Below are 229834 nucleotides of genomic sequence, written 5' to 3'. Positions count from 1 at the left end.
TTAATGATCTAGCAGCCCACTCAGCAAGCAGAGCGCTTCTAAACACCAGGGTCTGATTTCATCACAACACTAGTGCAACTCAACAGTGCGTGACCACCCACACAAACAAATCTGCGCACACACACGCCTCCACTTTTCTCGGCAAGTCGGGTCAGGAATATCAGATAAGCAATTGTATGGTAGACTTTACAACAAGACCTGGATGCCGAAGCAACTTTCACATGGATAGATCTGCGCGCGCGCGCACACACACACACACACACACACACACACACACACACACACACACACACACACACACACACACACACACACACACACACAATTTGTTTTTCCCACGAGGCACTGACACCAACAGTCAGTTATTTATAGCAGTTCCTGTTCTACCTCTTTCGAGACTGTGTTATGAGGATTTGGTCCTGCTGGGTATAAACCTATATATATATTTTGCACCAGAAAGGTGATTCTGTAAGAGCTATTAGCTATTATATTTTAGGATAGTGTGCAGTGTGTCCTTAAAAACTTTGAGGAAACTGGGCAAATGGAGGATAGCAGAAGATATGACAGACCTAAAAAGAAAACTGCAGCAGATCAACAGCATCTAAAAATCATGTCCACAAGAAATCGGGAGCAAAAATCCAGCAAAGATGAGACACAGAACATGAAAGATGCTGGGCCTGGTCTTGGCCTTCAGGTGATCCATCTACTTTTCGCTGAAACATGATCATAAATGGAGTCAGTGGAAGGGCAGCTGTCAAGAGGCTGTAAAGGGAAACGTGGAAAAAACATTGAGGTCTGCCAAATACACAGAAATTGGACTAGAATTCAGTAGCAACGGGTCTTATGGGGTGATGATTTTGGTTGAAATGATCGTCAGTATATACAGAGGACGTCAGGAGAGAGGGTCAAGATTAAGCAAAACACTATGAGTAGATAGAACTGTAAATGCAGAAAAGTACAGTTAGATTTTTCTTCTTGAAAGCATCTGATTAGCAATGAAAGTGATTCCAAACACATGCCAGTACAGTCAAAGCATACCTGGAAAGAAAAACACACATAGGAACACCATCAGTCATGGACTGGTCTCCCAACTCAACATTAATGAAGCAGTGTGGGATGATCTTGACAGAAAGCAGAACAAAAGGTTGGCAATATCAAAAGAAGAGATTTGAAACTCCTTCAAGGAGACCGGAGAAGTATTCCCAAAGACTATTCAAAAAAATTACGATTTGTTTAGGAGAGTTCAGACTGTGTTGAAGAATAAAGTTGGCCATGCAAAATATTATTTTTTAAGCTCTGTTTTTGCCTTATTTACTGTTAGTTTGTGTTTGTACCTATTTCCCAGTTTCCTAGAAAAATATAAAGAAGAGAGAGTGGCTCAATGCTTTTGCACAGTAGTGTAAGTTCAAACAGAATCCTCCACAGACTCTTAACAATCTAGAGAAAGTGTGTAATGAGTAAAAATTAAATTGTTACAAAGGCAAAAAAAGAGAGAAAAAATCTGTTTTGATTTAAACAACTGGCCATACATATATATTTGAATAAAACATACATGATATAACGTATTTAATTTGTTGTGCAGAATAAAAGTGTTCCTTTGTTGAACTTTTGTGACTGAACTCTAGCTAAACCTTTTCTGGTCACGTTGTGGAAAATGAGCATGCCCTAAAAGACCAGTTAATGACTCATATTTTAACAAATGTATACATTCAACATGTAAGTGAGGGGAACAGCCCAGTCAGTGCTGTAGTTTATGAGGAATGCTTGTCTGTGGGATGAATTACAGCTACTGGTCAGCAGCTGCTTTTTAAAACCCACCTTCATCACCCACACACCACACACAAACACACAATAACAAGACCTACTAACAAGCAGACCATAGTGGTACACTGAGTGAGTTCTTGTTTAGATGAGCCGCCTGGCTTCCCAAAAACATCCAGGCAAAAACACGCTAAAACAAAAAGAAAGGATCTGTGTGGTCTATGATTAAAACCCTGGAAACTAAATTGTTGATATAAATGTGACTGCATAAACAATGTACCTCCTGCCTTCCTACTATATGTGTTCTTCCCTTTTTTTGACTACTTTAGCCTAACTCTTTGCAGGAATGCCAAATAGCGGTAGTGAGAAAGAAACATGAAAGAGATGACCAAACAGTGCACAGACATCTAAAGCCATATACCCACAAACTCTCAGGAAATTAACCAGTCTTGCTTTTGTTTCAGTTTATGTCCTAAAAGCTTCTTTATCTGCATTCATCTCTTTGCACTTAATCCATTACCTGTGCTGAACCAGGCTGTAGAATGGAAAGGGAGCTCTTCCAATATATTTACAAGGTACCATAGCAAATGTTTCATTCACTATGCAGGTAAAAGTGTATGTTTAAAGCTTCCGCACATGTTTGCGGGATGTGTGAATTGTTTAGATGAGGGGGGAGCTGAACAGACATCCCTGAAGAATGCTCTTAGAACCTGTTTATAGTCTTCTGGGGGCTTCAGGGACTTTGGTGGCTTTAGGAAGACTGAAAGAGGGAGAGTTAAACTCCTTTGCATAATGACTTCCAGACTATCGCGTGTTGCTTCTCTTTTATGCTGCATACCCCTGTCAGGGTCCATCAACAAGTTTATCCCTCTGTGAGACAAACGTTTTATGGCACAGATTTGGGGTTTGACTGATTTATGTCTCAGACAAAACTGCTTGGCTTACTAGAAAAGAAAGAGCAAGACCGTACAGATACATCGGATACATTCAGAAAATGTTATTGTTAAAGCTTTTCATGGTGGATCAAGAAAACAGAGAATTCATGTATGTATTTTAATTTCTTCATGCTTGAAGATCATGCACAGCTAACTTTATTTTTCCAGGAGATGGGAACAAACCACGCTTTTTGCCCTGTGGCAGCTGGGATAGGCTCCAGCCAGCCTGCAACGCTGAATCAGATAAAACCTCAAGAAAATGGATAGATAAATGAGATAAGATGAGGTTGTGCTATTACAAAAATTGTTATTTTGTGAACATTACCCCATCTTCCTCCCGTAGTTCAAAAAACTTATTGTGTAGAGTAAAACACTCTCCAGTGCTCACATTTTCCAAATACATATTCGTTTTTTTCCTATAATCTGATAATAATGATGTTTCTCCGGCTTACACGCAGAGTGTACAGAACCTGCTTCCTTTCTGATGAGTAAGTCAGCATTTTGTCAGTCAAAGTCAGCACTTACGAGTAAAAAGGGCCAGCTGAGTTTTGGGTATTGTGGCGGATCAGCCCCTGCCAAGAGTAACAACCCATCCTTTTTGCACCATTCCCCGGGAGGGATAAAACTTTAAAATGTAAGTAAGTTCCAGTAAAGTCAAATATATTTCCCAAACGACCCCTCACCCCCACCCCCCCCCCCCCCCCCCCCCCCAAAAAAGGGCTTCATACATAAATGCAAAAATGGAAAATGCTCACACTGACTGAAAATTTTTGGAAATCACTCAATAGCTAGATCCCAACACTCGGGCCACTTTAGGTCCATTGCAGGCTTCTAGTGAGATGTAATGATATAACTGAATCTCCACTCTCTCTATGTTGAAAAGCTAACTCATTTACAGGTGTGCTGTTTGCCCTCTGGGTTGTTAGCTCTTTCAGATGGTTCTGCTGATTTTGGTGACATCATGTCTGCCCTGGTTTAAAACTCTGAAAGAAAGAAAAAATCAGGACTGCAGACAGACACAATAATTTCAGTTCTGCTTCTAAGGGTTTATTCATAGAGAAACACTAGAAAGTACCTAAATATAACTGGCTGAATGAGATATCTGATTGGGACAATTCAAACATTTTTCTTTCTCTTTCACTTCTGCCTAACTCTATCGCTGTCATTCTCCCAGAAATCTGCCGTACTTTCTTCAACTGGCTGTAGTTTTAGGCACACGCAGTTTTTTGGACTCAAGTGAGCAGTTTGGTTTTGCATGAAATCTGAAGAACACCTAGGGGCCTGCTGTCTTACTCTCTGCGCAAGCTACTCTTTGAAAGGTTGCCATCCTCCCTCTGCTCCTTGATTACTTGAGCACATGTTTGAGGGAGTGTATTTTTCTATGATTCTCTGTGCTGTTACCAGTCAAGCACCCTTTTCTAAATGAGAACAAAGTGCTCTGGATGTCAGTATAACCTGACAGCCAGCAGCAGTGCTACAAATCCAGGGTCATGCAAAACTATGCTTTTGTGGATTTAGTGGTCTCATAATTTACACATTGGAGATGATCTGACCACCTTGTTCACTCGGAACATTTTAAATGCCAAGCTGTGAGTCAAGTTTAATTGTGTAGTCTTGAGCCACAAAGATGATCTCGTAAGACTGTATATTACTCACGTTCTGAGTGTAATGTATCCTTTTTTTAAATTAATGGAACTTGAAAAATGAGATAAAGACAATAAACATGTTAATAACAAATGAAACAAATACTCAAACACAGGAGAGGCAACACAGCCAACTGGGTCATGGAACACCAGTCACCTACCAGTACAAGAAGGAAAGTTAAAAAAAAAAAAAAAGAAGAGCCAGCCAGCGTCTGTTAATCTGCCTTTCTCATTTGTGTCTTTTATTGCTGTGGGAACTTATGAAACAGCAGACAGAAGTGAGGTTTCCAATCCTTGTGCGGTATTAAGTGTGCAACCAACGGCCCTCTGTGGACTAAGAGTTGTTCTCTCTGGAGAAACAACCTCTTGGGTCATGTTTGTAAAGGTTTACTTGGTCTTCCCCCAGACGATGACTGCTTTGTTTATGTAATAAAGTAACTTACACAGTAAAAAGAATTTAAATATTAAAAATAAAATAACAGAACAGTGCATCATTTTAAAATGGAAGAATTTACCATGTAATGTTTTGTGGATATAAGCTTTTTAACCACAAATTCACTTTTATAATTTTTTTTCATTAACAGAAACTTTATTTTAATGAAAAAAGGAGCAGATTATTTACTGGCAGAAACATGATCTGTTTTGTTTGACTTTTTTCTTGCTTATTTCTTTTTTTTTTTTTTCATGTTTTCTTTACAGTGTGGGTCCAGACCATGATCCTAGGCACACAAAAAATACAGTTTACATGAAAGATTTATACTAAAAATAGATGCAGCCGAGCGTTAAAGACTTTTTATGTTATTTTAATGTTGATCATTCTTCTTACTTTTGAGTATAAATGATTAGCTAAATAGCCTAAAATACTTCTAAAAAGTAGTTGCCTTGCTCTGCAAATATCCTCTGGCCTTTGGAAAAGTTTGCTCTTCATTTGGCCAACTGGTAAAATTTGAAATTGTTTAATTTTTTTAAATATTAAAATTATAGCCATATTTTCTTTATGGTTTCTAAAGCCATAAAAAGATCAATTAAAATAAGAGCTAATGTGTTTTATTGCACATCCATGCCATTAAAAAGGTCTCTTTTTATTTTTCCCAACAAAATATAAGTTTGAGTCAAATTTCCCATTAATGTCAGTGCAATATATATTGAGTCATATAACATGCATCTTGAAGGGTACACACCGGCTCACTCCTTGGCGGCCGCTTGTCGGGGCCTGGGGCCTGGGGCTCGCTCGGGCCCCTTTGGAGGTGGGGTGCCCCCGGCCTCTCGGCCTGGGGCTCGGTCACTCAGGCGCAGCTGGGGGCCGGCGGAGCTCACGGGCGCGTCACTGCAACTCCCCCTGACTTCTGCTCCGCAGCTGCTGGGCGAGCCCTCATCTGGGACTCTCCTCAGCTCTTACTGGAACAGTGGCGCGGCTGCCCCTCTGTTGGTCTTCCATGGTCTCTTGTGTTCTGGGGGCCTCTGGATGTCTGGAGTTTTGATCTCCTCCATACCCGCTTCACACCCTGGAGGACGGGGCTGTGGCCCCCCCACACTCCCTAGCAGATCATTACATGGAGAAACCTTTGGAATGCAAGCATGCTGATCCACACAGGTATGCACACATGGGTATTCACAGACGCGGACTAAAGCTTTCTTGGCTGCTACCTCAAAGCACACTGTGCGCTGTCTATCTTGCGTGCTGCACAATATCGTTTATTATTTAGTAAATATTGATATCTATGGCTAGCTAGTTTATTGTGATGGTGCTTTGTTTTCTCTATTATTATGTTGCTCTTTGTTGTTTGCTGTCTCCTCTGTTTGTTTTTTTTGTTTGTTTTTTTTTTTTCTCCATACAGGTGACCCAGGAGTTCTTTTTTTTTTTTTTTCTCTCTCTCTTCCCCCCCCTTCTCACCGTCTCTTCTCCCCTTTGGTTTTCTTTCTTTCTCTCCCCCTCTTTCTCTCATTCATTCCCCCTGTCCTATTTATTAAAAAAAAAAAAAAAAAAATGACAAAGGATGAACTGAAGCTCTGCCATCACGTAATGTCGCATACTGCTGTTTCTGATGTCATTTAAAAAAAAAAAAACAAAAAAAAAACATGCATCTTGAAGGAAGTCTCTTTAAAATAAATTATCCACTAGAGCCTGGTAGGTCAAGGAAGGCCTAACCCACGTGCCCTTCCTCTTGTATTTCACAATAAGTTACAACCTGTTGGTGCATCTGCCTAAGCTGCCTGTTCTTTCATTAGAAAGAGCTGTGTCAATATCAGTGAAGTTGTAATTCACTGTTATGCTGAATGGTTAGATAATGCTTCCATAACAGGAGGATTTGAGGAGTCAAATGAGGTGTGTGCTGACGCATATGCTTCAGTGCACTCACTGGCAAACCACTTACGTGCTTGTACAGTACCCACAATAAAGGAGGGGGAAGGACAGAGAAAGACAGAAACACAAATGTACAGAAAGTTATACAGGAACGAAACACTATGTGTGTTTAACGTGTGACCTCTGTGGTTTCTCGGGATTATTCCTAAATTTGTATTATTGAAAGATAGATAGATAGATAATCAGCAATTAAAACATCATTGTTAAAAGTAAAAGTACCACAGGTTTGCAGGACCCACTGCACCAGCATAAGGTCAGACAGTGGGTTCAAGGATGTCATCCCGATAGTCAATGACAGTCAGGGTGCTGCTGCCTAGCCTGTAAAGGTCCATCCGTTTCTGATTATTTGATAGAGAAGTTTACACCAGTGCCCTGCAGGATATCATTTTGTTATGCTTTGACGGTGCTCATCCTGTTCCTCCTTGCACAAAGGAGCAGATATCCGTCCTGCTGATGCGTTAAGGACCTTCTACAGCCCCTTCCAGCTCTCCTAGAGTAACTGCCTGTCTCCTGTAATCTCCTCCACACTCTTGAGACTGTGCTGGGAGACACACCAAACTTTCTGGGGTTGATTTCATTAACACAAAAGCAGCTAATTGACAACTGATTAACAACCTCCTCTGCTACTTAACTGACCTTATAAAAAAACCCCAGAAATTTAACTGACTTCATGCTATACAATGAATAAAAAGTGTTCCTTTATTTCATTTTATTTGTATGATTTACCAGAATGCTGCCCATTCCCAAATTTCTAGGGTTATTTCCAGTTTTTCCTGTTATCCTCAAGTGTATTGGTTAATTTAGGGTTGTCTGAATTAATATGAGTTCTTCTAACTGCTTCTTCTGATGTATTTTATTGACTAATCACTGATTCTCATGCTGAACAGTATTTAGTCTGGCACTCCCTTTAACCTTTATTGATTTATTGCTGTTCTTTTCAGTAAAACACCTTGAGGCCACTTTTTGTTTTGATTGGTATTATTTGCAGACTTGGACAGAATGGTCTTCACAGTTAAAAGACACCCACCCCTAATGGGTCTGACTTCAAATTCAAATTTTATTTGTCACGTACACTTGTTTTTGACCTTAAATGACCCATAGTTGTAAAAATTATGTTTGTCTGCCAGATAGCCAGGCCTGTCCAGGGTGTAACTCTCATGTGACCTTTGCTGACCTGGACAAGATAAGTGGGTATCAAAGAGGAAAAAGGTCCACATTGTGTCAGAGAAGCTGTCAATAACACACCAGTCAAGCCAACTTTGCAATGGATTCCTGTGATTTTTTTTTAAGGGTATCTGGTATCAAACACCACCCATTTGGGAATCCTAGCTCCTAAAAACAAATGTTAGGGATTACTTCCAAATACTATTTGACATTTACGCATTACCCCTCATGTCCTGAGGGGGCTCATTTAGTTTGTGTTGATAGACAGCTTGTGTAATCCAATCCTCAGGTACTGCAACCTGTCCAGAGTCATTACTTTGTGCTGAAGTACACACAATGCTGCTTTTTAATGTAAATTGGTAGTGATTTGCCAGACATCATTGGTTGTAAAAAAAAAAATTAAAAAATCTCATTACCAGATAGAGGAAAAAAATACAAGGAAGACACTTTTTTTTCTGTTTCTTACAGGATTGTTCACTGTTGAGCTCTTGAACTCTGCTGATGATGAGTGATTGCAGCTGCTGAAACCCAAAACTTACTCTCTGTGTGTTCGCTTTCAAACACTCTGCCACACACGTACGTACCAGAGAAAAGGCGTACAGCACATACAAAGAGCTCACACACACTCAAGTGCTATGCTTTCTTTCAATGTGTTTCCTTTCTAAATCACCCATACACAATAAGGGAGCTTCTTGTGGCCTTTCTGATGCACAACTTACCAGCTTGAGCCTAGTAGAGGATGAACTTTGATGTTAAGAAACATGTGGAAAACCTTGATCTCAAATAAATGAATAGATCAGAGTAGATGATTGGCTTGTTGTGGTTATTTTGTCATCAGGTGACATATTGGCATTGGCATTGATCTAGAAAACATATTTTGAGGAAATGTTTCCACATAGTGTCTTCAAGAACGTAAATCAAAAAGGAATGACATAATCTTCATACTCTCAGATGGGTTTCTGTTGGACAATATGACATGCCAAGCATTCACTTCCTCTCGTGTAATTGCTGAATCAGTTTCACAGTCTGTTTTTTTCAGGAACAAACTGTATGTTGAGGTATGAAAATGACTGGTTTGTTTGTCATTGCTGAAGCATGACAGCATGGGGAAATTGCTGTCATTATTTCCTAGCAATAAAAGAGTCCTGTTATGTCATCGGCAAGTTTCAATCTGTATTATTATCCTGTAAACAGTCAGATAAGCTGTTTCATGTGTATTTTAATTGGAAATGTAATAGAGAGCATCTTCTGTGTGCTAAAACCAGCACAATGCGAAGCAGGTGAAGACCAACACCTGTTGACCAAACAAGAAAACAGTTTTATTGGTTGCACAAATCTTGTTTAACCTGTGCCCAGGACACAGGTTAGATATTTCTACTAGCTGTGACTGGCTCAACTAATTAACCATTACTCCTTCAAAGAATTCAAAATATGTTGCAACGGATAAGGCTGTATTAGCATGAAAACATAAACAGTCAAACTCATGTGTCATTTAATGACAATGATAGTCTAATATATTTTATATTTCTTATTCATTACTTTTTACTTTAATACTAACACTTTTTTTTTTCAAAATGTGCCACTGTTTGTTGTTCAATGTTAGCACAGCATGTGAGGCTGGCATGACTGCAATATTATTACGCTTGCACAAGAAAACAAAATAACAATTAAAGTTTTGACTCTTGAATCTTGCATAAAGGGTTTCTGGGAGACAGTCTGCACTAATTCCTGCTATGCAGGCAGAAAATAACTTGGTGAAGGGGCCTGAGGCTGTGAAAGCAGGTTTGTTTATCCATCCACTGAACACTGCTGACACCAAGTGGATCTTAGTGAACAGTGCATCAATGTTGTTAAAAAGCTGAGGTTGAAAGTTTACACACACTCATTTTCCTTCCCAGGGAGTGATTTACAGCATACACCTTTAATGACTTAAAAAAAAAAAATCCAACTTGTGAAGCAAGTGGTACCTCACCCAGATGATTTTGGTAGCTATTAAGAAGCCAGGATTGGGTATTTGACTAACTTTTTTGGCAGAATTGGCAAAGTTCTTTAAATTAGTTGGTGTCAGACCTGGGTTGAGGCTGGTGCTGGGGATCATTGTCCTGTTTGAACTGTGTCCAAGTTTCAACCATCTAGCTCTTCAATTTGGATGTAGTTCTACTTCTTCTCATTTTGCAATATACCAGGACCACTGGCAGCCCAAGATCATGAAGCTACTATCACCATCCTTAAAAGCTGCTAAAGTATTCTTAGATTTAAAAGCCTCACCTTTACGCCTCCAAACTCTTGTCACTGTGGCCCGATAGTTTAATCTTTGTCTCATTTGACTCTAAAACTTTTGTCCAAAAGTTGGTCTGCACAGCCATGAAGGCAGCTGCAAATTTCAGTCATGCTTGAATGTGCTGATTTTGGAGCAGAGGCTTTATTGGTCATCCCATTTCAGTTTGTGGTGATTCCCCAGCAACTCATTCACAAACTGGATCTGATGGGGATCAGCACCTCACTGTGTAACTGGCTGCTGGATTTCCTGACAGGAAGAAAGCAGACAGTACGGGTTGGCAGCAACACTTCCAGCACAAGAACACTGAATACAGCGGCTCCCCAAGGATGTGTGTTGAGCCCCCTTCTCTTCACTCTGCTGATGCACGACTGCACACCATCACACAGCTTCAGCCTTTTCATAAAGTTTGCAGACAACTGTGGGAGGTCACATCAGCAACAACGATGAGACCTACTACAGGAGTGAAGTTAAACATCTGGCCGAGTGATGCAGCAACAACACCTTGTACCTGAATGTGGAGAAGACTAAGAAGATCATCATAGACTTTAGGAGACCCTGCACGCCCCACTAACCATCAATGGTGCTGCTGTGGAGAGGGTAAGCAGCACCAAGTTCCTGGGTGTGCACATCTCAGAAGATCTCTCCTGGTCAAAACAAAAAAACCAAAACACTGCATCACTGGTCAGCAAAGCCCAACAGTGACTCTACTTTCCCTGCAAACTGAGGAGATCAAGAGCCTCAACCCCCATTATGAGCACCTTTTACAGAGGCACCATTGAAAGTATCCTCACCAGCTGCATCACTGTGTGGTATGGCTCCTGCACTGGGTCCTGCCGAAAAAAGTTACAACAGTAGTGAGAGCAACGGAGAGGATCGTGGGTACTTCTCTTCCCTCCCTCCAGGACATCTACTGCACCCGCCTCTGCATTACAGGGGACTCCACTCATCCGTCCAACAGCTTCTTCAGTTTGCTGCCATCAGGAAGGAGACTGAAGAGCCTCCAGGCTAGAACCACCTAGCAGACTGAGAGACAGCTTCGTCCATCAGGCTGTCAGGATGCTGAATTCACTCCATGCTCTCACACACACGAATTTCAGACCTGCATTCATCTCTTCCCTCTGAACCCTCGACCCCCCCAAAAATACAAATTCCGACCCACCACCATTCAACTGGACTTTCCCATTGTTCTGAGTATTGGTCAATCCAATGAGTGCTGTCAAACAAATCCTTTTTATGCTGCCGATGAAAAATAACCAGATGTATGCAATCATGATCAACTAATCAACTAATGAGTAGTTAATCGGTTTTGGCCTTGTGAAGCTAAAAGACATCATAGAGTCTTCAGCATCATTATTAAAAGATTTTGGCGAGTTCAAACATGTGTATCCAATTCTTGCTTCTTAAAGTCATTAAACATGTAAGCTGTAAAATCATTAATTTAAGACCACATCTCTGTAATTCTTTCTTCACATTTAAATGTTAAAAAACACAACTTTAAAAAGTTAACTGTTAACAGTTTGGATTTTTTTCACTTCTTTGCAGTTTTTACCGTGGAAATTGTGTAGAAATTTAAAATAATCTCTGTTTGTTTGGGGGTTTTTTTTTACATAAAGTACAAAGAGACGGATGCGGAACACGTTAGTTTTGTCTTCCTTCGGTTAAAAGACCCTATTCGTATGAGTAATGATGAGTCATGATGTGTAGAAACAAGATTTGTTGAAGACCTGGAGAAAATAGGTCACATAGCAGAAAGAGGTAGCTTTGCTTTCTATCTACACATTGTAGTGTAGTATATTGTATTAAAAAAACACTACACTGATACAGTTGAGCTAAGCTATATTTTTCTCATACAAGCAGCCAAAGCACATTAAAGCATCTTATTCACTGCAGAAACAACACTAGTGCTAGTGCCTGCTGCAATTTCAGCAAGTCTTTCATCACATAGGTCTTCCACGTGTTACAGTATATTCCTCTGCAATCCCATTGCTTGCCTTGTAATTATACAAGTTTTTATTACAAGGTAGGCCTATTAAATGTTATTGAAGAGAATTTCTCTTGCACATAATACACAAACATAATGTTCGAGGGAAAATGAAAAATACAGGCAAAGACTTCAAGAATAGCAGGTAATTGAAAAGCAATGTGCTAAAATACTCCAGATGGTTTTTAGTCCACCCAGCGAACAAGCTGTGGAAACCCAGACCCAACTGTAAACGTGCAGAATTGCAGGGATCACATTACCGTAAATATTCTAAAAGAGTTGATTGTAATTGGATTCCTTGGGGAAGAAAATGTCTTCATTTCCTTTTCCTTCATATATATATATATATATAATATATATATATAGGAAACATTTTTCAATGCTATATATATATATATATATTATATATATATATAGCATTGAAAAATGTTTCCTTCATGGGGAGCTTCCAGTGAATTGTGAATGCAGGTGTTACTGTTGCTGTCCTTTGAACTGAAGTGCAAGTTGTCGATGACGTATCTTGGTGCTCTTATTTTGAGACAGTTGTATAACACAACTATTTAGTATGTTCAGTATGTGTGTTTAGTTCTTTAGTGTAACATTACCCTGTTACTTTGGATGAGGTGACCTTTGTATTTACAGCTAGTCAAACGTTCACATACTGTACACTTCCACAGTACGGGCATGAATGTCATGGCAATTTGGGGCTTTTAATGATTTCTCAGTTCTGTTGCTGGAACACCAGTGAAGGAACCTTTACATCAACCAAGAAAGAAACTCCTGTTCCAAGCTCGACTGACGTTTGCATCTACCCATGTGGACAAGCCAAATAAAGTTTTATTATAAGATGAGATAAAGATTGAGCACAGTTGGATGCTCCAACAAGATAATGATCCAAAACACACATCAAAGGTAGTTTTTGAATGGATAGAGCAGGCAAACATTAAGCTTCCAGAATAGCCTTCCCAATGTCTTGATGTCAACCCTATTGAAAACATATGGACCATACTTAACCCTTGTGTGGTGTTCGTATTTTTGTTACTCAGCCAGTGTTCATGGGTCTGGTGGACCCGCTAGAGTTTTGGCTTTCCAAATTAACACTATCAAACAATTTTATGTTAAATTACTCAACAGATGTTTACTTCATCCCAATTACAAGACATATGAACAGCAAACATGGTTAATTTTTTCCCTTTACCTTTGTTAGATCACATTTATGAATTAATGTGCTTCTCGTTTTTCTTTTATATAAAATGTTATAAATAAATCAGTTATAATCAAGTGGAGTGAGTGGAAAGACACAACACATTTACACGTGAAAAAATAATTAATTGTTTGATTTTTCTTTTGAAGAAAAATGAACACGGGTCTCACAGACCCGAACACCATACAAGGGTTAAAAGCTGGATCAGTGCCTGGAAACAAATTCAGATGAACTCTAGCAATTCTGCTAAGGTGAGCAGTCAAATATCCAGCCGGAATTATGCCAGAAGCTTGTTGATGGCTACCAAAAGCACTGAGGTGTAATTTACAAAAGGTCATTTTACCAAATATTAGTTGGCGTGTATGTATATATCTAAGCCAGTATGTATATTTTTAACCCTGAATTATTGTGACAAATGACCTGGATAATCTAGCCATAAAAATGCACTTTACTGCAGTAAAATAAAATTAACAAGACAATCTTACATCTTCCAGTTCATTAACAATAACCAGTCTAATTGTGCTTTTGTAGTTTCATCCACTAACAAACTACTTAACCCCTCCAAAACCATACCCTCTAAATTTCTCATCAATGTTATCAATAACCTAAAGATCAGTAGTGACGCACAAAGAATTTTAGCTTTTCTGGATCTCACTCCTGAATTCAACACTGTTTATCCTGACATTTTAATTCAAAGGCTGCATGGCACAGTTGGTTTAATAGAACAGGTTCTTGATTGGCTTTCATTTTATCTAAAGGGTGGAAATTTTTATGTTTCAAATGGCAATTTACAACTTGAACAACTCAAAATTTAACTAGGGGCTCAAGGGTCTGTCCTTATTCCATTGCTGTTTAACCTTTACATGCTCCTATTTAGTACTGCCATAAAGAATAACAATATGTCCTACCAATCTTATGCAGATGACACACAGTTGTACTTATTTTTTTCCTCTGATGAGCTATCCTCTGTTCACAAACTAATGATTTGCATTGATGACATTAACTACTGAATGCCATATTACTCGGTATCATTCTGCACAGTGATCACAGTTTTGATCATTTTTGATAATTACATCAATACGAGAATTACGAGAATTGCTTTCACTCACTTAAAAAGACATATCCATGGTTAGAAAATTTCTATCTCAAACTGACTCTGAGAAACTGGTCCATGCATTCACATCAAGAAGGTTAGATTATTTTAAGGCAAAATTATCCAAACCATCAACACTTTAGCTGATTCAAAATGCAGCAGCCAAAATCATTACATATATGTGGAAAGTTGAGCACAAACCAAGCATTGAAGGCACTTCATTGGCTCCAAGTGCAATACAGAACCTTTAAAATCATTTTAGTAGTTCATAAGCCCCCCAGGGAATCTCTGACTTGCTCACTGTTTACAGTCCAGTCAGCCCTCAAAGGTCACCAGGTGCAAATCCTTTAGCTGTTCCTAGAATTAGATCTCAGTGTACTGAGGGTGCTTTCACTTACTGGGGTCCTTTTCTTTGGAACAAGCTGCCTGCTGACCTGAGAACAATTGCATATGTGCATTTAAAAACAAACTAAAAAACTTTTTTTTTTTTTTTTTAAATTGAAACAGGCTCAATAAGAGTTTTTTGGTTTTATTGACTTTATTTTGCTCATATATATATATATATATATATATATATATATATATATATATATATATATATATATATATATATATATATATATATATATATATATATATATATATATATATCGTTGCCTTTAGCCTTTATTCTAAACCTACACAGGTTTTTATGTTCTTCTGTACTGAGCACACTGAGTTTGCAGGTAATTAAATGGACTACATAAATACAGTTGCCATTGCAAAATGTAAAATAAAACGGAGTTGTATATAATATGACATTGACCGCAGCAATTTCCTAATGTTGTAAACCCGCTCAACATTTGGCAATAAAACCCTTTCTGATTCTGATTCTGATTGAAATAAAACAAAAAATCGTAATCATGTAAAGTTAAAAATGCGCATATATGTATATACACGCTCACTATTTTTTTTTATTAAAAAATAAGACTGTGGTCTTACTTTCTAAATAAGAAGAGCCAATTCTCCACCCTACAGCTTAGAAGCCGCAGGAATGTCTCTGCGCATCTATTCAAAGGATTAGGGTGAGCCTTTCGGGAGGTTCTGTACGTGGCAGCGCTTTCCTCCCCTCTCCGTACTTTTCATAACCCCTGGGTGCCAAGTGGATTTGCGTCCACATTCTCAAACGTGACTATCCCGTTTGAAAGCCACGAGAATGAAGGTAAGCTGACATTAAATGCTGTCTCGGATTAGCTATCGCACAAAATGCTGTGTAGCATTACATCACGGCTGAGTCCTTGAGCTCGCATGCCTCCCGAACATGCTGGGATGGTTGTCAATCGTGGGTCCAACAGGCTTCTGTTGTTTTTTTAGTGCACCAGATTGTACAGACTATCAGGTTCCCAAGGTTAAAGAAAACACAACATGTTATTCAGTGAGGTTTGTGTTCATTCCCGGTTACATTATAATGCGAGACACAGCTGAGTAGCAAATGTTCCACAGCGGACAAGGAGAAAGTTTTGAAAGTTTGCGCGAAACTTCGTGACCGAGCATCTCACGCGTGGATGACATTCTGTGTTTTACACACACTCACACACATACTTTGAATCGGAAAGTGTAGCTTTTTTCGGCACAGTGAATTAAAATCTCTACACAGCACGGACTACAGGACATTTACGGGACCAAAAAAAGGGAAGTGTTGGGAATTTCTAGAAACAGCCGTCCCGGGCTGACGTCACTGGGACGGCTCCTCTACTCTGGAGATGGTCTGCACACTCGGTCGCGGGGGAAGAGTGAGTTTTGCTCATCTTTACCTAATTTCTGCTCTCACGCAGACACGTAAGCAGCGTAAGATTGGTCTGATGTTAGCAGTTATCGACACATATTCCAGCCTCGCGGTGACATTGTTTCTATTTCATGTACCGCAAACAAATCACCTCTAGCTCTGCACCTAACGATTATTTTGATCGCTATTGGCTTTTAATATGCCAAATAACCATGTAAAACGAATGGGATAGCAGTGGCAGTTAAAGTACTTATACAAAATCCAAAAATATTAGTTTCATCTAATGTTAGAGTAATAAAAAAGATCAATTTACGACACTAAGGAACGTGCAGCTATCAGATATTATGTGTCTTTGAAAATTACGAAAAATTGTTAGTTATCAAAACTTAAATAACTTTAGTTATCCGAATAAATCATGTAAAACCGCTGAATGCTTATTATACTCACATTAGATTCGTAGAAATAGGTCACACAGGGCTGTTATATGTAATTGCAATATAAATTAACTCCCTTTAAAGGGGGTGAATTCACTGTGGCTGCCTACTGTTCACTGGGTTCAAAAGATTAGGTCTTGCATAGCTCCAAAAAAGGGCTTTGTTCTCCCTTAACAAATGGCACAGCGTCACTAAATACACTGGCCTGGTAGCGTGATGCCCTGCAGTGATTTATGCATGGTAGAATGCAAATAATTGTCTCTGGCTGTTATGGGAGTGTGTAAAAATGGAAGGTAACAAATAAATACATCTGCCAGCTGCATAAACCCAGAAGACAGGTGACTCTTACTAAATAAGCTGCAGCCACTGTCCTGATCCAACTGTTTTCAACTAAACTGAATGCTACAACTGTCTTGCTGTCAAGTAGGTAAAATCCCCAAATAAATGCAAAGATAAAATATATTTTGTTTTATTTAATAACTTATTAAATTAGGGTGATTTGGGTTATTATTGAGCTCCAGCAAACTTGCCTTAATATAAACCACAGTAGAAGTCAGTAGTTTTCCATGCTTTTCCTCTGGATAATGTTTCCATGGTCAGCAGAACATGATTGGGATCTTGGATGAGGAATGCTCTCTTTCCATATCAAAGTAGGGGATGTGTCATAAGTAGTATTTCCATTGATTTGCTGACCACACAAAACCACAAAATTGCTCCACTTTGCTGACCTCATCCTGTGACGTTTAGTGGAAGTGAAAGTCAAAGTGCGAGTGGCTATAGATGAAAATGAATGAAGGGGTTGCCCGCTTATACTAAAAGCCCTGAAGAATTGAGCAAATTGTTAGTACTTTGTCAGTAAGGATCTTAAAAAACACAAACCGTAACCAACCTAAGCTGGGTGTTAAAGAGGGAAATCTCTTTTTTTTTTTTCCTGCCCACAGTGTAATTTGAACTGCACAGATTAGCAACGATCACCAGGTTGACTCTGGAATTTTTGTTCATTGCTGGAGGATAGTTCTGTGTCTTAAGACTGATGGCCATTGATTGCCTGGGCACGTTCACCTGTTCTGGGTATGGTACGTGCAGATGCTGTATGCGGTGCACCGTGTAACATGCATGTGACGTGGTTATGTGTCTATGTCTGCGTGTGGCCGTTGAGTTTGATCCTATTTACTGATTACATCAGTCGTTAAAATATCTGTTAAACATCAACTGCTTGCTTTTCTTCTTAGTGCACCAGAGTGGAAAAAATTGGCAAGTACCAGGCCTTTTTTTTCTTCTTCTCTCTTTTCAGATTTTAGTTTTCTGGCATGCAACTTCCATTTTTTTGCTTACATGCAAAGATAGCTGCATTTACTCCCATCTAGGTTTATCAAACACTGGAATTTGGTGTTTGGGGCCAAAAATCTACTCAGAAATGAATTTCTTTTGGGCTCTTCAACTTCTTTCTTCCTCATCCATAATTCTATTTAAACTATTCTGTTATGTTTGGGTGGGCGATGTCACTGTTTTCAACATTGTGGAATATAATTTTCCAGAGGAATTGTACAGATGTCATCATTAAATAAATAACAACACGTGATCTACCTTGCGTGACCCAATTAAATGTGTGACTGATTACAAAATGGTTGGGGTGCTCATTGGACACACTTTCCATCTTGGAGTTATAACAGATTTAGCGTACCAGACTTGAAGTAGCTGTGAGTGGACAAACATTCACAACATTCACACAACAGTCAGAGTGAAAAACAGGGTGCAGAGATTAATAAGTGGCACTTTTTGCCTTTAAAGTGATCCAAACATATGGGCTTTTGGCTAGAATGTCCACCCGTGCTGTCATGGAGCATATGTCCTGCAAACATGAGCCATTCAGATTCAAGGTTAGGCTTCAGGGGAAAAACTAAACAAAATTTGGTAGAAGTATTTTGCAGCAGTGTTGAAATATTGCATCATTCAGACTGCTCCGTCCTCTTTGCACAAGCCCGAGGTCATAAATGCTTAATTTTTTTCCCCCTTGTTTGTATTTCTTAGAAATGAAATGTTTATATAAACGTATATTAAATGAAAGATATTTTATCTTTGCACATTGATATGTTTAATCTTCTTCCTCTTAAAACTCAAATTTATTTTAGTGTTTTCACCAGTCGGACAGATGATGCATAGACCAGCCATGCTTGTTGTGTTTAGTTTTTCTCAAGTATGTAAAGTCCCATAGAAGAGTAGAACAAGATGACCACAGAAGTTGAACGTTTTACTCTAAGTGCAAACATTTGCTCCTAATAGGAACCCCTGCCCCACTGCAGACCTTGCATCCTGATGTCTTTGCCAGAGACTGTGTTGCTTTGGTTCCTTATCTCACTTACAGAGCCACTCCTCCATGTAAAGCAGGAAAGTCTGAACAAACTCAACCTCAGTATGAACTGGCAGAGATACTTTTAGGCTATTATCATTGAGTTCAGGCCAGTTTTGCAAATGCTCAACATTAAAACTGATGCTCCTTAATGCAATGGCAAAATGTTGAAGATCTGCCTGCTTTCTCCTACCTACCTCGGTCTGAGATGCATGCACACAACTTTGGCCTGTGTACAAAGTGCAGCTGTGCATACCTGCACTCTCGGGACCTCTCTGGACATCCTAGCCTGTCCTCTCCCCCTCATTTTACTTTCTAGAAAAACCCGACACCACTCGAGTAGTAAGTGTACCAGTCCTCTTTTTCAGGAATGTTGCCACCTGCAGAAACAGGCCAGACTCTGTTTGAGCTGAGCAATGATACTGGCTGTAAATTACAAGGCGAGAGAAGCAATCGTTTACTTTTTAGTTTGAGACTTTGGGGATGATTATCTAGCCAGTGTTTAAGCCAACTCAAAATGCTTAAACGTAACACACAAGAAGCTGAATTTATACTGCAAGGAATATATTTATTAATATATATAGTCTTAGTAATGCACACAAAGTTGCATTAAAGAATGTCTTAGCCTTCTTTCTGAGTTCAGCATAAAGGTTTTCAGCCAATATACATCTGTCAGCTCAGCATAAGGCTTGTGCTTTTTGTCAGTCGTGTCACTCAAATGCAAATATATTTATTCTGCATACAATGCAAATTTAGTCACATTCTTTGTGAACTGATTTAAAGCTCTCATACATTCAGGAAGAGACAGTGAAAGTTTTTTTTTTTTCTGTGTTTCAAAAACGTGTAACTTTTTCTTTTAATCCCAAAATGAACAGTGCGGCTAAATGTGTGCTGCTTCGTCTCTCCTGAATCTTGGTCCAGTCATATCATTTTTTTGATCATTTGGCTACAAAGTTACACCCTCTGTGGTACATTCCAGTGTAATAGCTGTAATTGTAAATGTTAAAAGAGAAGATGAGGAAAAATAGTTCTTTCCTATACACGTTAAGGAGATTTCACAGCCTTTCTTCAGTCGCGCCTGCTGTAGATTAGCATCGGCATGTCTGTGTCAGATGTTTACCCCATCAGAAGAATCAGGATGTCACATATGAGCCACATTCCACCTGTGTTTGCGTCACACCATCACTGGCAGACAGATATGGTGCTTACACACTGACATTTATTTCCTGTAAATTTGTTATACTTGTTCCTTTTGGACATCATGTTGCTTTCTTATTGTCACTGTAGAAAATCACTGAATTTGCCCAGAAGGTGTCAGTCAAATAGTTTCTCTTTCCAGGAGGTTATTAAGCTATTTCTTTACTCAAATTTATTCAAACATCAATGTGTCTGTGCTTGCAGTTAGAATTATAGATGTGTACGTTTTAAACATACTGTAGTAAACAGTCATCAGTGCCAAGTGATGTTTTAAAAACAGAAGGAAAGGAGAAAGTAGCACACAGTTGCTTTTTACAGTCTTGGACTGATGTTACTTCTACTTTTTCTGCTCAGCCCTGTAGCTGGCTCCGATACTTAATCCTCATAACACTACTAATGCATTGTGGCAAAGTCTGCCATTAATAAACACTGAGGTTTTGTGCCTTATTGTGTTTTATTTAGTGTGTCAAATGCATCTAATTGCATGGAAATGTAGGTTATATTTTTAAAAGCAAGGCACGTAAGTAAGTAAATAGGTACATAAGATTATCTTCAGTGCACGAGCTCATTTCCAAAATAAATTTTCTGGTTGTCATGTTGAATTGTAGAGCAGGAGACTGAAAATGAACTTATGCCGACCTGGCGCGACCCTGATGGAAAGAGAAATGAGAAAATTACACACATAAACATATTAAAAATATACTGTTCAGTTACAGCTGTGTCCCCTATTTTTCCCTTCTCAGTGAGAACTGGGAACAATAGACCATGACTCATTTGTAGGAAACGTGCTGGAAACTTTTGAGAATTGTTTGGCGATCTGCAAATTTAGTCTGGAAACACAGAGTCAGACTTGGTGTAACACAAACTGAAAGTTTGAAACTTTTTATATATGATACGCTTACAAATTGTGTTAAACGGCTTTAAGGAGGAATACTTCAAAAAAGACACTTTATTCATAGAGATTTATAGAAAACGGTGGATAAAAAAATCGTTTTATATGCTTTATAATGTTCAGCATAACTAGTTTATTTTGCGTGCCACTGTGACATGATGTGATTATGGTTTTTTTTTTTAATGTAATTGCAGGTTACTGAACAAGGCAGAATGAGCAAAGTCCTGCTTTTTGTCTCCTCGGTCCTGCTGTGTTGCTGCCGGACCACACAGGCAGAGATCTTTACATCCATTGGTAGGTTTACTGGTTGTCAGGGCAGCTAGTCCACTTATCACAGTGTCGCTGCCTCCTTCACATACTGAAGTGTCCTTGGGCCTGACTCTTAAAAATGAGTCAGGCCGATCGGTGTCCTGTGTGTGAGAGAGAGAGAGAGAGAGAGAGACTGGTAGAATTTGACAGACATTGCTGCTAACCTGTATTGCCTCCTTTTTGTCCTATTATAAGTCAATGGGTAATAAAATTGTGGGGAAAATCCCATCTTTTGGAAGGCATCAAAATAAAATGAATATGTTCTATAAAAGGTCAAGAGAACAAATAGAAAATAAAATATTAGTATCTGTTCCAACAATTATCCTCAAGCAGATTTGCAAACTTTGTCAGTTCTTTAAACATTTAGTGTTAGAATCCAGAAACTCTAGAAAGCATTGGTGAGTGAGCCTTTAATCTGTCATCAGGTGTTTGGAATTACTTGGGACTCATTTACAGGACTTGCATGAATAGTCAATCATTCATTCAATTGATTAATCAAACCAAGCCCACGGGTCAAGAGCTCAGTGCTACTCTGGATTTAAAAAAAAAAAAACAATCTTGATTGATGCCTTACTAATTACCTGTGTTGTTTTTAATCAAATCGGCCACGTTTGACCACAATAATAGGATGCTGAATTGCTCAAGAATGTACATCTGTGCTTTTCACTTTGTATTAAATGGAGGATGTGGCCAGAAGAGGACTAATAATAACTTTATAGAGAAATAGTTGTGGTACATAGATTCCTCTTTCTTTCTTTCAAATCAGTGCTCAGATATTCAACATGATTTCCGTGGAAATTAATCTCTTGAACCACTTTAAAAGGGAAAAAAAGCTTTTCTTACACAATGCCCTTGATTTGTGCAATCACAGAGACATTGCTGGCATACAGAAAATGCTTTTTGTATACAATATGTGTCACATCGCTCAACTGGTTAGTTCTTATTGCTTGGAAAGGTATACTGATGTGCTGTTCTGTTGATTTAATGCACTTAGGTGGTCAGATATGCTGTTTGCATGCAAAAACAATGCAGACTTGTCATCCTCTGTCTTTTAAAACTTCTGTTAAGCTAAGCAATCCAATGAGGATGTTTACTAAGCACACTACACCCCATCTATCTCTTCCAAGGCTCATGGGTGGGTGCTTAACTGTAATTTTGCTGAGTAATTCTATAGTATTAAAGCCCCGCAGTTTTTGGCTGAAGAGTTATTTTCAGCCTAAGTCTGAGGGGAGTGGTGGGGAGAAAGTGTTACCAGAAATAGACTCATTTTTTTCTTTGGCTTTTAAAGCAAAATACAACAGAAAAACATTTCTATAGCTTTTTGGGTTTTTTTTTTTTTTTACTGACTCCTCAAACCAAAGTACCTGACAACACGTATTCACATATTTCCACGCACACTAATACAGCTTTTTATAATACAGTCTAACCAATGTGCCTGTCTTACAGCTAATATTTATTTACCCATTAACCTAATATCCCTGTGTTCATTGTGGGAGCAAACAAGAGTGCCCAGAGGAAAATCCCACATGGAGAACATGCTGAACAAACAGAAAGGTCTCTCGACCGTCTGATCAGCAGGCTAAGCGCTGCACCGACATGTCATCAAGTATCGCTTGATGGAGTTTTAATGTGAAATGAGTCATTTTGTCTCAGAAACACTAAACCTGCAAATTGCTTGAAATTGTAATAATAAACAAGCTGATGTTGACTTTATCCTCAGTGAAACGTCTAATTTACCTTCATATCTGTGTGTGTGCCTACAGGCCAAATGACAGACCTGATCTACACAGAAAAGGAGCTGGTTCAGTCTCTGAGGGAGTACATCAAAGCAGAGGAGTCCAAGCTGGCCGCTGTAAAAAGGTATATTCTGAACTCTCAGATATCACCCCATATTAGTCTGTTTATGTGTGTTACTTTTCCTTTAATCCGTTCTCACATTTATAGGGTAAGTTGATATGAAGTGTATTGTCTCTCTATAAAATGTGTAGTAGAATCACCCTGTATCCGTTTCTTAGCTGGGCCAATAAACTTGATGCCCTGACCCGAGTGTCCACCGCTGACCCAGAAGGCTACCTGGCTCACCCAGTGAATGCCTATAAACTGATGAAGAGACTCAACACTGAGTGGTCTGAACTGGAGAGCCTGGTACTTCAGAATCCCGCTGATGGTAAGGATATATCTCCAAAGCAGTATTTTACTAAAGGAGCACTCGTGAAGTGCCCTGATTTGAACTCTGCTTGGAAAAATTAGGATGTTTTCTGTGTGGTCTGTGAGATCTTGCAGATCATCACGTGCATGCTACAATCAGACAAAGGGGAAATGTTTTTTAAATAGTGCCTACCTCTGTGTCTAGAGCAGTTCATTTGCCACTTTACTTATTGCATGTTGCAAAATATAGAGAAATACCTCAGTGTATGTTTTCTTGGCCAAATCTGTATGTTACCCTTTATTAATCCCAAATCAATAGCATTCTTTTAATGGCTTTTAAAGCAAAACCCAACAGGAAAAACTTTTCTAGTTTTTTGTAATTTTACTGACTAATCAAACCACTCTACCTGGCAACCCGTATTCACCTATTCTATGTATTGTCACCATGACACAATATATACAGTAATATATATCTCTCAGCATAACCAAAAGGCAAGCAGCACAGAGCAAATATAAGCTCCAGAATGGATGTGAGGAGAATGAATGCAGCTTTTGCTGGGGAGTGGAAATGTTTACTGTGCTGCTTTGTCCACATGCTGTGATCAAGAACAGAGCTTGTCATGTTTTAGCTGCAGCTGTTCTTCATATCTGCATATTTTGGCAATGAAGAGTGTGTGTGTCTTTGTCTCTGTGCACTTGGACCTGAAAGTGTGTACGTGTTTAGACACAGGACCATATCTGTGTAAGGCAGATAAACTTAGCATATGTGTACAGAATTCAGTAACTGTGTATTGGACGGTTGTGATGCTATTGTGTAGTACAGTCTGTGAAGAAACGCAAACACACAGAGACTGACTAAAAAGGCGAAGACACATTCCAGCTACACCTTTAGAGCTGGTACATCTAGATCAATATGATGTTGCTGTTCTGCATGTGTAAGTAAACGATTAAGTACCAACAAGTTAAAAATGACCCAAATTTGAATTATATGTGAGTGTTGTGAGTGTCATGTGATACATGCAAATGAGATGTACAGAAAGACATTCTCACTTTCTGTCCAGGGTTCGTCTCCAACATGTCCGTACACAGACAATATTTCCCAGACGAGGAAGATGAGACGGGTGCAGCCAAGGCGTTGATGCGCCTGCAGGACACGTACCAACTGGATTCTGAAGCCTTCTCCAAAGGAAAGCTGCCAGGTAAGCAAGAAGTGTGTGTGTTGAATATAAAAAAGCATGAAAATATCACAAAGGGCAGAGTAACTTAAGCATGTCATGGAAAAGTAATTAATATTAAGTTAATAAATAACTTAATAATTATTATGTTATTTATTAATAACTTAATAAATGGTGCACATTTAAAAAAAAGTGGTATGTCTTAAGTACATTTTGTTCAGTCATTTAGTCTTACTGAGTGGTTTCCATCAGGTGTGCACTCGAATGCTGTACTGACCGTGGATGACTGCTTCGACATGGGAAAGACGGCTTACAACGATGCAGACTATTACCATGCCGTGCTGTGGCTGCAGCAGGCCTTGAAACAGCTGGACGATGGCGAGGAAGCTGTGGTTTCCAAGGCAGACATTTTGGACTACCTCAGCTACTCTGTTTACCAAATGGGTGACCTCCCTCGAGCCATTGAACTGACGCGACGGCTTGTAGCTATTGGTAAGACACAACATAGGCAAATGAAGCGTTCTTCCTGCACACCAACGCTCATTACACACACACACACACACACACACACACACACACACACACACACTCTATTTCCAGCCTGAGTCGGACAGAGATGTAGTCTTCCTTGTAAATATAAAAACTGGATGAATGGAGTTCATGGGACACATGTTTAGATCAAATGTTTTATGTAAATATGTTTAAAGATTTAAGTCTTTTTCATTTGTTTCTAATTACACCTTCTTCTACAACTCAATTTCTCTACTGTGCTGTAATTAATAGTTTGCTTTCTTCTGGTTTCACTAGTTACTACAGTTCACTCTCCTCTCTGACTGTTGTGGTGCTCTGTGCTCACCACAGTAGCTGGGAGTTGTCCATTCGAGAAAAAAAAAGTGGCCTGTGGGTTTAAACTGTTATTTTAGCCTCTGTATCACAGGCTCTGACAGCTATAGGTCACAGGCTACAGCTGCATTTTTAAGTTGTGGTATACTTGTTTACTTGTCAAGTGAAATGAATCGAGCTGTTGTAGAGGTGAAACAGTATGCCATCAAGTGCGGCAAAAATATCCTGCAAATAGCACCTCATACAGAAATACTCCAGTATGTGACTCGCCCGTAAAAGTGGGACGCAAATGTACAGCATGAAAACACATTTCTCGGACATTTTCCAGCACATACCTGGCTATTTATATACAAGACAGCACATCTGAAATGGAGGAGAGAAACATGATATTCTCACTGTCTCATAACCTGCAGTAATATTAATTCTATCAGGAGATCCTGAGGTTGTAGTCATTCTGGAAATTTCCTAACTAAATGTGTAATGCTGTAAGCGCACATGCTTACAGTCCTGTGTAAAACTACACCCAGCAAACTGCAAACACATTAACACCCTAGAAGAACCACAACAAAATCAACATGTAGGATAAACAATAACTAAAATAAATGAGCTGACTTTGCTACTAAATTAATTAGGCTTCAATGAAGAGGCACTACCTGCAAATTCCACAAGAGGGTGCACTTTTTCCATTATTTAACTCAGTTACTTTAGTAACTCAACAACAAATAACAAGAAGAAGACACAAAGGAGAAGTTTTTTGATAATAGTAGGTTTTCTTAGTGTTGTATTCACTAAGAAAATCTTCAAGATTAAAAAAATTTGAAGTTAAAAATACTCATAATTGTTCTGTTGCTGGCAAATGAGTAAATGCAGTTATATCACAAAGTCTTAACAAAATAAAATAGAAAACAGCCAGATTTCAGGGTTATTTATTTGTTTGTTTGTTTGTTTTCAGTGTCTACCTACTATGACTACTGTTTGAAATGTGTTATTAGCACACACGGGATACGGCTCCAAAGTGTTTCATATCATCACGTTCTTCTACCTCTGCTAATCACTTTTGTTGTATTGACAGATCCCAGCCACCAGAGGGCAGGAGGAAACCTCCGTTATTTTGAGCAGCTACTGATGAAGCAGCTCCGTGAGATGAACCAAGACTACCAGCCTCCATCTGAGGAGCCCATTCAGCTGGGAACCTACAGTAGACCCAAAGACCATCTCCCTGAGAGAGAGTCCTATGAGGCTCTGTGCAGAGGAGAGGGGATCCAAATGGCGAGTCATCCTGCAGACTCTATTTTGAGTCGCTATTTTGTGAAACCAAATCCTAAATTGAATATTTATGTGTTTTCATTGATTTTTATGGACATTCATTGTTAGGCTGTTTTTCTGATGCTATGTAAAATCAGCACTAGCCAAGCCAAAAACGTCAGCCCTGATTTAAGATGTATTTAATCCTGAAAAGCAATACATAAGAAACTAATTTTGACTCTGTTGCAGATTTTTCTATGTGCAAACTATAACCAAACTATAAAGGAGGATTAAAGTATAATTGTCCAAACATGGTGATTATTTGTGCACAATAAGAGCACAGAAACTTTTATAGACAACAACTGGAAACCTATTGCATAATTAGATGTGTTTATTGTCAGCAGGCTGAATCAAAAGAAACTGGATTCCATTAGTGTTTTTACTAGTGTATGATTTAGTAACCCTTTTGGTACCTAAGCTACAACTCTTGTTTTAAACAACAAAATTAGGCCGCTCTCTGTATAAACAAACAGGAACACAGGAAAAACCACACGCACGGAGTACAGAGTCATTTACAACAGAGATAGTTCTGTAGTCTATTTAAGTTTAGACGCTTAAAATGATGAAGAGGTCAGTCAACCCTGCTACCAAGCTCAGATACCTGTGCTACTATGAGGCTGCATTATAAATGCATGGCACTGCACGTTGTTTCCATTAAAGTTAGTTATAAAATTGAAAAGAATGGCAAAATTAAAAATTTTCTTTGTTATTTTTACTAGACTGAAGCGAGGAGGAGCCGTTTGTTTTGTCGCTACCATGACGGGAAAAGAAACCCTCGTCTTCTGCTGAAGCCTGTTAAAGAAGAGGACGAGTGGGACAGCCCCCACATTGTGCGCTACCTGGATTCGTTGTCAGATGAGGAGGTTGAGAAGATCAAAGAACTGGCAAAACCCAGGGTAAGACAAGAAGCATTTAATAAAATGGAAACAGAATATTTTCTTGCTGACCACCATTAAAATATTTAATTACTTTAAAGGTTAATGAGACTAATGCACAGGAGGAAAGCTTTTGAACATTACCTTCTTACAGCTGCTGATCGAGTGCACGTTCTTTGTGTTTAAAAACTCATTCAGGCTAAGCTGTACAGAGCAGAACGTGGACTTTAAAAAAAACAACAACTTTTATTGCTCGGCATATATAAATAAGAAATAGTTGTAAAGTATTTAAGATTAACAGTTAAGAGGGGATGAGAAGAGTGGTACCACAACGTAGAACTGGAATGGTTGGATTAACTCTTCTGTTTAATGTTTGATTTCTTTCTGTTCTTATGTTTTATTTATTTTTTTCAAGCTTGCAAGAGCCACTGTCCGTGATCCCAAAACAGGTGTCCTGACCACAGCCAACTACAGAGTCTCGAAAAGGTAACGCATCCAGGAAAAAAGGATCCTTTGGTTTTGTTGTTTTTAGTTTCTTTAGTTATGACGGATTCCAGGAATACAGTAGCTTGTATCCTCCTGAGGCTGGATTTGGGTCTCTTGCTGGTCTTGAACCAGCGATACTGCATGTGTCAAGTGAATGATGCTGATGGTCCAAACATATTTTAATAGGACAAAATCTTAATAGCTTCACTAAATGGACTGGTTCTTATATAGTGCTTTTCTACTCTACTCGTGTACTCAGAGTACTTTATACAACAAGGTCAGAATAAAACTGTATCATCATTTGTTGTATATCCTGTCTTGTTTCTCTAAATTGCGAATTGTTTTTAAGTGTGTGTGTGTGGGCCACATTTAATACTTGTTTGTTTATTCAGTGCGTGGTTAGAAGGAGAGGAGGACCCCGTCATTGACAGAGTCAATCAGAGAATAGAAGACATCACCGGTCTCACAGTAGAAACTGCAGAGTTATTGCAGGTAATGGAGTTTATTTCACACATTTGATATTTAGCCTAACCTGTGTAACTAGTGAGTGTTGACTCAGTAAGTCAAAAATCCTACTCAGACACTTAAAAATACTGTTTTTACCCTTTAACTTCAATAGATGAATGATTGGTGCATTCACTTGACAGAATATGTTTTTGTTTTGTTTATTTATTTATTTTTTAAATTACAGCATTTCTCTTAACCAGATTTCAATAACCCAAAGTAGAGTTAATGATATATGAATAGCCTCTAAATAATTAAGTCTTCACTTCAGATGTGCCTGTGCACCATCACTTCTTTGGATCCATTTTTCCAGCTGAAACCGAGATTATCGAAACTACAAAGAAATAGTCCAACGGGAGACTTCGGTTATGTCTTTTATTTCTAACATCTCTGTCTCTTTGGGAGCTAGTTTTTACATTTACTCCAATTCTACACACACAGGAGCATTTAGTTTCTGCGAGCCTTAAAGTGACTGCATGTAATATGTGGATGGGCGCGATTAGTTGTCCCCATGTGCAGAAAATTAATCACAGATGAATAATATGAAGTAATTTTATAATGAAATGTCACTTTCTTTCAAGAGGAACAGGTAAGCATGCCTATCCAGTTCAGATGTTCTTATCTCATCATATAGTTTTTCATATCAGTGTGCAGTCCCATATGAAATCAGAGATAACTGTACTCCTAAAGGTTCCACTAAGACTGGTGACTTTGCCAAATCGAGGCATTAACCCCAGATAATCACTTACAGCTTTGACCATGTTTACATTGTACATCTGCTTTATCTCACAGCAGCCTGTGGGCTCACTCTATGGGGTTCCTTTTGAGTTGCTCATACATTTTACATATACTTACTGTACTTTATTTTAAACTTGTAAATTAAATACTAACTCTTAAATAATGGAAGAAAAAATAATGATGCTGTTACTTTTACGTGATTTGATCTGGTTTATTTAAGAGTGTCTTTAGACGATTAGACGAATCCAAACCATCGCTATTCCATAAGTTGGATATTTTCTGTTTTCATAGTTTCTAAGGGAGGTATAGCAATTCTGATTGAAGTGCCAAATTCACTAGAGGACAGTGGTCAGAGCTTACTCATGAAACCATCAAACCGATACTGAAAACATGCAACAGCTTCACACACAAGACGTGTACTTTTAAAAGTAAAATTCACATTTATACAAGCTATAAATATTATGAATTAATAATAACCTTTACATGGCTTTAAATACAAACAAACAATAATAAAAACCCCTCTGGCACATAATGTGAATATAACCAAACAAATGAATCAAGTAAAAAATAAAGACCTTTGACAAGGTTGCATGAATAAAAGTTTCTCACTCACTAAAAGTATTGTAAAGGAGTTTGCAATGTTAAAAGATGAGATATAAATAATTGATAAAAAAATTTTTTTTCAAAAGTCTGTTAGAAATAATGATGCAAAATTAGCTGGGAAGATTTCCCTTTATCAATTAATTATTTTTGCCATTACTGAGATTTGTGGCTTCTGGATTTGTAGTCTTATGTAGTGTAGCTTAGTTGTTTTGCACAAGTTCAATGATACACAGAGCAACAGCATGAGTTAATAATTCAGTTTTCAGTGGACAGGAGAGTTTATTTATCACCTCTATCTAAGGGTCATTTTTGTCATTGGCTGACCAGGTTGCAAACTATGGCGTGGGAGGACAGTATGAGCCACATTTTGACTTCTCCAGGGTAAGTTCACTTTTTAGGTGAAAGTTTGTGTGCACTGTGGATGTGAAAACTGCTGTGGTTTGTCTTGGCATGCTTCCCACATTCCAAAGCTTAACTTAAATATGTCTTACTTGTGAACAGAATTACTTGCGTTACAGAATGACTAATACATGAGTGTGTGTGTGTGTGTATATATATATATATATATATATATATATATATATATATATATATATATATATATATATATATATATATATATATATATATATATATATATATATATATATATATATATATATATATATATATATATATATCCATATATCCATATATATATATCCATATATATATATCCATATATATATATCCATATATATATATCCATATACTAGGGGTGCAACGATACACAAAATTCACGGTTCGGTTCGGTTTGATACTTTGGTGTCACGGTTCGATATTTTTTCGAAACAAAAAAATGTTCATGCTTTTTTAATTTGTCATTTATTTAAAATTATAAATATATATTTTAACTCAAACCTACAGTTTTTTTATTTTTTATTTAATGTTGCTGAAACAACAAAGGGATAAAATAATAAATCTATCTGATCGAGAAATCCCTCATCTTTGGAAAAGAGAGTTTATTACAGAGAAATGGCTCTTTCCAAAATAAAAGCTATACTATACGCTTCTTCTTCTAAATGACTCGGGTAAAGTTTGTAGCATGCGTGCTTGTTGTTTTTGTCTGTTTCCACTTGTCTTTGCACTAGGATGATGTCAGCATAAATGTGCAGTCATATTCATTGTGTTCCCACTAGTGCTGTCAGCGTTAATCTGAAATGATGTTAACGCCACAACACGGCAAATCTCCGTTAAAGAGCTACCGCGGATCGCCCCGTGCGTGGGGCTGGACAGCGTCAACACGTTAACGAGCAAACTGCTCTAACACAGTAGTTCCCACCCATGTAATTGAGCATTGCGTGGCACATCCGACATACTGTTTTACTTTAGTCCATGATGCGCTTACCTTCAGGGTCATACTTCACATGAAGACCAAAATAGTTCCAAAGGCCAGATCTGAATGAGGGTGGGGGGGGGAGGTTAAATTTGCCATGTTGCAACGAGCTTAGCTTCTGTCTTGCTAGCTTGCGCTGCGCTCAGTGGATCTGCGCTTGGCAGTGCAGCCTAGGCGGAGTAGTCGAACGTAGATCCACTAAGCGCTCAACACAGACAGCATCGTCAAAAGAAAAGTTGATAAAATAAATTCTGTATTGTTCAATACATATGCGTACCGAACCGAAAGCACTGTATCGAACGGTTCAATATCAATACGAGTATAGTTGCAACCCTACCATATGCATATATACCTTTTTATTTTTCCAATTATGTAGTTGAGGGTAATAATGCGCTAAATAATAAGAGTGATTCTCTTCTATTCACTTGAAGACATAATGCAATAAATATATAAAAAGTTGTCTTGAACTCAAATTAAAGCAAAAAACATAAACATCTGACAAATAACAGATAAATAATAAATTTTATTTGAATGTAGTTTGTGCCCTTAATGGCAGGCTCTAATTTTGAGTCTATTTGGTGATCGGTTAAATAAACATCTGTTGCAGCGTCCTTTTGACAGCAACCTCCACGTCGATGGAAATAGACTTGCTACCTTCCTAAACTACGTAAGTAATGTGTGTGCAGTTTGTTATTATGTATCTTCACTCTTAAATTTTATCTTTATAGAAAGATGAGCCAGATGCTTTCAAAAGATTAGGCACTGGAAATCGTTTGGCGACTTATTTAAACTACGTAAGTATACGTATCTGTTCACTGCTGATTGAAGGCAGTGGTGGCCGTCTCCTGGCATCCACTCTCCATCGTTTCATTCCGGCTTCATGGGCATAAGCAAAAGCTCTGGCTCAATGTTGGACTTGGATTGATTGACTTTCATACATTAATTCACCTGCAGTGTGTTGTCAGAATTTTTAAGTTCACAATCAAGAATTAGTGCAAAAGGTTGTAACATTTCTTTGGCAATAATACTGAATAATGTCAATACATAGCAAAATTATGTTTACCTGTCAATCAGTTCTGGTACATATTGTAGAGAGTTTTGTTATCCGTGCGCCATTAACAGGCCGACAAAGAACCTTGTTTTGTTTTTTTGTTTTTTCTTTTGCCTTTGCTAACACTGAGCTGTCTATGAGACAAGATTTGAATTTTGAATGATGTAGAGCATGTAGTGTATGGATTGCTGCACCCCACCTCCGTTCACGGTTTAAATTCATACATCATACATGTACATGGGGTGGGCGATATAAACGATATACGATAGAAACGATATAAATTTGGCCAATGGTAGAGATTTTGACTATACCGGTCTATCGCGATAGCGCACGTTGATGATGTCATCAAGCTGCGCCTGTTTTGGTCAAAAGCATCGCAGCGGCTACAACCATTATCATCTGCAAATTATGCCGACAATCATAGCAAAGAGATGAAGCACTTTTGAAATATGGGGAAAGCCAAAAACTGCGCTTCCTCCACTTCCGTAACATTGATTCATTAATGTTGAATTCTCTCGCAGCTGCTCTACTCCCATGTTGTAGCAGTATATTAATAACTAACCTTGTATTGTGGATGAATAATCTCAGTTGTTCTCCTGATTGAAGTTTGGCCCATGTATAGCATCCTGCTATGCGATTGCATTTGTCCCTAACCACCAGAATCCCTCACGTTAACTTTTATCGAGTGGAAAAAAAGTTGACGTTCATCCTCCAGCTTCACTGTGCTAATATTATGCTAACATAGCTGTGTCGCTAGCAATCACGTAGCACAACATTATATACCAGGTAGTCCAACTTCAGTAACCCTGCAAACGCCACTGCTGTTTAGTTTTCTGTCTTCATTTATGTTGGAAGTGGTAGCAGAGCTGTACGTTTTAATTAGTTTCAAAAATCTCTCAGCCAGAACATGGTGTCATGTTTAGGTGGAAACTAGCGAGCTAACTTCCTGTTAACTTCTAACTCCGTTAAATTTAATAACTTCTGTTTTCATGGATGCCTGGATGTTAAACTTACTTGTTACACCTGGTAAAGCAGCATCGTTGATGATTTTATTAAAGATTAAAGAATTTAGACCATTTTTAACTCTCAGTGTTCGTTTGACTTTGGGACCTGAAGCGGACGGAGTTTTGGACCCAGATTACTCTGAAGCTCCTCACTACAGCAGCCGTAATGCTCTGACAATCCATCAAGCAGTGCAGCTTACCAAAGTTGTACTAAAACATTTTTTTAACAGATTTCTCCTAGCCCAAATCGGTTCGAGGTCAGTAAGCACAACCAGAATTCATACATAAGGAACACTCTCAATTTTTGAGAAAATTAAAGGATTTTAAGTGTGCCTTATAGTGTGGAAAATACGTTATACAGAAGAAAAGAATATATCGCGATATATATCGTTACTGCACATGCTTCAAATTATATCGCGATATGAATTTTAGGCCATATCGCCCAGCCCTAATCTATACCGTAAATTGGTAACAATTGGTAAACAAGTTTAAGGATGAAAGAAAACAGCATTGAGGGAAGAACTTCACAACATGAACAATCACACTTTTTATTTTTTACGTAACTTATTGACAGAGGTGGGACCAAATCATTGTTTTGCAAGTCTCAAGTAAGTCTCAAGTCTTTATCCTCAAGTCACAAGTCAAGTCTCAAGTAATGTCAGGCAAGTCAGAGTCGAGTCTCAAGTCACTGGTGTAAAAGTCCGAGTAAAGTAACAAGTCTGAAACTTTGAATTTCAAGTCCTTTCGAGTCTTTAAAAAAAAAAAAAAAAAAAAAAAACGAAAAAGGAATGTTGCAGTTATATGCTAACTGTAAATATTAGACCATATAATTTTAAAATCTGTGTTTTTCTCAACACATGACGAAATAGTGAACTTAGAAAATATACACAAATTGTGAAATTGCACCTCTATAAAATGCAGCTCAATTAAACTTAGCTCCAAGAATAATTTTCACCGACAGTTCTGAGATAAGCTGCATGTTATTCTTGGATGCGCTTGTAGGGCCGGCTTTAAAATCGCATGACAAAAATATCATACACATTAAAAAAAACTGTATCACCAACATAGCCTGGACAAGATTTGCTTGTTAGATGAAGTCATGATCTCATCGTAGCAAGAGAGAAGCACCACCTACCGTTCTTTATGCAACTTCAACTGTCGGAGAAAGTTGGAAGTTGTTCCATCTCTGTCTGTGATTCTCTTCTTGCATGTTTTGCATATTGCAATTCGGTTTTTTGTTGACTACTTCATAGTTTATGTACCTGAAAAAAATAACTCCTTGCAGCATTTGTGAGCATTTTTTTAAATTTTTTTTTTTTATCTGTTTAATTTGATTGGCTGTGCTACAGCTCACGCACACATACATACAGAGTGTGGTTTGAATAAATGAATCAATGAATTGAATTAATGGTGCACACTTTCTATATAATATGCATGTTAAATTTTATATTTGGGGTGAAATATCAAGTCTTTTCAAGTAAACCGGTTCAAGTCCGATTCAAGTGCCAGGTCATTGGTGTAAAAGTCCAAGTCAAGTCACAAGTCTTAGAACATTTTTTCAAGTCAAGTCTAAAGTCATAAAATTAATGACTCAAGTCTGACTCGAGTCCAAGTCATGTGACTCGAGTCCGCACCTCTGCTTATTGAGACATGGCGTAATATGGAATAGCGTCTTACGAGAAGCCAGTGACCACTAGTGATTATAAATGATCTTGTCTTTTTTCAGATGAGTGATGTTGAGGCAGGAGGTGCCACAGTCTTCCCTGACTTTGGAGCAGTAATCTGGCCAAGAAAGGTGATGATATTTTTATGTTTCTTTGATTGTGAGCGAGCTTGTGTGAAGACCTGCATTATTATTCCCTTTGTATTGTCTTTTTATTTTATACTACTGCTATCCTCAGGCTATTAGCGTTTACTTTATAGTTAAACTGTTTTTTAACAAAATCAGAAATAGTCACGATCTCACAAAGACAGCTGAACAAACACAAAAAAGATTTTATATATATATTTTTTTTAAAGCTAATTCAAGTCCAGAATTATTTTGGTGCCCTTGACTTTTTACCCTACCATGAGCAGTAAGCCATTTTTACTCCAAGTACTTTTAAACCTCCTATTTACTGGACACTCAACTTTATCGTCATATTTGCCTTCTAATTATTTTTCCACAGGGAACATCAGTGTTCTGGTATAATTTGTTCAGGAGTGGCGAGGGAGACTATAGGACCAGACATGCAGCCTGTCCTGTCCTAGTAGGAAGCAAATGGGGTAAGCTGTAGTTCAGATTTATAAAGCCACATTTGTGATTCATCAAATAGGTTTGGAAACGGCCACGTTCTCATTAAACATAAAGACAAGAAAACAGAAAACAGGAGGTCAATGACAATTACAGCTGCACAATAAATAAAATATTTGATATCTAATATTTAATCCAGTTGGTCCTGGTGTGTTCTTTGGTTTGTACAGAATTTTTAAGTGCTCTACTCTGCAACCACTATCACTTCAAGTATGTGAATTAACAGGTTCACAATTCAAGATGTTATTGCAAAACATGAGGCAGCATTAGAGAGGAAATGAAACTAATAATGATAAAACAGCACTATAATAAGCAAAACTAATTCCCTAATACAATGTAAAAATAACATTTTATCATTTCTAGCTTTTCCATTTGTACAAGTATAAATATTGAATTAATTATAAATAAGAGAAGAATCCAGCAGGCTTAAATGTGGTTTACTTTAGGTACTTGAGATGTGCAAGCTTATTTACAAAAAAGTAAGTGTTCATATGATTTAAAATGTCAAAAGCTATTAGACAGCATGTTCAAGCTGCTTTACTTGGTTAATTTTATTTGTCTTGTCTTTTTATCAGTCTCAAATAAGTGGATTCATGAGCGAGGTCAAGAGTTCAGAAGACCCTGTGGCCTGACAGAAGTGGACTGAAACTGACTTTGTGGACTGAAACTACACAGCACCCATGCTATCTTGCATAGATGGAGCGCTTTAGGTTGAAGTTGTAAAATGTTGCTTTTTTTTGTTTCTTTCTTTGTTTTTTGTTTGTGTGTGCTTTGTGTGTTTGTTTGTTTGTTTGTTCTATACATGGATTGCATTTTCTGAACTGACTCACCCGCTCACTTGCTGGTCAGTCCAGTCTGTGTGTCCACTGCTCTGTTTATCATCCAGTCCCAGAAGATGATTTTTACAAGTCTGAGTGGGAAGTTTGAGATTTTTTGGTTTTGTTTGTTTGTATTTGGGTTTTTTTTTTTGTTTTGTTTTGTTTTTAAACTGAAAAATAACTCAGAACTTTGTTGTGCATGGTCATGCCACCCACACATCATTAAATGGGCAATTTAAATTAAGAATGAGAAACTGTGTCCTGAAATGGAATTAACAAATAAACACTGAAAAAACACAAAGCTGTATTTTATGTACGATTTTTTTGGGTGCTTTTTCCAGTATATGTACTTCACCTATATATTTTATAGTGTTTAAATTAAGAATTGCTTTAAAATCTGCATAGGTTGGCCGTGATTCTTGCCGGCCTCAGGACCGTGGCCACCTAGTGCACATGCTCCACCCAGGTGTCACAGTGGATGATCAGGTCATCCAAGAAGGCAGGATATGCAGCGTGTGGAGGCCATGATGCGTTTCAAAATAGTGATCTATAAGATTTGTACGTTGGGCACCTCTAGCCCCAGCCCATCTCTTTCATTCACCAGGCTCACCAGAGAAGTGGTTTCAGGGATAACTGGACCACTCGAGATCTCTGTCCAGAAGAGCGCAGTCCTACGAACAGCAAAGATACAGTGCAGGACCCTCAACTTCCCAGGCCTTGGGTAGAGAACCTGAGCTTAAAGGGTAATGACTGCCTACAGAGATGAGTCGGGAATTTATATATAGAAATAAAGTATTGAACACATCACCAGTTTTCTAAGTAAATGTATATTTCAAAAGGTGCTTTTGACATGGAATTCTCACTAGATTCTCACCAGATGTCAGTAATAATCCATCTAATCCATGCATTAGAAAGCAATCCTGCCACTCAGTGTAAATCATTATCAGCTGGTTCAGTCCAACTGATGGGCTATGAAAATTACCAATGTTTCACACACAAGAAGCATCTAATGATGGGTTAAACCAGTGAGTTCTCTCAAGACCTTGGCACCCTCATGGTAGCAAAACATACTGATGGTGTTGGTTATTGGTTAATTTCTCAGCTACTGAAGGTTCCAGTGAGCACTGTTGGGGCCATAATCCTGGAAGTGAAAAGAACATCAGTTCACCAAACACACCCAAGGAAACTCTCATTTGGTTTCAGAGAAGGAATTAAAGCTGGTGGAAGCTGGCCAGTCACCTGAATCCACAGAACAGTCAGGATTTAGAATAGAATAGAGTAGCCCTTTATTGTCATTTTATATGTACAACAAAATTATGGGTGGTCCACGCCCAGTGTGCAGGAGTGGAAAAAAGTATAAATAGTTTGTGTGGAAGAATGGACCAAAATCCATTTGGGGGAATGCATGAGACAAGTTTCTCAATACAGGATCTTGAAGACATCATCACCAACAAAGGCTTTTGAAAATACATTTCACGAAGTGAGTTCAGTACTTTTTTATTACACATAACTTAATTTATAGACCTCTATGTTTTTATTTCTTTGCATGTGTAGATTGGATGAGTTGTTACTGGCACCTAGTGATAATTTCGTGTCAATAGCACCTTTAGAAATATATTTACTTTGAAAACTGGTGACGTGTCCAACACTTATTTTACCAACAGACACACACTTTGTAATTATATATATATATAAAAATTATAGTTTGGTTCACTAAGTGGAAAATATTTATTTTCTCTTTCTCTTTAATAAAATAATTAAATAATCTGCTTTATTGCACAAAAAAATATTTAGGGTTAATTTTTTCATTCAAGAAATTGCGAAACAGAAATACTTACAGTACGTTGGAAGCCACTCCTCATTTCTTCATATTTTGCTTCCTATTCTTTATATTGCTGCGGTAACACAACAATTTCCATTGTCAGATCAATACAGTTACCTACCCTACAAGGAGCAAAATATTCTTGTAGAATTTTTAAGTGGTCTTCAGCCTTTCTGTAGATTTTGGCTGCTTTTTCCACTTTTCATATCGTATTGAATCTAAGCTAAAATAATAATATACAGAAAATTTCTTCAGCTTTAGTCTGTCCCTTTGGTCAAAATTATCAACACAACACCACAAGAAGAATGTGTTTTTTGAGACTGGGACGTCATTATTGCAAATCACATTCTGAATTTAATACAAAACCCTCCATGTTATGGAAAAAATGAAGAAGCAAACACTTTTAAATATTTGAAACTGAAATGAAATGAACAAAGTGACTAAGCAAAACAAACAATACCGATACAAAATAATAAAAAATAATAATTGAATTAATAGTAACAATTGTCTGGACAGATTTGGTAAACGGTCTAGATACAGTTACAAGAATTAACAGATGAGTTCAAAACTACGCCTGAGTTTACAGATGGGTACTACATGAGTACTTTAGTCATGGAATAATGTAGTACTGACTACAGAGTTGCCTTCTCATGGATCAGAATGCCAGCATTTTGATCCCATCACTACATGGGATTTATTTATTCATATGAAATGGTAACGCAGCTTAAAATTATATGAGTGAGTGTGTGTGTGTGTGTGTGTGTGTGTGTGTGTGTGTGTGTGTGTGTGTGTGTGTGTGTGTGTGTGTGTGTGTGCAGTTCTATTATTCAGCTCGCTTAAGACAAACTATATAAACAGTACATAAGCTTGTTCTAATATATTTTGATAATATATGTTTATTGCTATTGAAGATATTAAAGCTTAAAGATGAAATATAATTAGATAAAGGTAAACTAAGGTAAGGTACAAATGTGAAAGCTGTAGGTAAAAATTTCAGGGCATGTTTGTTCTTTTCAAAGCACTCTTTAAGTTTCATTAGATGGATAAAAGCTCAGAAGAGCAGAGAGTAATTTACAATGTCCGTTATGTTATTGTGTTCATTGAGTGTTTTCCCCATTGCATGATAAAGAAGCGAGGTCTGTGTGGTCTGCTGTACCATCTCGTCCCAAAGCAAGATGGAGGTTTTGATCAGGCTGGCAGAGCTCTAAGAAACGCTGAGGAAAGAAAGGATAAATTGTAGATTGTAATTGTTTTGAGGATTTAAAAAAAGCCATCTTTAAATAGATTTTTGATTAACATTTTTGGAAGATATGAGGCACAATTAAATACAATCTTGAAACTTTACAACCAATGAAAGAATTGCATTCAGTTTTCCTGTAAAAGAACAATTCAGTATTACAATATTATAATTTGACATTTCATGAAGATGTAATAAAAACACAAAAAAGGTGAAATACGTTTAGTGTGCTGATAAGTATTTGCAGCAGTAGAACAGAACTGACTTAACATGAAACTCAGAGGCCACGGTCACATTATGGTGGAGTAAGGCTCGCTAATTAAACAGAAAAAAAGAGTCTAGATACATTGTTTTCCATGTATTAATTCTAAAAGTGTTTTCCATAAACCCATTCTTATGTAAGATGATTTGAGATCTCCTGCTGATACTCCTGGTAAAAGGCAGGGATTCAGTGTATGCAGTCCAAGTTGTATTTAACAATTCTTGAACATACCCAGGTTAAGACCTCTGTTTCTATATAATTGCCCAGATTTAAACAAAAAAAAAGCACAACTACATTCAATTACGTCATTCATCCCCCAAAACTCTTTAAAAATGTTCAAACACTGAATTTAACAATGCGGGAAAATCCAAACACTTTTCTCAGACCCAGGGGCCAGAATCAGCCAACCAAAGTCTCCAACTCAGACTGGACTGCTTTGGAAAATGTGAACAGGGTCATAGGTTTTGGACTTTTAACTGCATTTTCATACATTTAACAGCTTTTCCCATTGATAAAAACTATTCTGTCTATTAATACACCAAAATAACTAAGCATAGATAAACAATAAAAACAGTGAATGCTCAATGTATGTCATAAGTTATTGTTTTTCTTTGTCAGTGATGGTTCTTAAAAGTGAATCCCTTCCCCATCAAATATAAGCCATCTCATACTGATTCCACAATTTTTGAGAGAAAAAAGGCTCACCTGTCGAAGAGTGCCCTTTCCCTGGATTATTTTATATAATAGAAACAGTGGAATGAGGGAGAGGGAGACTGTGGCAATGAACCAGCCCAAGATGTTGGCCCAGAGTGGATAAACATAAGTGCTACTGAACTTCAGCGGGGAATATCTGACAATGGAGAAGATAAAGGTGCCCTGTGATGAAATAAGACAAAGTGGATTATTCTTCAGTGTGAAACTGAAAAGTGTGAATACTCTGCAGTGCCAAAACTGTGGAAAGGGAAACACAAATTACACATTATTATATGACATGACTTACAAAACAGGTCAAAGGAGTGATGTAGCGCCAACAGTACTTCATGAATGGGTGTGGACGATAGCCAATCATGTCTGAGATGTTACCATAAAAACGATCAGCACCTTTAGGTAAAAGAGAGCTATTAGAAAGACCAACCATTTATTTCAAACTAATCTATACCAAACAAGCAGACGCTGGTCTTTGTCTCAATGAAAATTGTTCTGAATCTGAGCAGCGTCTTTTTTTTTTGTCACAACACAGTCTGTAATTGGTTGGCTATTTGTCTGACTTACCATACACCCAGCCAATGCTCACAGACTGGCAAAAAGAGAGAAGCAGCAGAGTGGTGCCACTACAGACATGATGATCTAACAGCTGGAGCAGATACATTCCTCCCTAAAAAAACAAAAAAGGACAGGGGGAATAATACACAGTCGTTCAAATCCAATGATAAAAAGAAAGTTAGGAAATAAAGCTAATCACAGACATACTCAGTCTCACTCACAACAGTTGACACAAGCATGCTTGGTCATGTCCCTTGGCATGACTTTATAATGCATTTTTTTTCCTTAGGGTTTACTGGAGCAATTTACATTTTAATAGAGTAATTAAAAATTTACTAAAGCAGTTTGATGGTTTTATACCAATTAGATGCAAACTTATAAAACTTATATAAAAATTCTGATGTTTATTCTAATTGTGGTTGCCATGGTAATACTGTAAAATTGTATATTACACCAGAAAACAGTAAGTTGTTGTAGCTCCCGTGTATGTTGCCTAATTATGTCTTTGCCATTTTGAGACTTAACCAGAGTGATCTCAGATCTGTTATCTAAAAACTTTTGCAGTGCAAAGTTTTTAAAATTAAAAGTGTTTTCCAAGAAAAGGGTAACTATTATAGGCCTTTTGCCAGAATCTTGAAATCCACCTTATCAAACGAAATCTCTTCTGATCAGTGTCTTTTTCTTTCTGTTAAAATTTAGGAAATCAGAGCGTCATTACAGTTATATATTAGGGGTGCAATGATACACAAAATTTACGGTTCGGTTCGATACTTTGGTGTCACAGTTCGATATTTTTTCGATACAAAAAAGTGTTCATGCTTTTTTAATTTGTCATTTATTAAAATTATAAATATATATTTTAACTCAAAAGTACAGTTTTTAAATTTAATGTTGCTGAAACAAAAAAGTAAGAAAAAAATAAATCTATCTGATCGAGAAATCACTCATCTTTGGAAAAGAGAGTTTATTACAGAGAAATGGCTCTTTCCAAAATAAAAGCTATACTATACGCTTCTTCTGGGCTATATTCTCAGCAGCATATTAAACATATCAGGTCCCCATAAGGAGAATCATGTGCTAACGGCTGTCTAAATGACTCGGGTAAAGTTTGTAGCATGCGTGCTTGTTGTTTTTGTCTGTTTCCACTTGTCTTTGCACTAGGATGATGTCGGAGTAAATGTGCAGTCATATTTGTTGTGTTCCCACTAGTGCTGTCAGCGTTAATCTGAAGTGATGTTTACGCCACAACACGGCAAATCTCCGTTAACGAGCTACCGCGGATCGCCCCATGTGTGGGGCTGGACGGCCAACACGTTAACGAGCTAACTGCGCTAACCACTAGTTCCCACCCATGTAATTGAGCATTGTGTGGCACATCCGACATACTGTTTTACTTTAGTCCATGACGCGCTTACCTTCAGGGTCATACTTCACATGAAAACCAAAATAGTTCCAAAGGCCAGGGGCCCGTTCTTCGTACCTCGCTAAGTAAGTTAGCTGGATTAGATTGTTGACGATTTCGCGTGATCTTGGATCGTTCGGTTCCCCGAAGCTCATCCGGGACTTGCTGCCATAGCAACAGAGCCGTAAGCGTAAACCTGCTCGGGAGCAGGTTTACTTTATGCAAACAGGATTAGATCGCGGCCACGCAGGTATGTCCGCTTCATTTATACGAAAGCAACAGCGATATTCCACCACTGTTTCACCATAAATAAATAACATCAATGTAACTAAAGATAATGCAGCACTTGATCCTTCTATTGATTTCACACAGATACATACAGGTCATTTCCTAAAAAAGGGAAATGTACTATTATTACAGATGTAAGTCATATTTCAGAGTAGTAATTGCAAATTACTTCGTGTAATCAAGATGAGAGACCACGGCTATAAAAGCGAAGGTGGATTTGGGAAGCCTGTCGCAGCCATGTCCTGTCCGTATACGCGAGCCACCCATTGCGGAAGGTGCAAGATTGATAAGGAGAGTCCTCAGAATTCAGCGTATATTGCGGGACAGACAGGATCCTTTAGCTCAGCGCGACAGTGTGCTCATTGAGAGATATCGATTTTCCCGTGAGGGTATTATTCACTTAACCAACTTGTTGACGAGGGGGTGCAGGACCACCACCTGTCTTTTTTTTTTGCTCTGCCCTTTTCTTGGTTGCTGTTATGAACAAACAAACAGATTATTTCAGGGTCTCTTTTCAAGAGACGAAAAGCAATATAAGTGATAAATATTACCATTCTGTAGAATATTCCTATATTTCACTTTTACTTGTTCCCATGTTCTAGTGGGTCCTGTTGTGGCTCTAATGTGTAAGGGGATATAATATAACATAATATAATATAATGTAATATAATATTGGATAATATAGCGTAATATAATAAATCTACCCTACCGCCTACTGGTGTTGGCCAGAGGGGCCGATGGCGCGATATGGCAGCCTCGCTTCTGTCAGTCTGCCCCAGGGCAGCTGTGGCTACAACCGTAGCTGCCTCCACCAGTGTGTGAATGTGAGAGTGACTGAATAGTGGCATTGTAAAGCGCTTTGGGTGCCTTGAAAAGCGCTATATAAATCCAATCCATTATTATTGTTATTATTAAATCACTTACGAGTTTAATTTGTCAGCAACTTTCTGCCAGCCCTCTCTCCTTGCTTTTGCAGCCTTTGCAGTGTTCCCTTGTGTTCTGATTAAACTCTGAAACTCCTGAAATCCCTCACTCAAGAGTTCTTGCTCTGCTGCCGAAAAATACCGAGCGCGCTCCTTCGACATTTTCGCCGACCAATCAGAGGGTTGCTGATCAATGTTTCTACTATCGATGCGTAGCCCCTTTTACGACACCCAGTGATCTCACATTACTTCATCCAGCTGTACTAATCGTCAACAGCAGGTGTGTTCGGAGAACCGGATTAGCGAGCTCACGGTTAGCGCGATGATTTGGTCTTGGATGTGTCATTTGATCTTGGATGTAGTAAACGACGTACGAAGAACGGGCCCCAGATCTGAATGAGGGTGGGGGAGGTTCAATTTTCCATGTTGCAACTTCTGTCTCGCTAGCTTGCGCTGCGCTCAGTGAATCTGTGTTCAACTACTTCGCCTAGGTTGCACTGTCGAGCACAGATCCACTGAGCGCTCAACACAGACAGCAGAAGGAAACTTGATAAAATAAATTAAAAATTTTGTATTGTTTGATACATATGCGTACCAAACCGAAAGCACTGTATCGAACGGTTCAATATCGATACGAGTATCGTTGCACCCTATTATATATATATATATATAAAATAAATAAATAAATAATACACCCAGCACGCCCCTGCGGGCGGTTTATCCTTCAAGCTCGGGTCCTCTACCAGAGGCCTGGGAGCTTGAGGGTCCTGCGCAGTATCTTAGCTGTTCCCAGGACTGCGCTCTTCTGGACAGAGATCTCCGAAGTTATTCCCGGGATCTGCTGGAGCCACTCGCCTAGCTTGGGAGTCACCGCACCTAGTGCTCCGATTACCACGGGGACCACCGTGGTAATATATATACATATATATGTATATATATATATATATATATATATATATATATATATATATATATATATATATATATATATATATATATACATATATATATATATATATATATATATATATGTATACATATATACATATATACATATATACATACATACAAACTAACTGTAATGACACTCTGATTTCCTAATATATATATATATATCTAGTAAAGCTGGTGGTTTTAACTACCAGATTTTGCATTGTGCTTCATCATAGAAACTTCTCTTCTGTGGTGTTTTTAAAGAGATTTTTGAGATAAAAGACATCTCTTTTAATGTTTTTCTACATTCATTCCAGGTATGGTACTCTAATTACATTATGCTTGTGTTGGAGCTCCGTTTGGCCAGTTTAGTTGCCCTACACTTATAAAGGTTCCTTTGTAAGTGCGGATCCGCCATTAGCATGCTGCCTGCTGTAACCCATAATTTCCTTCGGGATTAATAAAGTATTCTGATTCTGATTCTAAAAGACCGGATCCTCCAGCTAAAAAACATTTTCACTTCTCCAATATGCAGCGATTCAACAAGAAAATTTGGGACACAGGTGACTTCATCTTCACTTTTCCAACCGTTCCATCTCACAATTTCAAATTGTAAATTGTAAAATTGTGAAGACTGTAAACAACTTATCATCTATGTGTACATAACATGTTGTCTGTCAACAAGACTGAATATGGACAAGGCTGATTCTTAATATTAGATGCCTGAGATCCCTAAGCTCTCAAACAGCACTTCATTAAAAACAGGCATGATTCTGTCATGGAAATCACTGCACTACTAGTCTCAGGATCACTTCCAGAAATCATTGTCTGCCACGTCACCCACAAATGCAGATGAAGGCAAAGAAAAAGCCTTATGTGGACACAATCCAGAAACACTGCTCTTACAGTGGGGCAAAAAAGTATTTAGTCAGCCACCGATTGTGCAAGTTCCCCCACTTAAAATGATGACAGAGGTCAGTAATTTGCACCAGAGGTACACTTCAACTGTGAGAGACAGAATGTGAAAAAAAAATCCATGAATTCACATGGTAGGATTTGTAAAGAATTTATTCGTAAATCAAGGTGGAAAATAAGTATTTGGTCACCTCAAACATGGAAAATCTCTGGCTCTCACAGACCTGTAACGTCTTCTGTAAGACGCTTTTCTGTCCCCCACTCGTTACCTGTATGAATGGCACCTGTTTGAACTCATCATCTGTATAAAAGACACCTGTCCACAGCCTCAAACAGTCAGACTCCAAACTCCGCCATGGCCAAGACCAAAGAGCTTTCGAAGGACACCAGGAAAAGTATTGTAGACCTGCACCAGACTGGGAAGAGTGAATCTACAATAGGCAAGCAGCTTGGTGTGAAAAAATCAACTGTGGGAGCAATCATCAGAAAATGGAAGACATACAAGACCACTGATAATCTCCCACGATCTGGGGCTCCACGCAAGATCTCATCCCGTGGGGTCAAAATGATCATGAGAACGGTGAGCAAAGATCCCAGAACCACACGGGGGGACCTGGTGAATGACCTGCAGAGAGCTGGGACCAAAGTAACAAAGGTCACCATCAGTAACACACTACAACGGCAGGGAATCAAATCCCGCAGTGCCAGACGTGTTCCGCTGCTGAAGCCAGTGCATGTCCAGGCCCGTCTGAAGTTTGCCAGAGAGCACATGGATGATACAGCAGAGGATTGGGAGAATGTCATGTGGTCAGATGAAACCAAAGTAGAACTTTTTGGTATAAACTCAACTCGTCGTGTTTGGAGGAAGAAGAATACTGAGTTGCATCCCAAGAACACCATACCTACTGTGAAGCATGGGGGTGGAAACATCATGCTATGGGGCTGTTTTTCTGCCAAGGGGACAGGACGACTGATCCGTGTTAAGGACAGAATGAATGGGGCCATGTATCGTGAGATTTTGAGCCAAAACCTCCTTCCATCAGTGAGAACTTTGAAGATGAAACGAGGCTGGGTCTTCCAACGTGACAATGATCCAAAACACACCGCCCGGGCAACAAAGGAGTGGCTCCGTAAGAAGCATTTGAAAGTCCTGGAGTGGCCTAGCCAGTCTCCAGACCTCAACCCCATAGAAAATCTGTGGCGGGAGTTGAAAGTCCGTGTTGCTCGGCGACAGCCCCAAAACATCACTGCTCTCGAGAAGATCTGCATGGAGGAATGGGCCAAAATACCAGCTACTGTGTGTGCAAACCTGGTAAAGACCTATAGTAAACGTTTGACCTCTGTTATTGCCAACAAAGGTTATGTTACAAAGTATTGAGTTGTATTTTTGTTATTGACCAAATACTTATTTTCCACCCTGATTTATGAATAAATTCTTTACAAATCCTACCATGTGGATTCATGGATTTTTTTTTCACATTCTGTCTCTCACAGTTGAAGTGTACCTCTGGCGCAAATTACTGACCTCTGTCATCATTTTAGGTGGGGGAACTTGCACAATCGGTGGCTGACTAAATACTTTTTTGCCCCACTGTATCTCTGTGCCAGAGCTCATTCAACATGGACATGGAGTAAAAAACTGCTCTATGGTCATGAATTGACATTTTTGGAACACACAGACACCACATGCTCCAGGCTAAAGAAGAAATGAATCATCTGGCTTGTTATGAGTGCTCAATCCAAAAGCCTGCACATCCATGACATAACACCTTATAAAAACCCCTTTCGCAGCAATAACTTCTTTATTGGTTTCTAATGTCATTGTGGAAGAATTTTAGCCCAGTCTTCCCCAATGACTAATAAAATATTCTGATTCTGAGAAACTTTAGCCAAGTCTTCCCTACAACAATTTATTTATGCATAGCTCTATTAAGGCTCCACTGCAGCATTTCAGTCTGTTTGAGGTCTGGGCCATTGCAGCGTCTTGATTTTTATTTTTCTTTGTCAGCCATTCTGTTTTGGATTTGTTGTTGTGCTTGGAATCATTATCCTGTTGCACGGCCCAGTTTCAGCCAAGCTTTAGTTTCAAGTTGGTCTCACATTTGACTCTAAAATACTACGGCATGTTCTGCTCAATGACTGCAAGCTGCATAGCAAGCCTGATTCATCACCCCTCCTCCAGCAAGTAATGTAAACTTCATGAGTTGCTTGACATCTGTGACTCTGTGCATTATGGCTAATCATCTCCACGTTGATCTTGTCTGTCCAAAGGACATTGTTCCAGCATACTTGTGGTTTCTTCAGATGCTGCTTTGCAAAGCTAAACCGAATCTGTCATACTCTTTTTAGAGGAAAAAATGTTTTCTCTTAGTAAGCCTTCCAGGCAAGCCCTACTTATTCAGTTTTTTTTTTCTATTATAAACTTCAACATGCTAACTGAGGCTTAGAGTTTTTTTTCCCCGGGCATTGTATGGCCTAATCTTAAAAATGTCCACTCCCAGAATAGCATGGCATAGTGTTAACACTCACCTGAGTGCTCCAGACCAGCAAACTGCCAAAACATCCACTATTATAGACGTGGTCACACTTGCTGATAATTAGTTAATTAAGTGCACATGATTTTAACCTTAATAAAATAACCACATAGATATTTTGAAAGTGTTAAAACTTGAAAATTCAATCGAGGTGCATTATTGTGAATTTTATTTTACTTCAGGTGACTGATATGGGGTAAATAAACTTAAATTTGTCTTTTCTTATTAATAGTAATTTGGAATCAAATAAATTATTATATCTTGGTTGGAACTTCAATAATTAAATGGTATCCAATCACAAAATTTTGTGTATATTATTTTGCCAGTTAAAATAATTAAAAACCATATGTATGTCAGCCATATATATTTAACTGTCACCTTAAATTTAACTTTAGCTTGTGTTAAATAGGTTAAATATTACAGCAAAGCCATTAATTCATTTAAAGAACACAACAAAGCATTGATTAATGCACAAGCTTACACTGAAACATGAGCAAGAGAAATATTGCTGTAGCGTCAAACCACAATCTTTGCATTGAATGTCAGGCAAGCAGGACATGCTGATTAAAGTGCATTACTAGAACAAGACACATATGAGCAAGTACTGAGAAGCTACAGCAACATATTCAAAAACCTTAGATGAGCAGAAGACCCAAATACATAATTAAAATGCAGCTGTTTTCTAGAGCTGGAACGTCAAAAGAAGGAAGCGTCAGTCACAGCTGGAGCTATAGAGGCTCTAGTGCAGTGGGAACCCTGCTAAGATACTAAGTTGGAACCAGTATAAAAAGGCAGTGTTACAAAGGTAAGTGATACCCAACCACCAGTCATGACAGCTGCATCCGCTCTACTTAGCATGGAAACCGTGGCCAAATGCAACCCACGCAATCCCCAGATACAACTCCCCCAACTCAAAGGCATCATTCATAAAGTATACACCACAGTAGCAGTAATCCTGGAGATAAAAGAGCAAGAATGCAACATGCAATACTTGTTTTGCACAGTGACAAGAGTAAAGGATTTCAGTTGCGGGTTATAGTGTTACACCAAAACCAAAATTGATCAAACTCACATCTGGAGCACATACGTGTTCTTGCTATGTAAAAGAATTTTTCCATACTTGGAAATTGGATCCTTGGGGAAAAAACTCCTAAATATGAACTGTATTCTAGTTAGCACACCATAGCGGTCTCATTTTTAGGTAAAACTAAATGTTTAGATATAAGATTTATAGTATAAGTTTATTCTGTTCGTTTATTTTTCATTAGATCTGTCTTAGCCCCCCAGAATACATGGATTTAACCCCACTGTTTCATCCCTATTTTTTAAATGTGTTCCAGTAGAGGCCACTTCCCTTGATTCTACCTGTACACTAAAACATGTAGTGTCAATAACTAAGGTTTAGTTAGTAGTTGACTACATACCTTACATAGTTCTTTCAGTCTCACTACAAATCACATTAAGAGCTATATCGGTCAAACAGTATCAAAAACTTCCTTAATGTTTTCTTATCGTGTAGCTCCGTCTGTACTGAATACGTACCTCAGTGACCAAGGAGAGTCCCAGCAAACAGCAGGTACAGCATACAGCCAGCAGAAGCAGCTCACGTCTATAACCTTGATGCAGGCAAGGAAAAAGATCAACCAGTGATGTCATCACACACTCCAGACCAACAAACTGTAAGGAACCAATTGCAACACACGGTTTGTTCATTAGTCACATAGTATTCCATTTCTTCATTCATGCATACTCTAACGTGGATTAGTACCTGACTATCCAACCCAAGCAGAATGATCATGAGGAAGAAACACACCGACCACACTTGGGGCACTGGCATCATGGCTACAGCACGGGGGTAAACAATGAATGCCAACCCTGGACCTACAAACAAATAATGTAAAGACAGATCAAAGATGTAAATTATAGGACACAGACAGGAATCGTTATGTGTGGATACTTCAGTATACTGTCTTATTGCTTTTATCTCTATTATGGTGCTAAAGGAGAGGCCAAGGGATCCATCAATTTCTTTACAAAAACATCCTTTTTTGTTGTTATTGTTTTGTCAGCCACAGCAGTTTGCCTTGTGGTCTGCAGTACAATCCATTTAAAGTTCCTGTTTTTGCTTGTTATTTTAGTTCAGCTGCTCAACCATGTTTCTAGCGTCATAGACTTTTATTGCCTAGCCATACTGGTGTACTAGCTGTGGAAACTAATTTGGCATTATTGTCTTACTGATTCCCTCAAAAAGAAAAATTTTAAGGTTTGATGAGCCAGATTATTACTTTATATATATATATATATACCAAAAATGAATTAATACCAATTAATTGCCTATAATAAATATAGTTACATGCCTCAACTATTAGCCACCTTCCCAAAAGGCCTGAAAGTTGGCAACCCTGTATTATTATCTGCTGATAATAATACAGGGTTGCCAACTTTATCCTCTGCATTCCTAGTATCCACTGGTTAGCTTTAATCAGACTCACCTTAACTAAGATGATTCAAGTTTAAGCCAAAATATCAAAAGAGAAATAAAATGGCAGAGCAACATATGAGCTCTGCCAGAAAGCTTCTTATGATTGAAAGAAAGAAAAGAAGAATCACAAGATCTTCCCAAAGGGTGAAAAGTTTGCTGCCATGCAGGTTTCCTGAATATTTTTACAACACCAGAAAGCCTCAAAGAAAATGTATGAAACTGCCACTCTCATGTCCAGTATATAGTTGAACTGAAGCGAGACAGTACATGCCTGATTCTGCTACTTCAGAAATATCCACTCCTTGTTCATATGTCATGAAACCCAACACAGAGAAAATGGCAAAGCCTGCCACAATGCTCGTGGCACTGTTCAGCAGACAAAAGTAGAAACAGTCCCTGCAATAAAATGAATATGGTAAGTAGAAATACTTAGACACAGATGTTGTAGATGCTGATGCTCAACTTAAAAGATGATCATAATGATCTTTATGACAGTTAGTACTGGACTTACTTATAACAGTTGTTGTTGTAAGTGTTATAACTCCCAAGAGAAGTGAGGAAACCAAGGCCAATGGCATAAGAGAAGAAGATTTGAGTGCCAGCATCCATCCACACCTGGAAAGGTCAAACAAAATCATCGTGTGTGTGTCTGTAGTGCATGAATGTCACTGTAAAACATCTAGCTTTTTTGATCTCGGGTCTCTATGTGCTTTCTTTACCTGGGCATCTAACAGGCGAGAAATGTCAGGGTAGAGGTAATAAATGATCCCATCCTTTGCCCCTGGGAGGGTAACACCACGTATAAGCAAAACAAATAGCATGACATAGGGGAAGGTTGCTGTAAAGTAGGCTGCCTGAAAAAAAAAAAAAAAAAAACAGAGAAAAGAGATGGTAAAGAAAGTTATAGTTTGTTTTGACCTGTCATTTCATTATTTTATTCATATTTTTTTCTTTAGTTTTACTGTATTGCACGCTTGCTTTCCTAAATCCAGCTTTGGTGTGGCACATTAGTAGCATCTTGGGTGTATTACTCTTGAAATAAACAGTTCCCACAACGTTAATCAGATCACTATAACTTCCAGTGTAATGTTTAGCTTAAACGTGAATATTACTTACCTTTTGAAATGATAAAAATCACACCAACAGCTTTTCTTTATAGCTGCTCTTCTGATATTACTAATCAGTGCTTTAAAACATGGTGTAAAGCTTACTAAATACTTTGCCAAAACTGTTCTTTGGAAAGTTGAAAGAAACTTCAACTAATCCCAGCCAAGTTATGCTTTGTATCGATTTTGCACCATTTAGATCTTACAATAAGAAACCTGTCACACACTGCACACATACAGTGGGGCAAAAAAGTATTTAGTCAGCCACCAATTGTGCAAGTTCCCCCACCTAAAATGATGACAGAGGTCAGTAATTTGCACCAGAGGTACACTTCAACTGTGAGAGACAGAATGTGAAAAAAAAATCCATGAATCCACATGGTAGGATTTGTAAAGAATTTATTCGTAAATCAAGGTGGAAAATAAGTATTTGGTCACCTCAAACATGGAAAATCTCTGGCTCTCACAGACCTGTAACGTCTTCTGTAAGACGCTTTTCTGTCCCCCACTCGTTACCTGTATGAATGGCACCTGTTTGAACCCATCATCTGTATAAAAGACACCTGTCCACAGCCTCAAACAGTCAGACTCCAAACTCCGCCATGGCCAAGACCAAAGAGCTTTCGAAGGACACCAGGAAAAGTATTGTAGACCTGCACCAGACTGGGAAGAGTGAATCTACAATAGGCAAGCAGCTTGGTGTGAAAAAATCAACTGTGGGAGCAATCATCAGAAAATGGAAGACATACAAGACCACTGATAATCTCCCTCGATCTGGGGCTCCACGCAAGATCTCATCCCGTGGGGTCAAAATGATCATGAGAACGGTGAGCAAAGATCCCAGAACCACACGGGGGGACCTGGTGAATGACCTGCAGAGAGCTGGGACCAAAGTAACAAAGGTCACCATCAGTAACACACTACAACGGCAGGGAATCAAATCCCGCAGTGCCAGACGTGTTCCGCTGCTGAAGCCAGTGCATGTCCAGGCCCGTCTGAAGTTTGCCAGAGAGCACATGGATGATACAGCAGAGGATTGGGAGAATGTCATGTGGTCAGATGAAACCAAAGTAGAACTTTTTGGTATAAACTCAACTCGTCGTGTTTGGAGGACAAAGAATACTGAGTTGCATCCCAAGAACACCATACCTACTGTGAAGCATGGGGGTGGAAACATCATGCTATGGGGCTGTTTTTCTGCCAAGGGGACAGGACGACTGATCCGTGTTAAGGACAGAATGAATGGGGCCATGTATCGTGAGATTTTGAGCCAAAACCTCCTTCCATCAGTGAGAACTTTGAAGATGAAACGAGGCTGGGTCTTCCAACATGACAATGATCCAAAACACACCGCCCGGGCAACAAAGGAGTGGCTCCGTAAGAAGCATTTGAAAGTCCTGGAGTGGCCTAGCCAGTCTCCAGACCTCAACCCCATAGAAAATCTGTGGCGGGAGTTGAAAGTCCGTGTTGCTCGGCGACAGCCCCAAAACATCACTGCTCTCGAGAAGATCTGCATGGAGGAATGGGCCAAAATACCAGCTACTGTGTGTGCAAACCTGGTAAAGACCTATAGTAAACGTTTGACCTCTGTTATTGCCAACAAAGGTTATGTTACAAAGTATTGAGTTGTATTTTTGTTATTGACCAAATACTTATTTTCCACCCTGATTTACGAATAAATTCTTTACAAATCCTACCATGTGGATTCATGGATTTTTTTTTCACATTCTGTCTCTCACAGTTGAAGTGTACCTCTGGTGCAAATTACTGACCTCTGTCATCATTTTAGGTGGGGGAACTTGCACAATCGGTGGCTGACTAAATACTTTTTTGCCCCACTGTAACATTGAATCTTGTCCCCTTTACTCATAAATTTCATGAATGACAAGTTTGAAAACCATACACTTCAGTATCAGATTAATTCAAATGAGTTCATAGATGGTTTTCATGCAAGCATCTGAAATGTAAACTGAATAGAGGATGGAGACATAGCTGCTGCATGTTCAGCAGTGTCCTAAAAGAACATAGGAAGAGACTATTTCATTTGACTATTTGGAGACTGAGTATATTCATTTATGTAGCCAGAAAAAGACTTCCTTCATCTTCTTCATAAAAAAGGACAACAGCACATGTCACAACAAGCATTGCTAGCAACAAAATTCAAGATAAATGGCATGAGATGGGTAGCTATGACAGACAATTACATCAGGCAGTAATGACACTTATAATACAGGTATACAGGAAAACTGGGAGCAGGAGACGGACCAGTGCTTGGACATATAAGTGGGTTAGGAAACAGCTGCAGATGTCACATCTGTCACATTCAATTTTGGATGAATGTGCAAAGTGCTTTTCCCTGCTGTATCATGTATACTGAGCAACTCCTATTGAGCAACATTTATCAAATTGTACTGTACATTGAAAAAATGTGGATAACGGGGTAGCAGTATAGATCAAAATATGAAAACAAGTCCTGATCAAGCATGGGTATGTAAGACTGGGTAATGACACACTGACTTAATGTGCTGTGCCCTCCAGTAGCTACTGTGTTTGTGTGCCTTTATTCTAGTGTTTCTAATGCATGCATTAACATAGAGAATTGTAGGATGTGAGTTTGCAGACGTCAGTTTGTGTCATGGGGCAATACTCACCCCGTGCACCATGCAAGCTACAGCAGCCACTAGCCAAAAGTTTCAACAATCAGAAGAAAAAAAAAATTTTTTTTCAATGGTTGCTTGTACCTCCTGTGTTAGTGTCTTAACAGTGCAACAGTGCAGTTATTTGCTTTATAACTATGTGAAAATGTCTTCAAAAATACATGAATCAATGGTTCTAATTGCCAATTATACAGCTGATACTTACTGTGTAATTTGACCAGATGTTAAAGCATGAGTAAAACAGAGAATAAAACTATGCTTTTCTGATGTTGGAGTTTTACCCAAGCTAACACAATACCCATTTAGCAGAGTTATTATAGTTTTGCATTTTCTATTTTTTTTATATATATAGCATTTCAAGGATAAAAGATCTGATGTCTCAACAGGACCTGGAAAAACTAGTCCATGCATTCATCTTTAGTAGGCTTGATTACTGTAACAGCATCTTTACAGGTCTACCTAAAAAATCAGTCAGACAACTACAGCTCATTCAGAACTCTGCTGCTCGAGTCCTCACTAAGACCAAAAAAGTGGACCACATCAGTCCAGCTCTGAGGTCTTTACACTGGCTGCCTGTCCGTCAGAGGATAGACTTTAAAGTTCTGATGCTGGTCTATAAAGCTGTGAATGGTTTAGGACCAAAATACATCAATGACCTCCTGACCCAGTATGAACCTTCCAGATCCCTCAGGTCATCTGGATCCGGTCTTTTATCAGTTCCCAGAGTCAGAACCAGACACGGAGAAGCTGCATTCAGCTTTTATGCTCCTTATATCTGGAACAAACTCCCAGAAAGCCTCAGATCAGCTGAAACACTCAGTTTATTTAAATCCAGGTTGAAGACTCACCTGTTCTCAGCTGCATTTGAATAAAGCACCAAATCCACACTTTTAAGCTTAAATTTCAAAACTTACATTTAACTACTGATTTTATCTACTGTTCTGATTTTATCTGTTTTGATTTTATATACTGTTGTTTGTTTGTTTGTTAATTAGTTAGTTAGTTTATTTGCTTGTTTTAATCAATTTTAAATCATGCTTTTTATTTGTTTTTGTTTCTGATGTCTCTGTAAAGCACTTTGAATCACCTTGTTGTTGAATTGTGCTATACAAATAAACTTGCCTTGCCTTGCCTTTTATTTGGTTTTTAGAATGGGTTTGATGATTTCAGTTTAGTCTTTATTGTTTGAAAATGTTGAAAATGTTCTGTTTGTTTCAGTTTATTTGTATTTGTTTAGTGTTAGTTTTAGTCTTTTTAAGATTATATAGAAAGCATAGGTCACAAGCAAGATTTCAGAAAGTCAGTCTTAGACATCCAAAGTCTCAATAAAAACGCACATCAAATCCTTATTATGCTAGTTTGAAATTTTAAAATGAACAAATACTAAAAGTGAGTCCCTCAATATTTTATTATATTTTTATTTCCAATTTCACAAAACATTTTACTTTGTTTTCTTTCTTTTTTTTTCAAAAGCCTAGTATTTATTTTTATTTTAGTTAACTAAGCTGCCTCATGTTAGTTTTTAGTTTAGTTTGAGTTAGCTCTAATAACCTTGGTTTAGCCTTCAAATATAAAACAACCCAATGATGTATACATATTTTATGTGGAAATACATACATTCTGCAACCCTCTAATAAAAATTGATTAGATTTTTAATAAAGGCTCTTTTATTGCTAATTCAGACATCTTGGATTTTTGTACTGAGTCACTGTTTTTTGTTGTTTGTTTGCTGTCAACAAGCACGGTGTTCCACAAGGCTCTAGATTAAATCCTCTGTTATTTTTTTTAATGTACATTCTTTCACAAGGCCACATTATCAGGACTTTTAAAATCTTTTTAGAATGGTTTTATGATATACTATTACAACTTTTCTTCTTTGTTTTTTTAAAGGAAAAAAAAAAAAAAAGATGTTCAGTTTTTAAATTACTAACCTTTCCTGTCGACTTGATACCCTTCCAAACACAAAAGTAGCAGATAATCCAGCTGAGGATGAGACAAAGGACCAGTTCCCATCGCAAGCCCCCAACTTCCTCAATACCACCAGAGACCTTTAAAACCCGACGCCTGGTCAAATGAAGGGAGCAGTAATGTGGGTGAGAGGGAGACCAGGAGACCACAAATGAATGGCAGGTGAAAGGGAAGGACATGTGGAAATTGGGAGGGAGGAAAACTGAGTGCTAGATTGGATGACTGACGAATGAGGGAAAAAAAAAGTGTGGGAGGAAGTGGAGAGTTAAAAGAAAACATCTGAAAATGATCATAAAGAAAGGAGGAGAGAGGGAACGAGACAAGTGAGGGAGGGGAGTGAAAAAGGGGAGGAGGGGGGAGCATTCTGTTTAACTTGTGTGAGTTGACTATATGCTTACTGCCAGAACTCCACAGCAGGAAGAGTAGTGTTCAGTCTGGACGTCATACTCAGATTCAGATGGCTTAAGTCCAAGCATGAGTCTGGTATAGGGAAGGCAAGGCAAGGCAAGGCAAGTTTATTTGTATAGCACAATTCAACAACAAGGTGATTCAAAGTGCTTTACAGAGACATTAGAAACAAAAACAAATAAAAAAGCATGATTTAAAATTGATTAAAACAAGCAAACAAACTAACTAACTAAACACACACATTTCACACCTGTTCGCGCGATCTGAACCCTTATCGTAAGGGGAGCTACCAGTCCTTCTGTGGACGAGCTACTTTCTATTTTAAATTCCCTGAATTTAAAATACTCTCTAGACCCAGTCTAGACCCAGTTGGGGAGCTACCCAGAGCTCTAATCCCACACCTGTTCGCGCGATCTGAACCCTTATCGTAAGGGGAGCTACCAGTCCTTCTGTGGACGAGCTACTTTCTATTTTAAATTCCCTGAATTTAAAATACTCTCTAGACCCAGTCTAGACCCAGTTGGGGAGCTACCCAGAGCTCTAATCCCACACCTGTTCGCGCGATCTGAACCCTTATCGTAATGGGGAGCTACCAGTCCTTCTGTGGACGAGCTACTTTCTATTTTAAATTCCCTGAATTTAAAATACTCTCTAAACCCAGTCTAGACCCAGCTGGGGAGCTACCCAGAGCTCTAAACCCACTTAACAAACAAACAAACAAACAAACAAAACAGTATATAAAATCAAAACAGATAAAATCAGAACAGTAGATAAAATCAGTTTTGAAATTTAAGCTTAACAAACAAACAAAACAGTATATAAAATCAAAACAGATAAAATCAGAAATAGATAAGATCAGTAGTTAGTGTAAGTTTTGAAATTTAAGCTTAAAAGTGTGGATTTGGTGCTTTATTCAAATGCAGCTGAGAATAGGTAAGTCTTCAACCTGGATTTAAATAAACTGAGTGTTTCAGCTGATCTGAGGCTTTCTGGGAGTTTGTTCCAGATATAAGGAGCATAAAAGCTGAATGCAGCTTCTCCGTGTCTGGTTCTGACTCTGGGAACTGATAAAAGACCGGATCCAGATGACCTGAGGGATCTGGAAGGTTCATACTGGGTCAGGAGGTCATTGATGTATTTTGGTCCTAAACCATTCACAGCTTTATAGGCCAGCATCAGAACTTTAAAGTCTATCCTCTGACGGACAGGCAGCCAGTGTAAGGACCTCAGAGCTGGACTGATGTGGAAATAAAACATCAGCAAAGTAAAAATGCCCATTTACAGTGTCAAAGGTGTTGCCTTCAAATTATATTTCATATATTCTATATTCAAAACTATTACAGCACACAACAAGCAATGCATACAATAGTCACTGCTTTTTAGAATATACCAGTACTGTAGTACCTGTGTTCCAGTAGTGTCCACATGTGGCCCAAGGCAAATCCCCACTGAAAGACTGGAACAGGTAAAAGAACGCCCATGCCAAGATTATAATATAAGATGTTGCACTGAATGCGATGATTAAGTGACTGGCATAGCCCATGCCTAAAATGAACAAACAAATAAATAAAATTGGTAATGGCCAATTATTGAAACTGTTCTGTTCTTGCACAGCACCTAAAGTCTAAGAGCTAAGAGGTGCGCAAAGGAAACACCGCAGACGTAAGCTATATACAAGTGCAATGTCAGTCGAAACACTGTGTAAACACTTTCTCTTTGCAGAGGTCTAATTATATAAATAAGGTCGTTGTGCAATGAAGCAGGAATATAAATGGAACGTAACCAACATATTTATGAAATGCATTCATGTGGTTCTTACACTTAACAATCATGCGTGTAATAATCTTTTACATGAGCATAAATAATTTATCATTCTTCCTCTTCCAGTAGCAGTGATTACTTTCCTACTGGAAGTGTAAACAACTTCCCTCTGGCACCTTGCCTCAACACTGTTTGTTGTTGGACCGAGACCATTTTTGGACACGGAGGCGGTCTCAGCTCTGTTTCTAGGGGAATAATCGAGCACGCATAAAAAATAGACTAGGATACAAGCCCGTTGGTAAATATAAGGACTCACTGAATATATATAAAGTATGACTGACATTTCGGAGAAAAATTTGGGGGAGTTTATTTTAATTACCTTGAAAGAGCGGACAAATCCTTCTCCAGCAAGTAATTCCCCCCTGGCTAGTGTACTGTCCCAAGGCAGTCTCAAGGAAAAAGAGGGGGATCCCGCACGTGAATATGAACAAGATGTATGGGATGAAAAACACACCTGTAAGAAAGGCGGAATTTTTCGTTCTAACGCACGGAGGAAAAAAATACTGGTGGACAAAATGTGCTTGACGACTAAGAGCGTTTCTTTCACCCACCTCCTCCGTTTCTGTAGCACAGGTAGGGGAACCTCCACACATTCCCGGGTCCAATGATCGCACCCATCACAGTCAATATGAACTCGGCTTTGGTTCCCCAGTGCCCCCTTCCTTCCACCTCTTCAGCCTTCTCTGGGTGACTGTTTGGCACACAAGCTGTGGAGGTGCCATTCTTGCCGTTTGTGGTCATCTGTTCCCCCATTTAAATAGTTTACTTGGTGCCAGATTTCCTTTGTTTCTGTGTAAAGTTCCCCGCGCACTGGACTAAAACTCACACGGGGTTGATCACACGAATATGAAGCTAAAGATGCCACTGATGTGGCAACGGCACTGATACGCTGGCCCTGTTACTGTGACTTGTGTTGGCTGAGAGGGGTACTCGCCTACTTAAGCTGCAGAGAAATGTGTGTTTTCTGGGGTGCAGGGGGGAAAGAGTGATGAAAGAAGCTTGTGATGGGGTCTACTGCTCTGCCTTAATTCATCCGACACCGACAGCAAAACAAAGCCTGGGGTACTGAACATTTCAACACATTATTCATCCTTCTGAGAATAAAGGAAAAAAGAATCTTCTCAATTAAACCTTTTCTTTTGTTATTTCCTTCCTCTTTGGAGATAAAAGACACAAAATCAGATACCAATGGAAATCCCGGGATTTCCTCTATTTAGTATTTATGGACTTATAGGGTAGTTCAAATAAGTCGAAAGATAAAGACAAAAAACAAATGTCCATTACAGAGGATATAAATGAATAGACTGGTTCTCAGGAGGTTATTTATTTATTTATTTATTATTTTATATAGCCTCATATGTCTTAACTCATAGTACGGTAAACAAATAAATGCAGAAAAAACAACAGATTTTTACCTTTACTTGGATCTCGAACTCAGAGAAGACCTTTAAAACTGTTTTGACTCAAAAAAAATGTCAAAAATTGATTCAGACAGCTGAAGAGTCTAGCGACATTTATCATATTAATTTAGTTTAGCATTAAATGTCTTGTTTTTCTGTATAAGAAAATCGACGTCCAGCCAATAGTTCCTAACGGACCTAAGAATTGTGCATAACAACAGGCAATTACGCACAATTCTTAGATCGACCTTTAGGTGGCATTATTTATAACATTATTTTTCGTACCACACAGCTCTCTATAACACAAAAAAGTCCAAATGTCACACTGAGAATAATACGCATTTAATTTTCTGCTTATTTTATTGGTTTGACTAATAAATAAAGTAATGTAAAGATATAGACATGCCCTTGAACTTTAACAGGCATCTTCACATTATTTATTTATTGTAGAGAAAATAAGCAACTACTCCTGTTTACTCCTGCAAACAGAAGAAAAGCTCTAAATCAATAAGCCTCAGAACTTTGACTCCTTAAAATTAACTGTTTAAGGCAGGGCAGAATTATTTGTTATGCATTATAATTATTTATCATGAATTATCATGTGTTGGCAGTTTCTGATCGAGATAAGTTGTCTTACTCTTTAAACTGCGCTAATACTCAATACCAAGGATCTGAAAATGATACAAAGGCAGAAAGATGACACTGAAGCACCCCAACTGTGAACTTTTGCAAAATGTCAGTTCATTTAATTCAGTTTTATTTATATAGTGACAAGTAAAACCAGCTGTCACCTCAACTGTTACCTTTTTATATAATAGGTTAAAGATCCCAATATGTTAGAGAGAAACCCTAAATATCAGTCAATACAGATGTTGAAGCACTTGGTGACAGTGGGAAGGAAAAACTCCCTTTTAACAGGAAGAAATCAAGAAGTAGATTCAGGGAGGGGTAGCCATTTGGCATGCTGGGTTGGGGATGAGGGGGGAAAGAACAGAGCAGAGGGAGACTGGAGAAAGGACAAACTATAAAAAAAAAAGAGTTAAAAAATATTCACTAAGTGAAAAACAGATGAACGAAGAAGAAACTCTAAGCCCCCAGCAGTCTAAGTCTACGACAGCATAACTTAGGGACGATTCAGTGTCACTGGATCCAAACCCTAACTATAATCTTTATCAAAAAGGAAAGTTTTAAGCCTTATCTTAAAAGTAAAGGAGGTGTCTGTGTCCTGAATCCAAACTGCAAGCTGATTTCACCGAAGACGGGCCTGAAAGCTGAAGGCTCTGCTGCAAACTCAACACTGAGAAACTATAGGAACCACAAGTAAGTCAGCAGTCTGAGAGCAAAGAACTTAGAACAATAAGGTACTATGAGGTTTTTAAAATATAATGATGTGTGATTATTCAAGACCTGGTAACTGAAGAGAAGGATATTAAATTAAACTTTGGTTCTGCACATTTGTTTAATATGCAAACTGAACATCAAAAATGTCTCAAAGTTTAATTAGAGTGTTCCTGGAGGTCAAGGTAATGCCATCTAGACTGGTTAGACACCATGCTTCTAAGATTTTTAGGGCTGAGTGCAATAACCTCCGTTTTGACTGAGTTTAGAAGCAGAAAATTAGAAGTCATACAGATATTTGTGTGTTTAAGACGTGCATGTAATTTAACTAAGCGTTGTATGTCATCTGGCAAATACGGGAAAACAAACTACTGGGGGAAAAAATTAAAGGCAAAGAAAAGCTGCAGGTTTTGTACAGCAGTGCTGTTGCACTGGTGGACTGCAGCGGTACTGGAGCCGGCTGGGCTGAAAATCAGTGAGCTCATTCTGGCTACGCTGACAGGAGGGCGGGGCTCCCAGCATCATCACCACCGGCCATCACTTCATTGTACGGGGCTGCTGCTGATGCAGAGATCATAGCAGGCGATTGTGTTTCTCTTAGTTAGTAACGGAAGCATGCCATGGATGTGGTTTCTCACCCGTTACGTCTTCACATTGGATGGGAATCTGTTGTGAGGTAAGGCGATGAAATCTGTCGGCAGTGTGGCTGCTGTAGTTGAGGTTTATCACCGTCTGAACTGGGAGTTCCTGAGACTAGCGGGCCTGTTGGCTTGACTCACATTGATCAGCCCAGAAGCGAAGCGAGAGATATAAACTGGTTTTGTTTTTTTAATCTCACCTCTACTGGAGCGAGGAGAGGCCACCATCGCGTTCTGTGGCATAAAACCCTAAAGCGTGTCTTATTTAGCCGGCAGCAGAGATCTAGCCTGCCTGTCGGAAGTGGCAGAGCTCGGCCTACACCAGCAAACCCTTTAAAGATGACGAGGATGGAGCCTGAGTCCGGATTTTCCTCGCCATGCAGAGCCGGATGCTCACGCTACATCGAGCATATTTCGAGCTTTTCGTAGCCGTGATTGTTGTGCTGTGTGGATCCCAGGTGGTGTTGCTTGTGCCTCTTGGTAAAGACAGATAAGCATCCTTTTCTATAATTATTAGGCACGTGTGGTTTTTCTGGACGTGAGTTCTGTTTTTTCCCTTCTTCTTCTGCTTGACAGATCGTTACACATTGCTGGCCGCGTCGTAAAAGGAAAGGATGCTGCAGTGATGCTGCAAGAGGATGCTAGTCCACAGTGGGTTGGCAAGGCCTCCAGATTGAGGCTCAGAGTCTGTAGCCTACAACTGCCTCGGGGTGTTACACTGGCCTGATTTAACAGACATCACCCCAGCTGGGAAGGTGTTTGTCACAGTATTGTTTCATGGCCAGGGCAGATGCAGGCTAATAACTGACCACAAGCTAATTGTTTATAGATTGCTTTATAAATGCAAGAGTCATCCAATACAAAACACCAATAGCAAAATGTGGCAAAAGGAGATGGCAAAAACACGAAAAAAATGAGATAAGACCTTTTTTTCTTTGGTTGGGCCTGTGGGCTTATTACTAATAATAATGCTTTATAAATATGTTAAATATGTTGCTGTTGTCAGAACCAGCTGAGCAGAGGTGAGGAAGTTATATATATCCCTGTATCATTAAGTCTAGAATCCTATTTTCAGTTCTTATCCATGCATCATCAAGGATTACTTTGGGTATAAAGAGGAATTTCTCGTCCTGAACAACTACAAAAGCTTGCAGCTTTAACATAACAGTCAATGCTAATGCCATACTATAATTGCAAGCCATCACTACATATTACAGCCATATTGTAGATGTTATAATGTCTGTGGACATTTAGCCAGGTATACAGGAAAAATTACAAATTAAAATTTGCAATAACAACAATGCAAACCACCATCTCTGTTTTCTGTTTCAACAAATGTATTTTTCAATTTGTTAATCTTGCAAGATACACCTTATTTCCTACTCTTATTAATAAACTATTGTTTTAGAATTATATTTACTTTTTCAACTTTAATTTGTTTAAATATGAATTATTAAATAAAAAAATGAAAAGAAAACCAAGTATTTTAAACATGGAGCAGATGTACACCATAGTCATTTAGATCCATTTCCTGCACTATTTCCAGCATTAGCAGAGCTCTGCTTATACACAGGGTTGGTATTTTGACCTCAGGCAAATGGATTAGAAAGCATCTTTTGGTCAGGACTGAAATGTAATCCGAAAACAAGAAGAACAGTTCTTCTTCACTTCAGCCAAAGTGATGGCACGTTGAACCAGGTTATGTCACAGCTCTATACCAGACTGATTAAACTTAGTTTGCCCCTCGATGTTGGGGCAATACTGGCATTGGTCTGGCTAACTTTTACTGAGAGGGTTGCATAATGGGGATTAACTAAATCAAAAATAGTCCTGAAATGCAAGATTGTGTTTGCTGAAAAAAGAACATGACAGAAAGATAAAGCTGAAAGTGACAGTTGGTTGAGCAGTCACAAACACGTGGACATAACAGTGCTAAAGAGATCAGTCTGTGCGTCTAGGTCTGGTATTAGGGAGGAGGTTGGATTTCTGCTTCACATCTGGAACACGAGCTGCCAACAGTGTTCAGTCTGTGTTTACAAAATCATATTACACATATCATATCATATCTGTGAGCCTTAAGTGATAACTGTTAGGTGGATTGTGACATTTATGAATCATATTGAATGACTGAACATACAGTAGGGTATTTATCCCTGTGTGCTTTGAATTTGGCAGAGAATTATGTATACAAGAAACACATTGTACCTGCATGTCCAGACAGTTGAATTATCAGATTCACAGTTCTCTGAACCAGAAGTTAGAGAGGAGAATGGCCAGACAGAGCTAATAACAAAGGCAACTATAGCTCAAATAAACACTTGTTGCAGCCAAGGTATGCAGAAGAGCATTTCTGAACATGTAATACCTTGGACCTTGAAGCAGATGGGTTGTGGGTGCAGAAGACCACATCAGGTGCTGCTTCTGTCAGCTAAGAACAGCAAACTGAGGCTACAACCCATATGTGCTCATCAAAATTGGACCATAGAAGATTGGAAATAACGTTGCCTGGTCAGATCAGTCTCGATTCCTGCTGCAACTGTCGAATGTTTGAATTTGATGTAAACAAAATAAAAGCATGCATCCATTCATCCTCAACAGTTCAGGTTGCTGCTAGTGGTGTGACGCTAATGGGATATTTTCTGCATGAAACTGTGATCCAATCTGGTACTAGCAATGTGTACCTAAAAAGTGGCTGGCATGTAAGTTTTCAGTTTTGCACTACTAGTGTTCATAGTAAAGCAGTGTAAAAATCCACATCAATAGGTGGAAGGCTTGGTGGTGGCACATATTAAACAAAAGACTTCCAACCATGTGACTGTTTGGACAGGGTTAGGGAAAAAATGCTTGGCTAGAAAATCCCGATATGGGGAAAATGAACCTTTTCAGAATGTTATCCACAGAATTCTAGCATCTGTAAAAAGCTTAAAGCTTACTTAAAAAAAGCTTACTGTAAAAGGTATAGTCCTACAAGTAGTGCTGACGCCTGTTTTCTGAAAAAGATAAGGTGTTTTACATGCTCTTACCACAAGAGTAAGTTTACATATAAAGGGGTTATTTCAGTCATCTTCAAGCTTGACCACTGTTTACCACATACTGTATAAATAAATGTTTGCAGAAATCAGTAGGGTCCCGTTTTGGAGCAAAGATTGTATGTAATCTCTTTATGATACATAAAATCAATGGCAGTGAATTAGCTGCCATTGATTTAAATGCATTTGGCAAAACTGTAACACACACTGCTATATGCAGAATCAGCATGTAGTCCAGGTTAACATTAAATCACTAGCAATTGTTCAAACAATGCAAAAATGCGTCCTTGTGACCATCAATCATTTCTGTGTTTTAACTCTATTTTCAGTCACACTGAAGCTGCGGCTCGTATTTCTAATGCTCCCTCTGATAGTCTGCTGGAAAATCCAGCGCTAACAACCAAATTTAATGTCTGAGGAGTCAAAAGTGGGTCATGGTGCCAGTGTGCTTCGTGTCGTAGTATTTAATGCACACAAGCTCACATTGATACACCAACACCATGATACATGCACATACACTCATTCAGAGTGCAAAGAGAAAATCAGTTCTTTTTCATTCTTAGCTATTTTCTTCATATTAAAAAAATCAGTTACTGTGAGCATGGATGGTTTTAGTTAAGACTTACCAATCATATCTCCCAGTCATCACAGTACTATTACTACAAAACGTGTTCCACTTACATGGTTTTGTTTTTAGTGTGTTTGACCAGTGGTTGTTGAAGCCTAACTTAGGGACATTTTATAATGTGAATGATGCCATCACACTTTAAAACTCCTAGGTCATTGTCCAGCTGTGCAGTTCCTTAGAGCTTTTTCACATTTTAGCTCTCTGTTCTGTGTATTCTAATGTATTTTGTAGTGTATTGACTTCATGGCTTAGTCGTGACACTCTAATGAACTCTGTTTGAAGCTTCTGACCCCTACTATCATTGAAAAGCTCAGATAAGGTTGTTGTTCTGCTTGCTCAGCAACAAATTGCATTAACATTTAGATCAACACATTGTTTCTCAGTATTGGATTAGAAATTGGACAGTTACAATATTATTATTTTAGGTGATCTAAAATCTGCCTCGAAATGAATACCAGAAGTCTTTAAGATGTCACATTTACCATACAGCTTCAAAAGGCAGTAGCAGTCACTCAGTACAGCTGTGACTTTTTCCTGTTTTACATGCATTTCTTAGTGAAGCTTCAAGCTCACCTGGAACTTTTTTAGGACTGAATAGCCGACAAAAATATCAACTAACTCGAAACCATAGTTAAGCACTTAGACACTAGAGATGTAGATTTTTTTTCTCTCTCAGGAATTGATGAAAATTATACCAAAAGGAAAGTGGATTTTGGGCTAATAGTTATTAATGGCATTCTGGCACCTTCAGTTAAAGAGCAACTAAACCTGATAGGGGGATTTATGCATAATACAGTAAAAGGAGTTTTTCTTCAGTGAGGTAATAAAAAAATAAAAAATAAAAAAGCAAATATCACCAAACACAAAAACATGTTTTAATGTAGCTTGCCACAGCGTGTCTGCTAGGTAGACGTACAGTCGGTTTATTTTTCAGGGAGTGGAAAAAGAAATCCATTACATTACAACATCTGTGACATTTTCAGGGATGGAGAAAGATGTAAGAAAGTGAGGAAAGGCGAGAAAGATAAGAGATTTTTCAAAGGTAGAAACTGCAAGGACATTTGAAAAACTGGAATTTTAAAGCTTCTTGTAATGTCCTAATTGATTCTGTAGTGTTTGGATCGAAACATAATGTTGCAAATTTCTTTTTTTTATACTGTGAAAGTCATTCCAAACAAAGTGAAGTATAAGAACTTTGTGTTTTTCAGAGGGTGTCGTTTAGAGCAGGCTGAAGTCACTAGCTTGAAAGACTACGGTGAAGTTTCCAGTAATGCACCACTATATGCTGGATGCAGAGTGGCTGTGGTGTTCATGTTCAGTGTTAGGTTACATCTAGGATTGCAGACATCACTTTAAATTTAAGGTGATGACACTGATTAGATTCACTTGCCAAATCCTTCCTTTTGCACTAGCTTTATGCTGTCTAGGTATTGGAAAGCAGCCACGGTAGCTCGTGTAACCTTGCTTATTTGTTTGAATTCAGTTGACTAAATCCACAAAGAGCAGAGAATCTGGTCAGCCGATGACAGCCTGTACATAACAAATCTCACAAGGAAAATTACTGTGACTTATTTCTAGGTGGTTCTTTTCCCCATACACTGCTACACACAATCTTTTCACGCCTGCCAAATCTCACTTTACCCTCTGCTTGTCAGGTGTACAGTAGTACCATGACACAAAATAATTGCTTTTGCTATCTGTCTGTGAGACAAAATATTTTGGTAAGTTGGATTTCTAATTGATATTATGCATTTATGTTTATTACCGGTATATCAACAATATTTAAGACCCTGTTAAAAACTTCAAAATAATCAACTGACAATAAATAAATAAATGTCCATCTTTGTTCAAGTGCAATTAAACAATTGTTGAATTAGAATTATGGACCATTTAATTGTTGGAGAAATTGCTGTTGAGTTTTTTTTTTTTAATTTTTATACTTGGTTGGCATCTCTTTGCCTGTCATCTCCACATAACTCAAGTCGATTGCTTACCATGCAGTACTGACCTATAAAGATATCCTTGTATACGGTATAAACACTGGGAACATAGACAGCAGTCCAAGAAACATGTTTTAAATATCAGCACTGAATTGAAGGTGAACGTGATTGGTCACAAATGCATAAAATAGTGGTCTTTGTGGATTAAAGAGGTATGGTCACCACATATATTTGATCTCATAGCATTAGCATCCTGGTTTGCTCACATGAGCTATACATTTTAGAGATAATGGTTAAATCTCTATAGTTAAAAATGTATTATTCAAGTGATGCTGCTGTGATGGATGCTTGATCTTCTTGATCTGCTGAGTGCTCACTAGTTCTTAGAGGAATACTGTCAACAGAGTTTGAAAGATTTGGTTCCCTAAACCCTTCTTGGCATGAAAGATGCATTTTCATTAACTTGTCTTAGTCTGTGAGTCCATAAAGTGTTACCCAGTTATGTCATTTCTTATCCAAGAGGCTGCTGTAGCTGTCGGGTTTCTTACAGTTAGTTTCGACGGCTACCAGGAAGCTTGTATAAGGTACTGATACTCTAAGATTTTCTTTTATATAGTTTCTTAGTCTTGTGTGATGTTGATTGCTAATATTGTTGTAAAGATTTTGAGTGATTGTGTTGTGTGAAGTATGTTGAGTGTATATTGCACTTTTTAAAAATATAGCAAGTTGTCATTTTTTGCAGTATTAGGGTTGAAATTTGTCTCTTTACAAAAGAGTCTTGTGTTGTCTTAGCATCCTTTATTGTTTTATTTATTTCCTCATTTGAATCTATTTAAACTTTTTATGCAAATGAAACATGAATAATTTGCTAAATGGCTTGTAACCAGTCAGCTTTGTCCAAATATAAGATATAGGTTTAGAGTTTAGTGTTCTAGTGAGCTACAGTTTTTATGATGATGATCCCCAATCACAGCATTATAATTTTATCATAATATAATACTAAAATATATCTGAGAGATGCCTCTCAGACTAGCTTAAATTGTCCATTACCTGCCATTTAGCAGCTTCCAAAAAATTCCTTACTTTATATGCAAGGCTTCCCGCTATAAAACCCCATGTTTAAATATTAAACTGGCTCTCATTGGAAAAGAGGACAGTGCTGAGTAAGAATATTACTTGGCTGTTCCTGAGGGAAATATAGATCACAAATGACAGCTCTGAAGGATTTTTTTGCTATTTGTTAACAAGCAAGGAAATATGAATCACAATCCTTCCCTAAAAATCTTGTTGAGAGTCACCAAAGATGCCTGATACTGAAAGTGAAAACTAGAATTAGAAGCCTGTAAGGCTAAAAAGTGGTTACTTGTGTTGCACTGAGCAGTGGGACCTATAATGCCTCTGTGTGGGTGAATAATGTTAATTTGGCTAGCCAACAGATCATTTCCCTGCTGGGGAACGTAACTGCAATCAAATTGACTTAGGCTTATCGCAAATACATATCTAGCCTACTCCTCCAGAACAGTATCTGGCTTCTGTGGATGGTTTGTAGGTTAATACAGTATTAGTAGTCATGGTGAGGCGGTTGGCTTTGCATGATGATGGTCTAGTCAGTTTAACCAAAATGAAATAAGATGACTTGTCAATGAATTATCAGCATTACTATTATTAGAGTTTTCATATATGGGTATTGCACTCATGCCACAAAGGAGAGTGTTGTACATTGTATAACAACATTATGAATATCAAAGAAACAGGAAGTGTTCCTGTAAATGTAGAGTACCTCAACTGCCTTAGTATTTTCCATATTATAAAAACTTGTGTACAATACACCAATGTAAACTTATATCAAATGTATATTTTCCAGTCAACATTTGCTTTTTCTGTGTTCAAAAACACACGCGATGGGTGAAGAAACAACCCGGTTTGCCTTCAAAACAACATGAAAACTACATAAATCCTCCAAAAAGTGTTTTTCACATCACTTGTGGCTCTGGAAAAATTGTTATAGGGACTTGTTAATATGGCCAAATATTTAATTATTTCATAATAGTCGATCTAATTAATTAAATATTAAGAAAACAAATATATATATATACAATTGAATTGGCAGGAAAAATATCTGTTGAAATATTTCATGTTTAAGGGTGCAAATCTGGCTATACTTTCACATCATACTTAGAAATCTACTGAAGATGCAAACTCGAGTAAGCTCAAGTTTCCTCTGCAAACATTTTCAAATTCGTTCATAGATTACAGACAGTGGTGTTAAAATGGTAATGTACATGACATAACTGTCCTGCACTCTTATTGCAAATCATTTTTGAAGTTGCTACTTGTTGCTACTTCATTAGTGTTACTTTGGACAGCCTCCTGAAGTGATGCTTAATAACGTCAGCAGTACTTCTGAAAAGCCGCACTGTAAACTAACTGCAAAATAAGGAGCCCGTGTGGACTAAACGTGATGATTACTTCATCTCTAATCTGCATCGTCAAATCTGTTAAGCAATGTTATGTCATTCCACTTCAGATTATGAGGGACGTAGTCCAGTTCCTTGTGAGTCATTGTGACAATGCACAGTCTTTTTCACTTTCATATGAACATTTTGTGGGTAGTGTATTAGAGGAAAACAGTCTGCACGTCTCTACAAATGTGTTAAAACAGTGACCTTGTAACAATGTTTCCAAAGAGTTTAGAAACAGTTTAATCTATAAACCTTTGGTTGAATCTGCATAGAACAGGCAAAGTCACGAATAGCTGATAGTCATATTTATATGTATATATATGCCATTTAAGAAGAATTTTAGCAGCACAGCCATTACAAGAGCCTAGTAATGGCTAACCTTCATCATCCAAATCATCAAGGGACTATCTATTTCTGTGTTCTTCATAAGGTATTAAAAGTAAAGTTAAAAATTTCAGCAGAATACATTTTTATGACTAATATTAAATACAACATGTGTGTTGTACACACAGTCACACGCAATACATCATACTCTGTTTTTCATAATTAACATATTTCATGTTAGCATATGCATAATACATTAAAAAAGGCACCAAACCTGTAATCTTTAGACTGCAACTCCAGATGGTAATTTGAGTATTTATTATTTATCTATTATTTTTTTTAGACAGATTGGTCAAGGTAAAGCCTATATTTACCTTCTTGTGTAATTAATTTGATTGCCATAAGAACAATGTCTGTTTTAATCAGTAAAGCAACATATATATGAGCTAAAAGCTGTCCTTTTGGCTCATGAGTTTGCCATTTATTTTTCTCTACCACTGAGCAAGACATTGAAGCCTTACTGTACATCTTACACGCAGATGCAGTAAGTGCAGTAGGCCTGCATTACCATCTTTAGGTGACCTTAGCTTCTTGAGGTGACTGTTGTTGTGATTTGGTCCTATATAAATAATATTGAAATGAACTGAGCATTATTTTACCCCGGACTAGTGTGTGAATGTGTGAAAATAGACTGGGTTCAGTAAACTGATAGGACAAGTCTCTCATAGTCTTATTTTAGCCCAAATGTCCTATATTTGCTGCACAAGTCTATCTGTGGCTTTTAGCAGGTCGTTGGCTTTCAGATGACCTCAGGCTGTGCACAAACAGAAGTCAGATTGTGGGGCAGGAAGGATTACCACTGACTCGGCATATCCAGACAACCATCTGTTCCAAAACCACTTTGGTTTGATAATAAGCCAATATGATCAGGACAATTTCACTTCCTACTTGCTTGTTCAGGTTTTATTTACACCGCAAAATTTCTCAAATGAAAATCTCTTGCCACAGAAATTGTCATTATTGGCTTCTTTCTGTCTAGGCAAAGCTTCTTGTGACACACTGGATCTGTATGACCTTAGGGATTTACCATAACATCATGCATGTGTAGGTCATCATACTGATAGTAAAAAATTATGAGGATGTTTCTATTGTGTGCATTGTGTTTACTGCTTTTTTGTTATGTTAATGAGTGACTATAATTTCTTGCGTGACTATAATTAGGCATGTAACAGTTGTGGTCAAACAAGAAATCGAATGCACATGAAAGAAGCTGACCGAGCAACAGTCACAAAGAACTACAGTTCTAAAAGGTTTTATGTAACTTTTTTATGGACATGCGGAATTTACAGGCATAAAAAAATATTGAATATAACAGATTCTATAAGGCTGAGAACAAAATACTTTTAGGAAGTGGCATCAAACTGCTTTATGCCACAAAGTGAGGAAAAAAAACAGGGACCAACTCTGGCTTTCCTTTCACAGGTCCCAGTTAATGGACGGGACAAGGTGTCTCACATGGTTTTGAAAGCAAAAAGGCAGGGGCTCCTGAGATAAATCTGTATAAGTGCAGAGGAAACTGCTCACAGGAGGTTTCAAACAAATAAATCAGAAAGTAACCGATGTTGCCGTTCAAGTTAATATTGTCATAATTATGAGCTTTTCCATTTAGGTAAGCCAAGTGCAAAATTCCATAAACATGAGGCTAATATTAGCCTAATCCCTAACCTTAAATGGGTTGCTGGGAGATCTGAATATTAACAAATTAGAACTAAATTCTTCAAAAAACCCTTATCTCCATTTTTTATGCCATGCTAGCAGTGTGGCTTTGAAGGATTACCATTTTAATTCCACAACTTCTCAACTGCATGTGGCCAAACTGCAAGAAAGCTGGTCTCCCCAAGGGGAGTCCTAATGAATTTAGTAGGTCCATGACTTTTTGGGTAACTGTTACTCAGAAAGTAGAGGTTGACCACTAATTACTACGCTGGTAGTTTTAAAACTGTATCAGTGGTGTCTGCATGTTGAACAGATAACATATATATACAGATAGATAGATACGGTAAAAAGTCCCAAGTGGTCAATCATACTTGAAAAGCCCAACAAAACTGTAGTGTATTTATATTTTTTACCATTTATACTGACGTTTAATAATTGGAGCATGTTGTCTTTTCTACCAAACTAAGGTAGTGCATGTTTTCATTTTGAGCCTGTTAACTGGCATGAACATTTAGCCCAAATATGCACTATTCCCAAGTTTGTTACTGTATTTTTCAGTTACATATTTCAGATTACATTAGATAAGATTAGACTTCATTCATCATTTTTATATAATTACCTAAAAATGAAATAGCCTTCGTTAGCCAACAAGCTGGTGGTGGAAATTGGTTTGAGGAGCTTAGCGTTAGGGCTAGGTTTTAGCTAGGTTATAGCCTAGCATTAACACCTCCACCCTTGTCTCTCTTCCATGTGCTCTTGCGATGTTAACAATGCATGGTTGTCCTAATCCTGGGTGAGACCAGTGTTTTTTATCTGGGCTTATACAGTGTAGCAGGACAAGCTTGCTAAAACACTGTATTTCCCCTAATCGGTGATTCCTACAGTGGTTTCATACCTTTTGGTTTGCTTGTCTGAAGTCTGACGGGGCAAAACATCAGTTTTGTTGCTATGTTTCCAGGAATTTATTATTTCAAAGTACAAGAATCTTAATCATACTCTGTTTAAAGTAAATCTGGACTTGCTTTGTCTAACTCTGTCACTCTTTTGTCTCTCCTCCTACCCCAAGCCCTTGTGTCTAATAGGAGAATGAGGAAGAGGAGGAACTGGAAACCTTGGGAGCACCTCGGAACGCTTATATGAAGTCTCAATGAAAGCATTAGAACAGCCTCTCTAGTTCTTGAATCAATGGCTAAGAAAGGGCGTACGAAGGGCGAGAAGCCCGAAGCCCTTATTTCTGCCTTACAGGCAGCTAATGAAGATCTCAGGTCCAAGTTGACTGACATTCAGATAGAGCTGCACCAAGAAAAATGCAAGGTACTGTACTACATCTCATATACATATATATATATCTGGACTATTATCTCTTGGACCACTTTCTGTGTAAATACAGTATTTTTAAAACCTTAATAAAGTTTAAATGTTAAAATGTTCAGAACCATCACTGACAGCTTGAGAAATTTTTATAGTATGTACACTGAACAAAAATATAAACGCAACACTTTTGTTTTTGCTCCCATTCCCCATGGGATGGACGTAGAGACCTAAAATTCATTCCAGATACACAATATAACCATCCCTCCCAAACAGTGGTCACAAATCAGTCCAAATGTGTGGTAGTGGGCACATCTGCCATATTGAGATAATCCATCCCACCTCACAGGTGTGCCACATCAGGATGCTGATCTGACATCATGAGTAGTGCACAGGTGTACCTCAGACTGCCCACAACAAAAGGCCACCCTGGAATGTGCAGTTTTTTGCGCTATTGGGGGTCTGGGGACCCAGAACCGGTCAGTATCTGGTGTGACCACCATTTGCCTCATGCAGTGCAACACATCGTCGCATGGAGTCTATCAGATTGTCAATTGTGGCCTGTGGAATGTTGGTCCACTCCACTTCAATGGCTGTGCGAGGTTGTTGGATATTCGTGGGAACTGGTACACGCTGTCGTATACGCCGGTCAAGCACATCCCGAACATGCTCAATGGGTGACATGTCCGGTGAGTATGCTGGCCATGCAAGAACTGGGACATTCTCAGCTGCCGTCTGCCCTGAACAATGTGAACCATGATTCATCCGTGAAGCGCACACCTCTCCAACGTGCCAGACGCCATCGAATGTGAGCATTTGCCCACACAAGTCTGTTACGGCGACGAGCTGGAGTCAGGTCAAGACCCCGATGAGGACGACGGGCATGCAGTTGAGCGTCCCTGAGACGGTTTCTGACAGTTTGTGCAGAAATTGTTTGGTTGTGCAAACCAATTGTTCCAGCAGCTGTCTGGGTGGCTGGTCTCAGACGATCTTGGAGGTGAACCTGCTGGATGTGGAGGTCCTGGGCTGGTGTGGTTACACGAGGTCTGCGGTTGTGAGGCCGGTTGGATGTGCTGCCATATTCTCTGAAACGCCTGTGGAGATGGCTTATGGTTGAGAAATGAACATTCAATGCACGGGCGACAGATCTGGTTGACATTCCTGCTGTCAGCATGCCAATTGCACGCTCCCTCATTGCTTGTGGCATCTGTGGCATTTTGCTGTGAGACAAAACTGCACATTCCAGGGTGGCCTTTTGTTGTGGGCAGTCTGAGGTACACCTGTGCACTACTCATGATGTCAGATCAGCATCCTGATGTGGCACACCTGTGAGGTGGGATGGATTATCTCAATATAGCAGATGTGCCCACTACCACACATTTGGACTGATTTGTGACCACTGTTTGGGAGGGATGGTTATATTGTGTATCTGGAATGAATTTTAGGTCTCTACGTCCATCCCATGGGGAATGGGAGCAGTAACAAAGGTGTTGCATTTATATTTTTGTTGAGTGTATATATATATCTGGACTATTATCTCTTGGACCACTTTCTGTGTAAATACAGTATTTTTAAAACCTTAATAAAGTTTAAATGTTAAAATGTTCAGAACCATCACTGACAGCTTGAGAAATTTTTATAGTATGTATTTATGAAAAATAACCAAACCCTTCCTTCCGTGTTCCTCTAAAGGTGAGCAAACTGGAGCGAGACAAGGTGCAAGAAGTGAAGCGGGTGCGAGAGCAGGAGCAGCACCGTCATACTGCCATGCTAACAGAGCAGCGGGCAAAGTGGCATGAGGAAAAGCAAAAGGAGCTCCAGGCTCTCAGGGAAAACCTGACACGGCAGCACGAGCAAGAACTGGCCCGCCATGCTAAAATCAAAGACCAGGAAAACCAGAGGCTGAAAGCAGCACTGAATGCCATGCGTGATGGCAGTGGAGAGAAGGTGAGTTTAAAGATGTCCGTTAAACGGATTTTAAGATTTTCATTCCACCCTACACTTACTTGTGTTTCAGAAAAATGTAAAAAGAATAAATAAATAAAACTCTTATCAACCTAGTCAACCTTTTTCTTTCTGCCTTCACTTTTTCAGGTACGCACAGCACTGACTCTTGAAGCCAAGGAGGACGCACGTCGTTTCTTTGACCAGGAGAGAGTTAAACTCCTGCAAGAGATAGCAGAGCTGAAGTCTACTAAAAAGCAGACTGACGAGGCTCTCAGCAACATGATCCAGGCTGACAAGATGAAGGCTGGGGACCTGCGGGTGGAGCACCAGCAGCACCAGGAGCAGATCTCTAAGATCAAATGGGACTGTGAGAAAGACATCCGCAGACTGGTATGAACAGTCACTGCAAATAAACACCATAAAACTAGAAACAGGTTTCACATGTATCTTCAACATATGAATAATGAGCATGTCAAAATTTCTGCGTCCATGAATCTGTGACCTTAGGACTCATAAATAACTACACATAAAAAATGTTAGGGAAATCTATTTATGTTTTATGTGTTTGAAAGAAAAAAAAACAGATTTTTAAATCACCAAAAATAAGTGTTGGTATACTCTTTAAAATCTTTTATTGTTTGAGCTTTAGTAGACACAACTCTATAATGGATTCACTCTCTCACGAGACTTCGAGAAGTATTCAAAGAATTTTAACAGGAATCATTACTTGAATAGTTTCTCTAGCTAGCCTGTGTCTACAACAGAGTATACAGTAGTCCGCACTTTAGTGCGAGTTGCATAGAGAAGAATGGGGTAGATTTCTATCTAATTAAATGAGCTACATTTGTGTTTAATGCAACCTATGTAAGAACAAAAGAGCAGCAGGGAAAACATTTTCATTTGTAACCTGCATAACGTAGAAACCTGGTGCTGAGAGAGTTTAATTATGGACACATCTAATGCTGCAAATTTCCTTCCAAATTGCTATCAAGGCAGTCTTTGTAATTTATCGGTCAGTCGAAATGCCTAAAATTAGCTTTTATTTAGCCAATAAAAAAAACAACAACAACATGATATTAAAATATCTGCATAAAATCTTTTCACACCTTTAAAACAAGCTTTAAAAATACTGATCAAGCCCTGAAAATAACAAAATAATTGCAAAATAATTTGTGGAATACATCCTTTAAGTGATAGGTTGCACGACAATGCCAGATGTAGCAAACATAATACAAATTAAACGTCATATATTCAATTTTATATTACATTTATGTCATTTTAAAATTTAATCAGAAGGCTCAATAAACACTGCACTTTCAAAAAAATTTCTCATAATTGCTTCATGGTTCAAGCATAACATGGTTAGGGTCAACTATTTATGGGTCTGTTGTTCCTCTCTACTTGTGTAAGTCGGTCTGGTTTCTTTACAGTTGTTTGTTAGTTTTTTAGAAATACATTAAAAGAAAATACAAACAAAAATCATATTAAACTTTCTGTTCTAACATTTAAAACCCTAATTCTGATCATAATGTCATAAAGAGTGATGGGAACAATTCGGATAGCATCGGAAATAAAACGCCTTCCTTTCAGCCATTACTTAATGATTTTTCCATTTCCTTCTCCCACACCATAGGTGGACGAAATCAAAGGTAAGGACCGCACCATTTTCGCTCTGGAAAAAGAACTGGAATCGACATCGGGTTACTTACAGAAGCTGCAGCTTCAGAAGGATGCCCTGGATGAACAGTTATTCCTTGTTAAGGAGGCTGAGTGTGGCCTGGGAAGCCCGAAAAGAGAAATCCCAGGCAGAGCTGGAGATGGTGCGGAGCACTGTGGCAGCCCAGTAAGTAGAGAAACCATCGAGAAGCAGCTCAGGGAATTAAAACAAATAATATTAAACTGCTAATTTAAAAGAAACTGTCTTACTTCTTGAATTCACTTCAATACTTTTGCTGAAGCACTTGAGTGCACTTGGTTTAGATTGTTTTAAAAGTCTAATAGTCAAAATGGAAACCATGTCATGTACACACTCAGGCATTTCTGTAAGTGCCAAACTATAAAAGACTATAAGAGAGGGGCGGTCCGCACATGAATCAGCTCCAAGCTATAATTTAATTTTAATCAGTGCAAAACAAAACCACTACAAGACAGGATGGACTGTTCTGTTTTGCAGTCCATTACATCACGTATTCTTCACACTTCCCTTGTGACTTGATTGGTCAAATGATAAAGGATTGCATTTTGTTTGTTTCAGGACATGAGGAGAAACCAGAGGCGTATGGCTGAACTCAATGCGACTATACGCAAGCTGGAGGACCGCAACTCGCTGCTGGGGGATGAGAGGAATGAACTGGTACGATGAAATTCAAGAAACTTAATTCATTTTTAATGTTTCTGCTTTTCCTTGAAAGTTCCCAGCTGCTGTTTCGTTGTCATCTCTTTTCTTACGGGTCTTCCTTAATCACCATTTAAATTAAATTTATGATTTTTTTCCCCTCACTAGCTGAAACGTGTTCGAGAGTCAGAGAAGCAGTGTAAGCCCCTGCTGGACAAGAACAAGCTGCTGAGTAAGAGGAATGACGATTTGACCCAGACGATCCAGAAGCTGGAGGAGAAGCTGAAGAGCCTGATGAAAGAAAACCTTGAGATGGTCTGCACAAAGTATCAGTAGCCTCATTCTGTATATACGCACGCTGACTTACACTTGAATAGTGTGATCTCAGTGGACACTTCTCTGTGTTTTTTGTGGATCTGCAGAAGGAGAGGATAAACTCTCATCCTCCACTGAAGAAGCTAAAGTCTCTCAATGACCTGGACCAAGCCCATGATGACCAGGAAATAGCCTTTCTCAAGCTTCAAGTCTTGGAGCAGCAAAGCATGATTGATGAACTGACAAGAGTATGTTTCTTATAGTGTTTCAGTAATTTATCAAGTAAGCCATGTTGTTGCCGTGATGCTCTGACATTTTGACACAGTCCTGATACAACACTGAATCTTTCTGCTTAGGTCAGATAGATTCAGATGAAAAGGAAGTAATTTCAGAGGATAATGAGCTATTATGACATCATGGTCAAGATGACCCACAGTAGGGACCTGCTCCAAACAGGACATAGTTTGCTGAAAATTGGTGTAATGCTTGTTAATCTTGTGAAAATGTATTGCCATGACTATCCTTACTAGAAAACTAGAAAATCAAGCACAGTATAGAGCATATCCCAGTTTATATGTTTGGGTTTGATAAATATGACCCATAGCAGGAATTTCAGATGAGTTTTTTGTCTACAATCATCCATTTTGATGGTATTTCAATCACACATATTCTAAAACCACATATGTGTTGTTTACATCTGTAGTACACTACTTTGCAAAAGTCTCGAGCCACCCATCATTTTGTCTTCAGGAATAGTTCTCCAGGCTTTTTGAAGGACACCCCAAATCTCTTATGGATTTGGCTGCCTTTTGTTGCTTCACCTGTTAAAATGATGCCACACTGCTGGAGTAATGTTGAGGTCCGGACTCTGGGGAAGCCAACATTTCTATCTAAATGTGCTTTTACTGCACTGGTAGTGTGTTTGGGATCGTCATCATGCTGAAAATAAAATGAAGCTCTTGCCAGTCTGAGCCTTTCCAGGTGGTATTGTGTGGTAAATAAAAATATGGATGATACTTTTCAAGTTATATAATTCCACCAATTTTTAATCAAAATTGATGGAATTTCTCTTTCCCTTCCTTAAGAAGGAAACAGCTGCTACTCCACTGAGACCGTCTCTGATGAGGCTTGATGGATCAACTGAAGGACTAGCTGGATCTCAGATCCGGTGTCAGGTCTTTGATGGATCTGTTTCTCAAAGGTCATGACTTTCACATATTGTTGCAGGAACCTTTTTAGCCCTGCCACTTCTTCTTTTGTCCTTCACTTGTTCAGCTGCCTAATTTCTTTCAAGGATACACGGTCAGTACACCATGCGAGATATGTTAGGTTTTTTGCTAATAGCTCTTTGAGAATCACCTTGAAACATATCAAACTGTGTTATCGTCATCATTTTTTATTATATCCAACTAAAGAAATGCACCACTGGTTTGTCTATTGAGTTAGGTGCCTTTTTTATGCTTGGATGATTCTTAGGTCAGTGTTACATGTTTAAACAAACAAACAAAATGTTTCTCTGAAAATAATTAGTACTGGACTGAAATTAAGTTAAAAACCAGTGTGTAAACATTCACAGATATTCAGAAAGCCTGGAGAACTATTGCTCTAGACCACTTTTTGTTTCCTTGGAAACAAATATAAAGAATTGAGGGGTGGCTCATGACTTTTGCACACCTATAGCATTTTTGCTATGGGGTAGCTCTTGTAATTTTGCTGCTTCTATAAATTTGATCATGTAACCTAAAGAAAGAAAATCAAAGAAAGTAACTGTGTCTTTAGTCGTATTGTTAAAGTGTGTTGTTCATCTGTCTGATTTTCCAGGACCGAGAAAAACTCCTAAGAAAGAAACGGCATAAAAGAAGTTCAAGGCCAATAAAGGTAGGATAAATTCAATTTGTTAATGGCTGCTTAATTTAAAGTGTGTGTAGAAAGTGTGCATTAAAAAACAGTATGGAAGTCAGTCCTGTTTGAGCGGATTGTTTCAATAAGAGTGTAAACTGTAGTTAAACAAATGAGTGCAAGGAGAAACTCGACCTGTTAATAATGCAAGAAACAAAACTAAAAATTGACAGTATTTAACACAAAACATGGCTTTTTGTTAAATGTGAAGCACCAAAAGGAAAAAAAAGTGTATTGATTGCTCTATCGTGAAAGATTTTGGTATTTATTTTCTGCAGAGGCATATCGTGGTTGATACTTTCTTTGGGTATGATGAAGAGTCTATGGACTCAGAGACATCCTCAGTGGCTTCATTTCGAATGGACAGAACTCCTGCTACTCCTGAGGAAGACCTGGATGATGTATGAGCTTATATTTATCATATCCAAAAGATAGTCTAGCATTAATCTCAGTAATCTCATTTATATTCACATCAGGGCCTTCAATTGTGTTTTTACTTTTTAAACTTCTGCTATCAACATCAAATTTGTTCAGTCATACCAGCTGGGTAATGTTAGCTCATCAGATGTATCAGTATAATGATGCTGTCTCCTAGAATCATAACCTTTGATCTTTATCAATCAAGAGTCTAGCCAACGAGGAGTCAGAGCTACGTTTCCGTCAGCTCACCAGGGAATACCAGGCCTTACAGCGAGCTTACGCCCTGCTGCAGGAACAGAAAGGAGGCCTACTGGATGCTGAAATCGAAGCTAAGGTACATGTATAAAGATTAATTAACTAGTTACTGCTCAGTCTGGAAACCTCTGATCTGGTCTGAAACTGTAAAGTTACAATCCCCCAAAAATTCTAATGTCCCCCCGAGGATTATTTAAGTTGGAGGTACAACACGGTTCATTCAAGGTTACGTCTGTCTGCCTTAGCAGTGAGAAATTCAGTTATTGAGAATTTTATTACCACTAGTCTGAAGTATTCATCTAAACACACGATTTATAAAATCATTTTTTGACATTTATTCTATCGTATGAGGCTGTAAAAGAGTCGTTTTGAGCGTGGCCACATCATGTGGATGTCAGACGTACTTTTTAATTAGTTCAGCTGCCGTCATTGATTGGGTAATGTCCCATGCTTGACCAGGACACAAAACATTCTTTTAGACTTTTCAGTCGTTCTCTTTTAATGTCTGCATATAGCGACATTATGTACGTCGTATGTTGGGTTGAAATGCTGCAAAAAACCCTCAAAAAACCAAAACAACATTTGTGAGAGTTTTAGGTGTGGCTTAAACAGATCCCATTATAGAGCCTGAGTGCAGTCAGAAGTGAATGTCAGACAAAAATTAAAATCTTGCAAGATTTGTAAAAAATTCTAATGAATATCTGTTTTGCTCCTGGTTCAGGCTCACGAACAGCTCCAAGCAGAGGTTCTCAGGTATAAAGCCAAGATAGAGGACTTGGAGAAGGAACTAACCCTGAAGGGACAGGTAGGATGCGTAAACACATGTATGAATGAAGGTGTTTGCATGTGTGCATGAAGGGATTGGAAAAAATAACCATATTTGTTTAATAAATATATGAAATGATGTGTACCTTTCCACTAATCAGGACTCCAAATGGGTTGAAGAGAAGCAGCTGTTCCTAAGAAGGAATCAGGAGTTGTTAGAAAAGGTTGGACTCACATTTTTTTCGATAATCAGTGAACAATGAAATAGTGGAAATGAAAACAGACACATTCATTCTGATCCTTTGTGGCACCCAGGTGGAAAAGTTGGAGTCAGACTGTAATCGGCTGCAGCAGGAGCTTCAAGACTCCAAAGATCAAAATGAACTGTTAGAGTTTAGGATACTGGAGCTAGAGGTACGTCACAAAGGGTTTTCTACCAAGTAAGATAAGGGTTGTCTGTGCGCCTAATAATCAGGTGAGCCTAAATAACTTGTGTGTTTTTTACTGAGTTAAAAACGTTTTGCTTTCCCAAGAGCTGAGAAAAAGTGATTTTAGTGTAATTATTACACAAACAACACTCTGGTGATTAAAGCAGCCACATTGGTTTTACATTTCATAGATTTTATTAAAGTGAATTAAACCACAGTGAAATATTTCATGGCAAATCAGGAGAGACTGTAGCCACTTTACAGGGGAAAAGAAGTGGTGTCCGAAATTATCGAATTTTTTCTGAAGGCTGGGGATTATATCGTTTCGTAAAAGTACAAGGTAAACTTTGAGTTGAACACAGTGAGGTTTTAAAAGAACAACACAACACAATCCCTGCTTTAACTCGAGGACTGTGGAGAAGAGCAGAATCGTTGTTTAACAGGGTGCATGCCTCGTGTCTTGGAATGGCTCCAAGAGTCTCTGATTTCCAAGCTCGATAACCAGCTGACAGCAGTTTCTGTGTTCTGGCTTTGCTCTGGTGCAGTGACTGACAGCACCTTACCAAGGCTTTAACTGCCACCTAGTGAACACAGAGGAAAGGTTCTTGCTCGGACGTGCCGTGCACATTCACCTGATTTCACCTCTGGCAACATCAAAGTGATTCAGCCTCGGTTTAAACTAAAAACCTCCAGCGCTGCTGTCAGGTTTGGCATGTCACTAGTCAGATGACAGCGTTTGCAATGAACTTGTGAACCAAGTTAGAAACTTTGTAGCTGAACAAAGACAGTGCTGCGTACTTAAACTCAAGCATGCAAAGAGAAACTGATAGGGACTGATATAATCCATCATTAGAACTCCGGGTAAGACTGTCACTCGTCCTGTTTTTTTCTCTCCTGATTTAAATATTAATTTTAGGCTCCTATGATAGAGATTATGTTATAATGCTGTTATAATTCATAGGAGGCTTGCAGAAGACTTTTTGCATAATAAAAAGTGGGTTTCTTTTTGCTGTTTTAGGAGCGCGAGAGGAGGTCTCCTCCATTCAACCATTTGAGAATGCATCCTTTCTCTGAGGGAGTCAGTGCACTGCAGATCTACTGTATGAAGGAAGGAGTTAAGGTGCGCAGTGAGACGGGCTGATGCTTTATCATAGTTTATCGTTAAGTAGCTAAAAACAGCAAAGATTAAATATTAAAGGAATTTATATGTATTTACACCCTAATCAGTTTTATTGTCTTCTTTCCACAGGATGTATGCATACCAGATCTCATCAAACTGCTGGATATCCTCGGAGACAACGGGGTAAATTCATACGGAACTTAACATTTCATTTTCCGTCGCTAAAACATTTACATTATTAAGGTTTAAATGTCTTTTTTGTGCAGAACTTAAGGAATGAGGAGCAAGTGGCTATTATTCAGGCTAGCACTGTTTTGTCACTTGCGGAAAAGGTAAGGCTGGAAGCTACATTGTGTTTAAATTAACATCAGATTGTTCTGTTGTTTAATAAATCATATTTTGTTGCTTGTTATTTTCCAGTGGATTCAACAGATTGAGGGGACAGAGGCAGCACTGCACCAGAAGATGATGGACCTGGAAATAGAGATGGTGGGACACAACAAGGGGCAGACTTTGTTTCATGATTATCATTTGTGATATGACTGATTCTTCTGCTTAACCTTCTGCCTTTAAGACATTTAATTAACATTCCTTGGATAAAGTCACATCATACCCAAAGAGTCTCCATAACCAGTATTTGAAGCACCATGTGCCTGCTGCACATTAAGTTCTAGACTTGCACCGTGACACTTTAACAGGGAGGCGTTAAATGTTACTTAGTGGCACTGGGCTCAGTTAAAAAAAAAAAAAAAAAGAATAGATAGGAAAGGAAAAAAGAGAAATAATGACGATGGTTTATTGAATATTCCACGTTGTACCCAGATCCTTCCTGTAAGTTATGACTAGTAAACCGAACAAACAAAAAATCTGTCATTGATGTTGGGTTTTCTTCACAGATCCATATCCTATAGTTTCAAACAGTTAAACCACATGTTAGGAAGTGGTTTAACTTTATGTTATCACTTCTTTCTCTGCTAAACACTGGTCCTAATATGCTCCATGTGTACAGGAGATGTTTTGCAAACAGAAAGGATATCTGGAAGAGGAGCTGGACTACAGAAAACAGGCCCTGGATCAGGCATACATGGTGGGTGTGTTTTTTGTCTCTTGTACATCTGGGGCTGAGAAAACAGTGCCTCGTTTTATTTGGGGTCTAAATTTCAGTTCCCAAGGTGACACATAATCTTATGATTAGAATCATGACAGTATTGTTAGGCGTGTAGCCGTTTGAAGAAAAGTGAATAAGTTCTTACAAACTTAACTAACAACACTTTTCTACATTGCTTCTCTTCACAGCAAATCCAGGAGTTGGAAGCAACCTTATACAACGCCCTGCAGCAAGACAAGGTCTTTGATTTGCCATCATGCATTTATGCATTGCCGTACAGCCATACATTTTTACCAAAAAAAGGCTAAAGAAAACAAAAACAGTTGTAGCTTTGTTGAGTCTCACCCATCTTTTGAAATGTCACCACAGTCATCTGATACAGTGGGTGAGGTTTATCTAATTAAGATAAGAAATGCCAAATTCCTCCCAAATAATTTGGATCATCGAAGCTGTTGGCACAGCTAGTTCTTGGTAAACGAATGACTGGTGTGAGATTATTAACAGAGATAAAGAAACAGAAAAGGCTTCTACAAGCCCTCAAGGATTCTTATGATTTGATAAAGCCTCAGCTGATAAAGAGCAGTAACACTGGAGGTGTAAGGAGTCTTTCAGATCAATCACAATCCAGTATTTGTGCTTCACGCCTGTCTTCTTTTCACCAGGTGATAAAGTACGGCGAGCCTCTGGATGAGCTTCAGAGGGACGAGCTGCGGACGGCGGTGGAGAAGCTGAGGAGGCAGATGCTGAGGAAGAGTCGAGAGTACGACTGCCAGATCCTCCAGGAGAGGATGGAACTTCTGCACCAGGCCCATCAGGTCTGTTGCTGTCTGTAAATGTGGCTGCTGATGATACAGTAGAGCTTTGCGTGGAAGTAGGTTTGTAGGTCACATGCTTTATACTGGTATTGTTATTATTTTTTTCCCCTCTCTAAATAATTGCAGAGAATTCGTGATCTTGAAGATAAGACAGAAATCCAGAGGAGGCAGATTAAAGACCTGGAGGAAAAGGTAGGATGTGTTTGATGGCCTAATGTGAAAACAATTGGATGCAGAAATATCTCATTTCTCATGATCAGCAGCTTGGCTTTACACTCATAAAGGAACGCTAATTGAATTTTGATAGTTTAGAAGAAAAGATAAAAAGGGAATCAGTCTCAAATCATGTGATAGTCATAAATATGATTTCATAATTCACAATGAGCTACGCCCGCTGCACAGTGAACCTCTGTTCCTGTCCCTTCTGTGACTAACATGTCTCAAGTGTTCCTCTAATTCTCTTCTTCTCTTCCTTTGTCCCTCCTTCATCTTTCTTTCTTCCTATAGTTTCTGTTTCTGTTCTTGTTCTTTTCTCTTGCCTTTATCCTTTGGCCTTGAAGTCTTTGGCGTGTCCTGTAGCAGAGGTGAGTCCTGTTGGGCTTTCGGTAGAAAATTCAAATCACTGCCATCCCTCTTTTTGACCTTGGTTAAATATTTTACTGAGGAAAGCCATAAACCTCAAACAGTTTTACAAATTGACCACTGGGTGGCTCTGTGTCTTTCAGAATCAAGAAAAGATTTGACCCTGGTCTGCACACTCTCCCACCTTCCTTCATCTGTCATTACTTTTTCTTTGTACTCTCATCATCTTTCCACCTATGCAGTTTTGTTACAGTTTCGTGATATTTTTTTCCATGTTTTCTGTGTTTCGCTCCATGTTTACATTCTATTTTTACCGTCTTGGTAGCAGATACCATGAGCACCTTTCTATCCATTATATATTTCTTCATTGTCAACTCTTTGGTTATTACCATTGTTTATACCTGCATTGCAGAAACCCTTTGAGGTTTGTGAAATTGTTCTAGATGATTGTTTTTCACCCAGCAATTTGTGTTTTTATAGACTAAAACTAAAGTTACCAAATAATTTATTATGGCTGATGTAAAAACAATATATGGAGAAAAAAATTCATGTTCCCATCTAGCTGAAGATAACAAGTCCAGTGTTCACTAACCTTTTTGCTCTGGTTTGTTCTCTGCTGCTCAGCTGTTTGTGCGTGGAAGGTTAGAAATTTTACAGGTGGTTTACAAGAGGTGTAAAAGCAAGCAAAAGCACTTTGACTGGAAAGAATACTGGGAAGAACACTCAATGGCCGCTTTATTAGGCACACCTCTTCAATCACTCATTAACACAAGTGACTTATCTTAAACCCGATTCTTTGATCCCCATGATAGAACAGAGAAAACCCGACTCAGGAGTGGTCAAAACATTTATAATTCTTTATTCAATCATCTTCTGGAAGAGAGAGCCCTGCACAGCCCAAAACCAGCTGCAGAATCTCTAACATTAGAAGCTAAAAATGTGTCTCATATAGGTGTTATTTTGGTACTTTACACGTCACACATAGTTTAGATACAAACAACTCCTTATATGTTACTAGTTCCAATCCCATGGCAGCAACTTATTGCATTTAGGTTTGTAGACATGTTCAAGACGGCACGCTGACGATCAAATCAAGCATCAGCATGCTGAAAAAAGGTGATTTAAGGGACTTCGAAGCAACAGAAGACCACACTAGATGCCACTATTGTCAGCTAAGAACAGGAAACTGAGGCTACATCTTGCACGTTCTCAGCAAACGTAGACAGTAGAAGATTGCCTGATCTGATGAGACTCGATTTCTGCTGCAACATTTGGATGTCCGGGTCAAAATTTGGCGTAAACAACTTGAAACCATACCATGCTGCGTTATATCAACAGTACAGGCTGCTGCTGTTTGATGTAATGATGAGGGGGATATTTTCTTGACACTCTTTCTGATTTGTAGTACGAACTGAGGATTGTTTCAACACAACAGTCTCCCTAAATATCGCTGCTTACCATATCCATCCTTTTATGACCACAGTGCAGCTCTAGAAACGCATACCTAATAAAGTGGCCAGTGAGTTTAGTCGTAGACTGTAAAGCAAAAACAAATAGTAGTAAAATTCTAATATTCTCATGAGTGACAGCTGAGTACAGAGATTATAATCTTTTGACATAGGGGCTACTCTACTGCTACTGACTGAGCATACCGATATCTAAAGATGATAAAAATGTGCCACATGCTGCACGTTTTGTGTGTTCTAATCTAATCTTTCATGACTTCTCTCTCTCTTTCTCTCAGGTGGTATGTCAGCTTGGGGATCTTGTTTGTGACTGCAGTGTTATTTATTTTCTGGACAAGTGTGAAACGGTGTGTGTAGCAGTGGCTGCTCGTGTCATAACATCAGTGACTGCTGTCGGTATAGCTGGATGTATTGTGTGCTGGTCGGATCACACTTCAGATTTATTATTATTATTATTATTATTATTAATATTGTTTTTTAACCGGGTGAGGTTGGTTCTCATCCTGCTGCCCAGGATGATATTTTTAGGACATTAAATATCTCTCCAAGCAGCTGAGAATACAGACTGCAAGGAATGGCAGGCAATTGGGAAAACAGATATAGTGCATTCAGACATGTACACACACACACACACACACACACACACACACACACACACACACACACACACACACACACACACACACACACACACACACACACATAAATAGTTTTCAGACACACATGCATTTACAGACATATGCAGTTGCAAACACATGCTTTGACAATTTAAAAACCAAAGCCTGGGATATGTTCTCTCTGCCATGCAGGGTAATAATATATCACTGACCAACATTTAGCCCCAGTGGGAATATAAACAGACAGAGAGCTCATAAACAACAAGGAAAACAAACCACAGGCCGCTCTTCTTTTCCCCCCTCTGTTTTTTTGGCGTTCAAACCTGAAAAGAAGTTCTTGAATGCAACCACCCGGTGAACTGAAGCGAGCCAACTCAGGGCCTTACGCACGCAGAGGCCATTTAAACAGTGCTGGTCTCAGGTTAGATTATAACAAGGAACTTTCGGGACCTGGTTTCTTCAACCAACTGCCCTGACATTGCTGTTCAGAGAATGGTGCTTACACACTGCTTGCACTCTCCAGAGGTCACGTCTGCAAAAGGACACAGCTACACTGCAGAAGCTGGTGTGTACAGACACTAATGGGAGATACGGGACACTCAGGTTGACATGTCTTCACTGGACACACATAACAGACTCGAGTGAAGGAAGGTGAAAATAGATTTTGGGAGAAATGCCACACTTGGATCCACTCAGCTCCACTCAGCCTGGATCTGTACAGGAGAACATACGGATTGTCAAACTGCATCTTCATTTTTTCTCAAAAGCCAGCAGACTGTAAAAGCTTTACCCCCTGGTTGTCTTTTTTTCCCCTCCTTTCTGTTTTTCTTTTACAGCTCCTACCACTGACAGCCCAAGAGAAAACATCCCCATTCTGTATTGTAATATATACATTGTTAATATGTACATGTGTCTGAATAATTTCATGTAGTCTCCCCTTTTTTCTGTGAATAGTGGAAACTTTTGTTTATTCTCTGATGCAGCTTGAACAGTTGATGTACTTGGCAGTTTAGAAATGACTTGACAAGGGTGTAAATTGCTCTGTTTTATTGTGGTGATGGCTGCAAAGATGAACATTGTTTCCTTGAAAATTATAAATGAAAAAAATAATTTTAATATGAATGTGGAATAATATAAATATTTGCCACCCCTTTCCTTCCCCCCCCCCCCCCCATCCTTTATCACATACCGTGTATTGGATTTGTTGTTCTACTGTCTATATCGTGTTGCTCCAGCTGGCCAGCAGGGGGTGCTGCTGTCGACCTGTGCAACTTTCCCAATTTGCCCTTTAAAGAAACATGACCTTTTACCAAACTTGTAAATATTTCAGACTGGTTTCCGATGAGCTCTGGTCACAAAACAACATGTAACAGTCATGTTGTCCGTATTTGTTGGGCAAAATTTCACTCCATACTCTGAATTTTGTAAGGATGAAAGGAAAAAATTATAAAACAACACTACAACATCAGACCTTCCTTTATCCCAAGAAAACTGCAGGTCTCTTCTTTTTCTACTAACCAAAACATCTTTGATACTAATGGCCCTGTTTTGCTAAACTCTGCTGGCCACTTAGGTGTCCACTTCCCCCAAAAGGAAACAGGAGAAAGTGGATGCAACACAACACCTGCTTCACTTCTCTCCCGCTAAGCTGACTCTGCCCAGTCCCTAAAATATTTACTACTAATACTCTGCCTGCTCCCCTTTTTACCCGAGCTACTGTATCTGCCACTGAATCACCTATTGTAAGGCCGAGGGTACCTTCTCATTGGATCTCATTACACATCGGACAGTAACTACAGCCCAGTACATTCACTTTAACTTATCGAGGGGGGCGACTGAAAATATTGTGCAAACTCAACAGCAGTTGCCTTAAATGCACTTTCCCCCCTTTTTCTGCCTGTATTTCCATGTTTAATCTATTTTTTCTTTTTCGGGTCATTTATGTATCTCACAAATATACATTACGAGAATGTAATGTGTGACATTACATGTAATGTGTATTCATTTTTATTTTTATTTTACAGAGATTTTCTTTTCTCCTTCTTCTGTCTGTCTTCCAAGGAGAATATATAATCCCTCCTAATTTCATTTAGATTATTTGATAAACAGAAAAACGTAATGCTGTAAAAAACAAAAAAAGATTAAATAAAAAAATATGGCCTATGACCTTGAAGACTAATTTGTCTTCTTTCTGCAAAACAGTTGCTTTTTTTTAAACTCCTTTTTTAATGACACGTAATCTGCTTTTGTCACGCTCAATTAGTTGTTGTTTTATTATGTATTTCAAATATTTAAGTGTTTAGCAAAAGATGTTTTTTTACATTCTATTTCCAAAGTCAGTAATTTCTATATCTCCCCGTATCATCGTGTCAAACATCTTTTTCTCACACTGGTTTTGTTTGTAACAAGATTTCCTTCCCCTTCATAAAAAGAGAGCATAGGCTTTGAGCTGTAGCTGGTGGGTGGCTTACTCACATCTTTGTTCTCCGAGCATGTACCGCTCAAAAACGGACAGAAATCCTTGACAGAAATATCGTGTTTACTGGCGCTTCTCTAAGTTGCTTAATATTAAAGGGTAAAAAGTCTGGTTGAGCATTGCTGAGTCATTTGCTTACTTTAAAGAAGATGACACTGAAGGCTTCAGCTTTCCAGTTTCCTCATTAGTTTACTAAATAGTAGGCTTTTCATACTCTAAGCTTATTCTAAGCTGTATGGTACAAAGAGAAGAGTCAGTCCAGGTTAGGAGTCTGCTTTAAAAAAGAAAAATTGGAGTCATGGCTGTTCTTGACAATCCTGATGAGAACAGAGGTTGAGCCAGGCTTTGTTCTGCCAAAGTACATCTGTCATGAAAGCACTTTTATCTGTCCTCCTTTCACCGCTTACACAGAGGTCACTTTTATATTTAGTGTATCGTCTGACTGAACAACTGTCTCCTATAACTGAATAAAAGAGGGGGAAAACACTACTAAATAAGTTAAATGAAACTCCCCTTTGTGCTTGTATGCCTCTGCTAATCACTCAAATTGCAGTTGAAATCAGATCTGTTCAGGTTCATGTGATTTATGTGGTAAATCATATGAACCTGTTATAGGTGTCCCCAGATGTTAGTGTTACTAACTATGAATCCTACCAACTGTATGGTCACAGTCTGTGGCTACTTTAAAAAAGCTATAAGATATCATAGTCAAATAGTGACATAGTATAACCTATCATCACTGCATCAGTTCATGTGACTAAACTTTTAAAAGTGAAATATTGCCATTAATAGTTATTGCCAAAAGTATGTTTTGTCACAATGTCACTTTTGCCATCAAAGAGATACTGTGTTGAGGAAGTTTGGATGGATGGACGGATAATTATCCTTCTAGCGTAATCCTTGATGACACGTTTGCTGGGTGCAGATGAAAACTGCTTCTTCTGCACAATAAATGCTTTACCAGCACAAACCTTTTTAGCACATTTGACACAAGTCGGAAGAGTGGGTTGTTTAAAAGTCAAACTACAGATAGCACGAACACTTCAGTGTTGTTCATGTGCTAAGAAGCCGGCCTGACTGTTAGGGATACAAGATTGAAAAGTCTGACACATCCATCCTGGGAGGCTCTTTAACCTCATTTCAGCCGCAGCTGGTCAGCAGCCAAACCATTCCAGGCGGATGCAGCTGCCTGGCCTGGTGTCCCCAGCTGCTTAGCAGTCCTGACTTCATAGTCAGGACTGCTAAGGGGCAATCGGGGCGATCGTGGCTCAAAGAGTTGGCAGTTCGTCTTGTAATCGGAAGGTTGCCGGTTCGAGCCCCGGCTCGGGCAGTCTCGGCCGTTGTGTCCTTGGGCAAGACACTTCACCTACCACCTACTGGTGTTGACCAGAGGGGCCGATGGCACAATATGGCAGCCTCGCCTCTGTCAGTTTGCCCCAGGGCAGCTGTGGCTACAACTGTAGCTTGCCATCACCAGTGTATGAATGTGAGAGTGAATGAATAGTGGTATTGTTAAGCACTTTGAGGGGTCAAGAAAAGCGCTATATAAAAATGCAATCTGTTATTATTATTATTATAGTTCATACTTCTGTGAGATTGCCACCTCAAGCTTTTGCTTTCACTTTTTGAAACTATAGATTTAGATTTGCACAATTCAGCAATTTTTGGGTAAATTCACAAGCAAAGTGAAAACAAGAAAAACAGCCGAGATGTGAGCTTCTGCAGTACCCTGGGCTGCCATTCCTTTTTATTTGGCTACATCAGGCCAGTAGGCATTTATATAAGTTGATGTATAATGCTGATGGTTTACTGCTGCTTCTGATTTTAGGCTGCTGTTCTAATAATGCCGTAGGAATGACATTTTGTGGCAGGAAAAAAAATCCCATGATTTAACAGACGTGCATGGCTGCTACATAACCAAGACAACTTGACAGTGAATATTTGATCTTTTTTAAATCAAACTCAAACCAGAAACCTACCTGTGGTGGAATGTGAGATTTTATGTGTTTTTGTGTACCATTTGAATTGAGCCCTGTCGACTTATCTGTGGAACTGTGGCCCACTTACCTACTTCTTCAAAGGTCTAAGTCGCCGTAAGGCCTCTTGTGCCAAATCCATGAAGACCACTGGGCGTGAATTTGCCAAACTCTGTCCTACCTGCCATGCTTCAATCATGCCCGAATGAGCATGCACTTAACCCACTAGCAGAATAAAGGCCATTGTTGTATGGTGCTGGCTTACCTTACATCCACGTTTACTATCATGACTGAGTGAGTCTCCTGCTCTGCTCCAGTGATGCAGTCATTACTTTAAAAGCCACATTAATTCAGAATGATGTTAGTTTGTGAACTTATTGACTTAGTGCCAAATATGGGTTTGTGCAGGAAATTCAGAATGTGTGGAAGTAACACAATGTCTTTCATTGGGATCGTGATCACGGGGAATTTTCTTTGACAGTGACAGTAAAGTAAACAACCGACTGAATGTTTTGTTTTTATGGTTTGCAGCTATGACAACATCAGTGACACACTGAAAGCCAGACACTGCGTGCTGACGGCTCTGTTGCCTCCCAGTCAGTCTGCTGATGCCCCACACCACAGGGAACACTTAAAGACAAACACACTCTGCGTTGGCCTCAGAGCGTTGTCCTTGTTCTCTCACATTATGTTTAATTCTCAAAGCGGTCGGTGTCAGCTTATGAATGTGTGGCCGGCCAAAACACAAATTTGTTACAAGGTTGAAACTCCAAGGAACGCTGTTAGTCATTTGTCTCTCTTCCATCAGCATTATTCACCGTCTAAACCGAGTAAGATACTGGAGGAAACACAAGACTTGGAACACACTGTCATAGAGTTACAGAGACAGGGAATTTTAGCAGGCTCTTGGCATCTCTGCAAACCTTGACGCTTTAATCACATTCATGTGAGGGGAAATTTCTTCTGCCTTGTCAAGTTACTGCATTAGATGCCAAAAGAGCCACGGAAACTGCCACAGTGGAACTCAGCAGAGAATAGTGCTACTTGTGTTTAATTTTGCTTCAGTACACTGAAAAAAAAAATACACTCTGCTATCTTTTAAAAGCATCGTGCTTGATCATTATTTTCCTCTTTCTCCTGTGCATTCTATGATCATGCAGTGTGTTAGATATGCTTTTGTATTTGTAGGATTGTGTTTCTTCATGTTTCCATGCAAAAAAAGAAAAGATGGTCATGTCTGCACATCCCTGCAGGCAGACTTTTCCCTGTTGTAAATTATCCAATGTGAAACCTTTTGACTAGTCTGTTATCTGTTTATACAGATAAAATCTTCTCCTGTGGTTTTAATCCACACACAAAAATAGAGGCTGCCTTGGTAACAACTCAAACAAATAAACACACAATTACATTTTCTCATTTTCATTTTTCAGGCTTGGTCACTTGAGTCATTTGAGTTTGATTTTGTCTGTTGTGCCCTTAGTCGGTTTCTTTATCAGGAGCTCCTGGAAATTTCAGATGCTGCCCCAGTGAAGTGGCCCTTTGGCTGAAAACAGCCACGGCTTTAATTCACTGATGACAACCTGTTAGATGAGACCTGAGGACGTGGCTTGTTGGACTTCACTGTAGCCCACAGTGTGACTGACCTTGAAAGTCTTTTTCAGATTTGTGGAGTCTAAGAGCTCTTTTCTTCACCTCTCTCTTTTACACACACACACACACACACACACACACACACACACACACACACACACACACACACACACACACACACACACACACACACACACACACACACACAGGTTAGGCAGGTCGGTGTTATTTCTAATCCACTTGATGAAAGTTTTCACCAGTCCTTTCACCTCTCTGTGAAGCCAAAGTCACCCCCATGCTGTACCAGGATAAAATAAAATACCAAACTGTCATTATTCTGTCCACTTTTTATTAGAAGGCTGTTTTACTCTGACATATGTTATTCATGAGACTTACACGAGGCACAGTTATCAATATACTACAAAGTCCTAACGGAACCAGTGTCCTAAATTTGACCCCATGGAGATTTGTGGAACATGTAGATATTTGGCCGTTACATAATTACGTTCCTGTTTACTGACTTCGTTGACTCCTGCTTCCCTCGTTCGCCCTCTCGACTCAGCAGACCTGCTGCCTGAAAGCTGCGCGTCTGCCGCGCTGCTGACACGATCTTGTCTCGTTTGTGCTGGCCTAAGTATTCTAAGCACCCTGAGGTGTCGCCGGTGAGGGGGCCAGACAAGCACTTGAAGAAACATCAGCATGATCTCGCTGGGAGTTGTTTAAGCGCGCAAGTGCTGAACGGACAGCGCCAAAGTGGACGTCTTTCAGGACACCTGTAATACCTGCTAGGCGCACACATGTGTCCGCTCAAGTTAATCTAAGTATCAGTGCATCAGCTAGAAGGAATTATATTTTGATTATTAGGTTAATTCTTACCTTTACAGACATAATACGTATGTGTGCATAAATATGGCGAGTGTTCTCTTTAACCAAATGTGTCCCGATCTCTTTCGTTCTCTTTTCAGTGTTATACTATAAACTCAGAGAAACAAAGCCTTCCATTAGTCTTAAGCCACAACCATGAGTGTGCTTGATTTCATTGTAAAATTTAAGATGAATCAAATACACATATATTACCTATGCATCAGGAGCCACTGCAGTACCACCTTTGGCTTTAATTCAACTCCTTCCTGCCTGACTGTCTGCTCAACACACACACACACACACACACACACACACACACACACACACACACACACACACACACACACACACACACACACACACACAAAGAGATACACAGCACTTCAGTACTAGTTTCCCCGTCTTTCTCGGCCACTTGTGCAGGGCTCCACTATGGCAGAGCGCAGGAGAAACTGGGAGAAATCAGGGGACGACCTGCCGGTTTATCTCGCCCGGCCCGGCACGGCCGACCAGGTGCCCAGGCAGAAACACGGAGGCTTGTTTTGCAGCATTGAGGACGCGTTCGAGAGTAAAACGATAGACTTTGATGCCCTTAGCGTCGGGCAAAGGGGATCCCGCACCCCGCGGAGCACCAAACGGCTAACCGGTCTGGAAGCGAAGAGCCCGGCGAGTGACAGTAAGAGCTCCCCTGCTGTGGAAAGTCCCACAGCAGACAAGCAAGAACGCAAAGGCTCCCCTCAGATGAAGATCGGAACCAGCGGCGGAAAAGAAATATTGCAGAACCTGGAAGATGAGAAGGTAAAGAGACTAACTTTTTTTTTTTTTTTTTTTTGCAACAAACTGTTTCAGCATAAATGACAGAGGTGGCTTCCACTGTGTGTCACTGTTTTTCCTACAAGTTCTCTGCAGCTACCCTGAATTTTTTTTTTTTTTAATTATGCTTAAATGAAAATGATAAAATTGTTTCCATTATAAGAGTCCATATTATAGAACTCGCTGTGTCCTTTAGTTGAGTTTTCAAGTTTGTCACTGAATAATCACAATGACATGCCATGAGAGCAAAAACTGAAATAGGAAGTCAAAAACTGTCCAGTCCTTACAATCTACAAAGAGTATAAGAAGCTGAGTTATCCATAATTCTGTTGACTGAATGTGCCATTATGGCACATCACTATGTAATTAAAGACACTATTTTGTTTGGAGAAATAACCTTGGTGTTGAAGTGCATAGAACAAGCCACAGAACGTAAAACAATCATGAAATAAATGGCATTAGGATTTTATGACTTAGCATTATTTCTTAGTAAAAAATATTCATTTGTAAGATTTTACCAAGAAACAATCAGCTGTGTCTGGGAAACAGCCCACTATCCATCCAACATTCATTAACTTTTGTTTTAACTGAGAAATTGTGCAATACAAACTACTTACCACTGTGTAGCATCCCCTCTACTTTTAACAAAAGTCCATAAATGTATGGGTACTGAGGAGACCAGCTGCTGGACTTTCATGAGAGGAGTGTTATCCCATTTTAGCTGCTCAACAGTCTTATCTCTGTCTTATATTTGCTCCAAATGTTTAAATTGGTCTGGACTGCATGCAGGCCAATTCATTACCTAGACTCCTCGAGTATTAAAGTTATGCCATTTCCATAGCTGTAGGATGCAGTTCAGCATTGTTTAGCTGTAATATACAGGACCTTCCCTGGAAAAGAAACCATCTGTATATACCTTTCAGCACTGATGGTGCCTTTTCAGATGTACCACCTACCAGTTCCACATGCACTGACACATCCATCATACCATCAGAACAGCAGGGTTTTTAATTCAGTGCTGATAACAAGCCTCTTCTGTAGTATGTAGCATCCATGTTTCACAAAAATAATATCCATTTGGCTGGCCACAGAACAGTTTTGCACTTTGCATCAGCCCATTGTATCATCATCCAGAGATGATGATGGTGTTTCTAGAGCATCTTCACATATGGCTTCTTCTTTGCATGACAGAGCTTTAACCTGCATTTGTGGATGGCACAGTGAACTTTTTTCACAGATAGGGATATTCCTCAGCCCGTGCAGTGATTTCCATGTCAGAATCACACCTGCCAAGGCCGAAGATCACAGTGATCCAATATAATTTTTTTTACCTTGTCTCTTGCATACAGAGATTTCTCTGGATCCTTTTACTGTGATTATGATATTAGATGATGTGAAAATCAAAGTCTGTTTGTGTGTTGAGGAGCATTATTCTGAAATCATTTCACAACTCGTAGAGGCAATATTTTTAGAAGATTTGTGAACCTCTGTGAACCTCCCCTGTTTACTTCTGCCCATGTTTACTTTGAAACCTAGTGGAAACCAACAAACAGTTGGTCTGTTCTCCTAATCAGCTTGGTACACCTAGCATACACCACCAAAGTACGGACAGGGCAAATTGAGCCTGGCACTGAGCCGTCAACTGCTCCAAGCCGTCACTGAGAGCTGTTCATAGCTCAACCGACTGTGATGGGTAGGATTGGGTCAATGCCTTTGGCAAGAATGCAGGGATGGGCAAGAGGACCACCCCTTTCCAGTCCAGCAACCACCCACAGCAATCCCTATGGCCCAACAGAGCATGGAGCTCACTGACCCTTCTAGACCTACATGGTGGTTCAAAATGAGGACGCTAAAAGGTGCCAAGGAACTGGGTGGAACTGGGTACCCAGGCCTGCAAACTGTAAGCCGCTGGGCTCCCCTCAAGAACTGGGAAACTAAAGAGGAGTCGGCATCGCTAAGTTCTGAGTGACCAACGCAAACGGGCCTGATCGCTGCCACCATGCCAGCAATCAGGGAGTCAGTGAGTGGGGTGAGCCTACCGCTATAGCCTGGTAGCTGCAGAGGATACCGTGATACCCAGTTGAGGCCGAAACTACTGTAATGCCAAGGACAACAACCTGCAACTCCAGTACATTTATGTGCTGGGACACCCAAAAGCCAGTCAAGTGGCTGTTGACCCCACAGTCCTCGTCGACTGCACAAGGCATCTGTGAAGACTAACTAGACTAACTGTGAAGTAGATCTACCGCTTGGCCCTACTCCATGTTGGACAAGTCTCTCCACAAACAGAGAGCTTGGTGGAGCCCTCAAGAGACTACCAGTGTTGTCTTGTGGGACTGCTGCGAGCAGACCCAGGCTCAGCAGGTGCCGTTGGAGAGGTCTCATGTTTAGGAGCACTAACAGAACCACCTACACCATGGGAGCCATGTGGCCCATCAGGTGGAGATAGCCCCCAGCTAACCTGTGAGTGTAACCTGAATTGGTTTAGGAACACCCTGAAGGCCTGCTCTCGCTCCACAGTGAGGGACATGGAGTCCCTGATGGAGTCCAGGGATATGCCCAGAAATGTTGTGACTATTAAAGGCTGCTGCCTGCTCCTTTTCAGATTCAGGCACAACCCCATAGCCAGAACATGCTACACAGAGCTACATGGCTGCGGTATTGTTCTACTGATGTGGCACAGACCAGCCAGTTGTCTGAATAGTTCAGGACCCTGCGGCCCCTGAGCCTAATAGGAGCCAGGACAGTGTCCATGCACTGCATGAAGGTTTGGGATGCAAGAGAGATGCTGAAGGGGAGGATTCAGAATTCGAACACCTTGTCCTCGAATCTGAACTTCAGGAACCGACCGTGCTTCTGCCAGATAGGAATCTGGAAGTAGGTGTCCTTCAGGTCAGTGGTTGCAAACCAGTCCCTGACATTGATGGCCTACCTCACCTTGGGGACCATCAGCATCTTGCACCACTTGCCTTGGCTGTACGTCCTTCAGCTTTCCCCTGCATGTGTGCGCTATGTCTGTGGCTTCAGCTGAGGCCTGAGGTCACCAGGACCCCATGCTGGAAGAGATAGTCTCTCACTCCACTCCACTCACCAAGGTTACAAAGTAACCGTAAGATATGTTTTTTGTCTACTATTCTGAATAAATCGTGAGTGTACGACATTAGCAGATCATTGCATTCTGTTTTTACTTACATTTTACGCATCATATTCAGAACTAGGTTTGTATGATAAAGTAGAAGACAGAGAGAAAAAAAAAGGAGAATGACTGGAAAGCCTCAAAGCTGGAGAAATTACAATTTTTATCATATCATATCACTACAGGCTTGTGCCACTAAAGACATAAGTCCTGTTTTTAAAAAAAAAACCCACAGAACTGCTTACTATGATGATGATGGGGCGATCATGGCTCAAGAGTTGGGAGTTCGCCTTGTAATCGGGAGGTTTCTGGTTCAAGCCCCGGCTTGGACAGTCTCGGTCGTTGTGTCCTTGGGCAAGACACTTCACCCGTTGCCTACTGGTGGTGGTCAGAGGGCCCGGTGGCGGCAGTGTCCGGCAGCCTCGCCTCTGTCAGTGCGCCCCAGGGTGGCTGTGGCTACAAAGTAGCTTGCCATCACCAGTGTGTGAATGGGTGGATGACTGGATGTGTAAAGCGCTTTGGGGTCCTTAGGGACTAGAAAAGCGCCATACAAATACAGGCCATTTATGATAGTGATGATGATATTGATATTTTACCAAATGTAGGAGTGTTACTGGGAACAACTGTATGGTTTACTAACAGGTGTAACTGCAGAGAAAGCAATTAAGAGCCTTGTTTAGATTAAATATGCTTTATATTCCCAAAATTATATATATATATATATATATATATATATATATATATATATATATATATATATATATATATATATATATATATATATATATATATATATATATAATAAAGGTAGTGTGTGCTAGCAATAAGCATCCATATTCTATTGGATCGCCACAAAAGAACCAGTATCTAAATGAATAATGTTTTCTGTGTCTTAGTCTGGTGAAATACTCCTTTAATACTTAACGCTTCTTATATTTATACTTAATAATACTTATACTTATGTTACACTTGAACATCTTTGATACCTTTTCCATTATGTTTAAAGTCCTTACAAATTATTTGGGAAACTCTATACCGTTTAAATATTTGCATTTTAATTTTTGATATTGAGAAAAGGTACGTTTGTGTCTGTTATGTGTGATTAAAAATGACACAAGTCTTTCAGCACCATGGAGAGAGAGACACAAACAAAAGCACCACGGAAAGAATCCAGTGCTAAGTAAAGGTAATAATTACTTTATATTAGTGGTTCACAACCCATTTATCTGAATCAACCCAGTAGACCAGACAACACAACAGCACAGATGGAATTTTCTAAACTCATTTTATATAGTTATACTTTACGCTTAACTACCCAAAAGTGGAAATAAATTTTTCAGCAATTAGTTTTTTTTTTTTTATTACTTAACCTCTTAACAAATTAATTCAAGTTATTTTACTAATTTCTGTACTACTTTCAGCTTACCATTGACTCTTAGCTATTACTTCCTACTTATTAGTTTTCTTCACGTAAGCTATTTATTGTCTATTTGAACTCTTTATCTGTGCTACTAAATAAAAAAAATCAGCTGTTGTAATTTAAGCTGGCTCTTTTATTGCTTTTTTTATATTTGTAATTATTCCTTTTTTGTTTAACATTTCTGCTTTGGTCGCACTCAATTAATAAATTTGAATTTTGTCTTTGGCAGATTACTTGAGATAAGCTTTTCACATACTTCATGAACTCCTTGTACCCCTAATTGGAATTTAATTAGAGTTACTCTCTAACTGTGCTATTAGAGAGTACAATTTATTTATTTTTTTTAAAAAGGTTGTTTCTGAAGTGTTTCCATATTCTACATTCAAGGAAAGAAAATGATACTTGTAATGCTACTTTTTTGTAAAAAAAATACATTGGATAAAGTCAATCCATCGGGGCTCTAAATGTATGAGTACTGCTTTTTGCCATAACATAAGTGTGGGACAAGAACTGATGATAATATTTGTATGTGTGACCTAGCAACTATTCTAAAAATTCACTTCATCCACTCTTAATTGACACTGGCTTAGAGCAGTACACTCTAGGCACCAAAAGATGATGATTCATGTCTCGCTCTCTGGCTCTTGTTCAATACACACACACACAATTTTGGCTGAGAGCAGTAGAATCACTGGACTAGACAAAGTGGTGTGATTACCATTTTGCCATTTCATCACCAGAATGTGGTCATTTATTGGCACACAAGAGTACTTCTTTGAAGCACGGACGGAGAAAACAGATTTTAAAAAGACCAGGAAAGAGTTAAGCAGATTACACAATAAGTTAATATAGAGCAAGATGTCATAGATTACAGACAAATGGAATCTAATAAAAGTCATTATGGTGATGTCAACTCTAGAATGAAATTAGTAGCACACCTTGGTAAACATTTTAAAATGATCCCCGCATAGTATGTTTGAGCTGAATTTCAGCTTTAAGGTTTGCTGTTATGTGCTACACAGCATTTAAGAGAATGTGGGGAAGTTCTGGCTGCTAATATTTCCTACAAAGATTGGAAAACAATGGGATTGTCAGTTTACACTTTAAAAACTTTAAAACTACAAAACTCTCTGACACAGATTGCCTTTCTTGATGATGCAAGTCCTTCATCTTCAGATTGGTCACTAATTAAAATATGACTGCCTGCTGTTGTTTCTGCTGCACAGGCAGATCTGCACTCTTATCCAACTTTCATTTAACAGAGACTCAGCAACAAAGCAGTAGACTGACAGACCTTTGTGTGAGTAATGCAAGTAAACTGACTGAAGCTGTGGAGCTGTATCTCTTTGAGTACAGGTTTTCTACATGCTTTTTCCCCCCACCGTTGCAGTTAAATGGTGTTCCCTTTTTTGTTTACACCTCTGTGGTTCTAGTGCTGTTATTCATTCAGTCTCAGACAGTTTGAGACTAAGCTGCTGCACTCTACATTTATCTGCATTTAAATCTTCACATTATCCTTATGATATATTTGATTCCCGCCTTCTGAATCATTCCCGCCTTTAATTGTCTTAAAATACTGTAAAAAAATAAACATAGATTTCTTCAGCGTGGCAGGTGGCCTTTTTCCCTCATGTGGCCTGATACTGAACTGCAATATTGCTGCTTTCAGGGGACCAGATGATTCAGCAGAAACCAGCAGACAATAGAGTAAGGTTGTGTTTTTGTTTCCCCCCCCCTGGTTTGGAAATTGTTAGAGGACACAGGGAAGGCAGGATGTGTTTATCCCTTTGTTATTAACTGGTACATTTAGCGTGCCAGTAAAACTTAACAGCATCTTTGTCTGGCAAACAAATGACGAGTGGAAAAGCTGCCCGTTTGTATTTTTATGACAAATGTAGTTACCCCTCCTTCCTATCTGATTACACCTGGTTCACTTTGATTTGAACTACAGTAAGTCATGATATTATTGACATTGTCATGCAAACTCTCAATATCATTCGTTGTTTTGTGGCTATGGTGAACTGAACTGCTCACTATGTGTTCCTGTGTTGTTCCCTGTTCGCTGTAGTAATACTGAACAATAACAATCATAATTATAGATTTTACTGGTTTTCCTCCTGTCTGGTGGGCTAATTAGTCCTGTGAGCTGCTGCAGTGGAGTGAATAATGGAGACTGGCTAACCAGATGTCCAGAGAGAGAGGAAATGGCCCCAACCCCATCTTCTTTTTTTTTTTTGTGATGTCCTGCAGGGTGGAAGTCACATTGACACATGTATTCAGAAAGCATAAAACTATACATATACACTGACATGTAGACTTGTCTAAATTAAAACATGCACACACATGCTTCTTTAAGCTGTCACAGAGATACTCTGGGAGCAAATGAAATAAGCACTCTACTAATGTTGCATATAACACTCAGTTTAGTCTTTATAATCAGCAGATAGAAACAGAGGATGTCTGTGCCTCCCTCTGGTTAAGTCTGAAAAATAACTCTAATTATATTGGGTGCAGTAAAGAGATGCTTTTGTATCATAAATATATTCAGTGTTTTGGGAGAATGAATCATAAAAGGGACCAAAAATAAACACTAAGAAGAATGCTGCTTCATATGTCTTCATATCGGTCAAGACTGAGCATTGATAGAGCCTTAAATGTTTAGAGTTAAGCAAAATTTTAGGAGGTTTAATTCTGCGTTCTGCGTAGCCTATTTGCTTTATCCTCCCCCCGCATTTTCAGAATTGTCCCACTACCACAAAACAACTCCAGATCATTTAGTCTTCTTCAATTCGCCAATGTCGTCTATATGAAGAGATCACATAGTGGCTGAGGTGGTCAGCATGATTGTGCTTGTGTGTAAACTGATAATATAATTTTATATGATTGTTGGGTAGTGAACTGGAAGCTTCTCACTCCATTCACTGTGGTGTGAAATGTGCTCCAACAGGCTTGATGACCTGACAGAGACTTTTCTGCATCCCTGATCTGTCTGCACCCTGTCTGTCTGTCAGTGTCAGCCGGTTAATGTGGTCTGCAGAGGTAGCAATCCTGCAAACTTGAGTGTGTAGCGCTGATGCATTCTCCAAGTCCTGGAAATGCTGAGGTAATGCCTTTCTGCCTCACTGCCATGAAAGGACATGCCAGGATGAAGGCCCTGTGTCTGCTTGTAGCAAAAAAAAAGAAGAAGAAAGATTTAAACCCTTATTTTTGTACAACAATTGGGTAGAACTGTGCTGTAAAACCTTCCTACATTACTCTGTAAAGCAATATTTAAAAAAAAAGACAAAATGAAGCAAATGAAAGTATGATATATATATATACATATTTTAAGTTGCTAGTGTAATATAGACACACAAATAGGCACACCCTTTGTCACGCACCTGCTTCTACATGCATGTCACTCTCAGGATCTCATTATGGCTGCATTAGAGCTGAGGAGGGGAGTGGCAGAGCGAAGAGGGACCCACTTTAGGTTCAAACAATGGAGACACATGGCTGGGTGGGAACATGCAGAGAGAGAGAGAAAGAGTGTGTGTGTGTGTGTGTGCAGTGTTACGGGCAAGCTCTGTGACAGCTGCCACACCATTTTGCTCTTCTGTGTCCCGCAAAACAAAACACACAACCTCCTGGTTATGACTGATATAAATCTACAATTTCAAAGGGAATATTTTTTTTTCTTGCCAATAAATCTATTTAGCAGACTGGCAAAATTTTAAACATCCAATATGTATGATTAACACACGGCAGTGAAGTCAGTGGACATGTTTAAAATGAGTAAATCTTTCCATTACATATTGTTTATAATAACGATGGTGATTTCTATCCCATGTTCCTTTGTTTCCTCTTAGTTCTGCCAATTTTCCCCTAATCAATCAGACCTCAGTGACTTCAGCCGTAAACACACAGGCGCAGACTACACCACAAACTAGTGCGCCTCAAAACCAGCTGCTTCAAGGACTTTGCTATTTCTCTCGGATAGGTCAGTGATGACAGATATTGGATACGCAGCACACTTTATGTAAAAAACAAAAAACAAAAACAAAAAAACAACGTGTGACAGCAGTGTAACGCAAAGAAGAGGATGCCTGCTGGAGGCTGTTCACCAGCTTCTCCACTGCGCCCTCCGGTGGAAAGATTGTGACATCACGCTTTCCAAACTGAACATACTGAGGGAGGGGCCGTGTGCCTGGACCACAGACGCTCCTATAGCACTCTGCGAGCCACTCCACATCGCACTGACAAGAGGGGCGACTATTCCTTGAAGCTCCCATCCAGGCGAGGGCCGCTGCAGCATCCATAAACGGAGGAATATCGCTTTTAAAAGCTCGGTATTTTTAAAAAAGAAAAGAAAAGGTGGAATCGAACAGAAGATGTCTTATCAAGGAAAAAAGAACATCCCAAAGATCACAGTGAGTAAAGAGTTATTTCTCCTTCACTGGCTGCAGGAACTTTGATGGCTGCTGCTTCAAATCACTGCAGAAGGTTTCAGCGTTTTTTTGCGCCGCTGCGATGGATCTTTGTCACATACACCGATGCAAGCTCAGAGCAACATGAAAATGCTCTTTCTATTGTCAGAGCCGACTGCAGGAAGCCGCTGGAACAATGCGCGCAATGATATGGCATGTCTGGCTACCATAGTGACAGTCAGGCAGGGAGATAAGGCGTTTTCTTAAAGGTGTCCTGCATCCTCTTTGTTGAAGCGATCCATGCCGTTGTGCAGAACGGATACCGGCTCGCCCATTAAAAAAAATCACCGTGCATAACGGAGACTTTATGGTGATTTAAAATATGTAACTCATTCTTATATATTTAGAATAATGCAGTTAATTAGATTTATTCCCCTACACTCCACCTAGATTTACAGCGTAAAGATATTAGAAGAACGTGTACAACCCTTGTGGGGCTTTTTAAGGCCCAGCCGGTCTTGTTCATGGGAGGATTTTGAACAGTAATGTTGATCTCATTTTTCGAATACCCTTCTTGCCATTTTGGTGCACAGTGATTTCATGACATACATAAAAGTATCAATGCACATTCTGGTCACAATGCCCTGGACGCTTGCAAATGACTGAAAAAGGAGGGGGGAGGGGGTCCTAAAAATAATGGTCACTTATTATACATGAACTCATTGTTTCGCCTGAAGCCCTTAATTGTTTTATTGCAGGAAAAAAAGCCCTCTCTGTGATTTCATAGGGGGGCCTCGGAAATCATAGACAGGGTTTGTCTTTCAGGCTGGTGCAGCAGCAGAGAGTGAGAGGGACAGGGGGAGAAGAGAGGTGGGGTAAATACACGCCCATCTGTGATAAGCTGGCCTTGTGAAGGGGTGCTTGTATTTCTGCATCACCACAAGGAGAAAGATTCAGGGTCGGCTCAGAGCATTCAGGGTGGAGCGGGGTGGGGGGTTGAATTCAGGGCAGACTGGTGTTACACAGCCAGCCAGCTGGGTGTTGGTGTGTGTTACAACTGCAGAGGAACCTCTCCCTCTCCTTTTTTTTCTTTCTGTGTGTGAGCATCTGAAACGCCTGTTTTCCAGCACTCATTGTTGAAGCTCAGGCTGCAGTTCGGGGTGTGTTGCTCAGATGTGGGAGACTTTGCTTTTTTCTTATCTCCTCAGCTAATTGTACACAATTACATTATTACTGTAAAATTAGGAGATGTCGATAATATATGAAAATCTATGAAAATAGTGAAGGCATGTTTAACAGTCACTAGAAGTGCTGCCAATTTGAATGACGATAACCGCTAAGGTAAAGGATGTTTTGTAGGTTTGGGGGTTTTAAAAATACAAAGGGAATGCTAATTGTGTCAAAAATACACACACATGCAGCAATAAAGTAACAGAAAGCATTTAGCAGATCACCAGCCAAAGTAACATGAGTAAGCTATGCTGGTTGATTGCCTCAAGATATATCATATTTGGTTACTGAGCTTGCTTTTTTGTGGATTTAGAAGAGCTCCAGCTGTAAGCGGCACATTAACACAGACTGACAGAAAGTACCACAATACAAGTTTTTCATGGACGTCCTAAAGCTGCTTCATGCAGTTTCAGTTGAAGGGGAGTAATTTATGATGTAAGCAACCACACTTTTCACTGTTTTATGAATTTAATTATAGTTTGATCTCAACATATGAGTGACTATTCCAACAATATTTAAGTGCTTTTGAAAAGTGATTTGAAACAATGTCTGGGTCAACCACTGAGTGGATTGCTCCCAAATCTGTTTGCGTCCAGTTGACAAGGTAGGGTGTACTACGTTCTTTCCTACATCCAAGTTATAACCATAGCCTCTAAGGATGTAGGGGAAAAACAGTTTGGCATATTGGAATATTTTGTGTGGCGATATTGTATAAAAATATTGATAATATTGATATTAATAAATGAATAAATAACAAATACTTGAAAATATATTAGACTAACAACAAGCGATGACCCTGGGCCAAGAGGGCTCGTCTTCTGCACCGTCATCCCGAGACAAGGTTAGTCGAGCAAACTTACCATAAATTGGCTGAAACGACCCTGGACACACTTAGCTTGACAGAGTATAAAATTTCCACTTGATCTTATTCAATTGCAGACTGATATCAGATTCATGGCAGACTGATTCCATCTTATGGCAACATTTATTGCAGGTTTTAGTGACAGTGTTGCTTGACAGTGTCATTTTGGAGCAAAAAAAACCCTCCCCCCAAAAACGACGTCGATAACTTTATGTTATTGGATAAAACCGATATTGACAAATTTTTATTTTGAGGACATCATTTGCAGTTGAAAAAAGGTGATAAATTGCAGTAGATGTTATTGCAATACTATTGCAATACTGAGCTTATCACCAAATGTCAAAAACTGCAATAATATTGTATCGTGAGTGAAATATTGTGATAGTATCATATCGTCGGGGGTCTGGTGAGTCCCACCTCCAATAACTTTATGAGAAATGTATTTTATGTTCAACAATGTATGGACTAACAACACATGTTGTTGTTTGATTTGGAGTTTATGGTAGTAGTAGTTCCCCTCCAACCATTTGATCAGCTTCTTAGAAATGCAAACACACAATACTTGCATTATTGGTTTATTCAAACGCAGACAAGCCAGGAGAATTGAAAGTGTCACGTTGTTTCAGTAAAGCAGACTAAAGCAAGAACCTCTTGTTACAAGTAATGGATGTTTTTCAAATAAATAACAGAAGCACTGTTGTCTTTGTCTTTTCTGTATCTAAACCATAAACATGTATATAAAAGATGGCCATAGCCTTCTTGTCTGAGAGCTAAAGCCAGTATAGAGGAACTTGAATTCTTTGTTATAGCCAGCAAGGGACGAACTCTTGAGTTACAAAATGAGGTCATACTGTATAGAAGTTTATGAGGAAATGAGCCCATTGCTCACATGAGCCACTGGCCTTTCCTAATGAGTTTATGTTCTTAAACTAGTTTCAAGTCTTATTAAAATCGCATCATGTTAATAGACATTAAGTGGCTCCGCAGTGTAGTGGTTTACATATTTCCCAACAAGTGAAAGAGTCCACTTCAAATCCTTTTGGGGTTGCATCTGGTTTAAAAATCTACCAAATCAACCATGCAGACCTATCTGCTTTGTGACTCCTTGTGAGTAAGAGAGCAGCTGAAACTAAATTTCTTTGATGATAAAGCAGGTTATGCATCAAGGCATGGCTACCTTGTAATTGACAAATTGCTACTGTATGACCAGTCAGTTTCCATCTGGTTTCAAAAAAACAAGATGGCCACAGCCGAAATGTTCAGGCTGCGGCTTCAACACAGAACTTCCCCAACAAAAGGAGCCATGACCGTGGAGTACATCCACGTTTTATACAGAGTGTACGGTCGAAATGCAGTTATGGCCCCAAACAACAGGAAACAACAGGCTTTGCTAATTACATGGAAGATCTACTATATACACAAGCAATAAAAAATGGAAATATAATGAATAGCAATTTATTATGCTTGGCGTAGTTAGCTTTTGGTTAGTTGGTTGGTTAATTAGTAATGGGGGCTACACAGACACCAGAGAACTACTTTTGTGCATATCATATCACTATGTTTAGATTTAAAAGGTGATTCTGCCCCATTGCTGCCCCAGAGGTTGGCATCTGTTGCATTAAAATAACCTTTTTTTTCACTGTAAGCCAGGAGTGTCCAACTCCAGGCCTCAAGGGCCGGTGTCCTGCAGGTTTTAGATATCACCCTGGGTCAACACACCTGAATCAGATGATTAGGTTGTTTGTCCAGTTACAGGCCTTTAACTCTGTAACTGGACAAACAACTCTTCATAGAGTTTTGATGCCATGGAATCATTGCGTTTGTAAGCTGTTTTCACATCTGTACTTCAACAGAGGTCCATTTGATGTTGTCGATGCTGGAGTATGCTGGTGTGTGAATATTGTATTGTCTGGTACATTCTTTAGTGGTGAGTGGATGTAGTGTGTGCTGCCTCTTAACCTGATTCCCTAGAAACTGTCTGAAGTTCGTGTGTGAAAGCCGCTATTAATTCTTACACAGGAGGACCTTAAACGCTCTACCTATTTCTAAGCCTCCTTCCTGACACCGACTCCTTATTTCCAAGCCTGTCCATTCTATTACAGCATTTTCATTTCGTTTGGGTTTTAGATCTGCCCTGTCACTTTTCTAGGTGTGGTCCCTTTTATTCCTTATACCCACTCACAGCAGCCACAGTGTTGTTCCAGGCGGTTACATGTCATCCGTAATCCCCTCCAGCTGGAGTGAGCATCTGTGGGTGAAACCCGTTCACCCTGTCAACGCTCCACAAATCAGCTCCCTGCCACACCAGACTGTACCGTCACCATGCAGACTGCAGCAAAGTGGGCTTCAGTGCAAACAAAATACCCCACGGCCACCCAGACATTGCCGCGCAACTCACCATGGAAACAAACATACAGTTGTGATGGCAGGAAAATACAGCCCTTCTTCGGTTTGTCATTGCGGGGATGTGTTTTGACACACATGCGCACAAACAGGCATTTCTCAAACTTCTTGACTGAGAGAGTTAAAAATTCAACCTGTCTGACCCAATCAGATCCAGATTGTTGCACGGTTACACTACTCCAGCCTATCACAAGATCAACATTCCAGACCTTAACTGGCAGGGGCCCCTGCGATTAATTTAGATGGATAAGTCTCATTGTTTTCACTTTTCCAGAATGTGAAAAAAAATCCTGCACACTTTTTGCTGAACAGTAAATATTTTTGACTGCTAGGCAACAGGGCTGCAGCAGAGGCACTGGTGCAGATTCAAGATGACTTCCCTCTTCCACTGGTCCCCGCCTGCCTCCCCATGCCCCCCTCCTTACAGACACGAGGATCTCTGCCACAGCTAATGGAGGTCTCCTCTAATGTCCTCCTCCTCCTCACCCCCTTTGACCTATTTTGTCGCACTCGAGTTTTCCAGGACCGTTCCCTTTCATTAAGCACCATGAAGGAGATATTAGTACTTTGCATCCCACTTTATGAGCGCTTCTCCCTCCAGTCCGGTGAAAGTGGAAAAAACGTGTGTGTCGATGTCAGCATAGTAGTAAGAACAACATCCTGCTGTCTATTTTTTATTACTGCCGGCTTGTGTAACAGAAAATGACAGCTTCCCGTGCAGTAATAGGCGTTTTATTTTTGGCACTTTGTTCTTTGTTAAGAGCTGAATGACAAGTTTGTTTGGATTTCTTTCCATCTGAACTTCACAGTGTTTTGCTTCCAGAAATATAACAGATCAGCACTTGTAAGAAGTTGTATCTGTAGCAGACAAAAGATCTCACTACTGACTGAAGTGTATCAAAAGAAAAAAAGCAGGTGGAAGGAACACATTTCCTTATAATTCAGATTTCTAGCATAATTTCATCAGCTTAGTTTAAAGAAAGGCATTAACAGCCTCTACATTTGTTTGAGCTGAGAATACTACTTGTGAGAGCGACTTTAGATAGTTGTAATGTTTGCATGATTCTTGTGTTAACGCTAATCCACCAGCTGGCCTAAATTAGTGATTAAGACAGCAGTTTAATCAGTGCCAAAGCTTTGAGAATAGGTCATGCGCACTTCATAGAGTGGGCATAAGTTTCTGGTAAAAATTGTGCTTAGATTGTCACCCGCAGGGAAACACAGTGTATTAATTATAAATTTTATCATATCCAGAAAATCTTCCAATAAAACTATATGTATAAAATATTATTTCTTCATTTCAAGCTGTTTCAATGCCACATTCAGGAAATAAACTGAATCATCTGAAAGCTTTTGTAATGTATTATTTTTTAAGACAAATGTAATTTAAGCTCTGCTGATTTGATGCTGAATTTTTTTAATGATTTATGTTTTTTGGCACCTGCAAAGCTTAGTTACTCTAATACATGAATGATTTGGTATGTTTAGAACCCAACCAACACAGGATTTGTAAGACCAATTCTCATAGCGTGATTTGAAAATCCAATTTATCATCCGATATTAATTTTTCGTTCAGAGACATTAAAGTTAACCAGTTTTTTTCCCTAGCATTTGGGGGCGTCTGTATCCAGTAAGGGTCCTAAGGCTAGACCCCCTATGCTAAGCGAGCCTACCGCAGACATGAGCGAGACAGATAAATATGAAGGCATGCCGGCTCGGACGTCGCCCGGATCAACAAGGTCCGCGTCAGGTGTTGAGGAACCAGGGCACCCTGACGAAAAATGGGCTACTGGAACAAGAAGGCATCGGTGGGCAAGAGACGAAAACAGGGCGTTGTTGGAATGCTACTACGCAAGTAACCCCGGCGGAAGGGGCTACATGAATAGGATGACGGACCTATGGATTCTTCGATACCCAACATCCACAATGACGGCGAAACAACTAGTAGCTCAGTGTTCCAACATTCGAAAGAAGGGACTGCTCTCACAGCTAGAGATTGACGAGGTACAACACAAATGCTACGGCAAGGAGGAGTCAGGACGCCAGGTCAGGGGGGAGATATCATCACCCCCACCCGAGATTGGGTACATAGCCCCAAGTGCGATAGGAGAAGGATCGTTGAGTGCGAGAGGAACTGACCTGAAAAATAGGATCATGGCCAAGCTTGAAACCTGGATCCCCCGTAGCCGGTTACCAAGATTACGTGAAGTACCCTCAGAAGGTCTGCTAGATGATGTTAATGCAGCACTACGGACAATACCTACAACCACGATTACCGACACTAACAAGCTGATCTACAATACGGCAGCAGTGATCAGTGAGATGCTTGGCTACAAGTTGAACAGCCACAAGGGGCAGTACCCTCCATGGAGAAGGAGGCTAGAGGGCAAGATCAAAGTAGCACGGAGGGAGGTTAGCCAACTAACGGAGTTGCAGAAAGGTGCGACAAAGAAGGTGCATAAGAAATACAGCAAGCTGTCCATACCTGAGGCCTTGGAAACTGCCAAGCAAAGACTCACAGCCTTGGCCAGCCACTTGAGGAGGTACACCAGAGAGATAGAAGGCAGGAGAATAAACCAGCTGTTCTCCACAGAACCAGCAAAGGTGTACTCTCAGTGGCAAGGGAACAATAAGAGAACAGCACCACCAAGGCTGGAGACGGAGCAATACTGGAAGAGCATATGGGAGAAGGACGCAACCCATAACGGCAATGCTCAGTGGCTAGTGGATCTGAGGGCAGACCACAGCGACCTCCCTGAACAGGGTCCAGTAACCATCACAGTGGCAGATATCCAAGAAAGGGTCTCCAGTATGAAGAGTTGGACAGCACCAGGGCCCGACATGGTTCACGCCTACTGGCTAAAGAAGCTGACTGCACTCCACGAGCGTCTGGCAGCACAAATGAACCAGCTGCTAGTTAACGAGAGACACCCGGAATGGCTAACCGAAGGTCGGACGGTCCTGATCCCCAAGGACCCCAAGAAGGGACCGGTCCCCTCCAACTACCGACCAATAACCTGCCTCAGTACTACATGGAAGCTCCTGTCAGGCATCATATCGGCTAAGATGAACAGGCACATGGGTCAATACATGAGTGGGACACAGAAAGGAATTGGCAAGAATACCAGAGGCGCAAAACACCAGCTACTGGTAGACAGAACAGTCAGCCGAGACTGCAAGCCCAGACTGACCAACCTGTGCACTGCCTGGATTGATTACAAGAAGGCCTATGACTCAATGCCCCACAGCTGGATACTGGAATGCCTAGAATTGTACAAGATCAATGGGACCCTAAGAGCCTTCATCAGGAACTCAATGGGGATGTGGCGTACAACACTAGAGGCCAACTCCAAGCCCATAGCACAAGTCACCATCAAGTGCGGGATCTACCAAGGAGATGCTCTGTCCCCACTGCTGTTCTGCATAGGCCTGAACCCCCTCAGTGAGATCATTAACAAGACTGGCTACGGATACCGACTACGGAATGGAGCAGTTGTCAGCCACCTCCTGTACATGGATGACATCAAGCTGTATGCCAAGAGTGAACGAGACATCGATTCACTGATCCACACTACCAGGCTATACAGCAATGACATTGGAATGTCGTTCGGACTGGAGAAGTGTAGTCGGATGGTAACAAAGAGAGGGAAGGTAGTCAGAACTGAGGGGATTGAACTACCAGAAGGCAACATTGCAGACATAGAGGACAGTTACAAGTACCTGGGGATCCCGCAGGCAAATGGGAACCATGAAGAGGCCGCTAGAAAGGCTGCAACCACCAAGTACCTGCAGAGGGTCAGGCAAGTCCTGAGGAGTCAGCTGAATGGTAAGAACAAGATCCGGGCCATCAACACCTACGCCCTGCCCGTGATCAGGTACCCTGCTGGGGTAATAGGCTGGCCAAAGGAGGAGATAGAAGCCACTGACATAAAGACAAGAAAGCTCCTTACCATGCATGGAGGGTTTCACCCCAAGTCCAGCACCCTGAGGCTGTACGCTAAGCGGAAGGAAGGGGGCCGGGGACTGGTGAGTGTCAGCACCACAGTCCAGGATGAGACAACGAACATCCAAGAATACATTGGGAAGATGGCCCCAACTGACCGAGTGCTCAGTGAATACCTCAGGCAGCAGAAACCCAAGAAAGAGGAGGGAGACGAGGAACCATCATGGAAGGACAGGCCCCTGCACGGTATGTACCACCGGCAGATAGAGGAGGTGGCTGATATCCAGAAATCCTACCAGTGGCTGGACAAAGCTGGACTGAAAGACAGCACAGAGGCACTAATCATGGCAGCACAAGAACAAGCTCTGAGCACAAGATCCATAGAGGCTGGGGTCTATCACACCAGGGAAGACCCCAGGTGCAGGCTGTGTAAAGATGCCCCAGAGACAATCCAGCACATAACAGCAGGGTGCAAGATGCTAGCAGGCAAGGCATACATGGAACGCCATAACCAAGTGGCCGGCATAGTGTACAGGAACATCTGTGCCGAGTATAACCTGGAAGTCCCGAGGTCAAAATGGGAGATGCGCCCAAGGGTGGTGGAGAATGACCGAGCTAAGATCCTGTGGGACTTCCAGATACAGACGGACAAAATGGTGGTGGCTAACCAACCGGACATAGTGGTGGTAGACAAACAGAAGAAGACGGCCGTAGTGATCGATGTAGCGGTTCCGAATGACAGCAATATCAGGAAGAAGGAACACGAGAAGCTGGAGAAATACCAAGGGCTCAGAGAAGAGCTCGAGAGGATGTGGAGGGTGAAGGTAACGGTGGTCCCCGTGGTAATCGGAGCACTAGGTGCGGTGACTCCCAAGCTAGGCAAGTGGCTCCAGCAGATCCCGGGAATAACATCGGAGATCTCTGTCCAGAAGAGCGCAGTCCTGGGAACAGCTAAGATACTGCGCAGGACCCTCAAGCTCCCAGGCCTCTGGTAGAGGACCCGAGCTTGAAGGATAAACCGCCCGTAGGGGCGTGCTGGGTGTTTTTTTTATATTTATATATAACAATGCAAGTACAGTGCAGTATATACTTATACTGGTGTACTGACTTTCATAAATAGTAACTGTAAAAAAAAACTGGAAGGAAAACAACTGGTACACTTTGAGTACTGAATCGGCTGCATGGAGTAGTCCTTGCAAATGTGTAATTTCTAATAGTGGCTACTATTTACTGCCAACCCAGGGAGACCTTTCCATTTCAAAGAGTCGGTGCTGCAATAGTTATGCGATTGACAAATGAGGACATAGTTAGTGACCCTGGGAAGAGCAAGTCAAGATCAAGATCAACATCGTTCATGTCTCTTGTGCATATTCTGAAGAGCCAAATCCCACAACCCCCCCCCCCCCCCCCCCAAAAAAAAAAAAAATCCCCCAAAAAAACCAGAATAGCATTTATCACCCTTCTAAGGTAAAATAAACATTTTCTTCTTATGTCATTAGATTTTTAGAAGTCTAAGGAGCTTGGAAAGAAAAGCGTCTGGACTTCTTTAAGTGGCTTGAAGACGTGGTTTTGTCTCAGTATGACCATTGACTCAGTCAGGAAACAGCTTAGTGACTAAATTATTTATTTTAGCACTGATATGGATAAAATGCTCTGTTTCCCAGTTTTCTGTAAACTCCAGTATGGTACATATTGAGAAATTAAGTTTATGAAAACAAAAAATATATTTTTATTATGACATTTTTATTTTCATAATAAAAGAAATGACAATGAAACTTTACAAAAGAGGAATGAAGTACAAATAATTAACTAAAAAATAGTTTCTATAGCTGGCATATTTTGCCTTACCAGATAAAAGAAGGTTTAACAGATTTATATAACAAAACAAATGACTCTGATGACTCTGCGGTGGTTGGATGCATCAGCAGGGATGATGAGACAGAGTACCGGGCTGTGGTCGACTCCTTTGTCACGTGGTGTGAGCAGAATCATCTGCAGCTCAACGTGGCAAAGACCAAGGAACTGATCGTGGACTTCAGGAAGACCAGGAAACACTTGACCCCTGTTTCAATCCAGGGGGTCAGTGTTGACATTGTGGAGGACTATAAATACCTTGGAGTACACATTGACAATAAACTGGACTGGGCTAAAAACACCACAGCACTTTACAGGAAGGGCCAGAGTCGTCTCTATTTTTTGAGGCGACTGAGGTCCTTCAACATCTGCCAGAAAATGCTGAGGATTTTCTATGAGTCTGTGGTGGCCAGTGCGATCCTCTATGCTGTTGCATGCTGGGGGAGCAGGCTGAGGGTCGCAGATGCCAACAGACTTAATAAACTGATCCGTAAGGCCAGCAATGTTGTGGGGATGGAGCTGGACTCCCTCAAGGTGGTGTCGGAGAGGCGGATGCTGTCCAAGATAAAGACAATGTTGGATAACACCTCCCACCCACTCCATGACATGTTGGTCAGTCACAGGAGCTCGTTCAGTGAGAGACTGAGATTACCGAAAAGCACCACTGAACGACACAGGAAATCATTCCTGCCTGTGGCCATCTCCCTGTACAACGCATCCACTTAACACACTGTTTGCTGCTACAACTACACATGTTTCTTTTCCAACTATTTATTTATGAGTGACTTATGTATGTATGTATGTATATATATGTATATATTGTACTATTCTTAGTTAGCGTATTGTCTGTCTTGTCTTAATGTTGGTTTAAAATGGAGCACTGTAACAAAAAATAATTTCCCCCAGGGATCAATAAAGTATTCTGATTCTGATTCTGAAATACCAATTACTTACATTTTCCATTATGTTTATAACTTCAGCAGACAACAGGGCCCTTTTCTCTTTTTCACACACCTTAGTTTTCCTCGTAATTGCTCTCAACCTTTGTCTGCTCATACTGAAGCTCTTTCCGAAGCTGTTTGCTTCTACCTGGCTCTGAGCTTTAGCTAGCTTCAGTGTTAGCCATTTTGCCTTTGTTAGCTTCTTTAAAAATATCCGTGTAGGCATTTTAAGTGTCTTATTATGCTTGTTCTCAGAAACATTTACTTGTACTGAATAGCTTCCTAATGATAGCCTACGTTGGCATGTGGCTGTAAATGATGTGTAGATGACTGTTTGCTTCCAACCCTGTGCGTGCGTTGCGCATGTATGAAAGGGACCAGCTCATAATTGGACACATGGGAGGCTAACCCACCAGTAACCAGTCTGGGTCAAGAATGTTGTCAACCTGGAAATTCTGGTCCCTCACCAGTCGAATGATCCCGTAAGAGAAGAAGTTAATTCAAAACAGTAGCCAGACATTGTATTTTCGAAACTTAAATCAATGGCTATTATAGAAAATCCACAATGACTAGTCTACAGCACCTTTCTTCAGCTATGTGTGAGCACAGGCAACTTTGCTCAACAAAGTTAGAGAAAAAAGTAAAATTATGAGGTCTTCTTTGTCTTAGGACCTCATTAAGCTGTCTTTACTCTCCTTTTTGCATCAAGACTTTCAAAGCATGTTATTAGCCGTGCACTGAATCCACCATCTTAAGCCCGCTGTGGTTATGCAGTCCAATCTTAGACTCAGGACTCGTGAATACCACATTAGCCACTGAATGATATTTAATAGTTCTTGTCGAAGCTGCAGCAAAAAGTAACAGCTGTGGCATGAGTTCATTATGTGGACAGTACTGTCTCGTTAAAGATGTAACAAATGTTTTGATTTATTCCCGTAACCACAGGATAGCACAGAGGGTTGGAATCCACCAGTGTCACTATTACAAAACCACATTTGTCTTGTGGTATAGACAGACTAACAGACAAAAGTTGGACTAAGAATTTCAGAAATGAGGTGATGAGCTATCTCCCTTCACTCACTACTTACAATTTTCTTTCTTGTATGTTGTTTTGATAATCATGAATGTGATGTAGAACACACATTTTGAAATATTCCATATCTATTCTTTAACAATCTCACCCGCCATGATGTCACATGACATATATTTGTTATAATAATATGAGCAACATTGCTGTTTGTGGTCAGATGAAATGGTTACTGTCACAGTTTGTGGCTGTTTGTCACAGAATTGATGTAAAAGCCACAGTAAATGTTGAGTCTGAGTTTCTGTTAATGAAGTGTGATGAAGAAATGTCAGTGGAAAACGCGTTGTTTTTATTATGTGTCTTTAAAAAGGCTTGACAGTTTGGCCACGCATTCTGCGTCTAGTTCATGGTTTGTATTATTATTGAAACAATTTTTTGGGCATGCTTTTTGCTTTTTAAAAATATCTGTCTTGTTAGATATTGCACCGATGACATGAGCTGCTGGCATGAAGCGTTTCAGCATCTTAGTTTCCGCTGAGTGTAAAAAGAATCTAATGTGAAATGCAGTCCTGAGCAATTCAGCAATGGCCAGTTACTGGGTTGTAACGGAAATGGAAAGCTATTGATTGTTAAGTGATTGCGGTCTCCTGCATGTTGTCATCAGCCAGTGGCCAGAAATTGAAAAGGGTAAAATGAGTGTGTGTGTTTGTGTGCGTGCCAGAGAGAGAGGACGGGGGAGGGGATGTAAGCACTTCAGTAAGTCACCCATGCATGATGGCACACCCATCGCTGCAGTATTATAAATCAGGTAAAACCTCTTCTTGTCTGATGCTGCTGATGTAAGCAGGTCTCTATCTGACTATTAATTCAATAATATTTATATTAGTGATTCTTATTCATGTTAATGAAACAGCAGTGACTCTTAACCATATGTTCCGAGTGATTAAAAAAGAAAAACAAAAAAACTTCCAATTTTAGAGATCCGAGGTAGTCCAGTAGCTTTTGAATCCTTGAGGGATTTTCTTTGAGTCTGGCATGGGACTCAAGGATGAACTGATTAGAACTGAGTGGGCGAATGTCAAAGCTACTGAGACCACAAAATAATTTTTTTAATCTACAAAAATCAGAGGTCAACTTCATTGATACATCACAACATTTTACAAAAACTAATGTCTCATATTTAACACCATAAGTCATGACCAGGAGACAAGATCAGATTTCAGATTTTGCAGAATCAGATTTGGTGGCATTAATTTTTTGTGGGCAGCTGCAACTAATGTATTTTTCCTTTGACTCATTACAAGCTGCTTTTCACCACCATTTAAACTGACAGCTGTAGAGCCGCAACAATTGATCATTAACTTGGTTAACATCAAATTCATCAGGAGCTGTCATTATAACAATAACTGAAAAATATTTTCTGGGTTATGGTCATCTTAGGTTGTTGATCTGTCAAAGAATGTCAAAAAACGATGAGGAAAATACCATTTAGTCACATGCAAAGGCTGATTTTGTTACAATAGTTTTACAACATTGGGCATCTTTTGTACCTTTTTTTGATTAACTGACAAATTTATCGTCTGTTTCCTTTACTGGAATGCTATGAAAGTTGTCTGTGTGCACTCCCTATTCACATTCAGTAATGTTGTCATGTTAAATTATTATGACAGAGCACTCTTTGGAAGGCGTTCTCTCTAAGCTAATGAAGGCATTGAGCTTTGCAGCATGATCTATGCTAGTGTGGTGTTCCAGGAGTTGATGACTGTGTGTTGTAATGTGTTGCTTCAGGGTGTGGTTGCTTGGGAAGACTCTGGGTTCTGGTTCGCACTAGTCCATCACTACCACCACCACCACCACCTAATATGTGCAATCACTACCACACAACTCTTGAATAGCCACATTGTGTGTCTTTTAGCTCAGCAGATATTCGAGCTATGTACACGATAATACTTTTATTTTTCCTGTTGTTATGTTCAAAGGAATTGCTGCAGTTTATTATAATGATGAAACTCTGGGTCCACGGCCAGGGGCTGTAAATTGTTGCACACATCTGCTGATGGGAAAATATGGTGTGTTCCTCTTAGCAGACCAAGGAAAGACCAAGTCTTGCCGTTTTAGAGACTGGGTATATAAATAAGGCTATATTTTTTGGTTTTCAGTGTAATGTCGATGCTTTTTTAAAAGAACTAATTCGATTACTAATCCATTTTAGTAAAAAATTAATAAATATAAAAAATAAAATAACTAATTATCTCGTGAAGGTTACACGGAAGTTAAATACTGCAGGTCGCAACAAATTTTTCAGTATTGATTATTTTATTTGTCATCTATTCGAAAAAATGTCACAAGTCTCACATCACAAGCTCCAACACCTGAGGATGACATGTGCAGAAGCCTTGTTTTGTCCTAAAAACAGTTCTAAACAGAAAAGAATTAAACCTATATCCTGATAATTAAAGCAGTTTTTTAAAATTTGTGAAGCAGATAAGTGCAAATATTTGTTGATTGTGCCTGAAATTCACTGGGTAATTTAACTCAGACATACTTTAAGAAACTGACCATTTATAGCAGCAATGAGGAAGCGGACAGGAGAATGGATTCTCCCAAATAAATATACCTTTGAACCCTATTGTTAAATCATAAGTGTAGAGCTCCACATATAAGGAGAAGATTGGGGTGGTGGAATGAAGTGAAGGGAAAAAAGCTTTGTCATGAAGTCATTGTGATAAGGTTATCCAAGGCTAAATTTCCTAAGGCATTAATATGTTCAATTACTTACATCATATTTGTTTTATTGAGCAAGTCCTGTATGAAGAAGATATCTTGCCCTTGCTCATTTTGTGAGCAAGGGCACGTCTGTAAACCCTTAACCCTGTTGTACAGTCAATTGTACATTCAACCAGTCAGCAAAGCCAGCATATCAGCGAAACCAGGCGCACCCTGTCTCTCCTCTCTTGCTTCTCTCCCTCTCGTCAACCTGTTGCCATGGCAATGGCCTGCTAGAGTCGGCCCATGGTGCAGCAGCAAATTGTTCTTGTCTGACTGTGTGGCGTCATGACAACACCCAAATCAGGCCACAAAACATCAAAAGGTGTTGGCAAAAGGCTCCTCAGACTTAGTGTTGCTTTTTTAGTTTTACTTTGGAACATGTTCGTTAACACTGTAGGGATTATATAATATTTGCATTATTTTGTAACACAGATCAGAAATTGTCTGCTTTATGAAATGATTGAGTGATCAGTTGGTGATCGCATTCGGTCTATTGGATAAAATGATTACGCTGAGAAAAAAAACATTGATGGTTAAAATTATTGCGTAACAGAATCTGGATAAATGTGGTTACGATGTTAATCCATGACCTTAAAAGCGGCTTGAGCTTCAACGACATCAGCCTCCCAGATGACATCCCTGTCTGGAGAAATTTTCATTTTAAAAGAAGGGAAAGGTCTGCAAATTATGGTGATTTACTGGACCCCCTTTCAAGTAAAGGAGCAAAAGACTGAAGGATGCTGTTTAACCTCCTGACACCAGAGCTGTTGTTTGGGGAGCCTTTTTACTTTTTTCTAGCTATGTGTGAATTCTTTTTACATACTTTGTTACATGCATGTCCCCTTGTGAGAACATGCTCACAAGGGGACATTAGGTTTATTTTACAGCACAACACAAGTAGAATGAAGTGTGTGATGCAAACAAAGCCAGGATGTAATGTCCCCATGTGTGGATGCAGGAGGTTATAATACTCTGTACCCAGAGCTCTTCACATATATATGGGTCCATAGTCAGTTTATGTATCAGTGCAACCAGTATTTTGTCACAGATCTGACATGATCCAGATATTGAATGTCATGTAATCATCTGCCATCTGAAAAGTGGGTAATGAGTTGACACTAGTTGATGTTCATCAAATAAATGAAGACATTTCCTCCCAAATCTTGCTTGTTTTTCTGGGCACGCAGACTTACTGGGTGGTCCATATAGTTATGCTATGTGAGATGTGTTTGCTTGTGACACGGCCACCACATGTACCCCTCTCTAGCAGCCATGAATGAAACATTGTTCATATCCTGTGGGTGGAAAGAAATAAGGAGATAATCTCACTACAGACAAACAGAGTACAGTTCTAATTCTTGTACAGTAATATTGTGACTTAGGCAAGTAAATTTCCAGTAGAGGATGATTTACTATGTCTAAACAAATTTTCTTGGCACAACGTTGCATAGAATCATAATTGTTATCGTATTTCATCCCCTCCAACCCCACCCTCCCTCCTTTTCCCTCCACTCTGCCCATCTCTTTCTCTACAGAGCGACAGGCTTCTGATCAAAGGCGGAAGGATTGTTAATGATGATCAGTCCTTCCATGCCGATATCTACATGGAGGATGGCCTCATTAAGTAAGTATTCCACTGTCCTCTTTTCTGCTCTGCTCACACCTCTTCCCATTTGGTTTCGTCCCTCCACTTATAGTTCACCTCATCAACTATTTTCTATCTGGGCTATGTGGTATCTTACTTGTCCCCTTTATATTTAAATCCTTCTCTCCCCTGAAGGTGCATAGTGCTGCTGTAGAAATTCAAATATTTTACTTTTCTAAAACTCTGAAACACAGATAATTCTAAAGTTCTTGAAGAAATTCAAAATCAAAGGGCTTCTTTTGAAATAATTATCTATACCAGGGTAAAACAGTATTAAAAAATGTGAAAAGAGCACCTTGGGCCTTAAAGATTATCTTCAAGAGTTTAATCATGATTAGATTGTTAGTTTTTGAATGCTATTTGATCCTAAGACAGTAGTGGTTAAAAACTGGTTGCTCCACTTGCAATGATAGTTTTAAAGTTTAAGTGAAGAGCAGATATTACAGTCTAAGTGAACACCAGCTACATAATGAATAGCAGTCTTATAAACACTTCCTCCAAAACACTGATGAGGAAATCTGAAACAATTTAAGAATTACGACATGAATGCAGACTGAATGAATGAAGCTAACAATCTGAACTTGTTGCGGTAACAGTTAAACTGATAACAGCTGTTCTTGACCGGGCTGGGGTAGGACAGTGGAACTGTCTCACTCGCTTTCCCCATTGTTCTGTTGCCACTTGAATTCCCAGTTGTCCCTGTTGCCCCTAAGTGAGGCAGCTCAGAGAGAGGAGCCCACAGAAAGACTGGTGTTGCATGATAAACACCCACATGCCGGCGGCACTATTGGACTGTTGGCAAACTCACAGAGACTCTGGCTTCTGCCTGCCTGTCTAACTTGTGTCTTCTATAAAAATACTTTTTAGCAGAAGCGAAATGTTAATGTGTTGGGATGGTGACATTGTCCCGCTTCAGGCTAGGTTGACTTTGTTTCAGTTAGTTTTTTTTCTGCTTTAGATTTATACGCATTAAACGTTTTTTTGCCTTTTACTATGTTGTCTTCCTTTCTGGAATAATTTGGTTCCCTGAATTTGAATAATTGGCATCTCAGCTTTGATAAATAATCAAAAAGGGGAAGTAATACTTATATTATGTTTGTGTACATTTATGGACAGGTTTTAATATAGTTACGATAACATCATCTTCACTTGACAGGCAGATTGGTGACAATCTGATTGTGCCTGGTGGTGTGAAAACCATTGAGGCCAACGGGAAGATGGTGATCCCTGGTGGTATCGACATCCACACCCACTTCCAGATGCCGTACCGTGGAACCACAACTGTGGATGACTTTGCCCAGGGATCAAAGGCCGCTCTTGCTGGTGGGACAACCATGATCGGTAAGAGCTGCAGGAAAGGTCACCCACGCAGTGAAGCTGATAATAGTAAAGCTTTTTCAGAAAAAAAGCTAAAAAGAAAATGCAGTGAGGGGAGGGATGGCTGAACGCCAGACAGAGGAAAAGAGAAAGGGAGGCATGGGAAAAGGTTTTGGTCCCACTACGAAAGAGGACCATACAAAAGACTGAGCGTAGGGGGCGATGACTGGTGGGGGTTATAGAGTGAAACACTACTCCCAAAGAAATAGGGCATCAGTGTCGTACTCCCATGTCTGGTTTGACTACAGCCTTTTCTTTTGTGGATTTGTGAACTTCATGTAGGTTAGGGATGAGATGCTGTCACAGTTGGTAGATGCTGCAGTTTCATTAAAACTTCTTTTGGGCTGACTGCTCCTCTGCTGCCTGTTGGCCCTGTTTTCAAACAGACAAAGCCACTAACAGGCGTGCTACTGTAGTAAGCTCTATTCATGAGCTCCATTCATAGAGGGATTATATTCCAAGTGGAAATGTGTACTCTGCTGTCTGCTTGTGTGTTTTTTATTTTTTTATATCGTACATGTCTGTCTTAACTAGCAAATGAGGTTGTGTTGAGAGATGGTGAACAAAAAAAGTGTGGACACTGAGCGTTTGCCATTGTTTTGTGTGTGTGTGTGTCTGTGTGTATGTATGCGACTGCTGTTTTCAGCTATATCCTATTAACATAAGCAGATTGGGTTTTCTTTAATAAGATAAAGAAGGCAGTCAGGTGGCAAGGCAGCAGGAGGCCTTATTTTATTAGAGCTGAGTTAGATGTAGCAGGATATTTTGTGCACTGTGATCCTGTTGTGTCCACAAACAGAAACACAAACTCGTACTGTGTGCTTTTCAATCTGCACAGAAAACCATGCAAATATACACATTATGTATGTAATTATATGTGCTTGTGCTTATGCAAGCAGCGTCCATGCAAAGCATTCATGATGCATTTAAGAACTTGCATCGAAATGTGCACCATTCCTATTAATAAAAAATGTGATCGTGGCTACACAGAAAATATAAAAGTAGGTAAAGTCGCTCAATTTTTGTGCAAGGACACCTGTACCCAGATAGAGATGTACAAAATGCAATGTGACATCTGACAAGGTTATTTCCCACTGGCTGAGCACTGCAGGAATTCAGACAGACAGCTGATTATGCAAGATAAACAATGCAGGGAGAAAGTAAAAGCACCAGCAGACAGATCCTGACGCTGCCCTCTCTTTGTCTCCTTACGTGTGACTATGCCCACCCCACTTGTGTCAACTCTTTGCCACTTCATCTGTCATTTCGCTTTTTGCATTCATCTTCTTTCTGTCTGATAATACTTGTCTTCCTTTATTCTTCAGTGGACCATGTGATGTCAGAACCTGGTACCAGTCTGATAGAGGCCCATGACCAGTGGAGGCAGTGGGCTGATGAGAAAGCCTGCTGCGACTACTCTCTCCATGTGGACATCACCCACTGGAATGACAGCGTAAAGCAGGAGGTGGATAATCTCATCAAGGAAAAGGGTGGGTCTTGATGGCGTGCTATAAGAGCTTCGTGGGTGAGGGGGGGTGGAGTGCTTTGGGAGATTTTGTTTAAAAGTAGTTAAAGAAATTAAACTTTACATAAAACGTTTCACATTTTATCTTTCTCTCATGTTGACTTACTGTTTTTGCAGGAGTGAACTCATTCCAGGTGTACATGGCGTACAAGGACTACTACCAGATGAGCAATAGTGAGGTAGAGCGCCTTAAATGTAGCACACACTTTAAAGACCAGGTTTTGCTGTTTTAATATCTGTGTTAAAACTCTTTTTGTTCTCAGCAGTCATCTTTCCCCGCATGTTTGATGTGCAGGGATGGGAGAAAAATCAACAGTTTTGAAAAATGCCAGGCTCAGTGCAAAATTTGCTTTGGTGTTGCTATCTTTCCAACTCGGCTCAGCGACGAGATGGTGCCTTTGAAGAGACACAGCTGCAACTTTTTAATTCTGAAAGCTATTTTAAGTTACCGAAGGCCTAATATTAGTTTTGCACTGAATTGTTGAGGACTGTTGCTTTTGTCCTCAATTCATCATACATTAGAAAAGGGCTCACTTCATGGCCTTTATTATTATTTCACCGTGTCACAAACTCCCAGTTGCAGTCAATGTAAAATGAGTCATTGCCAACTTCCTGTAACTTCACAGTCAACATGCAAAAAAGAAATGGCCGTGACTTGGCTCCAATGGTGACAAAGTGTCTAAAAAAGGACTACGTAATTATTGTTCACAGCCTTTGATTTATGCGTACTGCGATTTTATAAGGACTCAAAAAACAGTGGAAAGCCAGAGGGTGTGAGGCAGGACTCTGTTTCTCATACAGCCATACCTAATTTGGTTGGTCAAAGGAGCACATGTTTCAACTGAAATAGTCCAGCCTGAAAAACTGATGTCATGCAGCTCGCTAAGGAACTGTGGCACAGCAACATAACAACAACTGCAGTTCATCCACATGACTCTCACCATTTCTGGAGACCACACACAATAATTGCAGCGTGTCGGAGTAGACATCATGTAAATTGTGGGCTTCTTTTAAATTGTGGCTTATGGGTGACCTCTGAGTTAAAAAGGAGTGCCCTTTCTTTGAGTAAACAGCGAGGCAGGATTTGAAATATAAAAGAAGTGCCACTGTAATTTCAATCTTTCTATCTTTCTCATCCAGCTCTATGAGGTCTTTACCTTCTTGGCAGAGCGGGGAGGCATCGCTCAGGTCCACGCTGAAAATGGCGAGATCATCGCTGAGGTAACAATGGAAACGAGTGCACTAACAGACACCTTTCTTCTCCATTGCTTCCTCACTGCCTCATTTTTCTTTTTTTCTGAACTTTTGTGCCCGGTCCAACTCTGTGATATGTTTTTGTTTAGTATGATTTATTTCAGTTTAGTTCACTTCAGTTCACTTTTCTAGTCTTATCACAGTGCATCTCCACTACTTAGAGACTAAACGCACTGTCACTGATGAGAGGGAGACTGTTTCCTGTAGGACTGTAATGTGTGGGTGTAGTTTATACAGGGCTGTGCCGTTTTGTGGACAAATGAAAGTGAATCAACCGTAATAGGTGATGGATCGAGAGGACTGGTATTAGTCAGAGCTCCAGACCATGCCTGGATTCTGTCACTGTGTGTGTATGCGGGTGCGTGTTGGATCTGATTCATCGCAATTCCCAGCTCTCCTATCCAGTTTGCAACTTTAACTTGGAAGTCTGATTTCCATCTGTAAGACCAACATGTCTGAACACTTGATTATGTCATGTACTGTACTTTAGACCACCTAAGATAGAGGTGTCTTGTTTAGATTTGCTGCCAGAGCCGCCCCTGATTATGTTCAAGCTTTTATTACTCAAAGTTCTAGATGCACCCAAGGGGTGGGTCACATCTTTGCTTTTGCAGATGATGTGGTTCTACTGGCTTCAACCTTAAGCATACACTGGAGATGTTTGTGGCCAAGTGCAAAGCTGCAGGGGGAGAAGTAGCAACTCTGAACCTGAGGATATGCTTTACAACCTGATTCACTAGTCCAGGTTGGGGCAGGGTCTTCTTCATATTTGGCAATGAGTTGTGAACAATGGCCAAAGGAATATTAATATGCTGTTACAAGTGGCAGAAATTAGCTTTCTCCCATGGGTGTCTGGACACATCCTTAGAAGAGTTCAGTCTTTCTTCTTACTCTGCATTAAAAAATCTCTGTTAAGGTGGATTAGGTATCTGACTAGTGTCCCTCCTAGGTGAGTGTTTTGGTCTTTTGGCTGGACCCCACCCCACTTCTCAGCTAGCTTGGGAAGCTCTCTGTTATAACAACAGCCATGGAAAAGCATAGAAACAAATGCCAAAGGACAGCTTCTCATCTTCAAATGGCCAATAAATGCCGGTTTGAGATAAACTCCCCTCTCAAAGCTCATGTACTGAAAGTTCAGTTACTTTTTTCCTGAAAGGGTTTGCAACTTCCATAATTCCCATATCCTATAACTTTTTCCTGACTCTATGTTTCCTTGGAGCGAGATCAGCAATGCTAGATTTCTAAACTTTTCCAAACATATTTAGCCATAGGGCCATTTATTGTAACAACTTCATGAGCATCTCCTGAAGGCAGCATAAGTATTAGAAATGCACCTTGAAAAACTTAGGTTGTAACTGCTTTTGCTTGCCCAATGTAGGCAGCCAGGCAGCCTCTTCTGTGTGAGTTTGGGGAAGGGGAACAGTCTCAGCGCAGCAATGTTGATCAGAGCCACAAATTTGTTTTGTGTAGTAACACAGCTGGGATTCCTCTCATTTGTAGACATGTCTAGATTTTCCGTGTCTGTCATCAACAGGTCCTGCTCCTTGCAACAAAGTTTTTCTCCTCAGATAGCTGAGGGGAGCACTGACCACAGGAATGCCACTAGTTTCTTCAGTTACAGTACAAGTTGTCTTGCCTTTGGCTGATATAGTCTCAGTCTTTAATTTTAGCTGCCTGACCAATCGTAGGCTTCTAAGACAGAGTATTACTGATTTTCCACCGGTATGAGATGCTCGCTTAAAGCCTTATTTGCAGAAGCATGTCACCGTAATACATTTTCAACTCACAGACAGTCGCTCTAAATGACACTATGCAAGGAAAGGTACAAACTAATGCCTAAGAAAACTAACCTGAAAGCAGAGTTTTTGCTTTTAGGTGATGTTCTGAAAGTGAAATTTTCCTTGCTCTGAGCCGTGCACAGACCCACATGTTAAAACTGCTGTTCGTGTACTTAACACACGCAGAACTAATCAGAAACGGTTTATCATTCTGAAGTTTGTAGACTGATGAAGACCTCCCAGAAAGTTCTACATACTGTACATTATGTCTATAAACTGAGCAGCTAACAGTTGACTTTTTGCATGTGTGTTGAACAGGAGCAGGCCCGGATGCTGCAGATGGGTATCACTGGACCAGAGGGGCATGTGCTGAGCAGGCCAGAAGAGGTCTAACATTCACACATCATACACTATATTAAATATTAGCTACTATGCATCATTTGCATGTGCAAGCATTTTGAAAGGGACTGTCCTAAAAAAGTATTCAAATAAATTAGCCATGTTATAATTTAGCATTTTTTTGTGCAAACAGTACAAACATGGTTGTACATGTAAAGAATCACATTCTGCACAGTGACATTTTTGGACTGGTCCTCAGACACACACGTTGTTCCTGTTACACACATGTGGTTTCAGATACATTTGAGACACTGGGTGAAAAAAAAGTCTCTTGTTCCATCCAGTTTTTGCTGTGAATGTTTCTTCAGCAAACAACAAAAATCAAAGCCACACTTTCAGCTCAACGACTTGTCTGGGATTTTCCATTCTGTGCTGCTGCAGAGGGTTCCTGTCCCACCAGTATCATAATGTCAAGTAGCTGAGTGGAGTCTTAAGAATCTAGAAATTGGTAACATGATTTTCTTAAGCAGGCAAAGTCAGACAAGTATTTCTCTATTAGTGTACACTATCTTATTCAGTACTAATCCAGTGGTCATTGAAGCCAGACTGAACCTCTGGACTCAAAGAAAACAGTGTTTCCATCATATGGAGGCAGTGACGTTTCTACTTGAAACCTTTGTAGAATTTTGTATTTAAAGTCATTTTTAGTTCTCGTTAGCCAGCATTTACAAATATGGAGATGAAGATTTCAGAAATGCAATAATCACAATAAAACACCAGGTGCTTTTCGTTGTGGACATGTGTCTAAAATGTGTCCAATATGTTTGCTTTTAAAGCCTCCCACCTTAGAAAATCTGCAAGTACTGGGTGTTAGTCTGACCTCACTTAAGTTTCTTTTAAACATTTGTTTGCTGATCGCATTAAATTTAACTACTCAAACACAATATAACTGAAACAATCCTTGACTTTCCCAGTTTTAAAATTATAAGCTTCTCCTTGTCGTTCGGGTTCAAAACAAATTATTCAAATGATACAGCTCCAAAAATGTATAATTTGCTGTGGTCGTGATATTTGAAGTTTGTTTGACAAAATCTTAATGGGAAAAACATTCCCGAGTCAACCGCATTGTGCTCTTTCGTCTGTAGCTGGAGGCAGAGGCGGTATTTCGTGCCATCACCATCGCCAGCCAAACCAACTGTCCGCTCTACGTGACACGGGTCATGAGCAAGAGTGCTGCTGACATCATCTCACAGGCCCGGAAAAAAGGTAAAAAGCAGAATTTGTCCTGGGCCTTTATATGTTTTTTTTTTCTTTTTCTGTGTTTTCCAAGACTAGAAATGTGCACGCTGAGTTGTCTCTGTTTGGTATAATGAAAAAAATATCCCACTCTTAGAGTAACATTCAGCTTTGTTGTTCAGGTCTTTTCTGTGGTTGAGCTGTCACACACACTTTTCCTTAGAGGATAGAACAGATGTGAACCAAGAGCCTGCCTGGCATAGATGGATTGTGAAATTAAAAATTTTTGAGAATGTAATGAAAACAAGAAGAGAAGAACAATATGTGTTTGAATGTCTTTGGTGGAAAGCCAAATGAGGTTTTAACACACCAGATTGCTGACCTCAGATAGCCTTCTCTGCACTCAGGTGAATCCATTAGGAGCATTTATGAGCTTGACACATTTGTTTGGCTCCATTCCCGAGCTGTTATATGAAAACCAGGAAATAATAATGTATGTTAGTGCAAGGGACTATGAAGAAGCATAAGAGCACACGTGTTAGTGACAGGACTCAAACCGTGCATGAAAGAGAACAACCTCAGCTGCAACTGAGCAAGTGGAATTTGTGCATTGCCAATGCTGGCATGGTTCCCCTGCTGGAAACTTTCACATGAATTGCCAAAGCTTTTAGCGAGACTAAACTGCTGACAAAATAAAAATAAAGGTGCACTAACGCAATTGATGATTATGCAAATGGATACCCTCACACTTGGCACTTTGTTGACGTCTAACAAAGTTTTGACTGATTTTCTTTTCCCAGGAAATGTTGTGTTTGGGGAGCCAATCACAGCCAGTCTGGGCACTGATGGGACACATTACTGGAGCAAGAATTGGGCCAAAGCAGCTTCTTTTGTAACATCACCTCCTCTTAGCCCCGATCCTACCACTCCAGACTATCTGAACACACTCCTGTCCAGGTACACATCCCCTTTGCAACTTCATTTTGCATGTGCAGAAACGTTGTTGTTTGTAAGTGCCATGAACACCACTGTGTTGTAAAATTATAGCTATTAAAGTTTAGATTTTAGATTTAGATACATCCAAAGTTTGTGTTTCTTATGAAGAATCAGCAATTGTTGTGCAAGAAATGGACTTCATCTGGTAAGTGAGTTACTGCTTCATGTGGAAACAGGAAACATTAGTAATGGTTTACACTGGAAGGACAAACTCTGGCACGCTGCATACTTCTTTACTTTCAGTCCCCCTTCTGTTTTGTTTTGCTTCTCCTGCTGAAGTAGAAGCATATTTACTTATGTTTACAGAACTTTAATGCTGTACACAGACTTTACTGTCCTGGTGTAATACCTTCAGTATGCCTCTTCTCCTCCCAGTGGAGACCTGAGTGTGACTGGCAGCGCTCACTGCACCTTCAGCGTGGCCCAGAAGGCCATTGGCAAGGATGACTTCACCCAGATCCCAGAAGGTGTCAATGGAGTGGAGGAGAGGATGGCTCTCATTTGGGACAAAGCTGTGGTGAGGACAATCACATACTGATAGAGGCGCATGGTGACGTTTATTTTTTATTTTTATCTTGATTCATTTTATTTTTACGATTTTCCCAGAGGAACATCAGCAACTTTATGTCCCTTAGCTTTGTTTTAGCAGTCACCTGTTGTGTTTCACTCAGCAGCTCCACTATGTCACTCTCTGTGCCTCTTTTACATGTCCATCCATGTCTGTTTTTCCCCTTTAAACAGCACTCTAGCCTTATTTTTTTCTCTATATCACTGTGTCCGTATAATTAACATGCAGCCTTGTTTAGCTTTGCCGTAAAGTGCATTGCTGGCTCTGAAATTTGGGTAGGCTTTTAAACATAAAACTCAATACATTTCCTCAGCACAAGTACTTAGAATCCTGGCTCACACCAAACTTGGACCGACTGTCAGTAGGCCTATTTTTAAAAGGTTGACAAAGGTTAGCTGTTTTCCCTGCTTCCACTCATCTTCTAAGAAATCCCCCATTAATGACAGCTTCATAGTTTAATGCTAAAATATTGAACCTTCACTTACACATAGTATCTTATGTTGAGAGATTTAAATGTAAGAAAAATGCATCATCTGAAACTGTTTTTATGGATATTTTCTCAAAGTTTAAAAACGTCCTCCATGCATTTACATTAATACTACAAATACACCATTCAGCTAATTGAATAATGTGTCTTCAGTAGTAGGACTACATGCTGTAGGGTGTGCTCCATAATGCTAATATATGGATAATGGATACAGTCTCAACATTTCCAGTAATATTTGCTCGTGCATTGTGCTTGTTTTGCTCTCAGACTACAGGTAAGATGGATGAGAACATGTTTGTGGGCGTCACCAGCACTAACGCAGCCAAGATCCTGAACCTGTACCCTCGTAAGGGTCGGATTGCTGTGGGCTCTGATGCCGATCTGGTCATCTGGGACACAGACGCCATTCGCACCATCACTGCCAAGACACACAACTCAGTATGTACTCAGACCAAAGTATCAGTTAAATTCAATTCGCAGGTCCTGGCTCTTTTTTTTTTTTTTTTTTTTTTTACTTTTTTTGCTTCCCTTTCTACTTGTTTTACATTTATGCTGTAAAACCATAGGCACTGTAATGCTTCACAAATTCTCACAAAAACCTTATTTGATTTAGTTGGTTAAATATAACAGCTGTGTTACAAAAAAACCCCCCAAAACATCTGGTATTTTTTAAAATAAGAAAAAAAGAAAAATTGTGCTTTAAAGGGTGAGATGTATTTTTGGGCGGGGGGACAGACAAGTAGAATGTACGATCGGAGGTAAGTGTCTGCATCTGTGTGCAAGAGGCAAAGAAAAAGAGAGACTGAGGAAGAGAGAGGGAGAAAGGGAGACTGGGAGTAAGTTAGGGAGGGGGAAAAAAAGCACATTTTTGAGCAGCTTCCAGAGAGGTCTGAGTACCTCGGAACGGAAATGAATTCTCAGTGGATCTTCACTAATTCCACTCCACACTGGGCTCACCACAAGACCAGGTCTCAATGCTGAGACTCAATACATTCAAAACTCCTTAATAATGATGAAGCAGTTATTTATTAAAAAAAAAAAAGATTTATGCCGTGCTTATTCAACAAAATCAGACAAACAGCAAACAAACAATGATGCAAATGCTGCCAAAATGTCTAGTTCAGCAGAACTGAAGTTAATCCACAGAGAATGTATGTGCTGTATAATCAAGAGGTATTTCCTTCCTCTATATCACTTTCACTTGCACAGATCCTCCAAAATACATGAATAATTGGAAAAGTGGGTTTAAAGAATGGCTCTCATTGTATGAGATTCTGTTACTGTAAACACTAATATTTCAGCTGGTTTCATAAAACCTTGGAGATTTTGGACATCTGTATACACTGCTTGTTGGCGAGCTGCACGTCTCAAAAGTAGAAAGCAACTTTGGTTGAAATGTATTTTTGATTTCATGGGAAACATCTCACACAATATGCAGCCTGGACCAGAGGTGATAGTGCACACCATTTCCTCCTGCTTCCCAATGCACTGACTTATGTATAATATTATAGGTTAGCACTTGGGTTTTTTTTTTCACATTAAAGAAATGTTTTGTCACATTTTCCTAAGAGAGCGGGTGGAAACGAGTGTAAAAAGGTCAGCAGAATGTAAATGAATAACCCTTTTAAACTGCACTTAAGGCCATTCGAAATCTGAGCGTCTTTGTGTGTAGTTATGAGTTCAGAGTTCGATACTGAAAGTGAAATTACATTAGAAATGTGAAACTGCATCCTGTTGTACACTCTTACAGTTTAAGCCGAGGGCCTCGCACACATTGTGCTCCGCACATACACACTATGTGTACAGTACGCACGGTATATATGAGTAATGAGGTTTCTGCCATTACACAGATGTTAAAGATTCCTCTCGGGCCGCTCAGCAGCAGAGGAAGTGTCCGCACAGGAAATTACGGCTTCAGCAGCCTAGGACAAATCCTGCTTTTGCATAAACACTGTCCACGAGCAGGGAGAGTATGCATTAGCTGAAAAGCTAGTAATATCTAAATTGATCGCAGGAATGATGAATTGAAACGTGTAGATTTCAGTTTGTCTTGCTTAAAGGCTCGATGACATTTGTTTTTGTTGGAAGACGAGACTATGGCGCTGTCTCCAGATGGAGGAACAAGACGTGAAACAGAGAGAAGTGGACTAATAATATGCCTTCTCTAAATGTGGAGTACATCCACCGAGGATCCATGGGTTCTTGCATAATGATGTCACCCCTTTCCTTTCCTCCTAGTCGTCCTTCCAGCTGTAAAACCACAGAGAGAAGCAGATGACCAGAATCACAGCAGCTCCCACTTCAAATAAATCTCTCTTAAGGAGAACCATTGCAGGCAAAACAATTGTTTTTTCGTGCCCTGATCAATTTTTAAATGTGGGGCCTGTTTTTCTTCAGCGACATGCTTTCTTTCAGACTACAGAGAAAAAAAGTTTCCAAAACACACGTTCAAGTGCTTATTCAAAGACAACTAGTCTACTGGACATTAATATACATAAGCACACATTTCATTAGATTGTCTAAATGTAAGCTAAGTAGTCTACATTGTATCCTATTGTCTTCAAGTGTCTTGCCTTAATGGGCAGCAAAATCAAACGGGAGCTGACCTGCTTACCAGCGTACTGTGTTGGGGAATGCTTTCCCTGAACTGTGTTATATCTCAGTGTGTTATCAGTAAACCCACATCTGGTTTTGATTGCTTGTTGTTGTCAACATAAAATACATAGATGTGCATAAGGGTATTTGGATACATAGAGAAGAACAGGCAGCATTACTGTTGGACACTGAGAGCCCGCTCAGATTAGTCATGACATCATGTTTGGCATGCAGCGAGTCTTAGTTATGTCCTGTTCTGGCCTGAATTTGGATGGCAGTAGAAAACAGGGCCGTGTGCAGAGGAAATAAGCAACAATGGAATGAGGGGAGGGGACCATCAGAGATTACACATACATACAAAAAAAAAGGAAGTTGGCACAAGGAAAAATGGAGGAGGATGAACAGCACAACATGGTTAAAAAATGCAAAGGATTACAGAAATCAAGCAAGAGAAGGCAAGGGAGTGAAAACATTAAGAAGTGGACAACTGGAAAGAGCATTAGAAAGAAAAGTGAAAGAGCATACGGAGCCAGAAGAAGGGAAGGGCGGTGATACTACAAAGTACTATGAAGGCATCTGAGCCCAGCTGGATGAGGGCAGCTGTTTGTACATGCCAAACAGACAAGTGTAAAGAACTAGGTGATGAATGATAACGAATTCGAGAAAGAGAGTTAAGTTTTAACCTCTTCTCCTCAGTCATTGAAGAGTACATTTAGCATATAACTAATAGGAAACTTTATCTAATAAACACTAGTTTCTTTGCTGCTGCAACAATCTTTGACAATATCATATGTGTGCTTTTAGGCTGCTGAATACAATATCTTTGAGGGCATGGAGCTGCGTGGCGCCCCACTAGTGGTGATTTGCCAGGGTAAGATCGTTTTGGAAGATGGAAACCTTCACGCCACCTCCGGAGTGGGCCGCTTCATTCCCTGCTCTCCCTTCCCTGACTTTGCCTATAAGCGTATTAAAGCCAGGAAGCAGGTAAGTGCAGTTATTCTTCTTTTAAAGCCTACATTTTACATGTGGTAATATAGTTAGTGTATAAAACTTGAACTGAACAACATGAACTCCGTTACAGCACTGTTAGATTGCCAGAATAACAATAACATAACTAGAAAACCATAGAATACAAAGGAAATGGGGAAAACAACTCAGTGAAGGACTTTAAGGCCTTCTAGGATGTACCTAAAGGAAAGGAGAGTCTAGGGTGAAATGGAAGTAAGGATGGCGGGGAGAAAAGAGGGCAGCCATGGAGGAGGCAATGAAGTGGGATGTGGGGGAGATATAATAACTCTGACATCACCCTCCAAGGTTCAGCCACAGGGCACTGACTGTGCTTACACGCTGTAAGGTCCATACACTGAGGGTGGTCATGGCTTTGTCATCTCGGATTAATAAAGATACATTGACTTTGGATTTGGATAACACTTTTAGAGAGACCTACCGCACACGCTAAGAGGATTACTCATACTATTAAACTTGCATTTTAACTTTAGACTCTCGATTTTAAAAGACATTTAGGAAGGTGGCTTTGATTACAGCAAGAGCCACTGAGTAGCTGAGGTTGGAGAGAACTTGATGCTTTCTTGATACATAGGGAGTTTGTTTTTATGCTAAGCTATACATGCTTGATGCTTCATACTCAGCATACAGACATGGGAGTGGTATCAGTTGGCAGTAAGGTGTAAAACATATTGTCCATATTTATTTCCTGAATAGGTGGGAAATCAAGGAGAACTTGTGAAAATATCCGAATAGAAAAATATATACATGTAGAAACTTAGAGAACCCAAACTAAAGGTAAATTAAATGTTAATGTGCAGTCAGGGCCAAACCCAGAAAGCTACTGTAGTCAAGTAGCACTATTTCATTAGACACCCACCCTAAAGTATTACTCATCTGTTCAAAGTGTGAGAAATGGGCCCATTTAACCATGTGATGTATAGCAGCTTATACTTAAAGCAGCCCCTGCTTACTGCTCTCTTGCCATCTTTCTTACGGCCCGAGAAATCTCATAGCCCAACAGTTTCTTAATTCACAGCTGGCTGCTGATGAAAAAATGGAGCTGTAGTAACAGTGTGCTGTTTGTCTTGGTAGCAGTTACTGTTATGCTTTTCTTCATTCACAGATGTCTCTTTTTAAGTGTTGACCGAGCTTCCAAGATTCCACTGAGTCACGCCACTGACAGACATACAGACAATGGCTTTTCACAGTCAGCTAATAGTTTCAACTTGATTTGAAAGCTTATGAATACATAACTGTATTTTGGTGACTCTTCTGTTCTATAACCTCGAGAAGGGCTTGATTGTGTGTGTTCGTGTTTCAGTTTGCGTGTTTCTGTGTATGTTTGTGTGGATTTGTAAATCTGGAGCTGACTCTTGGCAGGAAAAGATGCATATATAATTTAGACACACAAACAGTTATACAGACAGCCATGTAATGCTAAACATGTGTGAAGCTAGTTGCGTTTAACCTTTTGTTGCACAGCAAAATGCCATAATGTTTCTCCTAGTACCTGCATGTTGGTTCTGTTTCTACATGCTGCCATACTTTATGTTTCTTTTCACCATCTCTGCTCTTTCTGTTTGTCCTGTAGTTGGCTGTTCTGAGGGCAGTGCCCAGGGGAATGTACGATGGGCCAGTTTCTGAATTCTCCATGTCCCGTGGCGGTACCCCCTCGGCCTCGGCCCGTACTTCCCCAACCAAACAGCCTGTCAGAAACCTGCACCAGTCTGGATTTAGTCTAGCAGGTAACCCTGCACCATGCGGTGAGACCACTTTTTTAATAGAACAACAATCCCTGTGTTACCCAGTCATTTCTTCCACGTATCTGTCCACATACTGTACGTACAAACATTAGAGGAGCATCCATGGTCATCAGCTAAACCACCCTCATCCTCTTCTATTTTAACTCAGTTACTAATTCATTATATGAAGTCAGATAACAGTCGTGTGATTCTCATCATGTCTTTGCGTTTTGTCAATGATTTATTAAAAGTCCTTGGCTGACTGGAGAGTAACCCAATAATGTCTTATTATCTCGTTTCATGCATTGCAATTTGCACAGTATGGCATGCATTTGCTTGCAGTACATAATGCTCCAAAAAGAGCTGTTTGTTTGTGCATTTCATTAAGGCAGTTGCTTGAATTCTTTTGAGTCTGATTGAAGACTCTATTAAATTAAATTTCTAACACAGTCAGTAAAAGTTTTCACTTTAATGTTGTTTGATGTAAAGTAAACATGACCCTGGATTAAGCACGCCTTTAATGTTAAAAGCGTTTAAAATATGTGCAAAAGTCTTGATCCACTTTATATAACTTTATATTTTGCTCCCAAGAAGCAAGACAGTTTCGTCATTTTTATTTCAAAGGTCTTTCATAGTTTTCACTCATTTCCAGTCTAGTTCTCGTACCTGACTATTTTCAGAGGAATGTTTATATTAAACCACTTAACGCTGACCTATGACTCATTCAAGCATAAATAAGTCACCTAACTCGAGGGATGAACCTGTGTTGTGTTTGCACATAGCAGATAACTTAACAAACAGACATTTTTAAATTGTATCTTTCAGCAATTTCTTTATACGAATCTATGGATATTGGCAAAGATAACACATGTTGACATTAACATCAACTACAGTAATACAGCCTCTCTAATAGAATTCAAGCCCTCTTAATATTTTAGCAACATGAACTGTTGTAGGCTTTGCAAAGCCAGGATATGTGTTAAGATTTGTGTCTGTTTTTTATATTCTTAATTTAGTTTTTTAGTTTTGCTCCGGGTCCTTTACCTCCTGTAATTCCTCTCTGTCGTTCTCTCTCTCATCCTCTTTTCTGTCTCTCTTAAAATGTGTCCGTTAAATAAAGGCAAAAAGCCAACAAATACATTTAACAAGGTAGCATAAAAGAAAATACTTTGAAAAGATTTTTAGAAAGCTGCAGGAAATGAAGTTTTCACCACATTTGAACCTACGTTTCAAGCTTTAAAAAGTACAGCATTTGCAGTCATCTGGACCTGATTTGTTAAGATACTATAATGTGAGAGCTCACAATAACATTCACGTTTGACATCTGTTAAATTTTGCTGGGCTGCTGAGTGACAGTATGATTGTGCCCATTTGTCAGGGCAGCACTAGATTAGCTTCAAGTAAACAAATGTGAGAAATGCACTTTGTCAAGCTACCAAGCAGTGACGCTTCATACGCGTGTTAAAATCCCAAGCCACTCAGTGTTTGCGCTGTTTTACAATCAAACAGAGCGACCGTAGCTGATTCTGTCCTCCCTGACTGACTAAACGTGTCCATGTGTAGCATTACATCAGTGAGAGCAACTCTGGTTAACCTGGAGAGACCACAGCTGGGTTCACTGTAGTCTTTGGAAGTCGTTACAAATATATGGATCATTTTTAAAAGCTGATAACTCATTTGGATAAACAACTGTACTTAATGAAGTTTGGCATTTACTGTATTAAGCAACCTGTCTTTGCAAGTGTTTGAACTCAGAGATGAAAAAAAACAATGACCTCCACTGGAAAGAATTTCTAAATTTGAGTACATGATTTAAGAGGGGAGTAAGACTGCTCCTACTTTCCCAGGCTTTGAAATATTAACATTAAGTAAGTTTGCTGTATAATTGTATGTGCCTTCGTGTGCATGCTCTCTCACTGAGTCTGATCTGTTATAGTTTTCCTTGTTAGTTGCCTGCAGAGTACATTTGCTTGTCTGGAAGAAGTTGGGAAGGATTGTTTGCTTAGACACAGTGTATCATAGTCTGACATCATTCCACTTTCCATTTATACACGCACTGATCATTAGTTAGACCAGGCAACCTGACTTATCATTTGGAAACACCATTCTTTATGTCAGACTTAAGCATCTTTTGTTAATGTTTCACAGTCCTCGTACAGCAGTAGGTCTACTCACATTTGCATCCCCCTGTCACTTCAGTGATACATACCATATGTCATAGATAATGATGTGTTTCAAGAAGCCCTCTAGTGTTGGGAAAGTAATAACGTGAGTGCATCATGGCAATTATTTGTGTGCCGTGATGACATGAAAGCTGTCCTGTCTGACAGGATTGACAAATGCTGCTACTGGTTTCCAGTGGAGGGCAAAAGGGAGTAAATCCCACCATCAGTTCTCTGATTTATTTAATCTGTCACATGTTTTCACATTACTGTAGTCCCAACATACAAGACTATCTCGGTGGTTTTGTTATGTTACTTTCATCTCAACAAAACGACACAGCATAACCTAATTTGTACAAGGGCAGAGGCGCTCCGACTGCTTTGTATATCTGATCGAGTTACACTCATTTGATATGGTTTAACATTGTTAGAGCTTAAATTCAACCCAGTCACCCTAAGAAATTAATTTAGTTCCATAAAGCCTAACCAATCAGATATGAAGGGGCAAAATATTAGATGATTATATATCTTTGTAACACTTTATGCTAGGGGCTTACTTTTTTTACACCGGAGAACTGATTTGGGGTTCAAATGAGGGGTCTGGTGAGATTTTAATCCTGTTGTGGGATATTTTATTTTTTATTTTAATACAGTAATCATATAACTTTTATACATTCCTGAGACATCACCAATAGCGTAGTATTTCATAGGATTATGACGTTGAGATTAAACAAACATATAATAGGCCAAATGCTCTAGATCTTACATGGTAAAAGAACATTTTACTCATGACTGTATGATAAATATTTACCCTATTACCTATTTTCACAGCTTTAAGAAAAATTGGGGTTTTAAAGTAAACAGTAGACTACACAAAGACATATGTAATTGACACTTTACCATTAATTTCATGAACATGCACTTGAGATTATCAGTGCATAACTAAATTTGTAAATGTATGTTCCTCCCATATCTAAATTGCTTGCCAGTGTTTTCCATGCAAGCACAAGTAATTTATAGGAATTTGATTGGATTTAATTAGAAATCTGTGTTCATTTCTCAGAGAAACCCTGCAGATGTCTTCTTTTTGTACTCTTTGACTCTGCTTTCTGCCCCCACCCCCCAGCCGATATCTTTGGTCTCTTTATCTTGTCCATCTCTCTCTTTGCAGGTCCTCCCACCCCTGATGACATCCCCATCAGGCCTGCTGGAAGGCGCATCGTAGTGCCCCCTGGTGGTCGTTCCAACATCACATCTCTCAGTTAAACAGCAGGACACGCAGAAAGAAAATGACAACAGCCAGAGTGCAGGATTGAAGAGGGGAGGGGGGAGGAGATGCAGAGGACCACGATTATTTCAAAGTTACAAAAACAAACAAAAGAAAAAAGCAAAACACTGAATCCTCATGCCTTACCTGTCACAATGCTACTATGCTCATATGAGAAAAGTATCCCTTTTCCTCTGGAATGTGAACCAGCGTCAAGTATATAGATGGTTGTGTTTTGGGATTTTTTTTTTTTTTTTTACTGAAAGTGTGAAATTTCCACCAAATTCACATGACTGATCTAAGTCTCATTACTCATCTATGTGGAATAGTTATCTGGTACTTTGGCAATGTGAAAACATCAGGAAAACTCAGTATAATCACACAAAAACAAAACAAAAAAACAAACCCTGTTCGCAAAGGAAAACGGATACCACATGTCTCAGAATGACGCTATCGTTCGTTCATCCTGTTCGGCTTTCAATGTCACCCCTTTTCAGTAGCCTGCTTGCTCCATAGTCAGCAAAACATAACACTAGATTCCACGGTAGCCATGTATTATCTTGCAGTATGTTTGGTTAGCTCTAGGTGGCATTGTACATATGGTAGATGTGATGTAGCTTTGTGGATGATGTTGTTGCAGCTTGTTTGGGTTTCCTGGACCAAGTTAAAGGTAGTTATCGAATCTGAGGGCAGGAGTGCTGTCGGGCATGGAGCTGCATGGGCCACATTAATATGGGTGACGTGATCCATGATACTGCTGCACTCCTCCTCTTTGCTTTTTGGTGACTACCATCCCCATGATGTACTGTACTGATTATTGATGTTTAAAAAAAAAAGGAATATGGACAAATCTGTTTGGGAAAGATTATGTGAAAACAAAAGAATAGAAAGAAGAATTATTAGAAACATTTTTTTTTCCAGATTTTTTTCTTAATCCCAAAAAACGTTTATATGAGTTTTTTGTTTCCTGCATTCCATCGTCACTAGAAAAAAAGAGCTTTGCGAGAAACCGTCCTTTGCATTTGCTTCTAACTTACTGGCTGTTTCTGCAATCCTGAATCATCTGGAAAAGGATAAAGGGAGGGGAAAAAAGATTATGAAAGGATGATCACACGAATTAAAAATAAATGTAACTGTCCCTTGTAACTACGACTTTAACTGAAGAGCTTTGCAACTGAGGGCAACAAAAAAGACTGATGCAATGAATTGATGAAGTATAACAAACCTGCTTTATGATAACACTTTAGCTCTGGCTTTATTTTTTTCATTCAAGACTAGGACAAGGGGAAGCCCGTCATTCCCTCTGTCATCACAGCATAGCCCTCTAATGCAGCACATTTAACATCAGCACGAATATAACTGAGCCCAGTTCAGTTTACCTAAATACTCTGGATGTGATTGTGTTGGGGGGCGTTTGTGTTTTTTTCATGTCTTTGCTGTTTCTTGATAAGGCAGAGGATTGCAGTGCAGTAAGGTAAGCTTTGTATTCTGTTGTTGGCCCATTGTGGGGGGAGAGGGGAAGACGATTGTGTTTTTTTTAATCTGGCAGGTGGTTTGTTGTATTTATGTTACTTTGACAACCTTTGTTACTGTTTTTATGTTGTTTCTTTTTTACTGTTGTATCGAAACCCAGAGATGGCAGGTCAAAAATACAGTGTGCTTTGGACGTATGATTTGTTTCCAGAATAAACATGAGTTGCAACTTATTGGCTGACTTGTTTTATTTTATAATATTAATTATTTAACATCAAGATGTATGGAAATATTTAATAGACTAGTTTGAGTGTGTAAAGCAGGGAAGGCTTCAAGGCAGTTTTTTTACAACCCTGTTTCCAAAAAAGTTGGCATTTTGCATAAAATGTAAATTTAAAAACAAACAAACAATCGTTTGAAGCAAATATATAATTGAAAATATTACAACAAATGCTCTAGCAGCAAATGAAAGTTGTACGCTACACTATAAAAATGATCTACTTTGATTAACTTTGCTTCTTTCACTTCACATCTGTTTTGCATCCATAATTACTTTTTAATTCTGGATGTTGTTTGGACAAATGTTCTGGCACCATCATGGTATATGCACTTCGCGTGTTAGGTCATTCTTATGTATTTTGTGAAAAGTTGCCATGACTCACTTCCCAATAAATAGTGATTAGAGCCCTGCAGCACTATACCTCTGCATAAACATCTTTATGTGGCCACAGTTTCTGCTTTATTGGCCTGCATATCTCCGGGGATGATCGAAGAACTTCTGACATCTCTACACATGTGCAAGATCTACAGTGCTGTGCTGAAGTAAGTTAGTAGTAGATTAAGATAACCTGAGTAAATACAAAACTTATTTTGAAATCTGATTTTGTTTATTAAGCAAAAAGAGCCTCATCCGCCTCTGTTAGGCTCAGTGTTCATGATTTAGCAAGAATGGTCAGCACTCTAATAATACAGAAGCACTTCCAGGAAGGTTCATGGTTTAAAACATTTATTCTAAGAGCAAAGTTTATTAGTGTCAGATGCCTGTTATCCAGGTTTCTCAGTCAAAGTGTCAGAACTGTGTCTGCTTTTGTCTTAACTATTTGCATGTGTCATGTATTTGCTCATTATGGAAAACTCAGCCTCCTGCAGCTACTGGTATGGAAACATAGCTGTGGCACAGTTTGTGCAGGATTTCAGTATTTCTCTATCCTGAAATCCTAAAAGGTTTTCCACTGCCTTGGAAATGTGAAGCAGCTTATTATGCATTAAACACCTTATTACTGTCAACAATAGAATTAGCATAATCATTGCAGTAAAACTTCAGCAAACATACTGTCAGCGCTGCAGCGAGGAAGGGACTGTAAGAATGACAGTGTGCAGGTCCAGCAGTACAGAAAGGTGTACCACTCACACCTCGAGTGAAATTTAATCATAGTTAAGTCTCAGGATGCCAGGCAATGTTGGCATTTTGTTTAAACAAAGGTTAAGAAAATAACATAATAAAATTACATGTGCTTCCACGACAGAGAAAAAAGAATGAAATCTGACTACTTTGGCTGGACAAAGTGTCCATAGTCTCTCATAGGTCTTTCATAGCGGGGGCTACATACACATGCCCTCAGTTTTATGGTCCAGCAGTAAAACTTCTGCGAGGTCCCTCTTGGATTGTTAGGTAGTGAGTAAATGTCTCATGACATCACTGTGATGATGGGGAAAAGCAGACGGAGCAATGAGTCTGCAACCGCAATCTAAACAGAAGTGTGCGTGGTGGCTGTAAGTGCACACTGTGATTTGATTTCACATCATTATCAGAATACTCTCCAGAAATTTGTCAAGCATCTTCAGACATGCACAAAAACTGCAAAAACACTTGATGTAAACAAACAACGCTGTAACAGGACGAGTTATGAATATCTCTCCTTCCCTTAACATTTACATTTAACTTACGGAGTTCAGATTGTTTCAGATGAGCCTGTGAGACTCATCCAGTCCTTTCATTTCCCACTTGGTAAAGTAGTGCTGATGCCAGTCATGCAGTAGTAATAAAATAAGGGGTTTGACTGTGTAGTATTATTATTTCCTGTACTTTAAGTGTTATTGGAAATGTATTAATAGTTGAGAGCGTTAATGCGCTCTTATTTGCCTTGGAAAATTATAGATTATAAGTAATAAATCAACTTTATTATCAAACACAGTGGACATTTTCTCATTTTTGCACACGCACTAACAAACTGGCAGCGATTCCCTTACCTTCTTGATAAGCAGAGAGATCATCAAGCTGAGGTTTGCTGATTATATCTGTTTGATGCCCAGCAGATTGGGGAAGTATTTATCAGCTGAGAGTCCCATCCCCACCAACTCAGATCAGCCATTTATGTGGAAAGTGCTGCCTCAGCTCTGGTTTCTATGGAGGAGAGATTGGACTGTGCCTTCGAGATAACCTAGGGAAGGGCTGGTCTCAGGTCTCAGGTCTGTATTTGTAGATGCATGTGGGTGAGAGAAGGGACAGGAAATGCTTTGAGTTTGTTTGATACTGACTGCATTAAAGGAATTCCCTGAGACACTTATCCACTGCCAATTTAGCCTAGTGTCGCACTGACAGTAAACAATGGCCACTGAAGCAGGTTTTTCAATATACATTAGCTTGGTTTTGATTTCTCCACATGTGATACCAAAAATGTTTTCAACTTTCTCCTTTTTGCACATTAACCATAGGTTTCCAATCCAAGACTCACTGTACCTGTAGTCAGTTACCACTAGGGGGCAGCATTATCTTTAGACTGGAGCAGAGTAATCTCCGAATCAAACTTCTTTTCTTTTTTTTAATGGAATAAAGCACAAGGACAGTCAGGTTGGTTCAGAAAAAGAAAGTTATTATTTAAGGCACACCTTAACAGTTTGCAACTCCAACACATTTAATTACAATAAACACACAGTGACAACTGAAGGACAACAAAACCGTAAGAGGGGTGAGATTCACATGTGTGGAACAAGTGTATTCTCAGAATAAATTCTTCTTCTTTTTCTTCTAACACATATGTTTTGTTGAGAAATTATATTACCTGGGTCAAGTACCATTTGCCATTGAGTTTTGTTTTGGGGTTGTTGTTTTTCTTTTGGTTTCTGAAGGTGGCAAATGTGCCACATTGAGGCAATAATTCCAACATTTTGATACCCGTATAAGATCAAATTGAAATACTGTTTGCTTGACGTGTATCCAGGATTATTCCATCTACTGAACTATCCCACCTTATAATATACAGACACCTTTTACAGAAACCCACCTTTGAATTTCTAAAATCACATCTATGACAACAACAACGACACCACAAAAGTAATTTGAAAAACATTGCACCTGTCTTCAGTAGAAAAGTGCCAAGAGTCATTCAATTAGAGATTAAACTACATTTTAAATGTAATTACAAGAGATCATAGACTTGAAAGGATTGAGTGATACTGCAGCTAGACAAGCTCAAGGTCAATAGAGTGGCACAGTGGGATTAGTATAAATCACATTGACTTACAGATTGTGAAAAGAGCTCAGGTTTTTAAAACATGCACATATAGCTATGGGAACCAGCTGTGTGCCATATCTATGGTCTAAGGCACCCCTCTGCAAACCTCAGAGGCAGGTGTGGTTTTCGGATATAATATTGAACAAGTCTATGGCAAATCTTACTGAACGAAAGAAGGGTGTTTTCACGCCTTGTATTCATTTGGATGCTGCCAAATTTTATATCAGTGTTGTAGCAGCTGCACAAATGTGTTGATGCAGCGACAGATTGCAAATGGATTCAGTTTTTTATGGGAGCAATTAAGAGCGATTACAAATTTGCAGACTTATCTGGTGGCACATATGCATTTGGTTGTATCCAACACAAAACAGGAAGAACATAAGTAAAAAATACAAAAACAGACATGAGTGCAGACAATAACTGAAAAATGAATGCAGTCTAGGAGTCAGCTTAATTATCATCTAGAAAACCACCCTAAGGAGATAAATATTCACTCACAGCATAAGATCTTTATTTTTTTTTTTGTTTCTCTGTGCATAAATGCTACACTTTATGAAGAAGCATGTGCAAAGCGAGGTTCAGAGCAGAACATATAACATCTACCCTCTAGCTTTTTTCTATGTTTTCATCGCAGTGAACCTTTTTGTGGAGACCCAGTTTGTCATTTGCAGATTGAAGCAAAGGTTAGTCCAAAATGTCAGCGTTTTGATGAAGATTTCCATCAGGACACACTGATTAAAGTCAGCATGAAACGTAAAAGCTCCATATAAACATCCAAGGTTGAGAGAAAAAGCTAGTTTGGTAGCTGCATTTTAAATACACATCATGACTCATAAGCAAGTCAAGGAAACATATGGGATGCTTTGCTTATATCTGCTGTTGATTGGAACTGGGACTTCAAACCAAATGCTAAAATCCTATCATCTTTGTTAACTGGCAAAGCTATGCAACATGACCACTACCAACATGTACCTGCTGCTCTGATAAAATGAGCCATTCGTGCTCAGTTCTACAATTTAGCTACATAGAATTTTTTCTTAGAGGAACTAGTGTTTGCTGTGTTAAATCAAATATCTTGTTTTATGTTTCAAAGTTGTTCAGTTTTAATGTTTTGCACTCCTATTGTCATGCTCATGTCCCGATATTAAATAGAGCACACTGTACAATGGCGTCATCCTCAGTGTTCTTCAACACCTGCTGCCCATCTGCTATGTTGTCGGTCTAATTCCGTCTTGTTGTCATTTTTTATGTAGCACTGGTGAACCATGTTACACTTACATAACCACCACGGACTAAAAAGTCTCCCATCCAAGCAGCAGCAGCACATATAGCTTTTGGCCATGGTTGACCAGCTGATCAGATGTGGCTTTGTCAGGCAGGGAAGTGACTACCATTTCACCTCAGCAACTGCTCGGAGTAGAGGCTGAGCAGATATTAGAGCACCAGATGGATGTAAGGGAACATTATATGAGTGACACTCTGCTGAGAGCCATTCTTCTTGGTGACAGGAAAAATGCCTCGCTCGGGCATGGCTGCTGCTCCAGGAGTCCATTTCACTCCTGCAGTCCTGGAGTTCTTCGTAATTAATTTTTTGTGAGTGAACAGAGATGCACAAGTGCATACTGTGGCGCATTTGTGTTGTGGATAACAAAGTGGTGCAGGAACACTGAAGGCCAGTTTCGAGTGCCTGTGCTCATAGAATAATATGTGTCTGGGTGCAAATTGCAGATAGATATAAGCCGTGGGCAGGTGCAAGTGATGAGGGAGTAAGCAGGGATCTCGCATCATGAGATCTATCCTGATAAGTAGGCAGCTGGCTCGATATTGTTGTTCTGTCCATCTTCTATTGCCTTGTTCTTCTCACTTGTGGACAATTCAGAGGACTCGGTGTCCGCCACTGCTTTTCTTGACCTGTTGATGAAAGATTTATTTGAGTAGATATAAAGTCAGCCGGTGTCTGTTGCTATATTCTGCAAGAATACTGTAAAAGTTAACAATAACACATCTTTTCATCTTCCATGCAATGACTTAGTAACTAATTGCACTGAAATTGGATCATTTTAGCTTGACATTCAACCTGTAATTGCTAGCCTGGCATTTTATGATTTTTTTTTAAATGGATACTTAAGAGGGAAACATGTATCAGCTGGTGGTACAGATATTATTCCCTGTGATGACAAAAACATGTAGCTGGTCCTATTTTACAGTAATTGTTCTTTTAAAGCTAAACCTACTGACCTTTTCTCCTACCTTATCAACCAAAATTTTAGCTATTTGTTACCTTAAAATTTGGTCTCCTTGTACACTAGTCTAAAAATTGATGTTTTTACAGGAGCATCAATTTTTAGATTAGCGTCCATAGGAATTAAGAGGGTAGGTAGCAAGCAGACGCTGCTAATCAAATGCACTTGATTAGCTAATCACCAACAAGTGTGAACACCTCTGTAAAAGCAGAGCTTTTAGCAGTTTGGTAGTCACAAAATGTAACACAATGACCTTAAAGAAGGAGCTGTTGCTACCCACCAACCTAGGAACCATTATAAGCCATTTCCACCCAATTTGAAGTCAAGTGAGAAAGGTTATTCACAAGTAAAGAACATTGAAGATTCTCGCCAATCTCAGGCATGGACGTCCCAGCAATTTCACTATAAGATCAGACCACAATACTCAGAAAAATTCCCAAAAAGCCAATAGCTACATGAGAGACTCTACAAGCCTTGGTTAGCATGAAAAGAACAAGAACAAGGTTTGTTCAGAAGTGTTCCCAGTAGGAATCTTATTCTCTCTAAAAACAACACAGCAATTCGATTTAGGTTTGCAAAGCTGCATCGAACAAACAATAATAATGGATTGCATTTATATAGCGCTTTACAATTCCACTATTCATTCACACACTGGTGGAGGCAAGCTACAGTTGTAGCCACAGCTGCCCTGGGACCGACTGACAGAAGCGAGGATGCCATATCGCACCATCAGCCCCAATGGCCATCATCAGTAGGCGGTAGGTGAAGTGTCTTGCCCAAGGACACAACGACCAAAACAGCTGGGGATCGAACCAGCAACTTTCCAGTTACAAGATGAGCTTTCCAACCCGCTGAACAACGGTCGCCCACCCAGACCAAATGGCAAACATATTATGCCAAAAGTCAAGCATGGTGTTGGAGGGATGATGATTTGGATCTGTTTTTCAGCCATTCATTGAATCCACCATGAATGCCACTCTATACATAAACAGTAGAGTCTATATGTAGACATTTTAGAATATAATATGAGGACATATGTCTGATTAAAACTCCAAACTGGGTCATGTGATAGGACAATGATCACAAGAACAGCAGGAAATCTACAAAAGAATGGCTGAAAAGAAAAAAAGTAAGGTGGCACAATGGGCCAAAGTCAAGACCTCGATCCACTTGATAAGTTGTGTCAAGAAATCAAGAGAACTGTGCATAAAAGAATGCCTGCAAACTTTAATGACCTGAAGCAACATTGTAAAGAAGAGTGAGCTTTTCATCTCTAGTTTCTACTCTGAGCCGTGGAGTCGGTTATTCCAGCTGCCTGCTGAGCTTGCACACCTGACTCTCCTCACTCTGTGGCATCTATGAGTTGACTTTTATAGACAACTTCAACTTGTTTTAGGAGCACAGAAAGCTTTACTGGAGGGATGATCTACACCCTAATAGAACCCGTTCACAGGACTGTATACATCATTAAGCATACATTATACTGCCAAAAAGTCCATAAGTAATCTAAGTCATACCTTAAATCCTGTAAAATAACAATGGCACTTTGAAATAATACTAAAATATATTTTCTAAATTAAGCTTTTAGGTTTTTTTCTATTGTTGTCTTTTTCCAGCTTTCCAACTGTTTAATTTGTTATTTGTATGTTGATAATACTACATATCATTTAATTTCATATAATGAATATAGAAGTTCATGAAATAAAGTATAAATATTTACACTTTCAGGTTAAGCTAGCTGAAGACTAAATTACCATTTTATTTTACAGCAAATTGAGTCAAACTAATTTCCTCAAAGCAACAATTTCATAGCCTCTAATATCTGTTTTTATGCCTTTTCTGTGTACTATTGGCTTGGCTTGGGATAATAAGGTTTGATAAATGATTTAGATAGACTGAAATAATCATGAAATTATTTTATGTTCTTGTAGAATATGCCACTGCGTGAGTCAACATTGCACCTGCCTGAACATTTCCTTATGCAAATTATGGTGGTGAATCATATCTCTTATTACTTCCAGAAACTTCTGATATACAGGATATATTCAGTACTGGGCAGCCTTTACCAGTTGTTAATTTTTTTAATACCTTCCTTTATGCTTCCACCAAGCAGCAAGGATTATTCTATTATTCCTGGTTACAGCTAGAATATTTATTAAACCGCATATCCAGCAAACCAAACAATCATTATTATTATTGTTGTTATTATTATTACTAATGATGGTGAAAAGGCATAGTATTTACAGTGTTACCTTCATTTTGAGTCATTGTTTCTCATTTTTCATTTACTGAAAGCTACAGTGCTATTTATTCCATGAGAAGGCAGTATTAGCTGGTGAAGAAAGAATAGGCTCTTACTTTTCTCTGTTGAAGACAATGAAGTCTCTCTGGACATTATCCAAACGCTGCTGCAGCTGCCCATTCTGGGGGAGAGACAAATGTAAAAAAAAAAATCAGCTGTGACTCACTACTGGCAGTTGTGAAGAAGCAACAATAAAATCACATCCAGCCATTAATCATGGTTATTCTTCTTGTCTTGGTGACTTGGATTTGTAATATGTGCTGGTGCACAGTACAGCGCAAATTGTTTGAATTGTCCAAAAAGTGCCAGTTGAAAAAATTCACCCAACTTATAAGACTGCATGTCTGAACCTGCTTAATGCAGGCCTACTCGGGACATATTTGGCCCACTTAATGATGTTAGACTACTCTAATGCCAAGACAAGGAGACAGGTGCTTTCTCACTTTCCCTAGGAGGCAATGAGGAGAGATCACAGAAATACATCATCATTATCACACTGTATTCATTGTGTGTGGGCACTAAAGAGAGACTAGGAGATACAACACAAGAGAGAAAAATAGAGAAAAACTGAATATGTAATAACCCTAAATTAAGTGTAATAAAGCTGCCCCTGCTTCAAACCTTTATTGAATTTCCTAAACTGTTTAATTTTTAGGGTGTCTTAAGGCCTCATCCTTAGTAAAAAGAATCATACTCAAAGTTGCACATGCATGTATGGGCATGTGGTGCTTCCCCCTCAAGCTCAGTTAGATTGGCCCTCTACACTTCGAAATGGCTTACTTCCTGCCAAAGCTGTCACTCACACAGCCTAGCAGAGAGGTTCTGTACAGGTGCTGTCACAGTAGGGGGGGAGCAACTGGCATCCGAAAGCCATCAACTAATTTAGGGCAGGAAGACAGACTGGAGAGTAGAGAGAGGAGAGGCAAAGCTGGAGGAAAGGAGGAGCAGAAAAAGTTGGGAGTGGATTTTGTGATTTTGCAAGCATGCCTGAGAGAGAGAAGGATAAAACAGCCCTATGATTAGTATACATCTTGACTGCAAGCGAGCCTCTGAGTTTTAGTGAAGGGACACTTTCAGTGCAGTATCAGAAAAGAAAAACGGCAGATTTGCATGAACCCAAAAGATACTGACACAACCACCCAGACAGAGACTGTCAGAACAGGGTGTGCTTTTGTGTGAGCGATACAGACAAAAAAAGGACAAAGAAACAAACAGGCAGACACTCAGAGTGGGGGGACGCAGTGTTACACATTATTTGTCAGGCATGAGTTATAGATCTGATACATAACAGACATGATGAGGCATGAAGAAAGATATTGTTTTCTTTCTAACAGTGTCATAATGATGCTTCACATCTAAGATCTAAAGGCATGACAGGACCCATGAAAAAAAGAAAGAAAAACCTTTGTCCAACATTGTCTGTACTGATATAACCCATGATAGGACATATAGTTTCCGTTCAAGTTGCAGAGGGAGCTTGAACAAAAAACGCACTGCTGTAAAGTCATGGAGCTCCTCCTTAGGGTACCGCCGGTCAGACTTGACTGAATACATTTTTTGTGAGCTTATTTTTTTTTATGTCAAAATATATTTCCAGGGCCTGATTCACACTTTTGACTTTTGTGGTACCTCCTGGTCTTTTCCATGTGATCTCCTGTTGTAAAGCTGTGAAGAACATTTATTATTAATTTATTTATAAAATCCAAATTTGACTTAATACATCCACGTCACGCCAATCCACAGGGTGCTGATAATCAGTATTGACCTGTTCAAGAACAGTGACAGCAATAAGAAGTTAAACAACTATAGACATCTATGATGAACCCAGAAGGAACTGTTATGATTGGACAATTTGACATTTACACACTGTTGATCGTCATGTTTCGCTTTTTTCTTTAGCAGCTTCTAAGTATAGGACATCCTCCACTTGTCTAGCCTTGTCTCTGTGCCACATGTTTTCTGTTTTGGGGCCTTTACTTTTTTTGATATATTAGATACCTTTTGTTTTACTTCATATGTTTCATATGTTTCATATGTTGTTTGTTTAATTTAAGACAAAAAAAAATTAAATGAATGAGAGGTAAAACTTGAGGGGGTAGGGACAAATAAGTAAATACTTCAGCCTACTCCTTTTCAAACAAATAATGGAATGATATTTTGTAATGATTGTGAAGGCACATGTTTGAAATGTTTGAAATAAAAATGAACTGAACTGAACACACTCTGAGCACTTTTAAGCATAGTTCTTATCATTTCTATGCAGACAACATTCAGCTATATATCTCTTTTAAGCCCCAAGACGTTTCTAAGCTACAGACTTTGCAGAGGTACTCAGACTCTACTAAAATTTGTAGGAACAGTCCTTGCTTGTGCCCCTTACAGATTTGTACCTAAGCTCTCGTTTGCCTTTGCAGCATTAGCTACATCTTCTATCAGAAATGTTTCGGTAACTTTTGTTTCAGCTTCTATTTTGGATGCTCACAGCTTGAATCCTGTCCTAGATCTTGCTTTCATCACTTTAAAAATATTGACAAATTGAGTTCCAGTGTGTCAGGCTCTGCACTGGAAATTGTTATTCATGCATTTATTCAATCACGAGGGTTAGAACATCTAACCCTCGATTCAAAAATCGAGGGGTTAGATGTAAATTGATTCATTCCTCTGTAACTGTACAATATGGGCAGATGTATAAATTGATGGAGACAAGGAATAAGAGGTCACAAAGGAAAGGATTCTGCCAGAAGAAGGCTCTGGCCTTGCTTTAACCGTTGACATTTCACTACTTCTTCTCTCCTCTTTGTCTCTTCCTTCCTTTCTTTATTTAATGCTTTTAAAAAGACAGTTCAGAAGCTAATTGCTCCAAATGGTAGATTAAACTTTCCATTTAATGAGACAAACCAACAGGGAGTGCTCTGTTGGATGAAAGCCTAACAGGAACATTTCTCAAGGTCCATTGCTAAGGCTGAGGCTGATGTTTGTTGTGACTGGTAATGAGCAATAGTATTAAAATATGTAGATTGCCTGACACATAAATGGCATATCGAATCACAGCCATTTGAGAAGATTGATATGCTGTAATTTGGGAACTGTATGTGACATAATAGTGAAGTTAGTGGTGAATAATGAAATATGGATCGAAGGAATGCTTTAACCATAATTTAAACAGTAAAAATCTTCAGCTCAGATTCAACTGCTGAGTGTAGAAATATCTGCTGTACAAGTAGTACTTCTTAAATTGCATGTGTTTGACTTCTCCTGATGATATTCCCTCAGACCTAAACCAAAGCCAAGTTCTGACTCTGCATTTTTAATCAGTGGCACACACAGAGTTGCTTCCTCAGATGCACATGCAGCTCTCTCTCTCTATTCCAATGATCCATCAATTTATCTGACATCAGTGCTAATTAACTGGTTTTACACTACTTCTATGAAGCTTTTGTTTACTCAGAACAACCAGACATTCTATTTTTTAAGCTATAATTAAAAGAGAGAGGAAATATTTGAAAGAGATCATTGAAAAAAAATCTGTTCTTCACTTTTTCTTACTTAAAGAAAAAAACTTCATTCAACCACATATAGATTTTGTCACTGTACTATACTTTGTTTCTGTACCCAAAGAACAAAAATTGTTTTCTATCCTGTGAAAACCTTAATGTCAGCCTGAAGACAGCCTTTCCCATCTCTCTGTTTCTCTCCATGGGACTCCGTGATACTGAAACATGGCGCTGATTGCACCTTTTAGTGCCTTATTTCCAACTCACTGCCAATGCCCCACCCAAAAACTGCTGTTTATTTTGAAATTTGCATTGAAAATAATGGATGTACTTTTACTATATTTACAGTTTTAGCAGTAACTTTTTAATCAAGCATTCACTCTCTTTTTAGCCTTATTATTGGTCACTACCAACTACCTGCTATTTACATATTTGATGGCATTTTCATCAAGCTATATCTCATTTTCTTTAACTGCTGTTTTGCTGTGTGTGGTAGGTTTTAGCCACTTTTTGAAAATGGATGTAAACAAAAATTATCAACGAGTGGTGAGACTGAACCAAAACCAAAAACATGGCGCAAATGACTTAAGTCGAAAATTCCTCTGAAAATGGTCGGATACAAGGACCGGACTGAAAATGAGTGAAAAAGCATCAATGGAGCACTGCTTCTCAAGACCAATTTAAAAAAAATTGGTCTATTCTTCCAAGGTTTGGTTCCTTGGAAGAATAGATTTGAACAAAATCATAAAATAAAGTAAAACAAGATACAGAGTGAGATTGGAATCAGACATACACAAACTCATAATGGTGTAAATGAATGTTTTAAGTCTGAAAGGGAGTAGGTAGAGATCTTAAACAAAAATCTACAAACTAAATGCCTACATTCTCATTAGCTACAGATACATGCACAGAACAATAATAAAGAACAATAGTAGTATCCAGATGAGCAGAATGAGAAGCCCATTTTCCATTAGTACCTAATTAGTACTAATTAGGACTCAGTATGGTTAGCCACGGTTTTCAGAGTTTCCATTAGTCTGGTACCAGGTACTAAAATGGTACCTGCTCCGCTGGGGTTCCAAGCGATCCGAGCAGGTACTAAAATGTGACGTCATCAGACTTCATGCCACCTATTGGCTGGTCAGTGGTGTCACTCGGTGAGTCACGAGAGCATGTCGTTCACGAAAATAAAAACTGCCAATTTTGAAACCCAGCAACAAGGGAAATTGATACCAAAAATCAAAGCCATGGTCCCTGAGTCTGACGAAAAGCCACAGACCAAGCATCAGGTCGACCGAGCAGCAGGACGAACGACCACACACATTAGGTGGTACTCGATCGTAATGGAAAATCAGTCGATCCGAGGTGCGTCATGGTGAGTCGATCCGAGTAGAAACTGATGGAAAAGGGGCTATAATAGTTTTGTTTTTATAGAGTTGTATGAATGTACAGTATACAGCAACAAACAGGTTTTAATTTCCTCTGTGCAGTTATCACACAGCTTTACTCCATTGACTATGATACTGTAGTATTTACTACAAGTTCTTACAGCCAGTTATTAAACATATAGCTTGTGTTTGTCTGCTTGTCTTATTAATGCTTCTTATTGCTCTTTGTTGTAATATGTAAACTGACACACAGACATATAAGGAAATGAGGGATGGCTTAGAACTTTTGCACAATACTGTAGGTGATAATTCTCTGCATGTTCATTTTAACGACTTATTCAACATTAACCCAGTAATCTTCATATAGTCATTTCTCAATATAAAGTTAATCATCATAACCACTGCAGTAAAAACTCTACAACAAGCAAAAATGTTGCACCCAATACAATCACTAGACTATTATGGTAAACGTCAACTTATTGTCACCAGATCAGGCAATTCAAACATACTAGAAACCTCCTGTGATTGCAATATGCTGAGAATCAGATAGAAGATGATTTCACCCATTTCATATTTTAAAACTTTCATGGCATTGTGAAAATAACGTCACCAATGTCACCTATAATAAAACCTAGCCTAGCAAACATAAAATTACAACTTGATGCACACATAGTAACAGCAGCCTGGAGAAACAATGAGAACATACTGAGTAGCAAAAACAGCTCCAGCCCTGAACACATTATACAAATTAATTCTATATGTCAAGTTTCCACTTTATCTCACGCATGCAATAAACTTGAATGGCACCTATGATTAGGCGAGGTGTGTGTGTGTGTGTGTCTGCAAGTTTCAGTGTGACAATTAATTTTGTTCTCACAGCAGTCCAATTTTCTGCTGTATATTATCAGTGGTTTAACGGAGCTAATTCCATGCTACATTATGAGAGCAATGAAAGGAAGAGGAAGGCAAAAAGATAAAAGTTCAACCAGAAAAATTGATGAGGAACGGGACACTTTCTGTACAAGAAAATGTTATAGTGACATATAGATATCTTTGTGCTGGGATACAGCGGAAAGGAGAGAAAAGCAAAGGTTGGAAAGGAGAAGAGGAGAGGAGGAACATACAAAAAAAGAATACAGACGGCTTTAAGGTATTGAGTAAGAGGCTGGAACAGGCATTAGGGTAGTTTTCTTCATGCAATATTGATCTGCTGTGCTTCAGACCCTCTCTCTTACACACACATACACACATATATCAAACACTCACAATCTTTTTTTGTCTGTCTCTTATAAGCATCCATCACAAGTGGCCCCAGTACCCCTGCGTAAATGGATATGGTAAAGCACTGCACAAACACAAACTGATATTTATAGCCAGTAAAGTGAGTATTCAGCCTGACAGCTAGCACACACTGCAAAATATGATTCCAGAAAAGGATGTTTGGCCACATCATATTGAATAGGCTCCAAACATCAAAAACTGCATGCAAATAGAATCCCTGAATAGATATAAGATGGGAAAACTTGAAATGGATCTACATGGGAAATAGCAGGAAGACCTGTGCTTTCTGTACACAACATTTATAAAAGAAAAAATCTGTTTGGTATTTGAAAAGCAATTTAAAAGGGAAGACAAATACCCCACTGTCCAGTGACATTATGGCACAAACGTCACAGTGGGCTAAAGTAATGCTTTCCAATCTTTCTCGTGTAATGTGCTCACATAAATGATCACTTCAATCATTCATTCCTTACTTACTATCTAATAAAGTAGGCAGAGTGGGATATTAGCTATTTGCCGATCTTTCTGTATCAGCATTTTTAGCAGCCAATAACTTAAAATAAATAAAGGAAAGGAAAGATGTGAGAAAGATGTGGTTGATTCTGCTCGGATCAATCAGCTGATCTGAGCAGAATCGTGCAGAGTTAACAACTAACTACACATAGAAATATCCATTTCTATGAAAGAGTTATTTATTCCATTGCACTCAGTTACCAAACAACAGTTTATCTATTGTTTTTAGCTAACAATTTTAATTTTACCTGGTTGTTGTAACAGCTAATACATAATCCATACTGTTGGCTAACACCTCAACTGCTAGCCATTCATTTTGGTAAACACATCCCAGATTTTTAATCCCCACATTTGGCTACTAATTTCAAGTACTTATCTATTATGTTGAATTTATTTATTTAATCACCCTATCATCTTATTTTTTCTACATATACGTCCACATCTGCTACTAATCCACACCATTTAGTTAGCTTCTTTACTTCCTTAAAATTGGCTCCAATATCAGTCCTTTAAAACTAAAATGCAGTTTCTGTTTTTACGGCTAATTGTTCCGTGTAACCCAAAGATACCTTTGTTGGGAGTCACTAGCGCTCTAACGTAGCCATCTTACATTTCATTTTGCCTAAATACTACTAGAATGACTCAAAAGTTGCTTCCGTTTAGCCTTCGCTTAGACAGAAGAAACATTTCTTTGAAAGTCTGCTATTATTATTTCTTTAGAACAGGTGACATACTCTCTGACAAAATGGATCAAGTGTTTAGAAATGTTGTTTGGCCACACAGTGAGATATTACTGATATATACACTTAGACAAGCCTCCACAAGCAGCTGTCAGCTTTCATAAAACATGGTGCACTTTGAGCCAGCTCAGACTTCTTATTGCAAACTGGCAAAGAGTGTGCTCTAGAGTCTAGACCACACAGATTGCTTCACTTCTATTAAAAAAAAGAATTCCATAAATTGTTCCTCTGTGCCAAAGGGTCAGAGTCGAGGCAAACTTTGCAACTTTGGCATTGGCTGTATGCGTGCATGCAACAGGTTAGATCGTGGGCCTTTTTTTGAAGTGTGTGTGCCAACTGTAGGTGTGACGTATCTGATATTTTTCTGTTGTGTGGTAAAGTATAAACATATCCAACACACATTCCTGTACAATTTATATGCATCTTATTCTAGTTTGATCTTTCTGAGTTCATACTGTCGTCATGAAAAAATTGTGTGGGTATGTTCTCCCATATCTCACTTGACCTTTTACCTTCCAGTCTTTTTCTTCATTCCTCATTAATGAAAATAATGAGAGAAAAATATTCTAAACCAAAAACATTAAGTGAAATGTTAGTTTCCTAAGATAAACACAGTTGTAAAAAATGCATTATCAATCATCAATATCAAACATATGTTAACTACCCTAACATAACAGAATGTAAATATGATCTAAATGTATAAATTTATGGCCTTACCTGTGGAGAGCCATCAGAGCCATGCTCCTTGGTTTTTCTAGCAAGTCTTTTCTTCTTCTTGTGAAGTGGTTTGGACTCCAGGATCATTTCCTCTAGCTCAAATGTGGGGTCACAGTTTAGCCTTCGCCTCTACAGTGACATATTCATATAAAGAAAGACATATAATCAAAGGCATAGACGTGGCTATTTTGGTGTCAAAAAACAAGACAAAAAACAAATGGCAATGCAGGTTTCCGTGTTGTATTAGAAACGTGATGAGGAAAATTTAGAATTTTGCATCAATAAATGTTTTGTACCACTAAATATCTGACAATGAAATGTTCAACAGCGCTTCAGAACACAGTAATATGTGATAAAAAACAAACTGAAGCAAGGTAAGACGCTGAGTGCTATAAAGTTAGGAAACAAAACATAAGGGCTGAGTTTTCCCTCAGTGTTCAAACATTAATAGTGTGGAAGGGATTAAAGACTGTGCATGTGCCTATAATTAAACAGAAAGACACTGTCAATTCCCCATCGATCCTCTGTGCCTTTCCTCTGCTGTGGTAGCCTGACCGCTGGGGATACCAGCTGCTCTGCTCTGCTATAGACTGAAACTAGATAAAGTCATTTAGTTAACTGTTTACTTCCAACAGTCATTAATCTCTATTTATTGCATTCTGGAGCAAAGCATTAACAGTTACTGTCACCTTTTAGGAGACTTTTAAAGTTATTTGATCATCACATTATTGTACAGGTTTTCTTTTCTTTCTAAAAGCTCTTCTGTGAGCCTGTCAAATTTACTTTGGACTTGCAGATTCTCATTTACACCCTTCAATCACCAGCTGTAACTTTTGTAACGCTTGGAAGAACCTGACATTACAGAAGATACTACATGAGCTTGTCAGCCAAGCAGCTTGACTCCCTGTCTAATGACATTATTAGCTTTATCCACTTTGCCACAATGACTCATTGACTATATAGCTGCTGGTAGATACACATTTTAGCTTCTTTAGCTGCTTTCAGTTGTGTCTAAGACTCTTTCTGTTGTTCTGCATCTGCACACTCTGCCTGGATATCTACAATAAGTAGTTGGGCCAACTTAAACAGCAGGGGGCAGTGTTTACAGACAGGGTACAAAAGATTAACTGAACAGTGGCTTCATCTTTATTTTTCACTACCCGCTTTAGGGTAAATATCTGAAATACTGGTATGGAAATAAGTATGGGAAAAATATGGCAGAAAAACCTTTGGTATTTATAATCTAATACGTTAAAAAACAAACTTGTGTCATGATACTCTAAATAAGCTTTAAGGTCATTTAAGACTTCTGTGGATGGATTATTTAAAGTGTGGTATATGTTTGTTTAGGTGCTCCTTACCTTGATTTACAGCAATGTTGTATTTGTGTCATTTAAATGTAATACAGCAGAAAAATAAACATTCAGATGTGAGCATTTTGCTGCGCACTACACTGCCACAGTGCTGAGTTTATGTCTGATACTCACATTTGGAATAAAACCTGGAGGGACCTGCTTGCTGAGCACAGCATCCCAGTTGACGTCTGACATGTAGTCCAGATCCTGTAGCTCTGCTAGACAGGAAATGCGTTTCTGGACATCTATGCACAGCAACTGAAAGCGACAAAAGGATTAAAGTAAGAACAACTGTCCACGGGGAGGCATGGCTGAAAAGTTAGGAGGAGAGTCTCACTGAGACATGAGCACATGTTTGCCTTTAAGGATGTGTCTGAGAATGAGGATACAGGGACAAAGGGGGTTGGAAGTACTGGAGAAGGGACATGCGGAGGGAGCTTGAGGAAGAGGGCGGAAACAAAAGGAGGAGGAAAAAAATGAAACTCATATAGAAAGCTAATGGTGATGGGATAACGCAGTGGTTTGTGAAGGATAAAAGATGAAGGACAAATTTGTGGGCCTGAAATTCTTCCCTGGCATTTTCACATTCTTTACATCTCTTTCATCTCTCTCTATACTCTCCTGCTCACTCCCTCATACACATATACACATGCAACTGGAATGCCAATGAGCTTCGAGGAGTCTGAGCACGAAGCAATGCAACAGTTTGACTGCAGTGGATCGCTGCCAAGATAAAAGCCAAATCCTACAACAGCCGTGCATCTTTTAAGCATTACAACAAGACGAAGACACGTTTGACAGCTGAATGACATACTGAATAACACGTAGACTATTCTAATTTTAGGCTGGTATTTAGTGTTTATTCACACATACTGAAGTATAAGCTTCCCTGTGTCTGTTTTTCTGTGTCTCTCTACATTTTCAGCTTTAGCATTTGTTCTGGAATAGTACCTTATTGATTTATGTATGCAAGTAACCGCTAACAGTTAACACTGTCATTCACCTACATCACTAATTTAAATGTTTGAATACTGATTCTACTCCATTATAATTCTAAAGTTGTGCTGCATTCAAGTGAGGCTGTAGCAATGAAAGTGACCTCCTAATTAAGATTCTGTAGCCTCAGTGTGCTGGTGTCAGATATGGATAATGGTCTTCCCAGAGGAGACAAAGATTTCCCACACTGGAGAAAAATTCAAAATAGCGTATGTCATACAAAATAGCAAAGACACCCACTGACAATAAGAGTACCAGGAAAAACAAAGGCATGAACAATATAATTTGTTTATGTTGCTGTTTATTATGCACTTGCTGCTTATTTACCTTTCTGAGAAGAGACTTCATCTCCAAAGACCAGGCTGCTGGGTAACTAGGATGGACCTTGTGAAATGTTTGCAGGATCTCATTGGCTGGTGTACTAGATTTCATCACATATGGCCTCTGAAATAAGGAAAGTAGAGAAAAAGACAGGTGAGGGGATATGGTGTTACTGACATGACAACCTGAGACTGTCACTGGGAAATCAATTGCTAAAGCTCCAGTCACAGAGGCCTCGAGACCAGCAACCACCGTCACGGGGGAAAAATGTGTATTGCCAAACTGATTGGCAAAAACCTCCTTGTGATTACTTTGGTCCCTAGCTGATTGCTGTGATCACCTGTACTTTTACAAACTGGAACCGGAGGCCATGTGCTTTCAAAGAAAAATCTGCATTTTTTTTATTAAATGCACTGGCTGCAGTGCTAAGGTTTGTGTGTCAGTCTTCAAAATTTACTACTGCTCAGCTACTAGTTAGCAAAAAATTGAGGCTGGAGAAATACAGGCTAAGTAACTGTGACCTATTTAGCACTCTCAGCATTCAACCAATGGTCAAACCCAGGGGGAAAGTTAAGATTGAATTCAATTATTACAATATTATGAGTAATATATAATAATTAAAAAGTGGCAGGAGTTTAAGAGAGAGAATGGAAGTTGAAAAGATACCTGAAAGTACATAACAGGCAAATAATTTTGTCACATCCAACAGACCAGTTTTCAACACCCAGAAACTGACTTTTGCTTTATGGATGATGTTCGAGCGCATCAGTCAAATGAAAAACGTGTTAAAACCCAGAGGAGACAGAGGGAAGAGGTGAAAATATATTGTCTTGGTAAAGGTGATGTGCAGAGAGAGGAATAAAAGAAAGTAGGGGAGATAACTAAAGGAACTACCCAAAGACTAGAGAAGTGAAGCTATGTCATTTCTAGGTATTAATAATCTGCTGAATAAGTGATGGTTGTAAAAGCAGAGGACACAGCTTTGTGGGATGATGAAGGCAGAAAGAATATGTCACTTTTTGAGGTCAGATAAAGGACAAAAAATTCAGAGAAGGTAATGGAAGGGTTAGAAAGAAGATATTACAGCCAAGTGAAGACGCAGCTCTAAGGTCAGAAAGAGGACAGAATGCTTTTTTTTATATAAAGGGGAGTGGAAAGTGATTGTTCTGGAAATATTGTGAGAACAGATTTTCCTCATGCAGAAATAATCTTACAGAAGACTCAAATATAAAGTATAAAATATAGATGCACTTATCACGGACACACTTCATATCGAGAAGAAGCGATAGAAGCACACAAGCTACAGTTGCCTGGTGGAGGCAACTGTAGCTTGCCTCCACCAGTGTATGAATGTGAGAGTGAATGAATAGTGGTATTGTAAAGCGCTTTGGGTGCCTTGAAAAGCGCTATATAAATCCAATCCATTATTATTATTATTATTATTATTATTATATGTTGCAGCTGGTATGAAGGAAGGAAGGCAGTTTATCCTTCCAAAGGGTGTTTTCCTATACCCCCTCCTGTTCCAGTGCTCCAGATAAGAGAACAGAGTGAGTTTCTACACTGTCAAGAAGCACCTGGACTGTCCTTGAAGCCTCTACAGAGACAAACTGATGACACCAAACAGAAGACGGTCAGGTCATAGTGTTCTAAAAAAGACTCCATCATACCTGACCCTTTCAGGCCTCCTGGGAATAGTGAGACCTTACTAAAAAGAGGTGTCAAGTCCCAAAAAATCCATAACATTGACGAGATCTAATAACTTTGAACAGTTAAAGATACATAGATGTGTGAGAAGAGAAAATTTCAGTAAAAGTTCATGACAGTTTCCCATAAGTTTCAAAGACTTAGAATCCTTGTCATTGCAGAGGGAGGTTACTGTAGTTTATGTAATTCTCCTAAAATATGAGAAGAAATTATGCAGCTGCAGTTGGATTTGAGTCCGCAACAAACACACTGCTCTAATAATACTCAGCCTAATGGAGTAGGAGGACCGAGGAAAAAGATCATGTCCTGTGTTTGCTTCCATGACATCAGAACTAAACTCTCCAGGTGGGAAGTGCACAAGATAAATAAATATCATTTTGAAAATCAATTCCAATTATATGGCTCTCTGAATAACTCCGATTCGATTTTCTCACTCTTCTGCAGCGATTGGTCTCGCACCACGACTAAACGATTAAACATCTATCCCAGTAAGGTCAGCTTAAACATAAGATTCAATTATAACTTCATCTTCCTTTTGTTTTGTAGAGGCTGTCTAAACTCCTACTAACAGGATTTTTCTAGCACTCAGCGTCCTATGCATTATTGAATGCAGCTAAGTGTGTCAGACCGCACAGAAGTAATCTGTGATGTATCTATGAAGCGCCTTGAGGCAACTTTTGTTGTGATTTGGCACTATATAAATAAAATTGAATTGAATTGAATTGAATTGAATGTAGACATTGTGGTGTACTCCGTATGTGTCTAAATTACCTGTCCTCTTAGTAGCTCATAGGCCGTAATCCCCAGTGACCACCAGTCAACAGAGAAGGAGTAGCCGGGGTGGGACCCCTCAAAGGACTGAAAGAGCTCAGGCGCTGATGGACAAAAAAATATTGTACAACATAAATAATGCATTATAACACTTTATGACATCTTGTGTTATTAATGTTTTTTCATTCCCTTCTCTCGGGCTGTTTGGATGGGTTTATTTTAACTGTAGGATTCCTCCAGACATGAAATAGGGGGAGGCCAGGGATATTGTAGCATTTTTTTCATCTGTACTTGAATTGTTTGATAAATAAACTTAGCACAAAAAAGATTTGGTTGATCATTTTCATTGCTGTGACAATGCTTATTGGCAATAAATCTTCTACCATTGGAAAGCCTGTTTATTTCCCCTTTTTTAGGGGTGGGGAACTCCAAGCCTCAAGGGCCGGTGTCCTGCAGGTTTTAGATATTACCCTGGGTCAATACAGCTGAATCAAATGATTAGCTCATTACCAGGCCTCTGGAGAACTTCAAGACATGTTGAGGAGGTCATTTAGCCATTTAAATCAGCTGCGTTAGATCAAGGAAATGTCTAAAACCTGCAGGACACTGGCCCTTGAGGCCTGGAATTGCCCACCCCTGCCTTAAATAATGCATTTTGTGGGTTGACCAGCAGAGTTACCACCATGAAAACCTTTTGTCCCAAATCGTTTCTGCCAATGTCAAACAGCCTATTCTGCTATGGGCTCTTGTTTTGAGCTTCTCGTTCCCCAGCTGTTTGAGGTGTCGGATCAGTGCCTGATTCACGTGATGAGTCGAGACTCTGACGTTGGATCGTAGGGTCAATGTGTTTGGAAGACACAGAGCACCTTTTGTTCCAAGACTATTCATTTTAATGCAAGAAGTCAGAGTGCTACAACAGCCTACTTGGTGGGTAAAATGGTAACAATAAAAAACAAGTCATTTTAACCTACTCAAACAGAAGTGACTTTGGAAGTAATCAGTTTATTGTAGTAGCATCTAATAATTAAGAAAATGTAATGTAAATCTTTTTTAGCCTATATACTTAAGAACATATATACTGGGAAAGGTATTTCACTCTTGCTAGGCTAACAATTCTTTGCATGGTAGCACTTTTGTACTCGATCTCAAACAGTGGTCAAGTGAGGTAACGTAAGTGTCATCATCTTAACTGTTATCATTTTGTTGTACCTGTATCTTTTTCAACACTTCCTTTTTTCTTTCTTTCTTTCTTTACTTTTTCTTTAATAATAATAATAATGAGTTCAGTAAATTATATACTTGGATGTATTTATTTGTTACTTTTTTTTTTTTTTTTACACAATTACCAATCTTTAGGTCAATATTCTCTTGCAGATAAAATAATGATTCCTGGTCTTTTTTCTCAGAGGGTTCAGGTTAGGTAACTTAATTAAAGACTAATTTAAAACAGGCGTAGCATCTGTATCAACATACCCACAGGCGTAACATCTGTACATGTCATTTAAGTTGTCTAGTACACGGTGCCTTGGTTGCTTGTGCACAAAAGAGATTAAGTCATTTTCTGTTGAGTATTTTTTTTAGGGTTCAGTGATGGAAAGCATCAATTTCATTCTTTTTCCCAGGGGTAAAATAAATATTTTGACATGCTCTTTGAACTATATTATATCAGATTATCTCTGTAATGAATAACAGATTAAGAAAAACATCCAATTAAACAAATAAAACTGCTTTTTTTATTCTTCTGTGGAAGCGAATCATCTAGTCATCTGTGATTTTAAATAGTCAGTAGAAAAGCCTTCTGTGGCTAATCTCTTACCGTTTCGTCTGCGGATCTTTATCTATATTACACGCAGGACTGTGAGGAACTATACTCAGAAACATGCAGGCTCTCACACAAATCCCCCACCTCTCCTTTAGGTTTGCTCTGCCTTCTTGCTGAAATGGAAAAAGTGTAGCTTATCTACTAAAGGTTCTTAGAGAAGGGGAGGAAGGGTTCTTTTTTTCCCCAGAGCAGCCATGAATTATCTATTATACTGTAGAGAATTCACCTGGAGTCTGGTCGCACATTGTTCCAAGGTCATTTTCTAACCTGAAGGCACAATTTTTAAGGGAAAAGGAAAACAAAAAAGCTCACAATTCACATGTCCCCTTTAAGCATGCACGCAAACACATCCAAATGCATGGTCATCATTCATACTGGCCTCAAATCCTATTCAACCTATCTGATCTCTTTGGAGCTGAATCCACATAAGTCTTATTTAAGACTCACGATAAGGACAAAACTGAAGATGTGCTGGAAACAAGTGAAAGCAAGTCCTTTATTTAATTTTATTATATGATTCTTACAGTATGCAATAAAGACTCAATAATGCACTACATATATATTTACATATATATTAACTACAAATATTTTTGGGGGTTTTTTTGGTCCCATCAAAAAATACAAATGTAGCTTTAACATCCAAAGTTCACCTTAAAATAAAGTTTTATTTATTGGATGTAGTTTTTATTAATAATTTATTAAAGTGACAGATGTAAATTCACTCAGTCAAGCTCTGTGAACTATCCATCTTTCATCTCTTTTTCATGTGTATTTAAATATTTTATGAAAGTATAATTTAAATATTTTTGAAACTAAAGAGTTTTTGTTCTTTTTAAAACTACCGCCTCAATCTCAGAGCCGACCCTGCAACAGCATTTGCACAATTCTTTTTCTAACTGAAAATTGAAGCAGCCTTTGGAACATCCAGCGGTGGAAGTCCACTTCACCGAAAGCTGAGGAAGATTTATTGTGTTGATTTCTTAAGATTAAAGGGCAGAGTTTCAAACCGTTTCAATTCCAGTAGCCTTTTCTTGTCAAAATGTCATTTTCTTACCCATGTATGGTTTGGTTCCAGCAATGGATGTTGCTTTGAGGTCGTCTTTTACAATGGCTGCGATGTTGAAGTCTGTTAGATGGACGTGCCCTAAAGAACAGAGAGATTTTGTTACCTCAAATGTCTCATTCTTGACAACTGACCTGTGTCATATTGCATTGCAATATAACACATACTGCAGGGTTTGCTATGCACACAGATACTGATATAGTGTGTTATAAAACCAAGAAGTTTAACATGTATTTTTCTATTAATTCCCATTTCTTTTGCTGCTTTTTTGCAGTCTGAAGTATTTTCAGGTACTGGTGTGTGACTTTTCTAAAGCACATGGACGAATATTTGGTTTTCTGTTATTATCAAAGGAGCTCTGTTAATGAAGTTGGATCACTGTGACAGCTGTGTAGCAGAGCTTAAACAGCAGTTGACACTCAAATGATGCTTGAGTACGAGTAAGGCTTTATTGTTTTTCTTTGTGTTTCCGCCTATTTTCCTGTGAGTATCATGGTGGTTAGCACCGTCACCTCCCAGAAAGAAGGTTCCTGATTTGAAGCTTGAGGACGGATGTGGCCGTTCTGTATGTCTGCATGTTTGTAAGTCTGCATGTTAGGGCAAGTGGTGTCCCTAATTTGGCTGTGGGTATGAATGTGAGTATTTGTGGTTGTATGTGTCTCTCTGTTAAACCTGTGGTGGACAGGCAAACTGTCCATGGTATACCACACCTCTCACCCTAGCACAGCTTGGAAAAGTCCAAGACCCCTGTATACCTAAAATAGATCAGCAGTTAGAAATTATCTCTCTATGTTTTCATCTGTTTTTGCTTTACAGGAGACAGATTTAGACAGGAAATTTAGACCGCAGGAGTGAGAAGAAAAAGACAGCTGTCCTCAAAATGCTGCATATTATAAGTGATGAAATGTGGAGAATGAATTCAGCTCAGTCTCATAGCCTGAGGAAAGAATTAGCAGAAACTTCTCGATCAACAGGGACGATGGTGGCAGCAGGGTGAACAGGCTGTGGATGACATTGTTTTGGCACTATGCAGACACCTCACTGATATTACTGTGTTAATAGCATTAATCAAAAGATGCAGAGCCTTCTAGCTTTGAGCTATGCACGAGTTTGGGGATTTAGATCCTTCTCCTGCAGAAGTTTACAATAACTTGGCGAAGGACTTTCGCTTTCTACGTTTCCTGTCTTAACTACAGTCTTTTCTGAGCTTTGTTTACAACAATGGAGAAGTGCGATGACAATGACAAGTTCTCTGTTATATACAAAAACCCAGGAACCTCAAAGAGCTCAGCTTACCCCACTTCACATACACTACATTGCCAAGTATTCACTCGTCTGCCATCACATGCATTTGAACTTGATTGACATCTTGTTCTCAATCCATAGGGTTTAATATCAGTCATAAACTGATGATGGTGAGAAGGCCTGGCCTGCAGTCTCCACTCTGATTCATCCCAAAGGCGTTCTATCAGACTGAGATGAGGACTCTGTGCAGTCTAGTCATGTTCTCCCACACCAAACTTGCTTATCCATGTTTTTATGAACCTTGCTTTGTGCACTGGTGCACAGCCATGTTGGAACAGGAAGGGACCATCCCCAAACTGGGGTGAGCCCAACTCCTAAAAAACAACCCTACACCATAATCACCCCTCCACCAAACTTTACACTTGGCACCCTGCAGTTAAACAATTACCATTCCCCTGGCAGTTGCCAAACCCAGACTCGTCCATTAGGCTTCCAGAAGGAAAAGCATGATTTGTCACTCCAGAAAACACGTCTCCACTGCTTACACTTACACTGCTGCGTTAGACTTTTTTGCATTGCGCTTGATGTTGTAAGGCTTGGATGCAGGTGCTCAGACATGGAAACCAATTCCATGATGAGTGAGTGAGTTAATTTGAAAGCTGTACGAAGTTCGGAGGTCTTTAGTGATTGACTCTGCAGAAAGCTGGTGACCTGTGTGTCCCTCAGCATCCGCTGACTTTCTCCATGATTTTATGTGGCCTAACACTTCGTGGCTGAGTTGCTGTTGCTCTCACTCCCTTTGCTATAATACCGCTAACCGCTGACTGTGGAATATTTAGCAGCAAGGAAATTTCACGACTGGACTTGTTGCACAGGTGGCATCATGTCACGGTACCATGCTACAATTCACTGAGCTCCTGAGAGCGACCCATTCTTTCACAAATATTTGTAGAAGCCGTCTGCATGCCTCAGTAGTTGATCTTATACACCCGTGGCCATGAAAGTGGTTGGAACTGCTGAATTTAATGATTGGGATGAATAAGTGAATACACTTGGCAATGTAGTATACATTGATTTAACAGTGGAGTGTGTATTTGTATGAGTACCTTTTTTTTCTCAAATCACCAATCAACTCCCTATTGTTGATCTTGTTAAGCGGCAGGATTTTAATGAATTGCTTTGAATACCTCATAAGAGGTGCGTCACAACAGTTGGGCATCCATGGAATACTTGCCAGTTACAGTGGATGGATTTAATAAAGTAGCGGCTCTTGACTCGTGGGGTGCATTATGAGTTAAGCTTAAGTGGATCCCTGGGTGATTCTTTTTATTTTAAAGTACCATTCCCACTGTCCCTGCTTGTGAGTGTTTAAGTGGCCACTGAACAATGGTTCAGCAGGAGGCCTGGTGGCTTAGTTATCTAATGTGTTTTATGGGATTACCACGACAACTGTCAAGCTTTGCTTAGGCCATATCCTGCTGCTGCATAGCTCTTCTATTTTTAGTATGGCTTTCATTACCAATACCTCACAACATGCACCCAAATCAATTTCTTGGATCCATTTTTGTAGCCACAGTTATATGTATTAACACTTACTGCAGGGCCATACAGCATAAAGTCTGAATTTTTCCCAAAAAGTGACATCATCCAGCAAATTGTGCACTACATGTGAGATGTAAGCAACCAGAGATTTCTTCATTAATACACTTTTAACCAATGACTCTTTTCAGTTGCAATGCCCATCTGAGGACTGAAAGAAAACTACCCCTACAGTTTATTCTTAAGTGTTATTTAAACAGCATAACACAGTGCATCTCTCTTTTTTCCTAATAAAACTGTCTAGAGCCTCAACTAAATCAGCACTGGTGCCTCGTTTCAGTCTTTTTTATATTAATATTATTACACTGAAAGCATTTGAGCCAAAAAGGATTTTGTTCTGCATCAGAAATATTTGGAATTAATGTGTTAATATTCATAATCTTTTTGATCTGTGAGCTGTTGTTGAGGTAATGCCAAAACAAAGACCATGGATTGAAGTCTGCTGAAATAAGCTTTTCTCAGTCAGTATCTCGCTAGTGTAATAATCTTTGTTTGTGACATTGGTGTCGGGTTGTCTCACCGCAGTGTGTGTAAACTCTGCAATCAGGTGCCACCTTTTCCACCTTTCAAATCCCCGTGTGCCGAAACGCTGTTGTGCAATCTGATTTATGCCACATAATACCACAATGAACAAGAAGCACTTGAGCTGTCAAATCATAATGGTGAAATAATGAAAAAATAAAGCATATCTAATTGTTTTAATGAAGACATGCTTTGCCTTCACTCAACACATGTAGAGACTGTTAAAGTAACCTCAAGCATACTAATCATTAATGTTCCTCATTAAGGTAAAAGCCAGTATTCCAGAACACCAATTTCAATTTCAAGTGATAGTTTTTCATGCTGTGAAAATTGCTAGTTGACACACACATGGAAGTCATTACTATTTTAGCTTGCAGGTGTGTGTTAGCTTGAAAGCTCCCTGCTTTCTCTAAAACAGAACGATCGCATGCTACCTTTTATGAGTCAGATGTGAGCTGACGTGCCATACGTATGCAGATGCAATTATCAGTGTTTGTTAAGTCGTGGAGAAGAGACCCGTGGTTTCAACCACAATATTCTTTTAATGTGCTGTGTGTTCGTTTTCGTAGGAAAGGTGCATATAATCTCACAGAGGATAAAATAGACCTGGCCCTCCTGGAGCTTCACTCAGCATCCTAAGCGCTATGCTGTTTAACAAAGCAACGTCACATGTGCACGAGTAAATTGTTTTTCTCTATATGAAGCAGCTCCCAGAGGGATACAGGAGCACAGGTCAATTCCAGCTTTCAAAATGCAGAAGCAAACAGCTTGCTACCCCCCTCTGACACCTCATGCTGTTTTAGACTTCAGTGAAGAGGTAAACTAAAGGTCTATGCAGGGAAAAAAAACAAGAGTGTGGGCAGAATGCATGACGAGGAGAGAAGTGCTTAGTGAGTTTTAAAGGACACACACACTTACAGGCAGGAACCACAAGTGAACGTCTGTTGTCCTGTGGAAATTAGGCAGGAGCTGTCAATGCTGCCTCCCCCCTCCCTCAAATGCTCTTTCTCTCTGCTTTTCGCTTTTATCTCTGTTCTTTCCTTATGCATCTCTGTCTGTCTGTTGCATTTTTTCTCCTTTGATAAATCTTTTCAGAAATGTGTGTTCATCACTTTCCTCCTTTGTGTCGTATCCTCGCCTCACGCTCTTTCTCTGTCTGTCTTTCTTTGTCTGCCTGTTGTGACAGCAGGGCTGCCATCCCACATATCCCCTTGGCTCTCTTGAGCAGCTGCCCCATGCCCTCTGATATCTAAGGAGTTTAGGGGTGTGTGTCTGTGCATGTGTGCACTACACTGCAGTATATGAACAAAACGGACACTTTGATGTGAGGCGGCTTTTTAAAACAAAGGAAATAATTCTCCAGTCTAGTTAGTGAATTAGTTATGCACTGATTTAAATATCAGCAGTGCACTGCTAGACAGCCTTTGCTATAATGATAACCAACAAAAACACCTTAAAGTCGTGTCCCTGTTAAGTTAGATTTAAAACCTACTGCAGAGCAATTGATGCATTTGCAGTCCTGTAACACGGTGAAACAGAGAAAACAGGAATATGACAAACAAACTAGCATGACCTTAAAAGACAAGTGCAAATAAATATGATATAATAATAAAAATATAATCAATGCATAAATAAGATCGTTTTTTGTTAATAATGCCATGTTTTTACTTGTGTACGAGTGGTACCTGTAGCCCGTTCAGGTTGCACAGATAGTCCAAATCTTTCAAAATTGCACACCCATCACATTCTTCACAAGAAGGTTTGTTGTGTCTCTAAGGACAGTTTAAAAAGTGGTGAAGATATAAAGATGGGTGCTTTCAAACATAGAGAGCTGGACAGGGCCACAAAAGGCCATTGTGTGATCGTGGCTCGAGAGTTGGCAGTTTGTCTTGTAATTGGAAGGTTGCCGGTTCGAGTCTTGGCTCCGACAGTCTCGGTCATTGTGTTCTTGGGCAAGACACTTCACCCGTTGCCTGCTGGTGGTAGTCAGAGGGCCCGGTGGCGCCAATGTCCGGCAGCCTCGCCTCCGTCAGTGTGCCCCAGGGCGGCTGTGGTAGCTTGCCATCACCTGTGTGTGAATGGGTTGATGACTGAATGTGTAAAGTGCTTTGGGGTCCTTAGGGACTAGTAAAGCGCTATACAAATACAGGCCATTTACCATCAACCCAGCAGCAGGATCAGAATCTGCTTTTTTGTACGAGGAACAGGAGGAGCACTACCAGAGCCCAACAAACTGGCCTTCAGCAGGTGAATTATCTGACCAAAGTGTCAGATGAAAAAATCCACTAAGTTGGCACCAGAGCCTGATATCCTTTAGTAGGACCTGTTCTCACAATCCACAACTATGCAACCCATTTGTCAAGAATATACCTCACAATAACATCCACCTGGACGATGCTGCATTTGAAATGTTGTCTCCAGACTCTTTCGCAGCTATCTACTTATGCTTCTAGATTAAATCCCTGAACTTTAAGCGACTGTGTGTCATAGTGTCATGACTGAGTCTTCCCTCGTATAACAACATTTGGAATTCAAGCTTATTTTTGCCGTTCTTACATAAGAACAATTCCCATTCTTTTCTTCACAGTGAAGAATACAGAATAATAAAACATCGTCTACTTACTGAATCGAGAGCTGACACTAAAACCCGTTATGAAACTCTATCGATAATTCCATCCTTCTGACACACACACAAGAATTCTAAGTTTCTTTTTTCGCACATGGAGAAGACATGATGAATATAACCTTGTTTTCCACTCCCCGTTACATCGCTCCATTTTATTTCATCCCATGGTTCAGAGAGAAAGAAAAAAAGCTTTGCTTAAATGTCACACAGCTTCAGCCAACTCAAACTGACAGTTTGGACAAAACATAAGATTTCACTTGTGCAGGCCTTCTCTGGTAAGAGGCCTTTTCCCGCTTTGTGCTGCTTTGTGTTGCAAGACCTATCTAGTCAGTAAATGTGAAAGCTGTCTCTGTGCATTGCAGCTACTTTGATCTGTGCAATTGTGCAACCCAGAGGTTAGAGGTTGGGTGAAATTCTTAGTTAGATGCAGTTGAAGTGTTGAATTTTTAACGGTGAGTCTTTTTGATGGAAATTTCATTCACTGACACTGAAATTAATTAATTAATAAAAAAATATAAAGAAACAGGGCATCTTACCATGTTCATCTAGTAGTATGTTGTCAGGTTTGATGTCTCTGAAAAGGGACACAGAGAATACAGTAAAATTAATCTTTGGATATCACAAATCGGAATCAGATTTGTGTTTGTAAATCACAAAGTGATTGTGCAGATATGCAGCACAATTTGTAGAAGAAGCATGATTGGGATTTTCAAACCCCAAAATAATCAAAATTATATAAAAAAAAAAAACAGTGTTTCTTAAATAAACAGTGGATCAAAGTACTGATTACTTGTTGAACAGACACCTTAGAAAATGACTATGATGCTCGAGATCCAATCAGGAGAATGAAAGCTTACGAGTTTCAAATGCATCAAAATCACAATTATAAGAACGCTTTCACATTCACATTAAACATTTTATCCAACTAAGGCTATAACTTTGAAGCTGTTGTCATTTTAGTGCAATCAGGGGAATTGTGTGATAAGGTCTTCTTTAAAGTAGTAATCTGTGAAATCTGAAACGTTGGTGTGTTGCGTCATCCACTGTGATAAGCGCACAAGGCTCTGGTGTGCATAGCAATTCCCGCAGTTCACCTGTGAATAAAACAGCGTGGGTGGTACTCTGATGTCTTATTTGCTGCTGGTGACGTTTGAGTTTCTGTAGGTGGCACTGTCATCTCTGCCAAGGAGCTGAGATTACTCATATTAATTACTTAATTCTTCTCTTCTTTATCCTAAAAAGGCCTTATATCTGCTTAAAAAAGGAGGTGAATGTACAGCTGACTGGCATGCAGTTCTTTTGAATCATTTCACTTAAGCAAAAAACAATATTTAATAAGGAAACTTTAAAATGGTGATCTCTTACATTCGCTGTGTGATGAACACAAATGAATCTTAACCATTTATGAGAGAACGGGGGCGTCAGGTTAAACTGTGGGAGCAGAAACCTGAAACCTGAGAAGAGTGGCAGGTGTGGGCCGAGACCCTTTCAAAAGTCACAGCTTCTCCGCACCATGTCCTTGTTTTTCTCCTATTTTCTACCACGTTTATTTTTATTTTTTTTTTGGGGGGGGGGGGGGGGGGGGGCCACATTTTTACATGTTTTTTAACCCAACGTGCACTTACTAGGCACTTTATAGCTGATTAGTACTGGACTATGGAGTTGCTGCAAATTTGCCATCCATGAGGCAAACCTCCCATCCAAGATGGCATACTGAACTGAGATCTGATCACGAGACTCCTCACCGTTTTTCCAATCACCTATTGTCCAATTCTGGTGATCCTATGTGAACTGTGGCCTCAGAATTATTTTCTTAGTTGACAGGAGTGATGCTCAGTGTGCTCTTGTCCAACTGCTACAAGGTTTGACCTGTGCGCTCACAGATTCTTCATACCTTGGTTTAACAAGTGGCTATTTGAGCCTGCCTGTTAGCTTGAAGCAGTCTAGCCAATCTCCTCTGACTTCTGGAATCAACAAGGCATTTTCAGTCAGAGAACTGTGGCTCGCTGGATATTTTTCTCTTTTTCAGATATTCTCTGTACACACTATAGAAGGTTGTGTGGGAAAACACCAACCTGTCTAATACAAACAAACATGCCGTGTTCAAAGTCACTTAAATCACCTTTCTTCCCGATTCTGAAGCCCGCTTTGAACCTCAGCAGGTCGTCTTAAACATTTCTATATGCCCAGATAAACTTAATTGCTGCCAAGCGATGAGACATTTGTGTTAATAAGCAGCTTAACAAGTGTAATCAACAGTGGCTGGTGGATGTTTATCATCAAGAAGCACCACAGTAACACCTCACTGTCCTGCTGAAGCAATGTATGTTTGTGGAATTAGATCTAAATTGTAATTTAAATATAAATAGCCCTGTTCTACTCTTATGAGGTATTCAAAGCATTTAAAAGATTATTTAATGAGCAAAAAATAAAATAAAGCACATAAAAAGAAAGAAAGAATCTGCTTCCAGTGAAAGTTTCAATTTCGTTACATTTTATTTATCTTATTATTTTATTTTTTAACTGGAAAAAAATATTCATTTATCACACAGATTATTTTTGCTAGGAGATTTTGTTCCTATTTTTAGTTTTATGTTTTTAATATAGTGTGTTCTTTTCTCCTCTTCATTGAAAACAAGAGGACTCAGTACCGGTAACGTGTACTAAAAAAAAAAAGAATCCATAGAACTACAGGAAGTTAACTGTCAGGGTGAAAATTAATTTGAACAGAGAAACACTGACTGCTGATTCCCAAACTGTTATAGTGACAAAAGCATCTGCAACAATACCAAGATCCCTGATGACAATCAGCAACTTCAAAGAACAGTTCAGTGTCCAATGATTTCCCTCCTGGCCATTTTTAAAGTTCAAAGCATCGTTATTCTCCAGTTTTCCTTGTTTTCATTTATCTGTATTTGACACCGTCATCTGTCTTTTCCATACCATGACTCTGTCTGCTCCACTGGGACTACTCCTAATATCCTATGTGCTTACACACTTCTTTGCATTTCACCTTTTCACCTTGGTGCCTTCTAGCAAACACACTGAAACCTAAAACTCTTCAGGCACACACAAAAGCACAAACTTAAAAGTGGCGCACAGTGTCATATTCTGCTAATTACCATCCTCCCTGTGTGAGACTGATGTGCCGGTGTGGCTGCAGACTGGATTCAAAGACTGGAAGGGTACATTGTGTTCTCAACTTCACTCTGTTCTCTTGTCTCTGGAACATATCACCACTGCTCTAAAATGCTTTGAACTGGAGCAATGATATTCAATATTCAGAGCCCTCCTCAAATGTTCCACTGTTGCTTGATGATCTAGCAGCATTCGTTCTGACATCAACTTTACTGAATGAAGACATCTAAGAGGAGCATATTGTGTTTGCATTAAATCGGATCATGATAACACAATCAATTGACCTGAGTGTTTTTCATGTAAAAATGTGATCTGTAATCAGGCTATGGGTTTATTTCATAATGTGAGACAGAAACAGTATAGTAGTAGTCCATGCTAAATGAAGTTTTATCAGTGTTTGAATAATACCTTACACATATTGGGTTGCGCATCCTAACTTTTAGTGGGTGTCTCATAGGGATGGGTATTGATAAGATTTTCACGATTCCGATTCCATTTTCGATTCTGTTTAACGATTCGATTCTTTATCTATTCTCTTATCGATTCTTTTTAAAAAAGGAGAACACTAAGGTCGATTAGCTTAGAACTTTGTTTTATATCTTCTCTTTGAACAAGATAGAAATTTAGGAGTAACATGGCCTTACAAACCCAACAGTGAGATTTTAAGAGATCCACAGCCTACAGCTCTTCAATGGGGTGTCACAGGGTCCCCAGGAAAAAAAATTGTAAATGTAAAATAATAAAATAAATATTCTTCTGTAGCAATAACAAAGCATAACATAAATTATTCTGTAGCAATTACACAAGAATATCCAGTAATGTCCCTGCCTACAATTAAACACATTCACTTACCTAAAATTGGGGGCATCTGCTGTGGCAAATGGGTCAAGCCTTTTACCACAAACTTAGTCACTGCTCGGTGACATTCGTCTATCCTGGCCTGAAAGGAGACGCTACCGGTAGACTGCAGCGAGAACTGCCAGCATCTGAGCCAGACTGGCAGGTTTTGTAATAAGGCAGATCGCGCTAACATAATATGCACTGTTAGTTGATGATTTACCTGCCGCATTAACGGGAGAGGACGTGCAAACGTTACCGCTGCTGCTGCGTTGAGATTCACGAGTCCGGAGCGGAATTAAAAACATGACATTCATTTAAGGTTATCACGTGTTTTGTGAACAAATGCTTTTGCATATTCGTAGTGTTTCCTCCCTTAAATGAAGTATCTACTATGCAAGTATTGCAAGTTGCCCTGTTGTCATCCGTTCTCGTAAACTTTTGAGCGTTTGAGCCGCTTACGCGCCGTGTTTCCTGCCAGGTAAATGACGCTCCGCAACGTGGTGACGTCATTCGGGGCAACTGGAATCGATAAGGGAATCGTTTGCAAAAATGGCAAACAATTCCAAGGAATTGAAACAGTGGGAACCGGTTCTCAACAAGAACCGGTTTTCGATACCCATCCCTAGTGTCTCATCTAATTATGTCTTTTGCATATAGGAGCACAGCAGGACTTAGCATATCAAAGGCCACACTGACCTGGGCTCTCTGTGTGGCTTTGTGTGCATTTGTGTCTGTGTGTGTTGAACACTCTTGGAGACAAGGAGAACCTGTAGCATTAGACTTGGCTCTCTGGCAGATCGAGTGGCACAGGCCCAGGCGGGGGTAAGAAAGGTCGACCGTGTAACCCTTAATTAGCTGACATTTGCCTCAAAGGCTGGCACTGAGGGAGAGAGGAGGGGCATGTGTCGCCGCTAAAAAAGCACACTGCAAGTGAGAACAAGGGAGCATCTTTTACTGCTAAAGTCCAAGCTGTCATTGTGATGCCACAGGAAGCAGCAGGGGCCGACACACCTGGCTTAAGAGATAAAGCAAAGCGGCAAGTCTCATTAGGAGTTGGTGCATGGTAAAAGCCGAGCTGCTGAGATAGAGGTGATGACCATGATGACCACGAATGACTTTGTCTTTTGGCAGTCGACATAAATGAGCAAGCAAACAGCAAGTTTTGACTTGAAAATATTCCCATTGTATTTTCAAAAACTCACATGATCCATAGAATCCACCCATCCATCCAGCTACAGTTGCAATTACAGGGATTTCTGCTGATTACTTAAAACTCTTCAACTCACCTTCAAGTCACAGTTTTAGACAAGCTAAAGGGAACTAAGCTAATAACATAACATATTCTTGTTTAAAATATAACAAAAGAATGAATTGTCCCACACACTGGTTGGGCTGAACCCTTTATAAAAGTGCTTTTGCAAAAGAAGTGCCAATATTTTTATAAACCTAGGGATTAAAAAACCCATTGACCAATTCTAATTTGCATTCAGTTGAAAGACCCATGAATTAAATGCTAGTTTTCTTTCACAGCAGCTGACATAAATTCAATCACACATAATCAAAAGGAGGTCAGACGGCTCTGCACTAATGTTGTCTAGGGGAAAAAGCAGTGTTAGTATTCACAGTTTTTTTTTTTTCCTTGACTCAGCACTAAATCAGAGAATGTTTACTCTGCCGTTTACCTTGTTTTTATGACCACATAATCACAGTTGGAGTAGTGGAAGCCCATTGAGTATTCTTGGGATTTTGAAAAATAATTCCCATTATTTTGTTTCCAGTGATCTGGATGTGAGGTATCTGGTCACTATGGCCTAAAATCCAATTTCATTGCAGAGGACATGAGACATCTCACCCGGTCATTTCAGCTAGCTGTTTGTCAGGTGTGCATTAGCCAGGATAACTGCAATGCAGCACCTATTAGTGCTAAAAAACACATGTGTCTGTTTTAGCCTTAGCCACACCAGGACTGTGTGACGACTGGACTGCTTGGTTAAGTTACACCTTAATCCACAGCAAAAGGGATGAAAGAGCTATAGTTGTTTCCTTTCCTTTCTATAATGGAAATTGCAGGGGGGGGGGAAACTAATATATTTCGTTCTTGCACTGACAACCACTAAACTGTGAGATAAAAACTTGTAATCATCAGCCATTGTTTGTCACTGCTGGAGTACTGCAGAATTGTTGCTTATATGAACAAGATGTTTTTTAAATAAATTCTCTCAGCCAAAGTAAAAAGTAAAGCATGTATCATGACAGTTTACATATAGTTTGACAGCTGTGACGCTCTGCACAGAGATATTAAGTTTATATCTAAAGTCCTGTATACAAATTTAAATATAGGGGATAAAAGTGCTAAATTTGAAGAAATAGTTTGAGGTCTAATAGCCACACTAAAAGAGTGTTTAAGTCATAAAAGCTAAAAAAAAAAAATGAGGCATGCAATTAAAGAGCTAGAGTATTAAATCTGGAGAAACAGCAGGAACAGTGGCGATTTAAGAAAACACAGAATGCATAGATCATTGATATTCTGTATGGATAAACAGAGAAAATGAAGCAAAGGACGAATGAGAGAGTGTGGTATGAATAAGAAATAGGAAGAAATATAGGAAGCTAGGGGAAAATGAAGTAAGAAAGGAACAAAGAGCAAATTAAACAAGTAGGATTAAAGGGATAAAGTGTGAAACAGAAAAAGTGACCAAAATTTTGGGCTCCTTTGAGTGAGGAATTTGATGAAGGGCCAGGGAAAGCTGATCCCCTTAGCTTTTCTCTCAGTTGACTGACCCTACAAGCTATTAGCAGGATCTAATGGCCTCATTACAGCATGCTATGAGAGGCATAGGAGTAACTGAGCCCTGTACCCGGTCATACGACACCACGCTGATACTCGACCAGGCCAACACACCTGAGAACAGAGGCTTGTGCGCACACTCACACCCACACACAGGTCAGACCATTAAAAAAGCACATGTAATAATACACATGCCGAAACCAACAAGACAGAAGCACACCTGCTTACATGTGAACTGTGAAGCAGTAAGGGCTCCTGGGGGGATTTTAGGGGAAGAAAGCCAGACTTGTTCTGACATGTTGCGGTAAAAGTGGCAAACAATCTGCCACATGCGATGACAAAAACACTAAGCAGTCGGTCTAAAATTAGCCCACACGCACATCCTGTGACTATGACTTCATTGTTGTATTTATTGTATTGTTAATTTGCAGGAAGATCTAAAGAATGAAGCCAAATCAAACATTTAAAGCCACATAGCAAATACATTATTACAATTTAACTTGACCATTATCTTCTTGATTATTTAACAGTCGGTTAGTCCATTTAACGTGAAATAATGAAAATCACTATTTTAACCCTTTACAGCCGATCGGAGCGGGCACGCTCTGTTTTGCGTAACTATTTTTAAATCCCGGTAGCTCTGCAACCAAGTAAGCTAGCGCAATAATTTTTTTGCATATGAAACTGGAGGAGTTGTACTTACATCTTATGCCATCAGCTTGTCCTAGGTCACAGTTTCCTTCCACATATAGCTTTGCAAAAACTGCATAAAAATCACTTGCAGCAACAAAAACATGATATTCCAGAAACACGCTTCGCCGATCCATCAGCTGTTTGTAACACTTCCTACGTCCATCAGCGCGAACTATCACATGACCGCATGACCTGCCCGAAACCGGAAGTGACGTCATTTTGCGGAAATGTAGTTTTTTACGATCGGGGCCTTATGAGCTTGTGTTTTACTTGTTATGTGTTTTAAAAAGTTATGTTTGACTTTATGACTTTCTGTGTCGTTTCTGGGATGCTTAAGACTCATATTGCACTGCTGGAAATAGTTTATTTTGATGCATATGCTGTTATTTTGCAAATTTGCACTATAATATTTATTTTCGTTTTTCCTGCAGTATATAAAAATTGGTGTATTTCAAAAATAAAACTATGAAGACACTCAAAATAAATTTCCTGTGGTGGGAAACTAGTTTGTGTAACTTTTTTGTATTTACAGTTTTGAGGGATAAGCCTCTTAAATTTCTCTAACTAGAAATATATGTTAAAAAAACAAAAACGATTTTCAATTTTTTTGTAGTTTATTGCACTTTTTTTGCAATTTATGTAATTACTATGCACCTAATGCAGACATATTATTAAAGTTTGGGCTATAATGGTTGTATTGATGTATAGCAACTTGAAATGCTCCCAAAAATGGCTCCACAGCATGTAAAAATATAATATAAGCTCTGGCGAACTTGGTTCTATGGTAGGTCTTAAAGGGTTAAGGGGCAAAACCTTAAAATCACTACACACCCAGCCCTGGCATCATGACTTTTCCTTTTAGTTTTTTGTTAAATCTTTGAACAAAATGCAAAATTTGTTGCTATGAAACCTTTAAATCTTGCTGTTTTCCACGTTAAAAAGAAAGCGATTCATAGCTTCTACAGTGAAATTGGCGGTACTAGTTTTCTGCTGGCAGTTTAATAACAGGCTCTTTCATGGCTCGGCCGCTTTAGTAGCTTCTCCCCTCTGGAATAAAAGCGGGGAGCTGTATGAGCTCGTGCCGCTCCCCCTCTGTCACAAAGGAGAGTGGAGGAGCTCTGGAAGCCCCAGAAACCCCTCAGCTCAGCTACATCCCACACTCTCCCAACAAGCAATACACACATGAACACAGATATGCACAGTTTGTGTGCAGAAATATGCACGCGACCACAGATTCACACAGTGTCAGAATCCCTCAGTTCTCAGCACCCACGCCCACCAGCAACTGAAGAGCGAGTCAGACAGCCGCTGCCTTTGAACGTGAATTGAAAGCCCAACTTGATCCACAGAGACTAACTGCTCCAATCCAACAAACTGCTGCATCTCTCATCCACCCTTTCGTCTTCATGTTAACGGCAAGCAGCTCTGACAAGTGCGAGAAAGAGACAGGTGTCTAGAGGCGATCGATCTAGAGGCGATCGATCGTTTGCCTTTGCTGCACCTGAGTTATGGAACAGCCTCCCGATTGGCATTCGGGAGTCTGATTCTATTTTTTCCTTTAAAGCACGCCTTAAAACTTATCTTTTTGAACTTGCCTTTTCTACCCGTTAAATGCTGACTGTTAACTGCGACCTATTGCATTAACTTTTTACTATTCCTTCATTCTTGGTGTTCTCTATCATGCGGCACTGGGTCTGCTATAATCTATGTGCTGCAGTCCATTTTATTAGTGGCTTTCTACTGTGAACATTGTCTGCTGTTCTTATTGTGTGGATGCTTTAAGCATCCACACTATTGAGTTCCTGTTTCTCTTTATTCTTTATTGTGTGGATGCTTTAAGCATCCACACTATTGAGTTCCTGTTTCTCTTTATTCTTTATTATTATTATTATTATTATTATTATTCTAGTTGCTTCCGTACACTTTTCGCCGTTAAACTACTTCCACAATTTTCAGCCGATTTTCACCGTTCAAATTTTAAACTATTCTGCTATTTTTGCTCTTTCCTGCTACGATTTTTGCTATTTTTAACTATTATACTTTTTAAAATATTAAGCTTTTTTCCTTTAATTTGTCCCATTGAAATGAATGGGAAACTTCTGCAATTCTGCTAAAATTTGCTTGTTTTTGAAACTTAACTACTTCCTCATATTTTCACCTAGAACAACCATTCAAATTTTAAAATGTTCACAAATTATTGGGCTATTCAGGTATGATTCAGCTTTTTCAAATCTTCTACTGTTTTACTTTTATGCCTCTTAAAGTTTTGAGTTGCAAAATTGTGATTTTTCACAAAATACATGCGTTGTTATCGTTGCTATGCTCTTGGCTTCCAGTGTGTCACTGAAGGTTTTGCAGTCTTCTCTTCATGTCCGAACAACTGTTTGCTACTTGCTCAATTTTCACTCAACTTCCACAAATTATACATCAAAACGTAGGTATTCTTGCTGGCTTTCAGGAAATGTCACTATCATTGTTGTGGGATTTATAGAATTTTCGCAAATCTCCTCAGACCAACACAATGTCAGAAAACTCTCCATATAAAGTGAATGGAGAGCTTGTTCAAAATCACCGCTGGATTTCTGTAATGAGAGGCATATTCGAATCGTCATATCTCCTTAACGAAGCAAAGTTAAGACATGAGGCTTGTCCCCGAATATCTTCAGACACCCCTGACGCTCACAATTCAAGAATTTCTTTCTCACCTATTACCGTTCTGAAATGAGTTGGACTTGTTTGAGGGTAGGAAATTCGTCCTTCGCTCAGATTTCTTCAGATTTCAAACTGTGGAAATGAACCACTTTTTTCTCTCGTCATAACTTTTTGTTGGATTTCCACAGAGACCTGAAAATTTCCATGATTGTTCACCAAAACCTGCTGTCTCTTACGGTGAAAGAATGATATCGATACTCCAAATAGATTTCGAGTTACAAAGCGTTGTTTGAGGGCAAGTCAAGGCAGTTTTTGCTTCGCTCTACTCAGTTATGGTGCATTAGAAGTCAAATATCTTTAATAATTCATATTTTAATGATAAATTGTAAACACTGGAAGATTCCCCCATCTCTTCTGAACAAAACGGTGTAAGAATGACCGCTCTAGCCCCTACGGTTAGGAAATTATGGTCATTTGTTTGAGGGGAGTCCTCACTATGAGAAATAGGCTGCAATAATCCTGTGCCTCTCTGTGCTGCGTGTGTAAAAAGAGGCACATGTTTTGGCGGGAAAAAGTATACAGGCTCTCTGATTGGTGGATTCAAATTCAGCAGCTCCCAGGCTGACCTAGAAACTTACTTCTCTCTCCCTGTGCATTTTTTTGCTGATTTTTTTCATTTAACAAGTATATTTGAGGGACCCTCAGCATGTTCAGCATTTTTTCAGCTGTCCATTTTGCTTTTCCAATTTTTCTGTTTAACTTATTACTATTGTGCTAAATCATACTATTTCTGCTATTTTATAAGATTTGTGCCTAATATAGTATTTCTGCTAAATTACAGTATTTCTGCTTTTTATACTATTTGTGCTAAAACATAGTATTTCTACTAAATGTAGTATTTATGCTTAATCATACTATTTCTGCTTTTTATGGGATTTGTGCCTAATATAGTATTTCTGCTTTTTATAGGATTTTTGCTCAAACATAGTATTTCTACTAAATGTAGTGTTTATGCTTAATCATCCTATTTCTGCTTTTTATAGGATTTGTGCTTAATATAGTATTTCTGCTAAATTATAGTATTTCTGCTTTTTATAGTATTTGTGCTAAAACACAGTATTTCTACTAAATGTAGTATTTATGCTTAATCATAGTATTTCTATATATTTCTGCCAGGTCCCCAGGCAGCCAATCCTCTGTGAGGACTTAGACATTCAAATTTTCAAATCAGGGCCTGCACGGTTTCCCAGCCAATCATATATGTGTCCTGAGGCATTCAAATTTGCATATTGGGGCCTTCATGGCTTCTAAGCCAGCCAATCATATCTGAGGGCTGAGGAATTCAAATCCACAAATCAGGGCCTGCACGGCTTCCCAGGCAGCCAATCATATATGTGGCCTCAGGCATTCAAATTTGCATATTGGGGAATTCGTGGCTTCTAAGTCAACAAGTCATCCATGTCGTATATCTCTAAAAATTCACATTTTAATGATAAATTGTTAACACTGGAAGATTCCCCCATCTCTTCTGAACAAAACGGTTTAAGAATGACCGTTCTAGCCCCTACGGTTAGGAAATTATGGTCATTTGTTTGTGGGGAGTCCTCACTATGAGAAATAGGCTGCAATAATCCTGTGCCTCTCTGTGCTGCGTGTGTAAAAAGATGCACCTGTTTTGGCGGGAAAACGTAAACAGCCACTCTGATTGGTGGATTTAAATTCGGCAGCTCTCTCCCTCTGTGTGTGTGTGTGTGTGTGTGTGTGTGTGTTTAGTGGGAGAGAGAGGACCCTGCCCTTATTTGGCAGCATGTCATTGTAGGATTTAAATTGAATATAGTTAGACTGGTTGACTGAATTGGATCTTGTGTGTGTGTCTCTCTGTGCATGTGTGTTTCCTCATGTGTACATATTTGTAATTGTGTGGCTGTCATAAATTTTTTTTCAGATTTTTGTCATTTAACAAGTATATTTGAGGGACCCTCAGCATGTTCAGCATTTTTTCAGCTGTCCATTTTGCTTTTCCAATTTTTCTGTTTAACTTATTACTATTGTGCTAAATCATACTATTTCTGCTATTTTATAAGATTTGTGCTTAATATACTATTTCTGCTTTTATAGGATTTGTGCTTAATATAGTATTTCTGCTAAATGTAGTATTTATGCTTAATCATACTATTTCTGCTTTTTATAGTATTTGTGCTTAATATAGTATTTCTGCTAAATTTAGTATTTCTGATTAATTATAGTTTTTCTACTAAATCATAGTACAGTATTTCTGCTTTTTATGGGATTTGTGCTAAAACAAAGTATTTCTACTAAATGTAGTATTTGTGCTTAATCATACCATTTCTGCTTTTTATAGGATTTGTGCTTAATATAGTATTTCTGCTAAATTATAGTATTTCTGCCAAATTATAATATTTGTGCTAAAACATAGTCTCAATTTAAAATTACAATATTCATAGTTCATCACAGTGTCTCTGGTAAATCACAATATTTCTGCTCTGTTGTACTATTTTTCTAAATCATAGTGTTTCTGTAATGTTTAAGTATTTTTGGCTAAATATATTCTTTCTGTTATCTTATACTATTTCTCCTAAATTCTTGTATTTTTGAGAAGTTATCATGTTTCTGGTAAGTTACAATATTTCTGCTAAATTCTGCTATGCTATTGTATTTCTGCCAAGTATTATGTTTCCTCTAAGATATTGCAGTTCTGCTAAGTTATTCCATTTTAGCAAACTTCTTTTGCTTCTGCAAAGTTTTTACAATTTCTGCAACTTTTCAGCTTTTTCAGCTACTTTTTGCATACAGCTTCAGCTTTAAGCATCCACACTGCATTTTCGCAGGAAATGCAAATTTTTCTAGTTATTATTATTCTAGTTGCTTCCGTACACTTTTCGCCGTTAAACTACTTCCACAATTTTCAGCCGATTTTCACCGTTCAAATTTTAAACTATTCTGCTATTTTTGCTAATTCCTGCTACGATTTTTGCTATTTTTAACTATTATACTTTTTAAAATATTAAGCTTTTTTCCTTTAATTTGTCCCATTGAAATGAATGGGAAACTTCTGCAATTCTGCTAAATTTTGCTTGTTTTTGAAACTTAACTACTTCCTCATATTTTCACCTAGAACAACCATTCAAATTTTAAAATGTTCACAAATTATTGGGCTATTCAGGTATGATTCAGCTTTTTCAAATCTTCTACTGTTTTACTTTTATGCCTCTTAAAGTTTTGAGTTGCAAAATTGTGATTTTTCACAAAATACATGCGTTGTTATGGTTGCTATGCTCTTGGCTTCCAGTGTGCCACTGAAGGTTTTGCAATTTTCACTTCATGTCCGAACAACTTCTTGCTACTTGCTCAATTTTCACTCAACTTCCACAAATTATACATCAAAACGTAGGTATTTTTGCTGGCTTTCAGAAAATGTCACTATCATTGTTGTGGGATTTATAGAATTTTTGCAAATCTCCTCAGACCAACACAAGGTCTCAAAACTCTCCATATAAAGTCAATGGAGAGCTTGTTCAAAATCATCGCTGGATTTCTGTAATGAGAGGCATATTCGAATCGTCATATCTCCTTAACGAAGCGACTTTAAGACATGAGGCTTGTCCCCGAATATCTTCAGACACCCCTGACGCTCACAATTCAAGAATTTCTTTCTCACCTATTACCGTTCTGAAATGAGTTGGACTTGTTTGAGGGTAGGAAATTCGTCCTTCGCTCAGATTTCTTCAGATTTCAAACTGTGGAAATGAACCACTTTTTTCTCTCGTCATAACTTTTTTTTGGATTTCCACAGAGACCTGAAAATTTCCATGACTGTTCACCAAAGCCTGCTGTCTCTTACGGTGAAAGAATGATATCAATACTCCAAATAGATTTCGAGTTACAAAGCGTTGTTTGAGGGCAAGTCAAGGCAGTTTTTGCTTCGCTCTACTCAGTTATGGTGCATTAGAAGTCAAATATCTTTAATAATTCATATTTTAATGATAAATTGTAAACACTGGAAGATTCCCCCATCTCTTCTGAACAAAACGGTGTAAGAATGACCGCTCTAGCCCCTACGGTTTAGAAATTATGGTCATTTGTTTGAGGGGAGTCCTCACTATGAGAAATAGGCTGCAATAATCCTGTGCCTCTCTGTGCTGCGTGTGTAAAAAGATGCACCTGTTTTGGCGGGAAAAAGTACACAGGCTCTCTGATTGGTGGATTCAAATTCAGCAGCTCCCAGGCTGACCTAGAAACTTACTTCTCTCTCCCTGTGCATTTTTTTGCTGATTTTTTCATTTAACAAGTATATTTGAGGGACCCTCAGCATGTTCAGCATTTTTTCAGCTGTCCATTTTGCTTTTCCAAGTTTTCTGTTTAACTTATTACTATTGTGCTAAATCATACTGTTTCTGCTATTTTACAAGATTTGTGCTTAATATAGTATTTATGCTTTTAATAGGATTTGTGCTTAATATGGTATTTCTGCTAAATTATAGTATTTCTGCTTTTTATAGGATTTGTGCTTAATATAGTATTTCTGCTTTTTATATGATTTGTGCTTAATATGGTATTTCTGCTAAATTATAGTATTTCTGCTTTTTATAGGATTTGTGCTAAAACATAGTATTTCTACTAAATGTAGTATTTATGCTTAATCATACTATTTCTGCTTTTTATAGGATTTGTGCCTAATATAGTATTTCTGCTTTTTATAGGATTTGTGCTTAATATAGTATTTCTGCTAAATTATAGTATTTCTGCTTTTTATAGTATTTGTGCTAAAACATAGTATTTCTACTAAATGTAGTATTTATGCTTAATCATAGTATTTCTATATATTTCTGCCAGGTCCCCAGGCAGCCAATCCTCTGTGAGGACTGAGACATTCAAATTTTCAAATCAGGGCCTGCACGGTTTCCCAGCCAATCATATATGTGTCCTGAGGCATTCAAATTTGCATATTGGGGCCTTCATGGCTTCTAAGCCAGCCAATCATATCTGAGGGCTGAGGAATTCAAATCCACAAATCAGGGCCTGCACGGCTTCCCAGGCAGCCAATCATATATGTGGCCTCAGGCATTCAAATTTGCATATTGGGGGAATTCGTGGCTTCTAAGTCAACAAGTCATCCATGTCGTATATCTCTAAAAATTCACATTTTAATGATAAATTGTTAACACTGGAAGATTCCCCCATCTCTTCTGAACAAAACGGTGTAAGAATGACCGCTCTAGCCCCTACGGTTAGGAAATTATGGTCATTTGTTTGAGGGGAGTCCTCACTATGAGAAATAGGCTGCAATAATCCTGTGCCTCTCTCTGCTGCGTGTGTAAAAAGATGCACCTGTTTTGGCGGGAAAAAGTACACAGGCTCTCTGACTGGTGGATTCAAATTCAGCAGCTCCCAGGCTGACCTAGAAACTTACTTCTCTCTCCCTGTGCATTTTTTTGCTGATTTTTTCATTTAACAAGTATATTTGAGGGACCCTCAGCATGTTCAGCATTTTTTCAGCTGTCCATTTTGCTTTTCCAATTTTTCTGTTTAACTTATTACTATTGTGCTAAATCATACTGTTTCTGCTATTTTATAAGAATTGTGCTTAATATAGTATTTCTGCTTTTAATAGGATTTGTGCTTAATATAGTATTTCTGCTTTTTATAGAATTTGTGCTTAATATAGTATTTCTGCTTTTTATAGAATTTGTGCTTAATATAGTATTTCTGCTTTTTATAGGATTTGTGCTTAATATAGTATTTCTGCTAAATTATAGTATTTCTGCTTTTTATAGTATTTGTGCTAAAACATAGTATTTCTACTAAATGTAGTATTTATGCTTAATCATAGTATTTCTATATATTTCTGCCAGGTCCCCAGGCAGCCAATCCTCTGTGAGGACTTAGACATTCAAATTTTCAAATCAGGGCCTGCACGGTTTCCCAGCCAATCATATATGTGTCCTGAGGCATTCAAATTTGCATATTGGGGCCTTCATGGCTTCTAAGCCAGCCAATCATATCTGAGGGCTGAGGAATTCAAATCCACAAATCAGGGCCTGCACGGCTTCCCAGGCAGCCAATCATATATGTGGCCTCAGGCATTCAAATTTGCATATTGGGGGAATTCGTGGCTTCTAAGTCAACAAGTCATCCATGTCGTATATCTCTAAAAATTCACATTTTAATGATAAATTGTTAACACTGGAAGATTCCCCCATCTCTTCTGAACAAAACGGTGTAAGAATGACCGCTCTAGCCCCTACGGTTAGGAAATTATGGTCATTTGTTTGAGGGGAGTCCTCACTATGAGAAATAGGCTGCAATAATCCTGTGCCTCTCTCTGTGCTGCGTGTGTAAAAAGGATGCACCTGTTTTGGCGGGAAAAAGTACACAGGCTCTCTGATTGGTGGATTCAAATTCAGCAGCTCCCAGGCTGACCTAGAAACTTACTTCTCTCTCCCTGTGCATTTTTATGCTGATTTTTTCATTTAACAAGTATATTTGAGGGACCCTCAGCATGTTCAGCATTTTTTCAGCTGTCCATTTTGCTTTTCCAATTTTTCTGTTTAACTTATTACTATTGTGCTAAATCATACTGTTTCTGCTATTTCATAAGATTTGTGCTTAATATAGTATTTCTGCTTTTAATAGGATTTGTGCTTAATATAGTATTTCTGCTTTTTATAGAATTTGTGCTTAATATAGTATTTCTGCTTTTTATATGATTTGTGCTTAATATGGTATTTCTGCTAAATTATAGTATTTCTGCTTTTTATAGGATTTGTGCTAAAACATAGTATTTCTACTAAATGTAGTATTTATGCTTAATCATACTATTTCTATATATTTCTGCCAGGTCCCCAGGCAGCCAATCCTCTGTGAGGACTGAGACATTCAAATTTTCAAATCAGGGCCTGCACGGTTTCCCAGCCAATCATATAAGTGTCCTGAGGCATTCAAATTTGCATATTGGGGCCTTCATGGCTTCTAAGCCAGCCAATCATATCTGAGGGCTGAGGAATTCAAATCCACAAATCAGGGCCTGCACAGCTTCCCAGCCAGCCAATCATATATGTGGCCTCAGGCATTCAAATTTGCATATTGGGGAATTCGTGGCTTCTAAGTCAACAAGTCATCCATGTCATATATCTCTAAAAATTCATATTTTAATGATAAATTGTCAACACTTGAAGATTCCCCCATCTCTTCTGAACAAAACGGTGTAAGAATGACCGCTCTAGCCCCTACGGTTAGGAAATTATGGTCATTTGTTTGAGGGGAGTCCTCACTATGAGAAATAGACTGCAATAATCCAGTGTCTCTCTCTGTGCTGCGTGTGTAAACAGAAGCACCCGTTTTGGTGGGGAAAAGTGCACAGCCTCTCTGATTGGTGGATTCAAATTCAGCAGCTCCCAGGCTGACCTAGAAACTTACTTCTCTCTCCCTGTGTGTGTCTGTGTGTGTGTCTGTGTGTGACAGGGAGAGAGAGAGAGAGAGAGAGAGAAAGCCTTTTAATGGGATGATCTCATTGTAAGATTCAAATTCAATATGTTTAGACTGGGTGACTGAATTTGATCTTGTGTGTGTGTCTCTCTGTGCATGTGTGTTTCCTTATGTGTAGATATTTGTGATTGTGTGGCTGTTATAGATTTTTTTGCTGATTTTTTTCATTTAACAAGTATAGTTGAGGGACCTTCAGCACGTTCAGCATTTTTTCAGCTGTCCATTTTGCTTTTCCAATTTTTCTGTTTAAGTTATTACTATTGTGCTAAATCATACTATTTCTGCTATTTCATAAGATTTCTGCTTAATATACTAGTTCTGCTTTTTATAGGATTTGTGCTTAATATACTATTTCTGCTTTTTTTTATAGGATTTGTGCTTAATATACTATTTCTGCTTTTTATAGGATTTATGCTTAATCATACTATTTCTATATATTTCTGCCAGGTCCCCAGGCAGCCAATCCTCTGTGAGGACTCAGACATTCAAGTATACAGATCACAGCCTGCACGGCTTCCCAGCCAGCCAATCATATCTGAGGTCTCCCGTTTCCTCTCTCGTCATATCTCAGCGACAGATGTACAGAGAGCAATGAAAATCGCAGTCAAAGTACACCAAAGTCCGCTGATTCAGCCAGTAGAAGAATTATGCTTCTAGTCCACCTAGTTTTTGAGTTACACACTGTTTTGTAACTCCAAAAATGGCATTTTTCGCCTCTCACCGCGATCTAATTCTGACTCCTCATCAGCCTGTTTTTCAAAACGCCTGCTCTCTTTCCCAGTGGCACAGTTGGTAATGACACGGGTCTGCAAGCCAAAGATCGTGGGTTCGATTCCACCTTGGTCAACATGTTTTTTTTCCCCTACAAATTAATACACTGTCACAGACCAGTAATTCATATTCATCATTTATTACAATTCTGCAAACTTTTATGATTTTACCAGCTTTTCTAATATAGACCTCACATTCTTGTTAACACTCCATGGCACAAATACTCTTCCCTTTACGCTCTGTGTATGTGTGTGTGTGTGTGTGTATCAATATTTCTCCCATTTTAAAGTATTACTCCTCCATAATTGTATTTCTGTTAAATCAAAGTACTTTTATTACATCTTAGTACTTCTGCTCAATCATAGTATTTCTGCTAAATGATAGTATTTCTGCTACTTTGTGGTACTTGTGCTAAACACAGTATTTCTGCTAAATCATACTATTTCTACTATATTATATTTTTCTTTCTAAATATAGCATTTCTGCTATATAATAGTATTTCTGCTATGTTATAATATTTGTGCTAAACCAGAGTATTTGTGCTGAAACATAGTATTTCTGCCAAATGATAGTATTTCTGTCAAATTATAGTATTTGTGCTAGAAAATAGTATTAATTTAAAATTACAATATTCATAGTTCATCACAGTGTCTCTGGTAAATCACAGTATTTGTGCTATGTTGTACTATTTTTCTAAATCATAGTGTTTCTGTAATGTTTATGTATTTTTGGCTAAATATATTCTTTCTGTTATCTTATACTATTTCTCCTAAATTCTTGTATTTTTGAGAAGTTATGTTTCTGGCAAGTTACAATATTTCTGCTAAGTTCTGCTATGCTATTGTATTTCTGCCAAGTATTATGTTTCCTCTAAGATATTGCAGTTCTGCTAAATTATTACATTTTAGCAATGTTCCTTTGCTTCTGCAAAGTTTTTACAATTTCTGCAACTTTTCAGCTTTTTCAGCTACTTTTTGCATACAGCTTCAGCTTTAAGCATCCACACTGCATTTTCGCAGGAAATGCAAATTTTTCTAGTTATATTTGATATTAATGCTCTTAACTGTATTATTTTATTGTTTTTCTGTAAAGCACTTTGGTATGCCTAGGCTTTTAATGTGCTCTATAAATAAAGGTTGTTTGTTTTGTTTGTTTGTGCGTGTGTGTGTGTGTCTGTGCTCTAGTTTATCCACATGTGTAAACAATATTTGGCGTGCACCAACAGTTGAGAAGAGAGACGTTCATTCTTTATTCAACAATAAATGCCGACTGTTACCCGGTTAACAAAGTTGGCCATGACGAGTTCCCGGACTGGGAGAGCGGCGAGCAGACACGAGAAGCAGCCAGTCAGCGCTAAAAACTCACATCACAATTACTGGTGATGAATAATTCACAGAGTCAGAAACATTCAGAGATTGTTGCAAAAGAAAAATAATGTCATCTTTTTCTCTCTCTCTGCCTCTTTTCTTTGTCTTTCATCACCTTCTTCTTGTCTCTCAGTCTGCCTCAGATTTCCTGAATGTGCTGCTTTCTCCTTCCTCCTTCTATTTTTTTTTTAATTCTACAGAACACTTGTGAATTAAATACACAAACAGCCAATTAGTGATCTTTTTGGAACAGACTTGCTTGTAAACAGTCTATCGTGTTCACAGCACAAACCTCCTCCCATCCTTTAATCTGTTACTGTGAGCTGAGGCTGAGCTGAAGGAGATTTTCGAAAAAGATAACGCTCAATTCACCGTTTTTTTTTTTTTGTTGTTATTGTTTTTGGGTTGTTGTTGGTTTTTTTTGGTGGAAATCAGGAAAGCTAGTACCAGCTGGCACTTTAATCTCCATTTATGAAATATGAGCATATAATTTCCCTCTCCCTCTCTTCCCTCCCTCCTGTTTTTTTTTCTTTTTCTTCATCTGCTGGGAAATAAAACATTAACACGCTCCATGAATAAAGGATACTTCACTTGAAGACCTGACAAATGCTCCCCATCTCAAACAGCTGATGGAGAGTAAGAGTAATGACTTTGTCTGCAACCATGCATACAATTTACTATGTTTTATCCTTTTTTTAGAGCACAAGAAGACCCACTTCCTTTCACCTTCACTTAAGCAGATAGGTGAATTAAGATCATATTCCCTTTCGGCAGCTTAGCAAAAGGTCTCTTGAGGAGAAGAGGGCGGAAAGAGCAAATAAATTATTTGAAGCACAGCTATGTTTGTGCCACTCCCTCTGAGAAAGAAAGAGACCATCCACAAGAAGAAACAAAGAACGAGGATGTACAAGAGTAGAGCATGGATAAGAAATACAGTAGGAAGTTGGAAGAGGAAATGGCACAAGAGGTGAAAAAAGGCAGCAATAATGAAAGAGATTATGAGGGAAAGGTAGAGTGTACTGCATGTGTGTATACATGTGAGAGAGAGGCTCAAAGAGGAGATGAGGGGAAGAGATCAGAGCTTGCAAAGGCAGAGCCTCTTTAGCTGAAATAGGGTTGCTGCTGCAACAGCTGGGTCTCAGTATGCTTCAGTTCATTTAATAAGAAATAGTAATGTCAATAAATAGACTGGTTAGTTTCCACACAGAGGCAACAGCAAACAATGGGATCTGTCAGTTTTTTCAGCATCTTTTGACTCTTTTGACTTAGTTTTTAGGTCCAGAAGATGTTTCATGTCACTTGGTCTGATAGTTACCTATGCTTATGCTCATACTGAGGCTGTTTCTGAGGCTGCTGGCTGGTGGCTGACTCTAAGTTCTGGATAGTTTTAGCCACTTAACCTTTGTTGGCTTCTTTCAAATGTTTGTGTTCAGCTGAATGAAAGCAATTTAAGTATTTGATTAAGTTTGTTCTTACAATCTCGTTTGTGGTGTTCATCTTAACTCAGAGGGAAGAGCTTTCACGCTAACAACATAGCATGTGGCTACAAGTGTGTGTGTTTGTGTCTACTTAACGGCAGTACTGTGTGGATGTTGTGCATGCATGAAAGCGATCAGCTAGCAACTGGTTATACATGAGGCTAACCAGCGGGTCAGGGCCAAGAATGCTTAAAAATCTGCCAATATCAATTCCTGTCTGGTTGATCATTGCATCTCTAGTTTAGTTTGAAGCTTTTTAAAATACTTTTTGGACAAGAACAAAGGTCTATCCCACAGGAAACAATACAACATAATAACAATGTAAGACCAATTTAATATTTGTCAAGGCCTTTTAATAAGAAATTGTTTATATTAAAGCAATTAGACTTTGTATTACTGGTTACTTTGTATTATTAGTCTTAGAGCACTGTATTGTTAACTTTAAAGTTATCTATATGAATGACAGAAATCATCTGTATATTAATGGTCCTTACAGCTTTACCAGGCATATCCATGAAAGCATCAGATGGAGCCAAGGTACATACCTGTATGAATTTTTCCATACATGCATTGCAGGATGTAATGTACGTGCAGATTTCTTGTTGTAATGTCAGCATTGATTATATTTAAGTATAGCCACACTTTTGAAAATTTAGTTGTTTCCACCATTTTCACTAAGCACAATCCTCCAGCGTGCTGCACAGCAAGTGAGAGATGCTCCTTCCCCTTGCACAGATTGTCTGAAAGAAAGGTGCTCCTCCCGGATTAGAAGGAGCAAAAATGTTTCATGTCATAAAATGTTAATCTTATTGCAAGTTAAAAAGTGACTTGGTCAAACGAAATGTACCAATATTGTAGTTTGGATCTTTCTCCAAAACAATTAGAATCCCCCCAGCACTCTAGTGCACTGTAGCTATCATGAGGACACAATGGGCAACTGAAGTGGCTGATGAAAAAAAATGTGGTGGTGACCAACTGACTACAGCCCAAAAATCACTCAAATATACCCCTTTAACTGAGTCCATGAACCTCTGCTGCCATCCTGGCCAATTGGCATAGCAGCAAACGCATGCTGGCCTGAATACAAACCCTCCTGTTCATCCTTTAATAAACCGCGCATTGTCAAAGCCACTGTCCAGCACCTCGTTGCCATTGTGGTGAGCAGCAAACTCAAAATGCAGCTAGCTGGTACCCTGGTGGGGTTCTGGCTCAAGCTTAGCTAATAAATCATCACATTCTATATCAGTCTGGCTGCCATTAGGCAATCTGATCAAAAGCTCCACGCCTATCTGATGATGCAAGTATATGCAATTTAGACTTTTGCCTTGAAATGAGGAGATGTGATTAGGTGTGACAGACAGAGTTTTGTAGTAAGCTTAATAGAAAAGTGAACAGTGTCCTTGTGAAGCTTCAACATTCGGATGCTGTAAGATGATGGAAATGGAAAAGAGAACATCAACTACAGTTGCTTAAGATGAATGTACTGCACTACCAGTCTCACTCAGTCAGAGTTCGTCACATTGCTATCTCTCAGTACATTAAAAAAGCAGTGCAGATAGCAAATGAAGACAACTTTAATAAAAGAATCCATAATTGCATGCACTGCAGCAGCAATCAGTGCTATAGCATATTATTAAAGTTCTACCATATAAGTGCTTGTTTTCATGCACTGCTTGTAATTTTCAGCAACTTTGGCACAGCTGTGGCTCCACGCTGTAGTGGTTAACACACAAAAAGTCCCCCAGTTGAGACTGAGATGAGACACAAACCCAGCTTCAAGGGGTCACAAGCTAGTGTAAGCCTAGTGCCGATCCCAAATCTCTGTCAAATCAAACATGTGGTTCTACCTCATGTGGGGACCCTTTCAAAATAAAGGAGCATCTGAAGAACCTTTGAACTTAATGCCTCATTTGAATGTCAAGTAACTATTTACTAAACTTGCATGTAGCTCGGGTTTAACTTACTGAGTTGAGTAGGTGACCCATAGTGTTAAAGCAGAGGCCTGGTTTGAATCTGGCCTGCATGCTTTCCCTTGTGGGCTTTCCTGTCTTCTCTCCACTATCCTAACACAATAAAGGCTAAAACCCCAATAAATGCACTTTAAAAACTTAACTCAGGGGAGTCCTAAAAGGCATTTTTAAAAAAGCCAAACGATTAATCCTTTAACGACTTTAATGGGCAGTCTGTTTCCTGACTGCAACATATTGACTCGTTAAGAGCACAGACTGGTTGACAACATGTAAGTTTTTCCATTATGAGGATTCCAAGAAACACTGAAATGCACCCGAGGATGCACAGATAATTGTTGTTGACGTCAAAGAGGATGGGATGAGGTAAACAACCACAGAACACACACACACACACACACACGGACAAACAAATACACACACATCCCCCACCGCATTCTTGCCATTTATCTTTCCACTTGTTTGGAAGGATTTGTCAAGTCTCTGAAGATGTCATATAATTGAGACTCAGTCTAATGTAAATAATTCAGACTTCCCACAGAGATTTATGTTAAACAGTAAGCAATGCAGAATTAGGTTTACAAGATATAGGAGAACCAGAAAATGAGAAATATTAATGGCCCATAAAGCCTATAGACTAGTAAATCCCATTATTTAGTTTTTTAATTAAAATGCAAAAAGTATGGCATAAAAATTTAAATTGAATAAGGTTTTGCTTTAAATAATTTTTTGGACATATTTCAAAAATATTTTTGCTTGCTTGTTTTTATGACAGGTGACTTAATAAACACGTTAAGCACTATGTATATACTATATATGTGCTTTTGAACTAGTCATAGTATGGATACACACATATTCCAACAAGCCTAGGTGTGTAGAGAGTTTTTGTTGTTTAACTGCAAAAATACCCTTAACTGCTTTATGTGATACTGAACTAAAAACAAAATAAAGGAGTAAAAGGTAGAAGTAAAAGGTATCAGGTAGTTGGGTACAGTTCCCGCTTCAGTTTAATGTCTAAAGGATGTGATGTAGTAGTGCAAGATCTGACCATCTAGAATGTAGAATTGGTATATCTGACAAATGAAATTTAAAGCACTCATACTTGAATAAGCTGTGTCATCTTCATTTTATTGTACAAATCTGTTTTATGGCTCCATGTTTAAAAACCTGTTCAACACCTGTACCTCTGTACTGTAATAGCATATGCAATACCAAACTTACAAAGTCTATTTTAAGGTAATATTATTTTCCATTAAACATATTTCCACTTTGTGTTTCATGCTCAGAGGTTGCTCTATTGTCCCTTGATGACACTGAACTAATTTCCCTCCTTACAGGATGAGCTGAAAGACTGTTGCTAAGATTGAATGTTCCCATGGGACCGTTCATGTTTCCATATAGCAGCAAACTATACCGTGCAAGGACTCATTATTGAAAATTACATAGATATGTCTGCTGATGTTGCCATTGTTGTCTCGTTATTATGGTACCCAGAATATAACTGGGACATAACTGCATAAAAGACATTTACCCTGATCTCAAACCACACCAAAACCTACATACACTATGCAAAAGCCTCGAGCCACCTCCCATTATCTAGTTATCAATATAATGTCATTATTCAGCTTCTAAGGAATCAGACTTTCTTGTAATTTCTTGTAATTCTTGATCAATAGTTCTCTAGTTATGAAGGTCTTTCAAAGCGAGGGGATTTTTTTTTGTTGCTTGTTAAGCCACTTAACACTGACCTATGAATCATTCAAGCATAAAAAAAGGTCCAAACTCAATGGATGAACCAGTGTTGTGTTTACACATAGCGGACATCTTAGCAAATAATTCATTTTAAATGGTATCTTCATTTCTAGTAGCCTGATGTAAAAAAAAAAAACCCATATAATTTCTTCTCATTTCTTTAGTTGAGTTTGAAAAATGCCCAAGATAACATCGTTTTACAGGGATCACATTGTATTTTTGTAACAAAGTGATCCCCGAGGAGCTAGCATCATAAACAGTGTGTGCGGTTTGTCCTCAAAAAATGTAAGAAAACAAGTGGAAGGCAAATTGCCAGGCCTATTTATGGTAGATCTTAAGAAAAAAGCAGTAAAATATCACAGCAGAGATCTGACACGGGACCTGAGAGATGCATTGGCTCTTTATCCATGTACGGTTCATCAAAGGTTCATCAGAAATGCTGTCAGTGGAAGGGCGGCTGTCAAGAAGCCATTTTTGAGGAAGGGAAAGAGGAAGTAAAGACTGAGGTATGCCAAATTGCACAGGAACTGGACTGAAGATCATATGGAGTCATGAATCCAAATTAGAAAATTTTCGTTCACTAGTGATTATTATTAGTGTAATAATAACAGAGGAGGTCAGGAGAGAAATCTAACAGCGAGTGGAACAGTAAAACGGTGTTGGCTCTGTCTTTCAGCATGTAGTGTTGGAGATCTTTTCAAAATGGATGGAATTATGAATACATAAAAGTACTGTCAGATTTTCATCCACCATGCATTACAATCTGGAAAGCATCTGACTGGCTGCGGATTCAAAAAACAAACATAAATATGTTAGGTTTATATTGTTGGATTGTCATTTATGCTTAGAAATATATTCTCATATATGCTTAGATTTTTATAATTGATTGCATAAAGATAGAGGTCTGATCCTTAGCAGTCTGCAAAGACTCTGTGTGCCTCCCAGAGCACTCTGGCATACAGACATATCTTAAGGTCATGAGAGAGGTCGTACCTTCTCTTACTGATTTATGGTATAGGAGGACACCTACTCTGTATCTATTTAAGTATAAGAGCCCTTTGTTTAGGTGGACCGCTGGACTCCTAGCACCAGCTTTGGGGAGTCTTCACAGGGTCACATCTTGACCACACACACACACACATCTATACATACACACAGACAAGGTACTCTTTGTTTACAGCAGTGTTACGAGGGAACAGACGAGAGTGACTGGGGTTCGAGCGGAAGGAACGGCGCTCGTCACAGTTCTCTCCCTCGTGCACGAGATCAAACAAAGAGCTCTGCTTGGTGTCCAGTGCTTTTTGCTGTTGTAGTAGAATTGTGTCGTTCCAGCAACATTATAACAACATACAATATATTTGCTCATACGAGCTGCAACACAAACTCAAACTAGACACAATCCGAGAAATTTTAATGTTCTACCAACTAATAACTTAAATAATATATGTAATAGTAAAGGGGTTTGTGTATGTATGTGTGTGTGTGTGCACGGGTATTAACATCTTCCTGGGGACCAAAAATTGGTAGTTTACTATACCTGTGGGGACAAACAGCCCTCATGGGGACCCCACGAGTTTGAAGGCATTTTTGAGACTCAAAATGTGGTTTTAGTGTCAGGGTTACAATTAGGTTATGGTTAGGTTTAGGGTAAGGATCAGGGTTAGGCATTCATTTTTGATGGTTAGGGTTAGGGTAAGCGGCCAGGGAAAGCATTATGTCAATGAGATGTCCCCACAACGATATAAATACACACGTGTGTGTAGAAGCATCAGTACCGTATGCTGATATCCAGCCATCATATGGAAGAAGCTAATGCCATGCGTATTTTACCTCTGGCATGATCAAACTTGTAAATGACATAATTAACATGTGATCGTGTTGCATGTGATTAATGCCATTATCATCACTGCTCCCCTAATTATCATCAAAATCATTAAAGACCAACGGAAAGAGAATCTGTATGTCTCGTATTTATACCCATATAGACAGGTGCATACACACACAAACGTCCACTGAAACGCATTCGCTCGGCGAACCCAAGTCAGCGCGTCCACGTCTGAGTGAGGAAATTATATATTCAATTTCCATACAGATGAGCCGAGAGTTACTTTCAGCTCCTCTTCCTATTTGAAGCTAATGAATGCAGATTGAAAAGATGTTGATTCCATCTAAACAAACGCCCCCAACACCTGCGCATCAACTGGCAAGTCTGTCCTCTCCAGGACTGAAATAGAAAACATAATTTAAATATTCATACCCTCAATGGGCTGAATGAATAAGCAAATTATTAATCCGTCCCACTTATTTCTCCTCCTCTCTTTCCTGTGGAGGTTTAAGAGCGTGGACAAGAGCAAGTAGCCTGCTTAACGTTAAATGGTGTAATTTGTTATCTGGGGGTGTTGATAAATTAGTGTTCTCTGTTACAGTGATGTTTCCTATTAGTCATGATCTGAGAAGGTCTTTTTCCTATGTTTGTGTCTTTGCTCAGACATCAGAGTGGAGGAGTAATTTTAAAGACCAATATACACAGAAAGCATTTTATCAACTGTTTTTGCTGTCAGTCAGTAGTGTCTGGATTTCATCAAGTGTGCCCATCGACACGCAATCTAAAACCTGTCGTGCCCTCTAAAATCAATGAATGAAAAATGGTAAAAGATGATTTATTCTGCTGAGCCATCATCAAAACCGTTTTTATATGGGAAATTTTTCCATCAATCTGGTGTAGACAGTGGGTCTGGCTGCCTTCCTTAAGGTCCGCTTTGGAAGACAGCTTGTTCTCAGGACAGAAACACTAAACAGAGGCCTGAGTCAGTGGGAATTAACTCAGGTAATGTGGATTCCCAGTAAGTGGTGTTCTGAATACAGACATTACATTGCTTCAGTGAACATCATTATTAATAGCTAATTTTCATGGACTGCTAATTCATAAAATGTACAAAAACTATCCTGTAAAGCATAAACCGGGTAAATGAAGAGAGTTCTTTGTATGATACAGGGTTGCTGTATTGTTGTCTGTTACTATGTCACGAGTAAGGCAGTTTTTTTTTAACATTTTGCACACTCAATGTACTTAATGTATTTTGGCAGCAAACGTTAGCCAATAATGGAACATCTCATGCACTTTGAGTTATTCAGCAACTTAAAATAATAACATTTGGCAGTAGGCACACTTTTATTGGCTCTCTGAGTTGTGGTTTTGCCATAACAGCAGATATTTCTGCCTGAAAAGCACTTGACTTGCATTTTGAAAATTAAGTAAGGCATCAACACAGCAACATACAGTGGGGCAAAAAAGTATTTAGTCAGCCACCGATTGTGCAAGTTCCCCCACTTAAAATGATGACAGAGGTCAGTAATTTGCACCAGAGGTACACTTCAACTGTGAGAGACAGAATGTGAAAAAAAAATCCATGAATCCACATGGTAGGATTTGTAAAGAATTTATTCGTAAATCAGGGTGGAAAATAAGTATTTGGTCACCTCAAACAAGGAAAATCTCTGGCTCTCACAGACCTGTAACGTCTTCTGTAAGAAGCTTTTCTGTCCCCCACTCGTTACCTGTATGAATGGCACCTGTTTGAACTCATCATCTGTACAAAAGACACCTGTCCACAGCCTCAAACAGTCAGACTCCAAACTCCGCCATGGCCAAGACCAAAGAGCTTTCGAAGGACACCAGGAAAAGTATTGTAGACCTGCACCAGACTGGGAAGAGTGAATCTACAATAGGCAAGCAGCTTGGTGTGAAAAAAATCAACTGTGGGAGCAATCATCAGAAAATAGAAGACATACAAGACCACTGATAATCTCCCTCGATCTGGGGCTCCACGCAAGATCTCATCCCGTGGGGTCAAAATGATCATGAGAACGGTGAGCAAAGATCCCAGAACCACACGGGGGGACCTGGTGAATGACCTGCAGAGAGCTGGGACCAAAGTAACAAAGGTCACCATCAGTAACACACTACAACGGCAGGGAATCAAATCCCGCAGTGCCAGACGTGTTCCGCTGCTGAAGCCAGTGCATGTCCAGGCCCGTCTGAAGTTTGCCAGAGAGCACATGGATGATACAGCAGAGGATTGGGAGAATGTCATGTGGTCAGATGAAACCAAAGTAGAACTTTTTGGTATAAACTCAACTCGTCGTGTTTGGAGGAAGAAGAATACTGAGTTGCATCCCAAGAACACCATACCTACTGTGAAGCATGGGGGTGGAAACATCATGCTATGGGGCTGTTTTTCTGCCAAGGGGACAGGACGACTGATCCGTGTTAAGGACAGAATGAATGGGGCCATGTATCGTGAGATTTTGAGCCAAAACCTCCTTCCATCAGTGAGAACTTTGAAGATGAAACGAGGCTGGGTCTTCCAACGTGACAATGATCCAAAACACACCGCCCGGGCAACAAAGGAGTGGCTCCGTAAGAAGCATTTGAAAGTCCTGGAGTGGCCTAGCCAGTCTCCAGACCTCAACCCCATAGAAAATCTGTGGCGGGAGTTGAAAGTCCGTGTTGCTCGGCGACAGCCCCAAAACATCACTGCTCTCGAGAAGATCTGCATGGAGGAATGGGCCAAAATACCAGCTACTGTGTGTGCAAACCTGGTAAAGTAAACGTTTGACCTCTGTTATTGCCAACAAAGGTTATGTTACAAAGTATTGAGTTGTATTTTTGTTATTGACCAAATACTTATTTTCCACCCTGATTTACGAATAAATTCTTTACAAATCCTACCATGTGGATTCATGGATTTTTTTTTCACATTCTGTCTCTCACAGTTGAAGTGTACCTCTGGTGCAAATTACTGACCTCTGTCATCATTTTAGGTGGGGGAACTTGCACAATCGGTGGCTGACTAAATACTTTTTTGCCCCACTGTAGATGGAACTGGCGCATTTGATAATGGCCGTAGTCTCTGGCAGAGGGTAAACTGTTGTGTCAGGGATGACCTTAATGTCAACACATCTTGACCTTGCCCTGTGGTGGAGCAGTATTAGAAAACTATGTGGATGAAAACAGCCAAGGAGAAAAGAGGAGTACGCAATGCCCAAGCTCTGGTGAAAAATGAGGCAGGAAGCATAAGGAGGACGCGTGCTGAAGACTATTTCCGTCCTGTTATTTTTAAAGAGACAGAGGGCAACAAACCCTTAACTGTATCATTAAAGGTAATTACAAAAAACTATATATTGAGTTATAAAAATGTCAGTTTATAGAAACACCTCTTACCTGTGTATGATGCGCTTGGTGCGGAGATATCCCAGAGCCAGAGCCAATTCACAGATGTAGAGTTTGACAGTGCTCTCTGAGAAGTGCACATTCTGCTGGAGGTGGTAGCGCAGGTCTCCGCCCAGAAGCAGATCCACCACCATAAACATGTCCTCCTCATCTTGGAAGGAATACCTATAAAGAAAGATAAGTCACAAAGAAGAGTGACATGGTAACAAAGAGTCAGGGAAATGGCAAAGAAAACTGGAGAAAGAAATAAAAACTGAGGAGACATGTAAGAGGAGGAGGGAAAAGAACTAGGGAATCAAGGGGTGATAAACCCATCAGCAAAAAAATAAGATAACAAGCGCAAATTGAACTCATGCCAGGTTTGTGCACCTCAGGCAAATCAACCTTTTTAAGATAGTGTGTAACACCTTAGTATAAAAAGTTTGACAAGAACAAAGAGTTCAGCAAAACCTTTCGGGGTTTTAACAACATGATCTCTATTAAAAACAACCTCGGAAGCCTTGCATACTCTCAGAGGACAGGTGCTCCTCTAAGTCCAGGCCTAAAGAAAAACACTCATCACAGTCTTTCACATTGCAGAAAATGCTGTCTACGTGACGCCTGTGGCAAAGTTCATTAACCTTCTGTCAGGGTTGGGGGTTTTTGTTCTCTCCCTTCCTCTCTCTTGCCTTTTCCCCTTTTCACTGCTCTCAGGTGATGTTTGGGATGGTTCCCTGATCAGTTCCCTAATCTTACTGTAAACTGAATGCTTTGGTCTAGGTCGTTATGACACTTTTAAGGCTCAGAGAAATGAGAAAATCCCACAGAAGTGGCTACACAGGAGGCATGTGAGACAGCTAAAACAACACTCTTGGTTGAGCACTTTTGTACAGCTTAAAGAAGAATTCCAGGTGTTTCCCCCATCCATGTGGCTCCATGGGTACAGGTATGTTTAGGAAAATGTTATGTTGCACAAATGTTACATGAATGGGGTTTATTGGATTGACTGAAAAGCCATAACTGTCAGGGTCCTGGGTCTCCTGACCCAGCGTTTTAGTTCATTGTGATTTTTGTATTATTGTACTTGGTGTGAGTTTCTATGGTTTCTAGTTTCGATCTCTTGCCCTTCATGTTTCTCTATGTCCCCTCTGTTCTGTGTAAGTCTGTGTCTGCATGTTTGAGTTCCCCTCTGTGCCTCTCGGTTCTTAGAGTCCTCTGCCTTATGGTTTATGTCTCTGTGTTTCTTAGTTGCTGTCTCCACTGTGTCAAGTTTGCGTCTCTGTGTGATCCTTCCTGTTTTACTTTGTAGGTCCGTGTCTTATGTGAATGTGTCCTGCTTTACTTGTCTCGTCAGTTCTAATTTCCCCCAGCTGTGCCCTCCTTCTGTGTCTCATTCTCCTCGTTACTTCCCAGTGTATTTAGTCCCTGTGTTTCTCTGAGTCAGTGTTGCGTCGTACCCTCAACAAGCTGTGTGTGTTTTGCCTCCGTGTTACCAGTGTTTTGTTTCCAGCTCCAGCTCTAGCTCCAGTTCAGTATTTCTGCTTCAGTGTTTTGTCCACCAGCGTTTTTGTTTGTCCTTTGGTGAGTTTAGTTTAGTAAGAGGTTTTCCCAGCAATAAAGCTGCGCTTTAAGTTGAACTTCTGTGTCTGAGTCCTGCATTTTGGATCCACCACTCCTGCTTGCCTGCCTGCCACACAGCCAACCATGACAATAACAATGGGAAAATCCAGGCTGAAATGCAAAATTCTCCTCTAAGATGACAGTTTACAGAAAATAGACATTGGACAATGTCTACTTTTACAACCTTATTTGTTTGGGTCATAATTATTAATCATAATAACCTGTCAGTCAGTCTTAATAACTATCATTCCATCCATCCATCTTCTTCCGTTTATAAAGACCAAAGTACTGCACAAAGCCTTCAAATTACATATAAATACACCTGAGATATACTTAAGTACATCATCACTCGATTTAAAAATATAATGTGAGCCACTATCATCCTTACACTTGTATGGCAAGGATAAAAAATGTGCCTTTTTAGTTGTCTCCACATGACATTGTATCATGAATAGCTTGCTAACTATTCTTGTTTCCTCTTAAATTTTCCGTGGGCTCAATTTTGCATAGGTTTTACAGTTTTTACAGTACACGGTAGTTAATATTTGCCTATATATAGTCCTGTATTGGTGTTAATCTGTGAAGAATGCGCTGAGTGTGACTGCGGTCATCAGTCTGCTCATCCCTGAAGCTCCAGCATGCACAGCCAGCCTGTCTCAGCGAGAAGTCCGCTGCGTTGCACTTTGAGTAGCTGTTGCACAAATAATTGATTTTACATGCTGAGCTTCTCACCGGGGATGCACTTTTTGTTCACTCCATTTAAACAATGACTTAATTAGTTTCTCACCCACGACTAATTTATGCAAAAATTGTATAAAAAAATCGCAGATGCCTGCTTTTTTTTCCAAAGCTCGCCTAGGGTTTTGTTCTGCATACAGTTGGCAACACAGTGTCCTACATTTCCACGTTCATATCTTGCATAAAATATCAGATCTGCTGCTACACTCGATTGAAATGTGGATTTAATCGGATGCAAACAGCCTACAGCTGAAATTGTTGCATCTTTGAAAAGAGTATTTCTGTTATTGCCGGCAGAAAAGGATCATCTTGGCTAAAAGTCAAAGTGTAATGACCAAGGATGTCTTTTTTTGGCTGTATTGGTGAACACCCTGAAGGTGAAGCTTTTCTAAACTGGATGGATGGAGATTGATTAAGCTGACTCCAAACTGTCTACTACGGCTCAGATAATGCTGAGACCACTCAACATCTGATTGCCGCAGCCTCCGAGTTTGGAAATACTATCTGTGGCATGGACATCCTGGAGATGCATATATTTATATGCAACAATAAATATTTATCCTAAAGATAATCCTATTTCTGACTCTCTTTAGGATATCCTATTTACCCAAAAGTCAACTACATTGAATCAGGCAAAATATGTTATTTTTGCACCAACGAGGTGATTCCAAAAGAGATCTATGCCAAAAACCTGTCATATCTCAGTATGGTGTGCAAGATATCCTTAAAAATGTGTCAAGCCAAAACAAATCTACAGCAGATTAACAGAATCTGGAAGTCATGTCCTTATGAATAAGAAAATAAAAGCCTCATCAGAAAGTCTCAGTGTGTGTAGATGTAGGAAAGGCTGACACACATCATATTACAGAAGAATTTTAGTGAAAATCAGTGCAACAGTTCTTATGGAGTGAAAAACCCATATTTGAAATTGGCAAGAGGTACAACAGCAAGTGTTTAAAGCCATCTGTAAAACACAGTGGATGCTCTGTCATAGTTTTAAGACTGATGGAACTACGAAGGCAGAAACGCATCAGATTTTAATCCAACAATAATGTCATCTGGAAAGTATCTCTTTGTTAACAGCTTCATTTTTCAGCATAACAACGATGTCAAACAAATTGCCAATGTAGTAAAAGCATAGCTGGATGGAAAAACACACAATGGAACGCAATCAGTCATGGATTGGTCTCCCTAGAGCCTGGACTTCAATAATGTGGGGGGTCATCTCGGCACAGAATAGAACAAAAGGCACCCAAACGTCAAAGAAGTACTTTGAAAGTCCTTCAAAAACTCTAAAGAACGATGTCTTAAAGAAATTACAGAGAAGCTTGTCTAACAGAGTTCAGGTTGCGATGAAGAATAAAACTGGTCATAATGAATAATGACGCATTGTACAAAAGCTGTGCTGGGACAATGAGAATAAAAATGTATTCAGAAAAGAGGACCTTTAACAGGAGTCTACCAAGATTTTATTCTGGAAAAGAAAAGTTTCAGCAGATATAACTAGAGTGACAGAGTGGTTTGGCATGTATGCTTGTGTGTGTGCATAAAGATGAAAGAAAGGAAGAGTGAGTTGGAAAACGATATGACGCTTAAGTCTGGCACAGAAGGAAGAGACACACATCAAACCCGCATCATATTAACACCACACTCTCTGCATTGCTTGACTTTGATGCAGGATTTGTAGTTTTTTCGGATGACACAACTCCAACTGTGTTCAGGGAGAGTAAAAATGTTCTAGCTAATTATATTGCTCTAGTTCTGTTTACAAAGATATGTGAAGAACTAATGAACCACACATTTGGATATGCCAGTCTAGGTGCTATCCTGTTACTGCGTACTTCAATTACAGAAGAATTATAGAAAAATAAACTGTAAGGAGTTAAATAGCAGGAACAAGTATGCAAATTTTTAAATGCGATGCTGAAAATGTGTGAAATACTGATGACTGAAAATCTGAAAATCTTGCCAAAGACTCCAAACCAAGATAGGAAAAATAGGCCTTTTTTTGTTTAAAGTGTGCGCCAGATAACTTTTAGTGATTGTCGGATGGACTCTATTTTTACTCCATCTACTAATCGTTTGATTGACTGTCTTTGCTTCTCATTTGCTCTCTTGCGGTAAAGAATACAACAGGACTCTGTCACAAGTATTTAGGAGACACAAACGGGACATTAATTGCTCATTTTTCTTGGCCACAAAACAAGAAAAGGAGTTACTTGTTTAATATGTATACAAAGAGATGATTTCTTCTAATGTGCTGAGTTCAGCAACTTTTTTTAAGACAGGGGAATTGATCTTTACATCTGAATTAAATGTGCTTCTTGCTAATTTATTCATTACTACTAACTATTTAATAATTATTTATTTTATGTCATGTATACTAGAGATATCATGAGCCAATCTTATGGATTTCTGTTTGTGTCGATTTAGGTATATTTTAATAGGCTAAAATACAAATATGAGAAAAAAGGGTCACAAATATTGGACATTCCTATTCTTTGCATTTAATTCATTATACATCCAAATAGTTCATTAATTACCAATTACATGCCAGATACCATATGCATTTAGGCATGCAGATATGGTCAAGATCACCTGCAAAAGTTCAAAGCAAACATGCGAATGGGGAAGAAAGGTGACTTAAGCAACTTTGAATGTGGCATGGCTGCTGGTGCCAGATGGGCCAGTCTGAGTATTTCAGAAATTGCTGATCTACTGGAATTTTCATGAAAAACCATCTGTGGGTTTTACAGAGAATGGTCCAAAAAAGAGAAAATATCCAATGAGCATAGATCTCTGGATGAGATTGCAGTGAGGTGATAGGAAGGCAACAATAACTCAAATAACTACTCGTCAAAGGAAAACTGGACAACTGAAAATTAGATTGTTGCATATTCTGGTCATTCTTAGTTTCTGCTTCAACATTTGAACAGCAGTGTCAGAATTTGGCATAAAAACAAAATGAGAGCATTGATCCATGCTGCCTTGTATCTTGTATTCAGGATGTTGGCATTGGGGTTATGGTGTGGGGGATAAATGCTTAGCCCCCTTACTACCAACTGAGCATCATTTAAACACCACAGCCTACCTGAATATTGTTGGTGAACATGTGCCTCCATTTATGACCACAGTGTGCTAATCTTCTGTTGCGTCTAGCAGTACAATGCACCATGTTTCAAAGCTCAAATCATCTCAAACTGGATATTGAACATTACAATGAGTTCACTGTACTCATACGGCATCAGTCACCAGATCTCAACCCAGCAGAGAACCTTTGGGATGTGGTAGAGCAGGAGATTTGCATCATGGATGTGCAGCTAAAAATCTGCAGCAATGTTACCGGCACCTTCCAGAATCGAGGCCATGAAGAATTAAAGCAGGTAACAGAAGGACTAAGGTGTATCTAATAAAGCAGTGTGTGAGCATAATTTTTTTTTAAATGTTTCAAAATCAAACTGTGGATGGCGCTCTCACTTTACCTGCATTACAGGATTTAAATGTTCCTGTCATTTGTTAAAGGAAAAAAGAAATACAAGAGTTTTTTGAGGGATGGGTTCAGTTGGTTGGTAGATTATCAATGGTCAGTATAACGATGTATTGTAATAACACATACGTTAATATGAAAGTTCAATGTATTACTTGTTCAACTACTTGATGAGTTCACAACTTTGTGTTGGCTTCAGGGCAGCGAGGCCATCAAGTTAATCGATATCACTCTAGAGCCGTCCGTGAAACCAGTTTAATCGAGTAGAAAACCAACTCTCACGCTTGGCTGAGGTTTCCATGTTTTCCTGTCCCACTAGGATTTCCGTCAAAGAGACAAGGTGGTAAAAACTGAAAGGGCTTAGCCATAAATGGGGGGTGGGGATGGGGGGGTGGGGTGGAAATGGAGGAGTGACTGACTTTCCAAAGACTTCCACATAAAAGAGACAAACCATCGTACACTCACACAGACCTATCTGTTTTTATGGTTGTGGTTTTTGCGCTGCGATTAGAGTGCATTAAGTATTTTGTTTTTTAATGATAGTTGATAATAATCAACATTGATCCGGAGACGACTGACTTAGTATTAATACAGCTCTATAATTCAGCTATTTCAGCACTCTCTTCAAAAAAGAAAGAAAGAAACGGTGCTTGTGAATGTGCTCTCCCTCTCAGTCGCTCTCTGACCATGGGGAGCTGGTACTTGGAAGGCAGTTGAATATGAATGAAGTCTTTAGTGACCTGCTGCCACTGCTGTCAAAATGAATTAGAAATGGCACTGATTATGTTGTTTGCCACAGGTAGAGTCTGGGTCACAGAAGCTACCTGAGTTACCACTGACGCTGTCTCATATTAAAACTGTGCATTGCGCTGATCACTGTATGTAAACGAAAACAACCCTAGCAACTTAGAGAACCCCCCTTTCTAAATAACCTTGTTTTTAAAAGTGGTAGTCCAATCACAGCTGTAGTTGTTTGCTTTTTCTTTTCTGAACACATTTTTTGTTGTATCCTAGATTAATAGCAGCTAGACAGATAAAGTTTCACAAAACTTGTTAATAATGGATGACATAAACAACATAATGGCATGAAGATGAAAAGCTGTACAAGAATGAAATGGAAAATAATCAGCCAGTAATGGGAGTCCCGTCTCCATTTGCCGTTGCACCTGCAGAAAGAACAGACATCCACAAGCAAATAACGCTGTTGATGCTTCAACCACAGTTGTGGGCTGACAGAAGCCAAGAGTCATCAGGCTGCAGATTAGCACCTGTGCATTACGTTGAAACTGTGAAAAACTTTTCATTCGCTTTCCTGGCATCGAGCCTGGTGTCTCTGTGGCGCGCTAGCTCTCTCTGTTTCCTCAGCTTGTCTTTTAACCGCTCCCACCTCCATAATATTCTTTCTTTCTGTACCTAGCTCTACTGTGCCACACATGCATTTCAATGTGACCCTTTGGTGGCTTTCAGGCAGCCGGTCCGATGGGAGAGCATCCGCCATGGAGCTTTTAGAAGCAAAGACACCCCGGGCCATTTTAGTAATGGAAGAAACCACAGGGGCTCACAACCTAATGGTAACGTGTCCTTACAAAAAGACTCCCTTTTCCCTCTGTCAAAGGTAACAGTTATGACATGTAAGGCTACACAGTTAATGAAATAATACTGAATATGCTGCAGTTTCCAAAGGCCTTATATTTTCATCACAATATAAAGCGCCCTGAGATGACTTTGTGTTGAATCAGAGCCATATAAATAAAACTGAATTGAATTTCTATACGGTATTGAATGAAACTCTCATCTAGTACATACTTAAATAATAAAAGGAAAATAATATAGCCACTGCCTCACTTGTGTTTCTAACACTAAATTTAATATTGAAGCACTTACGACAGACTTTTGGTCTTTGCAGTAATCCATCTTCCATACACCTTTTGTGAAGTTAATGAACTAAAACTCCCTCTAAACTGCTGAGTGATTTTTGCTCATTAACATTTATCTATTGAATGCCCGCACCATAACAACCACACCAGTGAATCTCAGTGATAAAATGCCTAATCAGGACTTTGTTGTTCACCACAGAGTAATGCAATTATAGTGATCAGACATAAATACTATACAGATGCACACACGCCTAATCTGACCACCACACCTTGTTTGAAATGGGCAGAGAGAGTCAACCGCTCAGACTGAGACATGCCGGATCGATGCCGACAGCCCTCCGACCTTCCTCCCACCCAATCTTCCAACACCTCCCTGTGACTGACAGCTTCCATCAGTCTGCGTCTAAAAAAAGAAGTGCATTGCTAAATTCTTGCCCTCAAATATATAAACTATTACACTTAAACAAGCAATAAGAAATACTACTTCAATAATTTAGCAAATGATAAAAATATTAATCAACTAACTTTTTTTGCATTTTTTTATCAGCAGGTTTTCCTACTTGTGTGCTTGAGTCTTCAGGGAATCAGCAACCGTGTTTGATTATCATATTTTCTGATTCAGGTCACCTTGACTGAAGACCAAATAATTGACGTGCTGACATGTTGCCTTCAAGCATTCAGCGATGGCTGCAGTGTTAAAAGTAAATTGAGGATTTCACACACAAATTTCGCAGATACACAAGGATATTGTTTGTACCTGACGTTCAAGAAGGCCTCGTTACAGTAATCGTGATATTCGAGTCTGGAGCTGGGCTTTTCTTTGGTTGTGCCAATCTTCTAAAATGCATCCTGTTTCTAAGCAGACTGTAGTTCTGCAGAATACAATGTGTCTGGTTTGCGGAACCTTTTATATATGGATTCTTAGATGAATAGTCCTCTTTTTTGCCTTTTTCTGTGTGTGTGTGGGAGGACATCGTGGCTTCTGAGAACAAAGATGCACATGAATGAGAAATGATGAATGATGCCTTTTTCTGCATAGAAATCTAGTGCATTAGTAAGATTACATAATGCAAAAGAGGGACTCCCTAAAGCAAATGAAGCTTTTACTTCACAATGTCTCAGACTTTTGCTAATGTGCTTCTTTCTTTCTGCCTTTGACTGTTATACAACTATTTTTTTTATAATTGGCATGTTATATCATGAAGGTATTGGTTCCAGAATTTAGCAATGTCAATTAGAGGTCAAACTTTATATCAAGGTATTAAATTTGTAATAACATTTTATTGATGCAGGCAACTTACAGGTGTAAGTGTAAGTAAATGAAGAGCATTTTCCTTTCTTCTTTCCCATGAGCTTCTGTCACTGATGACACAGTTCGTAATTGAAACGAGGTGCCAGCAGGAGAAACAACAACATTATCTCCAGTGACACAGCCTAAGGCCTAGCCTGTTTCCCTGGAAATTTTAAGGAATTGTAACATCACCGACAAACACTTCAATATCTAAAGTACAGTAGCCTAACCTTGTAACTCTTCAGGAGTCTGCACGATATTGTCATTTAATAAAACTGAAAAATATTATCTATGCCTGGGATGTTACATTTTAGTTTGAGCTTTTTAACCAGCTGCCTGAAGCCTTGTTTTTCCACCACGTAACCACAGCAGTATTTTCCACCTACTGTTTGCCCTTTCTGTCATATGGAGTATAACTAGTGCTAGTATCTCCTCCTTCGTAGGCTGACTGTACTCATTAGTGTGTGTTCTTGCCTCAAGTGGTGAAACAAGTTTGTTGTTTGCACCTGTAGCTGGAACAATTTTCTTGCATATTTTGCAGCATAATGTGGTTTGCTGGAGGTTATTGAAGTAGCTCCCTTCTTAGCAACTAAACTGCCATCAGAGGCCGCTCTGGCTCTCAGACATGCCTGGGCTGGTCTCATTGTTGTGCGAATTAGCATTGCTATAGCAATGATACAGCGATATGACGTTTTTATTAAATTTGTAAAAAATGATACCAGTATTATTGCGGGGATATTGGATCAGCCCTAGATGTCATTATGGAGACTTCTGAAGTACTAAAGTAAGCCCACAACAGTCAAAATTACTGCATGACTGACTTTCTCTGCTTGAGGCTAGTGTTGCTCACAAACAAAACGAGTGCGCAACCAGTGCTCAACATTTCCAATACACTAAGCAACAAACAAGCTCTTTGAAAAAAGTTCTTCCTCTGTGTTATACCCTCGTCAACAAACAAATCGAATGCTAAATCCACAGTTAAACAGGCAGCAAGCCTAAAAGCTGAAACTTGCAGCCTCTCTGTGTTCCTCGCAGCATGACTGTACAGTATCCCTTCCCTTTTAGTCAAAGGATTGTAATGCCAACGAGTGGTTGACACCACAATGTTTGACTTTCATGCCCAACTGGCTGCTTTACTGTTTGTGGTGCGATCAAAACCAATACTTTTTACATTTTAAATGCATAACATGGCATAAATAGCTTTGTTTTCACTCCTGTCTCTCAAATGCATTGCTGTTTGGCTGCCCAGTTTCCAGACATTCTGAGGCAATGCCCAGTCGCAAGTGCAGTGGCAGCAAGAGGAGCAAAAAGGAAGTATAGCAGGTGGTGAGGGAGTGAAATAGGAGAGGTGAGAGAAGACACGTAAGAGGTGACTGAAAAGAGGAAGAGGAGAGGACAGCCAGGAGGCAGCTTTCTGCATCTAACTGGCTCAGTGCAGTTCATACGCTTGCAGGTAATCTCTCCCTCTCTCTGACCTTGAGCACTTACCTCAGGACAATCATAACTTATGCCAACTCAACATGAAAGAGAGAGAGAGAGAGGGAGGGAGAGAGGGAGAGAAAGAGAGTGGGCATAGCGCTGACCCAAGCACATCTCTAGAGGATATCACCCCCACCCTGAGGGGCTTACACTGCCAACAGCATTAACTTCCTTTTTTTTTTTTTCATCCAACACAGCATGCAATCAAGCAAGAAAGCAAGCACTGGTATTGTTTGTCTGATGAGTCCGTACACTGCACAGACTGCACTGCACTCTGCCTGTGTCTTCTTTTCTTTTTCTGTTTTCATGTGTCCATCTATCCTCTCCTCCTCTCCTTTTTTGAAAAAATGTGCTTAAATGACTTGTTATTCATTCTCACCAAAGTAGGTTTTATTTCCATCATATAGGTAATTTAAAATTAAGCATTAATTTTGTCAAACTAGCAATCAATTATATAAAAGTGACACAATGGATAAAGAGTAGAAAACAAAATACCTGATACCTCACAAGTGTTCAGAAGGACATACCTTAAAATCAAAAAAATATGTAAGAGGAAATGATAATAATAATAATCATCACTATCATTGTAACAGAACTGAACAAACAACTATCTTTCAATCTTTAAAAAACAGACTGTGTGTGTTGTTGCTGTTTTTCTTCGTCTTTGGAAAGACATCTTTCTGCCTCTCAGCTTGACAGAAGACCAGGGTGGCTTCCTTTCAAACGTTGCAGTGTGAGAGTGCTTATCAAGAATTAATGACGCCTTTCAGAAGAAAACTTAACAAGCTATACTTATCAGGCATCTTCAGTACAATTCTTGGTGCTCAATATTATGACGAATGGCTGGTTAAAGGTACCTGATGAGTCATCCTAGATTAGCATTCCCAGTTTGAATGAGCTTGTACAGTTGTCGAGTAAAAGATTTCCTCAAACCGAGATGCGGTGAGGCAAGTGGGAAGCTGCCAAGAGAGGAGATACATTTACTGTTCTTCAGTGGTCAACAGCTTTCTGGATGAATCTGCAGGCTCACTCCAAGACTGTGTAAAAAGGGTTTGTTTTTGTTGTTTTGTTTAATTGATCACACTCTTTCATTGGGTCTGCGCATTTACTGATTTGATAGGATCCAGTCACCATATAAAATAAATAAGTGAGAAGGAATGCATTACTAAACCAACGACGGGGCATTTATAGCTGATGGCAATAACCAGTGTGAAACACAAGCCTTTGAGATCAGCTGCTGAAATGGAAAGCATTCATAATTTCACAGCAGCCTTTTGTGTACATATTTAATGAATTCAGCAGTATTCTGCTAAAGTCACTTAGTGCTAAATTCAATACACTCTGAGCCAGAATTAAAAAAAAAAAACAACACATTTCTGTCCCCAAAATCTCTGACAGAAATGACCCTGGGAAGATTCATTCATGCATTCATGAATCTATCAGACACACATACAGAATGAAAGAAAGACCCAACCAAACATCTAAATACAGTTGTTTACAGAAGTTTATATCCACTAATCATGGGCATGAATGTCATGGTAATTTGGGGTTTTTAATGATGCCTTTGAAATGTTCTTCTACCAGGGTGGAATGATTGTACAGCATGCATCTTTACCGACTTTAAGCAGGACGAATTGGATGCACGAGTTTGAAATCATTTTTCTTATCCACATTGGATCAAAAGTATGTATACAGGCTCAAAATATATACACGCACCTCCACTCTTATTTGGTTAGATCACCTTTAGAATGTTGCATCCTGACTAGATGTTTTGGTAGCCTTCAACAAGTGTCTGGCAGAACTCTGCCTGGATATTTGACCACTATTCTTTCAGCATTTAAACTGCTCAGGTTCCTGGCATGGACTCAGCTTTAAGTATAATTCCCAAATTTTCAACAGGGTTCAGGTCGGAGCTTTGGAAAAAGTCTGTAAGCTTAATATAAGAATGCTTTATCCACTTGTGTATTTGAGATCATTGTCCTGTTGAAACACCCATCTGCGCTCAGTCTTGGAATCGGCACTCATTTGGAAAAAGCTCCAGTTAAAATACCTTCCCAACTTGATTAAATATAAAATATAGATAAATCTTCACTGAGTTCCTTGGATATTGTCATTGTTCTGTGCATTGGTCAATCCAATGAGTGCTGTCAAACAAATCCTTTTTATGCTAGCAAAGAGCAACTACCAGTTGTAATCGGCCCTGACAAGTTAAAAGACACTGCAGAACCTTAAGCATCACGTAATAAAAGTAAAGTGTATCGATGTGACTTAGAGAAAATCCAAAATGAATTTAAACTTGTGCGCCCAATTCTTATTGTTCAAAGTCATTAAGGATGTATGCTGATGCATGCTTATTACAATGACATTGCCCATAATGAGTGCATGCAAACTTCTGACCACAACTGCACTTATTACAGCATGATGACTTACCAAAAGTTGACCAGGAAAGGATGTTCAAGGTTCTGCATGATCTGGAGTTCTTTGAGGACGTTCCTCACTTCGTTCCGCTCCACGCATTTTAACTTGTTCATGTACTTCATGGCATACATCTTCTTGGTATCTTTCTTCTGCACAATGCAGACCTTAAGTGACAAGATCACATGTGACAACATGGCGTAAGGTAAATTCCTGTTGATTATTAATTCATTATTTGTGATATGAATCAAAAAACAGCATTCTGTTTTTAAAAATACTCAGACTAACAAATTTACAGTATGACTTATGTTTCCATCATTCATCCATACTTATCTAAAAACTTTTTTTCCACCAACAAAGGAAGAGGTGGACCATTTGAAACACTTCTGCAATAACCAGAAACACAGTCTACCAAAAAAGGTTGGATGGAAAGTTGGGGAGGAAAAGATTTGTCTTTAAGCCAGTGATCAAGAATTTAATCCCCTCTTAAGATGTTTAACTTTTCACATCAGCATATTTAGCATTTTAGAGATGGGAAACATCAGGTTAGCACTCATTAGAATTGCTAGTGTGTGTCAGTGGGGAATGCAGTCAGTTTTCTCAAATAAATAGCATTAATTATATGATCCAGCAAAAAGAAACAGCGGAATATAACAACCCATTACGATGTGAAAAGCTGCTGTTGTGTATCAAATGCATACAGACGGTATATGACGACTCAAACAGGGAAACACATGCATTTTTATTAACATGTAGAGTTGTAATAACACTACACTTTTTTGTTGTCATGTTTGTCTGAGCTACAAGCGTCAATAAGCCAGTGATTGCTGCTAAGAGAGTGATCTGCGGACCAGCTGGCACAGTTAATCAGCCAAACCCTGATCACATCACTCCTCCCATTGAACAGCTTGCCATCTACTGTGATTAGACTGCTTATCTGTCACTGGACACAGTGTCGATATTGTGCGGGTCTCTGTTGTGTGTGAAGGTTATTGCATGTGCATGGGAGTGCCTGCATCTCTATATGTGCTTACATGTGGTCACCGACCGACCACAGTATGTGAGGACTCAGGGCTGTGTGTCGGACAGGGTCGTCTGCAGTACGGGGGCCCCACAGGGAACGGTTCTGGCTCCGTTCCTCTTCACCATCTACACTGCAGACTTCTCCCACAATTCCACCCAGTGCTTCCTGCAGAAGTTCTCTGATGACTCTGCAATAGTCGGCCTCATCACTGATGGGGACGACAAGGAGTACAGAGGACTGACTCAAGACTTTGTGGACTGGTGCCAGCTGAACTACCTCCAGATCAACGCCAGTAAAACCAAGGAGCTGGTGGTAGACTTCCGCAGGCACAAGCATTCTCCACTGCAACCACTGAACATCCAGGGTATGGACATTGAGGCTGTGGACAGCTACAGGTACCTTGGTGTTCATCTGAACAACAGACTGGACTGGACTCATAACTCAGACGCCCTCTACAGGAAAGGGCAGAGCAGGCTGTACCTGCTGCGGAGACTCAGGTCGTTTGGGGTGGAGGGCCCACTCCTGAAGACCTTCTATGACTCTGTGGTGGCTTCTGCTATCTTTTATGGTGTGGTCTGCTGGGGCGGCAGCATCTCTGCTGGGGACAGGAAGAGACTGAACAGGGTGATCCGAAGGGCCAGCTCTGTTCTAGGATGCCCTCTGGACCCAGTGGAGGTGGTGAGTGACAGGAGAATGGCGGCTAAGCTGTCATCCCTGTTGGACAACGTCTCCCACCCCATGCAGCAGACTGTGACAGCACTGAGCAGCTCCTTCAGTGGGAGACTGCGGCACCCACGGTGTGGGACGGAGAGATTTCGCAGGTCTTTCCTCCCCACTGCTGTCAGACTCCACAACAAAGACTTTAACTGAACAAACACACACATCCACACATGTGCAATAACACTAAGTGCAATAATCCTTTCTGGCATCGTTGTATTTTTACTCAGTTGTATATAGCATTCGTATTCTATTTTTATCTTATTGTATATTTTTATTCTATTTTATTCTACTGTATATAGTATATTATTTTATTCTATTCTGTACAGTTGTGTACTGTATTTATTCTTATTGTATTCTAATTTTTGCGTCATAACTTTTGCACTGTCCACTTCCTGCTGTGACAAAACAAATTTCCCACGTGTGGGACTAATAAAGGTTATCTTATCTTATCTTATCTTATCTTATGTACTGTAGGTGCTGATGTGAATTACTATGCAGCACTTGGCTTAACATGGTGCTGCTGTTAAAACTTTTACCACGTCTCGGGGTGTGGTTTTATTTACGACAACATGCTGTGCTCTGTGCAGAACTCAAACAAGTGGTTGATTTGCTGAAAGAAAAATGGGGACCATACTGAGAATTCATTATTAGTTTTATTATCAGTTTGTAAGCAAAACATCAAATTTTCCTCATTTCAGCCTCTACATTGTGCAGATTCTATCAGATAATCTGACGGTAAACTGGATGGACTATTGGTCAAAAAACATCCATCTACTTTGGCTTTAGGGAATTAAAATGGCCATTAATTTCACAGTGAATAATGTAGAAAATTAGCAAATTAATAAGCCATGACATTAATCAGTGGCTGCAGCTCTAGGATTACATGGAACTTAGGAACAACCTGAGAGGTTTGCCTGCATGCTGTCACAACAAACACAGACTTAGTTTTATATGTAATAACTATTTTTTTTTCATTTTGTGACTGATTTTTTACATTTCAATAATCCAACCATAAAATTGATAGTTTTATAGTTCCATTATATATTTGTTGTTGCAGTTTTCTCTCAAATTATTGGCTGGGCGACATCTTAAGCAACACCAGTCTTCTGGAAGTGTGCATTGTCAAGTTGAGTCAAGTCAAGTCAAGTGGCTTTATTGTCATTTCAACCATGTGCAGTGGTACAGTGCACAGTGAAGCGAGACGCTCCTCCAAGACCATGGCGGTACATATAACAGACAATCAACACAGGACAACATAAAGTGCAAGTGTGCAAAAATTGCTAGAAAACAAAACAAAGACAGATAGTGCAACTCCAGAACAAGGTGTGTGTGTGTGTGTGTGTGTGTGTGTGTGTGTGTGTGTGTGTGTGTGTGTGTGTGTGTGTGTGTGTGTGTGTGTGTGTGTGTGTGTGTGTGTTTACTGTTGTTTCCAGCTAATCTGGGTTTATATTCCATCTAATTTCTTATGAAAAGAAACTTACCTTTCCGAAGCTCCCTTTTCCTATTGCCCTTAAGATCTGGAAATGGTCGAAATTAACTGTTGGCATAAACAAGGAGAAAAAAAACAGTTTCTTAGAATCAACACAAAACTAAAACAGAAATTAAGACCTAAAATATTATGTATGTAACTGTAACAAGATGGTGTTATAGATTTGTGACAGGGGATTTCTTTAAATCACCCCAGTAATTCTTCAGCTAAGACACCTGAGTTAGACACCTGTGTTGTTTTTACTCATTCACTATCAAAGTGAGTCCGTGGCATGACATTGTATCCTCGGTTACAGAGCTGTGTTCATGAAAGTCATTGGATCACAACCTGTAAGGTTTATACCCTAAATTTACAGTATTGACAATTACCAAAATAACTTTTTTTATTTTTCTGTAAAGGTTAAGCCACAAGTATGCGAACACTCTTAAATTAAAATGTTATTTTTAATACTAAAATATATTTGTAGTTATCCAGAATTTTCCAAATTTGTTGTTTTATAAAAAAAAATTCAAAGCTTGTTTTTGGCAGATTTCTAAAGCATTTCTGTTTTGTTGTTTTCATGATAGGTGGGCTAGTAAACATGATAAGAACTGTGCTTGAGAAAGCTTCATGAATTTGCTCCTGGAGGACTAAAAGTGAACTACTTGCAAATAACTTAGGGGCAGATACAAACCTTTAGGAAGTGAAATTACAAGTGTGCATCCTTTAAAACTAGGTCACTGATGTATTATAAATGCAAAAACCTGCATGTGTCACACCAGTTACAGTAGGTTCACTGTGAGGTTTGCTTTAAGCTCATTTTAGAACAATGCACCAGTCATGCTGAAACAGATGGAGGTCTCCCGGGCAACCAGAAGTCGCAGGTTTCTAATGTGACAGAGAAATGAAATAACCTTCAGCCACAAAGATGTCTGATATGATGTCTGTTCCTAAACACCCATTTCAGACAACCTAAGCATTTCAGTAGCTCTGCTTCTTTGCTGCCAGCTTTTGCGTCCTTCCCTCGCTCCCTGTGTCTCACCCACACACAAAGACAGACGCAACCTGAACCGCAGCTTAACTCCATATCTCAGTATCCATTTATCAGCAACATTTATCGCCAATTGGAACCGGATGGGGATGTTTGTTTCTTGCTGTCATGACAACCAGGACAGAAGGTTTTCCCTCTCCGCTGTTTCCCCGAGGATGGAACAGCTGCTGCCCACTCTTTCCACTCATCTGTCTGTGCGCGAGCGTGGTCACACACTCACACACAGACAGAGGGAAGAGGCACGCGCACGTGAATTATCGGCTGCATTCACAATCATTATCAAAAACACGCTTGCTTTTTGACATATAGCGCTGACCTAAAACATTACCTGCCTCTTTTGCAGCAGTGTACCGTGCGTACACGCACTCACTCAGCCTGAAGTCACTAGATGTATTGGATGTGACAGTTAATGTTATGCTCTGTTAGTCACGTATATCTGGCACATCCTCGTCTCACACTATCGGCACTGGAGTGTTTACACAACCTATTCCATATGAGGTCTGCTTTGTGATGCACATGCATGCTTGTAGCAGCCAATATACTGATGCACTTGCATGAACTCATCATATAGAGCCACACTTTTAGTAAACATAGTCATTTTTTTCTGCTGAGCTTATGCTTTTTGTTTATTTTTTTATTTATTTTTTTATAAAGACAGCTGTGATTGTGGTTGGAAGCAGACAGACTACAGAGAGAGCAAGAGATTGAGCGATAGAGACAAAGGCAGACACAGAAAGAGAGGCTGTGAGAGCAAGGTGGAGACTCATAATTTACTAGCAGTGCTTTGAATGGTTTAATGTGATGGACACATGAGTAACAGAGCATGTAATGATTCAAGTCTGCATATGAGTGGAATTGGCAAATTGACAGCGTTTCCATGACTTAAACTAGCTGAGGAAGTCATGTGACTGACTCTGGCACTCATCTGCTAGTCAATTTGAATCTGACTGACATGTGCTTATCAGTTTGGATTGAAATAATCACGCTTGGTCAGTTTGAGCCTCGCACAGTCTCTCACACTCTCAGCATGACTGGTACGTACTCTTTCTTACTCGGTCCGAGTGTGCCCAGGCTGGGAACATTTCAAATATCATCCTTTTCTAGAACAGTTGCTCTGACAACTGAAACAGAATCAGCTGGTCAGTCTGCTCTAATCTCACTAAAGTACGGGAAGGTGTAAACAGGACTCATCAATATACTATTGCACAAGGTAGCACGTGCACGTGTCATAAGGGACACATGAAGCACACCCATCATTCCCCAGGGGAGATAAACGTGTCTTGACAGAGTTCACCTTCATGCACACACCTCTGTGTAAATCACCTAATATGGGTTGAGTGTAAGCTAGAAAATATGCACTGACGCCAGCCCAGAAAACAGATTATTCCACAGATAAATTGATTACAGGGTCGGATTTATCAATGAGCAACAAATACATTTAAAAAATGTTTGTGTTTAGTTTATGTCTATTTTTTTCTACGTTTTCTTACTATTGCTTTAAATGCATTTGCGGTTGAGTGTGGAAAAAGAAAGGGGATGCACATGAAAATGGCACAAACTGAAATATATCTATATTTGCATAGCTGCGTATTTAGCTTAAGCGCGCAATCTCACATTCATTTGTGTCAGTTACTAATCTCCATAAATCTCTGCATGTGAGTATAAATAACCTGTAGATAAGTAGAAGGTTTCTGGTTTCCGTTTGCAGTCTGGGCTGCACTGACCAATCATGTTTGACCAGGCTTCAGCTGCATGAACTGAGAGCAAACAACAGATTGCATCTATTTAAGTGCACTTTTGAAACGATCGGCTGTTATCTAGCAACTATTTAGTTTTTTAATAGGTTTTTAAATGTAAATTAGCTGCATGTGCAAACAGTGGCAACAGACACAACAGGAAGCCTTGGGCCTGATATTTGTTGGCAGTGTTAGAAGCTCCAAACTACTGTTAGCTCCCTTATGGCTAACAACAGAATAAACGAGAAATCATTTATCTCTTTATATACAGGTGTAATGTATAGAGAATCAACACATTATTTTTTTATCTGACACACAATGATAGTCTAAGATTTTGAAATATGACCATTTATAAATGTTGACTTTACAAACAAACTGGTTTGCGACTGGTATCACCTCACAGTGACCTTTGACGCTTCTGAAGCATGAAGCGATACTTCAATTTGCATCTTTATTGCTACTCAAAGCAGCGAGCACATTATTAACATGCGGACCACCAACAATTGTCAAAAGAAAAGATTAGAAGTGGAGATTCTTGGCAGGTTAGGAGGTTGAATAATTTTGGAAGTCGTGCTTGCCCTACCTTTAAGCCATGCAAAAAAAAACCCCAAAAAAACCCAACTTGTACCATTGTATGTGGAGCAGTCTCTCACTTTTCTGTCTCTCCAATAATCTTTCCTCGCCTTCTTTAGTATCCCCCTTGTTCCCCTAATTACACTGGGTTTCAGGTATCTTAGGTAATCTAGACAGTATAGAGCAATGAGGGGATACAAAAGTAAAGTAAGGGACACCTATCTCTTCCTGTCGCTCACGGGACTTTCATCAGTGACGGGATGACTTTTTTTCGAGGATGCAGGGCTATTAAAAAAAATCAAAACAATGTTTCTCAACAATGTGTTTTATATTCACCCTCTCTCAGTGAAATCAATTCAATTCAATTCAATTTTATTTATATAGCGCCAAATCACAACAAAAGTCGCCTCAAGGCACTTCATAACCCACGCTTTATTTGTGAGAAAGAGAAGTGTCAAAGAAGGTACACTATGGCATTAACTCGAGAGTTCAGAGGAGCTCCGATATGAATGACATTTCCAGAATAGCACACAAGATGACTAAGCATCAGGGTTAACCATGAATAATGACTTGATCTTTGATAAAGGTTGCCTCGATTGAAAAAGAGAAAACAACAGATTTCATTAGAGAGTGTGGGCCAGAGTGAAAAATCGGACTCTGGTTGGTCGCATAATAGCTATGTTTCTAAAATTCTAATGATAATTAGGAGAGTAGAGTAGCATCCTGCCCTGGCTTAAACCTTTGGCTAAATGCAGCCTTGGTCTGCAACTTTATAAAAAGACACAAATATATCACATCACCTGATATACTGGATATAGAGAAGAAGGTAAGAAAACCTGGAAAAACCACTCCACTTCTGACTAAATTACTGACTCATGTAACACAGACTTTTTTGAAGGCCTTGGGGTTCCGCCAGAGTGGAATTAATTTCCGAGACTGACTCAGATCAATAACATCACAGACTATTATCTACTCAGGACACAAAGAAAAAGAAAATTTATTCAAACCAGGAGCTTCCGAGTTAAAGTACTAGTCCTATCAAAGGCTCCCTTGACTGCAATCAGCCTGAAAAAGAAAAACAATTCCTAACCATGCAAGACTTGGGTGATCAATAATGATAGATGTAAAGAATAAAGAATTAAAGAAAAAAACAGATGAGTTTTGATGAATGTCTTTGGCATTCAGTAAACAGCTTTTGTTTTTCTCTCCTGTACGCCTAACTATAAGAATATTTGCAAAAAATATATACACTGTTGTGGTCATATTAACGCTAAACAGTTGTATATCAAGAGGTATTCCTCTTTTTCCTTACTGATGAGGAGTGGCTGCAGACCTAATCAGCATGTTACACTTCTATGCATTAACTGTAAGTGCTCTTAATCTTGGAAAGAGGATGGAAACATCTTTGCACATCAAAAAAAGCTGAAGAAAAGACGGGTTAAGCCAATCACTCAGTGGTGGTGAATCCTGCTCCCATCCTTTGCTGTCTTTGGTTTCGTTTAGATGTTAATCTCAAAGTAAAGACACTAAAAGTAGAAAAGAAGTGAAACAAGAACTATTTTAAAGGTTTAATACTCACCCTCATCTGTGTCTTCTGTGACTGGAGCCTTGCTGGACTGGCCAAGCCCCATGGTTGCTTCTCTTGTGGATTTTTCCTGTTGTGCTCAACTCAACTCAGCACCAAACAGCTCTCCCTCTGAGACTCACTCATAGCCTGGTCAACAACTGGCCCCAAACACACACACATACACACAGACAGCCTCACGTGCTCGATTGCGTTTTGCTGACTTGAATAGGTCCCGTCTTCCTCTTAACTGCCCACCTCGACACAACCACACATCACTGGATCCATACACGCGCCCACAGAGAGTGAAGGACTTGGGGAAAACACTAAAGGCACTGAAGTGCTGACACGCACACATAAACACACAGACACACACACACAGGCAGCACAACTACAGCGTACGTTCCCTGTCTGTCTTCGCTGCTGTTCAGGCGACTGCAGGCAGACGGGCAGCTCGTCCAAGCCAGGAGGCGGGTGGGTGATGTGCCTCTGCCTCTGACCCTCTGATGACTGAGAGTCTAACCTGTGCAGGAAGGCAGGCAAACATGACACCGCCATCGGAGTGAGAGAAGGCGGGACAGAGAGGAAGAGGGGGAAGAGGCAGCAGACTTTAAAGATACCAATAAACAAACTTTAATAGCAGCAGTACATAAACAACTCACTGAGGCTTGATTAGGAAATTTACTTAGGTAGTGAAAGAGGTAAAAAAAATAACTGCTATTTGCATTTCTTACATATCCAGATCTCTTTTCCACTTCCTACCCCTTCATTCCTTCCTCCTTTACTTTTCCCATCATTTATCAATAATTGAATTTATATATTTTAATCATAAGCACATCCCACAGAACAGTGCAAGTGTGATGAATGGTAAGGTTTTTTCCATTAAGAGCAAAAAAGCTGCAGGCTTGATTTAGGGTGGTGTTATGTACTGTGAATGGAAGCCATTCAGATGCCTTTTTAGGACAGGAGATTTCAAAAGTTTCTCTATTTTTTTTTTCCAGAAAGAAAAGAAAAGAAAAATTCAGTTTTTACAGAACAGTTATGCACAATGCAATTATGAGTTGCAAAGAAGTGACTTGAAGTGATTAAATGGCATGATAATTTCCTAACACATCGTATCATATTTCAGTGGTTTTCCATTAAATCCTTTAATGTCACGCTTTAGTGCCTGTCAGTATCTTCAGGAAGAACGAGGGTCTAAAATGTGATATGTAGGTAAACTGCCTGCATGCAGTCCTTTGGGGAAGCCCGTTAATGAATGTCATCCTGAGACTGCGTGATAAGGTCACCACCGCGAAGGTGAATGTCCCTCTTGGGTAAATATGAAATATTCAAAAAAGTAGTGCGGGAAGCCGCAGTGCTGAGCACCCCGCAGAGGACATTGTGCCGGGAGCCCTTATCTGATCAAATAGGAAAGCATGCGCTGAATATAAAGTATCCCCACGCTTCCATGCAGGACAGCCGTGGGCACCTACCTACCTTAGTTGAGCATAGGACCATTTCTAGTCCGCTTTGCTGCAGAGAGGTGAAGAGCAACAGTGCTGCTCAAAGCATCACTTGTAGTCCCGTGTTCGGACGACGACGCACCGGGACATCTGCCACGGGAAACAAATGGTACCACACGGGAAGACGTGACTTGCGGGATGTGCCGACAATGCGAAATCCTGCGCTGTGCTTCTGGAGGACAACAGGACAGACGACAGAGCCGACGAAACACAGATATTTTGGCGGCGGGGGGGGGGGGGGGGTTGCTGCTACTGGGCTGCTTACACTGATGAGCGGCTGACCTCCTGTTCAAGAGCTGGCCACCCGCGTGCGCCTTGGGAGAGGCACGTTTCGTGGGCTGCTGTAGTGGGGGCTGAGGTTTCCCTCGGTTTTTTTCCACGAATCCTTAGTCATTAATACTTCTCTAGTGAAATTCCACATTGAGAAAAATCAGATTTCCCATTCAGTCCCCCCCCCCCCCCCCCCCCCCCCCGCTCAGCTATTAAAAATCACCCAATGCTGATCTTCTCTTACTGTATAGACCATCACTTTGAAATTGCCTCATATTGCTCATTTCCCTATAGTTGCCACCATGGAGTCAGTGTTCATACTGTGTTGACAAGAAGTTGTAACCACTTCTTGGCACCAGAACTGTTTCCACCAGGTGCCCCAGGTGAAAGTCTCTTTATAGTCCAGCTGAGCCTGCTGCACCATAATAGCTTTTAAAATTATATGGAAATAGTAATTAGCGTCCATAATTCTCCATGTATAATGTCCCTCTAGTGTTCCATTCTGAGTCTGTGCAGATCTTAGTGTACTTTATTGTATTGTTTCATGCCAGCTATCAATACAGAGTTCATATTCTTGAATAGTCAAAAGCGTTATAAGTTTTCTTATTGCCTACCTGTGAGAACAGACACATAGGTAGTGACAGTCTTTCCACATTTTATAATATATAATTATGCAGAGACCTACATCTTTACCTATACATGATGATGTAGATGATGATCTTCATTAAATATGTGAAGTATGTTGCTTACTGCAATGCAGTTGGATTTCCTTTTGGCCATAGTTCTTTAGTGCAGCCACTGATTATATATTAACATTTGCAGCCATTAACTACTAACTGTAAAACACATCCATCCATAGTCAGGACTGCACTATTTCCTGCCTCCCCCTGCTAATTGAGCAAGCCAAGGTCGAGAGGAGAATGGCTGAGTAGTGGGACTGGGGCATGCAAGACATGCTTACATTGCACTTCCTCTTTATGCCCGTCATGCTAAGATGCTCAGAGTTGGTCATCCATCTTACTGACAAGATCGCCCCACGCTATGAAGTGGGAGCAGATATCATTCAAAACCAGGCCAGTCCCTTATTGGGCATTTGACAGCATTGGGAAGTTTACATGTTTTTTAGATGTGATGAATAACGGCAGGCTCAGATCACACAGGGGCAGAGATGAAGTCAAGCTACATAACATGCCTGAGGTCATAAAATGCGTCCCTGTTTTCCCAGTTTTGTAAGTGAAAATGGGAGATTTTTATTTGGAAAAGGGAAGCTGTCATTGTTATGCCCATTTATACTGGATACAGATTTGAATAGAGGAGTGGTGATTTTTTTTTTTTTTTTTTGCAGAACTTTTATGCAGAAACTATAGAGCCTACAAGTCTGTGAAATTAGCCCCATCTAATGGATAAAAATGAGATTGTTGCCTAACTGCAGTCAAACTTTATACAGCAAGGGTAGTTGGCAAGGCTAGGCTAAGTAACTGTTATATGCCAGCTTTTTTTTTTTTTTTTTTTTCCGCCTGTCCCATTTGGTTCTTTAGCCATCAGAATTGTTGTCTGAAGACCAACAAGGATACCCAATGGATTTACTTTGCCAAATGGATCATCGTGGCATTGCCGTATTGGTCCATTTGGTCGATCTTTGTTTTTATTATTTATTATATTTTATTTTCAGATGTTACAGACGGGACAGACATGAGTGAGAGATAGGAAAGGGAGAAAGAAAGAGGAAGGAAAGGAAAAACAGAAGGGGAGAGGGACAGTGAGAAAGGGGGGGAGAAAATGCCAGCTTTAAAAAAAGTGTACAACTCATCTGCTTTACATTTTGAAAATTGATAGTTGTTGCAGTGAAGCTATTTGGTATGACCACACATGACATTAACAACCACTTGTTCCCATATTCATAAACAAATGCTTTTTTTTCTAAATTAACCAGTAATATATAGTGATTTTTTTAAGTCCATCACTAGCTCTTACATTAGCTTGTTAAAGAAGAGTTTGCTATGTTTCTTCTTTACTTATTCATTTGTTTATTTCATATTTTAGTTTAGTTCTGATCAGGCAATTAGTAAAAATCATTGTGAAGCTGATGCTCCAGCCATTAATGGAAAACTAATTCAATGCCTTCATTGGGATATTCAACATCTAAACTATCTGGACTCCTCTCCTCCTGCATAGAAGATATTAAAAACATATATACAGACTAAGACATGCGCCAATTTAATGCGAAAAGTACTCTATGCTGAGTTGGAAAATTCATAGTGTGCAGTTAGCTTCACAGTTTGTATGTATTATACAAATAAAAATTGTTGACATAAAAAAGTGTATGAAAATGTATCATCTGTGGTGGAGAGAACACTTACCAAATGCTACACATAATCAGAATCTGTAGTTCATTTCCCAACAGTTATCACTGTCAGTGAAAAAAAACACTGTTTCTAAAGATTCATATATAACAATAAAAAAAAATATTTTCTAGCTACTGAGCAGTAATGCAGATACAACTTCAAAGTTGTATCTTTTACTTTATTTTAAATTTGTATCCATTAGAAGAGGAGAATCGATGCTGAACTCAAATGCACACAATGCATGCAAATCTGCGTTATTGCATCACAAAGGATCTTCCCCTGTCATTCCTTCACAGTTATTGTGGAGTAAACAAAGGGTGTGTTAAAATCCATCCAGATGCATACGTGGCTCCATGTGAGCGTTGGTCACACAACCAAACCAAAGCTCTGCTGGTACACAAGGTGTCAGTGAGTCATGGCGATCTTTAAACACGTGTTGTTTATCTCATCTTTGATGCCGCTGATATTGAGCTACCCTTTCTACCCTCCAACATGCTATACTAAGGTGCTGAGCATGGCCCGGGACCTCACCCAGTGGGCAGCAGATTTGAAAAGGGACCCAGAGACTGTAAGTCAGCTTGGTAATTTTTTATTTTACTTTACACTTAAGTGGTATTTTATAACTATTCTAACTGTTTAAAAACTTGTAAATAATAAAGATTCTGTACTTTACATACATAATTGTATATTATTTCAGCTGGCTTTAGTGACACGAGAAACATAATTTCAAAGAAATCATGGAAAGTCAGGAAAGGTTGTAAAATCTGTGAGACTTGATAGCTGTCATTCTTTTCATCCAGAGTTACTGCATGGCACACATGCCAAATCTCTACATTGATGTTCATGTAAGTATGTCTTTATTATTAAAAAAGAATAATAAAATGGCATGATTTTTGCCATATAACATTCCGAAAAGAAAATGTTTTCTGCGCTCTCCGTTCTGTCGATGATCTACACACATTGTTTTGAGTAATCTGGCCGTCCCTGCATTTTTGACGCTCACTTATGTGGTATTTTGACTCCAAACTTTAGCTGCAGTAAATCATGCGCAGGGACACTAATTGTTACTCATGACAGAATGGTTGTGTGATGTACAAAATGAGCACCTACCTCCAAATGGTGGAGGGCCTGCGACAGCGCCGCTGTGCTTACACCAGAGACGTAAGGAAGCTGGGTGTCACTATGCGACAGCTCTTCATCATCATGTCAGAGAGATGCCACGGGGTAAGACAAGACAAGCTGTCTAAATAAGTGTAAACTGTGCCATACTCAATCATATATCAGATATTAACATCCCATCTTGTGGGACTTAAGTGTGGTGTAGTGCATTTTTGCCTGGAAACTCTAGAAACGTCATAAAGTAAATTACAATTCATAGTTAAGATCAAACGTATAGCTCTGATTAAACCAGATTTTTATTGAATATGTAGTCACTGAGCTGCGTTTTAACTCACCCATGCACCTGATATAGTTTCATAAACTGAAAACAGGCTAACAGTGATGAGATGCATTCAAACTAACTGCTGTTTACTGGGTCACTCACTTGGTGATTTCGCAGGATTAAGCAGGGTTTATGATGCAGATTATGAATAACCTTCTGTGCTCTGTGAGCATTTGATCCCACTCACCTGATCTGTGATGTCAGACCCATCTGGGTCTGCTATTGGTGTCCTGACATGACTGATCTGCCCGTCTAGCCGAGGCCACAATGCCTCAGAGAAGGGTCAGAGTAAATTCACTTACATTAGAGAGAAAGGTAACCTTCTGCTGTGGCTTACATAAAGCATATACAAACATTATTTATCAAGTGAAAAACAAGTCACTGCTAAAATGTTCACACCTCCCTCACCGGTGTCCCATGGTGTGTTTTGTTTTCATAGGACTTGGTGTTCACAGCCTTTGACTGCTCTGCCCTGGAGCGCTGACATCCTGGATGCTGAAATATTTCAAGCTGCTCACCGAGAACGTTGATAGACAGCGAGAGTCTCAGTGGACATTCTTTATTTCTTCAAGTAATGACAGAAAAAAAAAAAACCTGGAAGACATGAGTATGAGATCACCTCAGTAAACCATATTGTGATTCTGATGTTATAAGCATGCATTCTCTTTGTAATGACATTTATTACCAACTAGATGATAAAGCAAAATATTTTACAGAATAAGATGCATTATTTTTTTTAATATTACACAGGCTTCTTATAGAATGAATAGAGTCACATGTTTGGTTGATAGACAGTTGTTTGAATAAGTATGCAAAAACTTTTAATGCTGACTAATGAGTTAAACCCCTATGGAAGCAAATTAAAACTGAGCCTTCTGAGTACCTTTGATCTGCCAAATGTGATAAAAGACAGCATTCATTATATTTCTTGCAGGGGGTTTTTCACACACAGGGTGCCAGATAAGCATATTGCATAGTGCATAGTGGAGGTCATACTGACTGTATTAGGGCAGCGCTTAAGTAACAGTAACAGACAAGTAAAAGATCTGTCAGCCAAGACACTTCTATCTTGCTTTTGTCGTCTTTAAAAACATCTGTAATAGCCACAAACAAGCTACTAAATTGACGCTGAGGTGTGACTGTTCTGCTTTTATATGTTCCCAATGTGTAAAATGGACTTTGCAACACAATATAAGGTTTGGTATTAAAAGTAAGCTCCAGCATGATCCAGCAGTAAGCTTTATTGCATCTTACGATGGAAATATCACAGTAATTCTTTTGTGCCTTACATGTTTTAAATACAGTCAAAACTGGAACACATGACACGCAACAGTAAGGATTGTGAGGTATCTGCAACCGTCATTTTCATTTGCCATAGCAGGAAAATATCATTTGTGCCCCAGTAAGACAGTGCACCGGTCTTTTTCACTTCATAAGTCATTACATTTTTGAAACAAACATCCCTCTGTTTTATCTACTGTGTGAAACAAGCTGATTTATTCAGAACTGGTGATTTAGTTCTTATACTTTTAAGTATAAGACACATTTTCTTGTACCTAATATACAAGCTGGTATTCTAGGACATTCAGAGGGTTGGTGTGACAGAAGAGGATGGGACAGGGCGAGATAGAGGCAGATGATCTGCTGTGGCAACCCCTAAAGGGAGCCGCTGAAAGAAGAAGATGCAAGCTGGCTTCCTAAGAATAGAAGTTAAATCAGTTGAGTTGTCCAAAAATGTATTCTCCTTATGTCTCTAGCCATGCAAATAAAAAAGAAGATGACTAGGTTTCAAGAGAGGTTTAATTTTTCAACATGATTCCAAATGCACTGCCATTGCAGTAAAAGCATACATGGATGGAAAAACACACAATGGTACACACATCAGTCATGGATTGGTCTCCCCAAAGCCCAAGCCTGAACATTATTGAAGCTGTGTGGGACAGAGAACAGAGCAGAAGAGAGCCAATATCCAAGGAAGAGCTTTGAATGTCCTGCGAGAAGCATGGAGAACTAATCCTGAAGACCATTTAAAGAAATTAGTAGAAAGTCTGGCTAAGAGAGTTCATGAATAAAATACTGACTTTTAAGCTTGTTAGAATTATACACACTCTGTTTTTGCCTTAAATATTGCATTTCCATGCATGTTTACACGTTTTTATATATATTACTTGTTTTATTTCTCACCGATATTTCAACACTCAAAGAAATTTTAC

The 229834-nt window shown here is 39.3% G+C and overlaps 6 protein-coding genes across 11 annotated transcripts; 4 read left to right on the top strand and 2 right to left on the bottom strand.

Annotated features, from left to right (window-relative positions):
- Nucleotides 1-15492: 15492 nt before the first annotated feature.
- Nucleotides 15493-36762, top strand: p4ha2 (procollagen-proline, 2-oxoglutarate 4-dioxygenase (proline 4-hydroxylase), alpha polypeptide 2). 3 transcript variants are annotated; one of them, XM_080866366.1, is made up of 15 exons: nucleotides 15493-15628; nucleotides 21260-21359; nucleotides 23138-23234; nucleotides 23390-23541; nucleotides 24584-24721; nucleotides 24950-25189; nucleotides 26613-26809; nucleotides 27565-27741; nucleotides 28136-28206; nucleotides 28599-28698; nucleotides 30379-30432; nucleotides 32155-32220; nucleotides 35208-35276; nucleotides 35650-35746; nucleotides 36350-36762. In XM_080866366.1, exons 1-15 carry the CDS (start codon nucleotides 15623-15625, stop codon nucleotides 36418-36420), a joined length of 1635 nt encoding a protein of 544 aa, XP_080722492.1. In that variant the 5' UTR covers nucleotides 15493-15622; the 3' UTR covers nucleotides 36421-36762. The 3 variants fall into 3 exon arrangements, 2 of the variants coding, with proteins under 2 accessions (XP_080722492.1, XP_080722493.1); XM_080866367.1 differs by lacking the exon at nucleotides 32155-32220 and adding an exon at nucleotides 32034-32093; XR_013969835.1 differs by lacking the exons at nucleotides 35650-35746; nucleotides 36350-36762 and having other exon boundaries at nucleotides 32034-32220; nucleotides 35208-35278.
- A 2506-nt stretch (nucleotides 36763-39268) lies between these two features.
- On the bottom strand, nucleotides 39269-59366 carry LOC308386988 (sodium- and chloride-dependent GABA transporter 2-like; the record flags this gene model as incomplete). Its single annotated transcript, XM_080866854.1, has 14 exons — nucleotides 39269-39628; nucleotides 40619-40789; nucleotides 40914-41014; nucleotides 41186-41288; nucleotides 49714-49848; nucleotides 49940-50052; nucleotides 50925-51049; nucleotides 51165-51268; nucleotides 51373-51507; nucleotides 56348-56480; nucleotides 56783-56864; nucleotides 58197-58337; nucleotides 58933-59067; nucleotides 59165-59366. The coding sequence occupies 14 exons, from the start codon at nucleotides 59364-59366 to the stop codon at nucleotides 39512-39514; spliced, it is 1797 nt and encodes a 598-aa protein (XP_080722980.1). The 3' UTR covers nucleotides 39269-39511.
- A 2525-nt stretch (nucleotides 59367-61891) lies between these two features.
- Nucleotides 61892-89806, top strand: jakmip2 (janus kinase and microtubule interacting protein 2). Of its 2 annotated transcripts, XM_080866640.1 has the most exons (24): nucleotides 61892-62027; nucleotides 73155-73402; nucleotides 75092-75346; nucleotides 75494-75736; nucleotides 76980-77189; nucleotides 77601-77699; nucleotides 77850-77996; nucleotides 78104-78244; nucleotides 79818-79874; nucleotides 80174-80296; nucleotides 80521-80649; nucleotides 81292-81375; nucleotides 81497-81559; nucleotides 81651-81749; nucleotides 82782-82883; nucleotides 83013-83066; nucleotides 83150-83215; nucleotides 83304-83372; nucleotides 83893-83970; nucleotides 84180-84230; nucleotides 84654-84806; nucleotides 84933-84998; nucleotides 85314-85390; nucleotides 87133-87270. In XM_080866640.1, the coding sequence occupies exons 2-23, from the start codon at nucleotides 73274-73276 to the stop codon at nucleotides 85362-85364; spliced, it is 2469 nt and encodes an 822-aa protein (XP_080722766.1). In that variant the 5' UTR covers nucleotides 61892-62027; nucleotides 73155-73273; the 3' UTR covers nucleotides 85365-85390; nucleotides 87133-87270. The 2 variants fall into 2 exon arrangements, with proteins under 2 accessions (XP_080722766.1, XP_080722765.1); XM_080866639.1 differs by lacking the exon at nucleotides 85314-85390 and having other exon boundaries at nucleotides 87133-89806.
- Nucleotides 89807-103940: 14134 nt separating this feature from the next.
- dpysl3 (dihydropyrimidinase like 3) lies at nucleotides 103941-140502 on the top strand. Of its 2 annotated transcripts, none has more exons than XM_080866455.1 (14): nucleotides 103941-104155; nucleotides 120717-120805; nucleotides 121983-122167; nucleotides 123529-123693; nucleotides 123846-123907; nucleotides 124869-124949; nucleotides 127079-127147; nucleotides 128245-128365; nucleotides 129136-129292; nucleotides 129707-129848; nucleotides 130654-130824; nucleotides 133786-133965; nucleotides 135581-135734; nucleotides 139065-140502. In XM_080866455.1, exons 1-14 carry the CDS (start codon nucleotides 104117-104119, stop codon nucleotides 139157-139159), a joined length of 1710 nt encoding a protein of 569 aa, XP_080722581.1. In that variant the 5' UTR covers nucleotides 103941-104116; the 3' UTR covers nucleotides 139160-140502. The 2 variants fall into 2 exon arrangements, with proteins under 2 accessions (XP_080722581.1, XP_080722580.1); XM_080866454.1 differs by having other exon boundaries at nucleotides 103942-104155; nucleotides 135581-135752.
- A 2989-nt stretch (nucleotides 140503-143491) lies between these two features.
- stk32a (serine/threonine kinase 32A) lies at nucleotides 143492-223797 on the bottom strand. Of its 2 annotated transcripts, none has more exons than XM_080866247.1 (13): nucleotides 223540-223797; nucleotides 222076-222583; nucleotides 217150-217205; nucleotides 213940-214091; nucleotides 201030-201203; nucleotides 171390-171427; nucleotides 164853-164942; nucleotides 161977-162080; nucleotides 159505-159621; nucleotides 158314-158439; nucleotides 156827-156955; nucleotides 148750-148814; nucleotides 143492-146059 (listed from the first exon to the last, which is right to left on the bottom strand). In XM_080866247.1, exons 2-13 carry the CDS (start codon nucleotides 222125-222127, stop codon nucleotides 145942-145944), a joined length of 1221 nt encoding a protein of 406 aa, XP_080722373.1. In that variant the 5' UTR covers nucleotides 222128-222583; nucleotides 223540-223797; the 3' UTR covers nucleotides 143492-145941. The 2 variants fall into 2 exon arrangements, with proteins under 2 accessions (XP_080722373.1, XP_080722374.1); XM_080866248.1 differs by having other exon boundaries at nucleotides 222076-222578.
- Nucleotides 223798-226595: 2798 nt separating this feature from the next.
- cytl1 (cytokine like 1) lies at nucleotides 226596-228158 on the top strand (the record flags this gene model as incomplete). Its single annotated transcript, XM_080867223.1, has 4 exons — nucleotides 226596-226748; nucleotides 226981-227025; nucleotides 227258-227404; nucleotides 228061-228158. 4 exons carry the CDS (start codon nucleotides 226596-226598, stop codon nucleotides 228103-228105), a joined length of 390 nt encoding a protein of 129 aa, XP_080723349.1. The 3' UTR covers nucleotides 228106-228158.
- Nucleotides 228159-229834: the final 1676 nt, after the last annotated feature.

Source organism: Rhamphochromis sp. 'chilingali' (genome assembly GCF_963969265.1).
Source record: "Rhamphochromis sp. 'chilingali' genome assembly, chromosome: 19".
Lineage (NCBI taxonomy): Eukaryota > Metazoa > Chordata > Actinopteri > Cichliformes > Cichlidae > Rhamphochromis > Rhamphochromis sp. 'chilingali'.
This window is presented reverse-complemented; position numbering and strand designations above follow the sequence as displayed.

Bases quoted from the DNA above. Each gene is read 5' to 3' on its own strand.
- stk32a (XM_080866247.1), bottom strand. From the start codon at position 222,127: ATGGGGCTTGGCCAGTCCAGCAAGGCTCCAGTCACAGAAGACACAGAT. The intron at 214,092-217,149 runs GTAAGTTTCTTT...TTGTCACTTAAG, and splicing joins GAAAAGGGAGCTTCGGAAAG to GTCTGCATTGTGCAGAAGAA. The intron at 162,081-164,852 runs GTAAGAAAATGA...TTTGTCCATCAG, and splicing joins TGGAACCAAACCATACATGG to CGCCTGAGCTCTTTCAGTCC.
- jakmip2 (XM_080866639.1), top strand. From the start codon at position 73,274: ATGGCTAAGAAAGGGCGTACGAAGGGCGAGAAGCCCGAAGCCCTTATT. The intron at 73,403-75,091 runs GTACTGTACTAC...GTTCCTCTAAAG, and splicing joins TGCACCAAGAAAAATGCAAG to GTGAGCAAACTGGAGCGAGA. The intron at 82,884-83,012 runs GTGCGCAGTGAG...TTCTTTCCACAG, and splicing joins GTATGAAGGAAGGAGTTAAG to GATGTATGCATACCAGATCT.
- p4ha2 (XM_080866366.1), top strand. The intron at 26,810-27,564 runs GCGAGTCATCCT...TATTTTTACTAG, and splicing joins GAGGAGAGGGGATCCAAATG to ACTGAAGCGAGGAGGAGCCG. The intron at 35,747-36,349 runs GTAAGCTGTAGT...TCTTTTTATCAG, and splicing joins CCTAGTAGGAAGCAAATGGG to TCTCAAATAAGTGGATTCAT.
- dpysl3 (XM_080866454.1), top strand. From the start codon at position 104,117: ATGTCTTATCAAGGAAAAAAGAACATCCCAAAGATCACA. The intron at 128,366-129,135 runs GTAAAAAGCAGA...TTCTTTTCCCAG, and splicing joins CTCACAGGCCCGGAAAAAAG to GAAATGTTGTGTTTGGGGAG. The intron at 135,753-139,064 runs GTGAGACCACTT...CTCTCTTTGCAG, and splicing joins AGGTAACCCTGCACCATGCG to GTCCTCCCACCCCTGATGAC.